Source organism: Phymastichus coffea, unplaced genomic scaffold (assembly GCF_024137745.1).
Source record: "Phymastichus coffea isolate CEN01 unplaced genomic scaffold, Cenicafe_Pcof_1.1 PCOF00045, whole genome shotgun sequence".
NCBI classification, from domain to species: Eukaryota; Metazoa; Arthropoda; class Insecta; order Hymenoptera; family Eulophidae; genus Phymastichus; species Phymastichus coffea.
This window is the reverse complement of record NW_026706856.1, coordinates 1-288358: the sequence shown is the minus strand read 5'-3', so window position 1 is coordinate 288358 and position 288358 is coordinate 1. Positions and strand designations below refer to the sequence as shown.

Below are 288358 nucleotides of genomic sequence, written 5' to 3'. Positions count from 1 at the left end.
ATCTCGGAGGAAACAGTTGCACAGACATCTTCACCAATCTACCGTTCACGAAAATCTATTCCTAGCCTTTGACTCTCACGGCAAAACCTTAAAATCCTATGTGTTTAAATTCAAACATTTTAAGTGTGTCATTGTAACGTCACCCATAAGAAATATATTGTCGCTGAATTTAAACGTTTAGAAGTATTTAAAATTGAGGGCAATGTATTTCTTATGGGTGACGTCATATTAAACGTTTAAATTTAAACACATGGGTTTACCGTGTATATTTACAATGTTTCTCCGCCGCAAAGTAATTAGCTCGCCAAGAGGATTGCCTATAATTTTATCTACGAAGTAACACCAAACCGAGCTCACGAATATTTATTGTGATTCTGCTATAACACACTCTACATGTATAGACTATATAATCATTACTAGAAAGGAAAATATGCAAAATTAAAACACGTTTTATGTTGCGTATACAGTATTTGCCAAAACTCGAGATGGTGTTATTGTTATCGAAAAATATTAAGCAACGCTAAAGTTTAATCGTTAAAGTACCTTACGAATTTTCGACAACTAATATATATTTAATGCTAAATTGTTCGTCAACATTTCAATAGGTTCATCGATTTTCATGTCTTAATCTATTAAAAATGAACACAGAAAATCGTCTGGTAGAACCACGAAGCTAAATTCTATAGAGATTGGCGTGTTTAAATAAGATTGTAGATAGTGGTGTAAATTTTTCAGTTGCAACAGTAATATGTATATGAAAACAAACTGAAACGGATGTAGTGATGCGGCACCATTTCATTAAACGAAAAATTTTGTATTATTAAGATCGAATCTTATAAAATTAAAAAGAAAACTCTTTAGACGATGTCACGAGCTTGATGAGTAGTTTCGTGACATTCATTTTAAACTTAATAGTTACAAATGGAATTCGTTTCAAACGGCGGACCATCTTGAACCTAAACCTCTCTGTTCCAACATAATTATTATAATACTTTTATAATTAAGATGAAACTAATGTAAGTCATTAAGGGAATTTATTTACCTGTATAAATTGATTGCAGAACGTTATACAATATACCGTAGGCCGTTTAAATAACTATAATTTATTATATATTGTGCAAACTGTTTTGCACTGTAACATGGCGTAAATCAGTGTGTATCAATTCTTACGCTATATTCCTGTACACGTGTATAATTTATGCCTAATGTATCCTATTTATCGGTAGTTACAATAAATATGCTCGTCTGTGTATTAAATTGATTTCAGGATTTTCTCTAGCTTACTGCAGAGTTAGATAGATTATTTTATAAGTATATTCAAAAAGATATCGCGGTCAACGAAACGAACAAATGGTTCTGTCATGGTACGTTGAAAATTATAAACATAATTGGGAGATTGCGATGCCTGCTCGCTTCCAAGATTTTATCGTTCGTGACAGGTATGCCGAATGAGGAAAAGTTCCAAATGAAACGTTCAATTTTTAATTTAACCAAAATATGATAGTAAAAAAATTTATCAGATCCTCTCTTTTTTTAGTGAATCTAGCTGAAAAAGAATAATTTATAAATTTAACAATGTGCATCTCTCACTCTAAATAAAAATATCGTGATTGGTTCTCGAAGAATTACTCTGTATGTCTCGCAGGCAGTTTAAATGCGACAACGAAAAACTGAATAGGGTAGACACTAGCACAAGAATAATTGATTTTCATAAGCAATTAGCTTAGATTTAGTTTGTACCATCGAGAATTGAATGAGAAAATTGAAAAAAGCCAAAAGAACGAGATCTCGGAAAATCTATACTTTTAGTATAAAAATGTTGGATTTTTCGATTTCCTAAGGGATACAAATTGTAAAACTGTTATCTTTAGATGGTATAAATTCAGTCGACGCTAATTATATTTCATTTTTTTTATGAAAATCGATTATCTTCGTGCTAGGGTTCAGCCGAGAAAAGTGAAGTATACTTTCGAGGCTTATACTATATTACCAGACGTCAGACCTGCAAGTCCTGGGCCGTGAGTTCAAGTTCCAGTTTCGTAACTTGATAATTTAGCTTGCAAGGATTCTTCCCATACGTAACAAATGACGTGAAAATTGACGATCTTATATTTATTATTTTTTGGCTACATTCAGAATACTTAAACTCGCATAAATCTCAATGCTACTACAAACATTGAGAATTGTGTAACGACTGCGTAATAGAGTTATTTATTGTTTGACGTATTCTAGAAGGCACTGATATATGGCATTCAACGTGATATTATTGATTATCTGAAGCGCGTTATAATATTGATTCATGACGATTAAAAGTACTGTTCCTACATGATATGCGTTAACAAAATAGTGAAAATCAAGCGACACAAGGATGTGTGATTTAATGATAAAATTAATACTATAAATAGATATATTAAGAATATATAAATGCTGTAAATAAATGCCGCCGTACTCTTCAGGAGAAAAGGAAAATTTTCGAATAGTAATAAAAGTTGATATCCTGTCATCGATAGACGTTGCTTACAACTAGCAGAGGATACGAATAAGACAATATACGAGAAGAAAATGAGATGCTCACACAAACAGCACTAAGCAATCTTGTAGGCAGAGCAATCTACTATGAAATAAGAGCGGTGCTCCGTTACAAGACAATCGCCTCGAAATGACTGCCCCCTTGTCGCGAGAATATGTCGTGTGCTCAGCCGAAGAGTGAGAAACGAATGCATTTGGAGCTGCGTGCGCACAGCAATGCTGTCTAGTCGGTATTAGTCGAGTTGGCTGGCTGGCATTTGTCTGTCGGCTGTGGCTGACCCGGCGAATGGCACTGCGTGGGTAGTACACCCGGTCTCGTGGGCGCTGCAACTGCAGCTGAAACTGCCGTTGGCATCGAGCTGCCTCGTTTGCCTGCCCAGCGGTTTTCCTATCGAACGGCCGGTCCACTAGCGTATCCCTCTCGCGCGCTTCTCTAATTCCTGCAACAACGTGGTTCGGATGACGCCCATAGGCAGGCAGAGCTGAGTCAGAAAGGTGCAGGGAATGGAACGTAGAATGTAGAATGAAAATGCACGGCTACGGCTGAAGAGAAAGACGCAGTTCGGCAGGCGCTTGCAGACGTATGCAGCCAAGTGGGCCAAGTGGCCAACGGCGAGGGGATGTCGCGTTTCGCGTCGACGGCCGACGAAACGCACCAACAGCTGCTCGCGCTTCTCGAAGCCTCCAACCGAGGCATAAGAAAGTAGCTCGTCGCCAGGTCACGCCACGCAGTGCTCGAGTGCAGATTAGCCCCAACGGGCTTCCGTTCGCGTCTGTTGGCGTGTGGCTAGGCAGCTCTTTCACTCGAAGGTTAGCGCGCACGTAGCCGTCGGGAGCTGTTGCTCCCCCGAAAAACCAACGAACAGTAACACGGTAGACATGCTCAGGGGAGGTAAAGGCCGCGGGCAGAATTTATTGAGGAACTGCTGTGCGTAACGGATCTAGCGTTTCGTCGGATCGGCCGGCGGCAGGACGTCGCGCAGCTCGTCGATCTCCACGCGCACGGCCTCGGCTCCTGGGCATTGCTGCTGCTGCTGCTGCTGCTGCTGCTGCTGCTGCTGCGCCAGCACCAGCCGCAGCTTGGCGACGTAGCTCTTGAGGTCACGATTCGGCGCTACCAGCACTTTGGGAGTGCCGCCGCCCCCGCTTATGCGGCGCCGCCGCCGCTGCTGCTGCTGCTGCTGCTGCTGCTGCTGCTGCTGCTGCTGCTGCTGCTGCTGCTGCTCGTCCGCCTGCCAAGGACAAGCGACCGGCGACAGATCCCGTGAGCTCGGCGGGCGGTGGTGCCATTGGCAATTACTGTATCGGCAGTGGCAGTTGGTAGCTGCAGCTTCGTCGGCGGCCTGTCCGGGAATTGGTGTTGGTGCCGGTGCTCGCTCCTCGGGGACGCCGCCGAGTGGCAGCCGAGCCTTCTCGCGGCCGCCTCGGCGTCGAATTTCGCGGCGCTGCCCGACGTCCGGGGCCTGGGCTTCGCCCGCCTGGCTTCGATGGCCTGAGCCTCAGCCAGCTGGCTCGCCGCGGCGTTCCGGCTCAAGGTCCCGCACGATGTCTTCGGCCGCTGGAGCCTGGACGGGGAGCCCGGCGTCAGCGACTCCGCCGAGGACGTCGATCCGCGGCGCGCGTCCGGCTCGGCGGCCGGCGACGCCTTCAAAGTCGGCTTCTTCGAGTTCACGTGCAGGGGTAGCCGCGAGGCCTTGCCGCGCGCGACGCCGGCCGCCGGCGCGCCGCTGGGCCCGTGGGACGCGGGGCGCTCCGAACGGCGCTCGCCATCGGAGGCGGACCCGGCGGACCCGGCGGACCCGGCGACACTGGCCGCGGCCTCGCTCTGGCTGGCGCTGAGCAGCGTCACCTTCTGCAGCACCTCGGACCTCCTGGCCGCTGGTTGGCCGGCGCCGCGCTCGGCCGGATTGCTGCTTCTGGCGGCGGCCAGCGGCGGCGGCGGCGGCGGCGGCGGCGGTGGCGGCTGCTGCTGCCGGCAGGGCCACGGCCGGCGCGGCTCCGAGGCCCCCTGAGCCTGCCCCGCGTACTTGCGGTTGAACGAGTCCGGCTGCGAGGATATGAGCCAGGGCCGCCTGGCGGGGTCCTCGTCGCGCCGCTTGCGCCCGGACGGGCAGCCGCTGGGCTCGCACACCGAGCTGCACATGTCGCTCGAGCTCTCGTTGGCCGTCGGCGGCCTGCGCGGTCAAAACACGTCCGGTTCAGCAGGGCCGCCGGCAGGGCCGCGCGCTGGGCGATGCCCGACCGTGAGCCGTCGTCCCCGTCGAGGCGGAGCAGCCGAGCGCGTCCGCGACTGGCCGGCTCCGGGCGACGCGCGCGCCCGGCCAAGTCGCCGCCCGCGGCGTCCGGCCGCGGCTCGTCGGCGGCGTGCTTGGGCGCGCCGGGCGTCCGGCGCCGATGCCGCACCGCGTCCCGCGGGGCGTCGCCGTGCTCGGCGACGGAGCAGACCGAGGGGCTCTTGGCCTCGACGCACTTGTCCGTGGCGGGCGCCTTGGCCGCGTCCCGCGCCAGAAAATGGTCCAGTGGGTGCGAGTACCCGGCCGCGAGCTCGAGCGCGCACCGCTGCTCGTCCGCGAAGCCGAACAGGTCCGGCACGGCGTCCTGGACGGCGCGGGACGAGAGCCGGAGAGGAGCGAGCGCAGCGGAGCGAGGGGCCTTACCTGGAAGCGCGCCTCGGGCCTGCAGTTGAGCTGGATGGAGTTCATGACCACCCGGCCGGGCGGCTGGCGCTGGTCGTAGTAGCGCTCGAGCGCGGCCTCGATCAGCCTGTGCCGATAGGCCGCGTAATCGAAGGGCGACGAGTCGACGATCGGCGGCGCGCCGGCGGCCCGGCACTCGCTGGGCTCACTGCACTCGGACGAGTGCTCGCTGGCCGCGCCGACGCTCGGCTCGCGACCGGTCCACGCGCGCTCGGGCTTGGCCTGGGCCGCCGCGGGCCTGCTCGCCGAGGCATCCTCCTGAAACGCGCGCGCGCGCTCGTGCAGAGTGGGGGCGGCCGACCGGCCGACCGGCCGAGCGGCGCTAACCAGCAGTTTGTTGATGCGCACGATCAGCGGCAGCGCGAGCGCGAGCACCAGCAGGAAAGCGAAGCCGACTTGGAGCAGCGGCTGCGAGAGCAGTCGGTCGAAGCTCGTGGAGTGGGCGCCGAGGCTGCTCGCCGGTGCCACGCCGTACATCCTCGTCGGACATGTCAACTCGACCGGCCGGTCGTCCGCGTGGTCCGAGCGGCGCCCGGGAACGCACGATCAGCCCGCCCCGACGGTGCCCGCTTGTGGCTGCGAGTGGCCCGAGTTCCGTCGATCGAAGCGCGATGCGCCGGCAGAGCACGCTGCCCGCTCCGCGATCCCGCGATGTGGCTGGCTGGCGCCGCGAGCCCACGGAAGTTGGCTGCGCAGGACTTCACTTTTTTTCGACGCCCGTCGCCGTCTTGCTCTACCCGCGGTTCGCAACGGCGTTCGCAACGACCCTCGTCGGCTCTTCGGCACCGTTCGAGACTGCCGCCTTGCCCTCGGCCCCGCCCCTCGACCAGCCCTCGACGGCTCGCTCCGAAGCTCCGAAGCGGAAGGACTGGATGGCGGAGCTGCTCTCCGACGGCGTCCCGAATAACGACGCGACAGTTGCCGCTCGCTGTCGGGCTTTTGGCGCCGTCTGCTCCGCGGCTGAACTGCAAGGCTCAAGTTGGCAACAGGCGAAGAGAAAAGAAAAGAGGCAGAGACGTGCAGAGACAAGAGGGCAGGGCCAGAAAGGAACACCAGAGCAGAAGAGCGCAACTGACGTACGCTCGGAATCGTGGGGCGGATAAGTCCGCGCCCGGTCGAGGTGCGTGGCCGCCGATGTTGCCGTTGGCTGCCGCCACCGCTGGCGCTGCGGCGCTGGAGCGCGTGGGCACCCGAGAAGAGGCGCGTGTAGTGCATGTGGCAGCCGCTGGGTATCTGCCACTGGACAAGCAACGCACGGGCGCGTGAATCGTGGACGGACAACGCGCGACGATTATGCGGATATAGATACACTCACTCGACGCGACAACGGCACCTCCTGCGGCGCTCTGTTGGGGCAGATCAGCATCCGCTGGTAACTTCGCTGGGGCTGAAACGCAAGCAGAGCGTCGGTCGAATGTGGCCGCAAACTGATCACGGGCGTCGGCTCGCGCGGTGCACTCACCTCGAGCTCGACCGACCTGGGCGTTCCTCGCCGCGCTCCGTCGGCTCCTGCAAGCACACGCCGTCGCGCGTCACCGCTTCGCTCGATTCGATTAGCGAACTCGATTGGCCGAAGTTGGCCAGCGTTACCTCGCACGTGTATCGTGAATTGGCACTGGGCTCGGTTGCCAGCCCCGTCCGAGGCGATGTAGCGCACGTTGTGATCACCCGGGTGCAGCGGCTGGCCCGGCTCCTGGACACACAAACAGACAACGGACCAGCGTGAAGGCATCCGAAGCGCGCGAACGAGAGCGGGCACCGATCTCTCTCGTCGGACTCCAAGGGCGGCCTGTCGAGACCCGATCCAGCCACCCGGGCCCAGCCGAGCTGCGCGGCTGCCTGCTCGAGTACTCGACGACGACGACGACCACCCCGAAGACCGCGGATCGATCGGGTGACGTATGCTCGGCGTACTCTCACCCTAGATTTGTAGGTGTGCTCGATGCGCACGTTGTCACTGAACAGTGGCTCCTGCCAGAAGATCCGCCGCTCGCCCTCGCCGGGGTCCAGTCTCACCTCGAACGACGCGGGGCAGCGCAGCGGCCGCGGGCTCTCCGTGTCTGCGAACAGACGCAGCAAGCATCGGCTCGTCGGCTCCGGTCGGGCGGCTCGGCTCGACGAGTGCCCGTCTCGAGGCGCAGCGTGCACCGACGAGGTGAGCTTCGTCGCCGTGCGTCGCCTGCTCGAACTCACCTCGGACTCGAATGTGCATCCGGCAGGCTGCACTGTAGCCGGAGACGGCCGACCACGCGGTAAAAGTAATCGTGGTCGTGCCCGCAGGCAGATCCGCCATCAGCTGCTTGGCCCAGGTCGGCGATGCCTCGACGTTCCTGCGCAGAGAAGGCAATGCGCTACAGTCGGCCAGCTGCGAGTACCCGGTTCGATTGGCTCGATCTCGAGGATCCGGCTGCGCGACGGACCGCACCGTCACCTACTCGCCTGTCGCTATCCCGCGGTGACTGAACTCGAAAACGGTCGCTTGCTCGTTGACAAGACCGCCGCGGCAGTGTTGGCCACTAACGCTCCCGATTTCCCTTTTCAAAGTAACAGCCTCGTTGTCGGTGCGAGTCATCGTTTCTTTAGATGTCATTCAACAGATGAATCGCGTGGGACGATACGCGAAAACTCCTCCGGGGTCTCGAACGTCGAACATCTTTCGACGTACGTGGATGTCGACAGGTCCTAGCTGTCTCCTCGGAATTTTCCGACCGCGTGCGCTACAGCACGTTTTCAAAAATACCACCGGATTCGTTCTTTCATTTTTACCACTGAATTCATTCGAGCCGGATGCAATGGATTATATTTTCTAAACATGAAATTCAACTAGCAATCTGTTGAAAAAGAGATTTTCTGACACGTTAAATAAGTCTTGTCCACCGACACAATGATGTTTCTTAAACAAATATTCCCAAGGGCGCAGAGGCTTGGAGCACGGTTATTTTTCATATCCATTGCAACGTAAGCGGGTATCGCGATATTTGCCATGCCGATGACCGCCAATGTAACGATCCTAGCAGAACATCCGAAAGCTCGGGGCATTTAGAAAAGGAAAGATTTGTACTGCAAGGACGCCAAGGAAGTTGTTGATTATTCGATAGCACTCGTTGCAGGCATTACGCAGGCGGGGAAACGCTCAAGAGTGCCGTAGCACTCTTGAATGCTGCAGTACTTGACTCGATCCTGCTCGCCGAAGCGTTGCTCCTGCCGGGTAGTTCGCTGCATCGATCACGCGCTGGCAGCTCGGGCAGCCCCTCGCAATCGGTAGCCAATGACCCGGAGAGGCGCAGAAGCACAAACAGGAAGCCAGACCGAGGCACTCACCTGTACCAGTCGACGTTGGTCTTTGGCTGAGGGATAGCGACGCGCGCCGTAGCTCGCCCCGGAGAAAGCTCGACGTCCTGGTTATTGGGGCAGCCGACGTACGGCCTCGGCGACTCGCTCGTGGCGGAGCCTGCGAACCAGAGCACGAGTGGGGCTCGTCGCTTCGACGACGAAGCGGCAAGCGCAGCGTCGAAGGGCGGAGAGCAGGAGAGGCGCCAGGGGCTCACCGGCGGCTCGCTGGAAGTAGTCGGGCACGCACGCGCTCTCCCCGCCGTCCCAGCGGCCCGTGGCCTCGCACGTCCTCGCGCGGGAACCCTCCAGCCGGAAGCCTCCGGCGCAGCGCACGTGGCAGCGCGCCCCCGCCGGGTAGTCCGGCGCTGCCGACGGCTGTCCCGCGCAGCGCACCTGCGACAGGCAAGCGCGCGCTGCGTCGGTGCACCCGGGCCGCGCGCTGCTCGCGGCGCTCACCTCGGCGAAGGCCGGCGCGCGCAGCGCGCGGCACCGGCCGCTCCCGGGGAGGCAGCTCCTCGCGTCGCCGCCCAGCGCCAGGCCGTCGGCGCACGCGCAGCGGAAGCTGCCCGGGGTGTTGACGCAGCGGCCGGCGCAGCCCCCGTTGCGCTGCAGGCACTCGTCGAGGTCCAGGCACTGGCTCGCGTTCCTGGAAGCAGGCGTCACGGCTGGGGCGTGCGCGGGCCGCGCGCCGCCCCCGCGCTCACCTGGGGTCCGCGCGGAAGCCCGAGTGGCAGCTGCAGGCGTAGGAGCCCGGCGCGTTGACGCACGACGATCCGGGCCCGCAGCGGGCGCCCCGAGCGCACTCGTCCACGTCGACGCAGCGCGAGCCGTCGGCGGCGGGCTCGAGGCCCGCGGCGCACCCGCCGAGCTCGACGGCCACGCAGCTCCGCCGGTCGGCGGCCAGCTCGTGGCCCTCCGGGCAGAGGCACCTGCAAGAGCGGCCGCCGCGTCGAGAACCAGCCCCGGGCGGTCGCCTCGGGCCGCGGCCCTCGGGGACGCCACCTGTAAGAGCCCTCGGTGTTGAGGCACTCGGAGGAGCAGACCGGCGGGCCCGCGCGCGCGCACTCGTCGACGTCGAGGCAGCTGCGCCCGTCGCGCCCCAGGCCGAAGCCCGGCCGGCAGCGGCGCCGGCGGCGCCCGCCGCCCAGCTCGACGCAGGTCCTCGCGTCGGCGGCCAGCAGCGCGCGGCCCGGCGGGCACTCGCACCGGTAGGAGCCCTCCTCGTTGACGCAGCCGTGCGAGCAGGCCCCGGGCCGCGCGCACTCGTCCACGTCCGCGCAGCCGCGCGCGTCCGCGCGCAGGACGAAGCCGCGCGGGCACGAGCAGACGGCGGCGCCGCTCGCCGCGTCCACGCGGCAGAAGTGCGAGCAGCCCGCGCGGCCCGGTGCGCACGCCCGCGAGGCGACGCAGCTGCGCCCGTCCGCGGCCAGCGCGAACCCGGCGAAGCAGCCGCAGCGCCGGCCACCCGGCGCGCCCGCGCACACCTGCGAGCAGCGGCCGTTGTCCGGGAAGCAGGCCCCGGGCCCCCCGCACTCGAAGCCGCCGCGCGTGTTCACGCAGCCCCCGCTGCAGTTGTGCGCGCCCTCCAGGCACTCGTCCACGTCCGCGCAGCTGCTGCCGTCGCGGGCCAGCGCGTAGCCCGGCGGGCACTCGCAGTGGTAGGCCCCGGCCGCCCGCGCGCACGCGTGCGAGCAGCCCAGCTCCGCGCAGGAGGCGGCCGCGCGGCAGCGCCGCCGGTCCGCCGCGAGCCGCATGCCCCGCGGGCACGAGCACGCGTACGTGCCGTTCTCGTTGAGGCAGCCGTGCGAGCACTCGTGAGCGCCGCGCGAGCACTCGTTCATGTCCTCGCAGCTGCGGGCGTCGTCGCCCAGGATGAAGCCCCGCGGGCAGTCGCAGCGGTACGAGCCGCGCGTGTTGGTGCACTGGTGGGCGCAGCCGTGGCTCGTCCCGCCGTCCGCCGCGCACTCGTCGACGTCTGCAAGCGGGGCAAGCGATACGAGCAGCAGTGCTGGCGGTGTCGGCGCGACGTCCCCACCTGCGCACAGCCCGTCGCCGGCCCTTCTGTAGCCCGGCCCGCAGGCTTCGTCGACGGCCTCCCGCTCGGCGCCGTCCCCGTGGACCTCCTCGTCGTCGTCCTCGCCGCCGTCCCCATGGACCTCGTCGTCGTCGTCGTCGTCGTCGTCGTCGTCGTCGACGTCGTCCTCCTCGTCCTCCTCGTCCTCCTCGTCCTCCTCGTCCTCGCCGCCGTCCCCGTTGGCCTCCGGCGGCCTCGGCAGGCACTTGTAGGAGGAGCCCCCTGAGTCGACGCAGTCCTCCGGCGCGTCCCTGTAGGCCCGCTCGGTGGCGGCGCTCTCGTCGACGTCTGGAAAGGCACGCCAATGAGCGAACGCGCGAATGCCCAACGCGACTGAGCGCGAATGCCAGGTGCCGGCGGCCGGACCCGACTTACCTCGGCAAGTCTTCGAATCGTCGGCCAACTGGTATCCGCCAGGGCACTCGCAAGAAACGCCACCCGGACGGTTGACGCAGCTGTGGGAACAGCCCCAATTGTCCTCGACGCATTCGTCGATGTCTTCGCAGCCGTGGTCATCGACTTTCAATCGGTAGCCTTGTCGATCGCTACAGCTACACTCGTAACTCCCCGGCAGATTGTTGCACTGCCCCTCGCAGGAGCCACGGCCGTCGTTCGGACTGCACTCGTCGATATCTATGCTCGCAAATCAACGTGCGATCTAAACTACAAATGCGATTTTCGCATGTGCGAGCAGCAGCATTACTCTGATTGATCTATCACTAGATATTCCATGAGCAACGTGATATCTATTGGTACTATTCGTCCTTATTTTTTGGCAAATCTAACGATTGAATGGCGATGCGACGGCAGCTAGCGCAAATGAAGACCATACATACCATCTTTCGTACGATCGCGCTGATGAATACATTGTCAAGCTCCGAAATAACATTATGTTTAGAGAAACCATCGTCAAGATTTCGCGCACGAGAACCCTTCGGTCGAATAAGCTCTGCTCGCTGGTTGTGGGATCACGCAAATCTTATTGGTCCGTAAGGTGAACCGGCGTTAGCAGATCTATACCAGTCTGAACGCGCGCGAGCGGTCGACGAGATTTTCGTGACACTGGGAAACGAGGATCGACTTCAATCCAGAATAAGCGACCAATGGTCTAACGAACCTGCGCATGATTTATTATCATCCTCGAGTCGAAATCCTGGAGGGCAATCGCATTGAAAAGAGCCCACATTGTTGCGGCACACGTGCGAACAGCTCGAACTGCCCTCGGTGCATTCGTCGATATCTGCAACGTACGAAACATTCGCGCGAAGATTAATAGCAAAAGTCCCTTTCGAGCGCGCGACAAGTTTCTTCGTTGCGAGTCTCTTGAATTTCTACCATAGTTGCCGACCTGACTCGAGCTCCGTCCGGTCGAACGACGATCGATCGATGACTCGACCGAGGGAAACTCACCGATGCACTTGGAGCCTCGCAGGCGATAGCCGTCGAAACAGGAGCACTCGACGCCGTCCCCGACGTCCAGGCAGAGCTGCTCGCACGCGCTGCCGCCGTCGCGGCATCGCCGGACAGCCGGCTCGGCGGCACCGCCCCGCGGCCTCGGCAGCTCTGTCCCCAGAGGCGAGCGGCCGTCGATGCTCGACTGAACGCTACTCGAGACCCCCTCACCGGCTCGCTCGACGCACTGCGGAAGAGCGCCCAGCCAGCTCGCCCCTCTGCAGAACAGGCGACCTTGTCCGGGATCCTTCAGGGCGTATCCGTCGACGCACCGGTAGACCGCCACCTGGTACTTGTTGAACGGCTGCGAGGGGTTTTTCCTGGCGACAGCGGCGGCTGGTTAGTCTAGTTAGTCAGTCGGTGAGCGCGAGCGCCCGGCAGACCTACCTGCTGCTCGTGCTCACTTTGGCGTTGGCCACGGTGGCTGGCTCGACGGCCGCCTTGCCCGGCCGCCGCCTGCCGTAGCAACTCGCGTCCAGGCTCGCTGCGAAGCTCTCGTTCAATCCGGCCAGGAGGTTCTGCCTGTGGCGGCGCCGCAGCTTCCGCGGGCGCTGTTCGCCTGCGAATCAGAGACGCGCGCCGTCCGCGTGTCGGATCCGTCGACAACGACGACTTGACCGCGAGCGCGCAGCCACGGCTGGCGCGGACGGAGTGGACGCCGCCGAACGGCGACGAGGCGAGTCGCAGGGGGTCGCGACGAGCGAGGGAGGGGTCCACCGCCGCTTGGCCGCGTGGCTGCGTGGTGCGGGACGACGAGTCGAGGGTCGAGTCGAGCTCCAGCGGTACTGGCTCATCGGAGCGGACCGCGCAACTTACCGAGTGGCAGGCAAGCGGGCGTCGGGTGGTCCCAGCTGCTGACGTTGCAGCCGAGGACCCTGTGGCCGCTGAGCCAGCGGCCCGGCTCGCACGAGAAGACCACCCGCAGCGAGCCGTCCTCGAGCAGGCGTTCCCGGACGGAGCCCCAGCGTGGCGCCCTGAGCGGCGGGCAGCTCCCGGCCAAACCTGCGGCAACGGGCACTGCTTGAACCGGCTGCGTTCCTCGTCCGGGTGGCGAGTCGCTCGCTCGCTCGTCTCAGGTTTCGCGCCGAACCAACTTGCCGAGTGGCCGGTTCGAGCCGCGAGATAACGGCGAAGGTTCGTGAGAGCGAGCTGCTTCGCGCGAAACCCACGAGCACGACAAAGGCCTAGCCGGGTCGCGTCCGATGACGAGCAGCAGCCTGTCAGGCGACTCCGACGACGCCGAGAAACTCGATGCCGTCGACGCTCGCCGCTCGCCAGCATTATTGCTTTGAGTGGCTGGCAGATGCCTCGAATGCGTCACTGCCTCGTTGCGCCCGCTTGCGCTCTCACTCCTCGGCGCACCGAGCGAGCTGTCTCGGGCCGACCGGAGATTGCTCGAGCTGTGGTCTTTCGCCGCGACGGCCGCCGCCTGGTCAACTGCTCGTCGATCGCCCGATCGTTCGTTTCCTTGGCCAGCGCTTGTCGGCCGACAAATACGATCGGCGCGAGGATCCCTCTCAGGCTCGTAGTCGCGCGCACTCGATCGCTTCACGAGCGGCTATTACGTGTGAAACGAAAAAATACTCGAGCGAGAAACGGGTTCTCTAGTCCTTTTGCCGCGCAAGCCCCCACCCCCGCCCCCTTTCTCCATCGCGTCTCCTCGCCACTTGCGAGACTGCGCACATCGACGATCTACTCGCGACTCGAGGAAGCCGACGTAGTATATTACACAACTACGATCGCAATATGTTAGCGGGTCTCGTTTATCCTTCCAGGCATACGTGAGCAGTATGTATTTTTATGCCACTGCCGCAACGAGCTGCGACTACGCCTAACAAGCTGAGATGGACTTTTTACGCATCGACAACCTCGTGGCCAGCTTGGTTTTGTCTCTCCTTTCGGCTTCCGGCCCGACTCAACAAGACGAGACCGGCACTAGCTTCGACGGGTTCGCTCCAATGCCACTCGTTGGCCATCTATCCCGATCGCGGTCTCGTGCGGTCAAACGCTCGGCGCTGCCCGATCGCATCGCGGCACTCCAGTTGCCGACGCCTCGTCCGCTGCTCGACGAACAAGCTGCGAGCAACTGCTTCGGTCGATGGCTCCAGCCTTTGTCCTCGTGCCCGCGGCACGGGCCAGTGCGCGGCGCAGCTTACCGTCGGCGGAGGCGAGCAGCAGGCCGAAGAGCAGGCCCAGTGGCGGAACCATGTCCGGTGAGAGGCGCGTGTCGACGCGAGGCGAGAGAGGCTCCGGCGCTCGGAGCGGGTACGCGCGCGACCAAGCGCGACTGGCTCCGCGAGCGGCGTTCGCGCCCCGTCGAGCCGTACCGTGACTGCCGCCGCCGCCGCCGCCGCCGCCGCCGCCGTGCGCTGCCCGTCGACGTTGCGCTTTTCGAGCTCGTTTGCCGGATCCCGTTTCCCGGGCGTCTGCCCTCGCGGCCACAGGGCCAGATAAGCGCGCCCCGCCCTCGGGCGCAGTGCGGGCCTCGAGCGTCGCGCCGCGATAACCCTCCACTGATTGCCAATCGCCGCGCGTTTTCACCGCAGCCTCGGCCGATCAATTTCAGCGCCTTGCGAGCTCCTGCTTCTATTTGGACGTTGCATCCCCTGTGGGACCCGTCGACCTCTGTATTTCAGTGTCAAACGCATTGCTATGTGGCAGCCGTTCATTCGTAGTCACATACTTCTGTATACCGTACCGACAACCATTAGTTGTCCAATCTTGTTTCGCTATAGGTTTGCGACCGCACTGAGCACCTACATACTAAGTATAGACCATCGGTCACTTTGATATGCCGACTCTCCAGTGTAGAAGGAGATAAAACAAGCCGAATGCGCACGTCTGTCTTTGTCTAATAGGGTCACGTGCATGGGCTTGCCTCGCTCGGGTATATAATACGTTTGGCACGATCAGCCGTGCCGCTCAAAAAAAGCGAACATGAAAAACACATTTTTTTACGTATGCGTTGATCGTTAAAAAACGCCTTTATCTAATAATCTAAGACAAAATGTAATAACATTTTTTTCAGTTATTTCAGCAATTGGTTTTGTGATGAGAACGCGCTACAATGTATGTGGACGTGAAAGATATGCGATGGAAAGTTGACAATATTACCATTTCATAAAATATTTTTATGAAATGTATCCATTTTATTCTTTACTATCAATATTTAATATTGCTACATGAATTAATAAAGAAAAGATATATATTTTTAACATATCATTACGTTTTATGTCAAACAGTCAATCAATATAATTAATCGCAATCCTAAGTACGTTAGATTAAGCCCTTACACCTACGAATTTATGTATGACTTCCAATATAAATCTATTATATGCAGTGGTAGACGTGCAAGCTATGGCGCAGTAACTTTTTGCACGCGAACACTCGAGTCCTAAACTTATTTTCTGTAACGTAAGCGCTACGAAAAGATATATTCTATTAACAGCCGAGTGACCGTACTTTTTATCATTTTCATTTTTATTTAAAAAATATTCTGTATAACTAAATAAATTGTTATGATAAAATTTCATTATTCGAACCATAAAACATTCATTATTAATGCTAAAAAAATCATGCTATAAACACAACGAATTTTTAAAACGATAAAATAATATTTACAGTGATAGTATTTATTAAAACCAATCATCACCGCCCTTAAACAGCTTTGAATAATAACAGGTTATTCAATGTCATTCTGATTCTTTCTTTTTGTTCATTGTCTGTTAAAGCTGCGTAACGCAGATGAATTTCAAGATATTTTTTGGAATTATTTTTATTAGTTGCATGCGTTGGTCTGATAAAATTTCTTGTTCCAAAACGTGTTCACTTTGATTGAAAATACTGCTTGGTAACATATGCATTGTCTTCAACGCTATTTCTTATAACGGCTTCTCTTAAGTTACAGAAATTTGTAATCTGATAAGATACTCTCAGCAATTCGACAAATAACGTAACATCCAACGAAGCAGAAATTAATTTACCATAGCATTTGCGTCGTTGCAATATTGATATTGACGATACTTTATCTTTTCCACATTTATTGAAATCTTCTTCTACTTCCTATTGTTTACAACAAGTTATGCACGAGATTTTTTTTCAATTATTTTCACGACAATGCCAGATATGTAGGCAACTACATCGTTAATATACTCGCTTAAATGAATATCATGAAGGAGGTCAAAAATAGCATTAATTTCTATTGGATCCTCATCTTTTTTTTAGCGTTGACATCTACTCTCGCAAGTATTATGTCGTCGCACAGCGTACCATTGGCCGATAAAAGAACACTAATGCTAACGTACTCAAATAACTTGTGATACGACCCTTTGAATTGCCTAGTGGTAGAATTATTGTCAAATCCTCCGAGTCTTCTACCACACAAAAAAAAATTCTACAAATGATCTTGTGACAGTTTGTACGTTAACAGAAAGTGAAACTTTGAGTATGCTACGTATAAAATATTTTGCGACTACTAGTACATTTCTCAATCCAGTAATCAATCCTAAGAAACCAGTATGTTGTTTAGTTTTCAGAATGGGTATGTCGTTAATTGTCAACGATTGAAACTATTTTACAAATTCGTTGACCGTGCTTTTATTTTCCTGCAAATTACTTGGCGATAAGGCATGCTTTCGAGGATCTTTGTTATAAACTATAGGCCATAGGAAAAATAGATGTAAGTTTCTTTTTCTTTATTTTTTCATTTTTTCTGTTGATGGAAATAATAAAATTTAAGTAGTTATTAAACAGTTAAAGTTATTAGTTGTTAAAAGAATACACTATGTATTTTAATTATAAAATATATATTATAATCCTTGTGCGCCTTGCTCTCTCCGATGCGAACCAGATGTTGACAAGCCAGTGACAATTTTTTTTACTATAGTTAGATAGGAAGACTGAAAATCGTAAAATTTGGAATTTGCATTCGGTTACTGAGATTTTCTTCTAGTTATCACTTTTGAGAGTGTTTAAAATTTAACATAGGATAAAAATTTGAAATAATTTATTTATTTCAATAATGAAACTTATATCAATTTATAGATAAAATTTATGACTTTTAGATGTTCCTCATATATTTTTTGATTAGGCGTATAGTTTCGTCGCAAATTAATGGAAACTCATTAAAATATTAAAGTCCTTTAATACGTTTTTTGTAAAATATTAGTTGAATAATAACACATTTTGAAATAATACTTTTGTAATGCTGTTGTACTAAAATTTAGTATGAAATAGTGTAAATAGAAAATTTTAATTCAATAATTTTAATGAAAACTAATTAAACATTGTGTTAATAAATAAATACAAAAGAGTAATAATACTTTTAAATATGAAATTGGCATTAAATTAATTTGTGTAAGATAACTATTAAAGCTACTAATTTACGAATTTACATTTAGTATATCAATAGTTTAAACAATTCAATGTAACTCATTATTTATTAAGTTTATCTTGAATAAAGTTTGAAAGCTTATATTCTTGAAATTAATATGAACGTGAATCCGATCATGGTTTCAATAAATTTTTGTTGTAACAACGTCTAAATAAACATTTTAATTAAAAATTAGGCTAAAAGTATCAAGAAATATAAAATTTCAAAGTTTCATCAACAATTTAGTAATAAGTAACTACGGGGAAAATATTTTTGTAAAGAAACATTGTAGTTCTTGTTTAACTATTAATTTACAATAATGTTAATATTTAGTTAGGAATAGGGACTTGCGGGGCCCTCTCTCGTGTAAGGCCCAGACTTTAAAAGAAACGCCCTTATTCTCATGCCCTCACACCAATTCGGGTGCGAAAATAAGACAAGAAAAAGAAGGAAAATATTGTGGCCAATGAAAATTTTGTCGCTAACTTTACTTTCCTTGAGGTTAAGGATGTAGAAAGGGATTTTCCATCCAACCACCCCCAAGTGATATTTTTTGCGTGGGCCTATTTTAGGTAGTTTAGCCAGTCTAGCCTCAAATAATCCAGCTAAGAAAATCATTACAAGCAATCGTTAAGAGTAACAACATACATAAAAGGAAAAAAATTAAAAGAAATAAAAGTATGTAAAAAGCATGTTAAACATTGCTATCTCTCACTCTTTACGCTATCTCAGCTCCTCGCGTTAGTTCTTTTGAATTACTTTGAGTACAAGATGGACTGGTCTAGCTTATGTTACTCTATAAGACAGTTTATTTTCTCTTAATTTTTTGTTTGAAATAAATTAAGTCAAACTTGATTTATTTTGAACCTAAATGCCCGATTTGCCGAGCCACGGTGCGAGGTAAATTACTTAGAGTAGAGTAAAACTTAAAGAAATTTTTATATCCGAAGTCTTTCTTGTCAATACATTATGCTTATCCTGGTTAAGGCGTGTCGCGTGCAAATCGAAAAAACCACCTTAGATATGTCGGTTTCAGACGTTCCTGAGAGCTACCTGGACGTAGCATAAAATTTTTTTAGGACTCCGAAGGGATACTGTTGAATGAGAAAGTTAATAGGCTGTATTTCTTCTCTACTCTGTTTTCCTGTTTCCGTTTGATGGTCACAGGAATAATTGTGTAAAGTTATATTTTTGGCAATTACTGTAACTGTTTTTCAGGGAAGATTTGCGTAGTTGGAGGTAATCAGTAATAATCTTGGCTTTCTATTCTTTCTATTCTCTATTTCACTCACAAAACAACTTGCTTACAGAAATGAAACAAAAACTATTTCAATATATGTGCTCGTACCAATATATAGGCTTAGAGAGCTTGACAATTGGTGCAATAACACTAACTGTTTTTGACAGTCCAGCTGAATTTCTGATCGTCTCTCAAGATTTTGTAGCTGGAAACTTGTCATCAAAAAAGGCTATAATTCACTTCAACCAAAGAAAATTCCTTTTACGAAATTGTACAATAAATTTCAAGTAAACAGAGAAATTCACATATACTGGATTATGTACAGTATACAATATTGAAAGTAGAGCACCAACAAGAAAGGTAATCCTAAAGATAAAGATTAAAAATACATCTATGAGTTTTCAAGAATTCTTTTTAGTCGTTACAGGATCAGAATGTAATCGTAATTGTGAAAAGCTTGATTCCATTATTTGAAACAGACACCCTTTTTCATATAGTTAATGACAATTTTAAGATGTCTCATGTCGGTATTTTAGGTTCCGTGTTTTTTCAAGATTTGAATGCTATTGTAAATTTTGGAAATAATAGTTTTTAGCTAAAAATTTTGTAATGCCATTAATAATAAATGATGGTCAAATAACAAATGACGAGGTAGATAAAATGCTACATGATCTGATACCAATGGCGGAAACCATGGAAGAACTAAATTCAAATTTAGCAGTTCAGCATATATTTAACATTTTAAAGAAACTTTTCAAGAAATTGGTATAGAAACTTTTGATGATGTAGACTTTAGTGTTGGTGATTTACTTGATGAAAATACTAAGTAAAAACAAAATGTAGAAGATCATCTAGATTTATCTTATATGAATAATGAAGAAAAAGTCTATATTACAAAGTTAGTCGATGATACAAGAAATGCCTTCTTTTTACCCGATGATGACTTATCTGGTACCAATTCACGAAATTCATACTGTAGATGCAAATTTGGTGAATTACAAACAATACCAGTTTCTCCATGCAACAGAGTAAATCGAAATATCACCTTGATAAGCTTTTAATAGGTGAGATAATAAGACAATCGAATTCTTCTTGTAATACACCAATATAAATTGTCCCTGAACCCATGGAACCTAATAGTCGAATGGCGCTTGAGATAAGAGGTTTACATGAGAAAACTGAAGCTGACTCTTATTCAATACCTAGTAGCACATAGATTTTTTATCAAGTTGGAGGAGCAATATACTATACAATTTTGAACAAAACTTTATCGAATTCAACAGCACCCGAAAGATGCACATAAAACTGCGTTTAGTACTCCGTTTGGAAATTATGAATACATTAGAATGCCAACTTTTCAGCATTTAATGGATAATTTGTTGAGAAATTTTTAAGGAACAGAATTGTTTGTTTACTTGGATGATATAGTAATTTATGTTAACACGATAGAAAAACATGATCGAAAATTTAAGTTATCAGTCCAAAAGTTGAGAAAAGTTAATTTGAAATTATCAGTTAACAAAATGTAAGTTCTTAATACGAAAAGTGACTTAGTTAGGTCATGTTATTAGAGAAAATTGTTTAGAAATAGATCCGAAAAAAGTTGAAGTTATTAAAGAATTTCTAAAACAGAAGACTGTTAAAAATATTCACCAATTTTTAGGATTGGCAAGATACTACAAACGATTCATTAAATATTTTGCAAAAATTGCTAAATAGTTAACTTAATTGTTGCAGAAAGATGTGAAATTTTTCTGTAACAATTATTATTATTATTGTTAAATTTTACTATTACTAATTATGAAAAATTTTAAACTATGTTCAAAAGTACGTAAAGACATTAGAAAAGTAGCTGTCAAACGTAAATTTTTCACTTTTAAATAGAGAGAGAAACAAGATTTCCTGAAAAAAAAAATTTTTAATCATTCAATACAAAATCATAATTATGGATTTTTCAGTTTAAAAAAAAAATAAAATTTTTTATTTCGTGGATAAAAACTATGGAGTCCCATGCCAAAAAGTAACGTTGACCTATATAAGGTATGAATTATTATTTGAATTATTATGATTAACTATTTGACCATAGCTAGCTGTCTCTCTCTCTTTTTCTGCTCTGCTCTTCTCTTTCATCACAGTAAGTCGTATCCAGCTGTATTCCAGCATTTGAATGCAAAGAGAAAGTGAAGCGACGCTAACGGTCATTGTGAACTGCTCAGTCGTTGGAGAGTTACGTTAAAAAATCAATATAAAATTGTTCGAGCAATCGCAAGCACATTAATCTAATTGAATAAAAATGTACTCATGCCGCAAGCGCGATGCATATGTGTATATATATATATATATATATATGTGCACGTATCTCCTATGCCGCTGCTACCCCCACTACTTGACAATTTTGATGCGCTCAGTCGAAAACGTCGGACTTCGCGTCGTTTCTGGTCTATTTTGCATATTTTTTTTCATAACCAGAATATACGTTTTGAAGCGGAAAATATCTACTTTTCGAAACTCTTTTTAAAATTTAAATTCAACTTGCCGTTTCGACTGGGGAAGCGTCGAAAAATTTCGCATAAATTTGTTTAAACGCTGATTGCGTAAAAACTAACTATTGCACAGAATCAGGATTTCGTGCACTTAAACTAAATATATCCAGCTACTATTGTTTTGAATTTCAGCTCCTAAAGTAAAAAATTGGCGAAGATACGATTTTTTTTTACAAGTAGGAGATATCCCGTTTTTTCCGAGTTTTTTCAGCATTTTATGATGTTACAACGTCGCGCGATAGCTCATTTAATTTATTATTTGACAACTTTCAACTTTTACATTGATACTGTTGCAATCGCTACCTTATTTGCAAAGTTACAGAGAAAAAACAAAAAAAGTGCGATTTCTTGCTTAAAATTGTTAATAACAAATTCTGGAACAATCTTTGAGAATTTAAAAGTATGTAAAATTGAAGGGGGCGACATACTAGATACGATAGCACTATTGGTTACCTGTATAGAATTATGTTACGAAAAAATCCCTATTGCTTGGCCTAGATGGTCTATACTTAGTATGTCGATGATACTGACCAGATCCTAGTGCCAGCGCACCATACATATTTTCAGATTTACTGTTTCAAAGCTTCGATTATTGGCATTCAGTCGATATGCCAATTGCTTACTTTTTTGTCCATTGTTTTACTGGATATTTAAGTACGCGCTACTCCTATAATTCAATGCTTCCGGCCAAACCAACTTTCATTTGAACAGTAACTAATAAATCAGAATTTGCTCAATACTACATACGGTCATACCTCCTGTCCCGTTAACCCTGTACGATATAGTAAATCAAAACACACAAAATTTAATACCATAAAAACTTACATTTATTTAATTTCAAATAAATAAATTAGACATAATGGATAAAATTTAATTGCCACCCCGAAGTCGCAACACCAAATGAAGCGTCGACTCCTTTTGTATATTGTAATCTGACAGTGTACGACCATCCTCAAGTTGCTTGCCTGCAAAGATCAACCTCTGCTGGTCCGGCGGTATGCCTTCCTTGTCCTGGATCTTGGCCTTGACATTTTCAATGGTGTCAGAAGCCTCCACTTCCAATGTAATAGTCTTGCCCGTTAAGGTCTTTACGAAAATCTGCATACCACCACGAAGTCGCAGCACAAGGTGAAGGGTAGATTCCTTTTGAATGTTGTAGTCGGACAGTGTACGACCATCCTCAAGTTGCTTGCCTGCAAAGATCAACCTCTGCTGGTCCGGCGGTATGCCTTCCTTGTCCTGGATCTTGGCCTTGACATTTTCAATGGTGTCAGAAGCCTCCACTTCCAATGTAATAGTCTTGCCCGTTAAGGTTTTTACGAAAATCTGCATACCACCACGAAGTCGCAGTACAAGGTGAAGGGTAGATTCCTTTTGAATGTTGTAGTCGGACAGCGTACGACCATCTTCGAGTTGCTTGCCTGCAAAGATCAACCTCTGCTGATCCGGCGGTATGCCTTCCTTGTCCTGGATCTTGGCCTTGACATTTTCAATGGTGTCAGAAGCCTCCACTTCCAATGTAATAGTCTTGCCCGTTAAGGTTTTTACGAAAATCTGCATACCACCACGAAGTCGCAGTACAAGGTGAAGGGTAGATTCCTTTTGAATGTTGTAGTCGGACAGCGTACGACCATCTTCGAGTTGCTTGCCTGCAAAGATCAACCTCTGCTGATCCGGCGGTATGCCTTCCTTGTCCTGGATCTTGGCCTTGACATTTTCAATGGTGTCAGAAGCCTCCACTTCCAATGTAATAGTCTTGCCCGTTAAGGTTTTTACGAAAATCTGCATACCACCACGAAGTCGCAATACAAGGTGAAGGGTAGATTCCTTTTGAATGTTGTAGTCGGACAGCGTACGACCATCTTCGAGTTGCTTGCCTGCAAAGATCAACCTCTGCTGATCCGGCGGTATGCCTTCCTTGTCCTGGATCTTAGCCTTGACATTCTCAATGGTGTCAGAAGCCTCCACTTCCAATGTAATAGTCTTTCCCGTTAGGGTCTTTACGAAAATCTGCATACCACCACGAAGTCGCAACACCAAATGAAGCGTCGACTCCTTTTGTATATTGTAATCTGACAGTGTACGACCATCCTCAAGTTGCTTGCCTGCAAAGATCAACCTCTGCTGGTCCGGCGGTATGCCTTCCTTGTCCTGGATCTTGGCCTTGACATTTTCAATGGTGTCAGAAGCCTCCACTTCCAATGTAATAGTCTTGCCCGTTAAGGTCTTTACAAAGATCTGCATACCACCACGAAGTCGCAGCACAAGGTGAAGGGTAGATTCCTTTTGAATGTTGTAGTCGGACAGTGTACGACCATCTTCGAGTTGCTTGCCTGCAAAGATCAACCTCTGCTGGTCCGGCGGTATGCCTTCCTTGTCCTGGATCTTGGCCTTGACATTTTCAATGGTGTCAGAAGCCTCCACTTCCAATGTAATAGTCTTGCCCGTTAAGGTTTTTACGAAAATCTGCATACCACCACGAAGTCGCAGCACAAGGTGAAGCGTCGACTCCTTTTGTATATTGTAATCTGACAGTGTACGACCATCCTCAAGTTGCTTGCCTGCAAAGATCAACCTCTGCTGGTCCGGCGGTATGCCTTCCTTGTCCTGGATCTTGGCCTTGACATTTTCAATGGTGTCAGAAGCCTCCACTTCCAATGTAATAGTCTTGCCCGTTAAGGTTTTTACGAAAATCTGCATACCACCACGAAGTCGCAGTACAAGGTGAAGGGTAGATTCCTTTTGAATGTTGTAGTCGGACAGCGTACGACCATCTTCGAGTTGCTTGCCTGCAAAGATCAACCTCTGCTGATCCGGCGGTATGCCTTCCTTGTCCTGGATCTTGGCCTTGACATTTTCAATGGTGTCAGAAGCCTCCACTTCCAATGTAATAGTCTTGCCCGTTAAGGTTTTTACGAAAATCTGCATACCACCACGAAGTCGCAGTACAAGGTGAAGGGTAGATTCCTTTTGAATGTTGTAGTCGGACAGCGTACGACCATCTTCGAGTTGCTTGCCTGCAAAGATCAACCTCTGCTGGTCCGGCGGTATGCCTTCCTTATCCTGGATCTTGGCCTTGACATTTTCAATGGTGTCAGAAGCCTCCACTTCCAATGTAATAGTCTTGCCCGTTAAGGTCTTTACGAAAATCTGCATACCACCACGAAGTCGCAGCACAAGGTGAAGAGTAGATTCCTTTTGAATGTTGTAGTCGGACAGTGTACGACCATCTTCGAGTTGCTTGCCTGCAAAGATCAACCTCTGCTGGTCCGGCGGTATGCCTTCCTTGTCCTGGATCTTGGCCTTGACATTTTCAATGGTGTCAGAAGCCTCCACTTCCAATGTAATGGTCTTGCCCGTTAAGGTCTTTACAAAGATCTGCATGTTTATCTAAATGTAGAACAAGAATATATATTAGATATTTAAAATATCTGTGAATCGTGCAAGAAAATGGTAGACAATTTAGCATAGATAAAAATATCAATCCAATAGATATGAAATAATAATTTAGCAAGTCTGAAGAAAGCAAGGGTTTTTTTTACTTCAATATTGATAACGGATATGATAATGAAGACAATAGGAACCCTTCTCTCAAAATAGATAAGAGAATTACACCAATGCGAAAACAGCCCGACACAAATAACATTTTATTAAAAAAAATGATCATATCTCACATATGTCTAATTATACTTCTCGAAAAAATAATTATTTGTTATTGTACCATTATATATCTCATAAAAAAAAATCATTATCTATAATTCATCTCCTATTTATTCACATAAAAGACATAATTAAGCAAAAATAAATTCACAGAAAAATTGTACCTTCTGTAGTCTGAATTGTACCATCAGTACAATTCTATAAATTTGTTTCTAAAAGAAATAATAGAACAATTACAAATTACCACTAATTGTTACAACTTACAAGGATGTCATCCGGAAATGCACTTTGCACAGGCGTAGAGCTTTGTAATTGTCCTATTATTTCTTTTAGAAACAAATTTATAGAATTGTACTGATGGTACAATTCAGACTACAGAAGGTACAATTTTTCTGTGAATTTATTTTTGCTTAATTATGTCTTTTATGTGAATAAATAGGAGGTGAATTATTGATAACGATATTTTTTTTTTATGAGAAATATAATGGTACAATAACAAATAATTATTTTTTCGAGAAGTACAATCAGACATACGTGAGATGTGATCATTTTTTTTTATAAAATGTTATTTGTGTCGGGCTGTTTTCGCATCGGTGAGAATTACTAAAGAACAGCTATCTCAAAATGGCGTACACGTTGAAGCTGACTCACACATATATATATATATATATATATATATATATATAAGATGCATCTATAAGAAGACATTTACTGTTCTACATAGAAACTGTACATGAACTACTTGTCGCGAGGAATAATAATCAGCAGAAGCGAAAACAATATCGAATCATACGGGTTTACTTTGAACGTTAACGTAACGTTTTATGATTTCATTAATTTTGATAGATTTTACCTACTCCATATTCTCATTCAGAAAATTTATATTAAATAGACTAAAGTACCGAAAACAAAGTATTTTACTTAAGAAGAGAATAACTGGAGGTGGGAGCCGAAGTGTCCTTGTAAGCAACGAATATAGATGCTTATCTATATTCATTGTCGTAAGGCAGACGACTGCATTTATAATTATTAGAAAATAAATCCCGATATTGCTATAGTTGTAATAATATAATGACTAGTTATGCATCTAGATATTTGTAGTCACTGCGTTATTTAACTACTTTTGTTAATTGACATACGTAACAACTGAAACGGTAAATCGGACAATGTTAGTGCGTATCAGATGCCTAGTCTCGAGTTGAAATTAATTGAACAAAGACAAACAGCTGACAATGAGTTGTGAAGCAAACGTCTCAATCGCAAATATTTATCGCAAAAAAGAGAATATAATTATATTACTATCGAAATATGGAATAATGAATTGTAATTAAAAATGAGCATAGTAAAAAGGATAAAATAGTAGAAAGAGTAGTAAAGAGGTTTGCAGACATGAAGCGGGATTAAGTTTTGGACACTCACCTCAGTCTAAATGTCTTGTCAAATATATGAATCAAGCAAGAAAAAGGTAGATGTAATTATTAAGAAAGAAATAGCTCTTCAGAATTGTACAGCTCTGCTGTTGTCTCGTGAACCAATGCTTGCTCGGAGTACATGCAGTAGTATTTATAGAAGCGAGCCCAAGAGTGAGGCTTGGCCTGCTGTGATTGGTCAGAGTCGAGCGCTCTGTGCGTATCGATTAACTTGCGCCATTGGTCTTTCCCATGACCTATGTGTATATATATATATATATATATATATATATATATATATATATACATACATACATGCATTGTACACGTATAACGATCAATATAGCAGAACGAGTGGAGAACTTCTAGAAAATTCTCGAAAGTAGACAGATCTTCTTTATGTGTAATAACCGACGCGGGGGCGACGTCTAGGAGATAGTCGAAAATAGAATAGTTTGAATTTAAGACTTATTTGACTTCTTGCTTGATTTCGTTTTCGATGCCTTTCTACGGTTGTTATAGTTAAATTTGCACGAGGTTGCAACAATGGCTTTTGTGGCTCCATACCTTTGATCGCAAGAAAATCAGTGCGTCAAACTAAGCGCGTTCAGAAAATATGAGATTGCTCATCTTCATCAGTTTCCTGTTATTTATCAATGACTTTAGACGTAAAAGCACTGCTAATTTTACGTTTCTTTCTGTTGGCTGTACTTTACAAAGAGACAAAGAGAGATATTTTTGCGTTACATACGCCTACATGCATGCAACATTTATCTTTAGACTTACCAAGTAGAGTAGAGAAAAATATGAAAAAAATCTTTTTTAATAACCGATTGAGATTCAAAAGCACAACATTATTTGTATATTATAGACTTTTATGACGTTCGTATAAGCTTCGCATTATTTCCGTTTCTGATCCGCAGTTGCGGCACGTGAAAATTGGAGTAATTAAATTAAACTAGCTACACAAACGTGCGTTATGGCATCGATCACAAAAGCGATTGATTTTTTGCGTTATCTTCTATTATTGATATTTTCATCATCGACATTATTGCCTTAATTTTTATATCTTATTTTATCCAACAACAAGTCATCAATTGATTACGCAAGCATGTCCAACATGAACAACTGTAAAGAATAACGTGCTGGATTACTAATTATAACCAAGTTGTGAACGAGCGAACGGGTAACTGCGTACCTACGCATCATATAAAAGAGGGACCCGAGGCATTGTGAGAAAAAGCGCGTCTTTCATTTTCAGGTAACTCGATTAAGCTATATACTTCGGCTCGGTTAAACTGATGCAATAAGTGGCACAAAACACGCAACAATATGCTTAATCATACAGGCAATGCTGCCATTGGACAAATCATCGGACAAAATAAAAAGCTTTAAACAAATTGATCGAAACAATTCAATTTTTTTTTAAATTTTTGTCATTATTAAAAAATTCTATTATACGGTATAATCTTATCGACATCAATCTAATATCAATATAATCCTAGAATTCTAATTAAAATTTCGAAAAAATATGAGGGCATTAGTTATTTGAATGAAAAGCGCGCATGATGAGGCACTTTTTCCGTGAAAAACTTGTTTGTCATAAATTAAGAAACACAAACCTTTCATGTGGAACTCTTTTTTAACTGAATAATTTTGATTATTTATGGCTAGTGATGGCAGAATTTTAAATTGATTTCCATTAAAAAATATTTATATTAACTTGAAGGGACTTTCTACATAAGGAGACATCGACCATCAGACATTTACCATGGTGAAAAAAGATAGTCCAATGATATAGTATTGTACTAATAACGTTAATATGTATAGTATATCTATATTTTTTATCATTGTTCGCATTCAGCGCAATTATGGATATAACCAGATGTTCAACAATTTATTTTTTCACTTGATAATCTCGATGCACGTCTGATGGCCAATGTCCGACGTATTTAAGTTACGATTAGCTATTGGCATCATTTAAAAATTGTATTATTACCACTTACGCGAAGTCAATGCTAACTTAAAAAATGTACTAAATATATTATTAAATTACGTTATTTTTTTATTTTTTACGTTTTCTTGAAAGGGATAGATATTGATTTTATAAAAAATTGAATATTATAAACCGTATTTATTTGTTGTAAAAACAAAATCAATTTTAATAAAATGTTAACTTCAATTTTTTTTTTGCAATTACTCGTGATGTGCTTCAGTCAAATGAGCCCATCCCATTAAAATCGTTTCAACCGATTCCAGAGATATCCTTACACATAAATTTAAATTCGAATATAGAACTTCCTCTTTAATGTCGGCGAAAAACCAAATACAATGATAATACTATATGACTTTTCTCAAGTAATTTGTACGTTGAATTTGTTCAAAAACCAAGTATGAGTAGAAATTGTACTGTATATTTATTATTTCAAAAGTGTCTAACAAAAACTTAGCGGGTACAAAGTCTTGTGAAATTGAGATTTTTTCCTTGTTATCAATGAAAAAAATGAAACAAATACTGTTATGTTATTTGTAATTTATTTTATCATATTAGGAACGTGGTTAATTCAAATAGATGACACTAATGGAGTGCAATTTTATTAAAACTATTCAAAATCATTAAGTATTAAAGTACAAAGAAAATAAGAAAAAACCTTTCTTCTGATACAATTCGATTACAATATAAATCGAGTGAAAAACTACTCTACTCGCAAAGACATCGCTAAACAGCTCTTGCTTATTGAAAGCCAACGAAAAAGCAGTCTTAATTCATTCGCGAATTGCAATACTTATATAAGTGATTGTGTGTTGTGTATGTGTGTGTGGTCACTATTACTTATATCACTGTAGATAGTGCTATAAAGCGATAAAAGTAATAAACAATTGTCAATACACAAATTTATTAGGAATGGTGATTTTGTAAAAATTAAAATTTCTATTACTTTCTATATTTTTTCAATTTTATTATTTTCACTTTGTCAAGTGAAATTCTTTTTCTTATTAATACACTGTGTAGCTATACATTGACTTTTGAAAATAATTTACTGTTATTACGTGGCCCAATACAAAATTATTAATAATTATGCAGTATTTGTTTACATTGATTTTGTCAAAGTCATGTATCAATCAATGAGGTCTATGCTTTTAAAGGTTTGATACCTCAGAATTACATGTAGCTTTTCAAAGAAAGCTTCATTGTAAAAGATATTTGTTAATAATTTCATTTTTTCCCAAACCACATTCATTTGATCTTACTTCTTTATCTGAATAAGACTACACACACACAACATACACATAATGTCCTAATACAAACTACATCTATTCTTAACTTTCAAGTTACAAATCTCCGGTTCCGTTCAAACTTTGCTTTCTTTCACAAGACAACTGTGATTGATTTCCAGTGTTATTTCGAAGATGCATTGCCAAACGAGAAGTTCCAACCAATCAAACTGTCTAGTTCGTTCGTCGCTTCGATAAGAATCTATAACGTTTGAACTTTGTTATTGTACCGATTGCCTGCTTCTAGAAGAATAAACACTATCGCTTTCAATGCGATACTCTAAGAATTACCGTTTACACTGTAAATTCGGCAATTACATCTTTAGTTTTATATTTAAAAAAGCAATCTTTGAAAAAGCTGTAGCTTTATTTTGTTCTTTGCTTATTATAAATTGTTTCTTTTGCAAACAAGCAATTGCCACAATACACATTTCAGAGGGAAAACCGTTAAACGGCGTACATCATGATTTTTTTAGACTTTTTTGTTATAAGTTACGGCTTAAGTATTAAATTGAATGTTTTGGTTAAATCTACTTGGAGTCAGTCTCCATCTTAACTTCCTCGGCCTTTTTATCCTTTTTTGAAGCTTCACTATCGGTGCCCTCGCCGTTGCTATTGTCGCGTCTCCTTTTGCGGGTAAAAGCTTTGTGCTTTGGTGGTGGAAGCTGTTCCATGCCAAGAACTTTGTGAATCTGTCTGAACGCGACAAGCCTTAAAGCGTGTTGTGCCGAGGCAGTAATATCCTCGCGTTGTTGGACTGTCATGTTGCCAATGGCATCGACTGGATCCTTTTCGCACGGGTCAGCCAATCCTGCAACACAGTGATAAGAAAACCCATTTTGAAGTGTTGAAACATCATCATTTGATCTAGTTGAAATTTATTATTTCGCTATTGAATCAGATTGCCAAAATCATCTACGAAAATTGAACAAGAATGTCGCTCAATGATCAAGATGCCAAAAAACTTGTCTTCAAGATCAATAAACAATTCTGTGCAATTCTCAGTCTCGTCATCGATATCATCACACAAAATCGTTCGACTTAAATAAAACCATTGAAAAAAAGGAAACAAGAGATAGCCATTCACCTGGACTTCCTGGAAGTAAAATTCCACCAGCAACACACTCGAGAAGTCGCCTCAGTGCGGCTCCTGGACTCAAAGGTACTCCTGCGGTGCTCAACACTTTTTCAGTCAGTAACTCCAAAGCCTGCAGATAAAAATAAAGAAGATTGAACGAGTGATGTGAATAAAGTATTAATTACCAATACAAAGGCTTACCCATGGATTCAATGGGCCCCAAGTGGGCACGCGATTGCACAAATCGCGCATTATACGTATAATCATCACACAGCTCTGCAATGAAGTTGCTCTAGCCTGTTGGACAATAAAAAATGATATGAAAATGATCATCGATCGAAAATAATCCAAGTATCGTCCTATTCTAGGTCAAAACTTTGCTTTGTGCGGGCTTAGCTTCTATAATCTTCCAGCCTCGTGCCTGAATCGTATTATTTTGAGTAATTTTTGTTATTATAATTATAATTATATTATTATTACAATAATGTTTATCCCATATCAGTATTACCGGGTGTTTATCATGTGTTGGTGTCACCGATTGTAATTGTAGATGTAAAAGAAAAAACATCAACAAGAAATACTGTCCGGTAAATTATACCAGTAACTATAAGACGTAATTGGAGGGGGAGAGGTGTGGGGGAACAAGATGGTAACGCAACGTTATTAATCAATGAAAAAAAACACCCGGTACACGTATCAACACCACTGTGTGCTTGTGCTTGTCTGTCTCTTGGTCATAATAGGTAACATTATTATTCTAGTGCTCGTTGGCGGTATATTTATTGAAAAAAAAAACAATATAAAGAATCGAGCGTCGTTAATTCATTAATTTCATATGAAATCTTAAATAATAGAGTAGTAAAATAAAGCGAGCATAAGACTCAATCAAGCAATAAGCAAATCAATCGTTGACTAGTCAATTTCTTTGACGAGCTAATGCAACATCTAAGACAGACCTAGAACAGACTCAGTCTAGGCTACACGCTGCACCATCATCCAGAATAATTAATGGTAAATTGCATGGAAATCGGTAATTTTCCATTTCAATGAACAACAGTAATTCAATGGCCAACCTAATCTCTCAATAGTCAATGTAATATTGATGATCACGACTTTATTATTCTGGATATTGTAAACATACAAGGTAAAAGATATACTCAGTGATCGATGGCGGACCTCGGACGAGTGCAGCCTGGTCTCGTTCGTTGAAACGGCAAAAGCTGTACTCGCACGCAAGTTCACGCATGGAAATAGTTTGTTTGAATCCACTCTCGACACTTGATTATGAGCGGTATTCGTAGTATTCAAATCAGTCTCATCCTATCTGCGGTACAAGTTTCCGATCAATTAACTTACTCAAGCTCAAACTAAACAATGCAAAAGCATAATCGAGTGTCTGCAAACGTGACTATCTCCTTTATTCTGATTCAAGCGCTACATTGGAATAGTTGCTTGTAAATAATGCACATCACGAGGCTGGAAGTATCTATGATTGCTATGATTTTTTCTACAAGTTTTTTTCGGCAGCTGTCTCTTTTGATTGGAAAAATATAAGAGAGACAGACGGGTGGCGGAGGGAATGACAATATGGTAAATGGTACTCATTTTTTATCGGGAATATCCCCTTTTCCAAAATTATCAAAGCTAATGTTGCAAAGGCTTGCTGACGGGAATCGACTTGACAGATTTAGAAAGATCTAAGAAAACGTTCTGTTTTGAATGGTTGATTTGAGTTCAAACCTGAAACCACTTGGCATGCCTGAGTGCAGCTAAAGCCTCCAAACACTTAGCCTTGGGAAGTACATCTGGTGGGTCCGGTTTCGTCGCGGCCGGCGTCGCGGGTGCTGTTTGTTGTGTGGCAGCTCCCTGTTGCTGCTGTCCAGCATTATCTGAGGTTCCAACAAAGAAAGCACAACACGCTTAGACAATACTTAGAGTGTTTGATCATGCCCTGATTCATTATATATCCCTCTATTTATTTCCGTTTTCTTTTTCTTTTCTATTTGTCTTTATTTCTTTTCTTTTGGCTTGCTATGTAATTACTTGGTTCAGTTACGATACAAATATCTGCCGTTTTCTCACGTTGTTACACAAAATAAAAGAAAATGAAGAAACAATTGAGCGGTGAAACTCAAGATGGAGTGTGCTCCGACGCGAGAACGTTTTTTTCTCTATTTCAGCATCATTTCTGCACGACTGGCGCATGCCGTGCAGAAATAATGTTCGGCGCGTCAACATTGATAGTGTTAATCATTTTACTTGCAATTAAATAAAGAAGAAAAAAACGAAAGAAAGGCTATTGCAAATGATACGCTACCACTATCATTGCTAGCAATGAATATAAGTGCCAAAAAACGTTAAGCGTCTGACAACACTCGGTTATCAGATATAGAGGGTGAGTATTGATATGCATGATCAAAAAATCCATAGTTTTCAGATTGCCTCAGCGTTATTTTCCGTCGATATCGTAAAGCGTACCCATGTTTATATTGCGATATCACAGGAAAACTCTTCTTTGAAGGAGACTCTAGCTTGCTGCTGTAAACTTGAATCGTTGACTAAACCGTGACTCATTGTAATTGACAAAATTCTCATTTGCTCTGGAACGTGTCCGAATTATTGAAAAATTTAACTGATCTTCAGTGGATCATTTGAGATAAATAACGGAAAAGTTCATTTGCACATCAAGTTTACGCTCACTCTTTTCCGTAAGCTTTTTCGACGATTATTTTATTACCACAAGCCTTAACTTTAGATATGGCGAACTTCATGCAACGCTAGGGTACTTGTAACTAGGCGGAACTCAAGACACGCTCGAGTTGTCCAATAAAAACAAATGCCTTGGCGTTGTGAAGGTCTAATTATAATTATGGAGCGTATTGTAGTTATTGCTATATTTATACATGTACATATATATGTATGTATACATACATACATACATACATACAACAAACACGCACGCACGCACACGCATACACACGCACACACCGATGACCTGGCCCCGAACTCCTTGATGCTGTAAAAGAACTGTATCATCTTACCTGATGCTTGCAAAAGAACGTTACTAAGAACCGTTTGTAGGCCATGAAAAGAACAAACTAAATCGAATGGCTCTAATGAACTGAACCGTACACTTTTAATAGTCAAAGGAAAATAAAAACCCTTCTATCAGAGCATTCTCTGCGAAGTGCGCTCATATTTCGATTATCCTTTTCTTGGCCAGTCTTAGCGCGCCAGCGATTAAATTACCTGCTACTACAGCGGTTTTCGTTGCGTCGCGCATCAGCGGACTAGTTAAGGTGACGCTGACGGTAACAGTGCCTCCTGACACTGTAAGAGCAGCTGATTCCGGATGTTTGCCTACGTTGTAAGTTTCTTCCGGCGCGACCGACTTCAACTGCAATGGCAAGATTTCAGCAACCTTATTCAGCAAAGTCCTAGAATTTCAGTCGACATATGTATTTATCCTTCTATAGCCAACAGTATTTGTTCAAGGCAGTAGTCAAACGTGTAAATACTTACCTAGTAGGCTTCTCAGCACATAATACCACAAGACAAACGTGATTGTCTCCCGAAAGCAGAAGACCTTTGGCCAGATTTCCAACTCGCATAACACCTCGGAGAATCCTAGAATCTTCCTTCTCTTTTTGGAAAGAGAAGAGATTGCCATCACTGCCATCTTCTTTCTGCGGAGCAGGCTTTTTATTGGCTTCATCCTTTTTCGTGGCGTCTTGAGCATTGTTCGATGCGGGTGCGCTCACTGGAGCAGGCGTCGGTGTTGCTATTTGAACAAATTAAGAAAATGTACGCGTGAAGCAGATAGCAAGGCGAGCGTAAGTATAAGTCTCATGGCAAGAAAACTACCTGATTCAGCGAGAGCGTCGGACACGAACTTGAGTGCCTTTTCAGTATGGGATACGATCTTTTGAACTGCCTGCAGTTCTTCCTCTTTCGGATAGATGGACGAGTGGTGAGCAATAACGTGCTTGTCATCCGAGGTGTCGGGTCGACGCTGGGGCCTCGGGAACATCATCATGGGCGGTGGTCCGGGGAAAGGTCTAGGCATCGGCGGGGCCCCGGGGCCACGTCCATATCGGCGATACCACTCGTAGTACTCGAAATCCTCCTCATAGCGGCGGCGCTCCTCCCAATACATCATCTCTTCATCCATCATCGGGCCCATGGGTCCTATCGGGCCAATCTGCGACATCTCGTCACGACGTCGCCTGTATTCGTCAACAACTAGGTTGGGGTTGACCTTCTTCTTATAGGCGAAGCGGTGCCGCCTTCCCTTCGTGTGCATATCTTTGGCGTTGGGGTCGTTGAAACGGCATTCGCACAGTTTGCAGTTAAAGCTAATAATCTTGCCATCTTCGGACTTGTTTTCCTCGATATATTCTTGGCCAACAGGCTGGATATCCTTCTCGTCAGTCGCCTGTTCCTCGGTGCCATCGTCAGCCTCGTCGATCTTAGAGTCCTGCCCGGCATTCACCGTTCCGAGGTTGCCAGCTGCAGATCGAAGCACGGGCGTGAGGGAACGTATTAGCTAAGAAACTAAGACGACGACTGAATACTCACATGCAACAAAGTTGATTTTAGGCGAAGCGGTGACGACGCCCTTCTTACTGGCTGCGGCTCCCTTAGCCGCACTCGGCTTGGGGTTGAGAACCGTGGGGTCAGCGCTAGGAATGGGCTTGCCAAGTTTAGTGTGTAGTTTGACGACCTTCTGGTGTTTGGCGCCGCGGATGTGGGCGGCGTATGCGTCGTTGCCGGTACACGTAACATCACAGAGTTCACAGCGCAGCGAGTTGCCAGCACCGCGGGCTGGCTGCTGCTGCGGCACCTTCAGCGAGGCCTCCTTCTTCTTGTGCTTCTGGCCCTCAAGATGCTCACGGTAGGTCTGTGGTCCGGCGCAGCTGATCTTGCAGACGTCACAGTAGTGTAGCTGCTGGGGCTTAGGCGGCTGCTTCGGCCGCATGGCCTTCATGCCGCCGCCTCCACCACCACCTCCTGAGCCGAAGCCCTTGCGCCCGTAGCCCTGCCAACCTCCGGTCTTCGGGTTAGTCGAATTGCTGTTCGCGCTCTGCTGAGCAACGTACATTGTCGCGGCGCTGTACAGCGCTGCGTCGTAGCCGGAGTACGCTGTACCCGCCGTTTCTAAAGAAAATGAAATTGAAGCCTCAACTCATTCTCGGCCCTTCTTTTCTCTCTCGCCCTTATTATTTCTTATTGCACTTTTTCCAATTATAAATAAATGGCGTTCTGAGAATCAATTTCATGTTTTTTAGTTCACGCCCTCCCACCCGCGTTATGCTCTACAATGTCTGTCCACAACTTGCAATTATAATTAATTTACGATTCAAACAGGAACTTGGATTCAAGTTTGATGTGACCACAATCTTGGGCTCTTTCTAAAATTTGCAACACTTTCGTAAGCTATTTGAACTTGAATTGTAGAAACAATGACATTTTTGAAAGTAAATACCAAATAAAAGATTGCATAGATACAAAAAGAATTAGATAGACAAGGAAAAAACAAAAATGTAAATCAAACATTAAGTAATATTCAAATTAGTTTATGATCATTTCCATTACTGTGGGTTTTCATGGAGTAATGCAGTTTTAAGGTAATCGTAGAAGCTTCAATATACCACCACTAGTTATAGACTGCACTCGAAGAAATCACAATACTTACTGTTGGTCACTGCAGCTGGGGCAGCAGCTGGCGCTGCTGGGGCAGAGTAACCAGAGGAGTATGCTGCGTTTTGTGAAGGATTGGGCTGTGGATAGGCTGTGCTGGAAGCCTGATAGGTTTTTGCTTGCCCAGTGGTTGCAGCCTGTCTAGGTGCTCCTGCGTAGGCACTGGTTGTGCTGTAGGCAGGCTTTGCAGCTTGGTAATGTGTCTCTGTGGTCGTATAGGTAGCTGCGGCAGCAGGCTGTTGATAATAAGTCTTGGTGGCGTCGTATGTCGCAGCTGGGGCAGCTCTGCCGTACCCGTAGTCGTAAGTCTGTGGAACAGCGCCTGGATTGGCTGCGTTAACAAGCATACTAGCTAGCGATCGCGAGCTTTCAAACAACTCAAACTCATTGGCACAGGACAGGATTGATCTAGCTGCAGCCAAAGCTGAATTGGACGCCGTCGAGGACTCGAGAGATAGCATCGAATGAGATGATATACTCACCAGCGTAAGTCGTTCCAGTTGCAGCGGCAGCTGCTGCTGCCTGATAAGTTTCGTAGCCAGTTGCCGCAGCGGCAGCCGGTCTCTGAGTGTAGGTCGCGGCAGTCGCGGCCGGAGTTACAGCGTAGCCAGCCTGGCCTGTCTGGTAAGCCGCTGCACTAGTGGCACTGTAAACCAAAATCGAGTTTTGACACGAGCACGCACAATTGCATTAATGAATTCGTAAGTCCGCAACCAGTTGGCGCAGGATATCTTGTACTTGGAGATAAAAGTACTTTATGCTAACTGACGCGTGGAGGCAACAAGCACATTGACTGTGGGCGCGGCAAAGAGAGCTGGACAAATGCAAGCATCATAACCGAAGTAAAACGTACCGAACAGGGACGTATAATTGTACGTTAATGAGCAAGACGCATGCGAGCGCAAGAACAAGATCAAAACAACGAGTGCAGCAAATTGCGGCAATTAAACCTACCGGGTGGAGAGAGAGTGAGAGAGAAAGAAAGAGAGAAAAAGAGAAAAAAAAGAGAGAAAGAAAGAGAGAAAGAAAGAGAGAAAGAGAGAAAAGAAGAGAACGCGACGTGTGAAAAATGGAAGTTTCCAAGCGTCGCGTGCGGAACGAGTTCAAAGTACAAGTTCTCTCAATTAGCCATAAGCAAAAAACAATAATTATCGAATTCATTGATTTGTTTGGAAAAACACTTGTAAATAATTTCCGATCCTAGTTTATATATCAAATAGATACACGGATTTAGCCGTATCGTCAGATTTGGTTGGGCAGCGACTCTTGAAAAAGCAATGGCGGCCGACAAGCCGGCGGACTGCATGCGAAACGGCTGCGGCGGCTTATAGCATTACGATATGGACAACGCGCACGAACGCGATTACAACAACGAACGTGATATAATTATTAATATAGAAGACTCGAGTGCATACCCATATTGCGTCCCACCGTGCGTAAATCCAAAATAATTGTTCTGGGCCATCCTTCCTTGCCGAGAGAATCCGGGAAAGGAACGAGGCTCTGCAGCAGCTCACGCAAGTCAAACCGGAGGAGGAAGTTGCTAGCCGCTAGCTCTATCTCTCTCCCCCCCCCCCTTCCTATCTCATTTTGTAGGGCGTTTGCCACGTACAAATCGCGCGTCGACCTGGTCGACTATTGCTCGTAAGTGCACGAATGAAAGAGAATAAAGCGCCCTTCCATTTACGCTATTGGCTCGTCCGTTACAACAAGCTGGCTTCGCCGCGGAGCGCGACATCTGTTTTTCCCGTCCACGGTTGGACAAAAAAGTAGGATTTAGGAAACTATATTATATCGAGTATTGCATAATTAATTTGTTTGTTTGAAATCAAATTGAGATCTTCTAAATTTCCAAGCCAAAAATTTGATCGCGTTCGATTGCGGTACATGAAAATATAATTCAAATAAAAAAAAATTTAGTGTCAAGGCTTCTCGTTATTCTGAACTAGTTCTTTCGAACTTTGAAATGACATACTAGCTAACAAACTTCTCGGTTTCTTTTAATAAAGAATATTCGTGCCACCATACTTGTTTTACGTTTTTACTTGCAAAATAGAACTTCAAAATTTATTGTAATCATTAAAATAATAATTGTCACGCTAGTAGCAATTGTCGTTATTATATTAACAAAACTAATAATTTATCTACTATCGCTCCCTGCCACAAGCAACCCTACGAATCCACGCAAATTTTACAAGTAAATATATCTAATTGCAAAGTCTTAGTCGTTAAAAGTACTAAAAATTGAAAACCTTGTCAAAGGTAAGAGTTGTTTTTTTTTATTATTTTCTGTTGTATATACTGATGAACCAGATAAATGATCATTAGATTCGAAAAAAATGTAAGGATATAACTTACCATTATAAAAGGCGGGGGCAGCTGGTACTCGAAGTTGGTTGACCGGTGAGTTTTTCGCGAGTATTGATAGGTTATACGCTTAACCCGCTCCGTGTAGACGAGAGAAAAAAAGCCAGAGCTGAGCCTACATTGATTTTAAATCAATGTGAAAGTAAAATTGTCACAAATATATAATAAGTAGATAATTTCGCTTGAATTTGAACGAGGGCTATGCGTTTTCCGCCGGTTGTCGGTGCTGCAGTGCTTGGTGGTCTCCGCTATCCTGTGTGTCAGACACCCACAAATCAAACATATGAGTATATTTTTTCCATGTAAGTAGTCTTGTAAACCTATATCACATGTGAGTACAGGTCGCTGATATAATATATATTATTTGAATACACAATCACTAACCAATTTATTTTATTTCCTGAATTAATAATGAAATCTTTCGAAGATTTAGTTTTGTCGATATAATCACTACATATGTATCATGTATTGTACTTCAAAGAATAACAATCGCACAAGTTTCAAACTTAGAATGCCATCTTTGGCGATTTTCCACAACCCTTACAAGTACCTATTTGAACGTCGATAATAGTAGAGTTTTTATATACTTATTTGCTATACATATACTTGTGTATATAGAGCTGATCGCCTTTTTATAGGAGTACCTTTAAGTAGTAGTGCTTGTGCATACTACATACTTACCAACATAGCGCAAGGTTTTTGCATTGCTAAGTTTAAACTCTAGTGCATTGGGGATGATTCTCAACATTTTCCATGCAAATACAATGAGGAGTTGATGTTTACAGTCACTAAATGCACATAAGTAATGTATCTACCTACACTAATCACATGAAAATGTTTTCATTCAAAATTTATTATGTCAACTCAAATTGCTTATTGAATGATATATGTATGTTACCTATTTCAGAAATAAGCGCACAATGAGATTATTAATGTTGCTGGTACACAGAAATCAATTTATGTGGAATATGATAGAATATTAGAGGGTAGAAAGTATTTGTATTATTTTTCTATGAATATGTGAGAAGAATTAAGTCGCCAACATTGAGGGTTTAACAGAAAAAAGAAAAATAAGGAAAATTCCAAACATGGCACCCAGACTTCTGAAGAAGAAACATGCCAAATACTTCCACATGATTATTCAGCTGATGCCAAATGCATTTCCAGATGCAATGAGACTTACTTTTTTGTATTTCGCATTGTCTGGTCTAGATTTACTTGATGATCTGCACGAGTATTTAATAGAAAAACGAGAAGAGGCAATAAATTGGATATACAGGTTACAAGTGAAAGGTGCTGGCTCTAGATCAGGTTTTGAGTCATCTACAATGATACCCAAGGAAATTGAAACTGACTACCATTGTGGTCACCTAGCAATGACTTATACTGGGTTGTGCAGTTTGTTAATTCTTCAAGATGATTTGAGCCAAATTGATAAAGAATCCATTCTTGAAGGCATGAGAGCTTGTCAAAATGTGGATGGGTCTTTTATGGCAATGGTGACAGGCTGTGAAAGTGACATGAGATTTGTTTATTGCGCCTGCTGTATCTCAGCTATTCTGGATGATTGGTCAGGAATAAACAAGGATAAAACTATAGACTACATTGTCAAAAGCATAGTAAGTATTTTATGGCACAGTGAATGTTCCAGGCCATTCTATTACTCCACTGCTATGTGGAGAAATAAGTCTTTTCTAATGGCTTTCAAATGACCATTAATTTTCTGCAGTCGTATGATGGAGCCATTGGTCAAGGCCCAGGATTAGAATCTCATGGAGGATCTACATTTTGTGCAGTGGCCAGTTTATGTCTGATGAACGAGTTACATAATGTTCTTTCGGAGGAACAGCTAGAAAGGTTAAAGAGATGGTGTTTATTAAGACAAGATGGAGGATTTCATGGCAGACCTGGAAAACAATCTGACTCATGCTATAGCTTTTGGATTGGAGCTACACTGAAGTTACTAGGAGTGGATAATTTGTCTGATCAAGAAGAAAATAGAGCTTTTGTTTTGGACACACAGAATACACTTGTTGGAGGATTTGGCAAATATGCCAGTGAGCCACCAGATCCTTTACATGCATATTTAGGTAGCTAGCAACTATTAGTATTGAATGTAAATTTATATTACCATGATGACAAAATGTAATAAACAATTGCTTTTAACATAGGTCTATGCAGCCTCAGTTTAATTGGAGAACCTCGACTGTTAGAAATGCATGCTGCATTGAATATTTCACAGCGGACGTACACGCACATGTTGAAAGTACAAGAGAAATGGAAGAAGCATTAACTGTAAAAAAAACGTGATGTACAAAAATGCACAATAGATCAACGAGGAAGAGTTTGTAGTGAGAGTGTTGAGACAATAAACGGATGGCAGTGGCAGGGAAATAAAGGACGTTAATAATACGACAATTGTATATTCTCGGATGGATTACACTAGTCTCTTGTTAATAACGTCCCAGCGTACTCTGCCTCTCAATCTTGGATTCGGCGAATTTATTACCTTTCCCCTCTCTAATCTTATGCATAGTCACGTCGACCGTACGATTCAATTACAACAAAGAAAGCAGTTAAAAGCTCGGCCCTTCCTAACAGAATTCCTTATCGGTGCCGCATCGTCACTTTCGCTGTTGCACTCTTATTTTCTCGTATCATTATACCGTTCGTATTTTCATCAATCAATACAATCCAGTCTTATTCATACTGGTTACTTGCCATTACAAACTTTAAATATCTATATGAAAGAATACATTTTTAAATCAATCTTGGTAAAATAGTGATTCTCACCCGACTATAAATGTAAATCGTTGATGTATGGGATTGTATCAATTATCGACACGACGAAATTACTAAGATCACGATAGTCAATACATAATCGACTTACCATTACCCTTACTCTAACAAGACTGGCTAATTCGGAGATGCTACGATAAATGTATTCCTTTGCTACCCAATACTGTTTATATTCTCGATGATATTCGCCTCGTGTGTTAGGAATTTCCTTGGCTGCGCTCGTATGATGATCTGACAATTTAATCATCAACCGAATTCGCAGCCTCACCGGATAGCTCAACTTAACCTTTAGTATTTTGATTTCTGCGTCCTACGCAACAGACAATCGCATCAAAAGCGCTCTTCTGCTCCATCCTGAAAGTTTGCCGAAGATGCGTCGATGTTCATCAGTGAGTTGAACCAATCGCCGTCATCTTTATACCGAACGCGAAATTGGTGCGATCCCTCCCAAGGGATCGAGTCACGGAATGCTTGTCCCGAAGATATAATATGACCACCTTTCTTCACGGAATCGGCGGGCATAACTAGAGCTGACATACTATAATTCCCGCGTCGATCAAGACCCTGAATGTTACTCGTCAAATTGTGAGATATGTCATTCCTAACCACTCGTAATTCAAACATTTAATTGTGAGGCCACTGGTTTGTTGACAATATCTCGGCCGAATGTTTTGTTTGCTTGGACATCGCTCTTGTATCCCTTAATAACACAGGCCAAAAACCAAAAAACTTAGAAATGCGGTAGTATATTTTCGGAGGTATTCGATGCGCTGCATTCAACTCTGGTTTCATCATTGATCCATCTCCTACGGTACTCGAGATATTCTAACTTAAAAGTGCAAAAATTACGATTATTTGCTATGTTTAAGGTTCTGTAACACTGTAAATAATTTTTTTTTTCCAAAAACCAGTAAATCCATACAAAGCAGCTCTTGCCCTATAAACTCCATTATTTTTTGGAATAGAGATATCTTTTATTTTTCATCTCGATATCATTGATTAAAATTAAGTATTTTGGCAGTATCGCAACATTATATAACAGGTTACAGGGATGAAGGGAATTGGAGATTAAGAATCTGGAATTATATGACAACAGATTTCACGAGTTAGGTGAGTCAAGATAATTGGATTCGAGGGCCTAGAGTTGCGTTGGGTTATATCGTCACAGGTTACAGGAGTTGGGGATTGGAATAAGGCAATGGAGTTATTTCCGTAGTTAAGAGGTGACAGGGATACTATTCTATGGGCGCTAGATGCGGGAAAATTAAAAATCAATACTTAAAAGAAAGAAATAAATATAATTTTTTGTGTCAAATTTAACATTCCTCAACTCAATCAGAAAATATTAGATAATTGTCGTATAATTAGAACAAATTAGTTTTTGATAGAACTATTTCCTATGAAGCTTTCAATAACAATAACATGCTTACACTGGGCAGTAGACCCTTGGCGTGCTCACATTATGTATCACTGATGCACTCTGATAAAGAGTTATTTTCAAGTTCATATTGTAAATTATTACTTTACGGAATTCTAAAGCTAATCCTAGCACAAATGAACGTTACGTTATTTTGAGCAACAACTTATCTTGTACTCTTCAGGTAGCATTCATTGTATATTTTGACTCCATCATTTGCGTTCACTTCCATTATAACTGATTTTTGATAAAAATAATCTTTTTATCAAAATCAACTCTTAAATTTATTGGATGAAATATATATAAATCATTGAATGACTTCAAATTAGGGATTTCCAATGGATATTTCTTCTCTCTAATTTAAATGATTTTAAGTGCAATTTATTGTATCTATAATTAACCTGGAACGTGACAAATAAACTACATAGCCCCATTGTTGATAACAAATTTTCCAAATATTTCCTAACCTCTCTACTAGGTCTGCTTTTTTACCAGTAATTTTTACATTCCTTTTTTTTAACTCATCTTTCAATTGACTGATTGTCCAATTCCCATAGTACATGTGAATATCCACGGTATACAAAAAAATTAATCAATATAAAAAAATCAGAGCCAGTTCTGGCGATATAGAATACAACGTACACAGGTCCTTTAAATTTTCCCGCAATTATGCCCCATTGGAGTTCAATCTGTTCAACGAATGATGAGCTGAGTTCAACTGTTAAAGGTTCAAGGATCCGACAGCCTCGCAGGTTGCAGAGGTCGGGGGTTAATTAAGGCAATCAAGGTTCAAATGTCTGGAGTATGCTAGATACACGTGTTTGGCGATTTGACTGTTTTAATAGTATTGCAAAACTGTTAAAAACTCAACTTCGATCAATATGATATCTTAATGAAAAAAAAGATATCTCTTGCCTACTAAAAAAGAAAATCTTAAATATTTTCCACACTTTTTATGAATAAAAATAAGAAAAAATGCGTTATACAAATCAATTGTTGTTAAATCATTTTCTGACAATAAATTTGTAACAGTTTTACGATTTTTCATTTTGAAATATTCTTTGATTACATATATATTTAATTTGCTTAGGTTAAATATAAATCTTTTGTTACCGTTTGGTTTTTCTCACAAAAAGTATGTCGAAATAAAGTGATCTTTACAAAAGAGACAAATTAGATATAGCGCCTTTTTCGATTAATTCTGCGATAGCCTTTTTATAATAGGGAATTTCATTGGTTGAAAAACTCGATTCATGAGGAGCAGTTTTTTTATTTGAACGGAATTACGTAAAATGTCCCACAGGTTTACTCATATTTAACGGCAGCGATATGGAGATCACTGGATCCAAGAAGAATGTGACTTCGTTTTCGTTCCTTGAAGAGTTTTTATATGTTCCTTTGAATCTCTCCTGGGGATGAGCTTTGCGTTTAAGTTACTCGAATCATGACCTTGACAATTACTTTTTTTTTCTTTTTTTAATCTTGTATGCGATATCTTTTCCAACCCTGTTTTTTCTATTAACAAAGCGCTCTTAAATTTCTCCGCAAAATCCTTGCCGAACAGCAACTTGTCAATTTTTTGTATCATTAGCTTCAGATTTAATAGCTTGTGAAGTTTAGGGTAGGAAGGATAGAAGCACGTCTTGATGTTGAAATATAGTACATGGTGGTAATTAATTTACAGAATGATTAATCCGGGGCTTCAAGTACAGAGTATTTATCTCCGCATAATGGCATATTTGATTCTCTCTAATTCGATTGAATGACTGTTGTAAGTATTTAGATTAAACATTTATCAATGAAAATGAATTTTAAGTAAACAGAATTAATATGTCGTTGAAAGGAGACAAAGATATAACGGAAGCGTTTTTACCGTTATCAAAAATAAAAATTATTAACGTCAAAATAATATTTCATCTCTACTATCTTTATTTATAGAATAGCTTCCCTTAAGTGCGTACAACGCGTTAATCGTGATCAAGTCGAGATATCTAGAAAGGTTTACGCGTATCCGTGAAATACGCACTCAACATTATCAAGTTTGTAAAATGGTTGAACGTTTTACCGCATGCTGCACTTAGGCACACTCTCCGCGTCAGGATATAGCAAAGAAAGTGTATGTATATACACGATGGAATAGAAAAGCTCGCTGGAAAGAGAGAGAGAGAGAGAGAGAGAGAGAGAGAGAGAGAGAGAGAGAGAGAGAGAGAGAGAGAGAGAGAATGCTATATAGCATGGGTTTGCGCGCGCGTCGAGTCGGCGCCGGTGGAAGGCGAATACTGGTAGTAGTGGTGGGAGTGATCGCGTGCACGCGCCGCATATACCGAACTTTTCTCTCTCTCTTTCTCGCGCACTCGATAGTCAGCCAGTAGTCCGCCGCCGCACGTCCGAGCTACCGACTGCGCGTTCGCGCGGCGATTTTCCGCGGGTTTTCATCTCTCGCAAGTTCTTTTGCTCACCCTCGCGTATCACATTTCGCACTCAACCACGGACCTTCCTTACTTATTATCGACAAACAACTGAGAAAGTAATTTTGACCACCTCGTCGAGTGCACGGTACAGTATCCTTTACCGATCGCTATACTTCCGATCGACGAAGTGCTCGACCATTCACAATTTCAAGATTCTGCCGTACGGGCATCAAGTAAGCATAAACAATCGCATTTTATAAACTTTTTCACCAATCTGCTCCGTTGCCCCGTTTTCCTTTCTATTGACCGCATTTATTTTTCCGCCTTATGAACAATAAACTTCTCAAGTTCAGGTTAGGTTTACGGGTTTATCTATGAGATAATTTGCATTTGTTCGCTGAACACCAAAAACGCTATAGTGATACTGTTTTCTTCTTTTATCACACCCTCGCCTTGAAGAGGTCTCAAAAACAAATAATGTAATCAAAGCCAAGAAGTTACGCATCCTTACAGCATTCACATTGTTACGTTTTGATTGAAGGAAACGAGTGACGAGTTGCTTAGAATCAACCCTTCATTCGCTTGTTTACTTTTCATTCTCAGCAGACCCATATGTGACATCAAAGTTTTGACAAGCAGCCAGTTAACGGTGCACTTGTACGCTTTTTGTACTCGTGTATATTTCAATGATCTTCAATAAGGAGTAAATTTAACCTTTTATTTCTCAATTTTCAATGGAATTTTTCACCGTATTCATCTCCGCGATTGACACGACTGAAAACTTTATTTTTCGCTTAAATTGCTAACAAGGAAATCCCAACTATTTTTTAATGAAAAAATGATAAATCTATTAACTCAATCCCTGTATAAAATAGAATTCAATTGATTTCAACTCTGGCCATAAACTTATCACCTTTTCTAATTTAATGATTGAATACATCTCTATTAATCATGACCGGTTGATTGCTAATTAAATCTCACGGATTTTGAGTGAATCAACTCGAAATGTAACGTGCTAGTGAGTTTCAAACGCTATCGAATATATAATGATCTCATATTATTTCCTTGAAGGGGAAGCTTCTTTTTTATTTTTTCGGGATCTTTTATTTTTCACTGCAGCTTTTTTTGACATTTTGTTCTTCGATCTAAATTTTTTTAGAAGATCTAGCCCTCGTGTAGATAATCAAAAAAAAGATTTTCTATATATTTTTCATTAGAAATCATCAGATGATAAAGACATATTTTTATGTTTACAAACATATTCCCACATCTATGTATGAATGTGTGTGTGTGTGTATGTGTGTGTGAATGTGTAAATATGTGTAACGTGTGATGGTTTATTTTAAAGCTTATGAAATCAGCTTTGAAATAAATTACTGCAGGATAAATTTGACGATATGCAGTCCGAGTTATAACGCTGCAAAGTAAGCTTCCTTTATCTCAATACGTATAATAATAAAGTGGACCCTATCGGGTACTATTCGGTATATATTGCTTCACTATGGAGGGAGGTTTTCTTTGCTCTGTTTTTGAAATGTTTTATTTCTCAAGTTTTAGTTCTTAAACTATTGAGATTGGACGTAAATTAAGAGTGACGAATTAAAAAATCTTTCTTATCAACACAACGTGCTATTTGTTCAGGAATTAGTAACTTATTTGCAAAATGTTAAATGCAATATTTAATAAGTAGGTTTTTCATTTTATCTTATTGTTTCGGTAAAGTGCGAACAAAATCAAAAAGTTAACTTGCTTTATTTTCATACAGCGAGATCACGAAAGTTCTTTTAATAGCAGCACTAGCAGTCGTTTATAGATCCGTTATAATCGCAGCTGTCAGGGTTCGTGGTGTGCATTCATTTTGCTTTAGTTTGGAAGCTCGGACTCAAAACTACAATATCACACGGCAATTTTCGCACTACAGAAATGTAGTACCACGGAATTTGGAACGAGGGATTCTACGTAGCAAACGAAAAAGTAACAAATAATTTATATGCCTACTCATCTCTCTATTTATTAGTTAATATGTGCGAATTATTACTCAATGTGTGAAATAAATTTACTTCATTTGATTAGATAACGATGCTCATAAATATTGACTTGTACAAAAATGCTTTAGCAACAGTAATTAATATGTTTTGTTGTGAGGTTAAATAATATTTCTAATGAATGGAAACTATCCATGATTAAATTGTTACATAACTGATTTGACAATAATTTTACATGATCGAATGTTTGGGATAACAGTCTTCGAATGTCTCGCCTCGGAATTTGTCAGTAAGAAATCTTAAAGTGCAGCCACGAGAAACTCTTGCATTGTTTACGTCGCGATCGCAATTAGTTACGGGATGGTATCAGCTATTGAAACAGCTGACTGGAACAGCACTACGAACTTTAATCTATGAATTTTATCAAATGAATTCCTAAAATTTGTATGAAATAAGATTAGTTCTTGCATGTACGAATATTTATGTGTTCTTAAGAAAACACACCGATCATATGTTTAAGTAATGGAATATGAATGTTTGGTTGGAATTATATACTTGAGTGTTTCTTTTTGTTGGTAGTATATAAATATACAAACATTGGCTCTCATCTACAGGGAAGCATACCGCCAGATTAGCTGGCAGCATTGTTTGGATTCATAGTGATCGTAAAATAGGGATAAAGAAATTGCTAAAATATAACATTTGAAAAATCGAAGTATTCAAAATAAAATTGTTATGTCATTGATCGACTTTTTCTTTTGTTAACGAAAACCACATTGCCTTCATAATTATAAAAACAAAAAAAAAATGTGTTTTGACTGTTATGGCAGTGGGCTCGCATCGAGAAGTGATGCGTCTGAGTTCGTGGAGGTAGCGTCGTCGCGACGCGCGGGCAGCGTCGGCGGCGGCCGGCGAGGCCGGGGGAGCGGAAAAAAGGAGAGCAGCAGCAGCGCCAGGTAGAAACGCGCGGCCGACGGCGGGGACAGACGAGGACGGAATTCCGATCGAGCCGGCAAATGTGGCTCTGTGCACGGTGAGCCGCAGCTTGGGGGCCCGCGGGGCCCGCCAGGGCTCCTCCACAAAGTCATCGCGCGTACGAATCGCCCTGACTCAGCGCAACGTGTGCGCCGCACAGCAGTCCCAGCAGGACTCGCCTGCCGACGCCAATTCTACCCCGGGCAGCCAACAGCAACAGACCAATGTGCCGTCCTCGGCTAGCGCGTCCGCTCAGGGTACACCGCAGGCTCACCAGCAGCAACCCGGAATTCCGCGCGATCAGGGCGCCGGACAGGCTTACGATGTGAGTTTCCAACTATATTCTGCGATCCATGCGTTCCGTCACTCTTGCTGCCCGATCCGATATCTTGATTGAAAAGACCTATATACGAATGTTGATTGTCGGCTGATTCTACGAGGAATGCTAGAAAGCCTCTTCCAGCTTCAGTTCTGCTTCCGCAATTCTCAAAGTGAATTTCTCAGCCTACATTAGCATTCAAAAACGAAATCTACGTTACACAAAATTTGGCACGCTTTGAAACCTTACATCTTTTATGCATACCCCCAGATAGGCTTCCAAAGATACATAAACCAGTGCAATACTCCAAACCTATAAAAAACTTGAACGATGGAGTTTTTCAAATCTAAAATATTTACATTTTCAACTGTACAAGAAATAATAAGTAAGACAAAGATTTTTCGTTACATATAGTTCAATGACTATAATGACATATGCGTCATGCAGTTGAAGTCTTAAGCAATGTTTATGAATTACAATTTTGTACATATTCAGGTTATATGTAGTCCAACGAAAGCAATTATTTGTATATTGAAGTCGATATAAAATTGATTCACAGTTTTTAGCATTAAATTTATTTATAGAAGTCAGTAGTATTATTAAAATTTTGTAATAAAATTTCTTAAATGCAGGAAATATCTCAGATTTTTGCAAAGTTCCTTTAAAAAGTCAGCAAAAGAAAAATTGAACTTCCATAAAAAATCTTTTAAACTATATTGATTATTTTAATCATTGAACCTACATGTATCATATTTATGGAATAAAATTTGAAAGTATCTATTGATTGACCGTTAATTATTAATTCAACCGATAATTGATTACAATACTTCATGAATGTTTAATATCAAAAAAAGCAATTTTGCATTGAGTTTATACAATTATATAAGCAATGAATTGCAGAATTTAGTTAACATTAATATTAATAATTGATTAGTAGATGTATGCGTCCGATAAATTGATAGAATTGATATTCTCAAGTATTCTGTAAAAAAAAAAGATGAAACACGATCATTACTATATATACTATCGGGTCAATTTTAACATAAATCGAATAATAATTGTATTTACATGAAATATGAAAGTCGTTTAACTTTAATTTTTGCTTGAAACGCGGTAAAATTTTATTTGCATATTACGTCGCAGGCAACATAAAAAGTTATCGCGCAACACGAACAGTGCGTAGGTCTACCTGGAATAGGCTTTTAATTTAAAATAGGAGAATTGGATTTTCCATTAAAGTCGTATGTTCATTTCATATTGCATGTTATTTTTGGACGATATTCCATGCTGATTGGAGAGCTAGTTTAATTTACAATTGGCCCAAAGTAAAACAGCTCGGCAATAACAGCAGTGCAGTGAAATACTAGAAGTAGGAGGAATATTTGCAATGAGATCTACGGTGTATATAGGGTAAACTTTGAAACTGCGAAAGTCTGCATCTCTGATTAGCACGAATAATTAGTCAATCAGCAAAGTTTACTCACGCCGTGTGCTAATGGTCAAATTTCCGCGAAACTTATAGTATAGAGTTGCACTGCGAAAGAGAACAAAGTAACAGCTGTAGGGTAAACAATCAATAGTGAACCTGAATTGAATGCTTTTGTTCTCGCGATGTAAATTGTGCAAGTTGAAACCGGCATGAATTCAGCTACAAGCAAAGCCAACATTTGTGCGATGAATTTGTAGGAGGGCCAAGGACTGGAGGAGCCGATGGTGCTGGTGGAGCAGGGCAATCAGTTGGGTACCTGGATATGCTGCGTGCCTTGCTACTGGCTCAGGCGAAGCAAGGCCGTGCACAAGGCACTACTCACTTTCGCGATGCTACTCGTGACAAGTCTCCTCGTCACCAGTCCCGTACTCTTTCTCATCACCACGCTGCCCGAAGGCGATCAGCCCCGCGAATGCGCACCTCTGGTCAGTGTCATGAAACGCTATTCTTTCTATTTTCTTTCTTTCCTTTAATTTACGTAATTTTGCCTCAACCTTCTTGCTCGTCACACACGCGCGCGCGCGCGCACACACACACACACACACACACACACAATTTTTCTCATAACAGTTTCAATGATTGACATTCAAACTAGCTCGATAATGAGATCTGCTTGCTGTTTTGAGAAAGTTCGACAATCCATCGATGCAAAGTAATTCTCCAGGCAGTTGACTGAACAACCATCTTTCACGAGACCCTTCAAGCGCGCCACTTTCCAATGCAAAATATTTTAACCGTATAATCTTTAATTCCACCTCAATTCAGTAAAAGAATTTCGCTGGCTGCGTATACATGTGCTTATAACCCGGAATTTCATTCTCGTTATTTCGACACGCGTCAATGGCCGTGACAGCTCTCTCCACGTTTCCTTTATCCTGCGCCACTTCCGTCTTCAACGAATCCAAATGGGACTTTGACAACGCGCAAAAAATTTTCACTCCCAGAGTTGGTTGCCGTTGTTGAAATTGGCTGTGCTGCTGCGACGCTCGTCGACACGTCTAGTAGAGGAAATCTGTAACGAAAACGATGACGGATAAGTCCGTCGCTCTGTCGCAGCGGAATGATTTGTAATCCTGTTAGCGGCAGAGAGAAAGAGAGAGAGCGAGAGAGAGAGAGATGCTCATCTCAACTGACGCCGCCGCCACGTATACTTTCGTATTTTTCGTTGACTCTTTCGTACTATTAAGACTCTTTCAACTAACTGTATGTATATAGCCAGGATCTTATATCTTTCATATATTTTATAAACGTCTTGTCGCGGGAAATGTCAGTTATGTAGGTTCATTTATTCAAGGCCTTTGTAAAAGTAGCGTTACACTAGGCAATTGCAAATAAATGAAGTCTGAAGTCTGATCAAATTTAGATAGGGCTAGAAAAGTTTCGCGGTAAAGTTTCAACGGGAAGGCAATCAATCATGCTAGAAAATACAGTCAGACTTTCTTTTCGTTTGACTTTAAAAAATGTAATGATAATACTGTGTACTATAATTTCAAAATTATATTTGATTGTAGGTACATTTACGCAAAGCAATTACTTTGAATTGTTTAATCAATTGAGATTTTGAAAATGAAATTTACTCATAATCGTCAATTTCATTGGATCAAGCTTTTATTTTTAATTTCACTATGAGAAGTGAACGTCAAAGTATTGTTATCCGGAGGCATATATGCAAACATTCTAATATGATTGGCACGATAAACTGGTGCATAATAACATAATCACACAATGCTTTCAAATAGTGAACCCTTGTCAGAAACGTGAGTTTATCTCCTTCTCTCTCTCTCTCTCTCTCTCTTTCTATCAACTATATGTATATATGTATGTATATTTACGCCTTTACACCAAGGGATAGTCAAAGCTTGAAGTGAGTGAGCTCGCGCGCGGAAGCCATACGCGAAGGTAAGCTTTCGAGGCAAGCGCGTCAACCTTAGCCTGGGTCAGGGTCTTCTGTCCTTCATCCATGACCTTCTGGAGAGTGTGTGAGAGAAATAGAGAGAGAAAAAGAGTCAAATCAAGTAACACTACTACTCTATGCCAGCACACTATAATCCGGCGACTTTTCCTCGATTGAAATTCACCTTCTCTCCTCTTCTTTCTTATTTCACTTATATTGGCGGGATTATATTGCTGACTGCCTGTTCGCGTCTTCTGTTTATCTTTACGTTCTATTATATATATTGTCGAGTTCTTATTGCAAGTACTCTTGTGCAGTCGAAGAGGAAGAGACGAGCGCGAATCTATTATTGTCGCTTCCAATTGTATTAGAAAGTTTTAACGCCAAGTTTTTTCAGCTGGGCGCATTTCTGCAACTTTTCGCTCATCTCATAAAACTTTAGTGCCTTCTAATTTTTCACGGACTTACGAGTATCTAAGTCGTTAACTGTGCCTACTGCCAATTCCGATAGTTTTCTTCGTGTCTTGATTAAGAATCTTCATTAGTTGTTCGTGATTTAATCGAATTAGCTTTGCAGGAAATTTATTTTAGAGCATGTGTCACGTAATTCCAAAGTAGCACTCCACTACAAAAACCGCAGAACTCCTTGGTCATGGAATTATTCTGCGGTGAATGGCTAGTGTAAATCACGTGCAAGCACCAGTCAATTTTGCTAGCGCGAGCAAGCGTGTGAGCACCTGAAACAAAATAAATTTGAATTTGAGTTGTCATTTATGTTGATTGAACGAGCCGAGCGTTTCTTTTTCGCAACAAGCCGATACTATCAATAAATAACTAGGTTGGAAATACGTGAGAGTTCACTTAGACATCGATAATAGAATTTACGACATTTCTATTGAAACTAGAAATTCAGTTTTTGAAATCATGCATGCAAGGAGTTATTAAAGGCACTGGATCTTTGAAATTGAATAAAGAAATAATTACAAGATAAGCAATGGATTCGTCAAGTTTCTGTTTCCGTAAAAGTATAAATCAAAATGAGCGGTGTTCTCGCAAGATCTTGTGTCGCTGACTGAACTGACTTCTTTATAGATCATTAGTGCGAAAGTAGTGACAGAAAGAAACAAGCCAAAAGTAGAACTTTTATCTAACATCTTTATAGGTTTTTCTCTTATTTTCCGGTTATCAAAGTGAACCGATTCATAAGCCAGCACGTGTACGCGTTAGTGACATTTGTCAGGTCAGTCGGAGCCACTCGGAGGTATCATTGTAAGGGGATTCACAAGTTTCTCCATTCATTCAAACTGAAAGCTACTTCTCCTAATATATCCCTAACATTTGGTCTTGTAGTCACTTCTTATTGGTTCGCTCTCTGCCTACCCCTCTCTCAAAATCATTTCTATGAGTTCTCTGCATACAAACCCGGCTTCACTGGTAAGGGGAACGGCCGAAGCTCAACATTCCCAAGGTGAAAACTGAGATTGGTTCTATGTCCTTTAGGCTCTAGTTCACGCCAATGGAACTCTCTCTTCCTCTGTTCAGTCTCACTATTGAGACAGACTTTTGAGTCTGACTATTGAGATTAGCCCACTCTTTATTTTTATTGCGTGTTACGCTTGTATTTTATATTGTTAATGACTGTATTACTAGTGTCTCTTCTAAGCAAATTATACTAGTTCTGTTGAGCTGCGATAAAGTATTTCGTCTTGATAATCTGTTTATTTTGCTTGACACGTCTTCACGAATTTTTAATTATAAGTTACTCACTGAGGAAATCTTTATAGAATACTTAAATTTTTTAATGTAGATTGTACCATGATAGGTACCTGACTAAAAATTTTATCTTTTTTGCCTCAAGATAAAATAAAAGACTCGATTAATTAATCAATCTCTCTCTCTCTCTCTCTTTCTCTCACTGTCGACTATCAAAATCAAAAATATTGTTATGTTTGACGTTAATATTTATATGAAAGAATACATCTGTTGTCGAAAAAAAAAAATTAAATATGTGCATTGTTGAATACTTTAAGAAAACACGAAATTTATAAAATATTCTCAATAATGTCGTATGGTTAGATATTTATAATTTCTCAAAAAACTTGTTACGTACTTTATTGGAGATTTTATCGGTTTGAAAATTTCATTACCAACTACTGCTAAATATATTATAAGCGAGTGTAGTCATTTGAGTTTTTTTAAGGCTAAAATGTATGGCTATGTACCAAACCTACAAAATATTGTATGCGTTAAAAAAATTGATAAATCAATGTCATTTGAAAATTACAATAGCAAATCTTTAGAAATATTTTGCTCTAACATTTTCCTTCTATATTGCAATTCATTAACAAAATTGGTCATAGCCTTTTTCTTTATCATACAATTCCTCATAGATAAATAACGTTGTTAAAAACTAATTCAAAATTTGTCGAAATTGCAGACCTGGAAACTCCAGGTTAAGGAACATGTGAATATTGAAAAACCAGTGAGAGCGTATAACTTGCAATTCTGACTTTTAATCTCTCTTTGCTCACTAAAGTTCATGAAAAATGCCAAATAAAAGTTGCTAACGATGGTTGAAACCGTATGATTCGAAAGCGCCAAAAAGCTATGGGCAGAGAGAGGGGAGAAGAGTACATCTCGCTTGGAAATCGATAGAGACTGTATAAATAAAGCGAAGCTGAATGAACGCGATCGAGCACGGACGCGAGAAAGCCCGAGTCAAAGTTAGGGAGCTTGATAATCAATCGAATCGATCGCGAGTGAGAAGTTTACTGCTCGCTCGCGCAAGTATACCAGGCGAATCCAACTCGGATGTTTGTTTGTTGTGAAGTTGACCTCTCCGCGCTTACTGTGCCAGTGGTGCTGGCCACCCTTCAGTGAGAGATCTTCAGGACGGCTATTTGCCAAGATCCCTTTGAAAGGTGCGGCAAGAAATGAATTGTTCCACTCTAATTCAGAGCCCTCTTCACTATCCACTCATTATGCTTTCATCTCTTTCCAGTGTTAAATGCCTCGATTTGTTTCCGCTCGAGGTGCTTCGTTTTCGAAAGCCGGATAAACCACGTTTAATGAGTCTCTCATGATCCACCGATTTAAACTTCGTCTTCATACTTTATAAGTCTACGTGTTTCTATAATTTTCACTCTGACTTCAGCGAATAAATCTATTTTCATATACCAAATGTTTTCTATACACAAGAGATTGTCCCCCGTTTGATTCTCATCGTCTCAACATGACTAATATTGTAAACTTTCGGCGTTCAATCATTCGCTCATATTTCAATTGCAAATTTTTATGAGAAAATTATTGGAAGACTATCACAAAAATAGATAATAATTAAAAAAGGCGTTTATTTATAGCTTTGACAATACCATTTAGTATATTATATCGTTAATTGCACGTATTTAATTTTTAATAACCAAAGTTTTTCGTGGATTATTTTTCTATCCATATTTCAATGATTGTTCGTTGATAAGAAAACAACTAGTTGCATTTTTATATAACGTTCGTTTGACGCATTTTCGGGTTGAAATATTCGACGAAAGTACAGCAAATAATAGAAATAAAGTGTCGTGCAATAATAAATTCCTTTTCATACCCAAACCCGACGCGGAGACAAGAAAATAACCGAAAAGCCAAAACTTTGATGGCAAGTAGCATGCGACTAAAACTCCAGGCGCAGTTCAAACTCGTTCGGAGCAGAAAAATGCTCACTGGTCGGCGACGATGCACGTAGCCACGAAGAAAAACCACGTAGCGCATAGAGGTGCAGTTGCCTCGAAGCTGCAATAAAACTGGGAATAATAAAGGGGAAAGAGAAGAAAAAGTAAAATGAAATGCTTGCATCCGTTGTCCCGGGAATTTAGAGCTTATGCATATGCGCGCATTCGTGTGTACGAATGTAAGGTTAAAAGTTTGATGGTATTGTATATGTGTTGCAGGACGAGGCGTGCATTAGAGAGCGAGACGGCCAGGATGGCGTGTGCGACTCGCAAGCCTGCCAAGAGGCCGGTCGTCGTATGCTCGCTTCGATGCAACGCGGCGTCGATCCCTGTAAAGACTTTTATCAGTTCGCTTGCGGCGGCTTCCGCAACCGGCTACCCTATCAGCCGGCCTCAAGCTTCGCCTCACTTCAGGAGCAAGTCGACGATCAGATACAGCGTAAGTGCGCGAACCTGTACATACGTACGCATACATTAGTCGATCCAGCGAAATTTCGTATTCGACGTTGAGGCTATGGAGATAGCACGCGACGTCATCTATTTTCGTATTTTTCTGTTTTTTTTTTGCTCGTTGATGCGTTCCAGTTTTCTTCATGTACGTTCGCTATGAAATTTTAATTCGGTAATTCGGTTTGTCTGATGCGAAACGCTGCTTAATATTTCAGCGAACCTCTTAATGCCACTTGAAATTCGTGGTAATATGCTACGCTTAACTATTCATTCATCATACGTTTTCAACGAGAAGCTTCAGGGTTTGGTAAGCTTACTCACACTCCATGAAATTTTCCTCTCTCTCAACTTTTCAGCGCTTTCTCTCTCTTTGATCCTCATTAACGTAATTTCATGTAGCTTCGTGATAACTGCAGTTCTTACTACTACGTTTACAGTGGAATATTATCATCAAAATTGACTGACTAAATCTAGATTTTACTACTTATGACGAATTTAGGCGTGACTGCAAAATTTTCAATCTAATTCAGAAAGAAATCATGAAAAATAAAGTAAACTTAAAAAACCAATCCCAAACGCTTAATCAACAAACTTTTTCTATCAAATTGCTTAGTATAAGTTTCCTCCCAGGAAAGTTTGGTGAGTTAACACTGCGAAACACTAAAATTCGCCCTCCTCTGTATCTTTCTTTCTCTCCTTATCTGATAACTCATTATCTTATTCATTAGCTTGGTGTCCTTGCGAAGAAATACCACGATGATCTACTGCTCCCGTACTTGAAGCAAACTTTTATGATGATACTTACCTTAATAGAAAAATTATATATACTGAGAAAAAAATTTACTACATTTAATCAAATTTAATTAAATTCAAGAAAATCATTAGTTCTCTTTGTACCGTGCAAATATTTACTTGAATTGAAGATTTTAATTTCATCAATTCAAGAAAAAACTCAAATCAAAATTAACATTGCCTAGTTTGGCTTGAACAAATTTCATATATATTTTATGAAGCTAATTTTTAGAAAAGAATGTAGTTTTGAATTCAAAAAATTATTTTTTTTTGTTAACAAAAATTTTGATAAACATGAAATCCAATTTTTTTGAAAAAGACAAATAATTTTTTGATTTAAGAAAATATCATTTAAGCCCAACCAAACTGAACCCAAACTAAAATAATTAAAATTGTATTTTTTTAAATATCTTTCCAGATTGATTTTAACACGCAAGGGAATAATTTTTTTTAATCTAGATTTGAATCATTAGATAGCAGAAATTCATTAATTATTTCAAATAATTAATTATTTAAATTAAGCAGCTTTATACAAAAAGAGCTTCTATAGTCAAGTAAATCAAATGATAAATTTTGAAAATACGTTTTGTAAAATTTGATAAATTGGTAATTAGCAGAGTCAAATGCTCTTTAGAATTAATTTCTAAATCTAAGAGAATGATATTTTGATTTTGAGAAAAAATTTCTTAGAAGTCAAAATGAATAAAAGATTTCATAAAAAATTATTGATAAATTTAACGAAATGATTCTTCAAACTTAAGAAATTCGTGATGAGAAATGATTTTCAAAATCAAGAAAAGGATTTGTTTCTATTTAAATATGAGCTTCACATAACTACGATAATTTTAATTAATAGTAGTAAATATTGAGTTGAATTCGTTCGTTAGTTTAAAAAAAATTCATTTATAGTGATTTAATAAATTTTTTTATAAGTTTGAATAAACTGTTCTTTTTTCTAAGAAACATTTCAATTAAAGACCAAAATTGATCGAGACAATCTTAACTCGAGGCATTCTAAATTTGAAAAAATATTTTTTTGAATCGACAAAATTTATTCAATATTAAATAAAGATTGTTAAATCTAAATAATGGTATTTTTCATGAAACGATTAACTTGAATTTAAAATTTTTTCTCTCAATGTATGCGTGTATGTTTTACTGATATGCTTTTTTTCACTGAATACATTACATATCATCAGTTCATACTGCATATATATTGCTATTACAGACCATTTACACGAAGGAGATAACATATCAAAGTAAAAAATATAGCATTTGAGCTGCTTCTGTATTTTTATAGCATCATAAATTATGCGTCGTGCGATAAAAAGATAAATGAGGATAGATAAGACGTGCGTATAACGAATGCCATTCTTTAATGAGATTTAAATGCAAATTGTCCAAATTAGAGTAGTTCTAACTGTCGGAAGGATTGTATAGAATGCAGTAACAACAATAATATCGTCTTTACAACAGCGGTGGAAAAGCAAGAAAAACTCGCACGTGCATGGCTACCGTTAAATGTAGGTTAATACAAAAAAAATTATGCTTAGACAATAGAGACGCGTTACACACTACACATCAAAGAAATTAATCTTAGTCATGGTATCATGCTTAAAATGGTTTCCTCTTTATCTCAAATCAGCGCTTATACATGTCGCTCGATGCCCACAAGTGTGTCATTTTTTTACGTAGAATAAACGTGTTAATGCATATTTGCGTTTATACTATTATCCGTGTCTCTTCTATGTGTGTATGTATGTATATGTATATATATATATACATATACATATATGTATATATATATATATATCTAGTCTATCAAACGCGTCGTATTTGAAAGCGAAAATGTAATATCAATATGCAAATTTCACATGGCAAAGCTTATGAGAACTTTTTTTTGCACTTTGATGCCACTTGACGCATTTCGCTGTAGTTTGGGGGATACATTTTATATCCACCCTCTCTCGCTTGCGAAATTTTCGACTTCATGGATGCTGCGTGGAAATGACGTTAACGTGCAAACGAGCGAGTGGAGAAAAGATAGAGGGAGAGAGAGATGACATAAAAAACAAAGTATCGTTAAATTGAAAGTGCTCATATCGATTGTACAAAGACGTTTTTCGTTATTGAGGCTATTTGTGAATGGTTTAGTATTTAACGTACTCTCTTTAGCGGCTAAAATGATAAAACAAACTTTCTTTCGATATCAATTCAATATTCATCAGCTTTCCACAATCTTACCCTCTCGGGTTTTCAAATATCTTGATAAAGTCTCTAAAAATCATCAGTCTGCTACTATAGAACGAGCATTTCTGAGTTCTTTAATTATTTGACATGATCCTTTAAATTACAGAATAACTTTGTTGGAAGCACCTGCTATGCTATCAAAGTTTCTTATTATCAGCATTTTCCTACTTTATATGATTGCAGACGTTTATGCTTGAATTTTGTTATAATTTTACAATTTAATAATGTTTTCCAATCCTTTTTTTCTCGTTACGTTTAAGTCACGCTTTTTAACATTAATAATTTTCATTTTAATAATGTTAATAAGCACCGAAAATTATTCTAATTGAAAAGCGAGACATTTGTCAGAAATGAACAACCTAATTGTGGTTTTTGTTAAATACAATTTTAAAAACTTACTTGAAACAGGTGACTATTAGAAAAAAATATTACTATTGTTTTCGTTTTATTATCTACGGCATTTAAATGTTGAATATGAATCGCATCAAATCAAATAGTTACGTTCATGTCAGTATGGAATTATCTCTCAATTTTATCGTTTGATGGAGCAAAAACTATAGTTTTAAGACAGTACACCTTTGAAAATCAATAATTATGCTCAATAATTTCAAATACTTTTTCTATACCCACATATCTTATTTCATCATGGTATTTAAATAACAAAGTCGCTTTTATATCTGCAAGTATATAGAACTTTAAGTTATACCCATTTTACAGAAAAATTTAAACTATCGCGTAGTCGAAACAAATTGTGTTCATTTTCTTATAATTTCAATTGAAAACGCTTAATTTTTGGTTCTTGACTCTAGAATAACAATGAATTTATTTTAAAATAATCATCTTGAAGTATAAGTATTTCATTCGCTCTATTTAAACCAATTTAAACCATCTATGCCATTTTTACATGTTCTTGATGTTGAATAGTGTAATTATATTTTGGTTGTTGAATCGTTGGATTAATTTCTTTTTTCTTAAGAATTAATATAAAATAATTAAAATCCTTTACTATTTTGAACTGAATACAACGTAACTAAATTTTAAATTTCCACAACGTATAAATAATAATTTGTTAACATTTTCAACCAAAATTAATATTTTTGAAAAATAAAATACGGAATGAAATTACATATCTGACCTAAGTAACGAGCATCGCTGTGTAACTGTTTCATATATTACATTATTAATGGCTAAAACAAGAGTCTCAGTCAATTTGCATTTCCAAAATTCAAATGCTTTTAATTGAGATTGATTACGTAAAAGTATTAAATACGAATTGAATACCTTTGCGTAGCAAGTTATATAACGGTTTTACAGAAAATTTCTCGATAAATTTGCGGAATATGAATAAAAACAATTAAATTACTTTAATATCTGTTATACCCGATGCTACAGACAAATTCAGCACAGTTGAATTTCAATTCCACTTTGTTTTTTATAAGCTATTAAAAGCCTGTTTATAATTTTTATTTGCTCTTCTATTGTAACTGTCGTTATTAAAAAGTCATTTATAAAAATGATAATAACCCTTTTATCAATTAATTTACACAATATCTTATAAACCGAACGGGTTATTTTTAATCCAAATGGTGATTTCAAACACTCGTAAACCCCAAATGGTGTTCTAAACACAGTTCATTTAATCAATTCGTCCCCTATAAGAATACGGGAAAAACGGTTTTTTAGATCCAGTAGTGTAAAATATTATTTTTCTTTAAATAAATTAATATTTATTTTAAGTTTCTCATTTAATTTATAAAAATCAATGTACATTTTCTATTCGCTATTTTTTTCCTCGTTCAAACGATCGACGATGTCAAGTCAAATTCGGTTGGCTTATTAATGTTTTTCTCCGATATTTCATCAATTTTTTCTTTAACCTCCATATTTTGATATTGTAATAACCTTTTAGATAAAAAATAAAATGGTTTTTCGTCTTAAAAAATCAATTTAACATTTACAATCGTGAATATTGAATTTTTTACATTTCCTGATAATTCCGGATTTATATTCCAATCAGTTTATATCCGAATCTTTGTTGTTTATTACATCTAAATTCACAATGTAAACACTTCATTAGTACAATTAACTGATTCAACATTTTTGAGCAATTATAACTTAACTCATTCAAAATATCACAACTTAATACTACTACTACTGTATACATTATTAATAACTAACAAGCTCAGATTTTTAGATTTTTCTTAATCGTGTCATCAGTGTTAACGCCTAAATTCACTGTTGTTAATGTTAAATTTCTTAATTCATAATATTTAATATTGACATATTGATGACTTTCAATTACATTATTCAAAATGAATATTTCTTTAACAAAACTAACAGAACTGTTGGTATCAAGCAAAGTTTTCAAACATAAGTTAAATAGTTTATTATCATAATCAAGTATATAATTAATCTCATGTAAACCAAATGTAACATAAGTTGTAAATATATATATATATATATACATATATATATATATATATATATATATATATATATATATATATATATATATATACATACATACATACATACATACATACATACATACATACATACAAAATTAATCTCTATGATAACATCGTTTGTCAAAGTCGATCTTCCAATGTGTTCAATCTACGAATTGAAAATCTTTTGATTCATCAGGCAGTTTCTTTAAATATATATTTTCTTTCTTGTTGCATTTGTAGTTCTATCGGTCATCTTTCGGTGGATTCTTATAGTCTCGAGCGAAATGTCCGATTTAGGGATATTTATAACGAGTAATTGATACTCTTGATGTTATCAGAGACTCTGTTTTATCATTTTCGGTCTCATTATTTTCAATTTTACTCTCATTTTTGCTTATGTCTAATTTCTGACTTCTATTTTCAACTCTTGTAAAATTAGTCAATCGACATAGCTGTCAAGATCTTTTTATGTCCAAGAAATTCTCTAATTTAGTTTGTATTGTTAATAAATAATCAGGGATTCCTTTAATAATATAATTCACTATCTTGTCATTATTAACAGGAATGTGATTGTCTAGAATTTATTTGTTATACACATATTTAGAAAACATTTTCCTATATTTATAATGTCGATTCTCAAAAGTTGTCCTGAGTGTAATCTTTTGGGATTCATTATCCAATATTTATTTCATATTAGTAAAAATAATGGTGACTTTAGATTGCTTGAGGTCGAGTGGAACCATTCTAAAGCTTTACGATTTAACCTTGAACTAATTAGCACCTTGACTTTGTCGTCAAATATTTTATAGGTTGATGTGACATTTTATTTAATTTTCCTAATTAATATAATTGGCATGAGCATCTTCATATAATTCAACCAGATCCTTGAGATCGCTTAAATTGATTTTTTCTTGCATAAGTTGATAGTTAATAATTCCAATGTTTCCACTTTTCTTTCGACTAACTCTTTCATACTTAAACAATTCCAATTCTTTTTAAAATTTCACATCATTATTTTAATCTGATTTCTTTTTAATATCGTCTAGTATTTTATCGCTATTTACAAGAAATAACGCCCATAAACGATTTATTATAAAGAAAACATGTTTTTGTTGAACCTTATACGTATAGATTTATTTCTCTTTCTTTTTTCTTTCTCCCTCTCACTTAAGACCTTACACCGTGTCTCTTATTACACCCTTGATACGCATCTCTCAATAACAAGCTTCTACAATCCTAAAATTCTATAGTTACTGCATACAAATTTCCAAAGTTTATGAATTTATCGATTTACACTTGCAAAATTCAATAATTCGTTTTTACTTAATCAATAAAGCCAATCTGAAATTTAATTCATCGTGATTGATAATTATAATAGTCGAGCGAAATAAAAACATCATTAGAAGGCATCAGTGCTAAAAATTTTCTTTTGTTATTATGAATCAGTTGCATTGCTTGATGCGTATTAAATGTATACGAGTCATTTTTGTATACCCAGAAAAATAATAACAAAATAAATTCATAAAAAAGTTTAGAGGAAACGTACAAAGCATCAAGGAATTAAGAGAAAAAATTAAAAATGAAAAGGATAAGTAAGACAGATAAATAGAGCGCGAAAAAGTAAGAAAGATATAAAAAGGAGGGATAAAGAATGCCTCAGTAGACGTAGTGCACGACAGAGAATGAGAGAAATTTTGACGAATGTCCGACCGTTAAGTCGCGCCGCGCCGCGACGCTATCTTGTTTTACACGAGTTGAATTTTACGTATTTTTGTCTCATTCGCTTTCAAAGTTTTACGACCAAGCGGGGAACTATACCAAGAGATAGAGAGAGAGAGGGAGAGAGAGAGAAAGAGAGCAGAATTCAGGACAATCCGATATTCTTTTTCTTCTTTCTAATTGAGTTGTTGAAAGTTACAAACAAACTTATTTGAATCGTATGATTTTACTATAATATATGGAGTTCACACATTTTTTTAATGATTTATGCTGAAAGCGTCACAACGGTGAATTTACTCCTCTGTGATTTATTCATTCCATTATAAATTGACAAACAAATTTTCACAGGGACTGCTGTTTTAACTCGGCTTTTCTAATAAATCGTTTGAACCCTGTGCGTTTGGTACCATGTGAATTGAATATATATATATAAATACAGCAGTTTTGAAAATAATGAAATTGTTATTAGTGTGGCTGTCAGTCTTTTCATCGTTGCAATAACTATGAGTACAGCATATTTTTGACAATGTGATATAACGCGATTGAACGCCGTGGAATTGAAAAGTAGCCGATTTCCAATTAGTTCAATATCCATTAAGTTTTCTCAGCGGGACGTGGGTATAATTCACGGCAAGCGTCGACGCCCGAGGGGTAGGGAATTTCCGCGACGTAATCTCAACGAATTGCGGCGCGGCCTCAATACGTATCGCTTGTGCACGAACGTGTGTGTGGCCCACCGATCGCGATGCACTCCGATAACCACGTTTTCCGCTTTCGGACACTGAAAAATTAGGCGGATCTCCACTGAACAGCTCAACGACGTCTGGTCCTAATACTCTAACCCAACCCCTTTTTGCACGATTTGGGCTTTCTCTACGTAGATTCGAGCTATTTTTAAACTAATAGTTGATGTTTCATTAAACTAGTGTAGCGATAACAATTTGACTATCAATAATACGGATAATCTAGACTTTAGTAATTCCGATTTTTCACTAAATGTATAAATATTAATTTGTTACATTTCTATAATTCAATAATGGTCGACGTGGTTAATGAAATTATTGAAAAAACGTATTATAGAATAAATCAATTTATTGCCGATAAAAGTAACTATGACAAAAACTATTCAATGAATACAATTTAATAATTTAGTATCGGAAGATTATTACAGCGTAACAGTCAATAAATTGGGAATTCCTACTTGAGAGGCTGCGCGAAAGAACGCATAGTGGTATCATATAAATATGTGGTCACTGTGGCAAACCGAATATTCGTTGTTGCTTCTATATATGAAGTTCTTCGATTATCGATACAAACGAAAAAAATGCAGATAAGCTTCGAAAAGGCAGCGCAGTGGAAACGCGCTAACTTTCCTGTCGTTATCAAAACGTTGCAAATTAACTCGAGCGTTTAATTTAGCTGTTAATAATGCGGGCTTTGCCGCACAGACTACACGCGCAGCTAAATATACTGTAGAATGTATCTCGCTTGCAGAATTTTTGGTACGCGGATGGACGGTTAATTAATTTTTTCGCTGGAATAACTGTGGCTAGCGCGTGCGTCTTTCTCTCTCTTCTTCAAATTGCAAATGAAGACAGAAATCGACGAATCGATGGCTTAAAAACTTTCAGTTCTTTCTTGTAATTAGAACCTGATTTATCGATCTCAAGAGATTATCCATAGAGTAAGAAAAGAAGCAGATGTGCAGCTATCGTCCAGATGTTGATATATCTCTATATATCGTACTTTTACAACCCATTGAATCAATCATGAAATGTGCAAAGGTGAGAAAATCATTCGGCATGAAAAAGGCCATCGATTTGTCATTAGCTGAAACGATGGGTAAAGCGTGCCCCAATGGGCGACGTTCCCAGCAGACAGAGCGTACGGCAGTCAAGGTGAAATCAAGCGAAAGGGCGTGAAGTAATTTCGCACGTTTTCACTGGTTTCAGCAAGTTGACTGGCTGCAGAAATCATAGAGTTGTCTGGGCGGCTAAACCGATGTGACCGCAGCGCAGGCGCGCGCTCGGGGCCCATCTCTCATCCCTTATCGCGCGCAATTTCTCTATCACCGCAGTGCCGCTTGCTCGGCTTGCCGAGAAAAAGAAGGAAATCGTGACGTCAGCCTGCTTTTCCATATTTCTTGCTCTTCACCGGGCGCTGACACGCGAGCACAACACGCTTCCTCTGTGGGATTTTCATTCGGGAACGCGGGCGCAGCGCGAAGATTCATTTCGACGCGCTTTTTCTTTTTCGCTTCCGTCAAGCCCCGTCAGGTTTTTGCTTCTTGACACTTAACGCGACGCGCGCAGCGCCAACCGTGAAAGCAAACCGCATCGTTACGCGACGGCTTCACTTGACTGCAGTCAGACTGAAATTTATGTACATTTCGTTTTTTGGGGCTAACCCTGTTAGCTAAGCCAAGCTCTGATTGCTGATTGTGAAAAGATAAATGTCGATAACGTCGAAAGGCGTCCGTTTAGCGAGTAAGTAAATGCATAACGCAGTTCTACTTTAGTCGCAGCTTCAAAATCTAGGCTATAAGTTTACTCGTCCAGTCATGCAGATAACTAAGTGATTTATGATATCTCACTTTTCGATAATCTAAATAAACACTCTGTTGTGTTATTATCTGAACTGATTTGTAGACTCATGTTAACTAATTAAGATACACCGCGTATTTCCAACAAGTACACAGAAGTGTTCGATTTAGATTTCTACAAACATTAGCTCTCATTGATAACATAACTTTATTTTCAATTGATCGTCACCGACGTATTCTTCCGAACAGAAATCGATATGTAAATGATATGATTTTGTAAAAGCCAGCTTCGTATGTATATAGAATATATGTGCATTCATTTTAACAGACTCTACCCGAACGTTAAAGTAGAGGGTGACGTATACCAAAGTGGCTCCACGTCCGAGCTTATCTCGCATCAATCTTATCTTACTTTTATTCTGAAACTTGTTAAATCTTTTCAGATAGTATCATATTTTCAGGTATGTACGAAACGCGAATGCGAGCAGTTATAATAAATATTCAATGATATTTTTAAATAAAATTTTCCTATAAAAGTAATTCAATGAAAAGTGTATTCGATTTTTTATAGAATTACATTGGCTGGCGTTATTGAATCGTGGTTCAATTGCTAGTGATAATATGAAAAACTAGAATATTGGATTCCAGAGCTTACGGCTTTCGTAACTTCGATCCAAAATCGTATTAAATACTCTAGCTTTTAGAAATAAAAGTTAAATATTTATTATAGATAGTTTGCTTTGAAAAATACAGTTGATTATTAAATTTTTATTTCATCTTTTCGTCATATTACTCGTGTTTTCTTTAGAAAATATTAGGAAACCGATATATGATATTTGTTCTAAAACTTTCGTAACTCGAAAGGTCTTCTTGTATCGTGATTGCATTTCACTTTTCACGAGTTTAAATAATAAATTATTATTTGCAAAATATATTTTAGTTTCAGCTGATGCTTAAATTATAAATTACTATAGAATATCCAGCGAGGATACTTTTTATATGATTTGTTTAATTACTGCAAGGAAAGATTGAAGTAACGTGGTTTACTTTTCTGTTGTGGAAGTTTGTATTTCGCGTTAAAGATTTATTGGTTACAATTTTTTTGGCATCTATGAAGTGTGAAACATATTTCATTTCTCAAATATAGCTTTCATAGTTTAAATTGGTTAATAATAGTGTCGTGTGATTCCTTCTGATTAAATTATAAAGAAAAAAAATTTTGAATTATTATCTTGACAACCCAGTTATATATCAATCGAATATGATACATAAGAGGGCGTTAAAAATCAAACGTGTGCTCTCATGTAAGTGAAATGAGAGCACTTTTTTGTTAATTTCATTTTTCACGTGTGCGTTGCTCACACGAGCGAACATGCTGAACTGAAAAAACGGAAACATCGTTGACGCTGCGAAGTAATGCTCGTACACAGATGCTGAAATGCTTATTGTTTTACTATTTGATCCTTGCAATCGATTTGGGACAACAATTTTTTACATTATTCATAGGCAATCAAAAAGCACTCATCGAAGATCGGAAGATCAGGCTAGTCTGCTCGGACTAAAAATGCTGAATCCTATAATTCTGCGGCTGAAAATTGCACTCTGTATCTATTTTTATATTTTTATATTTAAATCATTTTGCAATGTCTAAAAAAAATTTCTTGATCGTGGAAAAAAATAAAAAAACGTTCGTATGTATTTAAAATATTAATGAATTCAATAAAAAAGCCGAATATCCGCAGTGTCCTCGGTGGGTCTTATTAAAAGCTAAAAAAATCTAAAGTAATTCGCAAGTGCACGCCGTTCAAATAAATGGAATTCAGCCGCAACGCGTAAAATTTAGAAAAAGGACGCAGCATGGCGAGGACATTCGTTACGTATAATAAACCGTCCACGCTGCTTATTCATTATTCAGCGGCAATGAAACAAGAGAAAGAAAGACAGAGAGGGGAGGGAGGCTAGATAAGACTGACTAGAATGCCAAGTTAGTATAATTTCAGCTTTAAAAAGGCATTAGATGCACAGACACACATGTGCATAGCGTCGTCGGAATACTTTATTTATGTAAAGCATGCACGTCGTTTGCGCACGCGCACGTACGGTCGATCGTAGTTTCACGGCACGTCCATGAATGGAAAAGCGTAGCAGACGCCGAAACTCGATCGTCCTGCGCGACGCATCGAGGAAAAAAGCACGCCAGTCTCCCTGTTCGTTTGCATCGCCTCTTCATTCCCCGTTCTCTCTCTCTCTCTCTCTCTCTCCCTCTCTCTCTGCCGACAAGATTGTCTTACGCCGCGAGAAAAGACGTTTCCGAGCATACTCGAGAGCAAGGGGGTGGAGGCGAGCATTGCCGGAAATGAAAAGTAAATTTTTACTGCCTCGCACGACTGTATACTCGACGGAGTGGTTTTTGTTGCTATTGCTGCACGCGCAGCCACTTATACGAGGGGGAATTGAGTTGTGTCTGCACGGGTGAACAAATGTTTCCGAGTTTTTTGTTTTGCATAATGGATGCAATTTCGACTGGATAAAACATTCGTTTTACACGCTCGATGCGTGCTCGCTTTTGTTGGCTCGCATGACTCGCGATCGGTGCCCCCGACAAACGCAACGTAAAATTCGCTGCCCTTTTGAAAATATCATCTTGTTCCGTAATCGAATGCACAAAATAACGCGACAAAAGCCAGTTATCACGCGGAGAGAGAAAGAAGGTCTGATAAAGCGAGCAGATATATACCCGTGAAATCCGTCTGAAAGCTGCCGATATGCATCAGGAAATACCATCAACTACAACATGGAATCAGCCGATGCTACATCCAATTCTGTCAAAAGGAACTTTCTCCCATGACTAGCACTTTTCCCCTTATCAATCTTGTAAACGAACCGTCGAGAAAGAGAAATAAATTGATGAGCCATTGCATAGCTACCGCGGTAAGATCGACAAGTGCGAATTTGACCGATGGCTTAAAAACAATTCACACAAATTGATAGTATCGGCCAAGCAGAGCAGACAGTGAACTATCGATTCGTACTCTAGCTCGTTAAAATTCACGATGAGCTTTCTGGCTGTGTCAATGTGAGCGCCACGTGTCACCGATCCGAGTTTTTTTGTGCAATAAAGCGAAACGATTTGCGCATGCCAGTTTTTATGGCTCGCTTTGAGTAGGCGATATGAAATATGTATTTGATGCTGCGCTAGGCGGCACGGCATAGTCGGCCAGTAGCGAACGGTGCCTCTCCTTGCACCAAGGTCACTTCCGCATAATCTTAGGCAAGCTCTCGAGTCTGCGCTATAATACTCTCTCCCTTTCTTTGCTTCAGCAGATGTGGATTCGAAAATAATTTGTTACTGCGCCATTCTGGCGTTCAACTAGACTAGCTTCTTTCAAAAGAAACCATTATCATAAAATTATGTATTAACGCGTCATTAAAAAAACAATGATAAATGTATGCTGACTCAGATAACGAGCACGAAGCAAAGTAATCGTATTAGATTATGCATTTTATTTCTCTAGATGATTAAATAACATGCTCCTTTTAAATATTTTTTTCAGGGATGCTGATGAATGAGACAGGAAAAATGGCGGGTGCATTGACGAAGCTCGGCCAATTTTATAACAGCTGCCTTGAATTTGAAGCAAAACCTGTGGACTTTGCACCTGGTAACTGAATTACTTTTCGTATTAATAGACTTGTACTGTGCATTTCATTCAATACAGGCTCAACTGAGTGATATCGTTATGCAAACATCGGCTGCGTAGTACACTCCCTATATCCAATAATAATGCCAATATTGGTATATAATTCACGAATTCGAAAATGACAGCATTTATTGTTTGATGTTGGATATTTTAACAGATTATTTGTAAAACAACAAGGTAAAGGTTCACAAAAACATAAATTCATGCCTGGTCGGTTATTGATGCGTACTACTTGTTGAGATAATTTCTTTGTCCCAGGCGCATTATCCCTGTTTTATTCAGTTGAGTTTGTTTTTCTGCGAGACCATTCAGCAGTTTCAATGAGCCTGAAAATATAAAACGGGTAAAAAGTATGTTCTCCGATATATCGTGCATATATGATGAGCGATTTCATCATAGAAGTGCAAATGAAACTTTGCGAGCAGGTTCTTAAAAAAGAAAAAAAAGAACGAGAGAAAAAAAAATACAAGCAAGTGCACAGCGGCACGACAGCGTACGAGATTAGAGAGAGAGATAGTTCGATGGAAGAAAAAAGAAGGCAGCTAGGAAAAAAGAAGGCATCCGCGCAACGTTAGCCTCGACATTATTCCCTTGTCGGCGTGACAACGCTTCCGTGCTAACTAGGCTGTTTTTAGCGAGACTCGCATACTCCTTCGTTGCCTCGTGTGCATAAGGCTCGTGTGTGACTTTGCTGCCGCTGTGCTCCGCAGATTCCGAACTTGGCAAATATTTGCGCTCCTTACGGCCAGTACCTTGGTCGTTGCGGGGCATAATTCATACGAATATACGAGCACTACACTATTATTTTATGTTTATCTTGGGCATATCTCGATCCCCCGCTGATTTTATTCGCGGATCGATTATTGTTGTGTACTTTGATACGCAAGCATTGGTCGACGAATAGAATATAGTTACTAAAGTTACTACAAATACTAAGAGCGCTCGTTCGTTAATTTTGTTTTCCAATTGTCGAGCATCGTGAAAACAATTAGAAAAACGGCTGCGATAACTTTTGCTAATTAAGTGTAATAATGACATTTTTACCTAACAAAAGCAATTGAAAACATTTATCTGTCACTGTATTGATAAACGAAGGTATCTATCTATATATAACGTGGTAGGACTTAGTGCAGTAAAGGTGATTAACGTACATCATTGTTAAGGACGATTAGTCGAATTAAACCCTGAAACAACAAACTATTAATATGCAAACATCGCTGCGGGTATCCTCCAGTCGATGCTTATTGTTAGAAAGCGATGCATTCGTACAGCGTTAAATGCCTATAATACACAGTGATTTCGTTGCATTAGCATCCAAGTGTACTCGTAAGTACAATTTACTGCGCTCAAGCCGCTAACGTTTATTGAATATTCAGCGTACTCGATTGACAGCCAAACTTCTCTGCATACTAGGTTAATAATGTTAAGTAATGAAATTAAAAATTGCAAACCAGATCGAATGCCAAAAAACGTCTCAACCAATCTCTTCATTGTCGTGAAACTTTTTTCTTTTCTTCAAAATTCAAATTTCTAATTTTTGACAATAATAAATCTCGTATAACAGACAGAGAAAAAGAAGGGATGGTTTGGTCGAGTTTTTACAGTGATTGCTCAGGAGTATGAATATATACATTAAATTTGACATTATTACTCCATTGTTTTAGCTTGTCGTCGGGTAGTTTCTCTCTTACCCCATTCATTGTCTCTGAAGATGTAACCGAAAATTTCTAGACCACTAGAAATTCACTTGGATTCCAAGAGCTCGCGTCGCTTGATCAGTGCCAGGTCAGAGACGTCGGTGACACGCCAAACCACGCTGTCTCTAGACAAGAAATAAATCACAGCTAACACTCCGGCGACGTGGCGACGACGGCGGCGACGAACAATTAGTTGATGTTGTTCGGAACAAGTACAGAGATGACGATTCTGCTATTAAACCTCGATTCATCCACGACGTGTTTTGTTATTCGAACGAAAGCCGAGCGGGAGGGCGGTGCCGGCGGGACTCTTCTCTAATTAACAGACAGAACGAGGATTGCGGGCTAATGACGCCCCCGGAATTATTCAATGCGCGCGCGCGTTCGCGAGATAGGAGAATGATTGTTGTAGGCAGGAAAGCCAACCGATATCATGAAATTAGCGCAGCTGCTAAAGCGCTCGATTGACGTTCGACTGAATATGCCGGGAAACCGTGGCTCGCGGCTTGTCACCATCGCGGTACCATACAAATTACTTGGTTACGCAAACGTACTGCAACTTTGATAACTGATACGCTATCCGCACTGCGCTTCATCAAAGTGCTTCGAATAGCATAGATATTTAGACAGACAAATGGCATTTTCATATCGCGCGCAATGTTTCGACATATCTTCTTTGTGGAATGCCTGTTCTATCAAATAATACGCTTTGGTTAATGTTCTAATTGCAGTTACAAGCTGAATTAAGAAAATGAGATTTTTGCATATTATAATGTAGGTATTGCGAGCACACCCCTATATGACTTGCTGGGCGGTGCACGCACGCTCGCGCGTGCGACTCGCAACTGCAGGGCTTGATTATTTAAATGTTGTTTTATGGCCTTGTGGCTTGCATTTCGTTTTAATAAGAGATACACACGCGCGAATCGTTTTATTTGCCTGTCGCTGATTACGCCACCCGCGTGCTTTCGTGCGAATTATCAAACTTGTTTTCTCGTTGATAAATTACTTGTAGTTATTTTAATACGAAAAAAACTTTTGGATTACTTTGCAATTATTTTAATACGAAAAAAAACGTTATTTGTACGAGTATATCTCGCGCAGTATTCGAGTTATTAAAGTATACGCCAGATTTTGTAGATTTTGTAATAAATAACTAAGCTTTTAAAAATTAAGGATTGCTAACTTGATAAATTGAACGTAATATATTTTATAAATGTTACAAGAATTATTAACGGGGAATTTTCTAAACTGCGAAATATTTTTTACGTAATCATTAAGTTCATGATTTTTTACATTTACTAATTAATACATCGTGGATTAATTTGAGGTTTTTTATTTTTTAAGTATTTTATCAACGGTATATAACATTTTGTAGAAATATCCGATAAAATAAATTTACTCAGAAAGTTCTGCACGTTTAAAAAAGTTGACCTCAGTATGTGATTAAAAAGTCCAACAAAATTTGAACGCTCACTGGTTTTTCTTTTTACTATGACTTTGTTTATCAGTCATATTTGAATGCTTAATTTTCGGCATATAAAACTGATAGATATCTTATTGAAACAAATTTAATAAGCAAGTGTACGAGCTTATTTAATTTAGTACTTGCATGTATACTTCTAATGTAAAACTTCGCGTGCGACACGTAATCCAATCCGTTTTCCTAAAATCTCTTGTTCAGGATGGCAATTACGCGGTATTCTTTGGTCTTTTGGATTTGTTTCTATTGAAGACATCACAGCGGAAAAATAGTAATTTGGAAAAATTGAGTACTTTTATATCAGATTCACTTCGCTTTGTGTGGAATTATGTGGAGCTACGCTATTAGTCAGTAATAACTTGTTTAAAAGAGTTCTCTAATTCTCAAACTATGCAAATTTTAGCTTACATGACTATTAACTCAAATAGTTAACATCTACGTGGAATTTGGAATCCGGTCTTTTTGCATTTTTGATTAAACATTTCTCATGACATTAAATTATTTGCATGCAACATTACTTAGAAAAGTAAGCTTTTTTAGTATGAAGGAAAGCATAAAAGCTCGGTCTATTGAGGTACTACACGATCGTTACCTTTCATGAACACGAACTCAAATACATACATGCAACTTCAAAATTACAAAAAGTTATGCACGTAACATATAATCAACGTGGTTCAACCACATAACTAAAATGAACATGAATAAGAACATTTTTAAAACCTGATTTGCTTAATATATTGTACAAATCTGAAACCCTCGTCTATTGTGTTTAATGAAGCACAATTATGTTTTGTTAAGAATAATCATATTTAATTAAGCAGCGGAAAGTTACGTAATCTGGTGAGAGCATATAAGCTAGTCATACGAACCAAAAGTTTGGCGAAAGTTCACTAGCAATGAAAGGCCGTGTATCCGATAAAATCTGAAAAATGATCAGCACTCGCGGTTGGATGTAAAAGCGAAGCTGAGTGGGGAACCTATGAAATGAAGTAGCTGCGAACTGAAAATAAAGGACGAGGGTTTCTAAAAGTAGGCGAAACTTAATTTATCCACGTTATAAAAGTAAATAGTTACATCGAGACCAACAATATAGAATCAGCAGCAATGAGAGCAGTTCTTTGTCTTGAGTTGGTACTTAAAGCGGCGGGGACCGATCGATCGAAGTGAGGCAGGCAGGCGCAGGCTGAGGCTGCGAGGAGGCAGGCACAGGCGCGCGCGAATGTCAAGGTTAGCTCCACGCTCGAAATCATTGATCGTTCGAAAATATTTCGATGGAGGTTGCGCGCCGTTGAATTATCGCCGCTGATTTATATTGGTCACTCGCTCGATTCTCTTTGTACGATTGCAAGAGTCGATCCATTCGCTTGAGTGAGACTCGCGCTCGCTATGCCAATGTATATAACGTCAAGCGAGAAAGCTCGAGCTTTGAGATCAAAGCGCAAAACGACTTTAATTTCATTTTACTTCTGATCAAATTAAATATACGCTTTGTAGCTGTCGCTAATATTCCGTATATGGGTAATTCTAGGCTATTTCGATTGACTTGTAACCCTTAGGTTACGGATTTTTTTTTAATTTGGCACAATTGTTGTACACATAAAACTGAGATTTTTCCCAAATTTTGGAGACGATACATTAATTATATCAAAAGTTATTAACAATTAAAGAAAAATGATAAAAAATTTTCAAACAGCTATATTTTAAAAACTAATAAAGATATCGAAGTCGGATTTTTTTCAAAATACTTATAATGCCTTAAAATTTCGAAATAATTACAACAATAAACAATAAAAATTTTTTTTCGAAAGTTATTAACTTTTTGTTTAAACAATTGCTAATATCTCAAAAAGTATATTTTTTTTTTGAAAAATTCTTGCTCCTACGTATTCCTGAGGATTTTTGCTATCGAAATCAATCATAAAATTCAAGGGCCCGACATATCGGAAAGCGTAGCCCTAATCAAAAGAAGATGCCTCAGTGTACGTCGCAACGACAGCAGGACGTCTTCGTGGTCTTACGCTGAGGCGTCTTCTTTTGATTAGAGCTACGCTTTCCGATATGTCGGGCCCTTGAATTTTATGATTGATTTCGATAGCAAAAATCCTCAGGAATACGTAGGAGCAAGAATTTTTCAAAAAAAAAATATACTTTTTGAGATATTAGCAATTGTTTAAACAAAAAGTTAATAACTTTCGAAAAAAAATTTTTATTGTTTATTGTTGTAATTATTTCGAAAGTTCAAGGTATTATAAGTAATTTGGGAAAACTCCGATTCGGTATCTTTATTAGTTTTTTAGATTAAAGCTAAAGTACCTTTCGACCGTGAGTCCGCTGGAGCGCTACCGCAGCCTTACGCCGAGGCGTCTTCTTTTGATTAGGGCTACGCTTTCCGATATGTCGGGCCCTTGAATTTTATGATTGATTTCGATAGCAAAAATCCTCAGGAATACGTAGGAGCAAGAATTTTTCAAAAAAAAAATATACTTTTTGAGATATTAGCAATTGTTTAAACAAAAAGTTAATAACTTTCGAAAAAAAATTTTTATTGTTTATTGTTGTAATTATTTCGAAATTTTAAGGCATTATAAGTATTTTGAAAAAAATCCGACTTCGATATCTTTATTAGTTTTTAAAATATAGCTGTTTGAAAATTTTTTATCATTTTTCTTTAATTGTTAATAACTTTTGATATAATTAATGTATCGTCTCCAAAATTTGGGAAAAATCTCAGTTTTATGTGTACAACAATTGTGCCAAATTAAAAAAAAATCCGTAATCTAAGGGTTACAAGTCAATCGAAATAGCCTAGAATTACCCATATATAGTTGCACGACACAAAGCGCTTTTTGGAAGAACTCACTATCGCAACATGATTCTGTTGCAAAATACGCGTATTACCAGTATTGGACGGTGCTTTTATTTGCATCACATAGTAAGACTTAATCTAATAGCATTAACTCACAACTGATCAAGGAAATACGTGCTCTCTTATTAAAACAACAATATGGCGCAGTTTTTACATTTGACAAATTTCAATTGAAAAAGGTGTCATCATCCGAATACATGAGCCTTTTATAAAAAAAAAAACACGTTGATTTAAAATTGACGAGTTCTATTGTTTTAAAAAGACACGCGTTCTTTTTGACACAGCGATTGTCTTTCTGTTAAAATTAAAAAAAAAAAAATTAAGCATTTTTTTTTAACAGGTTTTTCATTCTTACAATACATAACTGTTGTTGACGTCATTCTTGTGTTGATAAAAAAGAACGTGTAACTGTTATTATTGTTTAGTCTATGGTATATCAGGCTGCTTGATTGATTTCGAAATTTTTTAAAAGCATAAACTATAAAAACAAAAAGAAGAAAAAAGCATAGATTTAAAAGAGCTATTCTACTACTTTTGAGAAAATACCTAATTAGTCGATTTTATCAGTTACATTGACTGTTCTCGCTCTAAAAATCAATTTTCTTTATATGTATATAGAACAGTGGTTTCAACTCTCAAAATGGTTGCCGTTTCAGTTTTTTTTTTCTCCGCGCGGGTACAGTTACTTGAAAACTCAGCAAATTTCGTTTTAAGCAACTCGTATTTTATAAAAAAATATGAATAAAAAAATTCAGGTTAATATTTATTTAAAAGCATTGTTTTTTTTAAAGTGTTTTCAAGGAAACTTCGAGTGCGAATGTGTTATAAATGCGCAAAAAAGGAAAAGAAATTGTGCAGACGAATATCTTTCGAGGAATCGCGTTCGAAATGAGACTTTCTTGCCGTCTTATCTCTTCTTCTGAAAGTGTCGAAACAAAAGAAAAGGGGCGGACAGGCAGAAGGAAATGTAAATTTTCTCGCGTGCGGAAGCAATTGAGGTGGTGTGAAAATGAGCCTGACATCGATCACTGAAGGCCTGCAAATTTTTCGCCGGCTAAAAAGTTGGCGCTCGTGCGGCCGGGGAACAATTGAGCGCGCGATGCGCAGTGTCAAGGCTGAAGTTAATTGTGCAAGACTTCCTACAACATTGCTGTCGCGCGAGTTTCGAATGGTATACCGAGTGAGCGAGAGAGAGAGAGAGAGAGAGAGAGAGAGAGAGAGAGAGAGAGAGAGAGAGAGCTCTGCGCGACGCCAGTGACATGCTGTTCTCCCGAGGTCAGTTGGAATCCACTTTTGCAAATGGCATTACTATTTGATTTTTACTCCTTGCACCCGTTCGCCTATAGCTCCCAGCTCCATTACCTTCCAGCTATGATTTTCGCTATTTCAGGCATTGCCAGCGTAAGAAGATCAAGGATGAGTTCGTACCACATATAGCACACCAACGCCTAAAAACCCGAACGTAGAATGGGTATGATTTCACATTTGTCCACTTTCCAATATCAATTGGCGTTCATCTGATTTTATAATTTCCATGAAAATGTATTTAATTTCACCATGCGCTGAGAGAAAGTTTTAATTAAAAAATTGCTCTCACGATGCAAGTTAACAATATTGTTAAAACTTGGTAGTTCATAATTTTTCCTGGATAATCGAGAATAACAATTTTTTTGAATTGAGAGTACGGAGAAAGTTAAGACTGTCCACTAAGTCATTCAAAACGTTTAAACTCAAAGAAAAAGAAAACAATAACTCAACGTTCAACGAACAAAATCTGCTCATACATAGAAAGGTAAACAAAGCGAGCAAAAACATCGAATCACCCTCGATAAGAATCAGTACAGTCTCAAAGTAGCTCTTAGCAGAGAGCGCGCATGGAGGTTCGACTTCTCGATATTATAAATTTATTGAACTGACGCCAAGCGCGGAGTTGCTCTTCTCTCTCTCTCTCTCTCTCTCTCTCTCTCTCTCTCTCTCTCTCTCTCTCTCTCTCTCACTCCACCAAAATTCCGATTGCATCGCGCGCGGAAATGGAACTTCCGGCCCTTCCACGCCTACTGGCGTGCGAACTTGCCCATTCCCCGGGTGTAGCGGTTCTGAGAGGGGAATAAATTCCCTTAGTGTTTCTCAGAGCAAACGTGTCTGATGTTCCGTGAAAGATGCTCTGTAGATAAACCTTTGTTGGATACTGCATTCTTTTCCATGTTGTCACTTATATTATGATTTTACTCTAAACACGGGAAGAATTTTGCGAATAAATTACGGTAATTGTCGCGATAAAATTGGAACGACTAAACAGTGTGTAAATTTTATTCCTACCCCCCGCTTCCTTCTCCCAAAGTCTAAAAAATATTACGATTCAGCGTGGTAATTTTTTTTATCTCTAATGATGGTCACGAAAATCTATAATTATACTGCTTATTTTTATAAATTTTTGTATAATGCTTGATAAAGTTTACAGTCTTATTATGGTAATTTATACTGGTGGTAACTGTAAAACTTAACTTATGGTAAAACAGAGCTATGCTCCGAGGCAAATGCATTAAAATGTGCTTCGTTTTAAAAATAATTTAGTTAAAAGTAAACAAAGTATAGGTTATTAGGAATAAAACTTTGTAATCATAAAAAAATGATGAAATTTCATGTCGATATTTGTAACCTTAACTATTAGATTATAGGAAAATCAGCTTTGTTTTATCGATTAAATTTGCTAATTTTAGATGAGGGGAATTTTTATCGTAATAATTATATAAACTCTACATCGATGATCTTAGAAAAATTATGAAAGATCATAAAAACATTGATCTACGATTATAATTTTTCATGTTTTGGTCGGGGTGTCCCAGTTTTACGATAGCTCAATGTAATTTTTCCAGTGAAAATCTTTATAATTTTCATTAAATATTTGTTTCCTCGTAATCGTTTTGACAAACATAGTCAGCGTGGAAAAGAAAGCAAAACAACTTTCTGTATACAGAGAGCTCGAAGAAAAGAGCAGAAGCACGAAGTGCTGCAGAGTCAGCGGCAATCAATCCGAGCAGCAGTAATAGAAGCTGCTAGCCTATATTAACTGCCACGGTCTAGAAATCTGCTATAATTCCTTATCGATCGGATATAACGTGCAGTGCATAGCTTGCGATGCTTGCGCGAATTTCCTCGGGATGCGACTTCCATCCCTCTCTCTCTCTCTCTCTCTCTCTCTCTATGGCCACATGCGTGTCAACGACGAGCGGACGCCTCGGCGAAACTCGCAGCGTAATATTATCGCGATCTCTAAGCTTTGCAGCCCTCGTAACCTGCAGATGACTTGGCTAACGATCGCGCGTCGATATATTTCGACAAAGAAAGCACTATGGGATTTGTCGGCCTGTTGTGTGCTACGGGTTTGCGCTCTTGCACAGTTTTTCCCAGTAATATGTCAGTTGTCACAGAATTTGGTGCGCGCACACACTTTGTCCGTTACACTCCCTCTTGTGTGCAGTGCGCGTTCTTTTCTACTAAAACGCTTTTCCATTTTTTTTAGCTTACCGGTGGTGCTGTGTTGCGACCATTATTAATTCTTTTTTATTTGTTTATTTATTTTATTGCGAGTTATTGAGTTTAAGAAAATCGAATGATCGATAATGAACATTATGTGTAGTTGTTTTTTTATAATATCTCTGTATGTAGTACATATATGTTTCATCGGATCAATGTTTCGAGCTTTATTATTTTTTACGATTCGTTAACATCAAAGCTTGCAGTAATTAATTTCGATAGCCACTCAAAGAACGTATCGTAGAATCGATTATTACTTGTGTTATATTTTTTAGTTTGAAACAAATAATTAAAAAAGCGATAAACCTTGTAACCAGATATAAAATACTTCGTAATACTTGGTTGGATGTGGAGTAAAAATGATGAAGTGCCCACATACATAGCATGAGAATATCACTCAAATTATATTGCAGTATCGATGCGTGACGTAAATTGGATCTGAGTAAAGATCAAAGGAAGCAATTGTAGAAGCTTGGGCCGAAACGTGTAAGAAATTTCGAGTCAATATATTCAAGGATATAAAGTAATAATAGAGCTATTCAATTTTAATAAAAATGACTTGTATCAAAATTTTCAAATTAACTTTGTAAAATTAGCTTCTTTTATTGTTGAAATTACATATTTTATACTGATTGGGAAAAGATGTAGAGTATTGATAAAAAAGATAGTTATAATTTAATTTACCTATGCATGTATAAATTAAAGTACTATAGAGTGCATTATAATAAAAAAATGATTGTATAACATGTATTTATTGAAAAATACATTTATATGTCATCGTGAACGTATATTTACTTCTAATTCTATTGCACTAAAACTACCTACTCAAATCCTATTTATATCGCAATATCTATTCGAGTTGAAATTTAGTTTCCCGAGACTCTCAAAACAAATCAATGCCAACATCCTAAGTTTAATTTTCGAATTTTAGTTTCAATTTATTTGATACTCAGTATTGTACAGAATATTGATTTTTCAGTTTGATCAATTCCTTATTTTGATCGTGTTTCTTATCTTATTGAGTATCACATTTATCAAGGGAAAAATAAGTTTCAGTACAATTGGAAATCATAAAAATCTTGACCTGAAATCGCAAAGTTTGAAATTTATTTAAATTTAATTATTAAACTAAAACAAAAAATATTTGACAAAATATAGTTTATTTAAATATAATGTTTCTAATAACTGCTCAGAAAGCATTTCCCAGCAAATTATTAAGAATGTAAGCTTTACTCCAGGGTACGATAAGTAAAGAGAGCTATTATTTAATTGCAGAGAATGCTTAAAATTGGCTATATACTCATCGCGTTATATGTTTAAAATGATCTGCTTGAAATGTAAGACATAATATATTAAAGAACAATCAAAACATCGGAAACTTTATAAATAATTATAAACTGTAAATACCAAATATGTATTAATAAGTTCGTATTTTCTTTATGTTTTAGTTTATAGGATACTAGATGGATTAGGTGGCTACATTCCACCAAAAAGCGAGGGACCTTCTGACATAACGCCTTTGATCTCTTCACTTTTAAAAATTGCTGGTGCTCCACTTTTTGATCTTTATGTTGACGTCGATCTCTATGACAACGCACGAATGGCCGTTTTTTTGGATTTGCCAAAAGTGTATCAGTCAGAAACTCACATCAGTGATATCCCGGTAAGTACAGCAATACATTTCCGCGTACCTATTTCTTTTTAAGGCTCGTTCATTTGAATTCTATACCTGAAATATGCTCGTAATACAGCTAGATCTGGAATCACATTAGCAAAGTCTTCTATTGAGTTTATGTACTTCTTAGTGTTGTAGCTCTATTTATGATTATACATGTTCGATTATTTAATGCTATATAATGCAAATTTAACACAAAGTATCGTTATGAAAGAGAGGTCCAATAAGATTTTTACACGTCCGCTGTGAAAACACGTATGTTCGGTTATAAAATACATAAGTGTAGAGGTTTTCAAGTTGTAAGCCCGTATTATCTATATCCTGTGAACGTGTCGTAGAAACGAGCGAGTATTATTCTAGTCAAGTTGTCTACGTATCTCGATATCTCCATTTATTCTACCGAGAATAGCTTGAATTAAATTTTTTTATCGTCACATAGGCGTTTATGTTCAGGGACGCACAGATAAATTTAAACCGACTGGTTTATCGATTTGGAAGTGAAAATAAATTTCTCGATGGAATATAGAAGCTTGAATGAAAACTAGACGCGACTGAGTAAGAAAGAATGAAGGAGTCAAGATCTGGAATGAGAAAAAAGACGAAACGATCAAAAGATTTGAAAACGCGGAAAGCCTTCTGCTGCCGCTGCTCACGCTCGCTTGGGTTTCGCATTGGAGGGGGACACTGCTTAAATAGTTAAGCTCGACAAAAGAGTCGTGTGCCACTTTTAGTCCGACTTTAATAATGAAGAGAGAAACGAGAGTATGACGAGTGGTTGACAGAAATACATGCCTCGGCAACCGTAGTGGAAAAGTCGCTCTACGACCCAAGAAAAAGACACAAATTGGCTCTACTCTAGCTCCTACATTGACGTACATAAGACAGCTCGCGTAATTAAAGATTTACCTTTGGCGTTATTTCATTGATAAGGGTTGAGAGGTTTGGTCTTTTCGAGTGAAACATACTACGTCATGTTTGCCTCGGGGTTTCTCCAGTTGAAAATAAATCGAAGTGTTATCAAAAAGAATAAACCAACGGTACCAAGACGTTTCTAAGGGGGAGCGCGTGGGGAGCTCTCAACGCTCTCTTTCTCAGCTGTTCTGGCTTTTGCTTTTACGCTCATGTCATGCAAACTAAATCTTGCACTCTTCTCTTATTTACTTTAACGAATATAAACATCTACTATCACGGAAAGACCGAGGCACTACAAAACTTTCTGTACCAAATAAATGGTACTTTCCTTGCTAGCGCATGTGAATTTGGTCAATTTACAAGGTCCTCGTACGAGAAGTGAAATAACAAATATTTATAAACAATGAGACTCAATTACGCAGTACGTCAATCTAAATCCAATCGCGTAGAACATTTTTATTACGTATCATTTTTATCTCAAATAACATGGGCGTATTCGCTAATATTTACAGAACAATGTGATCTGTTAGTTATCGAAACGAAACTTTATAAAATACTTTTCATCGAAAATTATAAAGAACCGCCATTAAAATTTGTTATCGATAATTAATTATCATTAATAAATGAAAATGATTCTTTAACATTTTGACGCGAGTTTTCGGTCAATCGGCCAAATCATACGTGAAAATCAATATTACAGGTTATTCTCAACTTCACTTCATAAATTCTTGCGCGTATACGTCTAAGATATGGCAACATCGGATAATAAGAAATTAATTGCTGCCCTCCGCGTCTTCTCGTATGTGTCAAGCATGAAAAAAAGCTATACCGTTTTTTAGTGATTTAGTTTTACTTTGCACTCACAAAAGTATGCGTGACCAGTTAAGAAATTATTACTTCTGCAGTGCGTGCACTGACCACACACGTCCTATTTTCAAAATTTGATTCGTGCAATAGTAATAAATGTTAAGGTTTTATTCAAATACGATATGATACAATTAGCTAAAAAGTAAAACATTTAACTTTTGAAGCGACGTGTACTATAAAATTGATACAACGAGAATATTCTGCTGAAACGTTTGCATGAATTATCATGTATTCCTGAATTAATTTATTGCAATTATCATAACCATACTTATGAAAAAAGCGATAGCTTCCTTTTCGATCTTTCATTCAGTTCTCTATAAAATCTCTCAAAGGAGCTTTTCAGACCAGTTAAGGCTTAGCTTGTAACTCGAAGCTCGGACTTCTGAGTTGACTTGAATCTTGGACATCTCAAATTTTCGAACCCATCAAGCTATTCCTCAATTCAAAAAATCATCAATAATAATTTTAATATTAAATTAGTAAAACTACGTTTAATTGTTTTATTAGCTCGAAAATTCGAATATTCAAATATATTTGAAAGTTTAACATAATTTTTAGGTTGCATGCATAAGGTATTTCGCTCGAACTCTTCGAAAAGTTCAAATGAGTCCGGAGTTCCGAGCTGAACCTGAATAAGCTAAATCGAGCTTTTGCAGGCGCCTAGAATGATTATATTTGTATGGTAAAATGAATCGTATTAATACTTTATCAATTCGTAGTTTTGACAAATAATTCGAATTTATTATCACTTTAAAGTTTGGTAAAACGAAATTTTTTCAATTAACAACGGAGTATTGATAAAACGTTTTCAAGTAAAGTAAATATTGATTAATATGTATCATTGTGGGGATATTAACGGTTCTTTGATGTATTATTAAATTATGTCTACATTATAATAACTCCATGATGTTACGACAACAAAGAGTACTCGGCGATTGTAAAAATAAATATTTTTCATTTTTTATTCAACAAAGCTAACTTAAAATCTTTAACGATGATCCTTATAACAATTACATTAAAAAGTGAATGTCTTTTATCGCATTGCAATAATACTGTTTTGATATTTTTTTTTATTTTCGTTAATCTTTTAGACGTTCCGAACAAGAAAGAAATGAAACATATGAGTAGTAAAATGTTTTTACGTGTAGCTTTAAATTTACTTTCAGCAATGATAATAATGTGTTTACATTATGGAACTTTTACCGGAAAAAATTATTTTACGTTTCCGACGAAGCAAAGTAGTACAAAGAGATTTCAAACTTTTACGAGACGAAGTGCTAAAATAGCGCGCATGTAGATGAAAAAAAAGATGAAGCAGCGAAAGCAAAATAAATTTAAAAAGAATTTAACTTTTTCTTTTCGATTTGCTCGTACGTATATCAGATTAGATTTTCGTAGATTGTAAATTTGAGTAGATAGTAATTAAGCAAAGTGTGCCAACGGTTGTTTTATGGTTCGTTTGCAGAGCTGTCACCTTGTGCAACGATTAGTAATTCGTTCCAAAATGAAACAATCGAGTCTCTTCACAAAGAGCGCGTATTATCTCTCTCTCCCTCTCTTTTGTGTTAGTAAGCATGAATCAGTAAGCGTGAAACCAGGGATGGAGTGAAATAAAATACGCAATAAGGCAAGCTGGCAGCTGTATTGTTTGTGTTCGTTTGGCTCGTTCATTAAAGGAGATTGGTGAAGATGATTTTTAAAACACTCTCAGTAACATTAATTAATTGCAACAAATAATATAATTCAGGAAATAAATCATAAGAAAAGTCTTCTGAATAAGAAATAAAACAAATCTGAATAATGGTATGAAATTGAGTGCAGATCGACATCGAATGACATGAACTTTCACACGGGCAGGTGCTTTATAAATAATACATCAAGACGGAGGCCATTGAATTTGATATGGATATTTTAATAACATTTTTCCAGAGATGAAGAACGATAACGGCTAACATTGAAATATATTCGTTGTCAGAAAGAGAGAGAGAAAGAGAAAGAGAGCGGACGAAAAAAATCAATCTGAACAGTTCATTCAAGCGAAAATACATAAGTGGTCGTAGTCGCAAAGGAGGGGGGGGATATGCGGTAGTTAGTACGTCGGAGATACGTCGAGCAAGAGGGAATTGCTGCAGTGTTACACGGACATTAAGGCCAGCAAGGAAAAAAAGAGGAGAAAGAGGGCGCGTAAGCGCGCGAGCATCGGTTCTGCCGCCGCCGCTACTCGCTGGCTTGCCGCCAAAAAGCTGGCTACGCCGTTATGTGCGCGATATACTCAGCGGGATCCTTCTAATTTTCAAAGCAGTGACCTTCTCCCCCCCCCCCCACCTTTTCTTTAAAATGTCTTTCCCTCGACTATCTCTGTTCCGCTTTGTTCATTCCGCCGCAACTCTCTCAAGTGCTTCGTCCAGCCGGCTTACATTTCCTGTGTAGCGCAGACAGCGAGAAACATTAATAGCCGATAGGTAGTATCGAATCGAGTAATTGCAAAAGAGGGCTAAACGATTATCCGTACACTGGCGTTCAAGGTTGCTTCGTTTGCGAGTATCTCAAGGTCAACGCGGACGCATCGCGATCAGCTTAATCTACTGGAGGGCAGAGATGCAAAAATGCGTTCGAGAGTTTGCCTTCCTTTTTTCGCTTGCAGAGAAAAGCTAGGAAATGAGTTTTTGAGGATGAAACTGGATTAGCGCCAGTCGTGTGAAAGGGACGCATTTCTTATTCGTTCTTCGCGTTTCTTTTTATCAGAGAAGTGCACGACACTCCAGAGTAAACTCGCGTACGCGAGAATCGAAGTGATTTACATGAATGAGTTTTCAACCGTCGCGAGAGTGAAGAATAAAAAACGACTGCACTTTTTTAAAAAAAAAAAAAAAAAACTCGATGATGTCAATGACGTAAGAGTGGAAAGTAAGAAATATGTTATTTAGAAATATTAAGTAATTGCAAGCTTCTCCCACTCCCCTTTTTTTTATTATAAATGGTATATCTGATAGATGAGAGCCATTGTACTGATGCAATTGAATACGGTATAGACTTGAAATTGAATTTAAAAGCAATCTTTGCTTTCTCTGCTTTCTCAGAACAATGGAAAATTAATGGTCATTATGCGTTTACCGCTGCAAATATTAGCCTCCGCTGAATAAATGTTGTGCTTTGACGGATTATAATTATTTGATCTACAGCTTCGGGCTTTCATTTACTCTCGGCATTTATTAGCAAAATGCGCGCGTGTGTATTTGTAGATAGAAGCACCGCAATCGCAACTATGAATGCGAAATGTGAGATTGAGATTGATGAGAGCGACCGTGAGGCACGTAACAAAGTTGATTAAGAAAAGTGTATGTGGCAATATGAAAAGTGAGATTGAGAGCGCGTAAGCAGGGTAGAAGAAACGGAGGGATTATCCGCTTGCTTAGAGCGAAGTGCTGCGGCTAGGTACACGTGTAAGCGTTGTCCGAGAACGAGGACTAGGTAAGTGCTCGGCAGATCGGCTAATTAGCATAAACGCGCATGGCAGCATCAAGTGCAGGTGTAAGCGTGCGCGCGTTTTCCTTGGCATGAGGCGAGGGGGGCAGGAGGCCAGTAGTGCTTGCATGCTCGGGCTTTCAAAGTATCGAGCGGCGCACGCGAGTTACGTAAGCGCGATACTGATACTTGGTGCGCTCTTGCCTTGTTTGCCAAATCGAGCAAGGAGAGCTTTTTCGTCGTTATGTCATAAGCTGCTTTCTCGCCTCCCCCCTCCCCCTCCTCTCACGCTCTCTCGCTCTCTCTCTCACGCTCTCTCTCTCTCACTCGCTCTCTCTCTCGCTCTCTCTCTCTCGCTCTCTCTCTCTCGCTCTCTCTCTCTCTCTCTCTCTCTCTCACTCTCTCTCTCGCTCTCTCTCTCACTCTCTCTCTCTCTCTCTCTCTCTCTCTCTCTCTCTCTCTCTATCTCTCTCTCTCTTTGGTTTTCTCACCTACCATGCGAATTCCGCGCGGACACGTACACACACGCACCCGCGCGCTATCGAGTCCACTCGAGAGCCACTCTCCTCTCGGACTTTCAATGAGACACAGAGGGAAAATAGAGGCTTTTACCTCTTGTGTGGGTACTCGCAAGCCACTCCACTATATAGCGACGCTAGAACTCAATTGTTTCTCTTTTCTTTTCGTCGCAGGAGGAATCGCCGAGACATCGCCGGGGCTTGCACATTCTCAATGATGAGAAGAGGCAGAAAAGGTCTACCATGGCTGAGAGCACGGCTTATACTGCTATCAAAGTGAGTGCAACTTATCTTTTATTATTTCCTTATTTTTGTGTTCTATAAACGAATTTTTCATCGTATGGCAGTTGAACCAATAACTGGGCATATGTCAAAATGAGCCTTCGTATTATCACTTTCAAATTCTCATCCACCTCGTCCATACAGAATTTTTGAAAATGGCGTTATAGGGTTTACTTTAATGAAAACAGTGATCGGATCGGCCTTTGGTTTATTTAGGCCAATACTTATTTTAAATGCATTAGGGTAGCTTAATTGTCACATGATCGTTCAAGGGAAATTCGCAAAGTTGGAAAATTTACTTTTCCAGACTGTAAAACAACCACGACAAAGCGGATTTTGGGTTCAGAAATAAAATAAAGCCTTGGAACTTTCATTACTTAACAGTATGAATATAATGACATAGCACTGTACCACCGTTGTACGCGTAAATTAAAAACCTGAGCGAGTGACGTTGTAAGGTATAACGATTTCATATAAAAGGATTTTGTAATAGCTCATAAAATGATTCTCGTTTTATATAGACCAAATGTTATTAAAAATTATAAAAACTCAATAATTTTGATCTGTAAAACCTTTGTTTCCAGTAATGACGTATAGTTCAGTTAGTTCCTTCAGACTATTTATTAAATAAAACTATAATGTTCGAATAATAGTTTTGATAGGATATCGTTACTTCCGTGGTAGAAACTTTTGTAAAGATTAAAACTACTGATGGCGAAAGTATGTAGTTTACATTCTTTCGGGGTATAGAAAATTTCATACAAAATCAGCACTCTATTCTCGTTATTGCACATCGAAATTCCATCCTTACTTCTTTAGACTTTAAATTTAGAAATATGTTATTTCGTATACGAACGTATATTCTGTACATATAATAGACTCTACTGTGGCTGTCATGTTCTAAGTCCTACTAGTCCAATACCTACTAGTTAAAACATAGTAGGTATTGGAATTTTCAGAACAGTACTTTATACACCCTCAAAAAGTTTTCGTTATTTTGTCAAATCTACAACTGGCGATGACGATAATACTAACGACGATAATAATAACGTTAATATTTTGTTACTTCAATAGACACATTTTAGTAGGGAAAGAAACGTTTTCTAACTTCGCCAACAGCTCGTTCATTTCAAATCGAACCGCATGAGCATTGGAGGGTCGGAATTGATTTTGTGGAAATAGGGAAAGCGCAGAAACAGAAATGAAAAGAATATCGCCGGTGATTTCATTTCCGCAGCCACATATTTCTGCTTGATCCAGTAGTTACGCCTGGTCCTGATTCGTTCATACTCTGAAATTCTGCGATTCGGTCTTGCGGCGACGCTTACTCCGGTCTTTGATCTCCCCGGCCTTTTAATTTTCTCTTCGAAACGTGGCCGCGTCGCATCGTATATCTGTGGCTGAGGCTCGTAGCCGCGATTGAGTGCGACAAACGACAGACACGCGGCGCTTTTATTCAGTTGTCAAGTACGAGATTTCAGATCTCTTCTGTTTCTTCTACGGATTTCAGATTTTTTTTTTTACTTTTGGAAAGAAAAAAGTTCATCGAGCCGTTGAACGAAGGCCCTCTTTGCGACTACTCGTATTGAAGATAACCTTTTCTACAAATATTTACTTCTATTTCTCAAAGATGAAATCAAAGTGATTGATACTTCAAAGTGCTCATTGAAAGTCACGTTATTGCAAACACTTTTATTACTAAGATCGGATAGTTTCAAAGTAGTATACTTTTAATTTGGTCAGGCGAGAGAATACGAATGATTATTTGCTTTCAAATGGTCGCACGCACTCTTTTAAATTTATTTTCAACAGTTGCCTTTCAATTGCTTTCAGAACATGTTGAAAGCAGAGCCGTTGAAGTATTAATTTTTCACTTCCTTTTTTTCTTCCGTCTTCACAAGCTTATAACTACGGCTTAATTTAAATTTAGTTGAAGAAACTGCAGTCGTAAAATTGTAAAGCCTCGTCAATTTAGCGAATTAAAATAATGTTCAATAGCTTTTAATGCGAAGGAATTCTTTAGTGTCACATTACATTGATACACACGCCACGATACCTATTTCGCGTTCCGGTGCGAATTAGTGCAGTCGAGCATCGAGTAGGACTTGTATCCTAGCTTTTTCTTCAAGTCATCGTGTACACTACTCTTTCGTTCGACCTCGCTGGTGACGACGATTTTTCAGTTGCCGTCGTAACTGACAAGTTGTTGCTCGTATACATTGCTCGAATTAAGAAGCTTCGGAAACTACTAATGAACGATAGGTTCCTCTTTTTGCTCGTTCCGTTCCGGACTCTTGTTGTTTTTCTCTCTTTGACCTGGATAACAATTGAATAGTATACAATTCAATACTAAATTTATTTCTTTTCTACATATTTTTTTGTACCGCTAGATTTAAGATAGCCGTTTGAGTGACTTTCTAAATGAGTATTCAGAAAATTTCGAGCAAATTTTGAACTGCAAACTTTGTTTTCCATGTGCATGTATATTCTACGTTAATTGAAAATTACGCCATAAACTATTAAAAAGTTTATTAGAAATTTAATGATAGTTCGTTGCACCGAGTTTTATAAAACAGAAATAATGTAATTACAAGATAATCCGAAAATGAATGATAGCTAGGCCGTAAACTCATACATTATGTGCAAGCGAGTGCATGCGCTCATACAAAGGAACAAAACACGTTATTACAGTATGGAAGTATCCGTCGAAATTTATTGAATATAAAGCCCAACGAAGAGGCCTTGCATAATAACTCAAGCGCCATAGTGTTCACGAAGAATCTCGTCTCTAACAAATGAGACGGATCGTAAATCGCTGGGCTATACCGCTGGCAAAACACGCGATCGCCTGGTATGTAAAATCGACATCGACGATGGCGATTAAACTCAAAAATCCATCGGAACAGTTATAATTCTCAGGTTATGACTCCTTATCATTTACTGCCATCGTAAATCGGTACACACTTTGCAAAAGATTTTCCAAAGTTACTCTATAAAAGCCAAAGGGATCGGCGCCGTTTAGGGGAACGCGCGACGGGACGTGGTAGCTCTCGCCAACCAATCGTAAATCTCGCTCCAGGGATTTGCATCTCTCGCGTGTGCACTTGCTGTTTTCTCTTTCTACCGAAGCTTCCGTATTTTTTTCCCTCGGTCTTCCTGTTCAACTCCCGTCATGTCTGCGAATCAAAACTTGTCGCGCGTTCTTGACCTACTTCCCGTCGACGGGGTGGAGAGCTAAGCGTTGACAATCCATTGCCTATTAACCACCTGCTCACTGTAGAATATTTTTAAAAAATATTGATGCTAATTAGCTCTCTCCGGTTATTTCCGCCAGAAAAAAATTTCATCAATATTCAACAGTAATTATAACGCCTTTTCATAAAAAGACGTTCGTGAAAAAGAGCTTTTTAATTTTACATTTTTGCTTTGTTAAATATGTTTTGAAATTCATGGAGGTGGAAAAGTTCCAGATTATATCCGATTATATTTATATATTTTACAAAATAACGTACGGAATTCCGATCATCTGCTCGTTAGCAAGTGCTTTAATTTTCGCGCGCGAGCAAACATAAAACCGTGCAGCCATAAATACGGAGCTTGAAGTTTAACGTTTCCAAAGCGTGTCAAAAATTTGAACTAATAATTAAACACCTCGCTTCATCTTGGTTAACCAGAGAAATTTCTTTTCCGCAAGCTCGGGTATCAAAGAAGCCGGAAATTTCGTTTATATTCATGGCGTGTCGTGATAACAATAGCAAAATCGCCAGCTTCTACGAGGGCACAAAAGTATAACGAGTTTTAATCTCGCGGGGGCGGGACTCCTAAAGTTTTATGGCGTATAATCGCTTCGGCAAGAAACTAATTAGTTCTTCGAAGTTTATGACTCTACCAAATAGAAAAAAAAATGGAAATTAAATAAGCTCGTGCAAGAGGATGCAAGCAGCAGAGCTTCATGAATGACGTTGATGTAAGTTCCGAGTAAAGTCGTCGTACGATGGTCAGAGCTGATAAGTTATTCGAAGGAAAATTCGTATTCGCATCGTACAAGAAAGTATCACAAGTAAACATTAAAACGAATAAATATTCGACTACTGCACGTGAGTACTTTGAATATCGACAGTGCCGCATACGATTCGACTTTTCAAGCACTGCACCATCAATCCGGAACGGGGGACTTTGGTAGTTGAAGCATAATAATCAAAAGATCGTGGACTTGTCGCGTAAACGCGCTCGCTTTCAACAGTGCCACTTTGGTCCAGGACGTAGGCGAGACAAAAGTTGTCGCCCCTTCTCGAACTAACAAAAAAAAAAAAATTACGCGCCAGTAGGAGGTGAAACATGTCGACCTGTTTTCACCCCGAATCCACGCTCGGCCGTCGATATGGCTACGTACGTGTATGTGTGCGCATTGACGTATCGAGGCCAGCGTCGTCATTAAAATTACAAGTCGAAAAGGGGTGAAACTGCCGATCGACCCGGCGAGGCATATTTCGTTATTCTGAAGCGCCTGCATAACTTTTTATCCTCCTAGGCAAATCTCTGCAGTCGAACAAGCTCCAAACTGTGGGAGTTATACGGCACGCCTAAAAAATTCGAACTAGTGTACGTTTATTAGGGCTCTTCAGTTGCTACTGGTTCTCGATGCTTCTGTTGATAAATATTGTTTCAAGATGCATTCTTAATGAAACTTCATAAAACATCATTATTAAATTCACCTTTCGTCGTTTGATAATTTCCTTATATTTTAAAGTTAAAAGCGTACAATTATTTCCTCATTGATTGAAAGATTATGAAGGGCAATCGATATGATCGTCTTTAATTTGATCTGTTATCGAATAATACTGTCGAACAACTAACGTAAGTAAATTGCATCGAGAAAAGGAAGAAAATGAAAGTGCGAGAAAGAGAGCCAAATGGCATTGGTGCGGGAAAAAGAAACTTTTACAGTTTCAACTTTTCCAAAAGTTTCGTTCAAGTTGGTCATCCAACTGTTATTTCTCTATTTATACTAATTTTTACAAAGTAACTTGAAGAAATTGCTTATACTTACGTACAATGTCTTGATAGGAATTAAAAAAATAAGTCTCCTTGTAAAATCATAGTTATCATTATTGTAGATCGCTGTAAACTATTGTTGCACTTTTCAATGCCACGTCATGTTATTGAAATATAAATCAAAATACTCACAATACTTGTTATTTGAAAACATTAAATACAATGTCAAGATAGATTTTTCACGCTACCATTTGTAAGTCATGAGTGGCATTCTCAAAGAATTCTCACAGAAGAATAACGGAAAATAGACAATATAGCGTGGCGTGTATCAACATTGAAAGCAACTTCTCTCTGCCATTTCAATGAGCGCGCGCGCGCGACTGTATTAAGAACATAGCAAGCTTCACTCAGTTGACTATAGCCCTTGCAGAAAAGAGCTATAAACAGATGTAAGTGCATGCAAGTCAATATTATCGAACGTTTTCGATTGGCTCGTCGACAGGCCAATCTATGCGCGAAATGCAATTACCTGCAACTTTGTCCAATAGTTTTTTATCGATTTCTGCTTAAGTAATTTATGCGTGTGATTTACGAAAATACGATTATTATATGCCAGGTGCCTTCGATTTTGTTCAATATAAGTCAAACGGGGTTCACTTGTTAGCTATCTTCGATATTCATATAAAGTAGGATTATTGGAAAAATGCACTAGAGCAACATTCGATACAACGCAAACATCGTATGTCACGTCTATTGACAAGTTCCACGTTCTGAAATTACCTAAACAATCTTTCCGGTTGAAACGACTATACTAGCCCCGGAAAATAAAACGCAAATAAACCGGTCGTAGATCGCTTATCATTGGTTGGTCAAAATAACAAAAATATCGGCAATGCGCACACTGCTATCTACTTTACATTTTAGGACGATGAAAATCTGAGCGCCTGTACGCCAAAAAGTTGCCGGATTCTCGTCGTCGATTGCACCACGCGTCCGCGTGCTTGTTTATACGGATTTACAAAGCGTCTTCCGCCGACGCTATCTGTTTTGGCTCCCATTCTCTCGTGAATTCTTTAACCTCGTTTCCAGCCTATTTACGAGCTTTCATAATAGAATTCTTACAGTTAGCTCTCTCGCGGTAGTTTGGCTGGCGCATTCAATGAAATTTTTACATTTCAGTTTGACGCGCGACTGCTTTATGCCGCAGCTCTCTCCAAATGTGAATTCCAAGTGTGTCATTCTTGCATCCTCAATTTTGTTTTTCTACATTCAAACTGCGCGAATCTCCAGCGACGCGTGCGCAATCAGAGAGCGCCTTTCGTAGTCCGGCTCAGTGTCCTCGTGCCTCTTTCCCGGTGGACGAGCGGCAGGAATGTAAGGCGCATGCAAGACACCCGCACGATTTGCCTATTGGCCTTTTTCGGCCAAGTGACTCTGTCTCGCTCGCACAGTGGCACGCGGAAGAGCAATGGGCCATAATTTTGGATTTATTATCCGACTCTTCCGTGTCCGCTTTCTACCGCTTCTCCATCCTACGTCTCTACATCTATCTAGTTCCTTTCCCTCTGTCTCTCCGCGCCTCGCTTTATCTTACCCGTCTGGTTCCGAGTCGTACGCGGCGGTGCACTGGAGCGCGAATAGCGTTATTTTTCTGCTCGCTTCGGATGAGTGGCTCAGAGCTTCTCGGTAAAAAATTCGTCGTCTCTGTGCGACATTGGTTTCGACTTAGCGATTCGACGTTTGACGCGCGAAAAAATACGATGGACATAAGACGAATCGACAGGACGAACTATTCTTTTGCTTTACGCGCGTCTGATTGTTTATTTGTTTTGAAAAAAAGCCCGTATTACTTTTATCATTTTCTTGGCAGCGATCGTCGCTGGTAAAAACTTACCGCAGTTTTTTTCTTCATTCGATAAACGAAGCGCACGCCCGATCGCGACATTTTGAATGTAACAAGTTTGCAATTTGCCTGGCGCAAAAGAAAAGAAAGACGAAGCAACCACTGTTCTCTCGAGGATGCTAGTCAGATAGAAAACTGTTCCCTCCTGCAACAATGTCTTTTGTCGTTAAACACGTCTTATCTTCGCAGACGTGTATAATTTTATGGCCGCACGCGAGCTGTTATGTTGCAAAACTCAAAGATTGTTAGCTTTTGTTACGAGAAAGAACACTCTCTCTGGTAATAACGGGAACTCGACGATACGAATATTACTTAGTTCTTGTATAATTAACTCCAAATAATTTTATCAATTTTCCAAGACAAACCACGAGCGAAAAATACGTTTCTAATTAAAAAAACTGAGAATAAGGTGTATAAATCGGTTTGTCCATGAGAATATCACGTAGAGCTTTTGTAACTGCTCTTTCAACTAAGAGCTTTATCTCGATCAAGCTTTTCACGTACATCCCCGCATCAGTTGGAGCGCACTGCGTGTGTACAAAATCTGGATCTGTCGGCTAGCGCACATTGAATCATAAAGCCAAATAGTCGATTTGTCGTGGGGAAAGGAGGAGTAGAGCTTAATTGTGAACATCTGCGGCTTTCGACTATACTTGCGATGTTTATTCGTGTGTCGTTAAGCTTGCGTGCTTTCTCTCTGTATGTCTCTCTCTCTCTCTCTCTCTCTCTCTCTCTCTCTCTCTCTCTCTCTCTCTCTCTCTCTCTATCTCTCCCTCTCTAGCTGCATGAATATGAAGCTATAGTAGCTGCTACTGTGTCGCGCCAACTGAGTTTACGTAGATCGTATAAACTGCGCGCGAAGAGGCCTGTACTCTCACGTTCTCTATGGTGCGCTCAATTAGTCCTTTAGCTCTCAATATATAGTTACAGAATGGGAAGTACACAACTATACTTTTTTATCATCTCACTTTAACAAAATTTAATCTTCAGTCGAATCTTCTATTCGAAAATTGAATGGTTCTGGTGGTTATTGTATTCCGTCATACTAAATATTGAATTTCTGAAATCACCATAATTATATTCGATGAGAGATTCACGTGCCTATGAACACTGTGATCATGAGATAAATATGTTCCAAGTCATCTGTGTAACATCATTGTATGATTACAAAGTCATTTAACTTAATTGGAAGATACATATTAGCAAATTTCATGTTCAAGTGCAAAAAAAACCTTTAAAATGTAGTGATTTACAATTTATACAAGAGTGAATTATCGGAATAAAATCAAACGGCAATTTTTATTCTCTTTGAACATTGACACAAGAAGGTGATGATTTCAGAAAAAAGGCTATAATCTCTCTGTTTCAAACTTATATTTTTTTAAATTAGTATTAACCTGTCGTATTATTTGGCGATAATCGGACTATCAACATAAAATTGGATCAAATGTTTTCATCCCATGGTACATTGTGATGTTATCATTCAAGTTGATAGTATTTGTAAAATTGTAAATTTTACACGCGGCTGGCGATGCACCGATATTACTGCTCAAAATAAACACAAAAGGAGAGTTTTTGGCTCATTCACCATTCATGTACCATGCCAGATTTCATTCTTTCGATAGTAATATTTTTTAGTTAAAATATAAATACATGTTTCCATATTTTCAAGCCTTTTCTCTTCAACTTTTTTATTATATTCCAACCATTTCATCCAAATTAAAAAAAAAATAAATAAGCATTTATTCAATTTATTTGTACTGAATTAAACATTTAATTTGAATCTGAGTGATAGATATGGCATGTATAAACATTTTCTCATTTTTCATAATAAATAGAGTTGATTAAAATATAATTTCCTTATGTAAAAGCTTTTTGAATTTGAAGAAATAAAATTTGTTGTAATGGTGCATAATTATTTAACAATTATCCATGTATTTTAAAAGTAACCAAATTGCTTCGGTTCAGTAAGGTTTTGTAATATTGACGGTAAGCTCATCTTTTTTCGTCGATCTCACCTGATAAGCCAGCCTTGGACGAAAATGGGAAAGGACGTGCTTTACCGATGAACGCGTAATAATTCCTTTTGGACGAGGAAGTAGGAAGAATAATTATTAAATGTTATTCAAAACACCGATTATTGAGGGAAAAGATGACCACTTCAGTATGTAAACAATGAGAGCTTTCACAGAATGAGTTTAAAAGAAAACGTAACCAATGCCTGTCGAAAGTCCGATGGAAATCGGCAGTTGCGCGCGAAGCACGTGTGCGCCACTGCCTCGTGTCTCTCTCCACTTTATCATAGCTCTGCTGTCGCTTGCAAAGACCGTTGTGTCGGTTGCCGGGATTGACGGGCAACATGGTTTGCACACGACTGTGACGAGAAATTATATGGTTCAATTTATGAATCTTCTCGCTACAGGCTGAAAACTAATAGACACGTGTTAAAACAAACGGAGATGAATAAAAAGATCATTGAATAAGCATAGACCAATGTGACATTAGCTCTAATTGCTACACTCTCTATGGAAATTCGGTCGCATTTTTTCTTATAACAAAGCGCAGCTTCCGAGAACTACTTAAGCCGGTTCTGATGAAATATTTTTCCTTTTACAGAAGTTAACCTTCTTGTCTCTGCTTGCGATAACTTTATTCGGCGCGCGCAAGCGATAAGAATGAGTTTGATCTAAAGCGATATTGAAGTTTATAAGTCGCTTGCAAACTTGGCAATCCCTATTGAACATTTAAATAACTGTATCATAGATTACTGAGAGTTATGTTTTACTCATTCGTGCCAAACACGGTACAAGTTGGGTGCTTAGTGACCAGAAAATAAGATAAGAAAACGAGAGAGTTGGTCGAGCTTGCAGATGCATTATATCAATACTCCGTTATTGCTTTTATGAATAACCTTTCAACTCGTAAAAAAGATTAATCGACGCCGTGTCCATGAAGTATTTAATGCTACTTGGTACTTATTGGCTATTCGTCAAGTTTTTCGGAAAATTGTGAAGTATTATGTTAATGTCTACTCAGTATTTGAACTATAACAACTCTAATATTTAAGTGATTCAATACAATTTTTGAACAAGTAGATTTACAAAATATGAAATAAAATAAAATACTTTTATTCTACTGCTACAATGCTCTAATTATATATATAAACAAATTGAAGATTATAACAATTATTCCAATTAGCATTTTAAACAAATGTTAATTTTAAATTAATACTAAGAAATGACTCAAAGAATTCATCTCTTGATCTTTCGTGCTTTACAAGACGCATAACAAAGTGAAAGTTTCATGGAGCAATTTTCACATTTTAAAATCAGCAGGCGTATTCAGCTAATATCTTCTTCACGCTGGATCAAGTAAAGTTGATGCGCGGTTGACCAAACAATTTTAAATTCTAGAAGTGGTTGCAAGCTTACACGACAATGACGTTCGAACGAGCTCACCAAGAGCGTTAAACGAATAAAAAGGCGAGAAAAACGAGAAAAGTAAACGAGAGAAGACGAGCAAATTTCCCAAGGTGGGTAAAGTTTGCTCTTCGAAATTTTTAACTTGGCGTCGCGACGCCACGATGCGCTAGCATCAGCAAAACTCTGTGTAGCTGTCGGAAAGTGTATCAAAGACGCCAAATCCATTGAAATTAAGAAAAGGCTAAGAAGTTGGACTTCTGCTTCGTGAACTACGGAATTGCTCCCGAGCACCTTTTTTGTTCGTGGCGTTAATCATTGCAATAACTCATCTGTGGGATTTGAGACTTTCGGAGACAAATAAAGTTTTCAAATCAGTGTTATACTCGTCTTCGACTGGGACATTAATCATTATAAATCATATCAATCTCATCCAAGGAAATTTTACAAAATCAATACGAGTCTTTGGAAATTTTAATATCCGAGAACCTTGGTGTGTTGAAATAAATTTCCATTTGAGTATTATCTGGTAATGTACGAATAATCTTGCTATTTTCGGCCACTCAAAACAATATTTGCCGTAAATTTAAATATTCAAATGCATTTTTACTAAGAAAAGAAATTTATCAGTAATTTGGATAATTAGTTTTTTTTAATATCGACATTTGAGTTGCTTTTGAGTCTTGTTTTTTGCACAAAAAACATTTAGTCTGATGCGAATAGATTATTAACTTCAATAATTTTCAACAAAAACTAAAAATTGAAGATTTTTTGTTCGAAAACGTGGAAGCCCGAGTTGTATTTACTTTAGAATATTTATTGCTATTCTTGCAGGAGAATCAATTAAAAAATTATAATAATCGACGTTATATACCAGCCGAGAGATTAATTAAATTTACTCCGATGTTATATATACGACTTCCTTTCTTATTGTGATTATTTAATTGATTTATAAGACGATAATCTTCTGATTTTCAGTTTTTGTGTGCTGTGCTCTGTCGCATTGTTCTTATAAAAACCTGTCAATCCAAACTAGAATTCTGGTCGAACAAGTGTTCATTAATGCTTTATCTGGTACAACGTGAATGTATCGGATAACCGTATTCTATTATCTGTCAATTAAATGTCACAATTATTACTGTTTCAATTTTATGGTTATTATTCTTCTTCGCGTAGGACGAATATTTATTATTTGAAAAAATAATTATACTCATTCGAACTGTATGTCTTTTGATCTATTCTCTTGCAAGAGTTGTAATAAAATATGACAAAATGAGTACAAATATGACTTCAAGGTTTTCAAATAGTGAATGTCCAATTCTTAGTTTTTCTCGAAAATTATTCAAATCCACAATATATTCGTACCTATACACGTAAGATTAAATATGTTTTTCGCGTAAAAAAAGAAATGAACTCAAATGTCGGTATTAAAAACAGTCAGTTTGTATTCAACGTAAAACGACGCAACTTTTACTATTCACCATAATGACGCGTGATCATCATTAACAAAAAATGAAAGAAAATATTAAATAGGGAGAATTTGATCGAATATTTAGAATTTTCAATCCTGAGAGTTATTTCGAAGCGACGGCGGAGCACACTGTGACTCGTATGAAGGATAGAACATGCAGCTATCAGTAGGTGGGCATTTCTCGTGATGTAGTGGTAGTTATGGCAGACCTCACGGTATTACTTTTCGAAGCTGCAGTGGGCTGTCTTGAAACCTATTTCGCGGATAAGCTCGCGGGAATTGGGGTGCTGCAAACTCCCTACGGTGACGACGACAGGCGTATTGGCCGATCGCCAGTAAAATCGTCCCACGTGTCTTAGGTATATACGTACAAATGAATAGGGAGGCTAGAAGGAAAAGAAAATACAACGAGAGATAGAGAGAGCGAGAGTGAGAGACGCTCCGTTTGGCGACGCTTCCGCCGCGTGCCGAGAGGGAACGTGAAAAATTGGCTTTATCGGCTGGCTCCGCTTTGACTTTATTCGCGTTGTCTCAAGCTCTTTTCTCTCGCGTTGCAGAATGACAGGGAAGAGAAGCGCTCGCGCAGAATACAGAAGATCATTCAAGGCCTGATACCCAGCGATATGGAACCCAAGGCGAGATCTACCGAGGCCGATCAGCTACTTCAGATCTGTTTGGCACTCAACAAGGTAAACAAATAGACGTACATTTATTTGGCTGTTGCAAAGGAGAAAAAGCTCAGATTTTATTTACGAGCTTCTTTTCCTTTAACTAACGCCAACCAAAAGTCACGCTCGTAAATTCTATGAGTTGTTATTTTATAGACATTGTTGTTGTGTGCAGAATAGTACAATATTACAATTCATTTGGTTCATATAGATCGTTATGTTTTTAGTTTTCATTGGTGTTATCTATACAAATTGAATGAAGGACTTTGTGAATGTTAGTATATTATTTTTAATGAGCACATCATTGCAATATATTCATTATAGGGTAGAAGCGTGATTGAAAGTGTATAATTTATTATGGACGTCACATTTGTAGCCTACTTTTCTTTTTATTATGCATCTATTAATCAATGTACATTCGTTCTATTTTAGATATACCCGAGATATAAAGACATTTATAATTGGATCGACATTGATCAACGTATCTATGAGCCTTATAACCTTTCGTATCTGCAAGAGAGCTTCAGTTATGTGAGTAATCAGAAAGAGATTGTTTTCAAATATTTCATTCGCATGTGTGAAATGTTAAATTATAACTGAACTAATCGAAATGATGGTAATGCTCCGGTTAGATAAGGTGGGGGATGTTACTCAATTCGACGGTTGACAACGTCACTGCCGATCTGTACAATCACGTATCGAGTCGTGAGTACAGTAACGACGCAAAGCCTGCCTACATATACGTGACTACCCCTCATTACTTTCGCAGCCTTGGCAAGCTGCTGAATCACTTTTCCAAGAGGTGAGTTGGCCTTTTGCTTTTCTTAATTTGTATTCTCGGTTGGCGTAGTAGGAACAAATTACACCCTATAATTCTACACCTCTTCTGCCAGTTCTCATGTAATTCCTTATTCTCCTCAGTATTCGACTTCTAGTTGTTTTATTCGATTGAAGATAATCAAGTTTACGTTAGTTATCGAAGAAACCTTTGTTTTTTTATAATTATTAAGTATATAAATTTAATATGAATTTATAAATTTAATTTTCACATTGAAAGATTGTCAAGGTAGATTTCTAATGAAAACTCTAATTTCTTTATTTTTTGGTAATAAACTTTGGTAGTACCTTAATCGGTTTTTCAAAAACGTCAGATGTTCGGGAGTTATTGATATAGAAATTTATGTTTCTCGCAAACTAATCATAAAATTTTCATTAATATAATTAAATTGCTGACCATTTTCCATTTTTCTAACATTTTGCGGTTGAAGAGAATATTTGTGAATAGTTTATATAGCAGTATTTTAAATAATTTTCATATAAAGTAATATAATTTAAAGCAATATTTATCGGAAATTCCGTAAATGCGCGATTACGAGTAATTACTTATATTCGTGAATTACAATGCAAAAAGATTTTAATAAAGTCAGCCAAGCAGGTTTGAACGCAAAGAGACGTAAAATATACATTCTAAGCTAGCATGAATTTTTATTCAGACTTTTTATTCAAACACTGCACCAAGACGTTAGTCGTAACTTGACTCTCGACAAAAAAGGCGAGATTTATAGATTTAACCGCGTGCAAGAGACGAAACTAAGTACAACGTTTCAAACTCCCCGCTTTCCAGACTCGATTTTCTTTCTCCTTAATGACCAACTCGCGAATTTACCGTGATAACTTATCTTTCACGAGAATTTTGTCTAATGGTAACTTTAGAAAGGACTAAGATAAAATAACATCAATTTATTTATTCAATGAAATAAGTTTCAGCGTAATTATTATGATAATCGATTTTATGTTATATGAAAAAAATTATTATTTAAAATGTTTATTGAGAATTGATAAAATAACTTTTTAGTTAAAGTTACATGATATATTATAGTCACATAATCTTAAATACAAATATTTATTTATTCTTTTGTACCGTAATAAAAATTATCATACTCTCAAAACTAAACATACATTGTATTTATTTAAAAAGATTAAACAATGTATTGTTGCTTGTGTTTTTGGTTTCAATCGTCAATAAATAATAATGAAAGTCATACCTTTTTATTATCGTTTGGATGTAACAAAGCAGAAATAATTAAAACATTCCCTATAAAGTACTAAATACAAATAAACTATAAAAATGAGCGGTGCATTTACTGAATAAATGGTAACGTAAATATTTAAGTACAATTCTTGCTGTTAGATACTTTAAATTAATTTATAAAAAACAAATTTTGTTACATCTAAACGAAAAACTTTCTCTGAAATACGTTATTCACTCTCTTTAAAAAAAAGAACACATGTACATACCTATTTACAGTCAGAATTAAAAAGGAAAATTGTAAAAGAATTAACTAGGATGATATATTATCTTGTCACGAAGGAATATGGTTCCACTTCAAGTAGGCATTATTTATTCTGTATGTAATATGAACAATATTTTTAATAATAAATACGAAAATAATATAACAATTATCGCTTTCATCTGAGATTGAATCCCTTATTTCTGCCAAACTTGAGGAAAGTAAACCAGAACCATCAGTAGCCGGATTTCTCGATGAAAGCGTTCTGACGATCAGTTTTGACTTTTGTAGGACGTCTGCGGTCTCTGCGGCAAGCGCTTCGTTGTATTTATCGTTGAGACAGCATCACCTAGGAATATACGATGTCGAGACTACCAGTGAAAGATATACCTAACTGTTGTTGATTCGCCAGCACTTGACCTGCATCTGTAGTGTTTTTATTAATTGATTTTATATCAATACTTGTAACTTTTGTCCAAGTGTCAATATATCGTTTGAAGTGGATAGTCTCTTGCGACTTCTATTTTAAATAACATATTATATTCATCAAATTATTTAAATGGTATTTACAGAACATGTCAGTGGACGAAAGTGGTTGGATTCAATAGTCACTCAGATTCGAAATAAAGTTATATTTGAAAATTTGCTTTTGCTGAAGACAAGTTTGAATTACTCATGATAGTTAAACTTCTTCGCAATCTAAGTTTACTCAAATATACTGGGATGAGCTTATTGACCGACAATACAAATAACGAGCTACATAAATCTGCTGGTCTTTTTTTCCGAATATCGAAAGTTAGGCAGAACTTAGGAAGTGTTAAGTTGGTCGATTTTCTTTTTCTTAAGCTTGACGATGTACGCTATCAGTCGATTGAGCTGGGACAGTAGCTCCACGAGAGTCGATGAGTTTGGTCGTAAGAAAAAATAAAAATGTCCGCATATAGCACTATCATCAACCAAAAGATATAATCTCCGATTTGAAGCGTGACATCTCGAAAATTATAAATCACTTTTACGACGGGCAGCTAAGTTAAGAGGACTTTCTAAGGCACTTAATTGAGATTTTGAAACTTAAAAAAAAGAAAATGAAAACATTTACTGAGTACTTCAAGATGAAAAATGTTGATAAATTTGATGATAAATTTCTAATAAAGTCATCATGAAACATCATAGGTGTTATTAGAACGCTTTTTACAGTCAAGAAAACTTATAATTTTCACTATTTAACATTAACTGACCCCCTTCACAAATAGTAAGAAAACATTAAATTTTATTTATGATTGAAGTTGTATATTATAACTTAGCAGAAGCTAACACGTGTGTGCAATATGTACTAAAACGCAATTTATATATTCAATTATATGAAATTCAAATACGCATATATACAAATTCGCCGATCTAGTTTTGGTAATCTCGACTGCATTCAGTAGAGTTTTTTCATCCCCAGTGTGTACAATAAACCGAAAGTGTCAATATTGTATCTACTTCTATACGACACGCTTAAAATTTGATATTCGCGTTTTTAAAACCAATTTACGTTGAACAGAATATCGGTAGCATCCTAGAATATCTAAAAATTTTTCTTAATTATTCCATGTAGCTAATTACTTATCTAAGCAAAGATTTTTGAAACGTAAAAAACTATGGCAGCGAAACAGCAAGACGAGTCGTTTCTATTGCGCATAGATCCCATACATGTAAGTCTTTTTATTGTGTATGAACCTCTTAACCTCTTTGATTAGCCTTATTTGATTCATAATCCTAATAATCTCGATGTAATGACCGTCGACATTTTCGCGAATCGTCTATATTTTTATAATGCACAAAATTCTTTAGTTACTGATACTTATTTAGTATGTTGTTTTAAAAATCAATGACACGTCTCTTCCAATGTTTCGATTAGTGTCTATAGCAATAGTACGTGTGTATTAAACGCAATTATTACTACCAGCGAAAGTAATTAATAGGTTGTTTTAAACTTTATGTTGCCGTTATGCTTCTATGGGGTCTTTGCAGACGTTGGAACTCTATATCACCTTTTCATAAAAAATCAATTGAAATAGAGTATAAATGATAGTTATTTCTATTATTTCCTTCAAGATAAGAAAAAAATAACAGAAGGCTTGACAGTAAAGTGAAATAGTACTATTGTTTCGACTTTCTATAAAATAACAAATAAAAATTTCAAGTATAAGTTCACGTTACATTCTGCTATGTATGTGGAAAAGTCAGCAATATAGTGCATAGCAATAAACATACATATGTTGTAAGTTTATTTACTTGGGTCATCTTTTATGATACAATGACACTTTATGATGTTTCCTAATTTAGTTTCCTCAGTTAGTTTCCTCAACATTATTAAAATTATATGTAAAATAGTATATGATACGTTCGAACAAAAAAAGTTTGAGTTGGGAAATAGCGGCTGACCTCGTGGTTTCGCCTTTTTAAATGGCAAAAGTACTCAGCCTAGTAAGCCCAGTTCATTTGACCAGAAAAGGCAGATCAATGCGAATTGTTTAATCGATATCGTTTGTACGAAAAGAGAGAAAAGAAAAAGAGAGGCTATTGTGATTATTTTAAAATCTAGCATGGAATAGAAACGTAGCTTGAGCTTTTAATAGCATTTCATTATATAGTTCACCACTTAGAAAGCTTGGGAAATGGGCACACGAAAGCTTTTGCGAGATTAAAAGTTGATATGTTTTACTGTGATGTTAAAAAAATTTAAACTTGCGATCACGTTATAAATTACGCTTTAATACGTTGATTGGAGTGGTTCTAGCAATGAATATATTATTTTTACATGTTGGTTATTGTTCACAATTTTTTTGATGATTATTGATTTTTATTTACACAAAAAGTAAGCTATTATTTTGTTCATTGTGCATCAGGTTCAAGTAATTTATAGAAAAATAAAAATTCGGTTGATGAAAAAATCTATAAAACGATATGCAAATGGTTTCCGTTATCAAAGCTAATCCCTGTTAGATATTTTCAAAGCTGCATCATATTTCAGAGGTTATCGCGATCTGACAGGTATAGATAAGACATTGCAGAGATTGTCTGAATTACCTGCCAATACCAGGTAAAGTCCTAGCTGTTAATAATTAAACATCGTGCTACACTCGAGAAAAGCAAACAACACAGTTGAGCTGTCCGACGAGTTATTCGTTATCGATTCCGAGGCCCCGTATGGCCACAACAAACTAGAACACGAATATACTATCAAAACATTTCATTTTTCACGCTGCACTATTGCAGCCAGTGCTTTTTGTGAGGGGTCAGAAAGCCCGTGTCCCGACAGAGATCGAGAGAGAGAGAGAGAGAGAGAGAGAGAGAGAGAGAGAGAGAGAGAGAGAGAGAGAGAAGAGAGAGCTGGAGGTGAGTTTTTTAAAACAAGATAAAACCTCTGAGAAGCGGTTCATCAATCTTGCCTTTGTAAAAGTCAAATAAATCTCTGTGACACGCGAAATACTATGGACATGTCAAACGATGTATGTACGCCCCTTTTTGATAAAAGGGATTGCCATAGGCCGCGAATTTGATAAGTCAGAGTGAAAGAGAGGTCGACGTAAGCTATATCTGAGAAGCACACTTGCGATTGTCGCGTTCGTTCTGATCCCGTCGAAGCAAATTGAAATTAACGGCTTTCTAGAGTCGACCTCATTATGCGCCTCGCTTGACAGCTCTCGCATTAATCACCATAAAAAAACTCGAGAAAGCGCGCCAACATCTCCGAGCTTTTTAAGCTAATTCATTTAGCGCCAGTTAGATTCTACAGCTGCTGCTGACCCCCGGCTCGCATTTTATTTTCGTCTTTTTCGCTTCTTCTCGCGCCCACTGCTTCCGGAAACAGAGTCAAGAGCGTCCAGTCGAGATTCCATTTTTGCCGAACGACAAAGCTGTTTCGTGGGAGAATAATTTGCTCGTGCCGTCACAGTGAAACAAACGACGATGCGCCCGGCGCGATAGCCAACACGTCGGTGTGCACACGCACAAAACGCGAGCTTCTGCATGCAGGTCGCGCTCGCTCGACACGTAACAGAGCGAGAGAGAGAGAGAGAGCGCGAACACTAGTGCGAGGTGAATGGCGAAAATCATTAAAAACGGCGAGAACTTACCGCGTAGTCGAACGGTCCGATCAAATAACCACTTCCGGCGTGCTCGGGTTGACTGCAATCGCTGCTGAACACGAAACGGAATATTCGAATTAAAAAAAAAGCATTAACAAATATTGTACTCCTGAAACAAATCGCAGCAAGGCAATCGTTCATAATGTTTCAAAGAAACATTAATAGCATGTGCCATACGTGTATTCTTATGAACTTTGGCTTGCTAAACACGAATTCGACGTCAAAAATTCTACCAGTTTTTTATTATTGTACCGCGAAATATATATATATATATATATATATATATATATATATATATATATCTTGTTTTCTTGGTGAATATTTACAGTTTAAAAAAATCAAAGGATTAAGCTTTGACCGCTCATTTTATTAGTTATTTATCTGCGGCTACGAGTTTAAATCGTGCTGTTAGCTACTCTGCACTTGATGCATTTTTCATACTAACGGATTGTGTTCAGTCAAGTCAAGTGTATTAGATTGCTTGTAGGATGAAATGAAAGCTTCGAAGCTACTCATAAATATCGTAAATTTTCTAAGCTTACATGAAAAGCTGGTAAAACTCGAATATGGTGTGTTGTCAAATATCACTTCACATTATGAGTCACCATTTAGCATCATTTTGATGAGAAGAAGCGTACGGAATTACAATATAGAATTAATAAGAAATCTTTTTTCTTAAGCTAGTATATAATATCAGCAACTAATGTTTTTATATTCAACACTTCTAATGATTCTTAATAGCTTGCTGAGGTTTTTACCAACAAACCGAAACTATTCTTTTTTTTAAAAACATATGTAAATCTACCTAATAATATTATTTTTTAATTTAATAGAATTTGCATTGATAATAATTCGACTAAAAGTCATTTCTTTCATATATGGATATATATATATATATATGTTTCCAATGAATGAACTATGTCTAAAATTTTAACTGAAATATTGATATAGTCAATTCAGTGTCACTTGTATTTTTCTATGTATGCAATTCAATTTCATATTTTAATATGAAAGAGAGGTTGGAAATTGTTGGTTTTCATTGACTTTTGAAGAATGTAAAATTTTAATGAGCTTAAAAGTCAATGTTATTAATTAATTAAATTTAACGAAGTACGTTGCATTTACAATAAAGCAATTTTCGAAGTTTGAAGCTTCTCCACGTTGACGACATGAGAAGTTGTCTATGAATACATGCTGCAGCAGTTACTTTTCTAATTTTAAGACAAGTGCCTCAAGGTAAATTCGTGCTGAAGGTTATCATGATTATAATTTTAATCATTTAATCAATTTTCTCACGATCTAAGACCATATTCCAATGAAAAATATGTACAATAAATTGTTTCACTGGTGAACTTAATTCTTAAATATTGGTTTATATTTCTATTTGAGGATTAGAGGCTATAAAGATATAGAAACTAGATATGTTGGTGAACGAGTAGAAAATAAAAAATTAGTAAAATTTCTTACTTAAACTTCTCGACTATAATTTCAATCTATCAGGGGTATTAAATACTAACTATGGTTTAATTAATTATACTATGTTTAGGTGCTCAGTATACTTCAAAAAAGCTTCGTTGACGATCGCGAAAACAGACGGGGGTTGTACAGTGACACACGCTTGATCGAGCAAAAAGGTCAAAAATATACACACATTGCAGAGCAATGTTGCGCACGGTGGTGAGGATGTAATGTTATAAAAGTTGGTTAGGATGCCAAAGTAGGAGGAGAAGGTTAGGGGCGGCTGCAGGATGGCATTGTTATTTTTGGAGATGCGCCCTGACGGCGCCGCCGCCGCCGTGACGTCGAGTCGCTCGCTCTCTAACACATATATCTGCACGTGGTCGATACGCTCGATCGTTGGTAGGCCCGACGTGCAGCGACAATTTCGCTTGCAATGCTAATTAATTCCGGCGCCCGCGTCTGAGTTATGACTCCCGTGAAATATTCCTATATTGCATACGACTGACGTATACTCTAATGAATCAATAATCCTTTTTCTTTTTGCAGCGATCGTTGAACTAAATTTTACTTTGCTGTATAACAACTCTTCATAATTCATACAAAAAATGTTAAACGTATTGAAAAAAAACTCAGTTCACGATTATAATTGTAAATGTATTTTGTAAAATACTGACGTAAGGAAAACGGATTGATTTCAGGATGATCCACAATGGATTATTGGTGCTGTATGCTACGGATGTTTTACATGACGTTGTTAATGTGACTGCAAGTAAGAATTGGACCGAGACTTGTCTTAAACTTACAAAAACCACCTTTAGTGAATCCGTCGGAACACTCTACGTTCAGCAGTACAAACCAGATTTTCTGGAACTTCTTGTAAATAGGGTAAGTCAGTCAGGTATTGTAGCAAGCTTAATTTCGGATATTTAATTTAAATAATATTAAGTTAGTAATGTGTAAACTTATTTATTAAAATTATATTGCTGCACTTTGCGTAGAACTACTGTAACAGTATACTTGACGGACAAAACTTCTTATAGGGAATCTAAACGTTAATTATCGAAATTTACTATATCCAGTTAAAAAACTCGAGTGATATAATGTTAATTCGTCACGTCTTGCTTTGTATGAACTTGCTTTAAGATATTAGTTTAGTTAGTGAATTCATGTTGAAATATTGTTACCACGAGAATTCACCACAAATGAATAACTATTTATAAACTAAAGTTGTTACGGTCTAAATTAATAAGGTGGATGACACGAAGAATCAATAAAATTCAAAATATTCAAAGGAAAAAAAAACTTTCTAGATAGCGGCAATGTTTGAGCGCATAAAAGAGACATTAGCCGAGCGAATGCTTGCGATGCCTTGGCTTGACGAAGAAACAAGGACTCAAGCTGTTTTCAAGCTGCGTTCCTTGCGGGGAAAATTCCAAATTTGGCCGGGTTTCTTGAACGACAGTTGGCTATCTCAAGAAATGGAGGAGGTTAGTTATTTTAAGAACTTTGCAAACATTTAATAAACAAAACAATTCTTCTTCAATTCAAATATTTTATTGAAAAATGAATTCTTATTTTTCGTAAACAGGTCGTAATAGATCGGGATGATTTTTTTTCGACGATTCTTAGGAGGTTCAAGCAAATTCGAACATTGGAAGGCCAGACAAGAAGAAATGCAACTCAAAAGTAAGAAAGAAGAACAGAGAATCATCATGACCATCATCAAACCATTTTAAAAGTAAACCATTAATCGTCATTTTACTTTACTCTCATCTCTTCATCTTGTTATTTGAAATATTTTATCACTTCTGTCATATCTTTTAAACTTTTAAGATAAGTTTGTTTGAATTAAAATTGAAAGCTGTTTCACCTTTCTGACTAACTATGCTTCAAGTTCACTTTCTCTCATTCCTGAAAATATGTTTATTAATTCCTTTTAAATTGATAATATATTGTTGTCATCATGCCAGGTGGAATCACCCATACACAGTCAGCGCATACTACGAAGAATCATCCAATTCCATAGGTAAATAATTGAATAATAATCAAAATATATTTCAAAGCTATTCGTGCTTTAGATTAAAATTACAACGCTATGCAAATTTTAGTGGTGCCAGTCGCAATGATGACGGCTTGGTCGTGGTCATGGGACGGAGGGCCAGCTTACGCCGTTTATTCGACGTTAGGTTCAGTAATCAGTCACGAAGTTCTCCATGCCTTTGATCTTCATCACCGACGACTGCCACTTGATCCCGACCCAATCAGCGATCAGTGGTCCTGGATTACGCCAGAAGCCTGGCGTAGACTTGAGGTTATGATCGAGTGCGTCGCTAAATTATACGCCAGGAGCTTCTGGAAAAAGGTCAAGTTTTTCGGGAGTAGCGTTGACGTACAGGTGAAGAGACGATTTTATGTATTTTTAAAATAATTGTTAATTCAAGTGCACTTGAATCAGATTAGAAAATCAATCTATGAAATATCTATAAATCGCAGGGAATAACACTCACAATAAACCAAAACTCTTTTCATGAAATTTCATTTGCTCACTAGCATCGCGTCGACTATCTCTATACGCGTATAGATAGATGAGGACACATTGATACAACGAAATTGGCGCAACGTACGTTTCTAATTAACGCGATATAAATTGGTCAAGAACTCTTATCAAACCTGGTATTCATGGCTATTATACGACTATGCAAGGAAGTTAGTAGGCAAGTGATTAAGTATCGCCAGAACATGCGAGAGGCTTCGCAAGATCGTCATCTCTGATCACTACAGAGTACAAAGTTTGATAGGTAGATTTTACAATATGCCCGTGATATAGGCATTTTTTTTTCTGTGACTTTTTTCTCATTACTCTTTTTTTTCTTTCAAAAGATTATAATTTACACAAACTCATCTAATTTTAAACAATTTATCGTCAAATATTAACTAGTATAACGTGAAATATGATAATCGATAGATTCGATGCGAAGTAGTGAAGGAAAAGTATATTATATATCTCTAGTTTCTTACAGACCATTCTAATTTTTGAATTTTTTACCAATACTGACAACTTTTTATCATATGTTTATTCTGTCAAATGGAATATACTTTTCATTAGCGAAGTATAACTATAACATATAATTTTTAATTGCAACATCGTAGTTAAAATATTTTTTTTGATACGAAAATAGTCTAGTCTTCCACGTAAAAACATGCACATAGAAATAAAGTACTCTTTTTATATCCTACTGTTACGAGTTATCTCTTTTATTCTTTTTCCGCTCTCTTCGTAAGTTTAACGGTACTCTCACAAGTGGGAAAACCTCAAGGCAATAGTCAACTTTCATTTTTCGCTCGACGGCTAGGTGTTCTACTCTGTACCCTTTCTCGTTTATTTTTTCTGGTTACCAAACTAAGTTATCAAATTTTTCAACCAAATAGAAAAAGCGCAAATTTTTCGTGAAAATTGAATTTATCAGATTTGTACAAAATTTAGCGATGCTAAGTTACGACGTAATAGAACCAGATTAAATAGACTACTAATTTTAAGTTATTAAGTATTTAATTTTTACTGAAAAATACTTTGTTAATAGTTAAAAATAATAATCTAGTGGAAATTCTTAGTAGTAGATTAATTATTTTTATCGAAGATTTGACTAAATAAATTTTTATTCTTAGGTATGGCTATAATATTTTTTTTAATTTGGAGCCATTTACTTTTTGTAGGTATTATTCGTCTTAGAAAAAACAAACATTATTATTCATGTAGTATAAATAAATGCTATATACAATCGGTATAGCATTCTAAAATGTGTTTAAGTATAACAGTGTAAAACTTTTGCTTCGAAACTGAAGCTAAATCAATAATAAAACTAGTGTGCAAGACTCGTTTATTAATGTAAATGTATTTTATGATGACAGTTCGATTGGAACGTCACAAGAAATGAGAACGTGGCGGACATTGGCGCCCTACAGATAGCCTATCACACGTGGCACATCCTAACAAACGGCAAGGATCGAACTCTGCCAGGATTGGAAGGGGTGCGTCCTAGCCAACTATTCTTTATCAGCGCCGCCCAAGTAAGATATCTTCTTTTACCTCCTTGATACTTTTCCCGTAGCATAATTGAACGAAAACCATTTTTATCTATATTTCCATATGTATGAATATTTCTATATGTATGAATTTAAATAGAAATTGCTGGGTTTAATCTATCTTTCTATTCTCTTTACAGACTTACTGCTCGAACATGACTGCCGAGGCCTACATTCTCTCCGTCGAACTCGATTACCACACACCTCAACCAGAAAGGTAAATAAATTCCGGATTCATATCAAATTTAGATTCACATTAGTTTATCCTAAAAATGTATCATATAATTATCAATAATATTAACCAATTTCAGAAAAAAGCCAAAAATTTTGCAAATGTTCATATGAGTTCTAAAAGTATGTACTTTTATAAAGTAATAAATGAAGATAGAGTTACTTACTATAACAGTTTGCACAAAATAAATAAGATTCTATGTTAATTGACGAATAATTAAATTTCTGTGGAAAACTAATTAATATAATAAAATAATGTTTATTAAAATTATACGTTTTCAAATAACTTTAATATATATATATATATATATATATCTACCACGTAAATTTATACCATTTATATTATTCTTATTAAGAAGATATTTAAATTGACAATCACACAGCGTAGAATTTTTATTTGAGCTTAACATACTATGATTGTTTGCAAAAATTACATTATAACGCTTTATGACTTTAGAACATTGTAATCGTTTGAAATATGAGATAAAGGGTATTTTTAAGTGGATCAGATGAAATTTAATTTTAAGTTTTCTTTATGTCACTAAAAAAGATACTGACGAAAAAGGTTCATTTTAAAATATTTGCAAAGAGTGTAATATTTTTTATTACACGTCCTAAAATCTTTTAAAGTGTCATTGTTAGATCACATCTTATTCTTTCAAATAATCAATTCAAATACTCAATAATCAAAGAGTAAACTAGTCATGAAACATAAATGATTTGCAAATAAATATGCATTTGAATTTAACTTCAATTCTTTTTTTCAAATAAATCATACGAACCAATAATAATATTCTCTGACAAATTTTTAAATTTATATACATTTATCAGCGTATTACAATTTTTCAGAATAAATGGAATTATGATGAACTCCCATGAATTTGCTGAAGCATTCCGATGTACAGCAGGGTCAAAAATGAATCCCCCAAAAAAGTGTAAAACTTGGTGATAAGGAATTTAATAACTTAAGATGAAATTATATGAAACAAGAATAACGAAAATGAACTTTATTTCAAGTGGCATGTAGCAGAAGAAAAGCAAAAATGTCTTTAAAGGTAACGGTAATAAATACAGAATACTAAATAATATATGGAAAGCGTAATAATTGTGGAAACTTTCTATAAACTTTATTTTAAATTACTGAATTAAAGAATGGTGGGTGAAATAATAATATTAGTAGAAGAATATTACGCAGCTATAATAGAAAACGTAGCGAAAATGAAAATAAACTATAACCTATATTTTTTCAGAAATCGAGTACTCAAGCACTTCGAGTTTATTGAGTAATGATTCAATCTCAATAAATTTATCAAAAGTGGAGTTTATTTGAGCAAATATTAAGTAAAAGTGAAGAATTAAAAGAAGTGTTCAATCGTCGTTGTAGATCTTTATTATATGAAAAATTTCAAGACCAAAAAGCTTTTCCTTGTTCAGCTCCAACTAAGAATATCTTTTAACTATCCTTGAAAATGGGACGACGAATATTTTCTATAAAAATGTCCGGCTATTGCATACATCCTCATGTCGTTTTCTCTTAATCCCGTTTATCTAAAAAATTTAATTATTTTCTTTGTGAAACTGTAGAAAAAAATTTATAATAAAAATTGTAATTAAAGCAATGAGTGAAGAAATGTTAAAAGAATTACTAAGTAAATCCAATAGGTCTTTGATGTTAATTTACTGAAAATGTACGCATTTTTACGCAAAGCGTACTATCAGAATCAGGCAAAATAATACTCGTTTAACTAGATTGTTTCAATGCGCCAGAATCGAAATGTTCATTATAAGTTTATTTAGAATGAAAAAAAAACAAATGGACATTATTTTGTTGCTAAAAACCTAAGGTTCTAGCGTCGACGCAAATTATAAACTGTGATACTTTGAAGCATTGATGCAATTAAGAAAAGCTCCGTTCATTAGAATTAACAACGAGAAAATGAAAATATATTTAATAAATTATACTCAACTTACTTGTTAATTATTTAAAGCATAGTGAAACCTAAGTTTCTACATTTAAGTAACTGAATGATCAAATTAATTCGGTGCGGAAGTATAACGTCATTCTACCTAAAACACGTAATTATATTTATTACGAGTTTGAGAAACTAAAAATACTATCATAGATTACAAATTAAAGTAGTTAAAAAAAGTGGACATTCTTTTTTCGATACTACGACATAAAGCTGTATAAAATATTCTATAATAAATTAAAATGTATTTATTTAAGTAATATTCCGATTTCATGTAAGCTATCATCGATTTAAATTATAAAAATTTGAAAGTATTCCAAATTATCTTATTCTTTACTGTATTTATTATAATTTTTTAATTATGTCAAAAAGTATGATACTCGAAGATTTTAATGCCACGTTGTATTATAAACCGTACCTTACAAAAAATGACGTTTTACATTGTGAATGCATCTTTTTATGGAAATATTTAATTTCCTATATATTAATTTCTTTTAGCACAATTAATGTATAACATCTTGCATCCGATACCTTAGTAGTACAACTATAAAATTATGTTTCTTAAAGCAATAAATTAATAATAGTAATAATTAAATTACTAAGATTATTGTATTGTATTTGCAGTACAAAATACAACGAGATAAATAAATATCTATTTATAAATATTGAAATGCGCCAATTTTTAATCCTTTTTATATTAAATTTTGCATCGATTGATTTGTTTAAATTCTTATGGAAAATCATCGGAGCAAAGGTTACAAAAAATTGTTTATGACTATATATTGGTAACTTTGTCTTATTTTTGTGCGATATTTTAGTACATTTATTATCTCAAAATTATGTCAGTCAGTTACATTTTCTAACATTGGTTATTTGTAAAAAAATTGTTTTATTTAAAAAAAATCATATTCTATAGTATAGTAATAAACAAATAAATTACAAATCAAATTATATCTAACTCCACTATAGAACTTGAATTTATACGTCGCATACCTTATAAAAGATTCTCAAAAAATTACTTGCACTAACTTTCATTCCAAAACAAGTGACAAATTTGTTTCTGTTTTTCTTTCATTACATGCTATTTATTATAGTGGAGGTTAAATCCTTTATAAAAATCTTTTACATGTTTCTTTTAGTTTTCTTTGTTGTTGTTTATTTTGAACAACATTATTCATGGAAAATAAAATATTGAGAAATAAACTGTGTTAGTTACTTTTCCAGTTAAATATCACAAATTTCAAAGTATAGGTGAGCTCTTAAAAGTTATTCATGATGTATCATACAAGTTGAAATATTTATAAAAGCTAATATAGTTACACATCGAAATGAGCTGGATAAGATTTATTCAAATACTGTCGGATGGCTTAACATGTCAAGCCATTCATGCTGCATAATTTTGGTTTGGGTATTGTTGCAGGTTAGTTGTACTTTACTTGCAAATTTGAAATTGGCAAATAGAGAGTAAAGATTTATAATACGGAAACTTATAAGATATGTAGATAAGATAATTGATAATATTATGAAAATTATAATCTCTAAGCAATTTATTAACAGTTCTGTTTCAAAAGATCGATCTTTTGAACGAAATTTATTTATCTGAAATATATTTTAGATAATCAATTTTTCTTCGAGTTCGATGAAATGTCTGAGATCACAGGACCAAAAGCAGTTTTATAAAGAATTTTATCCAGAAATACAAATCTATTTTACTCAAAATCAACAATATGAGCTATTTAAGAGGCCAATATACATTATAAATGAATATAATAATAGTGATTTCGACCGTCAATGTATAACGAAAAGAGAACTATCATCATCATTGTTAAGGTATGGTGAATGCAACTATATGCAACTTTAGCTCAATGTGCTTTATATTACTATTTTTATAAATTTATATTCGTTAATGATACATTAGTGATCATAATCGATCATAATGTACGAGCCTACATTTATTTCCGTTTCTCAGCAGATTTCCTTAATTTATGTTGAAATTTTTTTGTAGAATGTTATATTTTCTTTTTAACTACTATTTAAAATGTTTCAAAAATGATATATTATTTGTATTAAATTCAACAAATTATCAAATTTCTTAGAAATATTGTGAGTATGACGGGACTTGAAGTAAAAAAGAAGAGATCAGTCCTGATCGTTTCAACCAACGGCTATCAAAGTGTACGTAATGTTTTTGTGTATTACTTTTGGTGTCGATCGTGAATATAATATATTTTAAAATCCAATCGGGATCAGTGATAATCTTGAAAGATGAATATCACAGAAAAACTGCGTAACGTTATATCGTTATCTAATTATATAACGTATATAATTATTTTCCGTTCTTCTATCCATACGCACACGATGTACTATAATTTTACAAAACTGATGCGCTGTTTTTCTGTGTAATAATTTGGAAATTTTTATCTATTAACTATTATTGATTATGCAAACTATTTTAACCCATTTTTTAATAATTGTACAAATTTTAATCACTTCATGTGCAAAATTTATCGGTTTCTTTATTATCCTTCATAGGTAAACAACATAAGAAAATCTGCAGACCAATCGAAGACCGCATTGTCATTTCAAAGAAATAGAAAATATACAGTAGCGTTTAATAATATATTAACAATACGTAATCTTAAATTAACATATGTAAGTGTATTTGGATATTTTATGTTTAATTATCAGACGGTATAATCGACTACCGAGTGAACATTTCTTGTACTTTCAAAAGTCGGTCAAATAGTATACACCATTAGCTGTAGAGGGTACTAGTATACCAATCCAACCATTTTTCTTTTTAGACATCTAAGTGTAACAATTTACTTGCAGAGCAAGTTATACGAGAAGGTACGGAGTTAATTAGTATTCTACGAAATAGAAATAGTAAATTTTCTACCATAGTGCAAGTTATTTTTGTAAGAACCTTATTTATAACAATGAAATATTAGTTTCTTTGGTATTGCTTCTTTTAAAAATTTTTAAAGATTCATAGATATCTTTTCAGCTGCTTTATATAGAAAATGACGACATTTTTACTTGGATCTTCAAATTGAAATGTAAATTTATCAGTAATAATCAGTATACTCGAAAGTTGGTTCTTTGGAATTGCAATAACAAGTTGGCAACGGACTACTTTGAAGGTTTAATACTTAACTTTAGCATTAAAGGTAGATAGCTTTTAATATCCATAAATATGCCATTAGTGTAATTTGAATCGCTCATCCCAAGCAATTGTAATAAAATTATAAAATATAATTATAATAAAGCTGAAGCAAATTCATTAAACTTATTTTAGGTTTACTGAAAGTAATTGTACAAATTCTTGAGGATAATGGATTGAAAGCAAGTTCATTTCGAGTAACGGCAGTCTTGAACAGACATAGAAGTAATTGCTGTAATTGTGATGGTAGCGATAGTCATTTTGAGCTCAATATAAATAATTTTAAAGAAACTTCTAGAGCACAAAATAAAAGCCCTGTTATAAAGAAAACGAATTCTCACAAAAATAGATGTTTGCTGTCAGTGAATTCTGATTCGAATTCAGACGTAGAAAAAAGAGACATTTATACGTCGCACAAAGTTAGATACGCTACAAATAAAAATTTTCCATCGATGAACCACCAAAGAGACTCAGCGAACGGCAATCGTATTACAACCACGATAGAACGTCGTCGGAAAAAAAAGAGCCACTGGCTTGCCAAAGACTTGACTTCTGCTGCGAAGGCAGAAAGAGTAACGTCGTCATCTCAAGAAGCAGATGCGACGAAACGCGTCCCAAGGATTTCGTTTTCTCCGGGTAACGAGACTGATTATCGTCGAGAGATCGACCGTCAAATCGAGGCAGATTTCGCCAAGATAAAAGACATCCTGAGGCTAGAAAAGATTGACGTTACTTCAAGCGCGATACCTCGATGGTCCTTGAATGCTGCAAAGTACAATCGGCAATCGGTCAGCCAGCCTACAATCGATACTCAAGAGCCCGAAACAATAACAGAGAAGCGAGTTTGTATAGCTCCGCACTGTCAGCAAGTTATTCGGCACAGCTTGAGCTCAACGTCTTCGGATTCCAATGACCTCTCGGCAAATTCTGATGGCAACGTTACAAGCAAACAAAATGGAATTACGGAGGAGGCGGTAGTTTCTCGGAAAACCGTCGACGAGAAAATGCAACATGGAACTAACAACGAGAAGAAACTCGTTGGGCAAGCGTTGATATTTTTTAATAAAGATGCCTCGCCTTTTACTATTGCGCAAAAAGCAAATAACAACGATGTCAATATAAAATACTCTGTTGAGTCAATAAGTCTCGGACTAGATAAGCTCGTGAAAATGGGTAAAGAGCTTATGAAGAAAAAGCTGGATAATACCAGCCAAAATAAAACAAAAAGGGCTGGTTTGTCGTGCAAAAATTGTTTGAAATGCGCGAAAGGAAATAATGAGACTTATAGCGGGTTTGAGGATGATGAGGGTGCGAAGCTAGAAGAAGAGTTGAAAGAATTACGGTCTTTGCATATTCAGCGAGAGCAAGGTTTTACCAACAGCGCAAAAAATGAAATGAGATTTGCTGCCGGTGATGCATACATATTTAAGAATGATCAAGATACACAGTTGAACAATGAATATTCTCAAGGTAATGATAAAACTTCAATTTTTAAATAAACAACTTGATAAGCACGTGTAAAAATTGTGAATCATTACCCAGTTCATTCTTATCTGACTCGTAAATTTTAGGACACGTTCGACAGGCCAAAAGACGATGCCGTCGCAAGAAACATAAATCACTTTCAACATTGAATACTTCTCTGAAAAATAGTATTCTAATTCGAAATGGAAATTCACGTTACAAAAATATGAAAAAATTTTCACCAAACTTCTGTAATGATGTTCAATTAAGTAATACATTAGTCAATGGTGTTACAAAAACATCACCCCGGATTAAAAAAAATAATCCGTTTAGGGAATATAAAGAGTGTGACGCGGAAGAAAAATTACGTGCGGATAAAAAGGACGTCGTTTACTTACAAAACAAAATGAAAACTTCTAAAGAAAAACATTTACCAAGCGAGAATAAAGAAGTTAGAGAACGGAAAATACAGATTTCAAAGGTTTCTCACTTAAAATTTGATAAAAACTCGAATCAGTCAAATTTGCCTCGCAAATCGATTAACGTAAGATCACACGAAGTTGGTAAAAGAAACACGTGCAATGAGCAGCCTTCATCGATGGGTCAATCAGTAAATAGATCTCAATCTCAAATGAGTAAAAAAAACAAACTTCCGCAATCTCTTTCCAATCGGAAATTAAAAAGCGTCCAACCTAACGAAATACTGCACGAAGCTTTTCCAACGACTAAGAACACACTTCTCAGAGATATTAGTAATTATTATGACTATGACGATCTGGAGATGCCGACAGATTCGCTCGATCAGGCAGTTGAAAACAGGAATATGAAAACGAATGTGCCGAGAAGAAAATTATTGTACTCAAATAGTTTAAAGTATGGCGAAGGAAGCCCCGGTTTCTTCAGCAAAGAATCAAACTACGATTACGCGCAAAAGTTTTATAGAGATCAGCCATATGAGAAAGAGCGGCTGCAACTACATTATTTTCAGATAAATTTGAAAAATGTTACGCAGTTAGCGAAAGCTCGAATCGACGGAGAAGCTTCAAGATTTGAATCAGTTCAATATCATGCTAATAAATCAATGCAAACTTCTTCTACAAATCTAAAAACTGTCTCGAAAACTCGGTACATTAAAAGAACGTTAAAAAGTGTTGCGCAAAAAGAATATTCGGATTATATGGGCAATGGGGATTCTATGAAAAATCTCTATCTTTCGGGTGATTTGATTGGTTACAATTATGACCCCGAGGAAAGCGATAATCAGGAAAAGTTTAACAGAATAAATGATGGAAATGACGATCCTGATTTAGCTAAATTATTTGCCAACGGCCAAGAATATGACATAAATGTCAAAGGAAAGCTTCATCTTCGGCTTAAAGATCCTCAATCAAGAGTCGTCAGTGAAAAATCATCAAAAAAAAAGCGCTCCGCAAGGCCAAATATCAAAAAATCCCACAAGAAGAAAGCCGCTCAATCTGAAGGAAAATTGGCAGTTCTCGACAAACGTGCTAAACGGAATCCCAACGATAACTCAATCGCCGACGTTCACGAAGGAGACAGTAATCTTGAGTCAAAGGTTTCGAATAAAATCAAAGGGCCTTTAAAAAAGATAAACGATTTTTTCAAACGAAAATTCACTGGTGGTAGTAACAAGAAAAAATTGTGTAAAAAAATTCACGCCAAAGCGAAAATCATACGGGTGAAGCCAGAACAAGGCGAAGACAATAGTCACTCGACGTTCTCTCCTCTTTCCGATCAATCAACTACGACTTTGGAATCTCGACGCGGCAATTGTAAGTGCGTACACGAAAAGTCGACGACGCTTTCGTCCCAATTCACAACCGTGGTAACTGATATCTCGGAGGCGACTGACTACATCACGCAATCTACCCAATCACACGAAAGCATTACTGAAAGTAATAATACCAGTTATAAGGTTGATTCGGAAATTTGCCACTCCCAAGAAAGAAGCACGGAAATGAGTACTATAATTACTGATGTTACGCCGCAATATGTAACGAATCAACCTGAAACTGATTACACGAGTACAAACGCTCAGCAAGTTCATGAAACTGTATCAGAAGAACCGCCAGAAACAATAACTACTACAAATGTAATTAGCACGAACAAACAGACTGAACAAACGACAATTATTTCGAGTAACTGTGAAAGTTTAGGTAAACAATAACGCTTTTTCCACTTAGATTGCTGTCTCAAACAAAATTTTAGATAAATAATTATTTAACTTTTCCGAATGTTAAAAGCGCTCTCACCGAATATTTGGGGTATATGTCTATAATTTTTACATTTTATCATTTTATGCAATGTTGCCTATTTAAATATAATTTAGGTTTTAATCACGAATACTCGTGACACCCTTTTCTTGACAATAGTATTTACTTCAATATAAACGAAAACGTTATTTCTCGTGGTTTCTTATGATGTTTTGAAATTTACTAGAAAACAAAAAAAAAGTTAGCGTAAGTCTAGATTTCAATACGACTTGTACGTAAACCATTCGTTATTTATATTTTGCTTCAAATTTTTATCCTTGCGAAGCTTTCAAAATAATTTCGCTTAAACGTGTCAATTTTTTAGTTTCTTTGGCAAAAAGTTTTTAGGGCATACGGTATTCAAAACTCTTCAAGGATCGAAATTGTAAACAAAAAATAAAGCAAGGGATGGTTTCTTACATATTACATTACTATTATAGAATTTGAATTTCACGTCAGAATAATGTCATAGACATCCTTATTCATGGACTTATTTTTTTTTTTAGTTTCAGATATTATCTAAAGTGATAAAGTGAAAGAATTGCATGCGTACCTCATTTTAAAATTTTTTTAAATCATACCAAATTAAGGGACGTTTTTTCATGAAACTGCTTAGATATCTTGTTTAAACTACAAATAAAAAATTTTTTTAATGTAGATAATAAGTTAACAAAGTTCCAAATTAATTTACAGAAAGCAATCCAAAGCAGAAAGAGAATATGAAAAATGTGTTGGAAATTCTGAATTTCATCAAAAATTTAGAAAAGCTACTGAAAACTCAAAACAATCCTTTACGAGTCGGAGATGAAAACGGCGAAATTGAGATTAAATTAGAAAAGATATATGTACATCCTGGGAAAAATCGATCCAACGCTGAGCTGAAAGATGCATTGAACGCGGATGAAAAGAGAAATATGTCTAACGTACGTAGCACTTCTGGAGTTATTCATCAGTTGGATGCCGAGAGACCTATTTCGTCAATGCCAAACGAAAATATTCAAGATTTGTCAAATCAAAATTCTAAATTTTCATCAAATGCTATAATCAAAAATGATTTGGATGATAATATTTTTGACGAAGCAAGCCAAACGATAGAAAAACCGAAAAAGTACGATAGCGCAATTCAAGAAACTTATGTCGAAGCCTTAGTGCCAAAGTCCTCAAAAGTTAACAAAAAAGCGAATAACAATAAATCCTTGCCCGCGAAACAGTGGACTGATGAGCAAAGAATCGTCTCAGACGATCAGTCATCGTTGCATGGTCGAGGCTCGACATCGAGCAACCGGAAGAAAAAGAAGCGACGTAGGAAAAAGAGGAGACGCAGGCTGAGGAAACGGACCATCAATGAAGCTCTGGCATCGCATAAAAAAAGGCAGGGCGCCTTATCGGATTCGATGTCGTCGACGTCACCACTTCACAAAAACGTAGAATCATGATTTTGTGTTCTCGCGGCAGTTATAAATCATTAACGCATTAGCACAGCTTGTGGCTTCTCTATAAGTATGAGACGAAAAACTTGATGGAGTTTGGATTTACACGTACCTACATGCGTAAGCAATTGATGAAGTCTGTAATTTTCTTACTGCATATCAATCAGCTTGCAATTTAATTTAAATATTTCACTGAACGTTTTGGAAATAAATAGGGAATATGCAATATAAGAATAGTATTTCTAACAATTGAAACTAATGTAAAAATACTAATATTATCTTATGCGTGCAATTATAATCTATTATATAATCTATTATATAATCTATACAATATAATATTTATTAATACAGCAATTTTTAGTTAAACAAAGGTATCGTAGTATAACTCAAATAAACCAATTAGAAAATCTTTATGCAGTTTAATTATATCCGTATTTTGTATTTTTATTATATAAAAATGAATTTCCTAGACTTGTTAGAGCATTATTCTTAATTCACAAATTTATACTGGACTCCAATGATTCATTCTCTTTAAATTTTCTTACACTGTCCACTAACATTAAAGTAGAAGAAAGAACTGAACGAAAAAAGTGGTCACGATGACGACGTCACTGTTCTGAAATTCGATGCAAACTTGATCGGTCAACCAACATTAGAATTTACTTTCTGCTATTAACATATGAAATATTTAATACAAACCATACAAGAAATTTTTTATCTAATCGATATTGATATATTTGTTATAATATATTTAATTGGTTTAACCTAGGTAAAGTTAAAATACCAACTGTGGGTTCACAGTGAACATTGTAATACAGTATGTAACATTTGATTTCTAGAAAAAGTTCGAGTTAGTCGCGATTTTGATCGTCACAATCAATAAAAAATATTTTTGAGGACTCGTTTTCATCGTTGAGATTATTACTTAAAATTAAATGAAGAAATTTTCCATACGGTTCATTGTCGTGTAGTAAAATATTGTGTACGAGTATATAATGAGGCTTATAAGCTATGAAAAATTAAATGATTGACACCGTATGCTGTATATTTTCACTGTAGAATGACACTATATTTAATATATATCTTACATTGCTTTGAATTTCGGTATAATAATAGAAATAAAATTTGAATTTCAAATGAAAAGCAAACATACCCAAGACAAGTGTCTCGCCTAGTGTGTTTCGAACACATCAAGAGTACAATGAGTTCAAATAACGTGTCTTCTGGCTTTTTCATAGTCGACAATTTTTATTCACGGTACTTTTGATGATTTCAAATAAAATATGGATAACAATTGCGGTATCAAACTATTTTAAAAAAGTAGAAAATTTCGATTATGTTGCTACAATGCATTCACTGAATGTAATCAGTATAATTATACAAATAACATAGAACGATTAAATTTATTATTATTTAATTTATTAAATAAATATTTACAAATATATCTTTGGACCTGTTCGTCCGATTTAAATGGTGTGTGCTCATTTGAAAGGGATGCTTCCTAGATAGTTTCGTTTTATTCAGAAATCGATTGAAGCATAACTACGAGCAATCACGAAAAATTAATTTGAAATGCGTTTTCTCTAAAAATTTAGGGTAAACGTTAAAGACGAAAATAGTTCTGTTGAGCTAAAGGAAAATGAGCAGCAATGATTTTTCTGGCTGGAAATTTGTTTATTTGGAGAATTATCAATGAGAAAACAAAAGTGCCTGTAAAGATGGAGGCGAAATCCTTTCCGTGAAAAACGTGCGTGCATCCGCGCATCGGCCAGCCGTGCTATTATCGTACAGTTACTTGAATCGCAATCGCACACCTACACGCAACGATAATACGGGCGCGCGACTCGAGGGGACATCTAATTCTGGCGTTATCTACTTTGTGCAGCACTCCTGTTGCTTCGTATATGCTATGTAATACTGCGCCACTCTCGATCGTTCGTGCTATACGCTTGTAACGGAGAACTAGATCCTCGCTTTGGTTTTTATTTTTTTTTTTCATTCCTTTCATCGTAACTTGTTGAAGAATTTATCCTTCTTCGGCGCTGCTCGTTCCGTAATAGCGTGCACGTATGTATGAATTCCGTTTGAAGTTCACTGGGCTACGTAAGATAAGCTTACGGTGATTCTCCTTTAGCGGCAAGATTGGCGTAAAAACCATACCAGCACGGCCTGCCTCGTTTTCTTGTTTGACTGCTTATTCTGTTACATTACTCCGAACAAGAATAGATGTGCCATTAGGTTAGCAATTACGTGATTCTAAGAAAAGGTTCAATCTGTTTAATTATAAATTGACATCTATCAAATTAGTGAAAAAAGGGCTTCATCGACTCTACGTGTCAAACGGGTCGATTAAAAATAGCGTTATGTGCATTAGGAATTTTCGCTTGGAATTTCATCTTTACAATTTTTTATTCATTTTTTTTACTACAGTTTGAAGTTTTTCAAAGTAAAACATTTTTGTTTTCTGTCGGAAGAAAATTTATTATAACAAAAGCTATAAATCGATTTATCAAATATCAGCTTCAAAACTATTGATTTATTCTTTAAGTATATCAGTCTATTTTAATGTTATTCCATTACAAATATATGGAGTTGTCAAAGTTTGTGCCTAAAAGTAAAAATAGTAAAGTGCGATAGACATTTTTCAATTTTGAATGAAATCAATGTCATATACTTTGGCGTTGTATACTTTGGCGGGACAGTACGTCTCCTTCGATCGACCACATTTCAGATGGGGTTTGACACTTTAGCATGCGTAACATTATCGTCTTGAAAAAAATGACAAAACGGAATGAAATGGAATTCAATATGTACCTCAACGAAGCTTATCGCGTTACATCTCCCCTTATGTAAGCATTTGTTTTGCAACAAAAACTATACACATACTTGTTTTAAAGAACCGGTTCTGCGAAACTGCGGCCGCAACATTTAACTTCGCGTCGAGAGAAAGCTTAAACGAATATGTTTCCTTTTAATTATTAGGTATGCTTTACAATAATTATATCTTTTATTTTAACCTCTGCGTGTCCGGTACTGAAGACTTTTGATACATCGCGATTTATTGTTCATAGTAATCATCGACCTAGACTTTTTCACGAGGCGTAGTTTTTCAGATCCCGTGTGATTAAGTCAATGAAGACCGATCGTTAAGTCATCAAAGATAGTTGAGTTAATTCTCGATAATTTCAGTACCGTAAAAAAAGGTGTAGTTTGAAAAAATGAGTCCTTTTTTTTGATTTTGCTCGAAGCAAGACTGGAAGTAATTCTCGCACTCTAATTAAAATGACGGCGGGTACAACAAAGCACGCACAACGGCCAAGAAAACAGCGACTGCCAAGTCGCTTTGACAAGTGAAAAAGGTTGTAATTCAATTCGACGCGAGCGCACAGCGGCAACACCCTTTGCGTTAATCGCGCGCACGATTTCTTTCCTCGACTGGTCCGCAACTCGGCACTCTCGGCTCGCAGGCGTTCGGGATGGCTTATACCTCGGCGGTAAAGTGCGAGAGAAAGAGCCCGAAGCGTAAAGAAAAGTAAGAAGCAGTAATCAGCTCGTACGAGGGGAGGAGGCTAAACGGCGCGCATTCGAGGCGAATGTGTTAGCGGCTCTTTGTTAATGAATGTACGCGCTGGGTACGCATACGCACGGAGCGCGTTCGCGTCGGATCAACGCCAAGAGAGCTCGCGAGCTGCTACCGCACGCGAGTGCACCGATGCGGCTTGACGCCCGGCGCAAGACGGGGAAATGCAATAAAGGCCCGGCATCGTGAATTATGAGCTATACACTCGCGCCGTACAACAGAGGGAGACGGAGAAAGAGAGTCGGCTGCTCTGCGCGCGGGTAATGAAATGAAAAATGCACATAATGATCCGGATGCTGCTGAGAAAAATAAAGCATCAGCTTTGGCATTCTCTCCATTGATCTATGTTTCACTGCATTAAAACTTCAACACCTGTCAGTGTCACGTGGAATACTAAGCTATTGTCGATTCGGACTAAGACAATTTACCGGAGATAAGAAATTGAAAAGAATGTCGAGGTCATTTTTCGATAAAGTAGTTTATATTCTTTTCGAAGGTTAACTTGAGAAACTGACGCATTTCCGCAGTACCGTGTCATCAACTAAACATTTGATAACGCTACGGCGGGTCAGTTAGTCAAGCAAAACTAAAGATACCAGCGCGAGAATAAGCTTTCATATACGTGTAAATATTTTCGAAAGCTCGGATAATCGTGTATGGACAATCATTTATAACGGAGTCATGGACGTCAGATGCGAAAGTGTATTCAGTTCACGCTTATCACCGTTGTACATATAAAGAAAAAACGACCAGGGAAAAAAGTTGGTCAACGGTCGTTATGTGTTTCGTAATTTTCTGTAATTAACTGATTCAGATAGGCTTTCCCGAGGACTTTTCTAACGCGTATAGCAATTATAATTTAATGACGGTAACGTCCGCTTGATTCACAAAGCGCACGGGATCCCAAAAAATTAACAGTTGCGAAACGGAGTTTGACGAACGTTTTTGTCAATCGATTATTATCTAAATACGAAAGCCGAGTATCTCATTAAATTTGTAAAAATGAGGCGCTCTAAAATCGTTGTACACAAGAAAACTATTACAACTGTGAATTGCACGCAAGATGCAGTAAAAGAACAATGACTTTTAGATATTGCCGCAAAAGGCCAAAGTTATAAAATAGCGTCGAGCGGCGTCGGCAAAAAAGAAAAAAATTAATAACAGAGAGGCAGTGAAATAACAAAAGGTGTGTAGTGGCGAAACCGTTAATTCTAAGATTATAAAGCGAATCAGAGTGCAACGCAAGAAACACCGTGAAATAAGAACGAAAGAGCCAAGAGAAAGAGAGGAAAGGGGAACCGAAATAAGCGAAGAGTAAAAAGGCGAGCAAGACGCAAGTGAAAAAGAGAATAGTGAGATATAGAATGCTTATAATGTTGTTGGGTGCGAGAGAGAAAGAGAGAGAGAGGGAGAGAGAGAGAGAGAGAGAGTAGGGAGAAGCGAGCGGCTGATGTTGACGGAGAGTGAGGCGCACATACAATGACGGCAACTGCGGCGGCCACGTGGGGTCCACACGGGGCCCCGTCCACCGCGGTCGGTTTTACACAGCCGCGCGAGCGACAAAGAGGGCACACCAACTGGAGTGAGAGAGAGAACGAGAGAGAGAGAGAGAGAAGGAGAACCCGACGGCGAGCGCAAGCAAGCGGGTGCCGGCAAGCAGCAGTAGTTCAGTACCAGTTCGAGGGCCCCGGTGTTCGGGCTGTCCCTCGACTCAGCTCACTATACCATAGCGACACGTGCGTGTGCGCGAGCTATTTCTAGTGCAATATATACGTGAGTGCTTTGCTCTTTGCTCGGGATGTGCGTGCGCAAAAAGGCAGCGAATCGAGGCTGCGGTTTGACCAAATGATAAATAAGGGGGGGGGGGGAGAAAGGAGTGAAAAATTAGAACACGTATTATTAAGTGATCGGCGCCAAATGGAGGATATCGTTTCGAAAATGCTTAACATGTGCGCCGAGGCCTCGCTCGCCGACATCGATGATCGCGAAGAGAGAGAGAGAGAGAGAGAGAAATGAAACCGAAGCAGCTTTGGTCGATTGACTGGCTCTACGCTCAGCCCTGAATAAGGCCTCGGGGACCCGTCGCATACGCGCGCGCCGTTATAACCGAGGAAAAGCGTTCCAGCGAACGCGCGGATCTTCGCGCGCGGGAGCCCCCTTTTCTTTTCGATTCCATATACATGTATATGGTATTTCTGCTATCGCCGATTGTGCAGCCTCGCCGTTACACGCTCCGATTTTTCACCTGTGCGCGCGCGCGCAGCGAACGGCCCCGCGCTCACGATTTCCCTTCGAGTCGCAAGTGCAATCGTTGCATCAGACGCTGCGCGCGATCACAATCGCAATTCTCCGGCCGCCGAACGTTTCTTATACGTATCGCGAGATATTGCGCAGATCTTGCGCCTGGCTCTGATCGAGGCTGCGTCTGCGCTCGGCACGATGCATATTCGTAAGTTATTACGTGAAAACGACAGCTCGTCGAATTACGAAACGGCCTACCTTGGCGCGTCTAATTCATGCGAAAGCTCTTGAAAATCCGCCCGCGCGCGTCAACTCGACAACGCTCGTTATTCATTGACGCCGAACGCACGCCGTGTTGCGCGAGCTGCAACAGCGTGGGAGACGCGCGACGATTGCAAATGCACGAAGGAAGTTTTCGGGCGTTCGTGCGTGCGTACGACCACCGCGACGAGAAGAGGAGAGAGCGAGGACGCGAGGAAGCGAATCCGCCGCTGCTCCAGATTCCAAATCGAGCGAAAGCGAAGCCGGACCAGTTTTGTTTCTTTCTCCGCGACGCGTTTGCGTTCGGCTTGTGTTCTCCTTCGCCACTTTTGCCCCGGTACGCGCTCTCCCTTTTTGCCTGCGATCGATTTTACGACTGGCTTCGAGCAGGACAGTAGCACACGTGATTATACACGCAGCCGCGCCCGAGCGGCGTGTGTTTTATTTTATTTTCGCTTGGGGAAGTGGAGCTCTGATTCATGATTTGCGGTATAACAGTCTTCTTCGGACAACTCTCTTTGAACGATCGAAATATAGTGCAGCGCGTTTCTTTCAGTTATTTCCGTCGCATCGTTAACGTCCGCTCGAACCGCTGCCACGCAGAGTTCGTGTAGTTTACCTTTGACACATTGTCAAAAGTTTGTTCAAGTGCGTAGTCGATCGAAAGGACCTTTCACAAACAGGTTGTTCGTCTTCGATCGACACCTGTATACCGACTCTCGATTGTCAATCGAGTGAAATGCCGCGGGCTCTTATCGTGGCATGGAAATCGGTAAAGTTTAGAAAGTTTCGTAAAAGCGATTGGCTGCATCAAGGAAGCATCTTCGGAGATGATATGTGTGTCTCTCGAGAGCAAAGACGCGGGCTTGATAGTGGCTCGGCCGACTCTGATATAGCGTCGCGCACTGATTAGGACTCGAACGCGGAGTTCGAAAATGGGCCAATCCGAAAAAGAAACGGCAGAAAGATAGGAAAAGAGCCGCTCGAGCTTTCTCTGGTAGTCGTGCGAGCGGAGCATATGCAGCTCTCTATACACGGCCTTGTGCGCGCGAGCGAGCGAGCGAGCGAGCGCACCAAGCAGAAGAATGCCGCTCCTCGGTTCGTCTTCTGTCTGTCTGCTGCTTCTCTCTCTCTCTCTCTCTCTCTCTCTCTCTCTCATTCGTTCTGAACAGAACGAGAGCGCAATCTGTGCAGCACGTGTGCGCGCGCGCGCGCTCGGCTTCTCTACCACAGTGATATTTCGATAGTGAGTGTGTATACGTGCGTTTTTCCAGTGAACATACCTGCGGAGAAAGTAAGAGCCGCCGCTGCATCTTTCGGCCCGAACGACACGTGAAAGGGAAGAATCGTCGTGTATAGGTGAGTGCGAATTGTACGCGAGTTGCGTAGGTATAATACACGCTGCCTACTCATGTCCGACGAATATACGTGTTCTGTTGCGCTAATGATGCGCGCACTGCCTATCGTACAGTTCCCCTACGTACATGCCGTGCTACACCGATATTTGCTACGTTGACGTTGGTTGCGTTGTACATACCTGACCATGTGAATTTGTTGTTGGTTTGCCTCTTCTCTTGCAACGATAGTCTATCTTGTGCATGCGTATAATATCCCGATAATTGGCCGATGTCTTGTTACGTAGGGAAAATTATTGGCTATTGCCATTGTAATTATAGAGACCATAATTTCACGTTGAGTAATATTACTATTTCGCTACGTGAGCGTAGTGGAAAAACGTTGGAAGATCATCGTGAGAGACGGATAAATAATAACATATACGTTCTGGAAAAATGCGCTTTTACAAAGCAATTTTTCGTAAATGTTTGCGCAAGGTCATTAATAACGTCAGCCACGTGTTTGTCTAGCGTAACATTCAAGTGCTAATTATGATTCAGATATTATCGGTTAGAGAAACCGGTTTCCTCTCTGCCACGGCAACAAAACAATCTCTGTTTTTCTATATACGATTATATTGTTGTACGTGTCGCCGAACAAATAGCATATATGTTTTCGCTAATAAATCACGAGGCGTGTTAGCAACGATAAAACGTCAGATGAGAAATTTTAAGTAATCATCCCGTCAGACATGACCGAATATCTTAATCTTATTTAAAAATGAGCTTTTAAGAATCAAAAAAGGACGCCAAGAATCTTTTAAAACCGCGTTCCGTCTGTATATATTTTCGGATAGTTTATTGTACATCACGCAGCACTATTACGTCAAGTAAAGTATTATCTAGCATTGCTAAAAATAGATTTTAACGCTCACGTATCGAAACGATGTTTCACCATCGTTATTTAGTCGACACAAAAAACTAGACGAGTCGAAATTTGGAGGTTACATTTATGTAACCGTCGAGAGTTGCGTGGCGGTGGTTATGACGAGTCGTAAATCAATGGATCCTATCGTCGTAAATAAAAGCGATTTTTCCAATGACGGTTCGTCCGATTCGTTTGTTTGAATTTGTACATCTGAAAAAAAAAATAATGAAATAAAACGCGACATGTTATACGTGACTTTGAACAAGATAGGCCGAAGCTCGAGTCGATTAATTAAGCATGGACTCAAAGTTTAAGAGGGGTTAAACAGTGCCATTCCAAGAACGTAATACGCGTTACGTGAAAGTATATACATCGGGAACTGACGTCTTATCTCAACGAGTTAGTTGGCTATGCAAGAAAAGCATCGACAATAGCTGGAGCTGCACTTGTTACCCGCTACGTGAGCCGAGCAACGCACATGCGCACATCGGAGCTTCGAAAGGCTGTGGCCGCGCTTGGCGTATGCGTATATAGCATCGCGCTATCAGTAACGAGCATATCCGGTTCCAACTAAAGATCAAAGCCCACCCGAGGAGAGGGACTGTGTAGCCCTTCTCCTTCTCTTCTTTCTCTTCTTGTTCGTGCCCCACCCCATGTATAAACGTCTTTTCTTTCTGAATCATCAAACGCCATTTGACTTTCTCATCAGCGGGTAACGATAATCATCGCATTGACTTGTCGACGAGACTGCGGCCAGCGCTCATTTAGCCATGGGTGAAAACGTCGAGAGAGAAAAGAAAATTGGCCTATGCGCACGACCGTTAAACATTTCAGCCTGTCGGTTAATTGCAACCTGCCCATGTTACAGCAGCGGCTGGAAAAAGGGCTTTGTCTTCACGGCGCAACTTGCCGTTAGCTTAGATTCTATTTCTTTAGCGGAATCCAATTAACTTATGCTTTCGATCAAAGTTTTGCTGTCGTCTACCGCGCGCTCTTTCTAAATCGGCAACCGTTATCCACGTCCCGGAGAAAGTCCATAAGTCAAACTTGCATGATTACTTTACATTGGAGTCCACTGCTCTTCGTGCTGCAAAGAAAGCGCATTTAATTAGTATTGTAAACACGTTTTTATCATACCTTAATAGGCGCTAATTTCTAATTAAAGAGCGTAAAAAGCATGCTGTAAATCGAATGGAAAAAGAAAATTACCAGCCATTTAAGGAGAAATCGTGTAGTTTTTGCTTCAATTTTCAATCGCGTGACAATCGATTAAAAAAAAAAACTTAAAACAATTTAACTACGAAACGGTAATACGGTTTATTGTGTGCATAAAGTCAATCTTAATGTTTCGTGATGCAACCAACGGAACTCATCTCGAAAACTCGTATATATTATTGCATTAACAGAGTTACAGGATTGTTAACCTACTTATGCGCAGATAAATTTTAGCGGAACTGGCTTATCTTAAACATGGACGTGTTTCTTTTAATTTACAGAAAAAATAAAAATTCCACTTCAATCAAAGTTTTATCGCTTGTCCGGTTCTTTCGTTTTTACAAGAGAGAGGAGAGATAGAGAGAGAGAGAGAGAGAGAGAGAGAGAGAGAGAGAGGAATGTCAATAACTTGTAACTAAATAATAATTCAATTAGGTAAGATAGAAATTACATCGCAACGGCAATGCAAAAGTCAACAAGTTAGATAATCTCTGCGGTTTTATTCTACACGCGTCAAGCAGATCACCGTGGCTGCGAGGCTGTTAAAAATGCGCATTTAATTTGAGAAACATTAAAAAAGCCCGGCTTTAACTGTCTCGAAGAATTGTCTAACCGCTTGCCTCGCCCTTTTATTCCGCATACAAGCTATCCTGACTAACCAAGAAGAAGAGACCAGCGCGCTTTGTTTATTCGCCGTTGTAAAAAAAAAATAAAATAAAATAAAGGACGGGACACCGTGCTCTGCCAATGTTGCTCTTTGTGTATGTATCTTGCGATTTTTCTTTTCTGTCCAAGTTCTTTTCAACTTTACTTTCATTCATTTCGCTACTTTTCATTAGTTTTAGTCACTTCATTTCTTTGCGTACGGTCCTATTTTCATTTTGTTTATTCCATCCACTTTCGTTGCGGTTAATTTTTAATCTAAGTTGTCTGACATCAAATACCAATGAACCTTAGTCACTTTTGAATACTTTTAATAGAGTCTAATACAGCCAATAGAAGCAAGGAACCTTTCTGTCAAGTGCATTTAAATGAACATTAAGCAGGCGCTTTCAATGTATCATATTCACAGCTTTTACACTGTGCAGCTCTTAGCACAGCTTTTATATCGTCTTTATAAGTTCTTTCAGTGTAATACAGATGCCATAGCCATTTAAACCTGAGAATGAGTAGTTTAAATGAGACAAGATAAGAAAGAATTCCAAATGTACCATAAATAACATTCACTTAATTTTTTCACACATCACGGTTTAAGATTGTAGTATTGATATGCCTATTTTATTTAAATTATACTAATGCAGAACCGTTAACACTTGGCAGTGTTTTGATACTATATTTAAATTAATTTTCTCATACTGTTCAGTTGTATCAATATTATATTCAATACCTTAGTAAAGAAAAAGAAAAATAATGACTTTAAAAAATTGAATACAAAGTGCTGATGGTGATGTCAGAGAGAATAAACTTCAGAAAACGTGACGTGTTTCAAGTTGAGAACGCAAACTCGCAACCAAACTATTCAGACAAGACGGAGGAGTACTTTTACTAAAGTTTTTCGAACTTTCTTAACAAAAATTTCCGTAAGATGCACACTTTTATAAGGATTCTGTCCCAAAACTATAGCAATCCCAAATCACAAAAGGCCTAAACTACTAAATTACTCTATTTCCATTCTTGTGCATTGTTCCCTTCGTTATTCCCCTTCATACCGAATAAGAAACGAACGCGAGACAAGCTAAAAGAGGCAGAGGGAGAAACGAGCGTAATAAAAGCAAGGGAGATGCCTCGCGTTGGGTTAAAAAAAGGTATAGAGAGAGAAAGAGAGAGAGAGAGAGAGAGAGAGAGAGAGAGAGAGAGAGACAGAGAGACAGAGCGACAAGGGAGAACGAGGCACGTCATCGTGGTATACCTATATAGAATAGATAATGTATACGAACGTCACGGGAGTCACCCAGCGCAAGGACGAGACTCACGTGTTTGTTGGAGACGCCAGCAAAAAATGAGAGACCCACTGCAGAGCCCGCGATTTTGGCGTAAAAAGTAAGGAGTCTCAGTGTGGCGCCGAGTTTATTAAGCTGGAATGCGCTGTCACTGAGGAGGACAAAAAAAAAAGAAAAGCTCATCTTGAAAACTGATTGAATAGTTTGCATAATTTACGGGGATACGAAGTTCTAAAATTCTAATTGAATCCATAGAACGGCTTTTTTTTTTCAAAAGCCGAAGGAACTTTTTTGTTAGCTACGTGAAGTGTTCGGGAACTCAAATAATTTTCTTTTTAATTGAGTTTTATCAGAAAGTCAAGCAAACGGTTTAAGCGCTTTTTATCGATAGTACTCCGTGTGCTCAAGAAGATAACTTTTGAACTACATTTTTAAAAACTTTTTTATTTTATTGCACTTATATTCCAGGCCGAGAGAAGAACTGTGCGCGCGCTTGATGCATTGAAATACTTTTACGTTGACAACAAACACGCGAGAATGCTCTTATCTCGGTTATATTTACTTTTGAGAATGATATGTAAATTATTTACTTGACAATGATTATTGTTGTCGATACTATATTGCGCTGAAGAAAATTATGCTCAAGTATCGACTATCAAACAATCAGAAATTGGCCGTTCGTAACTCGAAGATAAATTCCATTTTTATTTTCCCATTGACGCGTTAAAAACTTTAAATTGAACGTTCGAACATCTGCGCAAGGAACCCTCAGAGAGCTCTCTCATTGAGTAATTGTCAAATCATGCAACGCATCTAAAATTGGATGCATAGAACAATGACTATAATATAGACGTGAAACTTGGGGAGTGAGTAGTGAAGAGGCGCAGAGAGTACAATGAATCCGTTGCGAGAGCGCGTCAATGAGCCACAATGGTTGTCGGTAACTGACCCGTCCATCCATCTACTCTCTTCTCTCTCTCTCTCTCTCTCTCTCTCTCTCTCTCTCTCTCTCTCTCTCTCTCTCTCTCTCTCTCTCTCTCTCTCTAGTGCGAATGAGCTGAAGCTATCATTTCATTAGATAGGCACGTCGATGCAGCAGAAGCAGCGGCCAGCCTCGATATATCTGGGACGTCAATCGCCGGAAATGAAAGCGCAGCTGGCATGTAGAGTGGCGATGTAGTGCGCGGCGTGCACGCATTATATGAGCTGCGAAAGAGTTGTAATGAGGTAGATCAAGAACCAGAGAAAGACTCTCTCTGTGCGCTGCATTGAGAAGGAAAAGGATATTATCCTTTCCTACTAAGGGGGTATCCCCCGTCCACCCTTGTCTGCCAGTTTGTATTTATAGCGTCCGGCAGGCTCTCGCTAGACGACGAGTGCAACGCGTGCCGGCACACTTGGCTCCACTCCAGCATCTCGGAGAAGAAGAAAAAAAAAAAAACAATGTGCTGTCGCCGGATATACGGGCACGCGAGCCTTTGTTCTTAAGCTTACACTTCGCGTAGGTAGCTTTATACTGTGTGTCCCGCCGGCGTCGCCAGCTCTCCCTCCCCCTCGACAGCATAGGTGGGCCCCCGCAAAACTGCAATTTTATACCGAAATTTCTTGAATAGCTTTGCGCCACCACCTACTCTCGAGTCTCTACTCTTTGCTTCTAAGGACGGAATGATGCCTTTCTTGGTTTTTCAAAGAAATTCTCGTATTTTTTACCGTTACTTTGCCTGAATGGAATGATAAGTCGAATACAAATGGGGTATTTATAAACATTTGTAGTAAACTTAGGCCATTGAAATTTTTGCAACGTTTACCACTTGCTATTGTGCTACGGGTGCTTGATTTGCGAAGTATTACAGGTATTGCAACCTCTATATGTTATCTAGCACACATGGCGCCCTTTTTTTATCAATTTTAAATAGGAAGAGATTCTATATTCGGTCTGAATTTTTTTGTGCACGATCGCGCGTCCGAATTCAATGGAGGTGAGTTCATCAGAAAGGGTATATTTCTGAGATAGTTGTGTCTCATTACCGACTTGATCGACGCACAACTTTGAGAGTAATTGCAAAAAGTTTTGAAATCAGTTTCCTGAAAAAAAGTTACTCTTGTTTTCAGTTTTAGCGTTATTGAAGAATATTACAATTCTAATACATTATATGAATTCAATATATGGAATTAAATTACTGTTAATATTAACAAACATTAAATTAATAATAACTAATTATACATACGGACGTAACAACAATAAATATTCACATATTGCAATTAAATAGGTGTGGTAGTGCACAATTCCAAATCGTAACCTCTTATATTGCCTCCTAATAATTACTTTTACTGCTTTTTATGGTATACAACTATTTCTTTCGTTTCTATTGTTAATTGAACTCAACTTCATTCTTAGTAGTCCTCGAAATAATTCAAGTTTCAGTTTAAATCTAAAATCGTTCCGTAATACGTACATTACAATACAAATAATTATAATACTGAATATCAACGATTCTTCAAACTGTTACCATGATAAAATTATCGAAAATTATAATCCTCTTATAAAAAAGTGATGGATGCCATGTTGAAGTATTTTATTCGTGATATGATTGACTGAGATATGGTTATGCGATATACTTACTATGCGGTAGCAAATAAACGTGTATGTGCGGCTTCAAGTTGAGATTTTACTAATACTAGAATTTATTGTCTATAATAAAGTTAAACACAATTAATAATCTTTGAGTGATTGTTCAATTGATGTTATGAAATATTTTGTCGATGAAAGACATTCTACATTTGTAAAATAATTAATAAAACAAATTTCAAAAATTTAATAATCAGAAATATAGCTCTTTATAAAAATAATTTTTAACATTTGTATTTTCTCTTCGATTATTACTACGATAAATTATAAGGAGATCCCAAGATTGCATCTGAGACATGACTACGTAATGCTATTTGTGATTAAAAACCTTTCTTTGTAGATCTATATCAGTTTTATCGAAGGTTTGACCTTGCACTTTATTTATTGTAATCGCAAAGGCTAATTTAACTGGAAACTATCTCTGTTTGAAAGTGAAAAGAAATACGTCTTCACAATATCGTTATAAGAAAAAAATTTGTCATCTCCTGCACTTTTCAAAAGTGAACAATGCCTGCTTTCTGACAATTTTCAGGACTTTAGTCAAAGAGATTACAATTAATGCAGAGAGGTATATAGCTTCTTAATTTTCACTTTCTAAGAATAATTAGTGTGAAAGAAATAACATTTTTCTCGAAATTTATTAATGAAAAAATTAATTTCTTAAATACAATATAATTTACGTACACACAAATAATTAGAATTAAAAAAAATTTTATATATTTATATTTACACGAAAATAGAAATTACAATAATTTTGATGAAACGTTTTTAAATTAGATTATATTAAGCTAGATTCAAATAGAAACATGTGCAGTGCATGAGTCAATCAGATAGCGTTTATCTTATCTTCACAACATCCGGTCATGACTTTTTTAAAAAGAAAAAAGTCAATTCTTCCTACATAAAAAAGTAATGGACTGTCAAGTGAAGTCATTTGTTCATGATCTAATTGGCTCAATGTAGACATGTGGATCACTGTTATGAGCGAATAGACACTAAATTATTACGAAGCATTTTATATCGATGTGTATCGATGTATTAATCAATTAAATGTAAAAAACAAGACAATTTGTAGGAATTAATAAAACAATTGTGACCACATTATCTCGATGTTCTAACCTTAATATACAATAAAATAATCTTCATGTAATCCAATTGCATTTATTTACAGGATATATAGTATAAATTTATTGCATATCTTTATCGTAAAGTTTAGTTTTGAATAAACATCATGAACAATAAAGAGAATTATAAATCGATATAAAATACTGCGAATTGATTACGATGCATTTGGTACCAGTAATTTATTAAAATAAATATTTTTAATTTAATTTATAAATATCGACAAAATCTTCAAATAATCACAAATGAATAGTTAAAAAACAGTTAAAATAACTCTGAAGATTGAAATCATAGACCAATATGCTAAAAAATAAAGAAAAGAAAATTGCGAGGAACGGCTGACGGTTCTATTTCTTTGAAAATTAAAAAAGGAAAATTAACGTAGTGCATTGCCCGTAATTTACAGAGCTATGCGCCTGAAAATTTGTTGTTACGTTCTTAGATTTGAAATGATTACTAAATCGGCGAGTATTAACTTGATTGGGTTTTTATTTAAGAATTATTATAATATCAACGTATGTAAACGTTTCAAAACATAGCATTGTTTTATATAGGTAATGTGTTTTGGTTTTTTTTTTCATTTGGCATTCAATCATTTGTATTTGATTTAAGCACGAAATTGAATATTACTGAATGCAAACAAGAAATGAACACGCAGAACGCGCTTGACGATACTTGTACCAGTAAACTCATGAATTATTATGTTACCTAATTTGTTTTCACAATATTAATTCGAAATATTATTTTAAATGGCATAATAATATCAACTTTAATTTTACAAACTATATTTTATAATGATATAGAAAGTAATAATTTAGAATGAAAAATAATGGTGCAATTATATCATATGAATGAGTTATAAAAAGAAACCGCTATCTTACCATTATAGACACAGACAATTGCAATGTTTAGCTTGAAAGAGTCTTAGGTCGGGTGTAATAGGCTTTAACGTACTCTTGCGTGCTGATTTAGCTGTTTAACGAGTATTCCAAGCGAGCCATGACCTTTTGTTATTCTCGACGTAGTACTGGTAGTAACACGCATTGGAAAGCTATTGATTCATGGCGATTTTCACGCTTTCTAAACTCGTTGTCTCACGAAACGCAACAACGAAAAAAGAAAAAAAAATTGTTTGTAGGTCAATATCGTTAAGCCGTGCACTTGCCAACGTGTAGTATCTCAACTGATATATTTACAACTGTTTACTATAATTAACTTTCGACTGAATTTGAACTGAATTTTTTTTCTTTTTTTTTGCATTCTAAATTTCTCTAATCTACGTTCCTTAGTTATCAAGAATAAGATATTGAATATTGAAGAATAGCTTTACTTATGGAAAAGCTAGTTGAGAAATTATTTTTACAAAAATAGCCTCAACGGAAGCAGTCTCATATAAATATTTATGCTTTGCAAAATAAACAATTAAAATATAAGATTCAATCTATCTTGCAACATTACGTTAATTATCTTAGAACACAGTAAATTTAATTAATGTCTTTAAATTAAAATGATTCTTCATTCAAAAATAAATATTGCGATCGAAAGTAATCTTTGACCAGTTTGGTAGATGGAATAAATTGAACGTTGCATAAAAAGATAAAGCGTTTATTTATTTGAACAAGTTTTGATAAACGCAAATAAATTTGTGCATATCTAATGTGTATGGAGCATCTTTGCGAAAACAGTCCTACAAAAAAAAAGTAAAAAACGATAATGGTTTGTGGTAACGAAGTAATTTCTAGTGGATAGCGCGATTTTTCTGAAATTCTAATTGGACGACTCTGAAATATAATCTTATCGACAGGCTAGTACGATAGTAATTCCGCTGGCGAGGAGCTTGCAAGCGGAATTCTCGGACGGTCAACGCCGTCTCTTAAATTTTCATAGCTTTTTAATAAAAAGATCATTCTCTCTTTTCTGCCGAACATGTTAGTTCCACGTCGTCGAGTTTACGACGCCCATGAAAGTCATCTTAAAACCCTAATCTCCCTATAAAATGAAATCTATCCACCGAGATTAAAGCTTGCTTACTTAACATACGAGCAATATATACGTGCGTGCTCGCACATACGTCTCTCTCTCTCTCTCTCTCTTGCTCTCTTTATCTTCAGAGTGCGTGGGTGCAAGGCTCTGTAATTGACGTTGTCGCTATGCCCGTTTAAACTATTAATGTACAGTCAAAAGTAGCTCAAGGCTGAATTTTTGACAAAATAGCGCCCATCCTTAAAGTTAACTATCAGAAGCTGTAATATTGTCTCAGTAGCTCTCGCGCGCCAACTTTAATAAACTAATAGTGATCTCTTCTCTCAAGTAATCCAGTTTTCGTTGAAACGTTTCTCGTGTCTCGCGTATTCTAAGCCTCATTAATGGAATTTTAGGACTAAGTCATTTAATTGCGAGATGAGATAAGTTAATGGCTTGGAAATAATTAGTCGTTGCGAGACGCGATGTGACGACTGACAAGATGGATGTTCGTGGCTTTTTGACTGTCTGCTGTAATCCCGCGGAGATCATGAGGTGAAATATGCTTTTGTTTAATTTACACAATATACCATTTCTACGATAGAAAAGTTGTGGAATTTAATTGTGTGAATCTAATTGAGTTTTACGGTTATTCTGCTAATGCAGGTATTTTTGAAATGATAGCAAAGAATATTATTTACGCAGTGGTATCATTTTAATAAATTTCTCGAATATCGTGCTCAACAAGTTTGAAAGATTTGAAATCCTATTTGAATGTAATTTTAGACCCTTATCGATCGAACCACATTATAACTCTCCCAAGTCAATTACGTTGGGATTTCGACAATCTGAAACTACCATTGATTCGCGAAGCTTGCTTTGATTTTCCAGAAAACCTTATCTATATGCATTTTCAATTTCAGTAATTCGAGCTTTGCAACGTTTCTTGTGGAGCTATGAGATTGGTTTTCCACATTGGACTTCCTACAGCAGAAAGTACTCTTTTTATCATATTCGTAGTATCCTAGCGGGGGAGTTCACTAAAGGTTTAAAAATAGCTCTCCAAAAGATCATAATTACTTTCCAATAATCCCAGGCATCTGTCGCTTTTGGAACTTGATGCATTGTTACGAATCTTAAAAGTGGAAGGCGTCTACGAAAATAGCTGCTGGAGTATGAGCTTTCAGTCCGAGACTCTTATCTCCGCGCAATATCAACTGCAAAATTCAAAAGTATCTGGGGGTATATCCCTTCATAAAGAAGATTAAACCACGGAGGAGGAATTTCTGTCGATAGGCTCACTCAGTCGCGTGCAAAAGGGTGCTCCGTGACCGCGCGAAGTATACATATACATGTGTGTATCTCGCGATCCGATCTAAAAGTAGAATTTTCAGGGCCCCGCGGCTGAACACGAGGAGGAAGAGGGCAGAGAGATCCCGAGGGTGCGCCCACATACAGAGTGCGCGATTCAATGCACTCGCTTTACATATACGTATATAAGCGCCTACGTTATCATGTGCGTCTCCTCTCTCGTTATTCGTTCATTCAACTTGCAATCATCAAGTGCTTCTTTTTATCTTTTTCCCCCTCGACACTCCAGGGACAGAGCTTTTCCGCGGATTTCGCGACGTGCGCTTGTGGGTAGGGTGCGCTTCTTCCATTGTGCGATTATTCTGGTTGTTACGATGTGCATACGCGACGTGCTACTTCGCAACGCTGTAATTAAGCCCTTTTTCGCTTGTTTTTATGATCTCCGCCTAGCGGCTGATGTTCAACGAGTGGATGAAACGGCAGCGAATTACACTCGATCCGACAGACCTTCTTATTTTCGATGAGAAACTGTTTTAATATTTATAATATCAACGCGGAAGTGAATGTGGAAACGAAATTTTCAAGTCCGCAAATATCAACCACAACTAGCTTTAATCCAATTCGTTTGTTTGAAAGCGCACTTAACTATCTGAAATATACCTTCGCGGATGATTCCTATCGATATAAATTTCAAACTCAAGCGTATGTCAAATCGAATTGCTAGGCGATGCTCGTAACTTTCACAAGCAACCAAAACCACTTTTCCTAGATCTATCATCGCGACGCGCGAACGGCTTGTACAGGTGAATGCAGTTTGTATTTAGTCACGTTCGTCGGCCTTACGCTGAGATCGGCAATATACTCGTGGATAAAATCGCTAATGACATTTCCCTGGCAAATTGACGCCTCGTTGAGAATATCAAAGGCGGCTCTTTTTCTGCAAGGTGGACCCTTTGATAATAATGGATGCGGATCACGGCGACAGCCAAGGTTTGAGGCATCGCGGAACGCTTCAACCAATAGCAGCAGTACAAGGGGAGAGCGAGAGAATAATTCATTCGCGTTCGTCCCAATTGTAACGGAAACTCTCAAGTGGCTAGCTTTGGCCGTAAGTTCGTTCAACTGACTGGTTCTCTCTTCGTTTTCTTCTACTAAGCTGGCACTCTTGTTGCTCCTCTTGTTTGCTGCCGCCGCCGCTGCCACCGCAGCAGCAGCAGCAGCCTGTGTGTGTATACGTATCGAAAATACAGCGCGCCGCGCGCGAGAAAGTATCGGCTGCTCGTGACCAACACTGTGCCGCCGCGCGTCGAAGCCGTGCCTTCCTGTTCCTGTCGACGCGCTCGCCGCTTTACATTTATTTATCTGGACGTGTATACGAGCGCCTGCTCGGCTGTTGCTGCTGCTGCTGCTGCTGCTGCTGCTGCTGCTGCTGCTGCTGCTGCTGCTGCTGCTGCTGCTGCTGCTGCTGCTGCTGCTGCTGCTGCTGCTGCTGCTGCTGCTGCTGCTGCTGCTGCTGCTGCTGTTGGCTAGCGCTTATTTTTATGACTGCGCGCAAGGTGACTCACCAGCCCAGCACAATACCTATGCAGGCTCAACCTCGCCATTACCAAACACAATGCCTCGGCTTTTCTTCCTCGACTTTTACAGCGCTTCGAGGTGAAAAAAAATGGCGACGCGTTGCGAATTAACCTCCACTCAAGAGACACACTCGATGCCTCGTTGAAACGCAAGCTGTAAATAATCATTTAGCCGATAAATTTTATCTTACGAACGCGCCGTATTTTTTGTTTTTTCATTCCCGTACGCCACGCACCGGGAAATCTCTTTCTGTGAAGCCTACAACAATCCGAACCTAACCACTATTGTTCTTCTATTATCGACGATGGCCAGATCGCGAATACACAACTGTACCAATGACCAAGCAGCAATTTTTGCCGACTGACAAATGATCCCGAAGGCTCGATTACGTAGCTACTTTGAAAGCCAAACACGTCCCCCCGCATCGAAAGTGCAATGCACGCGCGCGAGCCAGAGTAGCCCACGAAAATTTTCACTAATACATTATGCGCCTTATGTTTCAGATGAAGGCGTCAGCGATGCCGAAAGAGCGCCGTGACCTTTTACGGCGTCACTTCCTGGCAGCAACGTCTCCGGTCTGAGCGCGAGCGCCACGAGGAGGACGTACGATGTATAGCAATAAAAGGCCAGAGCTGCCGGCGAGCCCAAGGGACTCCAGGAGGGACTCGAGAAATTCGCGAGCCGCTGCGACGATGTCCAAGTACGATCGGCTCAGCCCTCATCCCCGAAGAAGACTGACCAACGCGGCGAGAATCGAGCAACTCTATCACCATTTTCAAGCCCACTCGAGCAGCGACGAGTGTCTCACGAGGAATAAATCGAAAAGCACGAGCTCGATCGATACTCAGTCGGTCAACAATATTCTTGATGAATTTGAAGATTTGGACTATCGCAGATCGTCGGATCTCAGCGACATTGAGGTCGCTAATGCAGAGGTGACGAATTTCGAGGAGATGATGAATTTCCAAAAGCGACAAGCCTCCGAGAAGCAGAATTCGCGCATGTTTCGCTCGTTGAACAAAGTTCCGCCACGGGAGCAGCACAGCAGCGGCTTTGGGTCGCCAACGAAAATTAGCCGACAGACGCAAGTTCGACAGCGCTCACGAGATCGACTGCGCGATAATGCCAAACGACTACTATCGCCGCCGGACGAAACTCCGACGCGACACGAGCGAAAAAATTCAGCGCCCACTTTTCAGAGTTCCGAAGTTCGCGCGAGCGTTCGCTCGGCAAAGACGCAGCCTGAAATACTGCTGAGGAAGGGCGAAGTTCAGAAGAGAGTCGACGAGTGGCTGAGCCAGACGCGAAATCAAAATTGCGCTGGATTTACTACCAAGGAAAGTCGAGGATTGACTCGATCGAACAGCAGTGCCGAGCAAAAGAATTATCGACGACTGAGGCAGCAGGAGCTGCGATCGAGAAGGTACCAGTTGAATGTCTCGTCGAGCTACGACGACTTGACGCACGACGAACTCCGGACGGATCGCAACAGGGACAATAAAATTAGTGTTGGCGTGAATACTAACCGAGGAACTTACAAGCAGTACCTGGCGCTCAAGAGCAAGGCAAAGCTGCAGAAGCAGCAAGAGAACGGTAATCGGGAAGAGGGCAGAAACCGAATGGCTCTCCGATCGCGAGAAGCTAGTCCGGCAGCGAGGATGCAAGAGGACGCGCGCAACGACGCGATGAACTCGAGCTTTCGATCGTCGTCGTCGTCGAGACGAGACGAGCCGAGCGAGCACGAGCAGCGCCAAACAGCTCAGTGCTCGCAGCTCAACGAAACGGTGTCGGCGACGAGCGTGCGCGCTAGCAGAACGGCACGCGCCAGGCACCAGATGGAAAATCGCATTTCCAGCTTGGTCAAGGCCAGAAACGAAATGACCAGCGGCTCTCTGGAGAATCCGCCCGCGAGTATCGTAGCGGCACCAGCGTCGGCGGTCATCAGGCGCTCGTCGTTCAAGCGCGAAAGCGTTCGAAGCTCTTCGAAATCCAATGGACCCAGCGGCAAAGACGAGGAGGAACGTATCGCAGCTCGGTCCGGCCAGGAGCAAAAGATCAACGCGTCCGCGGATCAAAGTAGTGGAAACAAAACTGGGGAATCGAATCATCCCAGCGGCTCTGGCTCGGATCTGTCCCAAGAGGTTTACGGCTCGGTGAGCGCGCGCATCCGTGCGTTCCAGGACAAAAGCGACAGCCGCGTGCCCAAGTCGAGGAGCTTGCAGGGCTCCAACATTCTCATCGAGACGAGAAACCGATCTCCGATGTCGCCGAGCAGGACTGATTGTTTCCAGTACAAAGACTGCGATCGGATTCAGTCCACTTTCAAGCCTAATGTCGCCGCGCACAATCTACCGAACCAGGAACAGCAGCCCGCCAAGCGAGAGGTCGATGTGGCGACGAGGTACGTTGAAAAGATTTACGAGACCACCTTACAGCCCGAGGTCATTCATGCGGACAATTTGGAGGCGGTATTCAAACCGGGACGCACGAATTTCGTTTACGGCGAGAGAACTTCCAAAGATATGTCTCTCGCGACGACGAGTTTGCCAAAAGACGAGGGCAGCTCGAAGAAGAAAAATTTCAATGACAACGGCAACGACAACGACGGCAAGCAATCGGAGTCGAGATTCGACCATTGCTTGAAACTCCTGCAGCGCTCGCCGAGCTTCCGACTGAAGAGGTCGCACCCCGTGCAAAAGGATCGTGAGAATTACGCGAAGCTAACGCAATGCGAAAACCTCATGACGAATAGTGAGTTGAGGCCATCGAACAGCTTCAAAACCTTTCAAAGCAGTAACGCTGCCAGTGCACCACCACAACAAACCAACAGCGCATTAGACAATCGCGCCAGCGAAAACAAGGTAACGGCTCAGATAACCTCGCGTGAAAATCTCAACCGCGGCTCTTACGAAGCGAGGAGCACCTTGAAATTGAACGCTCTTAAGACGCTGAATGCTGACGTAATCGAAAACGAGAGGAATAATAGGCAGAATGGCATTCGATCGGCCGAGAGTACTCTAGTCAATCGTCACAACATCATCAACTCGAGTGATCTGTTAAAGAGTGGAAGCACATCGTCGTCGCTGCACAGTATGCCAGAGCACAAAGCCGAGAATGGTGCAGTGGTGAATGAAGTTCTGGTCAAAAATCTGCAATTCAAGCAGGACCTGCCGTCCTCGACGACGCCACCGCCTCCGCCACCACGCACCTGTCTTGAATCTTCAAGGAGACAAGAACCCGGCGCCCTGCTTGTCGAGCTGACACCTCTGCGCAATCGACCGCTCAATTACAACAGCGTGCTTAACGATGACTACGAGAAATTACACTCTCGCGATCATCAACGCGAGAATAGCAAAATTTACGTGACCAAAGAGGAGATGGCACGCAAGAAAATGATGGATTTGCTGAGGGACGGAGAGTTTGACTTGGTTAAAACGGTGAGTTTTCATTTATAATCATCATCATTACATACTATACTCGATGACATTTTTACAATTTATTTAAGTATTCATTGACAAATAAACACAATAGTTAGTCCTTTCTCGATCAAATTGATTTGTTCTTGAAACCGTGATTCCACACAATCGATTTTATAAATTAATGGCATTAAGACCAATACCGTTCTTGGACGCGCTCCACGAAGATTGTAAGCGTACCAGAGTAAGCGTTAAGAAAAAAAAAGAAACTTTAAGTGACACGTGAACTTTTAGCCGTGGCGCCGCAATTACTAAAGCGACGAGTTATACCGTTAATTAAGACACAGAAACGCACACGCGCGTACACGCACACACACACACACACACGCACACCGAGATGAGGTCGTTTCTCATTGAGTTTCAGCAGATACCCATCAAAACCGAGGCAACGTATAATTCCGTCTTTCTTATACGCGCGCTTCTCTCCCCCGCGCGCACGTGACTCAGCCCCATACATGTGCACTCAAAAATACACACATGCGAATGGATGATTCTGCGAGTGCAGTTGAGACGCCATGAAAAGACTAAATCTCGAGCAAATATTAGCTTTTTACTTGGCTTTCATCATCGCTCCGAGCTTGTTTGACGAACTCTTGCTCAAATAATTTGACGAAAATCACGACATAGTGAGTTTTAAATATCGATTTTCTAAGGCTTAAGAGATTGTCGAACCGGTTATCGCGGCTCCAGTAAATTCAAATCGCCAAGATGAATTCCAAATTGAAAAAGTTTAATTGGAAAGTATAAAGCAAAGTGGAAACTGCGAAACAAGGCACAGGTATTATCCTTGCGGGCAGGATTATAACTCGAGATAACTAAAGCATAATTGTTTCTTACTGTTTGCCTTTAATAATACGCGGAGCGAAAAGAATCCCGGCGATGAAAAAGAAAAAGAGCCAGAAGGCAGGGAAAATAAATGCGGTCTTTTTCGAGAATCATTGTTCGCGCAGCGCAAGTACAAAGACGTTGACAAGTAGCTTCAAGTCCCTCGGCGACGAGGACGGGTGTCTTGGAGCATGTACACGTTAGACGGCAATGACCTTAAAGCCTTGTGGCGCCCTCCTGCATGCGTACGTCGATAAGGCACAATGGGGCGAGCGAGGGCATGCAAGTTCAATTGTGAGCTCAACGAAGAGAGCAGAACAAGGGTGACGGGGGCGAAAAGATGCTGGTGCAGCTGCAGCTAGCAAGCGGGTGAGAGAGAGAGAGAGAGAGTAGGGGGAGGGGCGAAGGAGGGTGGAAAGAGGAGGATTTATGATTCGACCGTGCAGCCACGGCGGCTCTCCCAAGGCATTAGGTATGCCGCTCATGGTGCGCTTTAACACGCAAGAAAGACGTTATAAATTGTAGCCACCGACGTAATGGTGAGTTTCGCCGCTCTGGAGCGCGCAAGCAAAAGATAGAGAGCGAGCCAAGTCCGCCACGATTTTCGTCTTGACGACGATTTTTCAAACGTCCCTGCGAACATTCTCGGAGAACCTGCTGTTAAATAGAAATGCCATCAATTTGCTGGATCAAATAAACAAACCGATTCGCTTACTTTTTCCTCGTGCGCCGCAGCAGATTTTAATTTAGTACGCGTAAAAAGTATAACGCAACTTTAAACTGGCACTCAAGCCGAACATAAAAGACGGTTAATTGGAGCTGTTTCCCTGGTTAATTTGGTGAGCATCATTTTTGCATGTTTAGTACGAAATTACGGTGATAAAGTAGCAATTACAAAATCTCAGGTATACGTTAAAGAAAGCAATGAAAAAAATGCAACCACGATTGCTTACAGGAGTAAAAAGTTTTGAGCCGTGAGTAAAAGAACTCGTAAACTTGCAAGCTAGTTATTTTCAAGTGCCCAATATTGCGCGTTAGCGTAGTTCAAGGGAAAGCAGAGAGAGAGAAAGGCTATCTTATTGCTTTTAGAACGAATGCTCGCTGCAACGCGGGGTCACGCGAGCTTGAACTTATTTCGAAGAACGGCCAATAAAGTCAAATTTATTTAGAGTTTTACGAGTCGACGAGTGTCGCGCCCGTTCAGCACGATTCTTTTCGGTATGAAAAGAAGACAAAAAAGAAAGAACTAGGATTTACTCTTCGCGAGCGCGAGAAAAGTGGCTCTCAAGATCTTGCCGTTTCGCATTCAGCTTCGTAAAAATAATTAATTACCAGCTGCAAGCTCCGCTCATAAAGTCGCGTGAATTAATAAAAGGAGCTCTACGCTTGGCAGAAAAATGCATCACAAGCGACCTAATATTTCAATGCTGCAACTTTGCGAGCGAGCGAATGCTGATACTGAATTAAAAGCCAAATGCGCGCGCCGCTCGATGCAAACGGCAAATTTATGGCTCCGTAAACGAAAATGCAATATCGACTTTCTCTTTATTTTTAATTGTAGTATGAACACTGCTCAGTGTTTACTCGCGTAACTCGCCTCGTTACGCATGAACTTTCCGGTAGATTAATTAGCTTCAAATCTTCCAATTTCAGTGCGCGAATTATTCGCGCTAGATAACGTAAATATTTATCGGGTATGAATATAACTGTTCGCAAAGCAGTAAATAGGGCTCGAGCAATTGTTCAAAAGAACAAATTTTTTAAATTATTGTGAAAAGCATTCTCCTTCGTTTCTTTAGTGGACCACCGATGCATATATCTCACTTTAACACGGTCCAATAATAAAAAAAAAATAGAGAAGTAATGATAGTTGTCGTCCACAAAAATAAGCTGAAGATCAAGAGAGAGAGAGAGGGAGAGAGAGAGAGAGAGTAAAAGAAAAGCTATTGCTCTCTAAAAGAGCGAATGGAGGGACGGGGACGATGTAATACCCGCGCAGGAACATTGTCGTGTTGTTGTGCGCGCGGCGCTGTAATCAAGGAATGCGCCCTGCAATTTGAAATCCATTAAGCGTAGCGCTGTAAAGCTCGAGTGAGATGTGTGCGTAATACGTACGAGTTTTCGCTGGAGGCTGCCAAGTGCTCGGCACACTACTCAAGGTGCACGCATACGCAGGTGATACACACGCGCGTTGGCGCCGGATGACTGCAGCTACTTGAAGAGCTCATACTACGTGCAGCACTGCCTCGAGCCGCACTATAGTAGTTCCACACCAAATGAACGAACGACTCGCGAGCACGTACGCGCCCTCGAGTCGCGCGCCATATACTATTTTCTTTACGCCAGCAAAGTATACTGTCCGCCGGCCACAAGCTGAACTTCATTATGCTTCATTTCCGGACTTAGAGCTTACTATCCGGGAAAGCTCAGTGCAGTTTTGTCGGCGTCTCCCCTGAACCCAAAGACAAATTGAAAATGCGCGCAACCACGTATCTCTCGCGAGTTTGCCGTTGATTTGAGTGACAAGCGTACGAACACATGAACAATACGCGGACATTCTACCAAACAGTATCAATTTCTCGCAGCCTACACAGTGGCTCTATTCCACACTTGCCATTTGAAAACCCTGTGCCATGAATTTTCTTAATGCATCACCTCATTTTGCCATTCGCCTCTGTCGCCAATCATAATTAATCAACGAATCAACCAATCGGTACTCTGTTGACGCGCTGGAAATTGAAAAAAATGGAAAAATATATTTGTGCAAACTTGACTGGTGCTTTATCGATTGAGAATGTTTGCAAATATTTTTCATGGGTCATATACGTAAAGAGCCTAAACGGATTTGACTGGATGCTTCACAGTGAAAAACGGCCAAAGTAAATAAACTCGATTTCGTGAGCTGACACGTATTACTGTGTGTTGGCACGCAGTGCACGACTCTCGAGTACAATGAAGGTAAAAACAACAACAAAAAATAGGGCGAAACATCGGAAAAATCTTGATTTACGTATTATATGAAAAAGTGGAGTTGGCAAAGGTTTTGCCATCTTTTCAAAGATATTGATTAAAAGTTAGAAAGCTTGTGGATAAATGATTTACTGCCTGGTCGATCTCAAAAAACAATGTCACGCTTATATGTAAAGTTGATTCAGGTGCACGCTGTCGGACGGAGACAATGCATAAGGGCATCAGCCGGGATTTCAAGGTCGATAAATGTAGCGATATGTCGGTAGAGCAATATAGGCAGAGACATGACAAGCGCGCAGGTATAGAAAGAGAGAATGTCGAGCACGCGAGCCAATCCATGGTCGCATCGTCGAGGGTATTTCGATGGAGGACGACACACTCGCGCACTTCATCTGCACGTGACCTGCCATGTGTGTGCGCCACGACAGAGAAGAGGTAGAAGCGAGACTGCGACTATCGGGTACACGGGGAGGTGACCGAGCGAGAGAGACAGGCCAGGTTTGCTGCGGACGGCGAACGGTGTGTATAGAAAAATAAAGGGAAAAAGCGATCGCACGCACGCGGCACTATGGTAGACGAGTGCCTTGTTACGCACAAAGCTTAAGAGAGGCTCCGTGCGCTACGCGACAAATCTTTTGAAACTACGCGCTAAACGTTTATTGCAATTTTAAGCCTTTTCAATGCTAGCCTCGGACATCTTTATTGCAAATGTCCTTGTCTCAATGTTTTTTTTTTTTTTTTTTTGAGAAAGTGAATAAAAACTTGGTTGCAAGATTTTTTTCAATCTTTGATTTCTAAAGCTGTATAATTTCCCTAAAAACGGAAAACCAATTTAATGCTTGTAATTATACCCAGTTCATACTATATCGTTTCTTTTTACGAAAAGTTATTAGGAATCATCAATTATAAATTATGAATAATTCTTCTATAGCCCGGACTAACTTGAACAACGCGCGTGTGCAAAGCTTGATCAAGTCTCCCGTTTCCTTCGGAGTGGCGCTATCGTCAATGCTGTCATATTATTTTGAATTTTGTACTAGTTTGTATCTTATGAAATTCAGTTATATTTATTTGTGCAACATTACGTGAATCAAAATTTTCACTAATTGTATAGTAATCGAAATTATTTATTTTCTATATTCTTGCAGGCTCAGAATGATACACTTGCGAGCAAATAGGTTTCTGAAATCGTTTTCGGCTTTCCTCACAATTTCTTCAGGAATTTTTCATTTTTTTATGCTTCTATAAACAGTACAAAAAGAACTAATATCTCTTTTTTAAGATCTGAGGAGTCTTTGAACCACGGCGTCTCGGTACCTTAATACACTTATACCTTCCAAGTTTTCCAACGATTCTCATTTTTATTTATTTTAGCCACCATACTTAAAGCAATAACGTCGTCGAGTTACTGTGCCTTTGTGTCAAAAGAGTGTAAATCATTGCACAAAAGAGAGAGAAAGAGAGAGAGAGAGAGAGACGTTGAACTTGGAAACAGTCACTGTACATTAAGGCAAGCGAATGAAAGAAGCTGGTTGTCTCTGCGCTACTTGATGCAAATATCTTCTAGAGAAATGTTCGGGCACGTCTACGTTTCAGCTCGTAAATCGGTGTACCATAACTGATTCGTGAATATGTGCTTCTTTTTTTTCACTACATTTCAATGTTCAGACAATATGCGACGTAGCACACGATGTTGTCGAACCTGCCGCCGCCGCTCCTCTTATCGACAAGTTGATGCGAATAAAACAAAAAGCACAAGGGTATAACAATGCACGATAAAATATGTCAGCTATGCGTAGTATATGTGAATGTTCTTCTTCACAGAAATTATTGGATGTATCGATAATTGTCAAGTTAATTTTGACAATTGTTAGGAAATGTTACTCTTCGTTTTATTTTTCTGTTTCATTGTCGTAGAAAAGAAATCTATCCATTTATTCTGACGTACGAAATTTATTAACAAGTAATATATTTGCTCCGAATAATGTGAAAACACAGTACGATTTAGATAAACAGAACTGAAGCTTACGTTGAATACCTTTCCGCAATTTTATCGAAACTTGTTATCATATACTACGGCTTGACACTGTTAATTAATTATTTTTACTCGAGTTTCTTGGCGAGCTCGTATTAGATGGATAAGTTGAATAATGATATACTATTTATTTATAAAATATATCCTAAGCTACGAACACAAGCAAGTGGCACTGTAACGATGAATTCCAAATGCATCCAATTTAGTTATAAAAGAGCTGTCAGTCATGCTTCCAATATTTACTGGAATAAGCGGCAGCTTTATTGGTTTTTGTATCAAACTGTGTGCTAAAAAATATATCAAGCTTTATTTGGCGATCGAGCGAGCTTTTGAGAACTGAAATCATAAAACTTTTACGACTACCCAAAAAGTCAGGCTAATAAAAAAAAGCACTTTTCATGTTCGCCTAGTAGAGACTTTGTTACGCATCATACCAAATATGCATATAAAAATATCATTTGTTTTACTCCATAGCACAGTTATTTGATATGAAATTTTTACGACGTATAATTGAGTTCATCAGGCATTTTTGCACTAACGTATTTCCTCTACAAATTTTTGGCAAAATACGAATAACATGAACATCGAATAATGTTCGGTGAGCACATCGTAGGCTCATTTGAAACTGTGAAGGTGAAAAAATATCTAATTACCGCGAAGAAAGAAGAAGAGAGGAATCAAAGCGCAGAGAAAATCTCGTAAAAGAGTGAAATAGTACTCGGGAGACAATATACGCGAAAGATGCTATCTATCCATGACGGTGCGACTGCGTGAAGAGGAGGACGGAGACGGCAACAAAACGGAAGTTGTTTTTGGGTCGAAGACTCGAGGCAGAAGCTATAGCTGTAGAAGGATGCAACACAGAGAGCAGGAAGAGGCGCAGGGTTAACGCGCGCGCGGCAAGCCTCGAGAGGATATTATGTGGCCGCCGGGCGTTAGCTTGCACGTAGTGGGGGGACGCGAGAGACAGAGACAGTGAGATAGGTGTATATTTCGCGAAGCACTTGCAAGCTGCGCAAGTATTACATTCAACCCAGGAACTTTGCTCACTCTCTGCAAGGCGCTGTTCGTCGCTACTTTTTCCGCCCGTTCCCTTTGACACTGTTTAGTCCGTCCGTTGAATATTCAAAGGAACGATCATTTCATGAGTACTTCCTTTTTTTTACACGTGTATGTAGCCCACTTTGTTTCTATTTTTATTTCTTTGTTATACTTATTTTTTTCGCTATTTTTTTTTTTTGGCTTTCAAATAGTTTGAGTGATCGAGACCCATCAAATATCTTGCACATTGTTATATGTCAATCTGTCAATCTCTATTTTTTCAAAATAAATGATCACCTTAAAAATTATATAAATTTTTAGATATTGTAATTCCATTCAACACATGTATAAAGTGAAATATGACAAAACATTTCGGGCAAAGTGGTGCAACTAATCGTCGCTCGCATTATCTCCACAGCACAGATACGGGTTTCACTCAGTTTTTTATAAGAATTTTATAAGAATTTCTTCCATACGTTTCTTTAAAATTAATACAATAATGCGCGAAGCTCATTAATTAAAAATTTGTCGTTGCTTTAACTAGCTCTCTCTTAATCGGTTGCATTTCACTGTTTTTGAACAAATTGTGTAAAGAATCTCAAATTAAGATTATTATAAGTTTTCAAAGAAATTCAGAGCAACATTCATAATAAAGAGCAAAATTCTCGCAATAATAATAAAAAACAGTTAGTCGCATTTGAATCGATGTAAATGAGGCTCACGTGTTCTCGCTCGCTTGGGTGTATACGATAACGAGTAAATTATAAACGAATTGCTCGGAAGCACGACAATTTGCCTTCCAATTAAGGCTGCTTGCACTTGAGGTGATTAAAATTGTCCCGCTCTGGCGTCTCTGTCTCTCTCTTATGTACGTAATATTTTTTGCAAATAACTACCCGCGAGAGAGGCAACGACGGCGCTGCTACTGCTTGCATTCTCGGGGGCGTCACGAGGCTACGAGCTTAAAAATAGTTTCCAACCGGTTGGCCGGACGCACGCCAGCGAACTTGCACTTTCGCAGCGAGCAGCATCAGGAAAGGAGCTTGGAAAAGGGAAAAAATGAGCGAAGGAAAACAGGAGAAAACGAAACGTTAAAAAGTGGCTGCGAGTGGACTTCTCTGTCCCTGTCTTTCCATTCGCCAGGCAGCAAGCTGTGCTTGCGAGAGAGAAAGTCGAGGATTTTTCGAAATGCTAATCTACTTCAGCTGCAGCTTCCGCGCAATTTCGCTTCATCTCCGATGTCGTACGGACTAACTGCAGCCACGCGACTACGGTATGCAGGTTGTGTGTGTGTGTGTGTGTGTGTGTGTGCGCGCGCGATGCTATTATGGGAATTGGAGAACTGTCCGCTGCCCACGTGCTTGGAATAACGCAGGCCATGCGTAATTTCCCCACAGAAGCCAGCCACCGTCTGTTTTTCTAAGCGAGAGAAGCTAATCCTATTTATTTCGCGCGCAAGCTCCCGACCGCCGCGCCGTCGAGCTACTGTGTGCAGTACTCGTCTCGGATTTTCAGGCTGGTTATAAATATTGACGCTCTCCCTCGCTTGGCCGCTGCCGTCGTTTCGACTCCAGTTTCTCTCTCCACTGCTGCTGCTGCTGCTGCTGCTGCTGCTGCTGCTGCTGCTGCTGCTGCTGCTGCTGCGTGCGGTTTTTGTACTCGGCAGGCATTGTCTAGTGTATCTTGCTTCCTCCCGGGGCTCTTAATAAGATGCTCTTAATGACTCTGCAATTTAATATTTTTCTTAATACTTAGCCAGCTATTTTAGCCAATGATCCGTGTGTACTAGATGTGGCGAGCTTTATACGCTCATGCCTCGCGTATCGCGCTAACTTGTCAAGCAAATTCCATTCGGCTGCACAACTACCGGCACTCATTTATTCCAGCTCACTTGGCTATCGCGTATACTTTGGCTGCAAAAGTTTTTAAATACACCGTGTGCCATTGAAAGGATCTAGCACAATAAAATCTCTGGCAATCTGTACGCTTAAATAAATTTTCTCGATACAAGATAACAGCAATTGCAAACACATTGTTTTCTAATAATGATAAATTTTCTCGTAACGAGAAGTTTTTGCAATGTATAATGACGGAACGGAAGTCCTCTTATAGCAATTAGATATTGTACAAGAAGAAATATTCTTATTACTAAAGGATCTTCTGAAATTTACTGTCTTTTTGGTGCTAGACTATCATTTTTTGGTACCGTTCAATAGTTTGCTCTACTGTTTTATCATCGATCAGCGTTGGAGAAAAATTGATTTCTCGAAAAATTCAGTTTTCCATGGCAAAAGTTGCGAGCAGAAAAAGATGATAACTGAACTCGTGTTGCTTTCGACGGAAGCAGAAAACGGTGGAAACTGCAAAAAAAGAAAAGGTCGATGTAGAACGAAGTGAAAACGCTTCTGCGAAAAAGGATTAAGTTACATATAAAAATACAAGGCGAAGAGAAACACGTGCGAGAATACAAAAAAAATTGTTTTTGAAAACTGCAAAATCATTGAAAGTTCATACATAAAATTTGTTAAGTCTTGATTGATGGATCGAGAATGGTGTTTATTATTTTATTCTTTAACTAACGTCCTACGTCTCCATTCGATGTGGTGTTAGGCCTTACCTAGTTATTGAGCCTTGTGTAGTTGCGCCGCTTATCTGTTATCCTATTCAATAAGGTTAACGATATTGAGAATGAGATAGTATAAAACTGAAATTAACTGTTCAGCTGTCGCGCGTTGCCAGCCGACTGCTGGAAACTTAAAAATCTATACAGCATCGTTATATTGGTGGCATAAAAGTGCCAACATAAATAAATATTTTTTTCATCATGGTTAATATAAATGGCCTAGCTACACAGCGAAATCGACACGTAAAAGCTTTAAATAAAGAAAATCATCAAGAAGCGACGAGCTGTTCCCGAGAGTGGAATTGAGAAGAATTTTTATCGTTCAAGTTCTTGCGCGTCTCTACAGTCTACGTTCTTAAGCGCAAAACTTGAAATATAGGAGACACGGACTCGTCGTTTTATGAGCAAAATTTTTCCAGAAAAATAAGGAAGTGTTGATGCGATAACAATAAAGAAACTAGGCCAAATTTTACCACTTACAAATTTAAGAAACATGCTACTAATGCAAAAATACGAAATGAAACATTTTTTTTTCCAAGAATAAAGTAATGTCTCTACCCCGAAGAAACTCGCAATAAAGAAAAACGTTCTCTTGTATATATTAAAAAGAACTAAGCCTATCTCACTGCATAGGATGAAATTTTGAGAAAGAGATTCTTCGAAGTAACAATATAATAACGGAGAAGCCACGAAGTAACGGTAACGTAGATTCTAGCCATATAATTACGAAATTCCTATGGAGCGTGCGCCCGCGCGAAAGTACTTCTTCTTGACCGCAAGCACGCTCGCGCGCGCGAGCACTGGCTAGGTACTTGAATCGCATGGCCACGAGAGCGTCGAAAATTTATCGGCATGAGTACGCACGTGTGCAGCTTGAAATATCAAGCGCTTTTTATTTAAGGTTGTTCGGCGTATTCTCCACGTTCGTCGCGCAAGAAAAACAGCAACTGCGCGTAAACGAGCTTAGCTTCGTTTTAACGGACCAACCCGCTCACCACGATCCCAAACAATGGCAACCCTTAATCTTCATTGTGCAGTGCAAAGTGCTACTTAAAGCGAAATCGCTGTGGCTTCCAAGTATACCACCTTTGTGATTCATTTTGTTCATCTTACTGCAGTATGTTCTATTTGGATCTCAATTACTCCTTCGTATTGCTGATTCACTAAACAATCAATTTGAGTGTTGCGACTTAGGTTATTATTTCAATTGAAAAACTACAACAGTTATAATACATCTTAGAGACAAAATAACTCCATTACGTAATTAAGATAACAACTTAAAGTCATTATACTCTTTATGAACCGACTACAAAATCTTAATCAAAAAATTAATAAGTTTTTGTGGTTATGGGTAATAGTCTATGCTATACAGGTATTAGATATTAAACCAATAGTAATCATTCCCTGAAAACTACATTAATCTATAGTATATTTTGCAACATACTACAAAGAATGTTGGAGTATCCTAAAATACAATTTTTATTTTATTTCAAGTTTCAACTCTGTTCGAGATTTGAAATGCATTAAAGCTTTCATACTTCAGTAAAGACTTATTTCAGTAATAATTTTGAGTATTTAAAGTTTTAAGTTTTCGAGAGTACATTTTCTTTTATTTTAAAAACAAATACTATTTTTTTCTGTACATATTGAATGTAAATTAGTAACTGATGCTTTTCTTTAAAGATCCCGTGAAGTCGACTTTTAGCCTAGTCAAGACTGAGAAGCGCTCGTCAAATTGCAAAAGCTCGGATACTTGGAAAGATCGAAGCAGCTATTAATCTATAGTTACCATTTATCTGAGATTCAATTTCGTAACGAAATATGCAACATTGCCAGTATTAGAAAAGCAGTGGAGCGATGCCAATACAATACTTGTGCTTCGAAGCGAGCGTTATGCTTAGTATTGATTATCGGTGTTAGGCGAAATGTAAATAGTACATGTAATAATACATAATACGGCTTAATTTTCATGGTTCTGTGAAGACCTTCTGCAAAAAAAGACGTACAGACGTTCCGAACTACAAATATGTTCGGAATTATTGTAAAACTGCATTACTTACAAAGATTTATATATTTCAATTTAAAGTATATATTCAAAAAGCTAATGGGCATTTTATATTTTATTGAAGTCAAATTCCAACTGTGTGACGAGCTAGACAATCTTAAACGTCAAAATTTTTCATTTTACAAATAGAAAATTAGGATGATGGACAATTTTAGATTAAAAATTATTATTCTGATTATAATCCAATTTCTCCGAGTCAAAAGTGGAAAATAATTTGAGCTTTCCTTTCATTTTACAATTTTTACTCAGAGATATCGAATAACAACCACAATAATTATTATGATGGATCAAATAACGAATAACAAATACCGTAATTTGACTAAAAATATAGTGAAGTTGATGAAACACAACTTAATAAAAACATACTGCTCGCACGAGTTAAAAAGTGAAGATAAATCCACCGATGAAAACCATTCGATCTTTCGCAAATATTGGCTTTAATGTAACAGACGTATTTCAGTAGGCGAATTAGGTAGATTGGAAAGTTGCCGAAGGGCATTGAGTACCGACGATGGCCCTATAGCAAGTCCGTAGTCAGAAACTCGACGCTGGGCAGCGGCTGGCCACATGATTTTCACAATGCGATCACTTTCATCGTCCATTACTATTCTCGCACTCTCGTTCGGTTCGCAGCGCGAGCAACGAGGAGAGAAATAGAGTTTGCAAAGAGAAGCTCATTTCCTAACGCTTCCTGTAAATGCCAGTCTCTATGTACCGACCGACTGCAATTTAATAGACATCAACTCGAGGCACTCCGCATTCGCTCGCGCGCTACAGCTCGACGTAGCAAAGTTTATTCGGTTCGTCCGAATAATGCTATTGTTTGGGCCAACGCCCGAACAATATTTCGGTATTTGCAGCGACTGGATTTTAGTCGCGCGTGCGCGCGCTCGATTCGCAAAAGGCCAACCGAAGGCGAGAGTAAGTTCATCGCGCCTCCCTTCGTAGACACGCTAAGCTTCCTCAACAGACTACTGCAATTTATGTCTTGTGAAAAAGGAAAAAAAAAAAAAAACAGGTAATCTTATTTCATAGACTCGGAAGGAAGTCTTCCCAGATTTAGATCAGACGATGACACGCTTGGACGCTCGAAGATGTAGTTTCACCCGCGCACACCGAGAGAGTCACCCAGAGAAATTGAAATCTGGCACGCGCAGCAGACGCAAACTGCGGTCTTCTGTCTCTGACAGTACCATCGGCTTCTTTTTCTATTTATTCCTTTTCCCTCGACGCACTTCCCTCTCAGCAAATCACTTTAACCATTTCTATTGATAATCAATTTCGCTTACGTTATTATAAATTGTTTGCAGTCACTCTAAACATTTTGAGATAAAACCAGCCGAGAAATTTAGACAGGATCAAAATTGCTCCAATAATTTCATTGAAAATATTGTTTAAGTTCAAGCGATTTAGTTTGAAAGCTTACAACGGCAATGCCAGTGGCAGTGTAGGTATATGCACTACGTAGTTGAAAATATCGAAACTTTGTAAGCAGCTTAAGTATAATGAGAACTTTCACACTGTCGAACAAAGTTTCGGAATGAGAGCCTATTTGTAAAATGCTTGAAGCAAATGTATCATAGATGCATTACACATGAAAATTCCAACGCATAAGAATTGTGCTCAGAATTGAAAGAGAGTTTTTTTTATTGCATTGCGTATGTCATAGGCATTCGAAACAATTTTATTCCATTGTCATCAATATTCAATTGCAATAACTTTGTTCAAATCGCACTTTTTATAGCACTATTATTAAAACTAATGCTATGGGTAACTGTTATTCGTCATTATATATAATTCAAGTAAAAATAACATTAACGAACATAAAAGGAACATTAATGTGGAATATTACATAGCGTGACAAATAAACTGAATTTACTTACTGTAGGAGTTAACAGAATATATTGGTTGGTGGGTGAATGAAGACAATGCAATAGCTTAATATCAAATACGAATATCTACTGAACTGTAATCAACGTAGGCCATAAGATCATAAAAAATATATAAAATGTGCTTTGCTAAGGAAACAGAACATCACAGTGTGTTATTTTTTCATTGGATACGATAACAAGTCAGGTTGAAGTAACTGTGGAAAGAGAATACAATGTAATATTTGTTATTTCATTGGAATATTACATGTAAGCCTATATATATGTATATATAAAATGAAATCCGAGACATATACGAGTATACTGCAAATATATGTATGTGTAGAATTTGGCGTGTCAATTTGGTGGTATATATAGTGTCGTCGCTGAAGCTTGACGCCGCGTGAAAATGCTTGTTGCATACTCGCTAGAACTGCCGTTGGCTCAGGGATTACACAGTAATTATTGTCGCGCAAAACGTCCGGTGCAATGGCAACATCGTGAGATATGAGGCACGTTGTAACGTGGCCATTGCCCGTCTGCCTACACACGCACACACACGCAATTCGGCTACCACCCACTTACATGACCATTACGCTCTCATCGATCCACGTGTTTGCATTAACATAATTATGTTAATGGCTGCTGCCATGCTCGTCTATTTAGTTTCAATCTTTACGCTGTACTTTATAGATTATCGAATGAATTATATCTTGTTAACCAAAGACTCGTCCGCATTTATGACTCTTGTTTATGATGCTAATGATGGAAATAAATACTTATATTGACTTTCCATTAAACCATATATTTTATGTACACATTCGACTTCGTTCATGTTACCACCTCTTTGCTTAGTCTGAAAAGAGACGCAAATTTTTATCTCAGAACAGTTGAAACGTTGCCTTGTAGTTAATAAAATATATGGATTGATTAAATGCTAGTATAAGTATATCTTTTATCCAAAACGTATTTATGATATGTCGATAGAGATTCGTTTAAGTAAAAACGGATCGAGTTTGGTCAGACATACAGACATTTCATTTCCACAATGGTAGCTTGTTTCATACAAAACTTACTCGTTACAAAATAGATAATACGTGATATCTACTTACTTTATGAAATATATGGTATATTTAATAGTACTACTATACTATATCAATATATTATTACGTAATTTGTATTGAAATCACTTGTACAATATTCAAAAACCACGTATCAGTTACAATATGTTACCTGTAAGTGAAGTAATTTATCTGGTTGTTATTAAATTCAATATTTGGTTTATTCAGCAATACATCGTACCAATTTATGAATAATATTTGCGAATAGAATGAAATAGCGAAAGATACTACCATACTTTGGAAGATTTTATAATTGTTACTAGAAGAAAACTGAAATGAATTATAGGCAATTTCGATTTACGATAAGATAATTCAAACTTACTTGTATTTACATCGAAATTTGCATAGGATCGAGTGACGAGGCTCTAGCACTCCCGAAAGAGAAATGAAGGTGCATAAATTATTGTTTGAATTTGCCTTAAATTCTCGTCGTAATACTCTCTCGCCTGCAAATCATTCGCGAAAAAAACAACAATGTCTTACAATAAGATCTCGCGCTTTCAATTCATCTAGGCAATGTCTGATGGGTCAGTCTGTCGGAAGCAAAGGAGGTTCTATGTCGCGAGAGATAAAAGAGGAGCTCAATTCGAGACAAAGTCACGTGCATCAGTCGTTGCCACGTCGGAAAGGGAAAAGCGCATTAAAGTGAAAATTGTCTTGGGCGCCACTGATGAAAATCCAATGTAAAGTAAAATGGCTTGTGCGCGGGGCTGCAGAACTGTTTGCCAGTATCTGTGCCGAGAAGCGAGTAGCTTGGCGAGAGAAAGTCGTTCTGTCGGAATCGAGGCACTACTACCACTAGCCAAGTCGCTTCGCTTTCCCGCGGGTGTTGTCCATCTCATTTTCCATCTCGTGCAGCTTTTGCGGCAGCAGCCTTTGCGCGCGCGTTTCATCCATTTATCCTGGAATGAGACACTTTTCTCCGCTGGACGATTGTGAGAAATTTGATTTGAATTCTTCTTGGCGCACTTGATAAGGCACGTCGACGTCTCGCTCCGCACGATTCTGATTGGTTCGTTTTCTACGCTAAAAGGAGAGCCAAGAGATTGAGTGGTACCCTCCGGACTACCTTGTCGACAGGGATGGACACCAAAGTACTATTTCATCTTCTACTCCCACGACTTTTTATTAATTCTTCAATTCAATTTTATATTTAGCTACTTTTTCTATCAATAAATCACTTATATTTATTAGATTCTAATATTGACATATTTCACATTTATAGGTATTTCATCACTAATGATTGTTTTTTAATTTCTTTTTCAGGTACGTACTATTCGTCTCGTTATTAAATCAAAAGTATGTGAGTAAATTTATTTATCACGATATTTGTAATGAAAAATTTGGATCTGAAATTGATCACATCAATTACACTATGCATATATTCTCATTTGATCATCAATGATTTGAATTCTAATTATCATAACTAACATAAAAGTACTCTAATCGAGCTTTCATTTGTACAAGAAAGTTCTACAGTCTGTACTAGAAATACGACATTTTAATTGCAAAACCTTTATATAAATATTCTGCAGTCGAAGTACGTACTCATTCGTGAAACCGCATACTCAAGGTAAACCACGTTAACATCACATTCAATTACTTTATTTGTGTGCAGTACGAAATAGGTTAAAATTTTGAAACTCGAATGTTTTACTCGGTTTATACGTAATCGCACCAACTAATCGAAATGAAGCTTTCAAATTAATAGAGTATCAATATAGAGGAAGATAGAGATAACCTCGGCTTGCAGATGGAAGTGCAGTGGTAAGTGGCCAAATTTGCAATAGTAAACCACTAGCGTGTGGTTTCGTTCGTAAGTATCCCACTCAAATCGAGGGTTTAGATCTCTATGGAGCATAACTATAGCGGTCCGGTTACCCTGGCTTTTAACTATTTAGTTTTGAATCTTCTCTCGATGTGCTCCTCATTGTATGTGCAGTACTTTTCTCTGCTTTCCGCGTAATCCCATTTGCGCATCGTCCTATAAACAGTGATTGAAATAATAGCCATATTGTCAGCATTCAAATATTTGGACATGCTCACAATGTGTACAACACAAGCAGTAAGCACTGAAAATAACTTGAGAAAGACCATTAATTATTCGTTATTTGCATTGTACATTATTATTGGATTATTATTGGAAAGGTAATCATTGTTATATTCACCGAAAAGGCCACTTCCATTTCATTACTGCGCCGTTCAGCTAAGAAACAGTTCTAACATTTATCGTCGCGTCGTAAACAATAAAAGGTATCATCTGGTGTATTGGTACAACTTAGTTGAAGTAGTGCAGGTGAGGTGAGAATTCTCGCGAGTGACAGTAGTGCGCACGCGGCAGGTCTGCCGTTAGTGGTGGTGGCGTTGCTCCGGGCAACTGGCGCACGGGGGATGACGCCCGGCGTCTTTGCCGGGTGGGGCTGTGATAGCGAACTTGCCGCCAGTGCGCGCCCCGACGCTGAACCGACCACGCGCAACGATCACGCGCGGGAAAACATCCTGTTCGCAAATACATGTCGTCTCCTTTTTTTAATAAACTTTAAATCACCTATGATAATTTTTACGAGTGACACTTTTCATCAATATTTGTCTTTCAACTCATTCGAACAATAACTTGTAACATGTTAGGTATTGGATTTGGCATTAAAAAATGACGACAACTTGACATTTTTGTTGCGACTGTGATTGTGAATATACAGTGAATACGTGTCATTTTCAATTTACTATTACTGGTACGTTGACCACTCTCGAGTGTGACTGAGAGTCGTGATAGGTGTTAATAAAGCCGATTAAATCTCGATTTACGACTCGATCGTCCGGAAAAACAGCATTGCGAATGTTTAAAAGTTTAATCTTTTGAATGTTCCGGTATTTATTGAGTCTGACAAGTGACGAGTTCGTCCTGGAAATAATCCGTCAATTTTTCACTCAATTTGCTACGTAGGTAAGATGATTGTTTTTAATATGGTAAAAATTATGTAGCTCGATGTTTCAGGTGAGGTAATATTCGATTGGTATTATACGGTAAAAAGAAAGTCGACATTTTCACTACACCTATCTTTACGTTACTTGTAACAAATAAAATCTGAAAAATCTATTATAACGTACTAATTAGTGTATATTTTTTCGTTAACAATAGCGATAACATTTAAGAGCGAGTAGTCGTCTATTGACAATTACAGTGCATGAATGACACATACGAATAAATAAGAATATAAATAACAAACACAATTCATAACTCAAACACAATATAGAGGAGTATGTTATAATAAAACCTAATGATTTTTATGGAATAATTACTCGTAAAAGCTCAAATCAAATATCTTTTTCGATTGAAGAGCTTTTGGCGGTGTATAATATTATACCTGAAATTCTATAAGCGTTGTCGGTTCGTCTAAAACTCGTAGATAGTTTTCCTCGAGGGGCTCATTCTATTCAGTTAATGAGAGGATAGAGGCCAACTGGAGTTTACCGAGGCGCATCGTGATTCAATTAAAAGTGTCGGTAACGAGCTAATCCGCCAGGTTTGTGGGATCGTAGAGAAAAGGGGGGGGGGGGCTACATGCGTATACACGTGAAATATTGTGTGCAAGCTTTGCTCGCGGTTGCACCTTTTTGTTCCACGATTCGAATCGTCAAACAACGCGCCCAGAATTTCAGGCGTCTACTCCCTTGTCGGCGCTTTTAATATCGCGAGCTGTTCCCTTGTTTTCCTTCGTCAAGCGTCTCGTGGAAACTTTGGTTGTACGCAACGCAACGAACGACGAGAGGGCATTTTCTCAAAACTTTAACCCGCGAACTTCGCGTGCGCGCTGATTTACATGCTTCAAACGAGCTTTCATTGAAAATAAATTTATCGCGAAGTCAAGTGGGTTTCGCTTGGCTAACTGCTGCGCTTCGACGAGTTTGAGAAATTGAAAACTTTTCAACTGATAAACCCATTGCTGCCAGTCATTAATCGGAAACTTTTTTTGAGATTCAAGCGTCATAAATCCGACTAAGAATAATTATCGTGTGAAAATGTCCTATAAGATTATGAATTATCAGCTGTGCAGTCTACAGCATGATGATGGTTCGAGCTTAATCGTGAAATTACGTGAAGAACGTAAGAGTCATAGTTTCATTATCTTCAGAAGTTAACGTATACACGAGCCTCGCCGCTTGTTTCTCGACCAAAATCGGCTTAGGACATCTTCGAGGATTTCGTCTGTGAGAAGTTCTTGTTTGTTCTCCCTCCCCCTCCGCTGCCGTTTCGTCCCGGTTTAGGCTGCTTATATCCTACGGACTGGTAACAAGGAATGTTTCAGTTCATTCATTAACTGCTTCGCTCGCCAGCATTGTGTGTAGGAGGACCACGAGAATCAAGGTCAATTCATCTTTAAAATAAAATTGAACAAGATTACTTTTAGTTGGTCAATCTAAAAAACTTGTTTGTAGCGCGAGTCTTAGATCTTCAATGAATCTAGCTGACAGTATAATCTCCTGATTGAATGAGGATTTTATAAAAAAAAAATAGTACAAAAAATCCATCAAGTAAAATGGTAAACAAAAAGTAACTTTTGCTTTTTCATCTCGCACTTAAGTAAGATTTTTTTACAATATTCTGAGCGATTTTATCGATGAATATCAGGAATGTTAAAAAGAGTCGAATTGCGCAAGCGAATTAACGAGATGATTATGTCGACGAAACTCCAAATAGCATTCAAAGCAGGAAGACTAACAGAGAAAAGCGCGCGCGATTTGAAAGAAGGAAAAAAAAAGAACGATCCTGGCCAAAGCTAAAAAGTCGGGTAAAAAGAGTCTGTGCGACGAGGCAGAAAAAAAGGCAACGCTCGAGACGGCAGCTATATTTGCTCGAGTCATTTAGCGATATTTTCAACGAAGCTGCGCGCCAAGGAGGAGAAGGCTGGTGCCTATGGGGAAGAATGAGGCACGGAGGTTGGCGATAGGAGAGAAATGGCTGCATGCACCGGCGAGAGAAAGAGAATAATGCCGGGAGAGTGAGACGAAGCTTTCCTCTGTGGCTTGGTAAATATTGGCTGTCACTTCGCTAGAGAGAGAGAGAGAGAGAGAGAGAGAGAGAGAGAGAGAGAGAGAGAGAGAGAGAGAGAGAAATGGAAAAGCGACGAGAGTTACACGCGAGCAATTGAATTCCATCAGAATCGTGCGGAACGATAAGAGGCGGCTCTTCGTTTGGGATATCCGTCATTGTCGGTAAATTTCTTGTACCGCGGACACATTCACAGGCCATCGTAAGCGAATATCTTTCCGCGAAGACTTGCAGTTATGTTCAATTATTTTAGCGGGAGTCTGAGCGGAAGTATACGAGCGGAAAAAGATAGAGATAAAATGAGCGAGAGGGAATATGAAATGAATTGGTGTATAGGTGTGCGTTCGCGTTCCGGGAAAATGCGAACGGGATTAATTATCTTTCTAGCAGTACCTGGAAACCAGGTCATACTCATTGTTCTGTTTTTTTGTTTTTTTTTGAGCTTGTTCGACAGCACGTGAGCTTTTTGCAAAAGGTTCTTCTCTGTGTGTTAATTAACAAGTGATATTCGTCGGCATTTGTAACATGAATGTTTAAATGGATCAATGAAAAATTTAATTTAACGATCATTGAATATATCTTTCATTCGTTGAGTATCTTTCATGTCCAGTTTCTGGATTACGAAAACTTTTTTCTCTCTTTTTTTTTTGAGGACCACAATCTCGATAACTTTGTTGAAAAAGATACCTCCAATGCTGTATTTTTGAACAGGTTATACGTCAGTCTGTTTGATAGCGCACGTACTTCTTGTATCGATAAATTATCTATTTTTCGAAATATGAATTTCTCTTGTTCGTGCTCAAGATACGCAATGCAATACATTCTACCAAATATATTTGTATAGAGAATCGCGTAGTGTTTACGGCAAAAGTATAGCTGATGTGTATGACAGGTTGCGTCAATCGGTTAATGAACGTTTTTGAAAAAAAAAATCGCGGATGATCGCGCGCACCCCCCCGGACAAAAAGGGGCTAAAAATTCAATTTTCACCTTGCGAGAGTCCTGAACGTCGTCGCTAACTTGCACAAGGGGCAGGATTCTCTTGCGCTACTGCTGCTGCGTGACCGAGGCCACAAAATCTCCAACTGAAAGTTGGCTCTTTCAACGTCGCAGCCGCGCCGCAAAGACACGCACTCTTTCTGGCTATTCCGACTTTATAGTTCCATAAAATCAATTCAACTTTCTCATCCACGAGACGTTGACGGCGTATACAAATGCGGTGTTGACGTGTCACCTTTATTTTTTGCTCCAAGTTTCAAGCCATGAGCTTTCCATCGTAATCTTGTTAATGAATAATTTACTTTGTCTATGAAGTAGTTAATCGAATGAAGAGCTTTGAATATTCAATACCAATGCTAATGATTTCCGGCTTGCTAAGTCTTAAGAGCATTACAAGTGTTATGTTCCTTTTATCAACGTCGATCGAATGATACTGTAAATGTTGCTTAAATCTTGAAATGAAATTCGCATTCATTTGTAATGGATTTTTGGGAGGCATCAAAAAGAGATTACTCATTGTTACTGTCATCAAAGTCACATTAGCGGAAAAAAATGGTCACTTATAATCTTTCATAAGCGATAATTCCTCATGATTATACCGGTTTCCACGATAGAGGCTTATAATTACCGTGAAAGAGTTCATTGTCTGTCGGTGGAGTTTTGAGCTGCTGAAATTAAACGTCAAAACTCTGACGGGCTTGTCATTGCTGTCTAGCCGGCACCAGAGTACGCAGCAATCTCGTCAAAGCACATTGCAATTTCGTAGATTTCTTGTTTCAGCCCAAGTAAAAAAAAATCCTTTGTTAACCATGGTTAGAGAGAAAAAAGAAGCAGAGTGAGAGAGAGAACGATTGAGGCAAAATTCATTGGAAGTAAGGTGGGAGTTTCATAATCGTAAATTCAACGAGCAAATAACTTGGGCTGGGCTTTTGAAAGCTGGGGGGCGTCATGTCGTCGACGTCTTGACGCGAGCTCCAGTAATTCCAGCAGTTTTCCAATTTAATCAACTTGCGCGAAAATAAACGGCCTCGTATATAGAACTTGCATTCGCATGCTACTCTCGCTCGTTCTGCTCGCATGCAAACACACCAAGGCAAGGGGGTAGCGTTAACTCATTGCGTCATTTCAAACTCCAATTACCTTGTGCTCGGTTGTCATTTAACGCGTCGGTTCTTTACATAATATAATGATGTATTCTCATGTTGCTATTAATATATATAAACGCCAGTTGAGTTGATTCGATTACTTCTAGCGAGATTCTCGTCTTTTACCATAAACAAACATTTGTATCCAAGCTCTGAATTTATCCATTACATATATTCGAAATTCTAAGAAATTGCGTAAATAATTTTGCAAATAATCAATTTATTGACAAGAATTTTTATTTTCATAACGTCTATCTAGTTAAAATGAAACAAATTATAATTAGCATTTTTACTCATTGCAACGAAGTTAGATATGACATCATAGCTGGCATTGCCAATCAACCAATCAGTCTGAACCGAAGCTTCCACGGAGAGTTATTATCGGCTATACCTTAGCAAAAAATACACATTGACTTATTGTACGATGAGGGTCGATAGGGGGAAAAAGCTCTTTTTACGCGAGGACTGGAATGACCCTTTCAGTTCACTCGTAAAAGACTCTATGGCTACAATTCTACGGCGGCAGCAGTGCAGTAAAGTGCAGTCGATCAGTAAGATAAAGCGCGAGCGCGATGCTCGCTTGCTCGGGTGCAGATGAGCTTCGGCATTAGCGCGGCGAATGAGCGAGCCAATCTGCCGGATGAAAAAAGTTGTCCACGGGGCATTCGCTGCAGTTGGACGTGTTGCCTCGGAATTACGCGCTAAAGGACGGTAATTGGTGTTTTCGTTCGCCACCTTCTTCATTTCAAAACGGGGGAGGGAAAAAAAACACGCCCAAACTTGATCGAATAACGATTTGAAGCGAGAGCGCGAGATTCTTTTTCGTAATATCGCCAGGTCGCTAGGCAGAGTATTCGAAAAGTGCGCATGTGCGCAACGTTTGCCAAGGAGGCGATATTGTGAAATGAGAATTCCTATCTTTCGGAAAATTTCACATGCGAGCTTCGATGAAAATTTACGACGCGCACACACGGCTCAATAAACTGCGCGCGAATGTGCTTTCATCATGTAAAGCATTGTTCTCTCGCACGATCACGCGTTATATATAAGGCGTTCGATTGGGTGCATCTCTGCCGCCATCGAAAGGCAACGCAAACTCTTAAAAAAGCCCGAAGAGGCTGTTGTACATGCACCAACACTTGGTATATGAGGTCGAGTCAATATACGGAGAGCCAAAGCGTAACGGAATGTCGGAATCGATATAACTCGGCGGTGGGCTCTCTGTGTTGTGCGATTGTGCAAGAAAGCGATAACGGACCGAAGTCGTCGCCGCGGTAGCTGCGCGTCTGGATAATACACATAAACGCGCGCGTGTGTGTACGTACTACTCCAAGAAATGTGCCTTCTCGACTCAGCGTGTATTTTCCTTCGCTCTCCGTACGCATATATTACGTGTCATGCGACTCGTGTGCGTTTCCCTCAAATCGAAAGCATCATTTTTGTCGTGTTTAGTGAAAAAAAAAAAAAAAAAAAAAAAATAGTCGCGATGCAATTCTAGAGAACTTTTTCTTTTTTTCTCTCGAAGCAGGATTTTTTTCCTATTTGTTAGATTGGATCCTGTAAAATTGAAAAATAAAATCCTAGTCAGAAATATTGCTCGAGCGAGTCCGATAAAAACTATCTAACGAACTGTGATTCCACTCAAACTCTTTGAAAATATTTTTTTAAAAAAGGTGTATAAAAGTGAATAACGTATTGACGTCGTTTGCGCGCGAGCGATGTGCAGAGATAAAACAAAATGCTATAAATGCAGTAGTAAAGTTTTTTAAATATACCTATTTTTGTTAAAAACCCGCTGTTTATTAACTTTCTTGCGTGCAAGCTTTTGAAGATGAACCTTCCGAGGCAAAGCTCGCTCCACGGCCGAAAAAAAGGGGGGGGGGCAGACCAACGCAGGCTACACCCTCGCTGCGCGTGTGTATCATCGGTTCCCAAAATAATCCGGAAAAGCTCGTCAAAGCTACGCGCGGCTACCCCTCTTATACTTGCGCGCTGCAGTGCATCGCTGTCACGGAGCCTGCATTATTCCGCGCGCGTCCCGTATGCGTTTTTCCCGCGTCATTAAGCGGCAAAACTTTTACGATGGCGCACGTAGCAGAGCAGCAACAGTCTCGACTTTATCCCCCCGCTGCGGCGCGGGCGGCTAACGAACCACCGACGCCCGAAGTCGAAGGGACGCGATATAAAAGAGGGCGAGGGTGAATGCCGGCACAAAGAAAATTAGGCGCCCGCTGACTTTATAAAGCAAGTTGCCCTCGCAGCCGTGGCTGCGTCTACGCAACATTTTCTCGATTCTACGACATTACCATGTATTAACTCAATTATGCTTCGGTAATCTCCTTGCTGCGCACTGCCGTCGTATCGCTGCTTTCCTTTCGTCTTCTCTTTTTCAGCGTTATGAAAGGGGGAGGGAGAAACTGCCGCTTTAATTATGAAAACGTCATTAATTTTCAAGCCGTCTGCGGAGAGTTTTCGATATATGTGCTATGCTATAATTTCCATAAAGTGCGCTTCAAATGTGCGACCAGGCAAAGTTAAAAGTTATAAGTGTTGTAATTTAAGCGGCGCTCGACTTTAGTTTCCCGAGTGCTGGAAGAGTGTATTAAGTATCAGCGAGTCGCCATTAGAACAAAAGGGGTCGAAATCTCGCGAAGTTTCGGATAGAGCGAAGAGTAAAACACAAGAGGAGGTCGCAACTGCTGCGAGAAGGATCGCAGCGCAATTATAAAAAGAAATACGACAGCTACCATTAGGTGGAGGTTCGCACTCGCCGGCAGCAGTTTCTCCGCGGCAAAAGACAACTTAGCTGTAGCGTTAGAGAGGAGTCGGAGCATCGTGCGCACACAGTAGAGCAAGCACTCACTTGCTATCGTGGTATCGCACCTGCGGCTGGTCAGCGCTAGCCATTAAGCGCCTCGTGAAAATAAATCGGACGCGCGCGCAAGCGAGAGGTAACCGGTTGCGCGTATGCCAGTATTTCTCTTTCTTTCTCTCTCTTTCTCTCGGACGCGCGCGCGCTCCACTCCTGTTTCGCTACTGTTGCTTCTGCTTGTACTCTCCCCGCCTATACGTGCCTTACAGCTCGTCCAATTCTTTGTTTTTTCTCCCTTTTGCCTTTATTTTTTGCCATGCTATCTGCAAAATCGCAGGGCTGTACGACCGAGTCTGAAATTGAGCTCGTTCTCTTCCTGCGTCTCTGGCGCAAGATTTTAAAACGGTTCGTCGTGCGTGTAATTTACGCAGCTGCTTCTTTCAATTTGGTTTATTTTTTGCCTGCAAAATTGAAATGGGGTAGCAACCGACTACAGCAATACGGGACTACCATAAAACTATTATAACATTCGATAAACACAATTTTAAACGTATATTGTCAATCACGTATTTTTACCCCTCCCCCCAACCCCCTCACCAGACGAGCGAAATTGGCCAAACTGTAAAATTGTGTATCTTTGATAGAGTACAGAGACCAGCGGCGGACGCGTTTGTAAGCTCTTGGGAAGAGCTTTCAAACAGTATGGGTCACAAATGCAATTAAACATTTTTCTATTTTTTCAAACGATGATTCAATATTACAAATTCTAAGATTTTTTGTCCATCTTCGATCGTTTGCCAATTTTCTAAAATCAAACCCGTAGAAATCTGAAGTATAGCATTTTGTAGATCTTCGCATGCCCTAACTAAATCCTTCATTAAACACTTATTTTCATCAAATATTATGCACATAATTGTAATTTATGCGAAAAAAATTTTTCTCTGTTTATATTGTGTACAAAAATTATTTTGTTAATAAAAATAATAATACTACCTACACTTCAATGGTTTTACATGAAAAAATCGAAAAACGTATTTATTTCGTATTAAATATTTAGTTTAAATACTCCAATTACTAACATTTTCTTCTAACACACGTTGCATCTAATCAACTCCTACATATTTAAGGTATGTATAATAATGTATATAAAATAATTTTTGTACACGGAAGGAAACGGAAAATATTTTTTTGTATAAATTTCAATGTGGTTTATGAATCATTAGTCTATAGGTAATGAAATAAAATTTCATGTATAAAAAAATTGTTTTAATCTTTTTAACGCATCAGGATTAAAAAAGCTGAAAATTCTTGCTCGCTGATATGGGGGGGGGGGGGGGGGTAAAGTACACGACTGATATTGTATGGCAGTTAATTTTGAAGCTTATAAAAGCAGCTTCAGAATAAGACTGTGCACGATTGTTTTATGATATTTAGCTCGATCTATCGTACTTTAAAGCAACTGTCCTTTTTTGGATCTTCGAATCACTTCTGACACGAATAAATACGTTACATTGTTAATATTTTTCACATATCTAGTACCATTAGCTAATTAGTACTTGTTAGATAAAACGGCTGTTTTGAATGTCGTAAGAAAAGGTTTTCTATATTGTCAGACTTTTATTGCACTCCTCTACAAGCTCAGCAGAGATAACTGCAAGGCTCCTAGAGTTCAGTTCATCACTGATCTAAAGTAGTCACCCACACTTTACATATGCATTAGATATAATATATGCATAATATATTTAAGCATTCTCCATATACTGGCATTCGCCGTATTCATTTCAAATTTTTGCAGTCGTGTAAATTCTATATTTGTTTGTACAACAGGATGTTGTTGATTCTGAGAATCCAGTGTTTTCGTGGATTTCGAGTTCTTGCTTATTTTCGCTTGACGAGTGCTTTGTTCAGTATTTGTCTCTTCTTTGTCTCTTCTTTGTCTTCTATGTTTAAACTTAATAGGTTGACGCAGATGACTTTACCTTCGTCACCAGGAAACGACTCGTCTAGTGGGTCAGTTTTACCCCCTATCCATGGCAAAAGCCTTTGTAAGGATGACAGAACTCAAGTTTAAAAGTAAAAACATCGGGTATTTTCAGTACGAGTTGCTCCACTGACAGCGTTAGCTACAGACTCTTTTCTGGTGACTAGCAAGCCACCCCCTTGAGCCTCTTCAGGATACGAACTCTTGGAGTCTGCAATGGTACTTTTGACGGCACCTCACTCTGCATCTCTCGACTGACTGCTACACCATCAGCCCCTCTCGAATCTCTTCAGGATACGGACTCCTGGAGCCTGCAACGGTTCCTCTGACGACGACTTATTTTCTTCATCTTAAGTGACTGTCGCACTCCCGCCTCCTGGACCACGACAAAAGATTTCACGGTCTTTAGGACAGCTACAAAAATATCGAGCCTAAATATTACTAAACAAGATTTGGCTTTTCACGACGAAAGTGTTGTGAGCAGTGGATTTTGATCATCGCCTGTTATCATCACGGAAAAACTAACTCGCCAGTAAAACAGCGTTATGTTTACTCATCAGCGCTATACTTCACAATCGTCAGCTATCCGAAGTTATATTTCGACGGCTAGATCTCCTAATAATAAATCGTCAAAGAAAGTTACGTTCGTGAATAATTTGATCATCCGAGTCGTATAGCGTGTAAATGAATTGAGTACAGTGACATTGTGATCACTGCGAGTTCAATGATCATGGCAGAGCTATCGGATTCTCTTCTGAAGTAGCTAGAGGTAGAGAAATACATTGCCAATGTGATCGTGAATATTGATAAGGATGGGAGAGGCTTTGCACATTCCTACTATCTCCAGGTCTTGGAAAGTTACTGGAAGATATTCGCCGATAACCACCGTAGGTTTTATCGAGAAAACCTCGATTTGATGAAAGCCTACGGGTACTTCATGAAACGCCTCTACTATATGTATAAAGACACCTGCGTCAACATTAAGATTGACCTCATCACTCGCATGTCTCGCTTGGCTACGTCTGGTGACAGAAAATCTAGCCCCCACCTATTTAGTACACCAAATATTCAGGTGCTTCCTCAATTTATGCTTTCCCTGGACTGAAGCTGTTGACGTTCGATGGAAAGCAAAAAGACTAAGATTTGTTTAAGGACGTTGTCCACATCGCAAACGTCAAAAGTTGCAATGATTATTGTCTAGTTTACAAGGCAGCTCAGCAACTAGTTTAAATAATATTTCTCAGATCGGTCCAAACTTTGAAATAGCGGATAATTTTATTTGAAATAGTAGACCATTTTATACCAAAGATACAATAACAAACAAGTGAAGTTGACTGACCATTTGAACCAATTGCTTTCTAAGAATATTTAAGCGATCAGCTTCTGAGATTACGAAGCTATTGGACACAGTGGTGGAAGCCACTTGCTCCCTGAAGGCTCTCAATAGACTGGTCGAGCACTGGGATGATTGGCTGGTTCAACTAGTAGAGACGAGGTTGAATTCATAGACCCGAGAAGATTGGGCGGAGTCCATCGAGAAACTGAACGTTTTCCCCTGATACTCTGACCTAAAAAACATTCTCGAACGTAAATCGTGAACTCTTATAATTTCATGCAATGATGAGAGCAAGTCATCACCGTAGAGAACTCAGAAGTCTCCTAGGGCGGCGAGAGTTCCTACGACTCAGACACCTCTAGCGATAGTAATTAAGGTGAACAAAAAGCAAGAGCAGACTACGCAGTGTGCCACGGAAGCCATTTAATATCTGAGTACCCTAAATTCAAGGTTGGTAACCAAGAGCAATGGTGAAAACCGATTAAGGAATTAGGTGTCTTCAACTGTCTTAAACCGAAACATGTCACCATAGATTGCCTCTCCAAGTATCAATGCGCAGTGTGACAATGTAGACGCCCACATCACATTTTCCTACACACTGGTACTTTCCGGAAGTATGGAGCCTCATGCTGCCTTGACTCCTTGCGTTGACGAGTCCACGAAGCCCGCAGTTGTGAATTCCTTGCATTCACGAGGAGAAAGAGAATGAAGATACGATCCAGTTGTGAGACCTGATGAACCCTGAGTCGGAAGCCTCTTTCATATCGCAACTATTCTTTACATTTCAGTTCTTTCTTCTTTTGCATTACTGTACTGTAAACTGTGTATATGCTTATGTGTATGTATTATTTAAATAAAATGTCTTAAATAAATATGCTATACGTCAATTATTATCAAACTAAGTGCTATAAAACAAGGTCATAGTCACGTATGAATATTGCTTTTCATAAACAAAATAAAAATCGACATTTTAACTTTCATATCGGAAAGAGCTAAACATATTTTAGCTATAACTGCCAAGTTTTCTTTTCGACTATGCACATAAATTAATTTCGGTATAGTCCCATATTGGAATATACGTGAACGAAAAAACTAACTGGAACGGTATTTGGCTTATTTATGCACTATCAAATTTTTGGTCAATATTTTTAAAAGGATAAAACAATATAAATCGAATAGTATATTGTAGTTGGATATTTAAATATATTGGATAAACTTAAATGAAATATACATGTATGATCAAAGGGAAATTCGAAAAATTGAAAAATTCACTCGTCTGGGTACGAAATGGTTGCTGCAAAACGGATTTAGCATCTGGAAATACTAAGAACATAATGTTACCGCGCAGTATAGCTATGAGCACACGCAATAAAAAATCCAAAAGTATAGATCCACATTGAGTAGTCATATTGGTTCCACGTAGCTTTATCCCGTCGCTTTCAGAGATCGATAATTTCGAATTTTAGTTTGCACCCCGAATGTATGCAAAGGTGATCAAACTTAGCGGCGACATACATGTACTAAGGGAATGTACCGACAGTTGCATGCAAACAGTGTGCATCACTTCTGATGTTCCTTAATCAAAGACGCTTTGATCGTCGTAATGAGAGGAGGTATATAATTTACATAGTTTTCGTTTGTCACAAATTTGAAATAAACGTCTGGCGAAAATTAATAACGAAGACGATGGAAAATAAATCAAATAATTGACAGCTACGTAAGTTAATTTTGGCTATATAGAAAAAACGAAAGGCTTTGGTAGATGTGCCCGCGGAGCGAGAGAGAGAGAGAGAGAAAGAGAGATGGGCGTAAAGCAGAGGAAATTCGCGTGTATAGTACAGCTAAAGAGAGCGCAACGTTGCGCAGAGAAAAAGACACGAAGAGGGGGATAGAAAGAGAGAGCCGAAAAGTTCAAGAAGAAAGTGCGACACGACGGAGATAAAGCCGCTGTCGCGACGGAGATAAGTAAAGGCTCTTGTTAGCCGCCACTTTGCGTTGGCCAAAGTGAACCGCCAGCACACCGCGCCGTTGCTGCACCTAGGCTCTCTCTCTTTCGCTCTCCACCTTACTACTTTTTGCCCCACACTTTCCTGGATTATTCTAAGCTTTACTTTTTCGCGCGCGTCGAATTTTCTTCTTTTTCTTTCTACTTCTTTATGGAAACATCTATTACTTACAGTAGCTTCATCTTATAAATTATGTTTTCTAATTTGCCAAACCAACATACACATATATATAATCGTGAATCGCTGTGTGATTACGGATGAATGACTTGCAGTCTATATTTACAGACTTATTAAAACTTGATACAGTATTCACGAGCGCCTCTGAACGGCTTTGTTTAATGTCTTGTCAAAAATAGGACGCGACTTTAATCGTTAGTTCTAGAGTAAAAACCCGTTTTAACTGTGTGATGATTTATTTATTCATCGTAATATCGAGGTCAACGTACAGTAAGAATATATAATTATTTTATTAGTGAATATTTTTTTACACTATATATTTGAGATATATATATTTTATCAAAGTAAAATATGTATGTTCACATTTTGTAAATAAAGGATATATTACAGTTTGTTAAAAATTTTTTAATGCAAAAATAGACATCAACGAACGTACATTTTCACGTGTAAACATCGTAGTGTAAAAAGAATTTTCCAAAACATTTATGTCAATAATTAAACAACGAGTATCTACAAGCATATATACATCAAGAGACAACTTGTATTCTAAAAAAAAAATTAAATAAATAAGTAAATAAATAAAGTGAAAGCAAAAATCCCAACAACTTGAAAACTTGCATGTATTTGTTGAAATATAGTACCGCTAGTGCCGAGATCAAATCTGAGAAAAACCGGCGTAGGAATGCCAGCGTGAGCTCGCGAATACATATATTCCAAGACGTATTAAAGTTCATAACGCCGACTCGCATTAACGGGGCGTAAAAGCGGCGCAATTACTTTTCAGTAGCAGCAACGATTAAGCCACCTTTCGACGGCGGCGAGATTACGCTCTAAGCTCTGCGCGACGACAACGACCAGGAGTAACGGCGCATACGTAACCCGCTTTTTTTTTTACTCTTCCCTTTAATTTTTGCTCGGCGAAAACGAGATTACCGTGCTTGTGATGACCGGCGCTCTCGACGTAAAAAGTTGGTGGCTGCGCGAAAAAAAAAAAAAAAACGACGACCAGCCGCTGTCACTATGCATTTACGTGATCGCTCTTGATTATATTTTCACGAGAAGAATATTCGATGGTTTGCACTTGTACGGACATTTTTCATCGACTGAACGACTAAAAATTCATCATTCGTTTTTTTGATTACTTGTAAAATTAGTATTTTATTGTTATCGTATCTGTATTTCTTTGTGATAATTTTGTGAATAAATAAAGGTTGAATTTACTTTACACGTTTTCATTGTCGAATTCTTAACGAAGCCTTTTAAAAATTAGCATTAGAAAAATAAAAAAAAATTGTAGTTTACATAAAGCTGAATTTCATTATTAACTTATACACTGCAAGTTAAAAAACAACTTATGGATCTCAAGTATAATAATCAATATGTAAGGAAAAAAAAGTACTTGCGCAATAAAGTCATTAAAACAATCTTTTATTTCTCTAAAATATTGCTTCTCCACCTATATTTGCATCATGAAATAAGAATAATGGAAATAATAAATATTATATTAAATTAGAAGCTAACACAATAGATACTTTTTTCTCTTTTCGATGTAAAGGTTTGGTTTGTTTGATGTTATTAGAATTTCAAAACAATTCTATCACGACAAAAATGTATTTGAAAATATTTCATGCGGAAACAAAATTTGTTTAGTGAAAACGTAATAAAACGTTGAGGTAAAGAAATCCAATGTTAACATAAAAAGTATTCTTTGACTCTTTCAATGAAAGTCAGGCTTTTGTTGTATACAATAAAGTGGCAGTAAATGTTGATTAAAATTCAGAAATCCGAACGGGTTTTCGTTTTCGACTTTATCAACAAAGCACAAAAAAAATGAATGTATGAATCACGATCCAGTGAATATTGCATACAAATGCGTTAGAGACACAAGAGAAAATTCAGTGCCGTACACACCCAGTCGAATGTTCTCGTCAAGATTATGAGTCCAACCAAGCGAATAACATATTAGTCCAATTAGTGATCACTGACGCGTAAAGAGGATTCAGCACTGCTGCGCGGTAGAAATTCTTGCCGTAGGAATTTCTCACTTTAGTTTCGACATGCGCATGCTCATAGAATTTGCTTATTCCAATATTAACGCCGAGTAATAACATGTTCTTACGATAACAATTATTTCGGATGATAAGCACGCCTCAAGTGCACCTAAGCTCACGAACGCACTCGACTTACTTTACATAAGTAATAACACGTATCTATGCTACTCTCACTGTGTATATAAAAATCTCTCTCTCTCTCTCTCTCTCTCTCTCTCTTTCTTTCTCTCAGATAGATCGAATTTTCGCGTACCGGTTAAAGATCAATCTCAGATGTGTGTGTGTGTGTGTGTGTGTGTATATGTGTGTATTTGCACTGGCACAGGTAGCGTACGAACAATCTAGGTCGCAGCTGTAAATTCCAGCTTAGAGAGTAGCATTATACGGTAGTCTTCATGTAGAATTGTATGTATCTACTGGGTGAAAATATATCCGGACGATGAGACGCGACGCTGCTGCACACGCGATAGCTGTAATTTTCGTACCATTAACGAAGGTTTTAACGTTGAAATGCAAAACTCGACGAATGCGCCCGCCGCGACCGGCTCGCGCAAGTGACGCGATGGATTTACGAGCTCCTGCTTTTATGTACGCTTCGTTTCAACGAGCTGCCGCCGCTCGTCCGACTATAGAATTACTCCGCGCCGTTCGTACTGTCATATTTTCAAATCTGGTTGCTTCCCTTATCTTAACATTACTTAATGTGGAATGTATTTTCCAGTATCAAAAACATCAAATTTTTTTCATTCCTCGCGCTACGCGAGTTTTTCTTCTTTTTTCTGAGTGGAAAACGTAACAGTCGTCGGATTATTCTTCGATAGCGAGGCATTTCAACATTACTGATATGAAATTTGAATTTCCAAGAGAACTTGCTCATTGCCTGTTAAATATGGAATTGAGGTTTTACAACGGAAATTCCAGAGAGAAAAAAATACATCCAATAAAATCCAGTTTGTTATTCAAATCAAGTTTAAATTCATCCTTGAAAAATACATTTAATCAAAAAAAGTCGAGTATCTTCCTACTTCTCAAAGTGCCGAATTTTTCAATATCGCTCATTTTCTCTGGAAAATCATGTCGTTTAGCAGAAAGAAAAAGAAATGCGCGCGCTTGTCTGAAAATAATGAAGCCATAGAGCGAGCTAGCCTCTAATACAACAATAATTCATCGCTGAATACCGTCGCAAAGAAAAGGCCGAAAAAAAAGAAGAGCGTCATAAAGAGTGGTACGAGGGTGCAACAGACGGCCGAGGACATTGTGATCCAGCCGCTATGAAATACATCTGAGATAACTCGCTGCGGAGGTTACGCAGGTGGAAGGCAGAAAAAAAAGGAAAAAAGTTAAATAGAAGAAGGAAAGCCATAGCGAGAAAATACCAACGACGTTAGCACTGGCACTGGTTCCATTACATTCGCTGACGACGACGGCGACAATGAGTGTATACAGGTATACGTAGGCAAAACCGACCTTTCGCGCTCTCTCGCTTTTCAATTTCTAACCGCGTAGCGTGCGCCGCTATCTCACTTTTAACGTCGTCGCCTTTGTTGGGAGACTTCTCTCTAGATCTCTAGACGAGAGCCTATATCCTGCTATGGATCCTCTCTATGGATATCCTGCTTTCTAGCGTTGCTACGACAAAAACTCATTATGATTTCGCCGTTTTTTTTTTATCGTTTCGTTCTTATAATGTTTTTTGTTACGTGTCTCGGTCAGTACAATAGTCACCGTATCAATCTCTATTCCTAATGTCACTTATGTTCGACAATGCGACTAATCGTTTTTTCTTTTGCACGCCGAAGCATCACGTTGTCAAACCACTGTCGATCTTTCTGAGAGCTTTTATCGAAATGAAAGAATTGGTCGCTCACTCATATTTTCGATGATCTGAAGACTGGACATAGCGAGATAAAAAAGGACGGTGTGGAAACATTGAAAGTGAAAAATTTTCTCAAACTCCAACAGATCGAATCTCTCTCTCTCTCTTTTTCTCTCTGACAACTTCTTGTTTCCTCGCGATAAATCCATCCGCGTGGAATGGAGGAAAGGGGGAAAAATCTCCGAGTACGACTTATCGTCGAAGACGCTGCGGTAAATCCCGAGCCGCCTTACGAAGTCGCATGGTACACAGAACTGATAACTCTTCGCTCCTTTAGATGCGCGGTTTTAGTACCTGGACGGCGCGTTGTACGTGCCACTTTTTCACACTCACAGCTACCGCTTGTTTTTTATTTTACGGCACACACACGTGAGCGCGCGACCCGCTTGCAGCCTCGGTTCAGCGATGATTTATCGTGACGCTATATTCTCTTTCTCTCGCTTTCTCATCTTCTTTCACAGCGCGATCGAAGGCATGTATACACGTAGGGAGTGGACCAAAGCCGATGGCTGCCTTTTTATTTTCTCGCTCCCCTCGCGGAGGAAATTGGATCATTTCAATCATTGTCAGTTACTGGCACTCGCGAAAATTCCGTGTAACCACGGAAAGGCTTTTTCTTGGTCTCGTGTTTTTTATACGCGACAGGGAATAATAAAGCGCGCGGAATACTACACGGAAAGGAAAAGAAAAGATAATGGCGATGTCAAAATTTTATTAGTGGACAGATCACTCATTTTATCATATTTCATTTTACGCGCTCGCGTTGCCACGTGCTGGCGTAACGCGTAATTTTTATACGCTTTTGTATTAATAAAATTCCGCTACACTTTCACGAGATTCAAAATTATGATTATAATGCATTTCTCGTTATGATTTTAATAAAGCACTGTGATTTCACTTTGGTTTAATTATGCAAACTCATGAGCTGCAAAGCTTCGTTCATAGCAAAAGAAAACTTAATCAGATTGTAAAAATATAATGAGATACTGGTATAGTTATGACCTATCAATCAATGGCGTTTAATGTGCCAAATTTCTTTTCAACGAATTCGGAATATGTTCGGATACACCACACTTGAGCCGCAAACTACATTAGGCAGCAATGTGGTCTCATTAATTATTCCGGCATTACTTTTGATTTTGGTAAATTAATGCTAATACGTATAAAATTTTTATATAATGCGTAAAATCCTGTAATCCTATCTGTAATTTTAATGCAAGTAGTAACGAACCTTCTGGTTACTTACCGCCAATCTAAACGCAACCGTTCTCTATTAACAAAAAATGTACTGTCATTTACTTCTATTATGAATTGCGAATTGAAAGTAGGCATACATAATTAAAAATAAATAATGTAACGCATAATGGTAGCATGATCGAGCACCATCTATCTTTCTTGCGTCTTTGCGATATTTCCCATCTACGCCATACGGTCATGAGGCGTCAATTCCAACACAAAATCCGCCCACAATCCTGGGATACACTCGTGTCTCTCCACGATCAATTTAAATTCATTGACAACCGCGGCTCGACCTCGGGACTAGTCGTGCATATCGACCGTGATACAGGCTTCGGTTTCCTGCGGTAGCGACTCGGACTATATACCTACGCGGACGAGCAGCGTGGCCAGCGCGCGAAAACCAGTTCCAGGGAGAGATAACTGCCGCTGCCAAGCTGCCGCAGGCTCATCTCGTAAACAAGGACACGTTCCTTTTTGCTCGTGCAGCCTCCGCTAATGAGCTTGACTAGCGTACTTTTAGCTGTGCCGAGAGGGGAGAACGCCGCGGCATGCGTGCGCCGGAAACTCGGACGCTTCGTAACCGCCAAAATAACCGTCGCGTGGAAATTTTCTTCGGCTGTTAACCAAGTAGCCGCTTGCCAATCGCTAAACTTTTCTTCGTCTCGTCTTCGTTTTTCGCGTCGAGAGACGAACTGTGCCAAATTCCAGTTGGGTATCGTTGGTTGATCGTTTTGCGAAAAATAAATTGACGTGCATCAATCGAAGCTTGACAGTTTTCACGAACAGGTAAGCTATGCTTTTGGCAACGCTTCTCGGTAATTTGCTCGCTCGCGCGGCACAACAAAAACGCGCGCGCATTAAACTGACATTAGCCAACTCCGCGGCGCGATGCGCAAATAACTTGAGCGTAAAACATCAAAGCAAAAACTCAATTTTAAAATACCCCCTTACGGAAATTCCCAGTATTTCAGCTTGGCGGCCTCTCGCAATTCCCTCGAAATAGTTTGGGATCTCATTACTTTCATCGCGCTATTTTCCAACGTTTCAAAATTTCACGCTGAATGTTAAAAACTGGCAGACGCGTTGAACGGGTCGATTGCGGCTCGCGGCGATCGGAGATCCCGGCTAGTTCGCCTTAATACATTATCCCCGTTACCGATCGAGGCTGTAATTTACGCGCCTACTTTGCTGGTCGAGAGGAAGAGAGCAAATCGCCGGATACTGCAACGGCATTTTTTTACGCGGCCGTATAATCGCGGACTGAAAGTCGCGCGAACGTCGCCGCGTGATTCTCGCGAGGCACGCAAGCCCATTTTATTGCACCCTTCACCGTGGCATGCTAAGTTCTCTTTTTGTTCGTCGCTGCTCTTTCGCTCTTTTTTTTTTTCGGATGAGCTCCCGAGAGCTTTTCTCCTCCGTTTGACCGCAGACTTTTGCATTTTTCATAGCTTCATTGCTGGTGCACGAGAGGACGGTCGATATATACGACCGTCCTTTCGTCTTCGGTGTGATTTCCTTTTTTCGTTACCTCGCGATTACGTAATTCAACGGATATTAACGGTCGAAGAGTGCGGATTTCAAAAGTGATTTTCAGCGGAACGTACGAATTTAGCCGGTTGCATGATAATGCTTATACTGCGACATGGATGCATAATCGCACAGCTGCAGCCGAGTGTGTACATATGATGAATTTCTAGTATCTACGAACAGGCTTCTAACTGAAATGGTACACCGTATCTGTCTGTCTCTGTCTCTCATTCTCTCTTCCTCTCTAGCTGTACGCGCATAATATCCATGGCGATTGGCATTAACGCGCGCCATTTATTTTCTCGTCTCTCTCTTACACGCACATACACACATACACAGTTACATGACACTGTGTAGATGCGCACGAGAGAATTTACTATCGAGTTACTGTTGTTGACTATGCACACGTTGTTGGCTTCTATAATACAATGCAAACTAATGCTTCCTGAAATTGTCAATTAACGCTTTATCTAAATTTGAAAAGGGATTTTTTTATTTATGCCATTGTCGATACCCCATGAGCTAACGGAAGCAATCAGAGTTTATTTATAGGTCGGATTTTATTGGAACATACGGAAAGTTCCGCTACAGGCAATTACTAACGTGTGGTTCTGTATATGCAAAGTTGCTAATTACAAAAGTGAAATTATTTAGTGATGTAGCAAAAAGAAACTTTATTTAAAAAAAATGTATACTCCTCGAAATTAAAACTTTTCTCACTAATATATTCATAAGCGAATTTAATGAATAACGCGATCGTTAATCAACGAGCTATAAACGGAGATTTTGTTTGCTCAGGTCTAATTAAAATGTTAACCGGCGTGATTATGTTGGCATTGGTAAAGCGTGAGAGACGCGAGCGTGTAAAATGAGAAAATTGCAGGTCGATATGCCTACGATCTACTTGAATTCGGAAGCTCGAATTTGCCAATATCGCAAAAGCGAAAGCTTGATTCCCTCGCGAGACTTTATTTTCCCATCCTTTTCCCTCGCTCGCTCGCATCGAAGATCGTTAAAACTCGCGGCGTCGAGGTAATTGGCCCACGCGGGAAATTACTAATCGTTAAAGGATCCTCCCTCGAGCCGCGATTACTAATTGCGCGAGAGAGATACGCTTAGCTTCAAATTATATCGGCCTGTGTATAAGTAGCTCTCGAAAGTAACCTTATTGCGAAAAGAAGCGTCGAACTCGGGGTTAGGCTGCTGGTTGTAATCCGTGGCTATTAAAAAGTTGCTGCGATCGGCCGCGTCTGTCGCTGCGAAACTTCTCTTTCTTACCTGCGTTAATGCGAGCAGCAGCGAGATAGCTCGAGGGTTGCTGGATTAGCTTCGCTAGAGGCATTATTGCTTTGTTCCGATTTAGTTTTATCGTAAAAAGTTGGCCGAACGCACGAAAAATAAATCGCAAGCGATGACGCTGCTTTCGAATTACGCAAACAAAAGCTTCGTTGCAGCTGCAATATTATAAGCGAAACTTTGTCATTGAGCGGAATCGGATTGGGTTTTCCGTGAAAAATGAACAATTTGCCTTCCATGCGCGCTGGTAAATGATGCACATTTACGAGATATCTCTGTGCAAGTACTTCCGATCATATCGAGCGGCTAATAAAATGCTCTAATAAAGGTTGATGCAATTGTACTTTATTAAACGGAACATCATTTATACAGTGTTGTGGAGATTGTTCATTCGATAATTGAATATTAACATAAACATTCTCTATCTGAGCGAAACTTCATTTTCTTGTAAAAATTATAATTTCATTTGCAACATAATTATCAACTTTTAAAACTTGCAAGGATCATTCGTTTTATAAATCATTGCATGAACCCGTGCACGAAGAACTAAAATAATTCCAACTACTCCAAGGATCTGATGTCGGTGCTGGGCGTAAAATTGATCGCTTTCAAACAGCATTATTGTTTTCGGTCGATCACGGGCAAAAAAAAACCCATTGTCATTTCGATACAGTGAACTTTATATTAGGTGCAGCGACGTGGCGACACGTCGCTACAGTTTTTCCGGTGCAAAATATCACCGAACAAAGTGGCAAATTTCTCATGCTTCCCTCTCTGTCTCGTTGCGGTCCGCCGAGCAGCTATACTCGCATTTGTACTTGGCCATTTCTCTCTTTCCACCCTCTTTACCTTATGAGCCAAGAGCGAGCCACGTTCTTATAACGTGCTCTACATGCTATTTCCCCAGTCAACACGTTCCGAATTATTTCTAATATTTTCCGGCGGGCTCCTATCACGAAATCTCAATTTTTTCATTTCCTAGTCAAATATTATTATTTTTGCTTGAATAATATTCATGAAATTATCATTTTTTTTTCAACAATTATATATAAAGTTGCAAAAAAGAACCGTCTTTTAAATTCACGTAATGGAAACGGTACCCATCAACGTCTTACCGCATTTGGCCGGTATCTATTGCCAAGACCTTTCCATTGACATAAATCCAATTATAATAGATTATAATAGTTATGATTGTAATCGTGCCATGTTCTTATTAAAGGTTTTTTTAACGACAAATGTGGAAGATTATTTCTTGTCAATTGTCCATACGGAGATTGTCAATTGTCTATACAGAGAGCCCAAAGAAGATAAATCCAATAAGAAGCTGTTAGTTTTTTCCCTTTCAATTGCAATATTGTTTACCAGCATACCGCCGCCGATAACTTTTATCGTTGGCTATAAAATTTTTGCCCGTCAGCTCGTACTCGTTATTGCTGTTTGACAATTTACGTGGCAACTGCAAAATGTCTCGTAAAAACGTGCGGAAAATCCTCTATGTGAAGCCGAACGGGCGGCGAAAGGGAGAGAGAGAGCGAGAGATAGAGAGAGAGAGAGAGAGAGTGAGAGAGAGAGAAGAAACTTCAGATTCACTGCAAACCAATTAAATTTTAATTATCGCTCGATCCACATGCGTCCTATAGCGGCGATGTAGCGAAACGAGACAGGTCACGAGAAAACTTCTCTGTCTCTTCAGTCGGCGCGCGTAATTCCGCCGTCCAAGATTTACTGCCAAGGAGGAGAAAAAAGGCATTCGAGGCAAGTTTATACCGACGATACTTTTGACTTGACCCCACGCGCAGTCGTAAAAATTTTCCGTCTCTCTCGCTTGCTCACACGACCGCTAGAAGTTACGGTTTAGATTTAACGCAGCCAGTTCGGTGTGCACACACGCGCGCGCGTATGTATATGTATACCTGCGGGGCGCCATGTTTCATGATAAAAGCCAAGCACGATTTCCACTCGTGCGAATGGTTCGGTTCTGTTTTCTTCCTCTCTCCACCTGGCCCCATCATAAACGAGAGATCGCCCGCGCGCGTTCATCGTCATTTTTCTCTCGAAATGTCCGCTCCAAAACAAAACGCGTAGTAGCGCGCGAAGCTCGCGCGAACAAAAAAAAAAATAATGAAAGGTCGCCGAAAGAGCCGAACGCACGTGGGTCGAAGAGTACGCGGAGCGCGCTGTTCGAGAATTTTTCCGATTTCGCGCGCGTTTGTTTCGAAAGAGACGAGCTTTTGCGAAATTTGGCTGTTGGCGTTCTCGCCGTTGCCTCGCAAAGGTTATCAAATACCGCGCACGCTCGACAGGCAGCTGAATTTTCAACTGATTTGGCGATCAAACGATTTCATGTCTAAATACGTCTCAATCGTCACTCTCGTGTACTTAGCGCTGGTAATGGAGCGTATGAGCTGTTGGGGGGGGGGGGGGGGGGGGAGGTGAGACGGCAATCAAAGCAGCTATATAAATAAACGTATAAAAGAGAACAAGAAGAGCCGTCATCTATACTCGGCCGTGCGTCACAGAACAGTCGCGCAGGTATTAACGGAAAGCAATTGAATCAACTTTAAAATGCTCTAATTGCACGTATGTCGACGCTGCGATATTAACGCTTCCGGCACGAAACAAAGCAAAATACGAGATAGCCGCGATATTGCAGGCTATATCGAGCTTTTGTGTGCCTCGCTCACACATCCATATTCCCTGACATACGCTCGCTTTGTTTTTGCATCGCCTTCACCTTGTATTTCATGCTTTTATTATTATTTTTTTGTCGTTTCTTTTGTTTGTTGCGGCCGAAACAGAAAACAAGCATATATGGCGATAAGACGACGCGGATAGTGCAAAAATACGAGTGGAGTGTGGTAATATGGGTTTGGACATGCAGAATCGTAAAGTATGTATATATAGCCCATCGAGGATTGCTTGGCGCACGAATTCGATAAGTAACTTACGAGCGTGGTTCAATGGCTGAGCTGGAGGATTTTCAACACCGCGCGCTTTCTCTCTCTCTCTCTCTCTCTCTCTCTCTCTCTTCTAGTCTGAAAGTCGGCTTGCAAGTTCGAATTTTTCTCGATATAGCTAGGCTCACCTTTGCACCATCGACGCTTTATCCGTTTAAATCTTTCCAATTCTTTTTCATGGTAGATTCGATCAGAAAAATTTCAGTTTTCTCGCGATATACAAGCATAATTGGTCTCACGCTCATTGTGAAGTCTATAAAAGTGACTACTGTACATTTGACCTTTTAGATGGATATTGTTGCCTTTATTTTTTTCCAAAATGAAGTCGGCCCTGCAAACGCACGGCTAAATTTATGCAAGTTAGAGCACCGAGTTGGAAAGTTTGTTAATTACCGTAAGCCGCGCAAAGAAGGCCGGCAAATTATCATCAGGCGAAAATTTGCTGAATCGGCCAATTTTCCCAGCGTCGCTAATGCTCGCTAAAGTATATAAAATAATTCATTAGTACTAGAGTTATTCATAATAATGAATGTGTAATCCGGTGAGCTGAAATTAACATTGAAAAACACAACACATATTCGTCAAAGATAATTCGGTACGTTTCACTCTATTTATCCATCTGTAGTTTTAGTTAATTTATTATAATTGTTAATCCGCGATCGCTAAAATCTAATTACATTGAAAAACGCAGCGTTTCGTAAGGGAAAGCAGCTTTTACGCCAAGCTCGCAGCACTCTCTGAAAAGTCATACGAAATCATGGACGATAGGTCGAAACAATAATTCAAAGTTCTCGAGTCGGCAGAAAGCACACACACACACGTGCGCGCGCGCGCACAGTCACATCGTGACAAATATTCCCCTCAAGTGGGAATTCTTATATACGTAGTTGCAAATAATATTCAAATCCTTTCTGCAATTTCCCGTCTCGTTTCTTTTCTTATTCCCGCGGCTCCTTCGCACCCGTCGTCGACGTCGTTGTCGTCGTCGACACTTCGCTCGCGCGCCGGAATAAAAACTCGCGGTATGAAATGACTAAGATTCTCTATATCTTTCAAACTCCCCCCTCCCCCCTGTAGAGTTCTTGGTGCTCTACATCTCATTTATTTTACCTTTTTCTTTGGCTACGCTCGCCGTCGACGCCGTCTTACGATTTTTATTTCGATTCGGCTTTTTCGCCTCTTATTCTGCTTTACAGATTCATCTAAGCATCTTTCACAGAATCATTCCGCTCACCTACATTTTCTACTTTGCTTGAAATAAAGTAGCCATGGTCGTCATTTATTCTATTACAAAATTTTTTTTTTTTTTTCATTGACAAATATGGCATTGCACTAATAGAAGTACACACATCGCGCGACTGAATTGAACATACCGTATTTTCATACGTTTGAATTTCACGCTGCAATGATCGGGTAATTAGCTTTCGAACGCTTTTATCGCTGCATAGCAAATGAAAAATTACCGCGATCATTCGAAAGGCTGTACGAATAGCGTTTCAGTGAAACGCTGGCTAAAGAAAAAGAAGTAAGCGATAACTTTTTACCGCAATATATTCAACTCCGACAGTTTAAATCTCGCGAATGTCATTGAGAAAAACAAAGAAGAAGAAAAAGAAGAAGAAGAAGAAGAAGAAGAAGAAGAAGAAGCAGAAGAGGAGGAGGAGGAGGAAGAAGTAGAAGAAGAAAAAAGAAGCTTGCAGACGCTTTCACGTCACGTTCGTCGGCGAGCACAGTACGACTCGGCAGACACTAGGCTATCAGAGCTAACGCGAAAACAAATGTCCTTTCGCGCGTTGCAGCGAGTGAGCGAGGAATGACGGGACGAGCGACGACGAGAGAGCGCGTCGCGCCGTAAAAAATTTTTTTTTCTTTCCTCCGAGTTGACGCTAGCCTCGTGAAAATTATTATGCACGAGGTTCGTGGCCTCTACGACTTAAATTACCTTGGCGGCTCATTCGCCTTCTGTCTTTTTCACTCGCGTCGACGGCGGCGAGCGAAAAAGGCAAAAGGTGAATGATGCCAGCTGCTCTTGCCGCGCACACGCACAGGGAATGGCCTTTATTTATACCGGTGCTAAGTATCACCCTCGCCAACTTTTCCCTCGCAGCTCGTTTCATTCGCGCCACTTGAATTACCTGTAAATAATGCAGCCGATTCTGGCACTGACGCCTGGCTAGACTTGAAATTTCAATTACAATAGGCATAACCGTATAACAACGCGAATAAATTGATATGGAAGATGGAATATTTTTGGCACCTGCTAGGGTGTTTTTAATTAAAATTCCCCGGCGCTAAACGTACTTTGGTACGTGTACCGTGATATCGCTGAAAAGAGGGTGTTGCATTTTGTTGGATGAGAAATAACATCGTGCTCTTATATGCATAAAAAGCTCTTACATTTTATTGATCGGCAATATCGCAAATATTAATCGAAAGCTGGCGCTTTGAATTCTCAAAAAGATCGGAAAAAAGTGTGACTTAATTGAATGCCAATGGTTCTTCAAAGCGTCAGGTCAAAAGATAAAGAGCGGAGCATTGGTCGAGTGGTACCGCAGTAGGCACACATCAGCGTATAGTCAGCATAAAATATTCGCGGCGTATTAAACGCTTTACAAATATTTGCCCGCGCGGCGAGGTTCGTCCGTTGATTTTTATGATTTCCCGTCGAATGAGAAATAATGCACGTGTTGCCAGCGAGCAGGCAAAACGTCACGTTTATAATTCGACTCGTCGAGTTAATCGTTGGCGTATACTGTTTACAGAGCGTTCGCGCGCGTTTGCACGCTACCGCATCGTATTGTACGCGTATGCCTGAGACTCCAGCTATTTTATGGAAGATTAGCGGTTTTGTTTGTGCCGCATCGGTGAACTGAGCCGCTTCGCTCGGTCTGATTTTCTGCTGGGCTTGCAAGCTGCCCGTCGAGCGAACAGACGAACAACATTCTAATTCGCAATAGGCCCTCAACGAACATTACACGTCGGCGGTGTAATGGACGCCAAGCATTTTGGATTACCTGATATTCGATATGATAATCGATAGCCTCGGGCATTGCTAGACGCCAAATGGTGCCGATAAACAGTGCAGCAAGAGCAACATCAGAGCCGAACCCTCTCAAACGATAGGAATACAGAGGAAACGCGTAATGACGAAAATGAACTGGAGAAATGGCGTCTAGCCACGTTGAGATTGCGTTGAGCATATCCTCGACGTATCAATTGGATCTGCGTGGACAGCGCAGTCGCAATGTATCTCGCTATACAGCGATTCATTGGACCGCGCCAGCAGAGCTATCGCATATTATAACTGGAGACTTGATTAAGTTGGCGATAAGCTACGCTCGTCTGAGATGCATTGTACATAGTCTAAGGTATTATGTGCTTCTCTCGCGCGCGCGCTATGCTACAAACTTGGTTAGACGAAGAGAATATCGTCTAGTAATAATGGGTGTGGCGACGCGCGCGTACCGCTAGTTTGGCCGACATTGCCGCTCGCGAAGCCAAGTCTTGCATTCAATTCAATCACAGGACGACATGCAAATTTAGTCAGGGTTATATCACCACCGACAATTCGATCGGAAGTTTGGCATTAAGTAATTACGGGAGCGCACATCTTAATCTGCTTAAATCTAAATTCACCCAGTCCTAAATCTCAATAACCGTGCAGCCATTGTCACTCGAGAGAGAGAGAGAGAGAGAGAGAGAGAGAGAGAGAGAAGAAGAATTCCAGCCGGTGAATAATGAACGGCGGTGCCAATCGTTAGGCTCGCGCCGGCCGGGCAGGCCAGCGCGCAACAGACCGATCTGCTATCGATCTCCGGTTTTCGCCCAGTGCGCAACGCGCAATATCCTTCCCAGCCGAAACGTTACTCTTCGTTAACGTCCCATTTCAACGGCTAGAGCTCCGATGAACGAGTAGCAAGGATACGCGTCGCTGTGGCTAACCCATTGCCCGTGCGTGTCCATTACACTTTTATCAACGCTGAAAACTAATTTCAGGCTCGGGCGCCTCTCCTCGACGCGTGGCCAGCCTACTTTCCCCTGGAATGCCTGGAATTTCGCGAGGTTATTCGACATTGCTGTTGTCCTCGTACAGTATCGGAGAAACACTCTTTCACCTGTCATTTCTAATTGAAGTTTGATGTTTGCACTAAATCAAAACAAATCTTCCCGTCCTCCAAACACTCTACCAGTCTCGTATTCAAACACTTTATTTTATCGCTTTATCGAGTGTTCGCTATACAAATACTCGGTTGGGAGGAAACGATAAGACGAAAGGTATTACCAATCGAATAGCGTACCGAAGCATCGAGTGACAGAGCGATGTAAAGAGATGCAAGGCTAAAGTGTGTTTAATTTGTCCACGAAGAGAGCAGCAGGAGGGCAATGAGGAGGCAGCAGGCGAGTGCCACAAGCGGCGAGTCGAGTAAGAAGAGCTCGGCAATAACCGACGAGGGCCAGCCGTGAGGTGGTGGGTCGAGCTGCGGTTAGAGCGCGGCACGATAGGTTGCCTGCACAGCTCGGGCAGCCGGGGCGCCGCCGGCCAGGCTGGCGCCGGCGCCGGCACGGGCGGCCCGAGGATGTGCTGCGTACTGCAGGGCGCCGAGCGGGTTTTCCCGAGCCCCTCGAGCCAAGCCGCCAAGCAGCGACAACACGGCCTCGGCCTCGCCGCTACCAAGGACCAGCATAGTCCGCATTCCAGCCCGCTCGGCCTCTGCCACGACCTGCCGCTGGAGTCTCTCTGGGCCGCCGGCCTCGACGACGGCATGGGTTTTCCGCAGCGCTGCTCCTACGCCAATCAACGCAGCGTTCGCTCCAACAATCCGGGACCGTCCACTCCCGACGATATCTGGCCCGAGCGCAACGCCTCCTACAGGTGAGCTTTCGCGTCTTGCCGTTTGCGCGAGTTCGTTCGAACGTTCGCTCGGTGGAAGGTGCGACGCTGATGAAGCCGAATTAATTTTCAATCGGACACTCGATTTTCATTCCAATCGTGAGGCGCTTCATTACACCTTCCACATTGCAAAGGCAATGCGCTATTATATCGCACGTCATTGCTCAAATCAATCGAATCGAAAATTATCGCTCAATCGAATATCTTGTTTCTGATGTTCCAGTAGAACGCTGAGCAACAATGCTGGGCTGGACCGTTCGCCAACGGACGAAATCTGGACGTTGTCGAACGAGCGCAAGTACTTCCGCGCGTCGACAACGTCGACAGGTCTGGGATCCTCGCTGAACTGGCGCGACGAGAACAACCGCTCGCTCGAGTCTCGCGACTGCGACTTTTACTCGACGGACTTGGAAGACAGTAGCCGCCGGAACTACTACCCAACAACTTCAACGACCTCCGGTCTCGGCTCTTCTTCGGACACCCAGCCGCCAGGTCCTAGCAAACACCTATGGGCAGCAACCATTGAAGACGGCTTCTCGCGTTTCAACGCGGTTAAGTCGTTGCAAACGATAACGCGCCAGCCGCGACCGAATCACGACTGGGTGCGCACGGAAAAGGTGTCGCGTCGGCTTGCCAAGCAGCATCGTACCATCAGCCAGTCACCCGAACGACACAACTCGCCGGAAATCTGGACGTCCAAGCTCGACATGCCCGTGGGCTTTGCAACCCAGCGCAACCACAAGTGTAGGCATCAGACGCGCAGAAGCTTTTCTACCTCCATTGTCGCCGATCTAGCTATTGCTCCGGAATTGCAAGGCTCGCAGCAGAGCATCGCCAGTAACGAGTATACGGTGAGTCTCATGTTCCACATCTGTCAATATATCCCTGTCGCTCAAAGACACAGCGTTTTCGTTGATTTAAATCGTTGACCTTTTAGCGATGGGCAAAGTACTTCATCAAAGTATACCACGAAAGGCGAGGTATACCAAACAGTTCATTATTAAGTCAAATCAATTAATGACAAGAAGCAGCACGTGATTTCAAACGAAACAATCAGATATCGATAGCTGTAGTACATCTCTTTAGACCATACAGATTGAGCTTACAAGCAAAACTTTTTTTGTAACCGGAGCAATATCGAATCTATCAACGTTGCACAAAAGTGTCAACAATAGAATAGATGAGAACGTGATGCAGTTTTGTCTCGTAGCCAAAATCTACTTCTAAGAAAATTGATCAACCGTTAATTGAATTTCATACATCGTACCAATCATTTTTAGCAAAATTTCGTGTTATATTGAATCAAATTCTAACAAAACTCGTCAAGTACTGTGGCGTAAGAAAGGAAAAAAACTTACGGACTTAGAGACCGCGCGACCCTTCGGATTGGGTCCAATTAGCGAGTCTATGGCAAAGGGAGCGACCCTTCGTCGTCAGAGAGCTCAAACGCTGATTTGGCAATTGTGCGAATGAGCTACTACGCAATGCGGTACTGCACATTGTCGCCGTACGTATGGCTCCCCAGACTTTGATTTCAAAAGGAAATAAACGCGGTTTTTTCACTTTGATGCTTCTGATTGCATGATGAAGATTCCTTTTGAGCGCCGTTTCATCTCAACGCGAGCTTCTTGTCTTGATTGGGTCTTTACGACGGAATATCTTCTCGTCAGAGTATTCAAGACACAATAAAAGCGCAGATTGAGTATCACGTTTGTCGGATTTTTATAAGTAATATTCTCGAGCTTGTTTTAACAAACGAAAATTCACCAAAAGTATATATGTGCATTTGGCATTCTAACTATGAGGAATGCGCAAGTTTTTATCGCTTCCCATTCAAGTTGACATTACCGAGTTTGAATGTCCTCCGTGATTATTTCTTTCTCCGTTCCTTTTATACGAAAGGCGAATAGAGCCCCATTCCCCAAGCTATCGAATGGCAATTAATTAGGGCGGCAATTCAACTGGATAGCCCGGCGTAAAGTCGCGCGCGGAGAACGATCTTCGCACTTTCGTAGAATCAGTTGGAGTCAAGCGCGGGTATTAGCCTCGGATAGCTGACACCATTAATTATACAGGCGCGGCGAGAGTGCGTGTGATTTGACCAATGCCAATGCCCCCTCTGCTCCTCTTCCATCGTTGGATCGACCACTCCCACGACACATGTGTGCGCATGGATTTAGGTCACGCCAAAAATGCATTCATTTCTCCATACGTTTGACAACTACAGCAATAAAGGATAATCCATTTAACTCGGCATCAAAGCGATTTCGAGGCAGCTGCGATTAAACCTTTGTATTTAATAGCCACTTGGTTTTTGCGCTCTTGGGATGTTTCAGCGTTATAATATCACAAACACGCGCGAGCTGGCCAAAAATTATGCCACTACGCTCGAAAGCGCGCAGCGCGGAATTGAAATTTTATTTATCTGACGAGATGGCCGTAGCAGCAGCACCGTTCTCAAAGCCATTGTAAATCTCCAATTTTATGTTTTTTTTTTCCAGTCTGCAATTTCGAAGTTACGTTCAATTTATCGTCTGGCGAAATCACGCCAATAAATCATCGTTGAGTTCGCGCTGATGTCGATCCTCTACCAACTGCCGCGTGAATTATCTGGAACAAATAGTTTTGCTCGCGAAGTACAACAAGAGGCAGCTTTCAAGGGGCAGCCGCGCGATCCACATTCCGCATCAAACGACTTCGTCATCACCGTCATAGCCAGCGAACGCAATTATCCGCAAGTTTCGAGTAACACGGTATAATGCTCGTGCGATGCAAAGACGCGGTATTACACGGAGCAGTGACCGTCAGCTACAATATTGCTGGAACAGTGGGCAAACGCTGACCGGCAGAAAGTTAACGAGGATGTAAGTCCGTTTTGAGACGCGTGCACCCAACTCGCCGTTGTGATCGCCGCTACAGATGATTAACGGAGATTGTTGACGAATAGTTGGTCGATGAAAACCACGCTACAACTCATATTCGCTGTGATACTCGTGACTCTCGATTTTGCGATGTCGGCAATTCTCCCCTGTAGTCGAAATGATAAGTTTAACTAGTGACTGATAATCGAACGACACTTGCGAGACGTTGCTGTTGCGGCTAAGGAGGCATTGTGGCAATCTCGCACGGGAGAAACAGAGTTGCGGCTCTTATGTTTATCAGAGTCGGTTTAATTGGACTTGCAAAGCCATTCGTGTTACCACGACAAGTTAAATAGACTACAGTATAATTTTGGTGAGCAACAAGCGCTACAATTTACGACCTACTGTACGTCTTTGTAAAGTTTACTGCAAGCTTACTTTCTATAATTAAAACTCTTTCGTGTAACTCCAATCGAATCTCAGAATATATTCCAAAATCGCGAGATGCATTGGAAAACAGAATATGATCTTTATTGAGGTTAATCAAAATTATTCGTTAAAAAATATAAAAATCAGACTTTCCAAAACTATCACTCTTTTTAATTTGTCTTTGGGAGGCTAGGCATATCAATCATGCGATGGGTTGATTGCACTCGCAAACTTGCCAAACAGTCAAGCTACAGAATTCGGATGCCATTCGGTGAATTACGAAAGAATGAAAGTACCTTTGTCCGTCGAGCTTCGTGTCAACATACAAGTTGACTGTACGAGCTTTGAAATAGAGGTGCAGTGATTAGAATCAAAATTGATGATACAAATTTCTGATCGAGTAGTATTTTTATGGTAAAGCCTCTTCTTTTGATTAATTTAAGTTAACCATCAGATTTTACGATGCAAGTATGAAAATAAAATACACTAATTACATAAATTTAATTACTAATAATGCATCAACTATACTGAACCTTGAAAGCTTACAGAAGTTCACAAAAATACACGAACGACAAATGAGAAAGATCGAATCAAGCTTTTTTCGGTTTTGTTGTTGTTGGTTGGCTTTTTTTCACGGCGCTAACAAAAAATAACCGAAAAGAGGAAGAGAGAGGCGACTTGTGAGCGAACGTATCTCAAATTACGAAAGTTGCCAGAACTGTATACACATAGCGACAGTAGTATAGTATAAAAACAGAAAGAACGGAAAGAATAGAGAGACGCAAGCTGTCGCTGCCGCTCTCGGAAACACCGTAATCATAGCATTATTGCGGTTTAAGCAACGGACCCGACTGTCGGTTAGTGAGAACCGAGGGTACACAGAGCCCTCTCGCTCTTTCGCGTAATTGTTTCTGCGAGCTTCATCATTGCTACTGCGACATTGCCATTTGAGGGCTTAAAAATCTCTCTAATCAGTCATCAAGTGCTTCGGTAATCTGACCAATACAAATTCTGAGCGGAAGATAATAATTAATTTTTCAAAATCTATACGGAATTCCAAATTATATCCATATCTGTCTGACAAAATCAATCTCAAAGAACATTACCGTGTGACGCCCCTTATCATCAATTTGCAATGATTTGGTAGACAATTAATTAACGCTATTCGAATTTATTTATAGAAAAGTAACAACACTTTATTTTGCAATTTTACTTGATTTATTGGCAATTAGAGTTTCCGTTAACAATTACACTATCTTTTACAAATATTCACATGCCGAATTATTCTATCAATCTAAAAATATTTTTCATTTTTTCTCCAATGTACGCTTTGTAGTTGAAAAATTCGTACTTTTAATTGTTTATTTGCTGTTTGATTATAACCATGGTATTCAGACATAATTGAATTAATCGAATGATAGAAGAATAATACGTTTTGTTTTGTATTACATATTTATTTATTCAACAAACTTATTGTGTAATCATATTCCAAAACTAAAATAATCCCATCCACTAAGAAACAAAACAAAATGGAACTAAGTTGTTTCGGGGACTCATAAAAATAAAGCTCCTCCTAAATAAACACATTACCGTCGCGTTTCGCGATCGCAGTGGCACACCGTATAGCACGCCTCGGCCTTTATTGCCACACGAGTCAAAAGAATAGTCTCGGTTAGGAGAGCGAGTATGCGCCGCGCTCAGAATGGCAAAAGTAAAGCAAGACTTTAATCTCGAGGTAGCAGCTCGTTTGTATATTACCGGAAGCGCCCGCGTACGCGCCACTCGCGCGCGTGCAGCGAGACCGAGAGTTTCGCACATAATACACTCGATTGTGTGCTCAAGAGACTTTTCATGAAAGCTGCCCGTCAAAGAGTGTGCACTCCCGATGTTTACACTGCCCTCGCGCGCGCGAGTTCTTTAAGCTGTTAGCAGCTGAACGTTGCATACTCGCTGAATTAGCACGTCACGGAAAAATATTGACGGGAGATAAAAAGAAAGAGAGAGAGAGAGGAGAAACACCAGCTACACCAACAAGTTTAACGAGATCGGCTAATGACCGATCGAACAAGAGATCAGCGTTTTATCATTCGATTGCAGACTTATCCGGAAATACGCTAATATAATTGACGCAAAGTGCAGTAATTCCAAAATGACATTCCTTGCGTTGCAGATTCAATTGAAATCCAGTAGATGAGTATTGTTTTCGAAACGAATGTCATCCGCGGTGAAAGGTCGATAATTCAAACGTTCAGAAAAGCATTTGCTGGCGAAATTCATAATAAGGCGATACCAAATAGTGACGAGAGCTTGCGGCGGTACTGTACAGCTGCGAGAAAGACCAGCGAAAAAAGTAGCACAAGAACAAGCACAGTGCATAACCGAGTTTGCGATTGTGGAAGGGAGGAGAGCGAATCCTCGGAATATGACAGATGAGTTTTAATCAAAAGCTTTGGCCTTCTCTCACGTTTGTCCAAGCGATGACGGCTGCCTTTTTTACCTAAGCCACTTCGCCGGGGGCCTAGGTCGCGCGCGCGCGCGCGCGCTTTCGTGCTGATGGGGTCAATTACGTTAGCACTGCCATGCCGCCAAACGACTCCCACCCACCGTTTGACGATAACCGTGCCTACTTTTTTCCCTTGCCGGCCGGGTGTTAATTGCTCCCCGTTACGACTGCACATAAAGTTAAACGCAGAATTGCTTATTAAGCTTCATTAAATAATGCGATTACGGGTATAAGTTGTTGGTAGACCTCCACGACTGAAGTGCTATTACATAGTAATGTCACGGTAATCGTGACAAATTTTTATTGAGACATTATATCATCAAGGTTTGAGAAAATGAAATGTTTTCATTTATTTATCAAAAGCTTTTGTAAAAGTAGTTGAATCTCGGGTTGAGATGAGTGTGTCGTTAAAAGGGAGAAACCCTAATAAGAAAAACCCCCATCAGCTTTGAATGGCTCATACGTTTGTGTGCTTACATTATCCCGATGAGGCAGACGGCGTTTTCTTTTCTACAATTTCGCAAATGACTGGTAAGCTTACTTTATTACTGAATCAAGATAATTGAAAAGTTATATGTTCAGCGCGAAATATTCTTAAGACAGTGTACTTCAATCAATACATTCTATAGATACATGAATGCATAAATATAAATATGACTCGAAAAACGAGACTACAGTAAGATAGTCACTGCCTTAATTTGACTATTAGATATCTTCATCAGCCGAATACCTTATAAGCGCAATACGGATGGTTGATAGGGTTTATGTTACGAGTAAAGTACTGCTGTGCCCCATAAAGCAGTACCGAAACTACTGCGTAAAGCTCTCATAAAATTTTAACGCTGAGAGTCCTCTACGAGGCGTTTTTAGTAAAATCAACACTGCACGAAAAGCAAACAGGCTTTCACGCCTGAAAAGCGAGCTCACGCGCACAGAATGAAACAAAGAAATGCAAAGAAATACAGCGTTGGTACAGTGAAATCGGTCGTCTCGGACATTGCGGCGTGGCAGAACGAAAAGGAAGGCGTTGGGCAAACTTGTTGGCTTTAGCCGTGTTTACGCCGATCCTGTATGACTGGGGCTCACTGCGCGACTGTTTGCACGACAAGGCACGCATGACCGTCTTGCGTGGCCAAACATCGTATTCTGTTTAGATTTGCGCGCGTGTGTGTGTGTGTGTCTCTCTCTCTCTCTCTCTCTCGATACTATCTCGAGTAAACTTGCAAGCTTTGCCACGGACCACCGTTCGCTATTGTGTCTCAATTCGACACGGTTTGAAACGCATATATGCGCTCTGATGTGCATTACGATGCCTCTTACACGCCGGAGTATTCAATTAGAGCACGATCGGAGCGTCGCGCGCGACTCAAGTGTCTCCCTCTCTCGACACGTTGATTGCTTTGTAGTCAAGTGAGCTATAGAATGCAATAATAGATCGCCACTAATTTTCCTCTCTTCATTTTTGACGAGTGGTAATTTAGCTGTTCGGATTTCAGCATGTAACTGCAATTTTGTTCTTGAAATTTCTAGAAATCTTATAATTTTTTCATTAAAAATGCAGTTACCTACGTTAAAATACATATTTAGCTAGTTACCTTTTTTCATTTGTATTTATAAACTAATAATAATTATTAATAGCCATAAAATTTCTCATTTTTAAATTATGAATCCCGCAAATATAGAACTGTAGAAATAATGTAAAATCAATACAGTGAATTTGAATTTTTTATTTGAAAGAGGGCTTTCGTTTCACTAGCAAATATGTTAAAAGCCATTATTTTGAAGAGAGTCGAACATTCCTTCACTTTTAACGCAAAAAGGGAGTAAATTTGTTTTTCAGGAATTCCAATTTTCGTTAACTAAGCCAATTTTAATTGAATGAGAATTAATTGATGTACTAATACTCTCTTACGGACGTGACAATGTCAATCAATGAGAATTACGTGTGAACGAATCACTTAAATACGGACTACAAGTCACGCACTGGTAAACGTCACGTTCTCAGTTATAACTCGGATACTCAATCAGATACATACTAGATAACACGATGCAAAAATTAAAAGCAATAAAAATTCAGTTCATATGGTCATTAAATTCTATTACACATTCGTTAGGCTTGAACGAATATTTCTACTTGTATATTCGTATACTACTTTTATTTTGATTATTTTGTCATTTTATAATACGGAAAAGTATGCTGACATGACTATACTTGAAATGGAAGAAGTAGATAATTAAGTCGTATAAAATTAAACTCAATAGAACACGATTTTACTTAAACTATTTATGAAGCTACTAAGACTTGCTAAAGTAGAAATTCTAGTTAACCTCTGAAGTACCGCATAATCGCTTTGAATTTTGTAGTTCGCTATGGCATTGGAATCTCATTGAAACTGGAAGTCATACATGAAACGATACTTGCAAACAATTTTTTGGAGCAAAATGCACTTGACGGTGTAATATCAGTCACATAAAGATTACAGCTTTCTAAACGGTCGTCATTACTGATTGTTTGATCGCTCTATTTTTATTTTTACAATGCTCATAAAACGATGAAAACGTGAGTTTGTCCTCTCAATCGCGCCATTAAGTAATCATCACTTCGTCTCATCAGGCATAAACAAGGAATAATAAAGAGACGGACGTAGCATCGCTTCTGATTTGCAATTGTCGGAGCGCGTCATCACGCGCAAAGCGTGGCGCCGTATAAAATGCAACGCGACTGCTGGCTGGCTCCGTCGAGATAAGCGTCGCGGCGTGTCAAGCACAGTAACGACGTCGATGTAGTGCTGCCGGCGAGGCGCCCAATGGCGCGGAAAGCAAGGAGCGAAGCGCGAGCTTCATCGGCATTTACAGATAGTCGCCATTTCAAATTATTTCAGTCGTGAATTATGCGTCAGTGAACAAGCGGATTTCGAACCATTGTCCGAGTCGCGCTCGTAATTCCCATTTTTATGCTCGTTAATGAAGATTAATGAGCGCCAATTATTATCGGGTATTTGCTTTTCATAAGTACACATTGACTTTTCTATTATAAGATTTTCCATTATACATGAGAATACGAGTGTATAACGAGTTTCACCAAAAAGGAATCATAATTCAGCAGCGTTTATTCAAATGTCTCAACTGCATGGAAGCTTCCAATTTTGCCATTTCAACATTATACCGTGTATTAAAAGCTTCGTGTTAGCTCATCCACTGTGTCCTTTTTTGTCCGCAGAAAACGTTTTTACGCAGGCTTTTTTTGTTAAAGCCCCGTGGAAACTCTAACATAAATAAAAACAAAATCATAATTTTTTTTTTGGTTCATTGTGATATGAACTCAAACTTCAATTTTACGAGTCAAATTGGACAGTAAACCATAGTATGGTTTGTTTTTTATTCGTAATTGCGACTTTTTTAGAACTTTGAAAACCCTCAAATTTTATCCAAACATGCCAGCTTTGCGATTTCATTAGTTTGGAGTGTTTATGCAGTGTACTAGTAGAGTTTTGAAATATAAGCTATGATATAGATTCTTGTGTATTTCGATCCGAAAAATTCGATTTTGAAATCAGATTAACGCTATAATTCTCCGTTTTTACCTACCTGTTATTTTTTATTTTCATTTTTGTGCTACTTTGAATATTGAATTTATTAAAGTTTACAAAAATTATAGGAGCGATAATGACAATTCTGATACATTGGAATAATTCATTTTATAAATTTATGTACGTGTCCCGAAGATATTCAGGAATGTCCCAAATTTCATCGAATTTACAGATGTTGATGATGCATACAAACATAATACAATGAATATTTACAGATTGCAAATGAAAAGGTAGATTATTTATAAATGAAAATTGTGTAGAAAAGTGTTTATATTGTGAGAAAAAATGAGAATAGAAGCAGGTTAAAGGATTAGTTCTAAGGCAGATCCAACTATGTTATAACTACATGATGACGTAGCGTGTTCCAACTTTTTCACTATATGAATATTTAATTATTTTCGAAAGGATCGCATTATTGAGGAAGATTCCTTTTGTTTAATAGAATGATAAAATTGTAAATTTGAAAGTGTGTATTCAATATGCAATTCGACAACATGGCACAGATACTTTTTTGCGGAAATAGTTTTTACTTTTGCTAGATGCTTATTTTTGCTAAAAAATGATTTTCATGCAGATGAGCCCAACTTTGATATCGATTTGACTCGTTGTTTCTTATTTACTTTAAATTCATCAAGAAATGCTTTAATTTTAAAGTGAAATATAAATTTAAACTATTTTAGTATGATTCAGAAATCTCGGTGCTTTCTTATCCTAGATTGTCATCTGTTGGTTTCTGAATAAAGGTATATATATTTATAAAGATTTTCATTAATAATATTAATTATTTATTAGTTTATAAATTAACTGTCGAAATAATGATTGAAATATGTTTTCAACGTAGAAAAACCAACTTTCAGATCTTTCTTGCATTCCGTATACCTCTTACGTAAATCAGATTATCTTACGATTACAGGAAGCCATAAATTTGAGGAAATTATCATGTTTTCATTTTCACAAAATTGACGTCTTCCTCTTTATTCGATAATTAAAATTAATTGTCGCCAATAAAAAATGAGTTATCTACAATCATTCGAGTCGCGTGCAGACATTTGCCAAAATAACAAGTTCCGCTTTCACCGCGACATGAATACCTTTGCCAAATAAGGCCAAAAAGTATTCGACTCGCTGTATACTTTCGCACGGAATAGACTATTTATCCACGCAAGACAGCTGGTTCAGGTTGATTCGTTTTTAATGCAGAGCCGAAGCGGATCCGGCAAAGATTGAGTCGCCGGAAGACGGCTCAACGCCTCTCTCGAGTGGAGTTTAGGAGCGAAGTCCAATTAAACTTGGCTCGCGCGAGCTTCCGTCTGAAATAGAGAAGGAAGCCAGCCACACTAATCGCTTCGCCGCTGTTGCTTAGCTCGCCGCTTAGCCTGCCTGCGCCGTTCCTCCCTGAAGACCAGTGACGTGCCTGCAGACTAGCTTGCAACTTGCAAGCACACCCAGAGAAATTGAATGCAACCCTCGGTACACCCACATACAGCCATATTCGTTGCGCTGTTGCGAATTGTACGTTCATTTGCTTGATTACCTTTGTTCGGCCTTTCGCGAGCAAAAGCGTCAAACTGTTGATAATTACGAATAGTGTTTCATCTACTCTATATTATGCATTTGCGAAACTTAATTTGTTGCAAATTCCTAACGACGCGTTACCCTTTGCTGCGAGGACTATGTTGCAGGTGACGATTGAATTCCCTGAAAATTCTGAAACTGTCAATATTGAATAGCTAACGTTAAATCAAATGTTACATTGGAGGTCGTCTTTCACAGTATTCCCGAAGCAAACTTTATAACAATGAAATATGGTGAACTTTTCATCTGCAGTAACGTTCAAACTATGTTGGAGCCGAATAAACTGGAGTAGATATCACGTTGCGTTTCGAGCGAAAAAGAATAATTTTTTTTTCCAACTTTATTGCAAAAAGTTGATAAAAATAGAATCCATTACCGTTCAAACAAATATCAAATTTAACAGGGACGAATTTTCGGAGGGAAGTAGGCACCGCGACGCATTCAGGGAAGTTTTGCGGTGCAGCGCGCGCGGAAAACTCATTTGAAATGCAAGTCGAAATCAGCATGCAAAACGAGCATATTATTCAGCGAATTAAACTTGGACTGCGACGGACTCGGGATCCCAAGGAAAATGGAGAATTGATTTGTGTGGCCTCGATTCGCAACTCTTTGAACGGGTGACCACTTAAATGATTGAGCGGGCCGTGGCGCAGCGCAAAAATAAGACCGGAGGGGCCGCATTTAGGGCATCGACGGACAAAGAAAAGCTCGCGCCATCGAAAGTCGGTCATGAGCGCCGATGCCGACGAGCAGATGCTGCTGCTGCTGCTGCTGCTGCTGCTGCACTTTGTCGAGGAATATCTGCTTGCGCCGAAGGCGAACCGCGCGCAAGCGGAGAAAGGAGCTCGTGTATTTTCGTCCTACGCGCCTTCGACTCTTGTTGTCGCGAAAAAAGTCAGCGCGCTTTCTCTCTAGGCCGCTTCCTCGACGCGAACCGATATTCTCTCTTTTTTTTTATGGCTGGCTTTAATGCCACTGATAGCTGCCATTGTTCTCGGTCAAGGTGCGCGTTACTCTTTCGTGGCTTGCGATTTGCATTTTCACTCGTACTTTGTGTGCTGACATGAAGCTGATATAAATCTACACGGGGAAATTGAGAGAAATACACCATCATTTCCTGGCCCCGTACTGACGGACGAATATCAATTGATGCTTTTCCAATTTTCAAGCATTCGACTTTTCGTAAGAGATTCAGAGTGAAAATAACTGCAGCGATAGCGGGTCAAGCTTTGAATTATCTGATTTAAGGCTTGATACTCTCGCCAAAAACGTAAAGAAAAGGCTTTCATGCTATATTTTTTATCCGGCTGACGTTCTATTCGACATTACTGCTGGCCCTATCGCGTCGAATCTCGTTTGCTTTAATAATATGAAGAGCTTGAATAAATTATTCAGTTTGATTCATTGGAGGTGAAGGCAGAAGAATCAAGCTGAAGCTTAGTTTAATATTGGAATTAATCCATCATTAATTTAGCACGAGTGCAGCACATTGATTAAATAGCAATAATAGCGAAGAGCTTTCCGAAGTAAGGAAAATCAAGTATTGTGATGCCTTAAATAATCAATGCTAAACGTCAATAAGAAGCTTAGGCGTAAATAAGCAACAAGCATCGGGAGGATAAGTAGGGCGGCGAAATAATTAAAAGAAACTGGCTGAAGGCACATTGCAGTAGAGAGGCCCTTAAATCCTCGCTCCGGGGCGTTCTCGCTCGTTCAATTCTAAGAGACTTACTGTCGGCTGTAACGCGCTCGCGTAAATTCAAAGCTCGTCCAAGGAAAATTCAGGGCGAAACTCGCGCGCGATATCGCGGCGAGCTTCCCCCCCCCCCTTCAGCGCCTTCCGAAAACTTTCGAGCAACAATTCCCGCCGGAAACTTGCCTACGAACGGTTTCGCGTGTGAGTTTTTATTTTTTTCTCTCTGCTCCCTTGCGCCCCGAGCTAAGGTTATGGCCACTCTGCGTGCGTTTGGCAACACATGGCGTACACCTGTCGCCGCCTTAAGGCAAACTGCACAGGAACGAGAAAAAAGATCGTTTATTTCCCATTTTACCCCGTCCACGTCTGGAAAACGCTCTACACTTACTCGCCTCCCACCCATAATCTTTTGTTACCCCTTAGCGCGACGATTTCAACCTCTTCCGCATCCACTTTGCGGTCGATGTATGCCCCGAGAAAAGTGTCCCTCGCGAATACCTTACTTCCGTTTTTTACTTTTTCTCCTCGCAACCACTTGCCCACATGAACCTTTCACAACAATTCTTCTTTTTCATTAATGCCTTTTCAATACTTTTTTATAATTGTTATTGCGATTGCTATTGTATCGTAAAGATGATTTTTTCTATTCAGAAATTGATTCTTACGATATACACTGTATTATTCGAGAAATACCAAGTTAAATCAAATGTATTTTTTATTTTGCAGGTAAGTTTACAAATGACATCTCCGTATTTCAATTTAACTTCCCAGCTGTGAGTATTACCAATGAGAAATGAATCATTGATAAATAGATATTTCATTTTTCATTAATTAGTGCACACTTCTGACATTTCAATTCGATATCTGACGATCTGATCAAAGATATTCAATGTGCTATTTTACCTGAATCAACATTACCGGTAGAATAATTTTAGCTCGTTATTAAATTATATAACTGAGCTAATATTGAGTTGATGATATTTTTGACAATATTCGTCTGCGACGTGATATCGCCTGATAATTAATCTAAATAAAATTATCAAAATGAAAACACAAAAGCAAGAGCTCGTGCAATATCCCAATATCTATGTGGACTATTCAATTAAGTGAAGTCGAATATTTGCGTCCGATATTAAATTACGGCTTTTCATTGGAATACCAAACGAGGATCTTCAATTACATTCTCATTACTCAGCGACCCACCCGCCCACTGTATACATACAGCCTCAGCTTGCCTTCCGGCCTTATTTGATATGCTCACAATGAATTCATTTTGCAGGAGAGGAAAGAAAGCAAAGAGGTAACTTGCGCGGCAGCTCCTAACGAGAAAATTAATATTCCGGCGTCGAAAAACAAGTAGTCGAAAAGGAATAGAGAGGATAGAGTGGCAGAGAGAGGCGGAGGGGGGGGGGGGGGCTAGGACGCAGAAGCGAAGCACGGACAAAAGAGACAGAGCGCACACGAGGAGCAACAAACACGCGCGCCGAGTCGACAGCTAATCTCGACGTCGTCATCGCACAATGCCTCCACGGAAAACAGGAAAACCCATGCTAATGCAATCAGTCGCAAAGAGCGCATGGCATAGCCCATAGCTACGCCGCTTAAATATATAGACTACAAGCGAGTGTAAGCGAGCTTGGAAAGAAAAGCCTGCAATTTGAAATTCCAACTGCGCGATGTGACTGCGGAGCCGCGCGAATTCTAAATGCTCGGATCTCGCTCCATTGAAACGTTTTAGTTTGGCTCTTCTTTTCATTCTTTTCTATTCGCGCGCGAGCCTTTTAAAATGCATTGAAACAGTCCTATGAAAACGCTGAACGACCTTCGTGATCGCACGACTGCTTGAAATTCACGCCAAGTTAGCCAAGAACAAAGTGCGCCTTTTGTGCGAAACGAGCGGTTGCGTCGTTTGTCCCGACTGCATATATAGATAAACGTGTAACAGTGCTTATTTGTCAGTTTTGAAGTTAACGCGCTGTTTGAAGTTATTCGTGGACATGAAAATGATGACGCTGTATAGGAACAGTAGCTGCTGTATTTTTTTTGTTTTTCTGCGCGAATAAAGAAAGAGAGAGAGAGAGAGAGTGGGAGGGAGAGAGAGAGAGAAGTGGACAATTTCATAGCGACGTTTCGCGCGAGCCAGCAATAAATCGCAAAGGGAGCATTATCAGAGAAAAGCTGGCAATATCAGGGCTACCATAAATATGAGGCTTTATAAAGGCAGCTTGAAAAATCTCATGCATGCAAATTCGCAGAGGGCCATCTCGCTTATTTTCATTAATTCCCTTTGCCCCCTCCCCCCGCCCCTCTCGCGCGCAGTCTATCGCTCTTTAAAAGTTCATAAACGGAAAGCTGCTCGCGCTCCATACGCTATAAATCCTCTATTCTCTTCTCCGTGGCCCATTCAATTAGGCCATTTCGGCCAGTAGCAGCAGCACGCGCGCGGACGATATTCGGCTTCCGTTAAAAATGTGAAAAGCACTTTGAAAATAATCGCTCGTGTACCCTGATAAGATTACTCCTGCTATTTGCTGTGCTGCATTGTGCCGTTCTGCCAGAGTTATATAACGCAGTCTGCAACAGTGACCGATGGCTCCTCGTGCACCGATGAGATAGTTGGGGGAGGCTTTATTATCGTCCTTGGTAGCAAAATTCTTCACCATTTTACGAAAATCGGATGTTAAAGGGCATATTGTTGTTCTTGACGCGACGCTTGATTTTTGATTGTCTTCTCCTTTATCCTCGAAAGTACCCATTGAATTTGCAGAGAGCCGGAAAAACGAAGCCTTTTGCCACCTGCCTCTTATGCTCTTTGAAGCTGCCAGTCTGTCCTTTGTTGGCTCGGACTTCTCGACTTTCTTGCCGTGAAAATGTCACGCTGCGCGCGGCCTTTCTTTGCGCCTTGAAGGTGACATTGGACAAACGCGAAACCTTTTGCTCGACGCTTTTTTGCGCTTTTCAGAGCTCTAACGAACGCGTATTTGAATGTCAAGTGACGAAAATAACAGCTGGAAAGTCGTAAAAATAGTCTGATTTGCGTTGAGTCCAATATTGCAAGGAACACTCCTGGGGAGAGGCTGCTGTTGCCTATCGGAGTGTCGACTACGATCTTGCTCGGGGGCGGGTGCATCGTCTAATAAATTGCATTTACGGCGTTCTATGACGCCCTCCCAGTGCCATTCGCGCTCTCCGGGTCATCTAACACAAGAGCTACTGCACGCTGCATCTGCTTCGAAATGATGTATATATTCAGGAGCTGGCTGACTCCGCCGACTTGTTCCTTCATGAATACTGCAACTTTTTAAAACGCCTCATTGACTAACACGTCACCCTGTGTGCGCTCATTGAATATCTACTCTCGTATCGTTCTTCGTAAGCATTTAACACTGTGCGAAATTAACGAAGCTCAAGTTTGAAGTAAGGCTCAGCTGTCTAGGCTATGAAGCCTCGGCATATTTACACTTGAACGTCGAATTTCATCAACCAATTTCGTTTCTTTCGTGAAAGCTATTTTTCGCGTCCTAGAAAAATCCAAATACGGCACGCGGTTTCGTTCGAAAAGCCGGATCAGCCATAAAGAGCAGGCAACACGCGCGCGCGCGCGCGCAATAACAGTCAGAGAGCGCGCCGAAAGCGTTGAAGTAGGCGGGGGGAGGGGCGGTCCATTTCGGAATGCGAGAAAAAGCGCCTTGCAAGCTCCGCTGGCCACTCCGCGGGATGGAACGTCAAACAGCTGCGCCGTTGTGCGAGCGCGCCGCTCGTTCGGCGCGTATTTATGCGCGCGTGCAAAAGGTTAAAGGCGCGAAAATCGCCGGCGGCGAGCTTTTGTGCGCCTTATACCGCGCGACCATTACTAGCAGCAGCGCGGCAGCCAGCGCCGCGTAAGTACAATCATAAAGACGCTCGCTGCTTTTGTTTATTTTTTTTCGCGCGCCGGCCGAAAGAGGCCTTATTATTATTTTTCGTTCCTCGGTCGCGGCAAATCCACGCGCCGTATTTTAATTTAAAAGGAAATGAGATTTTTCAATGTTCTCTTAGCGCGCAATCCAGCGGCTCGTTAAAGCAAACGTGCGAGAAGAAAAGTGCTCGCGGAGTGTCGTCGCCGAGAGCTCGAAAAGTGCTCGGGACAAAGTGTATTCAGCTCGACTCCGTTCGCGAAAATCCACGTACGAGCGCGTTTAAACTCACTCCCGTTAGCGGGACGCGAAAGAGAACGGGGCGGCGCGGGTCCCTCGCCGTAAATCTGCGCCAGAGCGCGGCGTGACCGCGGTAGGACAGCGTAAATTCGCATATTTACACTAACGGAAAGCGATTGTGCCGTTTCGCGGCGCGTCGTCGCCACGAGAAAGCCCGCGTGTGACGCGAGCGAGACAACTAGCGCGACGATGGTGCTTCGCAGTGAGCGCTGCGCTGGTCGCGGCTAACCAAAACTCGCTCCGCCCGCGCCGCAAATATCGCGGCAAGTTTCGTCCCACCTCGTGATGCTGCGTCGGATTAACAGTTCGCGGTGTATAGTCGCGCTGTGATAAGTTTTATGGACTACCTTTCTCGACCGCCCGCGAATTCATTCTGCCGCGCTTATCCAGAATTTTCCCTCTCTCTCTCTCTCTCTATCTCTCTCTCATTCTTTCTCACGAAATGAAATTTGCAATTAAAAAACGGACTATTACAATGAGAGCTTATTAAATACTTTCATTAACGCAGGACTTTCTACCTGCCATAATTTCAAATTAAATGTTTTCGGTCTCGAGGTTGATGTAGGTTAATAATTGTCGAGCGCACACGCAAACAGTAATTAAATTTTCGCTCGCATTTCGTCGAGCTCGGCGCGCGTACGCGCGTGCACGAACGAGTAACGATGAAAATATGCGTGCAAAAGCGTTTGGCAACGTCAATTTAATATTGTTTGCGTATCGAGCGCCGCGATTTATTTATGCATTGTTCTTAAAACAAATAATAGCCTTAGAAATAACACGGCAAACGGCTTTAGGCCGAAAATATCGAGCTACGGCGCGATCGACCAGACAAATAAGAACAAGAGGTGCCTGGTTGTCGGCCATAAATAAGGCGCGTTGCGCACAGGGCAATACACACAGAGGCATACACACTCGCGCGCGACGCCGATACAATGCGAACTCCCGCGAGCGACTCCCGATCTCTCGCGCTGCTTCAGCGCTCGCCCACGCAGCTTGCGCGTGCTTGTTACGCTTGTACGCGTACCGTTCGCATTCATCTCGATCTCCAAGCGGCGAACTCTTAACTGCCGGTCATTCGCGCGCTCCATTATTCGCGGATATATATTCAGGTGCGCCCCGCTGTTGCTCGCGCCACTGCGCGTTTATGGGCAGCTAGCGTGTCTTGGATGTACGCCTGTCCGCGAGGTTTCTTCGCAACCTCGCGTCCTCGACTTTCTAAACGACCCGCCCATTGATTCCGTTGATTTCACGCCAATCAAACGCTTTTTCGTGAGTGCCGACCATCCGATTACTGAAATTTAATGAAAAGTAAATGATGTTTGAGCGTCGCGTAACATCGCGCGACTCCACAGCGCCTTCACAGAAATAGAAAAGAGTTGAGCTCCGGGTATATTTATGTGCGGCTTTTTATCAACTTTAAATGAAATATGTCGTCATCTTTATCGCTTGCCTTCACAGTCTAAAAATTCATTTTTTCTCGGCGTGCCCTTTCACATCCCACGTGCGGGCACGAGACTCTTTTAATGTTGAAAAATCCCGGCATGAATCAAAACTAACTCCCGCGAAAAGAGTGAAAAAAACAGTCGTGATAAAACTCTCTGGCCGATAGAGTCGCTCCTTTTTCATTTACCCGCGGCAAAGCAACTCCTTCGCGTTTCTCCTCCCTCCCTCGGATCGCAGCCTACTCTCCCGCAACTAATATCTCCGACACAATCGCCATGTATTATAACGCGCGCGCATACGCCTATATTCGAGCGATGGGTGCAGCTCTCGAATGCAATAAAACGCGGCGCGACGCCTTGGCAGTGCGCGGCATGCTGTCGCGCCGGCACGTACCGTCGTCGATCTCCGTATATAAAGCCACGCCAACTTCGTCTAGACTTGCCCGGCAACTACTGCTTGTCGACTCCTCGTGCGAGCGCGCAAATCAAATTAGATATTCGCTAATTTGCAACAACTTTGTCGTGCGTGTTCAGTGATTGACATTTGTGTGCTTCATATGTGTAAGCGTCTTTTCAAGAATCAGTGGAGGCTTTCATTCATTTGGATAATAATACTAGAGCAATCTAGAAACCAATTAACTCCATAATAGTTTATTATGTTAATAAATTATCGTATCGCCGATTAAATCAAAGAATTTACGACTCGGTGAAATTATCGATCGAAAATGTCGACATTACAATTCCAGTATAGGTAATATCTACAGAGCACTCAATAAGTTCACTCTCGCCGGTCAAAGGCAGAATGCAAATCGAATACAAAACCAGCTTTATCAGCGGCTATCGCAGAAAAAGCAGTGAAATATAAACGTCATTGAAACGAATATCTGTAGCGAAAGTCTATATCTTTTGAAACGTCACTGTCGATATATCTTTTTTTCATGTCGCTACTCTCATCGAAAAACAAAATTTGTCCTAGAACTGTCCTCGTATATCTGCCTTTATTCTCAATGACCGACATATCTGTGTTATGTACACCCGAGAGAGGGCGTTTCAAGGTTTCAATTTATCCAGCCTGATAGAATCAATAACTAATTTAAAGCCAATCATTGGTCGTTGGCGTGATTCTGGTGAAATTAGCCACATCGACAACGGCTTAGGACATGAAAATCACTCGAAAATGCCGTCGCGAAAGGAAAGACAATGCCCAAACTCGCGCGATCGACGACCGCTAGGTTTATTTTCGACGCGCGTCCGTCGTCGCGAGCTGCATGCAGCCCCAATTGCAAAACGAACTTTCTCTCGCGCGGCCCCCCGCAGTTATACAACTTTGCTCGCGTGCTCACTCTCTCTCTCTCTCTCCGATACTCTACAGCGGACATTTGAATTTCCCACCAATTTGAATGGACCACCGTAAGACCAACTGAAAAGATGCTCTCTCCATCTCGTATTGAATTGTCGCATTGAATGTACAGTCGACCAGAACTCGCAGACAATGGTTACGCGAAACGTTGCTGCTGCCAGTCCAGTTTACCGAATTCGGTGACAATCTCTCGACAATCGGGCAACCATATATACTACGCTAACGACAGCCAAGTAAATCTTACACTCGATTGCAAATTACAGTACGGCTCTAGTTCGCGGCAAAGGATAAAGAAACGGTAACTTCGTTAAAGTTTCAGTGGAAACTTGGAACCCCCGCCAAGGCAGGTCGAAAGGGGACCAATCCATAAAATAAGCTAATTACAGTGGCACTTGGCGATAGCAGTGGGGCACATGAGATAAGCAAACAAGCCGGCACATAGATAGTCGGTTTTCAGCCGCTCGATAGCTGTTTGCCCGCCGCCGAAACAGCACAAACGAGGACGCGAGCCGCGAGCTTTTCTGGCGAGACGCCACCGAAATAAAGCAAAAGGAATAAGGCGTTATAGCCTTTGTCAGCAGCCAATTCCCGCTGTTGTAGCGGACGCATAATTAAGCGTTCGTCTCGGCTCGAGGTTGCTTGCTTGGAATTGCACGTCTGACAGCGGCCGCGCGAGCGTGCAAAACGGGCGTCTCGTTTCTTACATGCGAACAATTAGTCATGCCTTGGATGACGCTCTGCCGTAGATTATTTGCGGCATATCCGAACCATCGCACTGCATTTTCGCCTCTTACCGCGCGTGAACTCTTCTCTCCTAAAGCCTGCGTCACAGCCGCTTCCTCTCCGAAAAGTCCCATTCAAATGCATCCCAATTTCAGCCATGCACGGCTTTTGTACAGAGACAGCAGAAAGCAAAACAACGTCGTACTTGAGAATAATTTCCCCGTACAAGCAATTTACTCGTCCCAGTGCGCGCATCCGATGTCTTTGTGCGCGTGCAGGGTAAAAGCCCAGTAGCTTGAGAGAGCGCCGCCGCCACCCGCTGAGATTGTCTAGGAAATAGCGAGTTACGAGTTCGCTACCCTGGGAGGAACTACCTTTCACGCTTTTACTTGTCCCCAGAGAAGATCCTCCGATTAGCTGCTGCTCTACAGCTGCTATCGCCAAACTTGCACTAGATCATAGTCCTGCAACTCGAGCTACAGTGCCACCGTTGCTTTCCAAGAGCTTTGTCTAATAAACTGTCGGAAAACACATTTTGTTGTTACCTGTAGCTGCGCGATTCAATAGTGATTCGTATCGCGCAACATGCGATTGTCGCTTGGAAAAAATGTAAGCTATCGATAAATTCTTTCGAATAAAATATCCGGGGGAGATCAACGTTGACTGGCAGCACGTACCCGTGCATCCGCGTATGCGCGGCATGTAAGCACATCAAAGTAAATATTTATTCCAAAAGTTCGGGGTACAAACTTTCGCGGACGACTGGAGTTCGTATATGACGGGGTACCTAAAAGGCAACGAAAAATGGAAAATAAGGGGTAGCGAAAAAAAAAAGGAAAGTTTTTTAAGCGTAACAACGGGATATCCGCGTCGGTGGACACAGACACACATACCATTAGAATTGGTTAAAACTCGCCCATAAGCGAAAAACGCGCTGCGCAACTTTGCTGACAATTTCACTGTTGGAAAAATGTTTAACTATTTTACCGGCTATATGCATAACGTTCTGCTGCTGAAAATCGTGTGCATTGAATTTTATTTGTCTGCGATGCAACGACAACTTTTTCTCCTCTCGAGTTAAATTCACTTTCATGAATTTCAAACCGGGATCTCTCTGTCGATGTTGAAAATTAGTTGAACGAAGTTTACTACTTTTTTTATAAAGTGTAAATTAAATTACCGCCTTATAGAATTTATAGATTATTATAATTCATCAAAACTGGATGACTCATCAAAAAACGTTATAAATTTTGTTAATTAAAAAAGTTATTGAAGAACGTTACGGATATAAATAGATATAGAAACAGATTTCAAAAGTAGATTTGCGAAATGAAATTTATAGTGTTTCGAAAAACCTGGGATGTCTAAGCTCTAGATAGAAACATATCTTACTCTCTGTTTTTTAGAAAATGTCACGGTGTGCCATCGCTCGACTCCATTTTTCTGTAAAGCGTGCTCTGACTTCGACTCTTTGGCTCTTTCGTATATAGCAAAGCTTCTATCTTCTACAGCATTACTGTATTTCGTCACGTCTTGCCAAGAGTCTTTTCACGGGCAATAACCTCTTTCGTTCTATATCCCTCGTATATTCCATTCATTTATAAATCAAGCTGTCTCTTTCAGGTTTTTCCTTTGACATTTTTTTATATTTGTTCGGTATGTCTAGCTTTTAAGGACTTTTCGTCGGAATCACTATTTTTTCGACATATTCATTTATCGAATCGCATGTATTTTTATTAAATGGAAATACATGGCAAATATTCTTCGAGCTAGATTTTCATTTTTAAAAAGAAGTCGCTGGATGTTAATGTTTTTATTACGAATTGAACTGTAAATACGTTCAATTCTTTTGAGTGATTTATTCCTTGTTTGGGAAAAAAATTATTTTGACAATTTCATTTTGAGTCATCGTTTAGTTAACTTGACCCGAAAAAATAAAATATTGTAATAAATACACGCAATATTTATTTAAATAGAAGAAGTATAGACTCATATTTTTTTTATTACACGCGGACACAAAATGTAAATCAGCTTTATTGAAATTCTCGTGCAGATGGAGAGTATATTCGCCTATATAAGCGCACAAAGCTCAAAATCCCTTCACGTGGTATGGACGAAAAGAGAGAAGAAGCAGAGTGGAAAGTAAAATTATAAAGTAGAAGGTCGAAAGAAAAAAACATGAGAAGTATAAGCAAGAAAGCACGTAAAGCTCAGCGAAGAAGATCATGCAGGAAAGTAAACAGAGCGAAAGCTCGCGAACAATGTAAGTTATAAGGCAAAAGGGAGCGCGCCGTGGCCGAAATGCAGCAGCAAACTTTTTATTGTGCCGAATGTAAAAGTCGCTCGGTCGTGGCGTCTACGTCGTCACTCGATGATTCGTGTCGACTTCTGTCTTACAAGAAGCTGTGCGACTCCCAGAAGAGGCGGCTTGACTCGCATAGCGACGTCGCTGTTGCACCCGAGAAGAGAAAGAAAAATCACTTACAAAGGAATTCCACTTCCTTTCGTGATCAGGTACATGTATACCTCTTTTTATTATCTCTATTTTCCCCGCTCTCTCTCTCTCTCTCTCTCTCCCTCTCACTTTTTCTCGCCTTCTATTTGTGTTTTTCATTTTCTGTTTTGTATTCATGAAGCAAATACTTGTAAATTTTCCTTGATAACAATTTTCATGCGGACACTTCGCCATGAATGAGCTATGAATAACATATCCACTTTTACGAAAAACAATGTCTTGTGACTGCCCTTCTGACATTTTCATGCGTAAAAATATGTATGAAAGAAGAACATCATGAAAATTAGATTAGACTTGAACTTAAGATTCATATTTTTACGCGGAAAATAACAAGTAAAGGCTTTTTAAAAACTAAAACGAAATACTTACGTAAATACAATTAAAAACAACGACATGACTGATAGTACACCTCAGCTTTCATTTTCAATCCCAGATTACTTTAATTAGAAGCCATAGAGTAGCTATAGAGTAAATTAATAATACCAGCGGTCGCGATTTCTCACACACTGACAGATACAAAAATATTTTCCATTTCAATTCGATAGCATCTCAATTTCTGTGTCAGATTTATTTTCAGCCTTTTCATCAAGTATTAGCTGTCCATCGTTGCCCAAACAGCTAAACGACCGATAACGAAGCAGATATCCAATACTATATGAATGAGTCTAAAAAAAAACTCGATAAATAATACAGTGAGCTTGTCCGAAAACAAGCTCAATGCAAAGCGTCAACTGATTCGAAGAGCCTAAAAGTTCGTCGTCTCCACGAACGCAGCTGGCTTTCAGCGAAGTCAATCTGTCGGCGCAGCAGTGATCCGGGAGTGCGCACGACTCAAAAGACTCGGAGTCCGTGGGGAAATGCACGAGATAGAGCAAGGGCGCAGACTATCGCCCGTGTCTGGCGGCTCGCGACGCAGAAAATTGCATCTCCTTCGCCCTCCCCCTCCCCATCCTGCCTGCACTACCAGGCAAACGTGATCTTTGTCTCCCTCCCTCGTTCTTCTTCTACCCTTTGTACGTCACGATAAAAGGCGACTGCGCGTAAGCAACGGTTCGCTGTGTAAAATCGGATTGATAAAATCCGAACAACGAACGAGCAGCAATGATTACGGTGCAACGTTAAAAAAATATATCTGACATCCGAAATAGCATATATAGTAAGGGGAGCTAATCGCAATAATAAAGAAGTGGTATGCAAGTAGAAAATCTCTGAACTAGCGTGTCGAAGGTTCATCACTTCGTCTGTGTAAAGAATTCATTCTTCCAAATCGAAACAAATTTTAGAATAATAAGGTATTATCCAAACGCAGACTAGCAAATGAAAAATAACTTTAGAAAAAGATTAAAGTAGACAGTAATAAGAAGTTCAGTGCTTTCCGTAAGGATGAGTTTTGAAACTTTTTTCAATACCAATACTGAGTATTCTTCCAACTAAATTTTCTTATCATTAACCACTTTTAATCACGTCATTGATGGTCTAACTGATAACTTATCCAACTATTCAAATCTACGAAAATTTCATAAAATAATGACACCTATAGCAAGTAATCAATTAGCAAATAATATTAATAATATTAAACGGAATATTTTATCTCGCGTGTTAGAATATATTATTCATTTCAAAAAAAAAGACTGATAATAAAAAATATAATCTAGAATATTATTCAAGAATGTTGAATCGTTTTTGACAATATCACGAGCAAAGTAAATTACTTCCGGATCCCGTTTCAGAAAGGCAGCTTGCTGAAAAGGCTCGGTAAACCGACGCACGACGGCAGCAATTTTGCGCAGACTTCGGAAATTGGGCTATTTCGCGTATAGCTAACAATAGAACAAACGTCGAATTTGTCTGTCGGGATAACGCGCGCGGAGGCTAGCTGGAAATGTGTGTTTAAAGCTCGCCCCGTAGAAATGTGCATATGTGCCGATCGTTCGCGCGGAAAACGCGCGCGGCGCGATAAATTCGTCGACGAATCCTCGCATGAATATTTATGCCCTGTCAACTCGGAAGCGAGGAACAGCAGCAGCAAATACCAGTTGAGCTAACTTGTCGCTTCCGTATTTTATCGCAATTACAAGCTTTTTCTTAATTAGACGCGTGCGAACGAGAAATTGCTTAATGTCTCGTGAACGCCTTTTCACTCGCGAGAATGCCTTGCTTTTACGCATTAAAAGAGAATTGACCCTTCGTATACAACACACCATAAAGGGTAAATTCCGATTATCAATTTGACTTTGATGTAAATTAAATGGCGCATCAATGCGTGACCCATTGTTATCTACACGAAACGTAAAACTGAAAATGCATATATCAAAGATATAAATTTTGAATGCATGGACTTTCGCTCCTATCACGGCAATAAATCCAATTAATTGGATTACATAATTAACAGTACGTGCCGATATTTTAAAATTCATGCTACAACTGTTTTTAAATGAGGGAATGGCTGTTACAACGAGAAAAATGCACAGTCACGAATAATCAAGTATTTACGTGAAAACTGCCAGGAGTGTTCAATTAACAGCAGTTTCATGCGAATAAATCACTCGTAATCGATTTCACAAAGCGTTCGGGACAGCGCTATTCAATTAAATCCACGCAGACGCGTGCGTACCATAAACAACCAAAAATAAATTATGTCAGGGGACAATTAACTAAAACTACATCGGCGTTATTTAACTTGTTCGTAGCGTCGCAATCGCAGAGCGAGCGGAATCGAGAATATGCCGACAACGATCGTACAGTGCTTGAAAGCTCGTCATTCGATGGCAGAATCTCTAAGCGGGAGTAATGCGCTGCACGAGCCGAGGAGGCTGAGCACACAAAGAGTGCAAGGCCCTCGGAAGTGTAATAGCGTAACAACAGGGAATGATAAGGCTTGGGGGTACACTCGTATGCAATCCGTAGCGGCGCGCAGGAGCTGCACCGGTCTTTGTTCTAACGAGTTTCCGAGTGAAGGATGACGACGACGCAAGGCTCATCTGTGCGTGTGCGCAGCGTATCCGAGACATGAGATTTCTCCTTCTCTCTCCCTTTATCTTTTTCTTTCTCTCTTTTTCTCTCTTCTTTTGCCTGCTCCGCTACACAACACAGGAAGGAGCCTCGAGCGTAAGTACCCTCATTGAGGGCTAAAGCGCGAGGGAGCGATGGGGTTTGCACTCGAGTGAATCCTTCACGACGAGTCATATTTGCCTCCGTACCTCGGGTTAATCCGTTGTACGATCAAAATAAAAAAAAAATGCCTGAATTGAATTTACTTTGCATTGCATTCTGGGTGTTCGAAGAATAAGACACCAAAACGTGAAATTGGTGTATTGTGACTCAAAGGCTTTGAACAATGGCAATATCTCGGTTTTTCGGCGCGCAGGTATGACGTTGAGACGCGCCACTGTGAAACAGTATAAGACACGTAGTAATTAGTCAAGACGGTGAGGAAGCTGCGATCCTTGCAACTCTACAGAAAGCACAAGCCACCGGTAACAAAGTGACTGATGCAATTAGTATAGGCGGCAATTAAGATTAGCCTCAGGCTCTCTCTCTCTCTTTCTCTCTCTCTCTCTCTCTCTCTCGCCGCGAGCTGCGCTGCGTTGCGGTTTCACCTTTTGCACCGCACCGATGCGCACAAAAGATGATTTAATTAATTCCGTTTAATTAGAAGACTTTTCTTGGTGTATATATACAGTCTGACCCCCATCTCGGGCAATCTTAAAGGATGAAAAAAAAGAACGCAAACTTTTACTGCTCGACAATTTTGTATTTTTGCCACTCATCCCCCTCTCCCCACCCCTCTTCTTCGTTTATGAGGGCTGTGGCCGGTAATAGTCGAAAATCTTTTGCTGTCAAGCAGCGTGGCAATGATGCATAGGGCAGCGGCCCAGATAAAAAAACGAAGGAAAAAGATTCTCTTGGCCTTACATTACACACTGACCCAGTTTAACCTGAGTAAACATCCGCCATAGAAGATTCGATCGCGCGTCAAGGCAGAAAAAACCGAGCGGTGAATTGGCGGGGCACGCGAAAGCGTTTTATTTATGTCGGGTGATGGCTCATCGGACACGGAAAGAGCGACGCGGCGCTCTATTTTGCCGGACCCGAGGTGATGCGCGTGATGAATGTGTACGCCCGGAAGGAGCCTTCGCTGTGTGCGCTGAGCAGAGAGAAAAGGGAGAGACGAAAACATTGCGGAGCTTGGTTAGCTCTTTTTTCAGGATACACCGAGGATATATTGGCTGGCTTGTCTGCCGGATTAGCTAAAAAGCGTCTTGAGATAGCAATCTTATTATTTATCTGCAGTAATATGTTTTTCGAGAAGTAGCGCAGAGTCCATGAGCGTACGTCTGGAGCATTCGTTCTCATGAAAACTTACAGCTCGACTTCAATTTACTTATATCCTTTTCTTTCTTTTTTTTTTCTCAGAAATTTAATGACCTCTGCATTGATATACGTTTTCTAATATCCTTCCACAAAAAATACTGGAACCTTAGGGCGCGTTATTATACGTGTGCTTTTTAAAAAGTGAGTTGCGACTGTATGTCATACGTAACAACACACGCATGAGAACTTGGAGGGGTACATAAATAATGGCATTCGCATTATATGAAAACAGTATACTTATGTTTTATCTCTCCGTCTCTCTTTCTCCTTTTATTTATTCGTGCGTTTCATCCTCGTACAATAGAAAATGCAGAAATAGTAGAAATAAGAAACAAATTTTAAGAGCAGTTTTCACAGAATACAAAATAAGTTATTAGAATAGTTACGAGTTCCAACATAAACACCAGCAGAATAGTAACACGATCGAATGAATACCAAGTCTCACGTAGGCGAAACTCACGTAGAAAAAAAAGTATGCGATCGTATAACCATTTGTTTTTCACGCTAATATAGTTCTTTAAGTAGATGTACGTTGGGATGAGCTCAGCAGCATAGCAAGAAAGCCATCTTCTTGGTTCTCCCACCACGGCAATTTATCTCCCGAAGAAACGCAAGAAGGAGAAGAAAAAAAACACACGCACACACATACATACACATGCACAGTGCAGCCACTCCCTTTCTTACGATACAGCAGTTAGTGCTCCAAAGAGTTTAACTTTACACGCCCAAACACATCCATTCCACCGTGAACATAATCGACGCGCGCGTTACACCCACTTTACGGTATAATGTTACGAAAAAGTATCCGAGCGAGCGATCTAAAGGTGATTTTCTCTTTTCACGCGGAGGACGTGAGCTGCCGCTACGATATTTTTCATGTCATTTGGAAGCTGCCAATATCGACATAGTTTAACAGGGAATAGAAGAAAAAAACCTTCTAGATAATGCCAAACGTTTATTCAAACGTTTATTAAGCATCAGAAATTAATGACGTATGATACCCGTTGATACGTGCGATGTTTACACAGTTACTTTTTCTTTGTCAATATTAACATGCCGAATCGTAATCTTACGTTTTTATCGATAATTTTCCACTGATAACGGCGTTCTTATGTGCGTCTGACCAAACACTGTTTGTTCTACTGTGCGTCATCCACCAACCACTTTCACGTGCATCTTTTTGTTGGTAACTCTTTACAACTGAAAGCTATTATTAGACTGATAAATAGACATTGGATTGAATAATATAGATCGCCTACTATTTTATTTACGTTAATTCCAGAGCGTGCTTTTAACACGAATAATCGCACGAGTGTGAATAATAAAATACCAATTCACTAAACATGCACAAACACACGTTCTGCAGAATGGATTATCGCAAACGAAGGGTACACGTAGCGAAAGGAAAAAACGAAAGGCTATCAAAAGCCAGACAGTTTGCACGAAAAAGTGAAACAGTGCGCACGCAGAATAATTCGAGCAGAAAAAAAAGTCAGGGAGACGAAAAAAATTGGCGTGCGCTTTCGCTGATCCGCACACATATTTACCGTCAATATATTCACGACTGCCCAAAGATCGCAAGTTACGAACAAAGCTACGCACGATATGTCTATACGCGTGTAGGGGCGCACGAAGCCGGCATCTTTTTGTATATCCGATCGCTCGGATGATTCGATTCACGCCGCGTCGTTTCTCTCTCCATTGTCGGATCGATGAGCGCGGAAAAGTCTTACCTTACGTCGAGTACATACTAAACAGCTGCGATTTTACCTTTTTTTCCTGCAACTTTCTTCCTCCCTTTCTTGCCGTTCGTTCGAGTACTTATTTCGAGCGTTTTTCCGTTTTTTCATTCCACCCTCGCGGCGGCATGCGGCTCCTTTCTTCTCTCTCTTTCTCAATTGCCGCTTGAATTTCGATTAGCCCTCCACAGTTTGAACTGATTAACTTTCTTCTATTTATTCATTTCACTTTTTCTTTTTATTCCCTGACGGATGCTTTTTATTTTGAGTGAAGTCGAACAGCCATTATTAAAAAAAAATCAAACAATGTTCTTTTCTCCGGCTCTTCTCTTTTCGATATTTAAAGGAAGAAAGACTGAAGAGAAAAGTCATTCCGAGAATTTGTTTACTTTCATTTTGTGATATTAATTTCGACTGCTAGGTATTTTTAACGCTTCGATGGATTCTTACCCGCAGTGAAAGACGTAAAAAGAAACCAGTAAGTACATTTTATTGGCAAGCTAACAGTCAAAGAAAGGTTGCGAAGGAAAAATCGATTTCGATTAAAATTTTTGCCAAGCAGTGGAAAAAAATACGTACGGTGAGCGGTACGAGAGAGACAATAAAACGTGGCGGCATGTGCAAAACAAAGAGAATTTTTATCGAAAGGCAAAGTAAGAGAAAGCTGTACTGCAATGAAAGGCTTTCAACCGCAAATAGACATGAATAGCAGCCGCGCATGTATAAAACCCAGCTCTCGCGCACGCTTATACTCGGGATCTACAAATCCGAAATACACATTAAGTTCGAGAGAGAGCACGAGGGTGGAGGGATCGTGTTTATCTACAGCTCGCAGCGCGCTGCAAAGTGTTCAAAACGCTCGCGCGTACGGGTGCGTATCAATCATGCCGCGTAAACGTCGAAATCCTATTAGCCAGCCTCTCTCTCTCTCTCTCTCTCTCTCTCTCTCTCTCTCACTCTCTCTCTCTCTCTCTCTCTCTCTCTCTCTCTCTCTCTGTATGCACGAAATCCCGGATTCTCGGAATTTCAAAGTCAACGTCGCTCGCGCGCACATATCGCGTCGAGGCGTCGACTGCACCGCCAGCCAATTTCCGCACCAGGCCGTGCGCCGGTTTAGCGAGTCGCAAGCTTAGCGTGCATTATATCCGGCTTAATTGGACCGGGATTAAATTACGTAACTTCCACTGATAGAGGGGGCTTCGATCGTTTTAGGTTTGCCAGCTTACCTGCCGATCATTCGCTTTTTTCACCTTTATTTGCGGATATGTTGGTTACTTCTTTATAGTCTGATCATTTCATTTGAAGTGCCAATCATGCTATTCGATTCACATCAATAGATTTGATAGAACGAACGATTACGTCAATGATGATTTGGTCAATGTCCAACGGAATTTCCAATTTCAATTGTTGGTATTTAGTGAATTAATCGCACGATTAAACTAATTGGAATTATATCAAATTGCAAAAAATATCCAATTGCGATCAGACATTTCCAGAAAGTTCAAAATTGAAAAAAGTATCAATGAATCTATAAAAAATTCGGCAACTACGTATTCCTACGAATCCTTGTGTAATTCATATGAGCTCATGTGATTCCATCATTCTCTTAATTCAACAAATAAACGTTCATCAAAGTTAGCGCAAAGTTTTTCACGAGCTTTTTTACGCTTTGTTTGAGGTATGGTGGAGAAAAAAAATTTGTAATTAGTAATTACTTTTCCCGTAGGTAACTTTCTTTTTCGAAACGTTATCGTATATAGATTTATCACTTTGACCTCTTGACGAAAAAATGCCATAGCTCCCTTTTTTCCATTTATTTACTTTATTCCAATTTCATAAAAGACTCCTAATTAATCGAGAAGAAAATTTTTGATAATGCACTATGTATTCGCAGTTGAATGTTTCGTTGGTGTATCGGCTTTAGGTACGTTATATAATTTTTTCGAGTGACATTTGATAATTTTAAAAAGTCGAAAAAGTACGCTACCGGTGCCAACGTAATAGTAACGTTATTATTACACTGTAAAAATATAAAAAGGTGTGCTTTTGTATTGCATGGAAAGTAAAAGTTCAAGAAAAATAAGAAATTTGTCTCTTATTATAAGTAACTTATCAATTTTCATAATAGGGAAAACTACAACATTTTGCAGCACATAGTTTTAACAATTACTCACGACAACTGAAATATATAAATTATAATTATATCATAATATTATTATGATATAATTATAAAATATGAGATATACGAGCTCTGACAGCCTTCTGTGATGCAATTTATTATGCCGATACAATAATGAAGAGAATTTTTGTGTAGAATGTTTATCGTAAAAATATTATAAGAAAAGCTTCAAACAGCAAACTGCAAAATGAAATGCAAAAAGCTTGTTACCGAGCTCATTAGTTTGCTCTTCCTCTAAGCCATGCATACTTTTACGTATTTTTCTTTTTATTATTTTTTTTGTACGTTGTTATCTTTTGGAATTACCTTCCTGAATCCTCTTATTATTTCACTGCATGACTCGGAACGCCTTGGTATTTAATTATTCGTTTGAAGTATAGAGAAATTGCTGTAATTAACGTCCGCGTTCCCTTTTTTTCGAAAAAAAAACTCTGCTTTCTCTCTTGGACTCTAGCAAAGTTTCTTTTTTCCGTGAAATAGTAGCAGGCGGCAATTTACATGCATAAAAAGTGATAAACGGACGTTCGCAAAGTTAAAAATAATAAAAGAAATAATAAGACTGCGCGTTATTTTCAAATTCAGACGAGGCACTTAAACAAAGACACCTGCAGATTGTCAAGAAGGAAAGTTGGAGGGGGCTAGTTTGCCGAGCAAACGGCGAAGCTGTACTCGAGGCACCGGCAATCGCTCCATTTATCCTGTGGGCGACGCCGAGTGGAAGCTAATTTTGATAAGTGTTCCGGCTCCGCCGAGCGATTTCTCAAGGAGAGCCATCCCCCGCAAGCGCACCTCCGCTTAGGAAAAGGACCTAAGGGACGACAAGAAAAACATAATGACGAGAATGAAAAAAGCCATTTTTCTAAGACAAATTTGCAGTTAATGCAGTCGTTTAAATATAAAATTCCTTATTTTTTCTCACTATATAATTTAAGATATAGTTTTTACTGTGATATAATATTTTTATCAACTTTTCTCATATGAAAATACATTCTACTAATAATCCGCAGCGATTATTATGGTATCATCCTGTATTATTCTCATATGAAAATACAATGGACGTATATATAGCTGATGAATATTGTATTTCAAGAGAAGCCAGTTGATTTTGCACGAATTCGTGAGATTCTCATGCAGATTTATTGCCAGTGTTATCGTACAAACAATGGCTAATAGAAGTATCTCTAGGTCGCGTTAATTCATTCCTATGAGCGTTCTATTTTTCCGTAATATATATGTTTAGTTTTAGTTAGATTATTAGGCAGAATGTAAATATCCTTAATGCTATAAGTCTCAACTCTAAATTGAATTCGTGATGATAAGGAATAAAAGTCAGAATTTAAACAATCAACAAGCACTTTACTTTATTAATATGAATTACTCTAAGATTCAGCCGGTATAAAAAACCCCAGTCGTAGGTGAGGAAAAAGCCATTTGAATAAAACACATACGAAACAAAACTTACAATAAAACAACAATATTACTTAAAATAAATATAACAAATGTCACGAAGATTATTTAGATTAGAGTAGAAATGATAAACAGTGCGAAGTAATCGTATAAACGCGCTTACATAGTTGGGATGTCGCAGTAATAAATTGAGTGGCCACTCAATGAATATTCGCTCGTTCGCTTACCAGCTTGATGCCTACACAACAAGGAATCGATGTAGGGAAACGTCTTCACTGCTAGCTTAAACGTAGCTCATATGGGTGGAGCCCTCGCTAACGTTTCTACTGGTGATGGATCCAACGGGCAAACTGCCGCAAGGGTGAAGACGCTCCAGAGGAAGTCCCTCTGCTAAGGCAACAGGCACTCCTGTCTTTAGCCCCTGATAAGGCGTCGCTAATGGTCTCGAGCGAACAGCAAAGGTGCACGTCTGCATACACACGCACGCAATAGTTTCGCAAGCACAAATACCAACAAGATTGATCGCACGGATAACAGAGATGAAAGGCGTCACTTATTGAGAGAGAATGTACCTCGATGTACGTCCGGAAGGAACTGGCTACGTCTCATGCCCTTCAGCAACGTGGAAAGCAAAATTGTCTCTCCTCCCTTTTTCTCTACTTTTCTGGCAATTCAATAAGGCCCAGTCAATGAGTCAGGAGGGCGTAGTTTTGCTGGACCTACGCATCGCCCACACGCCTCTCTCTCTCTCTCTCAGGTCATCCGATCCTTTTTTTTTATGATTGAACGAGCGGCGAGTCCGTAGGATTTCCAACAGACGCGCAACACATGCAAGACATTTTTTGCCCCGTTCATGTGTTGAAGGCCTGCTGAACAATTCCTTTAAGTGTCGCTTTCTCCTCTGGTGAGCACGAACTGAGCATACCTTCGACATGACCTGTCAGCTGACAAATTTTCATATTTTAAGCAAAGGTGTTCGAAAACATGCTCAAACTCGGTAGACGCGCAAACGGCACAAACAATATAATTACAAGAAACTATTTAAATTCATAAATCTATTGTAGAAAATATATGCATCGTTTTCTGACCAGATGTTTAATTTCCCAGACTACGCAATGGAATACATTTTTGATAAAGTACATTCCCGTTTCGTCGTTTCAGTGATATTCATTTATTTGAATGGATGCCAACATCTACGGTATTATCAATTAGATATTATCGACACAGATGACAGAATTTGAATAGCGTAAAATGAAAATGAAAATTAGTCGGACGAATCTCGAATATTCATAATTAAAATCGACATATTCGTAATGTATCAATATGAGCCCATCAAATGGGATTCGTCAATGAGTTCTTTGCCCAGCCGCAACATGTCTATTCAAGCATCGTTAAAGCCTCTGTGTGCTTAGATTATATGTCCTATGGATTAAATTAATGCAGCTCGTTCTGAATTTATGAATGTTTCTAGGAACGCGACTATCAGCATATAACGGACGCACTAACCAAGTGCATTTGTTGCAGGAACTCGAGCGTAGTTACACGCTATCGACACCGGGAGCTGGCAGTCCACCGTGCAGTCCACCTCCAGCGCCGGCCGCTTACATATCCAGCGCCAGGGCGTCCTCGCGCAGACTCGCCGCTGCCGCGAGTCTTGGCTTCGGCGGTGCCACCAATTCGCCCGAGCGCGACCCCCTGGGCAAGCTCATCAGGTGAGTGCTTCTTAACATCAAAGCCTCGTAATCTAACTTGTACTCCCCGCTGACAGAGCGATTGGCCGATGCTAATATTATCTACTTGTTATTTCATCCATACAGTGCTTCCAGTCTCTCGATGACAGCACAATATAATTATAATCTGTAAGCGAGCTAAAGAGCTTGAGGCAGAGATTTGCACGTTTCCACCAGAAATTTTGCATTTTTATAGTTATTTTTACATCGTTTTATCGCGAAATATAGCATTTTTTCGAATTTATATCTATCATGAAATTTAGCTCGTCGATATTCCAATTTGTTAGCTTTGTCGTAAAAAATGACAATACTTTACGTCGGAATTTTCAATAATAAAATTTCATACATCGCTGCACAACTATGTTTTGAAAGTAGTGCTTTATGCTACTAATATTTTTACCCTTGCAATCATGTTGAAAATTGCTGGATCTATAAAGCGCAATATATTCAAGTATTTGGGAAAATGTCGGTGACCTCAGGATTGTTTATTTGCGCATCATAGTAGATTGATTGTAACATTTGTAGATACATTTATACAACTGTTGCGTTCATTTTTTATCGGAGTGCGCTTCAACTATATTGACGATAAAATATAAATGAAATAAGAAAAGTATATATCCTGTATTTTTCATTTTACATGCCTAGCTCAATTTGCATATTTTGTTAATAACCGAGTGTGCTTCAAAGAACTAATTAGAAAAACATTCAGGATCGTGTCAGGCGTTTTCAGTAACTTTGTCTTGAATTCTATTGGTCTGTTGACAGCACATCTTGATAACAGGTGACAAAGTAAAATAACAACAATTTATCAAAAAAGTCAACTGACATTTGTCAGCTGGACAGCTTTCCAGATGAAATCGAAAAGCGTTCGAGGTAGAGCGGATCACGTACAAGAAAAGTCATTAAAACTGAAACTGCAAAGAAAGATTAGAAAATGAGGGATCGGATGATTGCAGGTATCTGAAGAGCTTCTACCGGGAGCTGGGCACGAGGGACCTAGCACATCTACCGCAATGGGCTTCGCCGCTGCCTCCGGGCACTCTGTGCCCCGCGCACTTCCAGCCTCACTTACAGATCGTGCACAAGAGCGAGCAGGAGCATCGCCTCGAGAATATCAAGATGGACCAGATTTTCGCCCCGGTTAGGGTGAGACTCGTGACGCTTTGTTTTATTTTTCGTTTTATTTTTCTTTTTTCCTTATCTCTTTTGTTGCATTACTGATGCACTGCTCATCTACTTAGTTGGCGCATTTACTCCTTTTTATTTTTTTTTATTTTCAAAGTTTAATGTCAGCATCGATAAAGCTCACCTTCACTTTGCTTGCAGATCTGTCGAAAGTTCTTTCTTGTCTCAGTATCGCATTTGTATTCGACTATAAAATCAGATCGACTTCGGTTATTGGTTCAGTTGAACCAATCCAAATATTATTTATAGTGTCGTTATTTGTTTTCATTCAAAAAACTGTATTTAAAAGAAACTTTTCTCTTACTTATCATCGTAAACGTATGTATTATTTCTGTATTCATTTCCGAAGGAGATCTTGCGAATTGACAGTAAAAAAACTAATATCAGCATATGAACTGAAACAATAATTTAAAGTCCACTGTAGTAAAAATCAGAGAAAACGCCAACGACTTTCGGTTTGATTTAGCTTCAAGAAAAAAAAAGGTGTGTGCGTATGTGTGTGTGTGTGTGCGCGTGTGTGTGTGGCAAGGCAAGCTGCCGAGAGTATATTCCTTAGCTTACCCCCCAGTGGAATAACTCAAGAGCTTTTGCTCTTTGCTTGGAGCGCGCCTTAACAGTATAAACTCGACTCCATAGAAGGCGAAGCTCAGCTGGCGCTCTCTTGCTCTCGCGCAAGCTTGACATTCTTTCAGCACTGCCACCGTTGCCGGCGACTGCACGAGAGGCGCCTGCGTCTATGTGCTCCCAGCTGAAATATTTTCTTTGCAAACTTTTCCGCAAACACGGATAAACTTGTCCCCGACGAAGACGACGACGACGACCCTCGCTATCCTTCTGTTCGTTAACTTACTAATCAGATAAAATAAAATATCGTGGGTTTTAAATCTACGTCGTGAAGACGCGACGTCCCAACGTGCTTTTGCCGAAAATGCTAGTAGACATTTTTTCTCAAAACAAATCAATAGCGTAATAAAATCGCGCTAAACTCAACAGTGCACGGTTATGTTTCTGAGATCTAATCTAACTCTGCGTAGAAAAGAAATAAAGGAGGAAGAAGTATAGGGCTTGCAAAGGAAATAGCCGAACGATGCTAAACTCGCCTTCGAGGCATCCGTGGCTCGTGGGGGCGGATAGCCTTCCGCCAGCGGCAAGCTGTCGAACTTTTCGATAAGAGGACCGGAAGACCCTTCGGGCAGCCAAGTAGTGTCTATTGGGTGCTCAAAGGGGATAGACAAGTTTGCCGCACTTTGCTGAAATTAAGCCAAGTACCCACTCGTCCGAGTTGTCGCCGAGTCGCCGCCGTGCGCTTTGTCTTCGAATTCAATGGTCAATTGATATATGTATACACTTGTATGCCGATCGACGACTCCCATGCGGGCAATGAGTTAACGTTTCTTTCAAACATTATCTTCCCAATCCCTTGCGTAACCGAATTGTTTCTATGAAAAGGAATGGAAAGGAAGAGTCGTAACGCCCAAATTAACGAGATTTCAATTTTAGCTAAGCGACGGTTCGATTTCGGAGGCGCCCCGACGTGTCTCCGTGGAAGGTGGCCCAGGCAGCGGACGAACGACGCTCTGCTTACGACTGCTCTACCAATGGGCTACGCAGAGCGACGGTCCAGCTCTGGTGTTCTTCGTACCGTTGCGCGAGCTGCGCGGAGGCCCGCTGCTGAACTATTTGACTCGCGAGCTCTTTCCGCGCCAGTGCACCGAAGCCATTCAGCAGGTGTGGCGAACGATGCAGCTGCTGGAAGAACGCGCGCTTTTCGTTCTCGATGGCTACGACGAATGCTCGACCAGTAGTCGCGCCTCTCTCGGGGACGCCATCGATTTGCTCGAGGGCAGACTCTTTCCCGAGGCGAGAGTGCTGGTCACCTGCTCGGCGAGCGATGCCGCGAGCATTGGCTCGTTAGTCGTGCACAGAAGGTTACACTTGGCCGGTCTCGAGTGGCCTCACGTCGAGAGACTCTGCGTCGCCTATTTCATTCATAATGATATGGCAGAGAAGGCCTGCGAGTTCCTCGAGGTGCTTAACGTGCAGCCCCTTAACGTCAGGCAACTCGCTCAGCATCCGCTTGGCTGGATCATGCTCTGCGTGCTTTATCAAGTGAGTCCAATTTTTTCGTTACTTATTTCTTTTTCTCGAAAATCCAACAGTAATATATTTCAACAGTTTATATTTATACCTTTTTTATAAATATTTCATTAAACTGACGTCAGTATGAAAACAGTTATTTCTCCGCGACAATGACTTAAACATAATTTGAAGTAAATTATTTAGTAGCAAAAAATAACGAAACGTATAGTAATTTTGATGTGTCTGCCTGCTCGAATAGGAAATAATTTATGATTTAATAAGTGATGACTGGTAAATCATAATAATTTAGATTTTAGGGATGCTCGTTAAATGTCAGTGTTATTCGGAAATTCATTGTAAAAATAAGTGTAAAAATAATATGGAGCAAATAAATAAATAATGAAGTATTAAGTTACGAAGACACTTGACTAAAATTTGTACGACACGTAACTGTTGAAAAAAGGCATAGTCGGGTCGGCATTACATCAACGAAAAGTCATCATTGTGAATTTCCTTTGTACAATCAATCATCGCGTCAGCACAATCAACAATAGTAAATTACACGAATTAACGTTGAAAATAGGACTGCGGAAACCTGCCGGGTGAGCTGAGTAGCTTGGTGCAGGCGGCGGTGAAATGCATCGTGAAGCGAAGCTTGGAGCCAGCGGTGCCGAGCGACGAAGAGATTCCCGCGCACTGTCGCAAACGTCTCGAGGATTTCGGTAAACTTGCGCTCGCGGCTCTGCGAGATGGGCGCACCTACTACGCCGAGAGCGAGCTTAGACAGCGTGGCGGCGGCTTCGAAATCACAAAGCTTGGTTTCCTCAACAAAGGTAAGCTTATCTCGAGTCCATTGATTTTGTTATTCAATATTTCGAGCTTAGCAGACAAAGTGTTGGCAATTATTTTGTCGCTGTTACATCGACAACTCTTATGAAAATATCGTCAAGATTTTCATGACTTTGACAATATATATTTTCAATATGACGTGGTTATAAGAATCAGTTACAGAAATTTTTACTACCGGGGATATATTTCTTAATGTCTTTATTATTGAGCTTGACAATATATCGCATTTGGAACGAATTTCCGAATTCTGTGAAATGCATAAGTCGAAAGAAAATAACTATAAAAGAGTTGCAAAGTCATATTTTTAAAAGAATGTTTTAAAAAATATACATATTTCATAAGTATAAATAATACCATTTTCAGAATTCAGCCTTTTTGTGACACAGTATGAAATACAACATTTTTCTTTCTTTTAAGAGCTTTTACTCAATTTTCTTATTCCAATAAAAGCACCTCTTCGGATTTCACCTAGTATAGACATTTTTATTTTTGTTCAGTATATTTTTAAAAGAAAAATTGTCTACTTTGGAAAACATTTTAAAAATATTCTTCCTAGAAGTAATACTTTATTTCCAGAACTTTTGAAACTTAATACTCATGACAAATGCACATACAAGTAGTTGAATATTTTATCTGTTTGTCTGTAGCTATATACATCTGTTGTACACTATAAAAAGATTACTTTGAAAAAATCGACTTAAAAATTTTGATAATTACTCGCTAAGCTATGCTTCGGTCAAGTTGATAATGAAACGGTGTTGTTGAAAATGGTGTACTAATCGCAGGAATAGCATTCAGTCAGCGTCGCAAATGCGAATTGTACACGCCGATCCACCTGGTGGTGGCGGAATTCCTGGCTGCGTATTACCTAACGTCAGTGGCGCAGTACGCCAACATCCTACGTCGTGAGCTCGAGGGCCTACCATCGGGCATAATCGGCTACCTGGCGGGACTGCTCGGACCTAAGACGCACCTAGTGCTCAATCAGCTGTGTCCCCTGGAAGTGCCAGCGCGGGCGATGTTCTCACTGCTGAAAGCTGCCGGTGCGTCGGACGGCAACGTGGCAGCGATTTGTCGGCTCGTTGGCGCGGGTCCAGGCTTCGGGCCTGCACCCAACGAACGACCGCCGGCACCGCTGGTTCACACTTCGCCGTTGGAACTGGAGGGCTGGGCGCGAATACTAGAATCGTCGGCTTGCAGCCTCGAGGCTCTCGAGGTCGTGTTTCAAGTCGAACGGGGTTCCGATCCGCACCACCTCGACGAGTTCTTCGAGGCCCTGACTGCCAACGAGAGCGTCAAGCTCGTTAGGATCACGTCGCTACTGGGTCAGGAATTCCCTGCGGACGAAGTGCTTAGGCTTGCCGAGCACGTCAGAAATATCCTTGGCAAGAAGAGGCTACACGAGTTCGAGCTTGTTATCACGTGTCTCGAAGAATCTGCACACGATAGGTGAGTTACCGTTACGCCTATCGTTATCTCACTATTAACAGCTATACGTTCATTGGAATAAATAGAAATTGCATTAGCCAACTTTTCTGTGCTCGATGCGATTTCGCTTTCAACGGTTATTCGCATCGCTTCAAGATGTATTTCACGCCATCCGCCAAGTTCGGTTAGGTTTATTTTTAATTTAAAAATGTCGTCCAACCATTTTTTCCGGTTGAACGTAAAGAATAATTAAATCCGAAAGTCTTGCCGAGCGAAAAAAATGTCGTCGCGCGATAAAAGCCTTTGAAGAGGAGAAATATTATTCAGCGTGAATGCTTGACCAAAGCGTCGAGCGCATTCTCTCAGCGGCGCCTCACTCGTCCCTACCGAGATGAATTATTGCCAGAGGCCACAGAGAAAAGGCCGATCGACTGAGCCGATATGAGACCCTCGGCAGCGGCGGCGTCGAGAATGAGGATATTTCCTGCTTCCTGCCCATCCACGGATCAGGCCGCAATATATGAAGTCTTTCAAGCGACGGCGGCGTCGTCGCGTCCTTTCATTATCTCCTTCCTCGCTCGAAAAGCGCCTTTGCCGCCGCCACCGCCGCCGACGGGCCGCTCTTGAGCGGCCCTGGGGTATACATATAGCTCGCGGATAAGCGCGTCGCGCATTTCACAATACGTTGAGCGATTTTCCTCCTTTTCATCCAGCTCAAAGGAGCTTTTCCGTATAAACAACCTAGTCTGCGTCTTATCAAGCCTCCGGCAGCACACGATAACATGCGGCTAGACGCGACTTCTACACGCTAATATTATAATCTTTGTGCTTTGCCAATTCATAAGCTTTGACGTGACTTTTACGCTTTTTCTTACCTGTAATTATTGTCGGATGATCAGTTGAAAGCTCTGGACAGTCTCACGATATAGCACATTTAGCCTGCATGTTCTTTACTAACGTACACTTGAGTATCAAACAATTGGTAATATAGTTAAGAAATCGCATTTACGACGCGGCGATGTAATTACGAAGGGACACTTTGCATTCACGTTCGAGCTTACTGCAAGTAGTTATGCCCAAGTATAGTCGGACACACTCTTAGTCCACCTGGATTACGCGCGCTCCGCAAGCTTCTATTTGTTGAAACGAGTTCTTCTTTTCTTCGGTAAATTTAGAGATATTTAATGAAACTTTTCGTCGATACTTCAATTTATTGGGTTTTATATGTTCCATGTCGTCACTGAACATACATGGACTTTCTGTTGAATGTTCTTTTGAAATTCACTGACACTGAAAAAGTTATTTGCTAAATGAGTTTCACGGAACTTTTATCGGTTGAAAAAGTAAAGATAAATCGAACCGAGGATTTTTATCGCGATTGTTAATAAAAGCGGTCGCGATTGAAAAGTTTCGAAGAAAATCTTATGAAATGTCCAATAAACTAGTAGTTGTTATATCCAAAGTATACCAAGGTATTGTATGTTCAATCCCGACTCTTCCTTCTTTACACTAATCTCGTCGAGTCCCTAGTCAGCTTCCACCCTTTCTCCTGGGCGGACGACGCAACGTAGCGGCAGGCAGCGCAGCGCTAACTTTGTCGACGCAGGGCAAACTCGGCGAAGTTTCGAGCCAAGCGGCACTTGAGCGTCAGCCCAACGGGACTACCGCGGAGCGCTTATTTATCCATGAGGCCGTGCCGCGACGATTTATCGGCTTCAAAAGGTTACCGGAGCTCTATAAGTGCGAGGATGAAGCTGGAAAATACGTGGCTTTCGAGGGTATACGCTTGGCTTAGACTATGAAAAAGAGCGCAGAGCGCTATACAATTGCAAAAAGACGAATTCAAGAGTCGCACGACGATTCTCGCACCGCCGAACGCTAATCCTGCATAATTGACCGATTTCGAAAGTTCCTCAGAGCTCACTATTTCGTTTAATGTTCGCTTCATGCTCACCAATTATTTGTAAAATATTGATCGAGTTATTTTGGATTTTTGACCTACGTGCTGAAAGTGGCACACCACATCAAACTGTCTTGCCGCCAATTGCAAAGCAGTCGAAAGTTTGTCTTCATGGTCTGCGCAATGAATGCGATAGGGGCAAAGTTCTTGCTATACGGAGTAGCCAAAGACTGGTACGCGACTCCGCTAATACCAATGAAAGGGGAATGAGATGCTGAGAACCTTGAAAAGAAAAAAAGAGGAAGGAACAAAGGACAAAAGTAGGGAAGTAAAGCGCAGCTTCGACAACTCTTTGTGTTCCCTTCATTGTTGCACAATGGCACTTCCGGATTACCCGCGCTTTTTACCATCTTAGTTTTTTCATTTTTATTCTCTTTCTTTCTTGTCTTGCTGCATTTCGTGGCTCTGTTACGACGCTAATGAATTCGCAAACACGAGAAAAACATTTTCTGCGACTTAAATAAAAGTAATCGGAATGGAAAAGCGCTGTAACATTAAAGTTCAGGCTCAAATAGGATTTTACGGGGCTTAAATGCTTTAAAATATGTAATATTGCATTGATAAATATATCATCTTTTTTAAGTAAAAGACCAAATTGACGTTTCCAGTTTGATAACAATTCTCACAATGAAATTCTATACTTATTTAGCTCATAAATATTTAAGCTTCTTCAAGCGAAGAATAAATCACATGTTTACTAAGAAAAAACAAACCTTAAGAAATACTACTGGGTGTTAAAAATAATCACGATAATTAATAACAAGTAAAAAGTTCGATTACAAAAGTGGTAACAACTTGACGTTACAGATTGGAGTGTGTGGTGAGTGCATTGTGTCGCGGTCTGAGCCAGGCATCAGCGCAATTGTCGCGGCTGGTCCTCGACATGAATTTGTCGGGTGAGCAGGTGTCACGAGTATGCGGGGCACTACGTCATTGTCCTCAGGTCCAAGCGCTACATTTGCCGCACCTTGGCTGCGGCTGCGAAGGTCTTGCGTCCGTTGCCAACCTTCTCAAAGAACGGCCGCTTCTTGCTCTCAACCTCGCTGGCAGCTGGGGAGCCAAGAACGAGGACCCTTCAAGCTCGGGCATCAGTATGGGCAAGTCTTTTTCTCTTTTTATGTTTCATATGAATTTCATCCGTAGAATCCGATTTGGCATTGTGTATCATTTATTTCAAATGTTTAAGCAATCGCGAAAATAATTATTGCACTTTTGACCAGTAAGCGCGTCCACAGCGGGATCTAAGTCATATCGATAAAATACCACGGCTAGATATATTTTTGTTTCTTATTGCCATCGCCCCGAACGCGATTATCTGATTATAGTCTTTTACCGTCGAAAGAGAGAACATAAATTCAGAGAACACGTTTAGTAATTGTCGTGGCATCGATCATCATCATAAGAGTGAAAAATATTCAACGTTAGAGATAAAAAATATTAAAAATAAATTGTAATTGCCCGCCGGCGGAGAGCAGTTTATAACCGTCGCACATACATTAAATTGAGACAGAAACGTAAAGTAAAAATTAAAATTTAACTTTTACTCGACGTGTGGCGCTAAAGTTGCGCTTAACGCTGCTTCGTTGTCTGCGCGTGGCAACAGCAGCGAGCGAAAAAAAATTATCCCCGTAAAAAAGTAAAGTCATATAAAATTAATGATACGGCCTACCATCCTCTCTGCGAAAGGGGTTTAAGGCTCGCACTCGACGCGTCAAGTCCTTCAAAAAAAATATACGAGAGAGAGAGTGAGAGCGGCGCGCGAAAGACACTTTGGATTTGAACGTGACGTTACAAGCATCCACTTGCTATTGCTTATCGTCTCTTTTCCTCCTGTCTGTGCTTCTTTCGTTTCGTCTGCTATTCATAACGTTTCTGTACCGAGGTTCTTACACTTGACACGAATTTTTAATTAATTTTATTTTAAATTAACAAATGATAGTTGCTGGTATATGTTATGTTGTAGAATCAATTATTGGTGCACTTTAAATACATGTTTCGTGAGCACATTTTACAAGGGAATATATTATACTTCAGATGCTTAAAAATTATGACATAAATAAAAGTGTTTTAATATCCCATCATTATCAAAGCATTCCAAATCAAATTCCACCGTTAAAATTACAAATGAGTAACGTAAAATGTACTATCAGTAAAAGAAGTCTTCATTTTTCATGCTTGCAAGCTTTAACTCCTAAATCAATAATTACCGAGTTAATTATAGTAAGTTAATTATTATGCGATCACATCAGCCGCCAATACTATGGTTAGGGGGGGGGGGGTAAAGAGTCGGGGAAAAACACTATAGCGAGACGAGAGAGAGAGAGAGAGAGAGAGAGAGAGAGAGAGAGAGAGAAAGACAGGGAGGGAGCGGAAGTGAGCGAGAGAGCGAAAGAGAGGAAGGACAATTTGTCCGCGAGATAGCGCAATTAAGGTTAATACAGCGAGGGCAAGAAAAGAATAAGCCGGAAAATGATTGTTCTAGAAGAGAAACAAAGCACTCGGGCTAAGATCCCATTAGCCGCGAGCAAAGTAAAGAAAAGAGGTAGGTAGGCAGAACTGCGCGCGGGGCTCAAGTTTGAGGAAATATTTGGATTGCTTATATTTTCCAAGTCGAGAGCAATGTGGAGATGGCTTTAGCTCCACTCGCTAATGCTCCTGATGTTGTTATTTAAATTAGCCGGAGTGCTCTAGCACTGCAGCCGGACTGGACGAAAGTCCGAGGCTGGCTGTGCTGTGCAGCTGCGGCGGCGAACGCCTTCAATCCGCTTAAATATTTCAATGGAGTAAAAGGAAGAGCTTTTGGTCGAGGGCTAGCACACACGTGGGAACCGTTTAGCTCGCTCTGGCGAACTACACGGCGCGGTCTACCGTATCGTCCAATGTCCATTTCAGCCCCTTACCCTCGTCCCTTGCCCGACAACTGGCGCTTAGAACTATGTTCCTCGGCTGATTTATATTGGGAATTGCGCGTCGAGCGATGGCCTGTCAAAGTATTTTACTCGCGTTTCAATAACGTGAAAGCGTCTTTCACGAAGTTGCGTCGTCGTGAATGATGGGCAAGTGAGGCTCTCGATTTCGCAGTGAATATAAGGACTTACGAGGAACGCGTTAAGGCTGATGGAGCTACGACACGACCTCGTCGCTCTTGCTGCTGCTGCTACTGCTACTGCTGCTGCTGAGGCTCTTTCACCCCTTGACAGGGGAGACGCCGGCTAGACCTACTTCCTCCACGGTGAATTGAGAATTATTAGCTGTATGAGCAACGCTTGAAAGCGCTACCGCTCGTCTAAATCTTGCTGAATGTCAGAGCGCAGATTATACCTTTTTATATAACGCCTACCAACATTTTCAAAATATTCAAGCCTCCAAAAGTATCCAGACAACCAATTTTTTATAATAAATCTACTTTATTCAAGACTTTGTATACAGCTCAAGTGAATTTCTATGGTATTACGATCATGATCAAGCTATTGGTTATGCATTCCACCAATTCTCGTTTTCATTTCGAACAACGCGTCACGAATATTTTATCAATTTCGCAATTCAAGAGAAAGGTAGAACTAATCATTTGCTCTAACATAATTAACTTATTCTGCAGCGTAACGCATTTATCCTTCGCAAACAAATTACGAAGTAACATTTTGCTTTGGAAATACCAAAGAGATCTGAAATTTCATTCGGTGTTTGCGCTGAAAAGAGATATTAACAAAGTAATTATGCAACTTGATACGTTTAAGGGCTTCAGAGGGAAGCTCTAATTGAAAAGTCTTAGCGGCCGTGTGTTTTTTTATTATAATAAAGTAGAAGAACACGGCGAGAAATTTCTGGGGGCATAAAGGGCGGGGAGAGAGAGAGATGAGTTGGTGCGGCTAGCATTTGGCTGTGCGGATTACACAGTACATAGAGAGAGAGAGAGAGAGAGAGAGAGAGAGAGAGAGAGAGAGAGAGAGAGAGAGAGAGAGAGAGAGAGAGAGAGAGGCGAAATTCAGCTGTGACTTTGAACAAGGAAAGACGTGGTCTGACTGAAACTCAAGCTGCCACTGCTTGCTGCGCGTTTAACGCCCGCGCATAGGTATACGTAAGTAGGTATACGAGTCGGCTGTCGACTCCCGGGTTTACATAGCCCCACGTATAGGTGTGCTGGCAGCGCCGCGCGTGTAATTCAGCTGGCTGTGGCAATCGAGCGCCACAGAGACCTCTCACGCTCTTCGCTCACTCTCGACTCGCGCGCCTCCGGATTTGAATAATTCGCGGCTAATTTTGCCGCGCTACTCTAATTGGCCAGCCTCCTCTTCGGTCTCTTTGCACTTCTCCTCTTACTTGCTTCACGAGCTTTATTTATTCATGGAATTATTCAAATCTTAATATTAGATTAACGAGATCCAATAAAAAATCCTCGTGCGATTCACTTCGTTTCATTAGTACGAATGGAAATCCTCATTTCTCTTTACAATCAGTTCTTAATTATACAACTTATCCTACGTCCCATCGATAATGCTTGGCAGTTTCAATCAAATGTTATAACAGAGATTTTTCTGGTCGTTGCTCCTGCCGCTCCTCAAATCGCACAGCAGTCGCCTTCGACACTCGTAGTTACATGTCGGCCTGACCGGCGAATTTCTATAGTAGTTCCTGTAATGATCGTGAACATTTTATTGAATTATGCCTATGCCGTGCTTGGACTATGGATAGGTTCAAGCCAATTATACCTGTGAAAGGTCTCAAAAAGATCCGTGTCATTCAGCATTCTTGTAATGAGATTGCTCCACTCGCTTGGATGAAGCGATGTCATATTGTAAGCCGTTTTGGCTGAGTAGGCCTTGTACCAGGCAGGCTCGCCATTGCGATTTGCTTCATCGAGATTCGTTTTCCACGTTTCGTGATCGACAATAGTCTAAAGAAACGTGAAAAAAAAACACGGTATTATTTTCCATGTCATTTTTTACTCAAGTCAAAGAGAAATGTACTCTGTTTGTCGTCGGATGGTCACCCTCCACGTAGTAAATACGATATGCTGGATTGACATTCTCCCACGGAGTGATAGAAGGTGAAATATATCCAACATTGACCGCTCGCTTCAGATTTTTGGTATCATAGAATACTTCAAATTCATCGTAATGAGTGTGGCCGAAGAATTGTGCCATTATAGTGCCCTCGTACCTATACAGAATCAGAAAATTACATTCAATCGAATTGTTGATTCTTCTATCTTTGTCAAAATAATGTCGGCATCTACCTATTAATAATATCATAGTAATTCCTAGACCAGACTTTGATACAGTCTCTTCCACCAGGAGGTACGTGTCCTATAATATGAACTTTCTCGCCATTGGTTTCGGCTTGATCGAGTTCGCGAATAAGCCAAGCGAGTACACCTGCCGGATCAGTACTGTTCTTCAGCAACCAGAAATTGTTCCTGCTACAGTAGTTGCCGTTCACTGAAAGGATTCGGAATCCAGGTTTCACTAGAACACTGTAGTAAGCCCCGTGTCTAATGGTCTCCGAGGTGTGTGACGGCAACCAACGGCTCCATTCCCTATCCAACTCGTCATAGAGCCAAGACATGTTTTTTCTTGGCGGAGCACCCTCTGCGCCAAAACTATGCGAGCATTAAATTGAATTACTTGTTAACTCGAATATTGATATTTGATTTTACGAGCTTACCTATCAACCGGACAACTCTCGTGATTTCCAATGGATGGGTAAATTGGGATATCTTTAAAGTATTTGGCCAATAGTTGTGCCGAAAATTTCATGTTCGCCAAATTGTCCTCTCTCGTTTGGTTCCATATATCGTGAGGTGGAGCATCACCAGTCCAAAGTATATAATCAACGTCCTTTGAAAATAAATGAATTTCATAATTTATAAAAGGTTGATTGTGACTCTTCAAATAAATGAAGCATTTAACATTTAAAATAACGAAATTGCGTGTTTTTCAGTGCTGCTAATGTCATTCACGTAGCTCTCCTGTACGTGTGCGCACTGTCAATTTACTTTGAAATTATATTTCACCATGTCTTTATCAATTAATTTGGCTTAATGATTCTTTCAAACCTTGCAAAAGCACAGAATGCCAGGCAGAGCCATTTTCAAAGCAAACAAGATATAATCTGGCTTTTCAGTCTTCTCAGATAACATTTGCTTTTCAAAGCATGTGCGCTTTTCTTTGTATTCTTTGTCGACCAAACATAAATTATTAATTAAACAAGTTAGAAGGATGCTTTTCGTGTCGATCGAAAATTCATCTCAGCAAAATTAATTGTGAAAGACAAGATCAGGCATTTAGAATGCTCGCGTTATTATTATTCGTTGCTGTATTTTCAGAGTACACTTCGATACTAGCGATTTGAGCCTCGTGAGGACGTTTGTGCCCGAGCGAACCGAAAGTGAAGAGCCCGCTTTAGTGTGAGATAATTTTCTCGCACATATATTTTAACTTGCTTAAAGCTTTTTCCACGCTGCAACCCACTCACCTTGTGGGTATCAGCAATATGTTTGAGAGCATTCTCAAAGAGTATCAAGGGAGTGTCGCATTTGCGGTAGTCGCCCCACTTCCCCGCGGTGACACTTTTGTCAGCTGGCTGACCGTCGACAGCTCGACAACACAGTGGCTCATCGCAGTCGACGTTAGCACCCTCCAGGTAGTGAGGATCATAATGAGTATCAGAGATCTGTATGACCTTGAGCACCGGTACATTCTCAAGAGGCGGGCTGGATGGATACTCGGTTAACTTTTCCTTTGATGGGAATGTAACCTTCCATTCGTGACGGTCGTCTTCGCCATTCAAACACGCGTCGTTTAAATAAAAACTGCAGATTTGTGCTGGCCTCATCGGTGATTCTTTAACTGCTTGGACCACATCGATCTTAAAAGAGATATATATAGATTTATAAATTTTTTTCTTTTCTAAATTGATATAATATTTTGAAATGATCGAATCGACGGAAATATTGGTGTCTGATAAGAAAAACGTATTTTATCGTATTCTGATATGACGATAATTCTATGCTATTTGTTTTTTCTGCATTTAAAAAATTTCAAGAATTGTTTTTATCAAAGATGGAGTTGAATGTAATAATAAGTTGAGTGGAAAACAAGAACTTACGGCAATGAGATTCATTACTCCCGCGCAAACTCTCTCTGTTTGAATTTTGAGGATGACACAGCTGATAGTTAACATTTTTAAAACGTCTTCCTCGCTTTTGCCAGCTTTGAGCATGAATCGTCCCAAGTTCACAAGAAACTTACATGCCACACATGTAGCTGCGCTCGTCGTGGACGTTTTAATTTCTTGAGTTACACGCGCTACGTCAATCGTCTTACCGACCATCATCACCCATGCCTCAGTGTTTCCTCTCATTAAAGCTTGATTCATGTCTTCCAGCCATAGTGTATAATTCATCTGTTTGCCCATAACGGTAATGATAAATATTTATAGTTGCGTATAAAATATGAAAATATCGTTTTTGGTACGTACGTTTAGTAGCCAATCTGGGTCAACAGCGTCGGCAATCGGCCCCAAAATATTTGGGGAAATGTCGTGGAGCTTATCATTGATATTATTTTTTGCATTATTTATATCAGTAGCTATACCCGTTATTTTGTTAGCAACATAATCTTTAGTTTTTTTTATACCTGCTGAATGTTATCGAAATATAAATTTTACCATTATCGTTATTTTTATTGAACTATATGTTCATTAAATACATTACTAATAATATTGAAATTACCCAAGACTTCTTGTTCGGAAGCCGCGACACAGCATAAGATTATCAATAGCTTGCCCGCCATCCATTGCTTAGTCAACATCGTAACTTATTTTTTATAAACAGATTTCTGAAACAAAAATTGTTATGTTTCAAAGTTTATTTCATAAACTTTTGCTTTGTATAGAACGTTCACAATTACATCGAAATATTACATTTGGCTATTTGATTATGAAATAAACCAGCTTTAAAGTATCCAAACATTATTTCTTCAACTAACTATAATATGATTATTGATCTTATATAATATTTTATCAAATAAGAAACACTGTTTGAAAAAGTAATAGTGTCATAATATGTATTTGAATATTGATAGAATCAATGCATAATTAAAAAAATTTTGCGATATTAGTATTTTTTTTTGTTGCGAATTGTTTAATACTAAAAAAAGGAATAAACAAAATGGACTTTTTTACTTAACTGTCCATTAAATTGTATATTTTACCAAAAATAATGCTCAATTGTACAAAAATCACTGTAGTGGTTATTCGATGTAACTATAACAATATTTTGTATAACATGCGGATTATCGAGTACCAAACCTTTTTAAATATGCGGAGATTAGAAAAATAAGTGGACTCTATATGAGATTAACATTTCTGAAGGTATTCTTGTTTATTTTGTTATTTTATCAAATATATCTTATCAGTATTACCTATTCAATTCAAGTATTCAATTAGAAATAACTAATTAGAGCTAACTAATTAAGAAAATACTATAGAAAACTCACATTCTTTTGGTTAACAGCGATGTTCGTTACTTTTCATAGAATTGTTACTGTCTCACTGATAAATTAGCAAAGCTTTGATAAAATTCTGATGGGTATTTATACTTTTAAGATGTGGAAAAAATACAGCTGTGTTAACATGACATTTTATTAGCTTTATGTACGCGATAATAAAAGGTAACCATAATTCGTTTATATTGTAGATTTAACCTTGCAATTCTCCTAACGCTTCATTCTATATTTGACCTTCTGATTATTGCAGTGATATGCAACGAAAGTTTAATTAAGCTTACTTAGATTTATTTTAATTTATTAAACATTCTTTTTCATGATCACTACATTGATACAAAAGTATGCTCAGTTGAAGTGTACAAATTGTTTGACTATTCTTTTTTAATTGAAAAAAAAAATATTAATTTGAAAATATTTTTTAATACGATTATGACACGACACATAGCAGTTATTAAAAAACAAACGAAATAATCAATTTACGCATCGAATTATTTAACTTAAATAAAATAAAATTTAGACAATCTATTTTATGCATTATAGTGCGTTTATAATGTGATTTTACGTTATTTACAATATTGCGTACTTCAATTAGAACTCGAATGTAATATATGATGTTGGAGAACATACAATACTTTCAATTCAGTGTAAACATTTAAGGAAAATAATAAGCGCCAGAGATAAAGCTAACTATTGAGTATGAATTGACTGCCCACTATTAAAAAAACTGGAATGTTTACTTTAAAAGATAAATTAAGTTGAAACATTTTTATATACAAACAGTTAAGCATCGTAAATAATGCTTAAAAGGATTCGTAGAATTGATGGGAAATATGATTTTCTCCTTGAAGGATCTGGATCAGGATCAGGAAGCAGTGGCTGTGCATCCAGTACCCTGGGCAGTTTACCAACGAGTAGTCGCTGTTACTCGTCTTTGCCTCGCGGTGCCTTGGCAGCATACGGTGGTTCGAATCGGCCAGCCACCCTGCCGCGACTACCACTAAGTTTGGGTACACCGAGCAGCGGCAACAGCAGCAACAATGGCACCCTACCAAGCAGTAGTAGCAGCAACAATGGCGAACGCGATGCCAGTAGCAAACGCAACAGTGACAGTGTACTTTGCCATCGATTGCCTACGTTACACCCTCCACCGGCTTGTGACATCGTTAGTCATCATAGTAGCGGATTTCACGAGATCTTTAGTGCTATTAGGTCAGTATTTTACCTAGTGTTTACATTTAAGCAATTAATTTTTAATACCTGCAAATATTTTATCAATTTATCTATTTTCTACGTCAATCTCTAAGTTTGAGCAATCGATTGACTGAAATTTATTACTGAACTTCTACATTTAGTAGTTTTAGTTCAATAATATCGATGTTTTTTCAGACGAATCGCTAACTGAGAAATTACACACCAAAAGTTTCCACTAGATTACCTTTCGCGGCCAACTTGGAGAAAATGTTTTTCTGTCTTTTATTTTGTACGTCGAATAACTTTTGTACGCCTTTTGTTTTTAAAAGTGATATGTAAATATCAAAATATTTTTTTAAAACTGACACGCGTAATTTCGTTATATGCAAATAACGAATGCTTATTGTTGCGTTCTTTAAACTTTAATAACTTTGGTTTTCTTTTATTTTTAACTGAGAATAAATTTACAATTTCATTTAGTGATGTTATGTGATATTAAAAAAAATTTACTTTATAAGTCGTTTGGAAAAATGTCATTAGATATAATAATATTTAAGCTCGTATAAAATAATATTGAAATTAAAAATCAACATTGCTCTTCATTAAAAGTTTCAAAATAAATGTCTGAAATTAAGTAAACCTTTGCATAAATTATTATACATCTAGCGAAAGTATTTAACTGTAAACTTTTAGTACTGGGCTAAATGTTACACAGAAAGTTCGTCTCAAGTAACTTCATCCATCTAAGACTATGAATATTTATCTTTCGCAATAATACGTGAGCTTAAGAAAAGTAATTTTTCCAGTTAGCAAATAAAACAAAACTATCTACTATTTTTTCCAACGGTAAGTGGAAACACTGTGAACGCAGTGTTTGAGAAAGTAAAATATTCCGCTAGCCAAATACTTCTTCGTTCGTGTAAAATCGAGAGTACTTGTAAAAATATAAAGAATATCATAACTATTTTGATTATTTAAAAGGAACGCCTCTTTTACGCGATAATATATAGGTATTTCACATTTAGAGTACATTGAATTTTAATGGGCATTGAAGGTACTATATAATGCAAGAGGTGTCACGAATGCATGGAATTTTTAATACTCTAGCATGTAAAGCGTAACTCCTCATTTACATACATCTTGTTAGCTATGCGGATGAGTCGCGAACGTGCACTTGAATGCTTATCAAAGACAACCTTATCGTGCTCTCAGCACCCTGCTGTAAATACATGTATCTTATGCTCGTACAGCTTGTCATCTTGAAGACTGTAGCAGAAGCTAATATACGAACTAGTGAATATACCAAAACAGTCTCTTTGGCATGCACTAATTCAAATTACAAACTAAACCAAGTAAAATCCATTGCATAACTCAGCAAACACTACTGCTCTAAAGATTCTTTCAACCCAGTCGCTTTCTGAATCAGCTCGCTTTATTTGCAATTGAGGCAAAAATATAATATATTTATTAAGTTTGACTTTCGAGAAGCTAGTATACCAATTCACGGGATGGCAAAACAAGAATAGGAGAAACTCGTAAGCGAGAAAGTGAACGTTCACAAGAGAATGGAGCAGATGATATTTATGCGTGCGAAGCTCGCTCGCGCTATCTCTATAGTCGAAGTGTGTCTCCTGAGTAGACTTGTGAAAGGGTTTTCGAGAAAACACAGAGAGAGAGAGAGAGAGAGAGAGAGAGAGAGATGGAAAAAACGAAACCGAGGCATTGTTTGGCCCTTAGCGCGCAGAGTAAATGCGCAAGGTCGAGTGCGATTCTTATAGTCCAGCTGTTTCGGGATATCTCTACCTCTCGTGCGATCGCCGCAGCGTATAGGTACGGGCAACAATGCTTCGCCCTATACCGCTTACGAGCTTTACGAGTCCATCGGGCTTAGCTTATCCTCCTAGCGCATTCATGGCATCTGTTCGGTATTTTTCTTGGCTCGTTTTGGCCTTCGTCGCGACCGTACCGAATGGAAAACCAAGCTCGCGAGCCAATACGGCACACGTGTTTCCGCCGTGTCTCGAAAATATGCATCTGCAGATCGACTGCAAATTAGGTGATCGATAGGTCGACGGTTGGACAGTAATTAAACTTTCTATATCCGGCGCAATTGAATTAGCTAATGCGATAGAGCATCCGCTTGTTTACTAATAATCCATCGTACCGAAAACTCCAACGCCAATACGCACGGTAAATACATATAAGTAATCATCATGCGGATAATAACATCGTATTATATGATTATCCTGGTATGTTGGAATTGGATGCGGTGCGATACACAAATTCGCCATAATGGACTATTATTAACGAGTAGTTATTATCTAGAGCATTCGACGCTTCAATTATCTATGAATACGGTTTAAATTCAATAAGTATTTTTAAATGCAGATGTATATGAGAAAAGAAGATTTTCAGGGTAAAAACAAAGTGTAATGATTACACGTTTCAGTCAGTCACTGCTCACAGTAGAACAGCTTGCCCGTGCGAACGTTGAATAAAATATGGTTTACAGAGAACCAAACTGCAAGCTGCGCTCGCTGAACGTAAGCAAGTGTCTGCTGGGCGGCTTGGACGCCGCTTGCCTTGCCGAGACGATAAGACGCGCACGTAACCTCGACGCAGTTCGAGCGGCCGGAGCTTCAAGACCTGCCGACGTCATACCTTTGGTGGTCGCCCTCGCCGAAGCCCCCTGTTTGCAGCTACTCGATCTCGCTAGTCCACGTCTCGCCCTCGACGATCATCCCTGTAGATTATTGTGCCACGCTCTTGCCAGAAATTCCACGCTCAGGCTGCTCAGCCTCGAAGGCTGGACCTTCAGGATCGAGGTAAGTTTCCGATCTCATTTTAGGATAGAACAATGATGAGCTTTTACGACATGGAATCGCGATGTAGCCTCGTAAACTTTACGTGCGCAGACAATGTTGAATATAACTTCATGAATTTGAATCCCAAACGCTTAGCTTTTACATTTCATTCACTCGAAGCAATAAAAAAAAGTCTCTGGTATCTTCACTTTATGAAATCATAAATTCGATCGTGACGTATATATATATATATTTTCGATCCTTATGAGAGGCCAGGCTATGCTGCCGTGATTTCTCAGTAGAGTGCAGACGTAATGATACGATGCGCGCGGGAATAATAACGAAGTGCGTACGTGCGCGCGATTCGCTTGAAAATGCGATTCGATGAACTAAATTGACGAGCTTGAGTATCAGCGTGGATAAAGCTCGTCGCGGTCGGACAGGTAAAGTTGAAAAGAGTCCAAGTGCTGTAAAAGCCATTTAAGGCATTAAGAGGTACAGTTTGGGACCAGCGACGACAACGTAGACACTTGGATTAAGATACGTACAAGGATAGTCATGCCGGGCGGGCTCTCTCGATAAACTCGCTCGACGTTGCTCGTGTATTACCGATAAATTAGAGCCAAACTACTTTGCTCCCGCCAGCGCCCTCGCCTGATTAACGGTAATCGGCCTTTGCGCAAAAGCATGCCCCCCCCCCCCCCTCCCCTCCCGCCACTAATTAGACCCACAGCTCTCGCTACTCTACGCGAACCTCAGTCCTTAACTCTCAACCTTTTTATTCGTCAATCTTTTCCACTGTCTTCGCACTTTTACATTGCCTTTCGTTTTACCGTTCTTTAGCCCGAAGCTTCGTTAAAGCTCGCGCGCACTCTATCGATCGATTTATATCGAATTCGAACGTTCATATTTATTCATTCATTTATTTTTAACGAAGTTGTCGTGTTCTCCGACCAAGGATTGCGCGAAGAAAACGCGAATACAATGTTCTAACTTGAAATAATGAGTAATTAGCTGACAGTTACTTGAGCATAGTGCCGCGAGTTTACTTACACGCCTATGGGTCGGCCACAAACGCATATCGCGCCAGCGCGTGCGGGTTATGTGCTCTTGCACAGTGTACATATACGGTCTGCACACAACAGGTGTACGCGATGCACGCTCCGTGGCGGTTCGCATTCATGCATGTGTAAAGGGAGCCAAGAGAGAGAGAGAGAGAGAGAGAGAGAGACAAGAGAGAAGGTGCCCCGACAAATTATTTATAAGGATGGAAATTTTCCGGCTCTTTCATTCCTCGCGAGCTATTTTCGCAAAACTCGACGCCCAGAGTCGCATACCTAATCGCGTCGTTTTTTTTTCCTTTATGACTTAATTCGTCTTATCTGCCTCGGTCATGTTTCATCGACCGCTACTTAAAATTTCTATGTGCGCCCACTCCATCTGGAAGAATAAACTTCATATATCTCCTGTTTACGTACATTTACTAAAGATTTACTAATAATTACTAAAAATGCCGCAGTATTCGATTGAGAAAGACTGCCTCATAAAGTTATTTATAGATGTCGCTGAAACAATCTCAGCGATACAAATTCTATGACAAGTATTATTGCTCCAAATACATCAAATCTACTCGAAATGATTTTTCATAAACTAATTGCAAACCGTGAAGTATATAACGGTTCTGCATTCGGTCGAAATTGTTATACAACAACGTGTTTTTTAAAATGTGATTTTATCATATTTTCAAACTCTGACCCCGAAGCCGACGAAACTTGTTGGCCTCGGGGCAAAGATCGCAAAAACACGGCAAGAAACCTGGTAAAAGGCAACGGGATAAAAAAGAAAATTACTGCATTGCACTTTATTGTATGGACTTGAAAATCCGAGGGTTGAGAACGTAAGGTAGCCGTGATTTTCACATAAAAGCCCACCTTTGTCGTGCCTTTCATCGTCAATGGTATTGCAAAATTTACGAGCACTTCTTCTATCTCTTCATTTTTCTTCTTCCTCTTTTATCGCGCTTCCAGCAACTATATTTTATAGGCTAGGTACTTTAAACGATGCAAAATGTCGATACACAGAATAAGGTGTATAAGGGTATCGATATAACGGTATCGGCCAAGACTAGACTATATAATTTGAGAAGGAAGATGAATTTGCACATGAATTTAAAATATTCTCATTTTCGTCGATATCGGCGAAGGGGAGTTTTTACAGCATTTTTTATAGCTTAAAAGTCTCGCTGGCCACTTAGATGAAATGAAATCACGCGCGCGTATCTTGACGACTTTACTCGCGAACGGCCAATCTGCGGAAAGCCGACGTATAGATGCGCACGTCGGCGGGACAGGATCTGAAAATTGACGTGCTTGCGTGTGGAAAATACAAAGATATGGGGCGACATCGTACGCCCGCACAAATCTCTGAAATTTCCGACAGTCGCATTTAATCTCGCGTTTCCCCAATGATCCGCCATGCCTAAGCATAAACTCGCGCTCGATGTAAATTGGCAAGTGTGGGCGCTATGTCTGTAATATTATACGTCATGCCGAAGTCGCTCAACTGCGATCCGAGATCCGAACGCCTCACCGACGTGTCATATCCTCCGGTCCAATCATTTTTTACTCTGTTCCGACTGTTTGCCTCCATTCTGTTGATTTGACCACTAAAGTGTCTAGATGACATTAAATTACGAATAATCGGCTCAAAGTTATCCTACAGGGAATGATGAATATAGCGGAAACCTAGAGCGTTGGTTTTTCTCGATCTTCTCTACTAAATCGGCTTTTTACTAGATATTGTAAGCTGATAAATATGTATAACATCTCAAAGGCACATTTTTGTATCAATATCGAAGACGAATTTAATTTAATGGAAATAGTATCATATAAATATTATTGAGTTAGAATTTAAAAGAATCTAATCAGATTAGAAGTTTCAGATTGAATCTCTGGTATCAAGTTGAAACATCGGAAAGGAATCAAGATAAAAAGAAAGTTAAATTGAATTCCAATAACGAAAGTGTCATCATATTACTATCGTTATTAATTAAAGTTTTGGGAAACTGTTATCAAGTTTTATTTTATCAGTTGTCGATGCAATAAAAGAAAAAAAAACTACGTCACGTACGTAGCGACGAGCGAGTTTATCGATAGTTCATTTATTTTTGCGTTTGCTTTAATTTTTTCAAGTTCGTGCGTCGACATAAACTGCATTTTTTGTTCTGCCATGACGACGATCGATGCGCAGTAATAAATTACAATGGCACGTTCTAGCTGGCAAATGCGTTTGACTTGTTTTATTTTGTGCGTCATCGGTCGCGCTCCGCTGCCATTTGCCAATTTCCCGCCATTCGGAAAACTTCGACGCTTGAGCGTGTTTCGCATTTCGCCTCCCAAGCTTCGGTTGTTATTTTTTGGAGAAGCGACGACCGTGCAAAAACTTGCACGTGTTTGCGCCATGGTTAACGCTAGCGCGTGGCTAAGCTAAATTGATGACTCGTTGCAAGAACGTTGTTAACGTGGATTGCCGTGCCTTATTAGAATTTTAGTATCCGTTGAGAGATTTTTATTCCTTTGATTTCAGTCGGTTATTCTGTTCATGAGTAATTTTGTTTTGTCGAATATTGGGTTTAGAAATTACAATTGCAACAGTTTCAAGTCGTTAAGTTACATTCGATATCGTTAAAAGCTAAAAAAGAAATGCAATCGCAATTTATCTGAAAATCTAAAAAATGCTCGTGATGTATAGCGAAGCCATGAAATTAAAAAACGATGTCCGGATCGAGTACCTTTGAGAGGACGTATAGACTATGAATAATTTTATGCATTTTTCATTCACCACAATAGGAATCGAGGGGTCCCGCGTCGAAAAATCCAATGGCATAGCATAACGGATAGAATGCACGAGATAGCCGTAGCTTGTTACTGGCCGTTATAATACGTAAAGGGGTATATCTATCGAGGGCAGCGAACCCTTTTCCGGATTGGTTGTACGCGGGACCCGGAGCCAAATAAATGAAGTCTGGGCTTGCACTTTTGCTGCAATACATCTAGCCGGCGAGCGAGCGACGCTGGACTTATTGTGCGCATAATCCGGATGCCCCGAGTCTCGAGCGCGTCCACCTTTTCGCAACTGCAATAATTCTTCCGGCGGCGGGTGCATTCATCCCTTGGACGTGGCAGTAATCAGCGCACCGTGTGTAACTCGCCGAGCAACTTGCTCCCGCGCCTCCTGTCCCTTGTTTTTCTTTTTTTTTTCCGCTCGCTCTTTCCTTTCTTCCTCCGAGTAAACTTCTCACTTCCTCGCTTCGACCTTATTTTCAAAGTTTTATATTGCCGTGAGCGTACTGTGGGCGACGCCGGAAATCCTTATTAATTCTGAGGGATTCTCTCTCCTCCTCTCTTTTCTTTATTTTTTTTCGCTTGCCCGACCCTATTTAAACTGGATTATTCTTGCTTGTCCCCCCGGCGCCAAAGGGCCACATCAAGCAGTGAAGCAGTCGCCAAATTAAAAAATTCCGCGAGTCCGCTTGGTTAAAGAACAGATTCATACTTAATTAAGAGCGACATTTTCGTAATGAAATACTCTTTGCCTCGCCCTCTGCGAGCAAAGCGCGTGTCGCACTCGGTGAAAGTGCAACATTGCCAGAGGGGCGCGAGACGCGCTTATGCGCACGTGTAGAAGGATGTGTTACGTATGCCACATTGGCCACGTTGAAATTTCGCGGCGTCCCGGATTCTTCGCTTTGACTCAAAAGCTTTTCGTCCGTTAGCTGATAACTTATCTTGTACGTAGAACGAGTCGCGTGTGTGCGCGCGCGCGCGCGCGTGTGTACTTGCGGCCTTTGCCCTTTACACGTTAGCACGGCATTTTTTTCTCTCGAGGGCTTTCGCTTGAATAACGCTTACAGCTATCGAGTTAATTTCCGCCTCGATAAGGATCTTCTCGACAGCGCCGTATACTCGCCGTATACTCGAATTTTATGTCGAATGCTCGCGACGAAGATACCAATCAAATCGTTATACACGCGTGCTTATCGCTTGTTCAATTCGCTTAACTGTTTACTTCAGATGCTCTATTCATTACTACTTTTTAATTAACTTCTTTTCATTCGAATTTGCGATTCAAGTGTGATAATGTCAACAGAGGGCTATTCGACGAACACCTTGCATAAAATATCCATCATCTCGAGCACGGAATTAACCAATGGAATCTCGCGAACAGAGGCTAAATTAGCATTTTCACGATGTTTCGACGTCGCTGTTGTTACGACTCTTCCGGTCGGCTGATTCCCAGCTACAAACAAACGATCGCGTATCCCCAATGGAGCAGTATTCTATATAATGTCTCGAGGTTAAGTTGGCCGCGCAAAAATCAACACTGCCGGCGCAATCATTATAAAGCCACGCGAGCTCGAGAGAGCGAGAGAGAGAGAGAGAGAGAGAGAGAGAGAGAGAGAGAGAGAGAGAGAGAGAGAGAGCGCTTATCCAGGTGGATAGTGCACGCGTAACGAGGTGCGAGCTTGCTGTATCCACGAGGCTTAGTTTTCCATTAAAGCTTCATCATTTGCTTTCGCCACTGTGCGCGAATACTACCTGTACCTCGGTCGACTCCCTTTTGCTCCACGTATACACCCTCAATGCGAAAAGTTCATAACGCCGCCTCGAGAGCTTCGCCGTGCTCTCGGCAATTTTCCCGCGTCAAAGATTTTACGCGCCGCTCCCGCGCTCGCTATCTCCGAAAATGTTGATTAAAAATAAAAAAAAAAAACTGTTTTTTTTTCCGTTTTTTGAAAAATTGCTCCTTTTTTTATTTGTTTACTTGCTTAATTCGCGCGGGATTGATCGAGTTGAATTTTTCGCTTATTCGTGCACACGGTATACTATATTTGTTGAGCGTCGCCAGAATGAAACTATTTGTTTTCTTTGGAGATATACAGAAACGAGATCTTTAATTTGGATTTTGGAATTGCGCGTTAGGGATATCGAATTCCAAAGAGCGGTGCCTTTATTTAAACACCGAAGGTTTGTTTGCTTTCGCGGATGAACAAAAGTCGAAGAGAGAGCCGATAAAGCGTACGAAAGGAGAACAATTCTTTGTAATCCCACGTGTAATACCATGAAACAATTGAAAGAGAAAGGGTCTCCGGGCGTAGCGCGCGCACGAGATAGTCGGCGTAAGGTAAAAGAAAAGCGATTGAAAGTAAGAAATCACATTAAACAAAACGAATAGCCGCCTGGGATAAGAAAAGGGATAAGAGACAGCGTCCTGTCCTTTCTCCTCCAAATACCCAGACGGCAGCGAGGGACTCTCTGTCTCTCGCACAGGAAAGAAGAAATCAAGGATCTCGCGTCTTTCCAGACAAATTCGATTTCGCGAGACACGTTCTCAATTTCAATTGCCTTCTCGCGCGCGCAAGCACGCCTCGATCCTGCACTTCGGCCCACCCCCTGCCTTCTCGGAGAAAATAAACCACGACGAAATCTCTTAGTTCCCACCTCTTGTGACTTCGTGTCGCCGACTTCGGCGCCCACAATGCATTAGCCGCGCAATGTTCGAAAAATGTCTTCGTCGCAACGCGTCGTTTTTCCTTTTTCCACGAGCTTTCGTTGCCTCGTCGCACCTGACCTTCGCGGAGGGCTACGATTTTTCCTCTTTCTCCACTTCGAAAACGGTGTTCCCCAAAGTCAATTTACCAGCTGCCATGCCCGCTGAAAACTAAAGAGGACATTGCCGTTCCACAGGAGTCGGAGACGCTGTCGGTGTTCTCGGAGCTGTTGCGCTGCACGAACGTGCGCGAGCTGAGCCTATGCAACGCCCGCCTGCACCTGGCCGTCCACGAAGGACCGGTATCACGGCTGGGTCGACGCGACGACGCCGGAGCCGAGTTGCTGAGGGCCGCGGCGCCGCCCGCATGTCCCGACGTCGTTTTCCTACGACTGGCTGGCTTTCAGGTAATGTTCTACTTCCGAGCTCTCGCGGCGAGGCTCCGGACGTTGCCAGCGATCATTTTTCGGTACGAATGCGCGCGCAGCGCGCGAAAGTAGACGCTTGCCACGTATACCAAGTTTCGAATTTCGCGCGAGTACTTAGAAGTTTACAGCTCGCGAGATATAATTTGCAATTCGAACTTTCAAGTGCCCCTTGCGCGGCTTCTCTCCTCGACGTTCAAATGTCAACGGTTCCACACTCGAACTTAACGCTCTGCTCTTGCTTAAATTAAACAAGAAACTTTAGTTTAGTTGAACCTCGGCTTCCAGTACGATAACGAGATTCAAAACAATCTAAATGACGAACTTTATGGCTTGCCGCGACAATAGGCATTTTATACGAAATTAGCATTACACTGGTGCCAAGTAAGAAACAATACCGTGCTATCGAATATCATCGTCTGTTCGATGAATTTCGGTAGTCGAGAATACGCGCGTTTAATTTCACTAACTTCCTTCGCTTTCACGTATTTAATATCAAGATGACGTACAAGAATTTCCATATAAATTACATTTTATTCAATGTTAAATTCGATTGTACTACTTATAGAGATAGAAACGCATAATCTAAGCTGCACAAGATTTTCTATTGCTAAAACATTACGATTAAATAATCTGCTTGACGTAACAGTAAACAAGTTGTAATCGCCGACAGGAGCAAGCCGTCAGACTTTTAATCTTTGTAAAATTATAGTGTAAATAGCAATAATTTAGTGAACAAATGAGTTGATTTCTCGGACGAAAACGAACAATACGATAAGAATATAAAATCCTGTAAAACAATCGAGAATCTCTGTTTTTATTTTGTTTTACTCGTGAAAATGTAAAAATTGTACATAAAGCCGTTTATTGTTATAATAAACGTTTTTACAGTAATAAGTTGCTTCCGTGAAACGGATTATCGATAGCTACATTTTCAAAGAGGATTTACGTTACTATGAGTAGCTGCGAGCTGCCAACTTGCTCGACGTTTCTGTACTGCTCTGCTACTTCCAAATCCGTTGCATGCAAACAGCGTATACACGTATTCGTATAAAACAGTGTGAATTTGACTGCAGCTCGGTCGATGCGTCCGACGCCAAGTAACACTTTGCGGCTACACGCACGGGGTAAGCCTCGCGACTAAGAATTGGGCCATCGAACGACTAATGTGAAGCGTTTCGTTTCGACGACGACTGATATGTGCGCCCCTCTCCGATCGCACGTATTGCCGGATCTCGGCGTCCGTCAAAACATATGGAATCATAAAAAATTCTCGATGCGTTCAACCACCAAAATTCATGGCTACATATACGTACAATCGCGACAGTACGCGCATACATTATGCAACTGGATTTACCCGGATCTCGGTGCAATTTGCGATTTTCAACCTCGTGCTCAAGATGTCCTTGTCCTTATACGGCAGCGATTGTAAATTATAGTATCAAGTTTAGTGAATACTATAGTTTTACGAACAAACTTTCTTGAAAACTTTTACGAGTAGTTTGCCGTTCATCTAACGACTGACTCACGGTCGTTTTCAAAAACTAGAGAAAAAAAACAGTTCGTAAGAGTTCGACAATTTTATTGATTGTAATCGTGTGTACAGTTAGTCCGAATACTGTTATCAAATTGAGTAATTAATATTACATATAATTGATAAGAATAAACACGTGTCCCGACAACACTACCTGGATTTTTTATATCTAATAAAAATCGATTCAACTCGTTGTAAAATTTATCCGATTATCGATAAAAGCAGACGCAGATTACACCATTGATTTGTCACAAAGACATTGGAATTTCGTCGCTATGAAACTTCAAACTTCTATTGAATCATGTCGCGTTATGAAATCAGTAATGATCGTAGCAATCACATAAAATTCCGTATATCGTTGCAGTTCGCGCACATATCTGTGATCGTAGATCAGGTCATTCATGATAAAGCAGGTCATGCAATCGAAAAACAAACACGAAGCACATGTTATCGTGGTTCTTTTTAACAGATTGATTGTCAATTAACCAAAGCTACTGCACTCAATATTCCCTTATCTTTGTTAAAAAATCAAAAGACAGCAATACATAAGTAAAAACGGAATGCTCGATGTGCGAACGTTGGAAAATCCAAAGATTGATGAATAGTCGTGAAAACTCATAACAATTGGCTGTTTGTTGTAGGTGACGGTGAACGACAGACTAGCACTGCGCGGTCCACTATTGCTGCCGTTCCTCGCGGGATTCACAGGCCTAAGCGAGCTCGACCTGTCGCTGGACAAATCGACGATCGGGTGCAGCAACGCCAACAGCAGCTCTCAGCTGTTCATCGACGACCGCATGCTCGTGCAATTTTTCGGCTGCCTATCCACGCACTTCCGCGGTCTACAATCGCTGCGCATCAATTTCTGGCGCATCACTCTGGAGGACAGCGAGCGCACGCTGCGCCAAGTGGGCAAGCATTTGCGCAACTCGAGCTGCCTGAGCTTCGTGAAAGCGTCGGGCTTGTTCGTCGCCGACGCAGTGAAGAAAGCGCGGGTCGAGCACGGGCTGATTCAAGCCTTCCTCGCCAATCTCGGCTGCCTGCAGTGGCTGTGCTTGGACGGCGTGGAGCTGGCGGAGATGCAAGCCGCGAGCGTCGGCAAGTGCTTGCGCGAAAGGTTCGCCGGCACTCATCTGGAGGTCAGCGCCAAGGACGTGCATATGCGCGCGCTCAAGGCACTGGTGTCTAGCGTCGAGGAGGGCGGACGCGCCGAAGTCCTCTATGCAGGAGGGGCCAGTTGTCGGCTGAAGATCACCAAGTTGCAAAAGAACGCCAAGAGTCGCAAAAAATGAGACGGCGCCACTCATAATTGTTGCCGATTTTCATTGTAGCGCTAATCTCTGGACGGAGATTGCCAAGCTTTCTGTGATCGATCGGACTGCCCTCCGAGTTTTATCACGAGCTGCAGGAGTGTGGACTCCCTCACGCAGAGAGACCGCAAGTTTTCGCACTGAATTACGATCATGCACGAATTTATTATACTCGACGAATATCTGAGAGGAAGCTACGCTAAATCGTTATTCGAATGCCTCTCCGTGCTTATATTTTTCATCAAAAATGAATTTGCAATTACGTATCATCAGCCAACATAATCCTTGTTATTTATTAACGTGGCGTACTCGCCTATGATAATAGCATTTTTTTTATCACGAAAATATTCTTTTTCTATTGAACGGATGGTTAATCACGATTTTATTGATGCAAATGATAATAATGCACGCATAATGAATTGTAAGTTTATCGTTTTTAATTTTGTACAAAAGTGTTATGATAATGTAAAAAGAAGAATTAAATTAAAAATAGCTTGAGCAAGATGGGAATCATACAAGTATATTGTAAAAATGATTATCTCAAATTTAAGCTACTTTTCTCAATGTCAGAAGTTAATTTGAAAAAAAAAATGTTTAAAACATCTGCACGTAAAGACGCAAAACGTGGCTTCCAAATTGTTTCTAATTTATAGATGATTCGTTTCTAAAATCAATTACGAAAATTTTGCTGACATTCACTTTGGAAAAATTGTATTTGCTAGTTTTCATTTACGTTTTTCATTAACAGTCTTACTCAACAAAACAATGAGTTTTTAACGTATATAACTCCCTTGTTTATAACTTTAATCAATAATGCTGAAATATAACAGAAAAAAATCTATTGCACATTAAATTCGAATAAAATAGTTTTCCTGTTGTTAAATTGCTTGTAAAATGCGACCTTCAGAGTAATTTATTAATAAAACGAAGCTATAAGATTGATTCTGAATAAGTTATTAAAAAAAATAATAATAATCAATTAATCAGTATGTTTGCATTAGTAATATTGAAGAATCGTAAAAAGTTGCTAATTGCTAAAAGAATTGTTGAAACATTGAAAAATTTTATAAGTAAAGAATAAATGATGTAATATGTAATATGTATGGAAGTGTAAACGAAACTTAAAGATATTGAATTTAATAAAGGATTGATAACATAATTAAATTTATAAAATGACTGCCAAATAACATCGCAATGCTCACTTACGAAAAGATGAAACCGATTTACTGTTATTAGGGGTTTAGAAAAGAAAGAAATATTCATAAGGGTATTAACTGTTGATAGATCGTAAGAACGCTACGGCGTAAATTTTCCCTTTCGCTAAGAACGATGATATTGTTACACGAGGAAATCCACTTATTACAAAAACAAAGTAAATAATATGCAAAACAAAGTTTTATAATAGCGACTGAAAAGCTTTTATAGATAAGAAATATCGTCATTATCACCAAGATCCATTTTTATGAGCAACCTACTTACGGAGCACTTTTTATTTTTAAAGATAATAAAAAGTTTACTGATAGTATGTTCTTTTCTACGACAAGCTACAATATGTATTATTTTTACACTTTTTGTCATATATTTCAGAACACAAATGTGGTGTCATTTTTCTGCGTAAAAACACGAATAAAGTAATAAAATATAATATAATATAGTAAATCTTGGTAAACATTTCTAGAACATTGGATTTTTCACTTTCTATTCATAGCCTTTTTTACTTTGCATTACGGCTTTTTGTATAAAAAAATAATACGATTTCTAATTCATATACCTCTATTGGATGTTATGCCAGAAACAATATGATACTCAATTTTCTACCTTGTTATAAATGCGAAGTGTTTTTACTAAGTTTTTAACTTTTTAAAATTTATAATTATACAATTTCGTCTGACTCCTCAGGCGTAGTAATACAGAATGTTTGGCGAATGAAACGAGATCATTGTAAAGACAATTATTTAGAGACCAAAGCTGAAACATGCAAGAGACTAATCAAATAAATAAAAATAATTAAAACATTATTCGAGATCCTCTTGTGAACGAATACTTAGCTCAAGCAATTTTATTATAGAGTATTTATGTATTTATATGTGTATACATATCTTCTAAATAAATGTAATATGTATTTAAAATTTACTTCATTTTTATTTCTTTCACCTTAAGACTTAGGAAAACGGTCTCTGATTCGAATGCTATACTTTCTAGAGAAATAGTGGCGGACCGCTTGTTCACCTGATATCACACCTGATATCATACCTGATATATACTCATGAGTTATCTACTATTTAGATGTACCGATAAGTACAGTTTTAAATAATGGTGACGAATAAATAATTACGCCAGAGTTTAAAAATTTTTCGGGAAAATGCAACTTTCCATCAAAATTATACAAATAAAAATATCGCGCTTGCTAAATTGCTTATTGCTTTTCTGAAACGATCGACTCAATCAGATGTTTGCAACGTTTGTTTTACTGATTTGGTAAAAAATTTTCTCAATTATCACATCAAATTTATTGATAATTAAAATAAATTTATTGATAATTTACTTGTTAGTAAATTATAGCAGTTAACCTGTGGTTCGAAAAATATAAGGGTCTACATTCGTAACTATTAGTTGCCACGCGTATTTACACAATAATAATAGAAATGTAGACTTACAGATAAAGCGCACTGATAATTATCGTATTAGAGGCAAAGAGGCATTCACCCGAAGTAGCCGTATATTTATGTGATTACGAAAGGTTAAAAATCAAATAAAAAAGCAAGTTTACGTCACATTAATATTATTAAGAAACTTTCTACATAAGAAGATATCGGTCTTCAGATCAATACCATGGTCAAAAAATAAATAAATAAATTATTTATTATTGTACTAATATTGATAATATATCCAATCTAAATATTTTATCATTGCTCGTATCTTGAACGCATGTTGACCAAGCAATTAGTTTTCTCACTTCGAAGATTTCGATACACATTCGATGTCCATTGCCCGATGGTTCCTTATGTAAAAAGCCAAGAGTATTGAAAGTTTAGATTATGGAAATAATAATTAACATGATATTTTTCATAATAATGGTTTATTATCATTTAAATAACAAATTATAATGTGAATATTGAAATTTATAAATTCTGACAAAAAGTCTTCGAATCAGCACTTCTACCGGTTTTTAAATCGCATAATAATCTTTTTTGACATTCGCTATCGCATTTAGGTCTGACAGGTGTATCTCTGTAGTAATTTCTAAAACAGTTCATGATTCATGTTCTTAACTTTCGAAATTGAGTAAATAAAACCCCGAATGTGTATTAAACTTACCTATGATAACTATCAAAAAGATTGTCGTCTTTGGACATTCTAGTAATTAGATTGTCCCATTCAGTCGGCATCAGCGAAGTCATATTGTAAGCTGTTGTAGCAGTATAAGCTTTATACCATACCGGTTCATCGTTATGGTTTGCGTGGACAAGGTCCATTTTCCAAGTCTCATGATCTACGATTGCCTATAAATCGTACAGTAGTATTAAATAATGGTTGACTTTTTTCATATCTCAAAATATTATAAAATGTTGTTTTTACTCTATTTGTATTTGGATGGTCACCATCTACGTAATAAATTCTATATGCAGGATTTACGTTTACCCAAGGTGTTAGAGATGGCGAAATATATGCAACATTCAGTGATCTTGAGAGATTTTTAGAGTCATAAAATATTTCAAATTCGTCGAAATGAGTATGTCCGAAAAATTGAGCCATTATGGTTGCCTCGTATCTTGATTTATGCAAAAAAAAAGTAAGAATTAGGTCAAATATGCCGTAACAAAGTAAATACCAAAAAATCATGTCAATATTGCCAATATTGTCAATATTATCTTTTATAATCATCTGTCTCAGTAACTTTTACTTTTCAATACATAATAAGATAAGACAATTTCTATACCGTGGTGGCGTGATTCTCGAACAATGGTTAGTTCGTGTTATTGAACCTTCGCCAAATCTCCATTTACAAATGGTGTTTCACAAAATATAAATTATTACTAGCGAGTAAAAGGGTTTCACCCTTGCGTGACCTTTTTATCGAGGGTTAAACTATACCGCCTCATTCAAATTAACGAATAATATTTTTGAAAAAACCATCTACTGAATACATTGCTTAAGTCAGTTGTATTAGTTTCAAACGATATTGAAGCTTAAATTGCAATTAAATATATGTAAGATCACCAAATTAATGTTCATTTCTACGTATTCGGAGGTGACCGATTATGCTTTCTTCCGATTTGACGCTTATACCAAAGTTTCTTTCACGTATTCGGCTATGGTATTTAACAAAGTCACATAGTAGGATACGTCTCAGCAAAGAGGTATAATATTATAGCAATAAATGGTTTTTAAGAGACGCTCTTACAATAAAAAAAATCTTACTGTAGATCGTGTAATTTTGTAGATTCTATATATGTAATATATAATATTACAAAATATTTAATATATCGTCAGCAGATATAAACTTTGAGACGAATTATCTAATTTGGTTAGGCAGGATTTTAGCGAAAAACGACTTACTGCATTGAATACTTTTGAAAAGAGGTAATCTTACAGTAATAATCCAGTGTTAAGACAGATTTCATAATATTCAGAAATATTTCGCTTATCGCAGACGCCACTCACAGATATTTGACAGTATATGAAAGCATAATGAATAAAGAAATACTGTACCTGTTGATGATGTCATAATAATTCTTAGACCAAACTTTAATGCAATCTGGTTGACCAGGTGGCATGTGACCAATAATATGAACTTTTTCGTGATTTGTCTCAGCGGCATCAAGTTCACGAATCAACCACGCTAATTGACCAGCTGGATCGGTACTATTTTTAATCAACCAATAGTTATTTTTAGAACAATAATTGCTATTTATAGCAATGATTCGAAAGCCTGGCTTCACAAGAACAGAATAAAAAGCTCCGCGTTTAATCGTCTCTGAAGTATCTGATGGTAACCAACGTCCCCAGTCTTTATCTAATTGATCATATAACCAGGACATATTTCGTCTAGCTGGAGCTCCTGACGGCGCAAAACTAAAGCAGAGTGAACATTTTTTCAAGTTAAATTTGGTCAAAATACATTGAATCGAAATTATAAGTCTAGAAACTTACGTATCCACAGGGCAACTTTCATGATTTCCCACGGTTGGATAAATTGGAATTCCTTTGAAATACTTATTCGCCATTTCATTAGATTCACGAATAATTTGTAAATTACTCTCTTTGGTTTGATTCCATGTGTCGTGAGGAACTAGATCACCTGTCCATATTATGTAGTCAATATCCTTAAACAAATATTTTTAGTCTTTAATGATTTTGTCCGCGAGAATTTGAGTAATGCTAATGATTATAGTAATACTATACAGCTTTTATAAAAGGTTCATGGATGTAATAATATTTATTATTTTAAGTCTCGTAAAATAAAAAATATTTCAAAACGCGTCTTATTACAGATTTTTTAAAATATAAAAATAACAACCTTGTGTGTATCAACGATATGCTGAAAAGCATTCTCAAGAAGAATTTTCGGACTGTCACATTTACGATAATCGCCCCATTTGCCTGCTGTCGTTGCCGGGGAGGACGGTTGACCATTTGTTGCTCGACAACACAACGGTTCGGGAAAACAGTCGGCATTTGCTCCTTGCTGGTAGTAAGGATCGAAGTGAGTATCCGTGATTTGCAAAACTTTTAATTTCGGTGCATTTTTGGGTGGTGGTACAGTCGGATGCTGGGCCGGCTTGTTTTTGGATGGATAAGTTAGCCGCCAATCATGTCTTTCGTCATAGCTATTTTTACAGGCTCCTTGATAAAGAAAACCACAAATTTGTGTTGATGTCATTGGTGATTCTGTGAATACTTCGATAATGTCCAGCTTTAAATTAAATTGTTCGATTATTCTTAATAGCACACCTTATCATGGGCAATAGAGAACAGTAATCAAATCAACAAAATCAATATTCAGATTTAGTAAACATGAATAAAAAATAAGTAAATGAATATGTTAATAAATATGTTTTTCTGCATTTATGATGAAACTAGCTATAATTATTAGTTATTAATTATTATAGTACATTACTTAATTAGTGCGGGAAAGTAGATTCTTTTCTCGTGTGCTTTTCCACTCTCGTTTCACTTGGGCGTAAATCTCTCATGAAACAAGAATCTACTTTACCGCACTAATTAGGTAATGTACTAAATTTCATTATACTGAAGAAAGCTTATCTCGAGAATTGAGAATAAAAAGATAAAAATGATTCGAGTTTAGAAGGCGAGAAGATCATCAAAAATTGTATATCTTTCAATACTTTCTCCTTTAGATTAAATTTGCATAGAAACTAATAAACAACTAAACATACCCCAGTGAGCCTCATCATTCCATGACAATATCTTTGCGTTTGATTTTCCAATACCACGCATGCTTTTTCCATGTAGTCGATAATTTGTTCTATACTTTTACCGCTTTTGATCATATTTCGAATCATGTTGATGGCAAACTTACAAATAGAGCAAGTTTTCGGATCAATTTCGTATGTCGCAATATTCTTTTTAACATCTGATTCAATCATTTGACTGACATATTGGATCCATTCTTCGGCATTTTTCGTTCCTAATGCATTATCCATATCAATGACAAATCGAGTATAATTCATCTATAAGCCCAATATTGTACGTATTCATGAGATGTTTATCAGATCAAAGTTTATTGAAAAATATTCTGACGGCTACTCACTATTTTCAGCCATGATGGATCAGATGAATCGATTACAGGATCAAGAATGTCATTAACATTTCTTACTATATCTTTTGAAGATGTCCTGGGATATCCTGAATTGATAGAAATATCGATATATTATTTTTAATATACCAATAAAACGCATAATGATTTAAGAAATGTTTCTATTTAACGATACTTAAACATTTTAAATGGTTAGTGTTATTGAAATGTTAGTTTATTGATAGAATTAAAAGCTTTATTACGATTTGAACGGTTGTCGATACTTATTCAATATGTATAATCGCGCCAATGATTAATGTGATACTTTGAGAGATTGCTCTTACTTTTAATTTTATAGTAAGATATAAAATTAATATTATAATTTTCTAGTTACCAAACACTGCCTGTTGCAAAAAGGCAATTAAACAAAGTAAACTAAACATACTGCCATTATGCCACTTTTGCCTCAACATTATTTGCTTTGTTTTGCAGAAACCTGAAATTTAAAATAAATGATTTTTCTAACTTGCACAAGCATCATAATTCAAGAAAGAGAAATCACTAGTGTGATAAATTTCATGTAGATTAAATATCGGACATGCGTTACTACACTGCCCGAAATATCAAAATGAACCTTATAGGTACAACTTATTAAACATCCTAGAAACTACCCAGCAACTCACACCAGTATACAAATGTCTTCAAATTTCTACTAGAAACAAAAAAAAAATAAACATTTTGTAATAGGCTTACTTCTAGCTTATTCAAACTCTTAGTGCTTTATTTAATTTTTAACATAACAAGCATATATAATATATATGTAAATTTTATATGACGCTAATATTCACCCAAAGGAGTGTGACAATGAATAAATAAAGAAAAAGAAAAAAAATATTATTATTACCTTCACAAAATGTCAGCTATATACTACAAAATTAATCAATTTTCCATTCTTTTTGAAGCAAAGAATATTGGGTACGTTGACTGGAACAATATTTTATTGATATCCTTACCTTTCTTACCGCCTGACTGCGATTGAATAATTGTTGACTGTTAAGCGCAATGTCACTTTCCACCATCGACTCTTTATCTTAAATTCTTTTTTTCGATAAATAGTCGATATGATCACTGTGAACAATATCTCTTGTGCATGAAAAAATTGTTAATAAATATTCCATAGGTCCAAATCAATTAGTGCATGAAATTTAATTTCGAAATTTGTTAAAAAAACTTATCCAAAAATTAAAAATAAATATTTACATTAGTAAATGTCAATAGGCTTATGGAAATTGATAATAAATACTTGCTTGCAAAAAGCTTTGGTTTGGTATGAATTAATCACAGTTAATGCAGATATGCGACTGCGCGGCGGGTAAACATTTCTGATGTCTCTCAACAAACAAGCGATCTATGCGGCACTGGCTATTATCTTGGAACACGCTCTATTAAACTCTTGGTTTCAGACAGCATGAATTCGTTTTTTTCTTTTTATTGGAGTCATTGAATGCATATAATGGTTCTATAACAATTCTTATTTAATCGTATCTATTGTCGGTTCGTATTCTTTTTAATGTTATAAATATGCATCATCTCAGTAAATTCACATCTAACTTTTTCTTTTAATGTATCTGAAATGCATAGATTTTCAAAATTGATAACATGTTTATTATTTATTGCACGTTCAAACAAATCAGAAGTGGTATCGTTATTAATTAATACTGCGTTCCTGCTCATTGATTGTTATCCTTAATTGCCAGCCGATTAGAACAATGTATGATTTATCACAATCTGCATAATTAATCTAATAAACAACGTGACTTTTTGACATTTTGTTAACATTGTCTTTACCTAGTCTAATAAAATACGAAAATTTATTAATCAGTTCATGTATAACACTGCATCGTTATTATGTGATAGGATCGATTTCAATTCGTGAGAAAAATTTTTAATGTATGTGGAAGTACAATAAATTTCTTATCTTTATTATTTTTTTACGTTATGTTAGTATAATTTTTTCTATTGTAGTAAACTAATGAATCGTAGATCGAAAAAAGTACAGCTGTATTGCTAAGCAATGTAATGTTTTATTTTATCAATTTTTTTAGTCAATCCCTGTCGAAAATAATTTATACATAAAATTATAACAAATGGAAATCATCAATTAGTAATATTTGCTGACGGTTATTTAAAATTTATAACCGTTAATAAAAGTGAGACACTTTAACTTATAACAATTATAAACAGTTATTTTCTGTTAAAAACTGTTATTATTATTAAATAATGTAATTAAATGTAATTAATGTAATGTAATGTAATGTAATTAATGTAATGTAATGTAATGTAATGTAATGTAATGTAATGTAATTAATGTAATTAAATAATGTTATTATTATTAAATAATAATAACAGTTTTTTTCAGTTACTAACAGTTATTTACATTTCTTTCACCAAAACAAATTTATTTTGAAAAATAATAGATACAAATAATTATAAATAATTGCAAGTAACAGTTATCATCAATTCCGTATTGGGATAAAAAATTCAAAGCGTTTAAAATAATTCTTAACAAATCATATATAACTATTTATTACAGTAGTAAACAATTATTTACAATTTGTTAATTGATTTAAAAACTTTCATAACTGATAAAAAGATGCATTACTGAAATATGTCTATAACTGTTAATAACTGTATATAATTATTACTGACAGAAAAAAAAACTGTTAACAACTGCTATACGTGTCTAAAATCTGACGCTTATTAACTATTTTAAATTGCAAATAACTGCGTGCAACAGTTTTATACAAAAATTATTGCCAACAAGGATTGATTTAATTTTAAAGAATTCGTGTAAATATTTCACATCGCTTGTAACTATTGTTTAATGAATATCCGATTTTGTTCTTTCTTAATGAACTCTTGGGTATTTCATCGGTTTTTGCATTTGTTATTTTTGCGATTGCGTTCATTTATTTAATGATAAAGAGCAGAATCCGATTGAGCTGTCACGATGTAAAGTTCCGAATAAAAGTCATTGATTTTCTTAAATAATCGACTCCTTTCAATTGTTGATAATCCTTATTCAAAGCTAAACTTGACAATAAAAATTTTCAATAAATTTATATGTCCTATAAATAAATATAATTAGAGTGTATTAAGATTACTTTATCGTATTATTTAAGATTAGTCCGTTGAGAGAATGTGAGTGTTTTTAATGACTACAAATGGAGTTTTTTTTTTAATTCATTTTATTGATTGAGTATAAATCGAAGTAAAACACCACGAGTTTACCTTCGATTTACTTATAACAGTAACCCGCGTAACTACATTCAGACAATCAGATCACGAGTAAAATGACTTCACTCGGCAGGCCATCACTTTTTTATATAGGATCGATCGAAAACTACATCTGCATAAATCTGCATAGAACGCTTCTTTATTCAATTTTGAAGTTATACATTTAAAAAAAATTGGTAATGGTACTTTTACGAAAATTATTCACAAAAATGTGTTTAAGCATCGATGTCTCGGCACAATGTCATTCCGCTATAAATCACTTCTAATTTTTTCTAATCAATGTTGTATTTAACAAATTGGTTTTCGAAAATTTTAAGAAACTTTACGATTCAAATTACTCGTTTCATAACTTTCGAAATCGTAATTTTTTTAAACCATAAAAAATACTTATGGATATCTAGAAAAGACTACTAAAAACTTGACGCTCAAAGAAATATTTCCAAATCTTTTTGCTTTAATCCATGTGTAACTTTCAAAATGCAAGCGAGTTGAACTGATCACTTTTTTCGTTGCTAGGAGAATGTCCTTAAATGAGATCGATATCGCTCGATATCAGGGCAAACTACTACCTACAACCTACTACATAGATACGACTATATGGACACAACGTGAATCCCGTCGGTTTATCGGAAAAAATAAGATAACGAAGTATCGGAAACGCGATTTCTCGGAATATATATTATCGGAACTAAAAAATATAGTAGAAAAGTTAAATTACGTAAACGCAGAAGTTCGGAAATTATTTTTTCGGAATGTCGAAAATTTTGAAAAATAATTTAACATTTTCCAAACTTCTGCGTTTTCGTAATTTCATATTCCTATATTTTTTAGTTCAGATTATATATATATATATATATATATATATATATATATATATATATATATATATTTTTTTTTTTTTTCAAAAAATTGCGTTTCCGAAAATTCATTTTCCAATAAATTGCATTTCCGATATTTCGTTTTCTCATATTACAATTTTCCGATATTTTCATTTAAGATAAACTGACGGGACTCTTTTGTAAGGAAGGAAAACATTTGTTATAGATTTTAATACGACTCATGTTTGAATCAATAACTTAACATTTGTTTACTGAATTCTATTACAATAACTTTTATTTACATTTAATACGTACTTATAATTTACAGTCATTAGTAAAAAATGCTCGAGTTACAAAAATCCTTCTACTTAAAATAATTGTCATAAGTTGTTAAGCTTTGTTTGTCTATAAATTTTGGCAGAGATTCTTAATATCACTACTCCTACCACTTCTAAGATTACAAAGTAATTCCTTTTGGCATATAACATCACATCTCGGCCTGACTGGTGAGTCTCTGTAGTAATTCCTGTAATCAATTGTCAACATTACAATCTCTGTATTTAAATAGCGCGATAGAGAGAGATAATGAAAGAAACTCTTACCTATAATAAGTTTCAAAAAGGTCCTCATCGTGAGACATTCTAGTGATAAGATTATCCCAATCTTTGGGTAATAATGAATTCATACCGTAAGCTCTTCTAGCAGTGTAAGCTCTGTACCATATAGGATATTCAAGACGATTCGCATCAGTAAGATCTATCTTCCACGTTTCATGATCTATAATAGACTAAAAAAATATAAATTTATTCATTAATTTGGCCTTCAATATTTATAGGTGCTCGAGTTACATTAATATATAACTAGTTACGTTTCATACAAAACGCTAAATATGTCTACTTACTCTAGTTGTATTTGGATGATCTCCTTCTACATAATAGATACGATAACCAGGATTAACATTTTCCCATGGCGTGATTGAGGGCGCTATGTATCCAACATTGAGTGGCCGTTTGAAATTTTTGGTGTCGTAAAATACTTCATATTCGTCGTAGTGAGTATGCCCATAAAATTGAGCCATAATTGTTGCTTCGTACCTACAAATAGAATCAGTGAAAATACAATTTTATCGGATTTTGAATACAATGCCATGTTATTTTCAGTTATCTAACATCTTTATTTACTTGATAATCTTAATAAAAATATAATAAAATTGTTATCGTTGCATATGCAATTTGAATAAGAATTCCTTAATACAAGAGTTGTTCAGTTTCAATTTGAATGTGGTGTACACAATGCATGTTTTACTTGCTTACTTGAGCTATCCAATGCTTCATTTGAATAAAATCTTTATAGTTATAATCTTATTGGTGCATCAAACAAATCGACTGAAGAATCAATTATAAAAAACCAGTATTTCTAGTTAATTGATCATCTCTTTGAAGTCAAACATTATTTAATACAAGAATAATACAAAGACCATATCTTACCGATTGATAATGTCATAATAATTTCTTGACCATACTTTGATGCAATCCGGTTGTCCCGGTGGCATATGACTAATTATGTGAACCTTTTCGCCTTTAGTTTCAGCGTCATCGAGCTGTTCAATCAGCCAAGCCAATTGACCCGCTGGATCAGTGCTATTCTTCAATAGCCAAAAGTTATTTTTGCTACAGTAATTACTGTTCACAGAAATCAATCTCAAACCAGGTCTCTGAAGCACGGAATAATAAGCACCGTGCCTAATTGTTGTTGATGTGTCATCTGGTAACCAGCGCCTCCACTCTACATCCAGTGCGTCATAAAGCCAAGACATATTGCGTCTTGGTGGAGCTTCCAATGGCGCAAAACTACAATAAAATCCAGTCATTAATACTCGGAATTCAGCACTCTGTGCATGGTGCGGTTATAGAATTACCTGTCCACTGGACAACTCTCGTGATTACCAATCGATGGATAAATCGGTATATCCTTGAAATAAGTATCCATCAATTGAATTGTTTCCCGGATAATCTCCAAGTTCCCTTCTTTTGTCTGATTCCATGAGTCATGAGGAGGAATATCACCTGTCCATATAATGTAGTCAATATCCTGAAATTCAAATTGATATTTCTCATCTAGGCTCGCTTGTCAAAAACATTCCAACCACGTAATTCTCGAACACTTACAAAACGTCAAGATCATCTTGACAGTTTTTGCAAATATGTTCAATCGAATACTATATCTTATGCGATTCCATTAGTTGATTCAATTTATGTTTTTTAATTTTTATTATTTTACGGATATCCAGTATTTTAAAGCACAAGACCAATAAAAAAAATTCAAAGAACGCCCGTGAAGCTAATGTGTTGAAAAAAGTGCATGAATAAGAACCATAAAAAGCTAACCTTGTGCGTTTTAGCAATATGCCTGAGAGCATTTTCAAGAAGGATTTTCGGAGTATCACACTTGCGATAATCGCCCCACTTTCCCGCGGCATGCGTGGGTGACAAAGGAACACCACTGGTAGCACGACAGCACAGTGGTTCACCACATTCGGCGTTTGCACCTTCAAGATAGTGTGGGTCATAATGTATGTCGGTGATTTGTAGGACTTTGAGTCTCGGTGCACTCGGGGGTGGTGGTACTGTGGGATGTTCTGCAGGTTTTGGTTTTGACGGAAAAGTCACCTTCCAATCATAACGCTTGTCAATGATATCCGGACAACCATTCGGAAGAATGAAACTGCAGATTTCAGCAGTTGTCATTTGCGTCTGGTTGAACGCTTCTACTGCATCGGCCTTCAAAGTAACAATTGCATTTTATGATTGACTGCGTAAGTTCATTTCACTCGAAAGAGCGCAGAACATTTTTGAAATTATAGTCTTCCTTGTTGCAAGACAAAGCAAGCGTGTGCATGGCTTTAAATTACAGTGTTGCTGTACAACGTATATATAATTAATGGGTTATTAAATCAATTGTTCATGGAAATGCTTCTACGTATAAGAATCAATAATTGTGCATTTCCGCACATCTAAATAATGTTGACACCAAAAAATAATATTACTGCTAAGAATAATAAATTTGGAATAAGTATTCACGATTCATATACAATTGCAAGCATTAAATATACAATCTAAAACTAGACTTACGCCCACAAGATTCATTATACCAGCGCAAACTCTCGGAGTTTGTATGCTGAAGAAACTGCAGACACCCGTAGCCAGTGATACCACCTCCTTCACACTTTTGCCGGATGCAATCATAGATCGAAGGAGATTGACGCCGATTTTGCATGATGGGCATGATTCTTTGGAAATAATAATTATCAAGTTGGTACACTTTTTTAAACAAAATACATCAGTACAGGGGATAACTAATAAATTTATATATCCTATTTTTCAACAACACTACCGAATAGACACAGAGTTTTAATAATTTGAAATAATAAAGTTCCACAGTTTAAGATAATATTGTATCAATTTCCGTACAATCAAATGAAGCATAAATTACACACTCACTAGTTTGACACAACATTAAAGTAGTTTTAAAAAAATGATAAATTTCACTATATACAACCGAAAATTTAATGCCTCCTTCTGGCATCGTTTTGAAATTTCGTATTGAATTACTTAATGAAACTTACCAAAGATTGATTGACCCGAAATGTTAGAGCAGCAAAAAATCAACAGTAAACTTCCTAATAACCATCTTCGGAGTAGCATATTATTTAGAGTCCTTGCCATCTATAGTCTGAAACGTAAAAATATTAGTCCCTTTACTTTCTTCGTTTATCACAGATGAGTAACGTATTTGTCATACAATCATGGGAAAAAAGTTGACAAGCGCTGAAGTAAAGTGTGCGGCAGGAAAACAGAAAGTTTACTCGCGAGATATCTCTCACCTACTTCGAAGGTAGAATCGTTGCACAGAAGCGGTCACGCACCGAGTAACTCGCTGCGGCCTTCCAGAACCCAAACATTCGGAGGACGCGCCTCCCACCGGCGCACCGTTAACTTTCACAATTTTCTCACGCGTGTTTAACTACAGTTTATGTTTTAGTGATATAGTTTCATACGTGCCGTTGCAGCGTCTTTTGTTTCTTATTTTCGCAAAAATTTGCGTTTCATGATGAATTCGTAAAAGAATTATCTTTGAATTGAAAGTCGAACTGCTGTGTTTCGAAACAAGTTTGATCAGATGTACATATTTAGTATTTAAATAATTCAGTGAAATAAGGTACATTCGTTACATTTATCAAGATCGATATCTGTTATGTAACAAGCCTAAAATATTCCCAAATCAATTTAAATTCAAAATCTGGCAAATTTGAAAAGAACATTCGACTCTACTTCATCTACACGAAATCCAACTGATCAAATAGCACATCACGATTTAACTACGGGAAAGTAGATTCTTGTACACGAGGCGATGCACGCTATTTTTTGATTTTATAGTATTTTGAGCGTATGTTTTTGGCCAAGTCTGCGGGAAAGTTGCACTTTGCGCACGGAGTGTCAAAATAGTTTTTTCCTGAAGAGGTCAATGGTCAAACGGTATATTTCGATCGTGATAAAGTGGAATGCCCACTTCACTTTGTCCTATTTCAACTTTTATGTGTACTTTGATTCTTATGACAATTCCATTCGAATCAATATTTTATATTTATGAAATTACACAATAAGCGTTGCAACACTGAACGATACAGTTTCTTTCACTTTTTTCACAACTAACCATTTTACGAATCGTTTTGTATTTTTATTTATTTGTTTATGTTAAATAAGCTTAATAAACTTTCATCAATCGGCGTGACGTTAAATATTTTTTTAATGACTGATAGTCTCTTTCGTATCAAAAGACAATTCTTTATTAAACATTAATTTAATCTGATGCAATAAGTAATATAATAAATGTTTGTATATACTTCTCTATTGTAATTTAAAAATACAGTTCGATTTTTGTCAAAGAATAGAAAATATTGCCGTCGTGCAATTTTCCAATGAACATTACTGACATCGATAAATCGATTTGAATATTAAATAATAATCAATGAGCATTTGATTAAAGTGTTATAACCGTAAAAATATAATCTCGATCAATTTATTACTTTAAATTGATTACTTTTCCTGAACATTTTTTAACAATTTCAATATATCAGAAATAACAAAATAATTGTGTTTACGCTAACATAATATATGGAATTGGGTTGAAACGTATAAACCTGATCCACAGCTTGAAAAGTAACGTTTAATAGGAAATGAAAATTAGCTAGTCATGATCGGCAAATACATGCTCAATCCCGACAACGTATTTTCTAACAGTCGTCAGTAAGACAATAGCATAACTCCTTTTGCGTAAGTTTTTTAAAAATGTTGATCTACGAAGCTCTTAAAAAGTTACAAAGGTACGTGACAAAAAGTGACACAATAGCTTCTTGACAAGCATTGAAGAATTTCTCATATATTTTATACGCTGACTATAAGCAGTAAACTATGTACAGAGACAATAAACGAATATTCATCTTTACTTGCACACTAAAGATTGCTGCGTATAGATCAAAGAAAATGACATTAACTTTCATACCCAAACTTGTTTTCTCGTAAATCACACGCTAAAAAGCGTAGGACAGATTGACGACGATGAAGGAGATGAAAGCGATGTTATTCTGTATGGTTCCCGTGCTACAATGACGCAGAGCCGCTTGTGTGCGCGACGACTCGACGATTCGTTCAAATACTGCCAACACAGGAGAAACGCTGTAGTGACAAGCTCAGCTGCTGCTGCAGTCGACTAAAGCAAAGCAACAAAGGTGCTCGCACACGCGAGGTCGTAAAACACGTGTGACACCCGTCTCGCTGGCGGCAGAACTGACAACACGTGCGCATCAGTTTTAATCCCGAAAGGACTTTGCTCGTGATCGCGACGACGCGTGCCCCCTCTTTTGCCAACCGTACGAGTTTCAAATGCTTTATTCGATAGTTTGTACACAAATGATTTGTCTTTTGCGCGCACGCTGCCGTCCGCGAAACCGCAGCTTCAGAGATGATTATTTTTTATTTTTCTACTCTTCCGCGCAAGCGCTCATCGGTAATATGACATTGAAACATATCTCATTATCTTTGCAACTTGAACTACGATAAACTATAATTTATAACTTTATTTGTCTCTTGAGGACTCGATTTCGAATATTTTTTAAAAGCATATTGATTGCGAAACAAAATTAACTTAGAGATCTCAATATGTACAGTAAATATTGATGCCAATTATCCATGCACGCTAAAATTATAGTAAGATCGGAGATTCTTAATTATTTCACAATAACTTGTTAATTAATAACTAAGCAATTCAGTTCATTATTTATATTAAATTTTCTTCGTAAAAATTATGGAATATAAATATATATACTTTTTTCTCAAATATGTTACATTAAATACATACTTAATTTTATTTCATGAGCTATAAACTACGTAAAACACATATTAAATATCTAATCAAACTATAAATTCAATGAAATATAATTACAAAAAAATAACGTTATTTATAAGTTTACCGGGACCGTTTTTAAATTTTCAAAATCATAACACAGAGCTTTTATATTAGCTAATTAATGCTATCTACAAAATATCGTATTCGAAAAATTCATGTTAACATTTTTAACCAATTATATTTTTCCTGTCTTTTGGAAGTAAAATATGACAAAAAAATAGTTGATAAATAGTCATCACTTCAATTTGCAGAAGAAAATTAATTTCGAAAAAGAATTACACCAATATTTTTTTGGACAGATGAATATTATACAAAAAATAAAATTTCATACTTATATCAATTTTTAAATTTGATTTTAAATATAAATTTATCGAATATATAATCAATTATATGACGAAATAGACGTTGCAAAACATTTTCGAATTGTATAGTAAGTAAATAAACTTATTTTTCACATATATCTCTTATAATATACATTTTCCTCGTAGAATATGAAACGAAAAACATCAAGCAATGAAATATGCAATAGAGCCATAAAACTATGTAATGACGCTACTCATAAATAAGATATTAATAAAATGTTTTATAAAAATTTTTTGGACGTAAATAAAAGATATAATCGGCTATTTTGTCTCAATTAAGAATATTTTGGCGACGTTATATAGTATTATAATAAAATAATTTAAATTATTTATAATGTATATAATGATGGAGTATGTGTATTTATAAATTCAAATTTTAGCTTACTACTGAATGTATGTGGTCATAAAAATTAAAAAACTAACAGCAAACAGTCTTTCCAAGATATTTTAATATCAATATTTATGAAAGTAACAATACTAAAAAATCACAAATCATAGGCAGTTACAGTAAAAATCGTATAATTGACTAAAAATGTATGTTTCTAAATTTAGTGCAGCAACTTTTAAAAATTGTTTATCATGTAGTACAAAATGTATAAATTATTTTATAAACTGTAAGTAATATAAAAATCATTTACAAGTAATTTTAGTATCTATCTCGTACTAAAATTAAACATGGGAAAAATTATTTATTTGGACTTTATAATCATAAAACTGCACTAAACCTATAAATTTTATCATAATTACAAAAGAATATTGCAATAGATAATAATAATTATAATAATAAGAAAATTGAATTATAGATTAGTATTTCAAATACAATCACTTATATTTTCATTCAACTTAGATAAATTTCACAGAAAGATTTTATATAAAAGTAAGTTCTACATTAGTAACTTCATATAAACACACGCAGGTATGTTGATTTACAAAATTCCATCACAAATACGTCAACAAACTCTCAATAAATTTATACAGTTAGAATTCTTTATATATACAACTTTGTATATTACAGTCACGATGATGAATAGTCCAATTGAACTGTTAGCTGCTTCACACCAACCGACTGGAATATCATTTGTGCGTGGGCCACAACGTATTTTGGATCAACAGTTCTAGCAACTTCTAGTTTTAAACAACCTATATAAGAGTCAGAGGATAAAGTCCAGAAATGTGGTTCTTGAACACTATAAACACCAGCCAGCTGTGTGACTCTATGATAGCACTGAGGCAAAACATTATCTAATGCACAAGGCTGTCTTTGCATGAGAATCATCATTGAGTCTCTAAGTAAAGGCAAAACACTAACAAAAATTGCAATTGCAATAAACATAGAACAAATTGGATCAGCAATCATCCAACCAAAAATTTGCATTAATATAGCAGAAATGATTACTCCAACTGACCCGAGTGTGTCAGCCAAAATATGCAAAAATACACCTTTCATAAGTTGTGAATTATTAGTACTTCCATGGAAATGCTCTACTTCAATATGATCATGGTGATTATGGGAATGATGATCATGATGATTATGATTATGGCCTATTAAAGGGGAATGTGAATGTGAATGCTTATTTCCATGGCTTTGATTATGACCATGGCTAGGCCCATGACTATGTCCATGGCTATGTCCATGACTACACTCTCCAGCATGGCCATGGTTAAGTGCGAAAATTCCTACTATATTAACTAACAAACCTAGCACAGAAACTAAAAACAACCTTTCATGCTTTACTTCTGGAGGTTCTATGGCTCTTTCAACAGCCTCTGACATTATAAAGAATGCTATGAAAACTAAAAATAATCCATTGATCAAACCAGCCAATACTTCAGCTCTAACATATCCATAAGAATAACGTTCATTAGCTTTCCACTTTGTTATTACTTGGGCAGCTAAGCCTGCAATTAGGCCAGTACAGTCAAAAAACATATGAAAGCTATCAGATATCAGCCCTAAACTGTTAGTCCAAATTCCATATAGAAGTTCCACAATTGCAAATGAAAAATTGAGTAGTACAAAGAGAAACAAATTCCTGCTGCTCTTGTCTGACCAGATAAGTCGTTTCCATCCTAATATTTTTTCTTTGACTCTTATCAGTATACTAGGTGAGTCTCTGTGCGTTAATGGAAGCATCTTTGTGATAACTGCTTTGGAATTTTATCTAAATAATTTTCCTGCAGAAAATATGAAAAACATATTGTGTTAAAAAATAAATACAAAAAATTCCTTTATAAAATATATTTTCTTAGTAGCATCAAATAAAGTCTTATAAACACCATTTTAAAGTTATATTTAAAATATAAATAGCTAGATTAACATTTTTTTTACAAATATTTCACATCTAAAAAGAATTTAAATTGTTGTGAAGTACTTTATGTTAATTTACATTTTTCGCAAGACAACTCCAAATGTAAAACATGTACGTAAACAAAAAAAGTATCGCTTTTACATGCTTGAAAAGCGTTTATAACACATAAATTTACAACAGATGTTAGTTAGTAATTCGGTTAAACTGATACGTTACTTCACTTATCCTTATGTATTTTACAAACACAACAATAGAGTAGCAATAAAGCGAAGTGACACGTCTACGAATTGACGAGGTTAAGTAGTGACGTTGCTCGTGTTAACTTTACCTTATTCGTTAAAAAGATACGATATTTGGGAGCATTTTCTTTCTGTCAAAAATACGATAGAACTAAGAAATATATTTGAAAACTCGTATTTGAATTCAACTACTTTCGCGCAAAGAACTTGTTACAGATCAACATTGTGCCCGGTTCCTACGAAATATTGTCGGGCACAAGTGTACAAAACCTTAATAGTACATATAGCATGGGATCATAGGAGGATCTAGTAGTACTCACTATACCTAGCTAGGTACAATGTCTTCAAAAATGACATACTTTTGTTATTTCTTGCAGCTGCTTTTTACTTACTTGGCCATAACCATTGATATCAGCACTGACTGAAATGGGAAAAAATTTATTTTCTAAAATAAGTCACATAAGAATAGTTATTTAAAAAAATAAGCTGAATATCGTAATTAACATTTACAAAATTCTAAAAGTTTTAAATAATTTGTACGATTATAATGTTAATATCATATAATATAAATATTTTTCTTTATTGAATTGTGTTTTTTTAAAAAAACGCAATAATATTAGTGATCTAATAATAAAGCTTGTGGTTTATTATATTTTATCATTTGAAGATTTTGTAAAGCGTTTGATATTATAAATTTTCGATAACGCAATATTTAACGAAAATAGAAAAATAAAATAAAAAGGAAAAAAAAAATTATAAAATTTTAATTCAATAAATATTAATTTACAAACTTTGCTATGAACTTTTAAATTTTCGCGATTATTCAGGTTAAGTACAGAATTTTGACTCACACTGTTTCATAACCCGGAAGATTACACGTTGTTATAGTGTAAAGTCAAGTATGACGTAGACACTTCCTGGTCTCTTTTCGAGCCTACCTTCAACATGGTGAGTAAGAAACATCAAATATTGTATAAATGGTTTTGTTTTTTTCATTGATATACTTAATCCACAATGATGAACCACAAATCGAGTGAATTTTAACATTTTAGTTTTGTAGCTAAATACTGTAGTCCTAATTTTTATGCTTAAGAATAGAAAAATAAACTAAAAGATACATCATTTAGAACAACGTCAAGCACATGGTTTCTATCAACAATTACATTTATCGTTCACAAAAAAGTCGTTTGTTACATGGTTAAATGTTATAATCTTATTTTTTTATTTTATAATTTCGAAAAAATGTAAATAGGAGTTTGTTTTGAGAACTTTAACCTTTAATCTCATTTTCTTTATAGATAACCTAATATTTATGTGACAATCAATATCCAGATATTTAGTGATAGTAAATTATTGATTCAATGAATCTGATTCAATACTTTGCAAATTTATTATTATTTTTTAATTTAGTTTATCGAGTATAAATTAACGTAACATTTTCTGTAGCCACCTAAGAAAGACGCAAAGGGGTCTTCTAAACAACCCCAGAAAACCCAAAAGAAGAAGGAGGGAGGATCTGGTGGCAAAGCCAAGAAGAAGGTTCGCACAAATTATCAATTAATATAACTACTAGAAATATTACAAATTGTATTAGTGTTGCTATGTTTGATTTGTTAAATAAAATAAGCCGATTTGATTAGCTGAATGCATATGTAAAAAAAATAAGTTATAGTAAACGAAATACATTCAATTTATGTAATTTATGTTAAATACAGAATATAAATGTTTACAAAGATATTATTGAAATAGTCATAAAAATAATACTATATATAAGATCATCAATTATTTAATGATAACATCTCATGGCCCTGAATTTATCATGGAGGCCAAAAACTGATTTGATGAGACTGATTTTTAAATTGTATACTTTGATATTCTATTTCATTAGATTTACATATATTCATAGACATTTATTTAAACATTGCAGAAGTGGTCCAAAGGAAAAGTTCGTGATAAGTTGAACAATCAAGTGCTTTTTGACAAAAGTACTTACGATAAATTGTTGAAAGAAGTTCCACTGTATAAGCTTATCACACCCTCCATTGTTAGTGAAAGGCTAAAAATTCGTGGATCTTTAGCTAGGCGAGCTTTAATTGACCTTCAACAAAAAGGTCTCATTAAGCAAGTTGTGCAACACCATGCACAACTTATTTACACAAGAACCACCAAGGGTGATGACCCTGCCACATAAATGATTATTTATCTGTAATATTAATTTAATAAAAAATTTTTTCTTTTATAAAAATAAATATACTTTTCATTTGGAGTAAATTATGTTAACAAATATTTAACAATATACAGAGGATAAAATCCAAAAATGTGATTTTTGAACACTATAAATATCAGCCAGCTGTGTGACTTATAGCATTGAGGTAAAGCATTATCTAATGTACAAGGTTGTCTGCATGAGAATCATTGAGTCTCTAAGTAAAGGCAAAACACTAACAAAAATTGCAATTGCAATAAACATAGAACTAATTGGATCAGCAATTTTCCACCAACCAAAAATTTACATTAATATAGCAGAAATGATTACTCCAACTGACCTGAGTGTGTCAGCCAAAATATGCAAAAGTACACCTTTCATAAGTTGTGAATTATTAGTACTTCCATGGAAATGCTCTACTTCAATATGATCATAGTGATTGTGGGAATGATGATCATGATGATTATGATTATGGCCTATTAAAGTAAAGTTGATTCAATACACTAGTTTTGGTTTGAAAGCAGCCTACTCTGCGCGCTAACGCAGCTGGGTTTGGTTGGAATGGAACGTTGAAATTTGGACTGATAATATTTTCCCGCCACTCCAGACATCATATTTATATCTATGTTTATTTAAAATCAGTAATATTTATCGCGAAGGCGAATACGGGGGATGACGAGAAAAAGTGAAAACTTAATTTTAAGCTATAGGTTGGAATTATTTAACAAGAATCGGAGAAAACAGCCCTTGGATAGGTTAGCGGAAAAACGCAATTTTCACTCGTTTTCCGTTGAGTAATCGAAGATAGGAAATTACTAGCGATATAAGGGATAATTAAGGCAATTATTACCGTTTTTCCTTTTTCGCTAACAATATCCCATGAAAATCCGGGAGCCGACTTCGCAGGCCTTCTACGAAATATTGTCGGACACAAGTGTACAAAATCTTAATGTATATAACATGGGATCATGGGAGGATCTAGTAGTACTCACTATACCTAGCTAGGTACAATGTCTTCAAAAATGACATACTTTTGTTATTTCTTGCAGCTGCTTTTTACTTACTTGGCCATAACCATTGATATCAGCACTGACTGAAATGGGAAAAAATTTATTTTCTAAAATAAGTCACATAAGAATAGTTATTTAAAAAAATAAGCTGAATATCGTAATTAACATTTACAAAATTCTAAAAGTTTTAAATAATTTGTACGATTATAATGTTAATATCATATAATATAAATATTTTTCTTTATTGAATTGTGTTTTTTTAAAAAAACGCAATAATATTAGTGATCTAATAATAAAGCTTGTGGTTTATTATATTTTATCATTTGAAGATTTTGTAAAGCGTTTGATATTATAAATTTTCGATAACGCAATATTTAACGAAAATAGAAAAATAAAATAAAACGGAAAAAAAAAATTATAAAATTTTAATTCAATAAATATTAATTTACAAACTTCGTTATGAACTTTTAAATTTTCGCGATTATTCAGGATAAGTACAGAATTTTGACTCACGTTGTTTCATAACCCGGAAGATTACACGTTGTATAGTGTAAAGTCAAGTATGGCGTAGACACTTCCTGGTCTCTTTTCGAGCCTAACTTCAACATGGTGAGTAAGAAACTAAAAATATTGTATAAATTGTTTTACGTTTTTTTCATTGATATACTTAATCCACAATGATGAACAACAAATCGAGTGAATTTTAACATTTTAGTTTTGTAGCTAAATACTGTAGTCCTAATTTTTATGCTTAAAAATACAAAAATAAACTAGAAGATACATCATTTAGAACAACGTCAAGCACATGGTTTCTATCAACAATTACATTTATCGTTCACAAAAAAGTCGTTTGTTACATGGTTAAATATTATAATCTTATTTTTTTATTTTATAATTTCGAAAAAATGTAAATAGGAGTTTGTTTTGAGAACTTTAACCTTTAATCTCATTTTCTTTATAGATAACCTAATATTTATGTGACAATCAATATCCAGATATTTAGTGATAGTAAATTATTGATTCAATGAATCTGATTCAATACTTTGCAAATTAATTATTATTTTTTAATTCAGTTTATCAAGTATAAATTAACGTAACATTTTCTGTAGCCACCTAAGAAAGACGCAAAGGGGTCTTCTAAACAACCCCAGAAAACCCAAAAGAAGAAGGAGGGAGGATCTGGTGGCAAAGCCAAGAAGAAGGTTCGCACAAATTATCAATTAATATAACTACTAGAAATATTACAAATTGTATTAATGTTGCTATGTTTGATTTGTTAAATAAAATAAGCCGATTTGATTAGCTGAATGCATATGTAAAAAAAAATAAGTTATAGTAAACGAAATACATTCAATTTATGTAATTTATGTTAAATACAGAATATAAATGTTTACAAAGATATTATTGAAATAGCCATAAAAATAATACTATATATAAGATCATCAATTATTTAATGATGACATCTCATGGCCCTGAATTTATCATGGAGGCCAAAAACTGATTTAATGAGACTGATTTTTAAATTGTATACTTTGATATTCTATTTCATTAGATTTACATATATTCATAGACATTTATTTGAACATTACAGAAGTGGTCCAAAGGAAAAGTTCGTGATAAGTTGAACAATCAAGTGCTTTTTGACAAAAGTACTTACGACAAATTGTTGAAAGAAGTTCCACTGTATAAGCTTATCACACCCTCCATTGTTAGTGAAAGGCTAAAAATTCGTGGATCTTTAGCTAGGCGAGCTTTAATTGACCTTCAACAAAAAGGTCTCATTAAGCAAGTTGTGCAACATCATGCACAACTTATTTACACAAGAACCACCAAGGGTGATGACCCTGCCACATAAATGATTATTTATCTGTAATATTAATTTAATAAAAAATTTTTTAAATGCCATTAAAATTTTTTCTTTTATAAAAATAAATATACTTTTCATTTGGAGTAAATTATGTTAACAAATATTTTATTATAAAAACTTGATTAAATAATTTTTGTATGGTTAGAGATATAAATACAATTTTTTTTATTATTTTATTGAAAATACTAATCTAGTGGTATATTTCAAATATATATCTTATTTACTGCACTTGCAAAACTCAAACTTGCCTATATGATTTCACACTTCAATTGTTTACCAAATGACACTTCAAGATTATAAATTTTGTTGATCTTTTCTGTTCATTATTTATAACTATTAGGTGAAGGCTAATGTCATAGCCTGAACTAAATTTTTGTACAATTTAATCAAATGTTCCAGTAATATGATCTGGATTTTTAGTGAGTTTATGCAAGTATTAATATATAAGTTAACAAGTATTTTATTCAAATGATTCAAATTTAAGAAAACGGCTAACAAAAAAATTATTGGTTAAACATTCCTCAGCTATCAATGAACAATCATTATTGTTATGGCCACACAACTCAGCCCTCGAAATTCAGAAGTCCAGGCACTTGAGCAGAAAGGATATGCTATTGGGAAAAAAATTGGACAGGTCATTCATGTATATTTTAGTACAAGCTTAGTGAAACTTGATAACAAGTTATAAGGTCAATAATTCGCGATAATTTCCAAAACTTATATATATATTAAAAAAATTGTTTATTCTATATTTTTATTTATTAATTTTTTATGACAATATATATTTGTCTTTATACGTAGATAGGTAAACTGCATAAAATTTCCACATCATAATGTAGTTGTGTTGCTGAATTTTCTGTGGTTTCACATGCAGGGTACTCATGCAACAGTTCATTTAGCAGAATTTATTGATAACTCCAATGGGAAAAAAGTAAGACTGGCATGTAAAATTTTTAATAAAAAGAAGGCACATAGCAATTTTCTGAATACCTTTTTTCCACGTGAATTGGAAATTCTTACAAAAATAGACAATCCCCACATCATTCAAGTATAGTTATTTTTATTTTCTATATATCTATTCTCATGGGAAAAGAAATGTTTGAAAATGTTTATATCAACATTTCGAAATCATGCTAAATTTAACATAAAATAGGTTCACAGCATTCTTCAGAGAGGACCTCGAGTGTTTATATTTATGCGATATGCGGAAAACGGTGATCTGTTGGAGTACATACTACGAACTGGACCTGTACCAGAAGAGCTATCAAAACTGTGGTTTCGCCAAATGGCATCTGGCCTTCAGTATCTTCATAAAATGAATATTGCTCATCGCGATCTAAAGTGCGAAAACATTCTTTTGTCGAGAAACTTTGATGTTAAATTAGCAGATTTCGGCTTTGCTCGCTATTGCGTTAATCAGGATGGCCGACGAGTATTAAGTCAAACTTACTGTGGTTCGGCTGCCTATGCAGCACCAGAAGTGGTCGCGAGTATCCCTTACAATCCAAAATTGGCCGATGCATGGTCTCTCGGAGTTATTCTTTTTATAATGCTTAACGCTGTGATGCCTTTCAAAGACAAGCACTTACATCAATTGCTCAAGGATCAAATGAACAAGAATTGGGCGTTCCAGCCGAACATTCGCGATACTGTGTCCACTTTAGCAAGAAATATTGTGAAACAGATTCTAGAACCAGACATAACGTTGAGACTTACCATCGATAGGATTTTATCTCACGATTGGATTACAACCAAGAACGATAGAAGCGGTTACAATAACGGAAAACCCGTCCATTCTGCACCACCTGCGTATCATCAAGTATGCACCGATCTCATAAGCTATGCATTGATTTTATGTTTTAAATTTAAATCGAGCATGTGTTATAATTTTTACATCTAGGAAAGTGGAGCGAAACCTGAGACCACCACATTAAGGCCGTACCCTGGCAGATTAGGAACAAAAAATCAAGTACCTCTGTCAGTCAGATTGGGTCTGAGGTCATTTAAAGGAAGCACCAGTACCCGCAATCAGGGAACATAATCCTATGCATTACAAGTTTCCGAAACAAAACCCTCGCGTGCTAACAGATAAAGATTTCGGCTTTGAGCAATTATTGTTCATGTAAGATTTGAGGAAAATATACTTCTTTCACTTCTTCAGGAAAACTTCATGATATTTACCTTGACATTTTATAAATAATAAAATTAAAGCACTAGTATTCTCCTGTCGATTTATTTTAGTTAATATCTATATTGATGTCAAAACGTTACATTCTTTATCACGGATGCTTATTTTACAAGGTAATTTATACGTGACATAGTATTAATTGATATTAGATATCGTAGAAGTATTCAAGCATTCATATAAATTTACCCTTCATATCTATAAAATTATTTTATGCGGTCTTATCGTACAAGTTTCTAAATATTTTTTATATTACTTAACAAACAGATGCAGCAATTAGCTAATTACAATAGCTATAGAAGACGCTTCGTAATTTGCGTCTAAATCTTAGAGTAATATTAATAAAATCAATATCATTACTTTAATTTGAGATAATAGCTTTTTCAATGTCTAGTTTCTTTATAGTATATAGTTCAAACAAAATATATATAAATCATGTCCCTTGATTTACGGCAGCATTAACTGGAATCATATCATATCACTTTCGACATTATCAGAAGCATTACTTTATTTAGAATTTACTTTTATTTAGAATAATGTAAAAAAGATGTGATAATTTTTAAATACGTGCACGTCATATTTCGTTCCAAAGCAGTCAATACGTGGCGACATCTATAATTGGGGCCTGCAATGGCTCGGTCGGTAGGGCGACGGACTCGCACCCGGTAGGCCCAGGTTCGATTCCCAGTCCCTGCTGATTGATACAAGCACCACTGAAAAAAGTTTCATGTACTTTGTTCTCAAACACAAGCCTCCGTCGCTGATTAGCACTGATGGAGCATAAATAGAGCGATGTTGAACAATAACAAAAAAAATACATCTATAATTCTTTGTTTTTTCGAGTTTCGACTTTCCAGACTTTCGTTCGTCTACGTCGAATGCTCTGTTGATAATTAATTCAGATAATTGAAAAAAATACTGCATAGAATGATTCGTACAAATCCGTAAGATGAATTCTCAGGTAAACATTATTCATACAGTTTACTTATGTATTAGATTTCCTCATTATAAATAAGTATTATTTTATAGATATCTTATAATTCATAGTTAAAGATAATTAAATATTACTTTTAGATTTTAATATGATTACATTATCTTAGTTTACTCTGCTTCTAATTGGAGCTTGACTTTCTAATCAGAATAATGACTTTAATATACTTTCCTTGTGGTTCCTTTTAAAAACAATGTAGTCACTACTGACGTAATAACACCTTTTGGAAAAACATCAACATCGATTGAAAGCATTCTATTTTTATTATTGACTTAATCATATTTGATATATATATTTCTTACATATTTCTTGCTTCCAATAAAGATTGAAAATTTGAATGTTCATGAAAAATTCTCATTAGATTTACATCAATGTGATAAAAATACGAGATAGGCCTGCAATGGCTCGGTCAGTAGGGCGACGGACTCGCACCCGGTAGGCCCGGGTTCTCGATTCCCCAGTCCCTGCTGATTGATACAAGCACCACTGAAAAAAGTTTCATGTGCTTTGTTCTCAAACACATTACAAACCTCCTCCGTCGCCGATTAGCACTGATAGAGCATAAATAAAGCGACGTTAAACAAAATAAAAAAAAAAAAATACGAGATGGCGTATTCCAAAATCGTTTAATATTTGACAATAATAGAATAAAAAGTCATAGTGTCTCATGTGTTTATTTACTTTACATCTATTATCATCTAAATTAATGTACAAAACTAAATATTTGTTACATGTACAGATACTCGAATAATGATAGCATGCAACATAGTTTACTGCTATAATTATAAGTATAACGATTATTTATTTATACATATAATTTTTAAATTATACGTAATATATATAGTTTACATTAAAATTATAACAAATAATTTACATGATATCATATATAATTCGCTTTACTGGCAGTCAAAGTCGCTCAATATAGCACCGTCCAATTGATTCGATAACAATATATATTTTGAACAGAGAGAATCAACTACCATTATTAGGCGAATAAATGTCATACCAACTAACATACAATAAAACAAAATATCGAATTGTTAAAATTATCTAAAAAGCCATATGATTAGATTAAAGAATATTGCAAAGAAAAGATCTTATGGTAATAATTCACGCTGTTTCAAATAATAGTAATATAATAATAATAATAAAGATGATATACAAGAAATATTTTTCTCGCAATAAACACAATTAAAATCGCTGTATATGTGTGTAGAAATTCTGTGCGTAATGTAACTCTCATGTTTATATTTTGTCTAATAGGCACTTTGCGTCAAATAGTGATATGAGAAACGTCGATTTCCCGTAATCATTTTTCTCTACCGTCGTAAAAAAATAAAACCATTCATTGCGAATGTTAATACGGTAAAAGTGTATACATTACGTTGTAATCAAGTATAATAATAAAACAATCTATGTATTTACAATAAAAATCTGGACGTCGCGATTGGGGCGCCTTAAAATTGATATTTCAGATATTTATAAAACTGTTTTAAATTTAAGTATTCATCGCATACTGATATAGAGGTTTATCGATTAATTATATCGATCAATCGTTCGCGCTCACAGGAATATTTCAATCCCAGCCACCTGTGAGTTTATGGAACATTTCTTCGTTGAGCGTCTGGTTAACTTCTTTGGAGCGCATAGATAAGAAAATGTAACCACCGATGAATTCGTGGAGTACCTTACAGTCAGCCGATTGACACTCGAATATGATATTCTCCTCTTCGAATTGCACCATCATGTGCTTGACTTCCCAGTTGACATTCCAAGCCTGCAATAACGAACGGTCACGACAGGAAGTTGTATAAAAATCCAAATCGATTTCATCTCGAAAGATCATTGGCTCACCTTCATTGTATTATATCTCCAAGTTTTTACGTGATCTCCGCTGTGTAAATCCATGCGCATGAGCCTGTTACTCGCAATGCCCAGCAATTCATCCTTGCTCTTACCAGTAAATCTGACAATGAACAAAGATATTCCATACTCCGGCAGCGACTGCCATGCCTTGATATAGTTCAATTTAGCATCGATCAGTTGCAAATCCTTGACATTAGCGTGAGCTTCGAGGATCCTCTGTATGAGCTGGGAAAGGAGAAAGAAACCGACGTCAGAAAAATGATTGTGCGCGCGAGTGTACGCGTATTGCGCAACGCCGTACGTCGGCAATAAACTTACTTTGCCTTTGAACTTCTTGGCGAACCTCGGCGCGACGTAGTCCTCGGGCACGATGTCACCGAGCGAATTGGGATTGATGGCCGGGGCGGGCGCTGGCCTTTGAAGCTGCAAGAACGCCAGTATGCCGTTCACTTCGCTCTCGTACGAGGCGTCGGCTAGTGTGCGACCTTTCGACGCGAGTCTGCACGCGGCCATCCATTTGGCGTATTGTTGTTCCTGCAAAGCGTTGCAAAGCACGACTCGTCAATGCGGATCTCTATTAATGTCGGGGCTGATTGAAAAGCAGCGCGACGCTCACCGAATCGCATCTGATCCACATCTCGGTCATGCCCTCGGCACTGGGCACCTCCAATCTGATGCCGTAGCGTCCTTGGGATAGATGCACGTCGGGCGTCACCTCGCAGCCGCGCAAGTTAATAACGTGCACCGGTCCCTCGGAACTGTTGGAATCCTCGCGGCTCTTGTAAAGCCTGAGCTGCAGGTCGCGACAAGTGAACCAGTAGCGCTTGAAGGCTTTGAGCGTGAAACGCTTGGGTTTGAAGAAGCGCAGATAATCGCACAATTCGGGAATCTGAGTGATATCGCTGGATCCGTTACTAACGTTGGTACCCTCAAGGCTCACTTGCAAATCCGTGAGTGCGGCGTCGATGTCGTCCTCGGCTGGCACTTGCGTGCCGTTCGCCGAGTCGTAGCTCTTTTGTGGAATTCCCGCTTGCAGATTTATTTGAACCTGAAAAAGAATGAATTTTTTCATCGTACCAGTCGAATGGACGTTCCAACAAGAACAAAGAAAGCACTCGAAGGGAGTACTGTATTTTGAAGCTCTGAAAATAGCACGAGCTTGAGCTAGGCGTACGCGCGTTGGAATTCAAAGGCCGATAAGCGCCAAGAATGAGAGAGAGAGAGAGAGGCGCGCAATTTCGCACGCAAGAAAGGTTTGTGCGGAAAGGTCGTAAAGCGCGGGCAGTAAAAGGCACGCACCTGCAGAGCGGCAAACATGAGCATCTCCTCCTCGGTGCAGTCGATTTCCTCGGCGAGAAGTTGCCACTTGGCCTGCTCGTAGATCATGTTGATCCTGATGGCGTCGGTCTTGGGATTGAGATCGTAGAACGAGTAGAACTTGAAGCGCAGCCTCAGAGTGTCGTACTCGTGGATGCCCTGCTCCATAATGGACAGCGAGGAGTCGAGCCAAGCGACGTTCATGCGCGCCTTCTCCGCCAAGCTTTTGGGTCGCATCAGTTTGGCGCGCACCTCGGGCGATGCGCTCGGCGGGCTCTGCATCAACAGCTCGCTCAAGCCGCCGTTCAGTGCTTCCAGGCTCATCGTGCTGTTGTTGGCGTTGAACGAGCCCGTGCTGCCGAAGCTCAAGCTGTTGTTGTTGCGCTTCCACGTGCTCGTATGCTAAAGTGGGATCAGATCGAACGTCATTTGCCGTGCCATTTGTATGGTTTTCTCGCTTTGCTGCTAATCCGCGAGTCAATCGACGAGATAAAAGCCTCGACACGCCATTAGATTGTCAGGAAACGCTGGCTAAAGTCAATTTGTCCAAATGTAGAAAACTAGCGATAGAATCCCCAGTGATCACACGACGTTCAAACAGCTCGGGGAATAGGTTGGTGAAAAACAAACGAAACCGTTCGGGCATTCCTCGAGACACTCGAAAAGTGTCGTAAGTCAAGACTGCGCGCTGTATGCGCAGCTCGCCATGGAGCCCCGCAAACCCACATAGGTATTACGTACGTGTGTTGTTTTGACAAGTGCGCGGGCACGTCGTGTGTACGTAGGAGAAAAAGAAAGAGTGACAAAGTAGCGGATACCGTGGCAGGCGAGCTGATGGGTGTGCTGTGGTGATTGCGATGGTTGTTCGGCGTGACGGGCCCGCACATGAATGGATTCGGCTGGTCAAGGCTGTTGGTCGAGCCAGCTGGACTTTGCGTGGCCATGATGAAGGTATTCGTGTCCGCGGCCGCGTGGTAGCCGTTTTTCTGGCGCTCCTCGATCTTCTTCTTCGCCGGCAGATCCTTCAGATTGTACTTCAAGTAGTGAGGCTCCAAGGGCTTGCAGAACGACAACTCCTCCGGGTGTCGGATTCCTGTCGTCGGTTCGATTCGTCTTTACTCTGGCTTTCGTAGACGCGACAAAAGAGAGACGAGA

The 288358-nt window shown here is 39.1% G+C and overlaps 16 protein-coding genes across 27 annotated transcripts in view; 8 read left to right on the top strand and 8 right to left on the bottom strand.

Annotated features, from left to right (window-relative positions):
• The window catches only part of LOC131664804 (sushi, von Willebrand factor type A, EGF and pentraxin domain-containing protein 1), a gene marked incomplete at its 5' end in the record, with an annotated part of 4999 nt that extends 3711 nt beyond the window's left edge, over positions 1 to 1288 (top strand). Inside the window, one exon of the mRNA XM_058936196.1 lies at positions 1 to 1288. This exon is cut by the window's left edge and continues 855 nt beyond it.
• A 1396-nt stretch (positions 1289 to 2684) lies between these two features.
• Positions 2685 to 14297, bottom strand: LOC131664746 (fibrillin-2-like). The gene is made up of 20 exons (XM_058936075.1): positions 14241 to 14297; positions 12901 to 13086; positions 12472 to 12643; positions 12256 to 12404; positions 12043 to 12195; positions 11750 to 11872; positions 11008 to 11265; positions 10594 to 10920; positions 9561 to 10533; positions 9263 to 9487; positions 9015 to 9204; positions 8726 to 8951; positions 8547 to 8676; positions 7419 to 7555; positions 7146 to 7285; positions 6816 to 6918; positions 6688 to 6734; positions 6541 to 6612; positions 6306 to 6464; positions 2685 to 2969 (listed from the first exon to the last, which is right to left on the bottom strand). The coding sequence occupies exons 1-20, from the start codon at positions 14290 to 14292 to the stop codon at positions 2937 to 2939; spliced, it is 3855 nt and encodes a 1284-aa protein (XP_058792058.1). The 5' UTR covers positions 14293 to 14297; the 3' UTR covers positions 2685 to 2936.
• Positions 14298 to 22042: 7745 nt separating this feature from the next.
• LOC131664780 (polyubiquitin-A) lies at positions 22043 to 26473 on the bottom strand. The gene is made up of 2 exons (XM_058936137.1): positions 26318 to 26473; positions 22043 to 24628 (listed from the first exon to the last, which is right to left on the bottom strand). Exon 2 carries the CDS (start codon positions 24620 to 24622, stop codon positions 22109 to 22111), a length of 2514 nt encoding a protein of 837 aa, XP_058792120.1. The 5' UTR covers positions 24623 to 24628; positions 26318 to 26473; the 3' UTR covers positions 22043 to 22108.
• A 2234-nt stretch (positions 26474 to 28707) lies between these two features.
• LOC131664727 (zinc finger RNA-binding protein) lies at positions 28708 to 38068 on the bottom strand. 3 transcript variants are annotated; one of them, XM_058936039.1, is made up of 11 exons: positions 37777 to 38068; positions 36844 to 37007; positions 36357 to 36692; positions 35240 to 35818; positions 34526 to 35170; positions 34184 to 34442; positions 33911 to 34098; positions 32402 to 32550; positions 30863 to 30958; positions 30671 to 30791; positions 28708 to 30394 (listed from the first exon to the last, which is right to left on the bottom strand). In XM_058936039.1, exons 1-11 carry the CDS (start codon positions 37824 to 37826, stop codon positions 30114 to 30116), a joined length of 2868 nt encoding a protein of 955 aa, XP_058792022.1. In that variant the 5' UTR covers positions 37827 to 38068; the 3' UTR covers positions 28708 to 30113. The 3 variants fall into 3 exon arrangements, with proteins under 3 accessions (XP_058792022.1, XP_058792021.1, XP_058792023.1); XM_058936038.1 differs by having other exon boundaries at positions 28711 to 30394; positions 36357 to 36683; positions 37777 to 38056; XM_058936040.1 differs by having other exon boundaries at positions 28713 to 30394; positions 35240 to 35707; positions 36357 to 36683; positions 37777 to 37947.
• A 657-nt stretch (positions 38069 to 38725) lies between these two features.
• LOC131664728 (geranylgeranyl transferase type-1 subunit beta) lies at positions 38726 to 41585 on the top strand. Its single transcript, XM_058936041.1, has 5 exons — positions 38726 to 39030; positions 39367 to 39530; positions 39636 to 40347; positions 40458 to 40818; positions 40900 to 41585. Exons 3-5 carry the CDS (start codon positions 39817 to 39819, stop codon positions 41019 to 41021), a joined length of 1014 nt encoding a protein of 337 aa, XP_058792024.1. The 5' UTR covers positions 38726 to 39030; positions 39367 to 39530; positions 39636 to 39816; the 3' UTR covers positions 41022 to 41585.
• A 3740-nt stretch (positions 41586 to 45325) lies between these two features.
• LOC131664777 (neprilysin-1) lies at positions 45326 to 114208 on the top strand. Its single transcript, XM_058936133.1, has 19 exons — positions 45326 to 45588; positions 48171 to 48640; positions 50321 to 50548; positions 55959 to 56178; positions 69497 to 69604; positions 80675 to 80889; positions 86838 to 86939; positions 99291 to 99422; positions 99834 to 99932; positions 100034 to 100203; positions 107988 to 108174; positions 108600 to 108776; positions 108878 to 108975; positions 109260 to 109315; positions 109398 to 109684; positions 111199 to 111357; positions 111513 to 111589; positions 112453 to 112658; positions 112854 to 114208. The coding sequence occupies exons 3-18, from the start codon at positions 50345 to 50347 to the stop codon at positions 112550 to 112552; spliced, it is 2391 nt and encodes a 796-aa protein (XP_058792116.1). The 5' UTR covers positions 45326 to 45588; positions 48171 to 48640; positions 50321 to 50344; the 3' UTR covers positions 112553 to 112658; positions 112854 to 114208.
• Positions 114209 to 115682: 1474 nt separating this feature from the next.
• On the top strand, positions 115683 to 121909 carry LOC131664803 (uncharacterized). Its single transcript, XM_058936195.1, has 4 exons — positions 115683 to 115752; positions 116872 to 118206; positions 118308 to 120377; positions 121167 to 121909. The coding sequence occupies exons 1-4, from the start codon at positions 115683 to 115685 to the stop codon at positions 121907 to 121909; spliced, it is 4218 nt and encodes a 1405-aa protein (XP_058792178.1).
• A 5261-nt stretch (positions 121910 to 127170) lies between these two features.
• Positions 127171 to 257575, top strand: LOC131664796 (uncharacterized). 2 transcript variants are annotated; one of them, XM_058936170.1, is made up of 13 exons: positions 127171 to 127256; positions 129260 to 129344; positions 142508 to 145441; positions 225485 to 225672; positions 226647 to 226836; positions 228376 to 228984; positions 229538 to 229787; positions 230589 to 231252; positions 233999 to 234288; positions 242547 to 242907; positions 245402 to 245714; positions 252440 to 252649; positions 254843 to 257575. In XM_058936170.1, exons 3-13 carry the CDS (start codon positions 142613 to 142615, stop codon positions 255491 to 255493), a joined length of 6555 nt encoding a protein of 2184 aa, XP_058792153.1. In that variant the 5' UTR covers positions 127171 to 127256; positions 129260 to 129344; positions 142508 to 142612; the 3' UTR covers positions 255494 to 257575. The 2 variants fall into 2 exon arrangements, with proteins under 2 accessions (XP_058792153.1, XP_058792154.1); XM_058936171.1 differs by lacking the exon at positions 127171 to 127256 and having other exon boundaries at positions 129106 to 129344; positions 226647 to 226830.
• On the bottom strand, positions 236579 to 253837 carry LOC131664797 (sphingomyelin phosphodiesterase-like). 5 transcript variants are annotated; one of them, XM_058936172.1, is made up of 10 exons: positions 253617 to 253837; positions 240924 to 241029; positions 240671 to 240831; positions 240299 to 240595; positions 239666 to 240058; positions 238856 to 239028; positions 238428 to 238790; positions 238159 to 238351; positions 237901 to 238085; positions 236579 to 237823 (listed from the first exon to the last, which is right to left on the bottom strand). In XM_058936172.1, the coding sequence occupies exons 2-10, from the start codon at positions 241000 to 241002 to the stop codon at positions 237703 to 237705; spliced, it is 1965 nt and encodes a 654-aa protein (XP_058792155.1). In that variant the 5' UTR covers positions 241003 to 241029; positions 253617 to 253837; the 3' UTR covers positions 236579 to 237702. The 5 variants fall into 5 exon arrangements, with proteins under 5 accessions (XP_058792155.1, XP_058792159.1, XP_058792157.1 ...); XM_058936176.1 differs by having other exon boundaries at positions 240671 to 240828; XM_058936174.1 differs by having other exon boundaries at positions 253622 to 253837.
• A 1043-nt stretch (positions 257576 to 258618) lies between the features above and the next one.
• Positions 258619 to 263372, bottom strand: LOC131664798 (sphingomyelin phosphodiesterase-like). 2 transcript variants are annotated; one of them, XM_058936178.1, is made up of 10 exons: positions 263285 to 263372; positions 262666 to 262767; positions 262287 to 262381; positions 261913 to 262206; positions 261033 to 261428; positions 260666 to 260838; positions 260225 to 260587; positions 259091 to 259283; positions 258830 to 259014; positions 258619 to 258754 (listed from the first exon to the last, which is right to left on the bottom strand). In XM_058936178.1, exons 2-10 carry the CDS (start codon positions 262742 to 262744, stop codon positions 258634 to 258636), a joined length of 1899 nt encoding a protein of 632 aa, XP_058792161.1. In that variant the 5' UTR covers positions 262745 to 262767; positions 263285 to 263372; the 3' UTR covers positions 258619 to 258633. The 2 variants fall into 2 exon arrangements, with proteins under 2 accessions (XP_058792161.1, XP_058792162.1); XM_058936179.1 differs by lacking the exon at positions 263285 to 263372 and adding an exon at positions 263176 to 263240.
• Positions 263373 to 266656: 3284 nt separating this feature from the next.
• LOC131664739 (sphingomyelin phosphodiesterase-like) lies at positions 266657 to 272276 on the bottom strand. Its single transcript, XM_058936056.1, has 9 exons — positions 271949 to 272276; positions 270012 to 270118; positions 269518 to 269675; positions 268774 to 269166; positions 268305 to 268477; positions 267874 to 268236; positions 267288 to 267480; positions 266989 to 267173; positions 266657 to 266912 (listed from the first exon to the last, which is right to left on the bottom strand). The coding sequence occupies exons 2-9, from the start codon at positions 270109 to 270111 to the stop codon at positions 266792 to 266794; spliced, it is 1686 nt and encodes a 561-aa protein (XP_058792039.1). The 5' UTR covers positions 270112 to 270118; positions 271949 to 272276; the 3' UTR covers positions 266657 to 266791.
• Positions 272277 to 273775: 1499 nt separating this feature from the next.
• Positions 273776 to 276102, bottom strand: LOC131664716 (zinc transporter 7-A). 2 transcript variants are annotated; one of them, XM_058936018.1, is made up of 3 exons: positions 275851 to 276102; positions 274810 to 275388; positions 273776 to 274755 (listed from the first exon to the last, which is right to left on the bottom strand). In XM_058936018.1, the coding sequence occupies exons 2-3, from the start codon at positions 275345 to 275347 to the stop codon at positions 274229 to 274231; spliced, it is 1065 nt and encodes a 354-aa protein (XP_058792001.1). In that variant the 5' UTR covers positions 275348 to 275388; positions 275851 to 276102; the 3' UTR covers positions 273776 to 274228. The 2 variants fall into 2 exon arrangements, with proteins under 2 accessions (XP_058792001.1, XP_058792000.1); XM_058936017.1 differs by having other exon boundaries at positions 273781 to 275388; positions 275851 to 276082.
• A 545-nt stretch (positions 276103 to 276647) lies between these two features.
• LOC131664717 (small ribosomal subunit protein eS25) lies at positions 276648 to 277993 on the top strand. 2 transcript variants are annotated; one of them, XM_058936019.1, is made up of 3 exons: positions 276648 to 276709; positions 277208 to 277300; positions 277689 to 277992. In XM_058936019.1, exons 1-3 carry the CDS (start codon positions 276707 to 276709, stop codon positions 277950 to 277952), a joined length of 360 nt encoding a protein of 119 aa, XP_058792002.1. In that variant the 5' UTR covers positions 276648 to 276706; the 3' UTR covers positions 277953 to 277992. The 2 variants fall into 2 exon arrangements, with proteins under 2 accessions (XP_058792002.1, XP_058792003.1); XM_058936020.1 differs by lacking the exon at positions 276648 to 276709 and adding an exon at positions 276755 to 276906 and having other exon boundaries at positions 277689 to 277993.
• Positions 277994 to 279544: 1551 nt separating this feature from the next.
• LOC131664750 (small ribosomal subunit protein eS25) lies at positions 279545 to 280888 on the top strand. 2 transcript variants are annotated; one of them, XM_058936079.1, is made up of 3 exons: positions 279545 to 279586; positions 280087 to 280179; positions 280569 to 280888. In XM_058936079.1, exons 1-3 carry the CDS (start codon positions 279584 to 279586, stop codon positions 280830 to 280832), a joined length of 360 nt encoding a protein of 119 aa, XP_058792062.1. In that variant the 5' UTR covers positions 279545 to 279583; the 3' UTR covers positions 280833 to 280888. The 2 variants fall into 2 exon arrangements, with proteins under 2 accessions (XP_058792062.1, XP_058792063.1); XM_058936080.1 differs by lacking the exon at positions 279545 to 279586 and adding an exon at positions 279632 to 279785.
• Positions 280889 to 281394: 506 nt separating this feature from the next.
• LOC131664802 (testis-specific serine/threonine-protein kinase 3) lies at positions 281395 to 282885 on the top strand. The gene is made up of 4 exons (XM_058936194.1): positions 281395 to 281478; positions 281719 to 281892; positions 281998 to 282663; positions 282745 to 282885. Exons 1-4 carry the CDS (start codon positions 281395 to 281397, stop codon positions 282883 to 282885), a joined length of 1065 nt encoding a protein of 354 aa, XP_058792177.1.
• Positions 282886 to 284696: 1811 nt separating this feature from the next.
• On the bottom strand, positions 284697 to 288296 carry LOC131664786 (unc-112-related protein-like; the record flags this gene model as incomplete). The annotated part of the gene is made up of 6 exons (XM_058936151.1): positions 284697 to 285797; positions 285875 to 286111; positions 286205 to 286420; positions 286503 to 286934; positions 287186 to 287605; positions 288022 to 288296. Coding segments are annotated over 6 exons (1781 nt in total), but the record flags the coding sequence as incomplete, so codon positions are not given.
• Positions 288297 to 288358: the final 62 nt, after the last annotated feature.

Coding starts and splice junctions, on each gene's coding strand:
- LOC131664796 (XM_058936170.1), top strand. CDS start 142,613: ATGTATAGCAATAAAAGGCCAGAGCTGCCGGCGAGCCCAAGGGACTCC. Junction 242,908..245,401: donor GAGATCTTTAGTGCTATTAG/GTCAGTATTTTA, acceptor TATGGTTTACAG/AGAACCAAACTGCAAGCTGC. Junction 245,715..252,439: donor GCTGGACCTTCAGGATCGAG/GTAAGTTTCCGA, acceptor GCCGTTCCACAG/GAGTCGGAGACGCTGTCGGT.
- LOC131664780 (XM_058936137.1), bottom strand. CDS start 24,622: ATGCAGATCTTTGTAAAGACCTTAACGGGCAAGACCATTACATTGGAA.
- LOC131664750 (XM_058936079.1), top strand. Junction 280,180..280,568: donor GTGGCAAAGCCAAGAAGAAG/GTTCGCACAAAT, acceptor TGAACATTACAG/AAGTGGTCCAAAGGAAAAGT.
- LOC131664728 (XM_058936041.1), top strand. CDS start 39,817: ATGGCACCCAGACTTCTGAAGAAGAAACATGCCAAATACTTCCACATG. Junction 40,348..40,457: donor ACTACATTGTCAAAAGCATA/GTAAGTATTTTA, acceptor AATTTTCTGCAG/TCGTATGATGGAGCCATTGG. Junction 40,819..40,899: donor TCCTTTACATGCATATTTAG/GTAGCTAGCAAC, acceptor CTTTTAACATAG/GTCTATGCAGCCTCAGTTTA.
- LOC131664802 (XM_058936194.1), top strand. CDS start 281,395: ATGGCCACACAACTCAGCCCTCGAAATTCAGAAGTCCAGGCACTTGAG. Junction 281,479..281,718: donor TTGGGAAAAAAATTGGACAG/GTCATTCATGTA, acceptor TTTCACATGCAG/GGTACTCATGCAACAGTTCA. Junction 282,664..282,744: donor CACCACCTGCGTATCATCAA/GTATGCACCGAT, acceptor TTTTACATCTAG/GAAAGTGGAGCGAAACCTGA.
- LOC131664797 (XM_058936172.1), bottom strand. CDS start 241,002: ATGTTGACTAAGCAATGGATGGCGGGCAAGCTATTGATAATCTTATGC. Junction 240,059..240,298: donor GAGTAATGAATCTCATTGCC/GTAAGTTCTTGT, acceptor ATCTCTTTTAAG/ATCGATGTGGTCCAAGCAGT. Junction 239,029..239,665: donor ATATTGCTGATACCCACAAG/GTGAGTGGGTTG, acceptor TTATTTTCAAAG/GACGTTGATTATATACTTTG.
- LOC131664717 (XM_058936020.1), top strand. Junction 277,301..277,688: donor GTGGCAAAGCCAAGAAGAAG/GTTCGCACAAAT, acceptor TAAACATTGCAG/AAGTGGTCCAAAGGAAAAGT.
- LOC131664739 (XM_058936056.1), bottom strand. CDS start 270,111: ATGGCAAGGACTCTAAATAATATGCTACTCCGAAGATGGTTATTAGGA. Junction 267,481..267,873: donor TATTATGACATTATCAATCG/GTAAGATATGGT, acceptor TTCTATTTGTAG/GTACGAAGCAACAATTATGG. Junction 267,174..267,287: donor ATCATCCAAATACAACTAGA/GTAAGTAGACAT, acceptor ATATTTTTTTAG/TCTATTATAGATCATGAAAC.
- LOC131664716 (XM_058936017.1), bottom strand. CDS start 275,347: ATGCTTCCATTAACGCACAGAGACTCACCTAGTATACTGATAAGAGTC.
- LOC131664727 (XM_058936039.1), bottom strand. CDS start 37,826: ATGGCCCAGAACAATTATTTTGGATTTACGCACGGTGGGACGCAATAT. Junction 34,443..34,525: donor CGACGCTCTCGCTGAATCAG/GTAGTTTTCTTG, acceptor TTGTTCAAATAG/CAACACCGACGCCTGCTCCA. Junction 34,099..34,183: donor TGTGCTGAGAAGCCTACTAG/GTAAGTATTTAC, acceptor CTGAAATTCTAG/GACTTTGCTGAATAAGGTTG.
- LOC131664798 (XM_058936178.1), bottom strand. CDS start 262,744: ATGTTGAGGCAAAAGTGGCATAATGGCAGTATGTTTAGTTTACTTTGT. Junction 260,839..261,032: donor ATATCGTTGATACACACAAG/GTTGTTATTTTT, acceptor TATTTGTTTAAG/GATATTGACTACATAATATG. Junction 258,755..258,829: donor CTTTTTGATAGTTATCATAG/GTAAGTTTAATA, acceptor GAACTGTTTTAG/AAATTACTACAGAGATACAC.
- LOC131664803 (XM_058936195.1), top strand. CDS start 115,683: ATGACGGGACTTGAAGTAAAAAAGAAGAGATCAGTCCTGATCGTTTCA. Junction 115,753..116,871: donor CAACGGCTATCAAAGTGTAC/GTAATGTTTTTG, acceptor AACTTATTTTAG/GTTTACTGAAAGTAATTGTA. Junction 120,378..121,166: donor GAGTAACTGTGAAAGTTTAG/GTAAACAATAAC, acceptor ATTAATTTACAG/AAAGCAATCCAAAGCAGAAA.
- LOC131664777 (XM_058936133.1), top strand. CDS start 50,345: ATGGTGCTGGTGGAGCAGGGCAATCAGTTGGGTACCTGGATATGCTGC. Junction 86,940..99,290: donor CGGCTTATACTGCTATCAAA/GTGAGTGCAACT, acceptor CTCGCGTTGCAG/AATGACAGGGAAGAGAAGCG. Junction 108,777..108,877: donor TATCTCAAGAAATGGAGGAG/GTTAGTTATTTT, acceptor TTTCGTAAACAG/GTCGTAATAGATCGGGATGA.
- LOC131664746 (XM_058936075.1), bottom strand. CDS start 14,292: ATGGTTCCGCCACTGGGCCTGCTCTTCGGCCTGCTGCTCGCCTCCGCC. Junction 9,205..9,262: donor GGCTTCCGCGCGGACCCCAG/GTGAGCGCGGGG, acceptor GCCTGCTTCCAG/GAACGCGAGCCAGTGCCTGG. Junction 7,286..7,418: donor GATGCACATTCGAGTCCGAG/GTGAGTTCGAGC, acceptor GTCTGTTCGCAG/ACACGGAGAGCCCGCGGCCG.